At 39.8% G+C, this 274,699-nt stretch overlaps 3 protein-coding genes, 1 non-coding gene and 1 pseudogene across 20 annotated transcripts; all 5 read left to right on the forward strand.

Moving 5' to 3' along the window:
• The first annotated feature begins 2,565 nt into the window (after positions 1 to 2,565).
• Positions 2,566 to 127,679, forward strand: YAP1 (Yes1 associated transcriptional regulator). Of its 12 annotated transcripts, none has more exons than XM_054438091.2 (9): positions 2,566 to 2,925; positions 5,916 to 6,166; positions 57,118 to 57,233; positions 80,331 to 80,450; positions 100,153 to 100,346; positions 103,799 to 103,846; positions 117,878 to 118,008; positions 121,739 to 121,851; positions 123,962 to 127,679. In XM_054438091.2, exons 1-9 carry the CDS (start codon positions 2,605 to 2,607, stop codon positions 124,198 to 124,200), a joined length of 1,533 nt encoding a protein of 510 aa, XP_054294066.1. In that variant the 5' UTR covers positions 2,566 to 2,604; the 3' UTR covers positions 124,201 to 127,679. The 12 variants fall into 12 exon arrangements, with proteins under 12 accessions (XP_054294066.1, XP_054294068.1, XP_054294067.1 ...); XM_054438093.2 differs by having other exon boundaries at positions 100,153 to 100,334; XM_054438092.2 differs by having other exon boundaries at positions 80,331 to 80,444.
• A 61,113-nt stretch (positions 127,680 to 188,792) lies between these two features.
• LOC129007346 (small ribosomal subunit protein eS6-like) lies at positions 188,793 to 189,557 on the forward strand (annotated as a pseudogene).
• A 16,050-nt stretch (positions 189,558 to 205,607) lies between these two features.
• On the forward strand, positions 205,608 to 205,715 carry LOC129009090 (U6 spliceosomal RNA). The gene has a single exon (XR_008492634.1). It is a non-coding gene; the product is annotated as a U6 spliceosomal RNA (small nuclear RNA).
• A 3,518-nt stretch (positions 205,716 to 209,233) lies between these two features.
• BIRC3 (baculoviral IAP repeat containing 3) lies at positions 209,234 to 229,283 on the forward strand. Of its 4 annotated transcripts, none has more exons than XM_054438105.2 (10): positions 209,266 to 209,456; positions 211,760 to 211,889; positions 213,746 to 217,269; positions 217,373 to 217,472; positions 219,959 to 220,037; positions 220,805 to 220,853; positions 222,914 to 223,156; positions 227,517 to 227,771; positions 228,311 to 228,352; positions 228,460 to 229,283. In XM_054438105.2, the coding sequence occupies exons 3-10, from the start codon at positions 216,417 to 216,419 to the stop codon at positions 228,651 to 228,653; spliced, it is 1,815 nt and encodes a 604-aa protein (XP_054294080.2). In that variant the 5' UTR covers positions 209,266 to 209,456; positions 211,760 to 211,889; positions 213,746 to 216,416; the 3' UTR covers positions 228,654 to 229,283. The 4 variants fall into 4 exon arrangements, with proteins under 4 accessions (XP_054294079.2, XP_054294080.2, XP_054294081.2 ...); XM_063671380.1 differs by having other exon boundaries at positions 209,346 to 209,456; positions 213,746 to 216,795; XM_054438104.2 differs by lacking the exon at positions 211,760 to 211,889 and having other exon boundaries at positions 209,234 to 209,456.
• Positions 229,284 to 234,373: 5,090 nt separating this feature from the next.
• On the forward strand, positions 234,374 to 264,054 carry BIRC2 (baculoviral IAP repeat containing 2). 3 transcript variants are annotated; one of them, XM_054438699.2, is made up of 11 exons: positions 234,374 to 234,756; positions 235,419 to 238,873; positions 240,095 to 240,261; positions 241,370 to 242,240; positions 242,334 to 242,433; positions 254,309 to 254,387; positions 255,080 to 255,128; positions 259,723 to 259,965; positions 262,880 to 263,134; positions 263,243 to 263,284; positions 263,374 to 264,054. In XM_054438699.2, the coding sequence occupies exons 4-11, from the start codon at positions 241,409 to 241,411 to the stop codon at positions 263,565 to 263,567; spliced, it is 1,794 nt and encodes a 597-aa protein (XP_054294674.2). In that variant the 5' UTR covers positions 234,374 to 234,756; positions 235,419 to 238,873; positions 240,095 to 240,261; positions 241,370 to 241,408; the 3' UTR covers positions 263,568 to 264,054. The 3 variants fall into 3 exon arrangements, with proteins under 3 accessions (XP_054294674.2, XP_054294673.2, XP_054294676.2); XM_054438698.2 differs by having other exon boundaries at positions 240,095 to 242,240; XM_054438701.2 differs by lacking the exon at positions 234,374 to 234,756 and having other exon boundaries at positions 238,871 to 239,346; positions 240,095 to 242,240.
• Positions 264,055 to 274,699: the final 10,645 nt, after the last annotated feature.

Consider the following 274,699-nt stretch of genomic DNA (forward strand, 5'->3'; position numbering starts at 1 on the left):
AACATGCCACCACACCTGGCTAATTTTTATGTTTTTTGTTTTTTGTTTTTTTTTTTTATAGAGCCAGGATTTCACCATTTTGGCCAGACTGGTGTCGAACTTCTGACCTCAAGTGATTCCCCTGCCTTGGCCTCCCAAAGTGCTGGCACTACAGGCATGAACCACCCGGCCCACTTTGGTTCCTAAAGTTTTCTTTCAGATAAAGTTTTTAATACATAGTTTCTGCCCAAAGGTTTTGTTTGTGTGGATTGATTATTGGATATGAGAGGAAGGGACTATCAACAGGGTCCCTGAGACTGTGCTTAGAAAGAGAGGGCTGCTGCAAGGAGAGGCTATGTTACTACCTGTGAAATAATCTGTGAATATGGGACAACAATGACAACTGACATTGATGTGGAACTCACTGCACGTCCCAAACTGGGCTAAGTACTTTATATCCATTGGCTCATTTAATGCCCCAACAACTATGAGGTAGGTGTTATTACCCCTGATGCTAATATTAAAGAACAAGAAATAAATAACTTGTCCAAAACCTCACAGCTAGTAAATGGCAGAACTAGGACCTGAACTCAAAACTCTGTAACTCCAGAACCTACAAGTTTGTCGTTAAATGCACTTGACATTTAGGAGTGGGAACAAATCCAAGAACTAGTCATGGATGTCATTTACTCTGATCCTTTTTTTCAGACAGGAAACTGGGGGTTCAGAGTAGTTGACTGGAATCTTCTGTTAGAATTCTGAGTGTCTGAGGCCTGCTCCTTTGGCCGAGCCCTACCACACCAAGTGATACAGATCCTTCAGAATTCTCCTGGGCATGTTCTGGCTGGAGAAAGAGATTATCTTTTTGCTCACGGACTTTTTCCTTGCTTAATCCTACTCATACCTTTGTTTCACTAGCATTGTAGACAAAATCATTAAAACAAGAAAGCCAGATTTCCTTAGAATGGGCTTGTGCATTTAAAATTAGACCGATGTTGCACAATCCTATGAATATATTTAAAAAAACACTGAATTGCTTAAATATACAAATATGTACAACTATTACAAAAAAGTATGGTATATGAATTGTATCTCAACAAGGATGCTTAAAAAAAAACCCCAGAATGTATGACTTAAAAAACATTTCTATTGTTTTTGAGTGGCTTCCAGAAGGGCTCCTTGTACATCAGGTGCCTGGGGTGACCTCCTTGCCCATTCATTTCTTATTCTGTCCACATTAACGGAGTCCACCCTTGGGCCAGGCACAGGGATAGCAGGGGTAGGGACCGAGCTCCTTGAGGATGAAAGACAGGTACAGAGGAATGAATGCTTGTACCTGAAGAAGCACTGATTTTTTGGGTTGCGGCTTCCAGTGACTATTGCAAATTCGAGTACTAAAAAAGTTGATGTGATTTCACTATTTGGAAAATGTAGTGTTTTTGTTTCTTTTAATAAGTTACACTGAGTCACAGACCTGGTCTCAAAGCTTCAATTACAGTAACCGTTTACCCCTTTCAAGTGAGTTTTTGCATACTAACAGATAAGTGAAACAGAATTACAAAATAAAGTTAATGCTGAAAACAATGGACCTTTATTAACATCAATGCCGGCTCACGGTATCTATTCTAACTCCAATCTATCCTCGCGGCTTTAAGCTCGCACAGGCGCTCCGCTCGGTCAAGCCGGGGTAACGCGAGGAGGAGGAGGTGGGTTCGCACATCCTCTCTCCACTTTTCGGCCTTGGCCTTTTCGCAGGTCCAAGCGAGCTAGAAGCGCCTTTCCCGAGCACGGGCGGGGAAAAGGGGCCGAGCGGAGCGGAAGGACTTCCTGCAGCCAAGGGCGCCCGCGTTCTCCGCAGACACCACAGTTCGGACCCGGATTGGACCCATCGTTTGTGGTTCGCGGGGCAGAATACGGGGCACGCTTCGGGCCCCTGCCCGGCTTAGCGCCCCTGCCCGGCTTAGCGCGGGCGAAGGGCGGACCGGGCCAGGGCGAGTGGGTCACGTGCGGCCGGCAGAGGCGCCGCGGGCCGGGAGTGTGCAGGAATGTAGCAACTTGCAGCGAAAAGTTTTCCTGCGCTGCCGGCCGGGCCGCGGTGCGGGCGGGCGCGCAGAGGAAGGAAGAGCCGAGAGGAGGCGGGGCCGCGGCGGCGCGGGCGGGCGCTTCTCCTAACTTTAGTTTTGGCGTCTGAGGCGAGTTTCTGTCTCAGTCGGGCGCAGCCGCCGCCAGGGAAAAGAAAGGGAGGAAGGAAGGAACAAGAAAAGGAAATAAAGAGAAAGGGGAGGCGGGGAAAGGCAACGAGCCGTCCGGCCTCCGTCAAGGGAGTTGGAGGGAAAAAGTTCTCAGGCGCCGCAGGTCCGAGTCCCTCGCAGCCCCTCCCGAGGCGCAGCCGCCAGACCAGTGGAGCCGGGGCGCAGGGCGGGGGCGGAGGCGCCAGGGCGGGGGATGCGGGGCCGCGGCGCAGCCCCCCGGCCCTGAGAGCGAGGACAGCGCCGCTCCCGCCGCCCAGCGCCGCCCGGCCCGCAGCCGTCGCCGCTTCTCCACCTCGGCCCGTGGAGCCGGGGCGTCCGGGCGTAGCCCTCGCTCGCCTGGGTTACGGGGTGCGCGTCGGGGGAGGCAGAAGCCATGGATCCCGGGCAGCAGCCGCCGCCTCAACCGGCCCCCCAGGGCCAAGGGCAGCCGCCTTCGCAGCCCCCCCAGGGGCAGGGCCCGCCGTCCGGACCCGGGCAGCCGGCACCCGCGGCGACCCAGGCGGCGCCGCAGGCACCCCCCGCCGGGCATCAGATCGTGCACGTCCGCGGGGACTCGGAGACCGACCTGGAGGCGCTCTTCAACGCCGTCATGAACCCCAAGACGGCCAACGTGCCCCAGACCGTGCCCATGAGGCTCCGGAAGCTGCCCGACTCCTTCTTCAAGCCGCCGGAGCCCAAATCCCACTCCCGACAGGTAACCTCGTCGCCCCTCTCCCCGCTTCCCCGTCGGGCGGGCCTCAGACCGGGGGGGCGCTCGGGAGCCGCGGCCGCCAGCTCTGGCCAGGGGAGGGGGGTTGCGGGAACTCTAGCTGGGGTGGGGGGTCTCGAGGCGAAGTGGAGGAACTGGAGTCGTCCGCTCCGCCGCGGTGACCAGCTCCCCACTCCTTCCAGAGTCCGGGGCTGAGATTTGTTTTTCCCTTCTGAGTTTCTCTCTGCGGTTGCAGCCCCGGGGGGCGTGCTTTCCCTCCTTCTTCCTTTCTTTCTTCCCGGGGTTCCCGGGAGGTTGGCGGGAGTGGAGGAGGGGTGGGGAGGAAGGAAGGGGGTGGGGAAAGTCGGGCCTGGGCCGCGGTGGGCTTGCACAATGCGCGCGCCTCCGCGCGCTCCGCACCTTCGCTCCCGCCGCGGCCGGGCTGGGAAAGGGGGAGGGGGGCCTCTGGCATTTGTGTGTGGGTGTGTTGCCAGCGGCGGCCGAGTTTTGTGAATTTGAGCCCTGGGCCCCTTTCCTTTGCGGCCTCTCGGTCCACTTCAGTCTCCTGGGGGAGTCAAATAATTGTTCTCTTGTTTTCCAGTGTTGATTAGAGGTGGGGGTAGAACCGGTCCATTTAGTTTTTTGCTCTTTCTTTCCTTCCCCCCTCCCGTTTCCCCTCCCCCTCCCGTAAGCATTTATTTTCCTCGCGGCTCAGGCGATTTCAGAATACAGGTTTCGGGCTTCCCCTGCCCAGACTTTCCTGGAAGTTGTTTATGGAGTTCTTTAACCTCTGCGCTTCCCTTGTGTCTTGGAACTTGGGCCGGCTTGCTCTTATCAAACTTAGTAGGTCGCGTGTTGGTTTCCCAGTTGTAGACTATTATTTACAGTCGGCTGAAACGTTTTTGAATTAGCCACATCTGTACGTTGCGCAGGAACTGAGTTGCGCTTTACAGTACCGTGGTTTTAACACAAGCCTTTGATAATACACTGCAGGTTGACTCATAGGCGAAGTCCTCCCTAGTTCAACTGTGATTAAAAGTTAATGTTTGGGAAGCGATGACTAATTCCAGGATCGCCATTGCTTTTTAATTCTTATTGCGGATATGAACATGGCTGCTATTCCACATACACAATGTTCGATTATTTTGCCAACTTGATTCAGCATAGAAGTGAAACTATTTATAATGAGTGTTAACATTCCGATAGGTCTCAGTGGATTTGTTTAGTGTAGGGTTCTCTCTTTTTCTTTCTTTTTTATTTCTTTTTCTTCTTTTTTTTTTTTTTTTAAGAACTTGCTTCAGGCTAAACTTCAGCATAGGAACTTTGCCCAAAAGTTAATAGGTTTTCCAAATACTGCAATGTAGTTAGCCCACTCGGGATGTAACTTGAGTGGAAAGAAGAGTTACCGCCGCCACTCCCATACCCTCTCCTATTTGCGGGCCTGTTGTATAGTCTCCTGTCGGAGACCCAAAGGGTTTTGGAACTCAGAAAAACTCACTTAACCTGATGACAAAAACCCGGGTTAAGGAGGAGGAAAGAAGGAAAAACAATTTAGCTGCTTGCCTAAACACTTCAATTTGTCAGAAGTAGACTTAGGTATGCTTTTTTCTCTTACCCCTCGAAGTGGGCTTATGGACTCATTGTGGGTAAATGTATGTTGGCATGCACCCTGCAGACTGCACGGTATGTTTTCAAAGTATAATACACATAGATTGGATCCCCCATTTTGTGGCATCAGCCACAAAGAATTACAACTGGAAAGTGTACTTTTTCTTCTAGTAAATAATTTTTAAAAGAATTTATATCCAGCAGTTCTAAAATTCATAAACTATTATAGTTTTGTTTCTTTTAAATAAGTTTTTAGCTAAGTGTTTTGCATCAGTAAATTCGACTTTTATTTCTGCTAATGATTTCCTAAATCATACCTATTCTGATGGGAAACTCAAAAAGATGTATCACTTTAAGGCATTAATGACTCTACTGAGTCCTTCCAGTTTCCTTACCTTTGTCAATCTAGGAAATTGTAACTTTTTGATAATCAAACTCTAATGCTAATTAAAAACATTAAAAAAAACTATGCAAGATTATGAGTAGTACACATCTAGGTTGTAAATACTATTGTTCACAACACAAACTGGTGACTGTAAGTTCTTTTATATACATCCATTTTTCCGTCATGAAAACTATTTTATAAAGGAGAAAACAGGCATATGGAAGTTAAGATACTTGTTCAGTGTCACACTAGCCAACTTACACTGGAACTCAGATCTTTGGGGTCTGAATGCAGAATTTTTTCTGCTTGTATAGAGTTGTGGATGTGTGTGAGTTCTTAAGTTAAAATTGGACTGATAACATCTTTATCTTCTACATACAAAGATATAGTTGGGTTTTTTTCATCCTGTTCATTGTAGATGGCTTTTAAGAACATTTGGGCAGTTCAAATTTGTTGCTCTCATTAAAATTTGTGTAATTTGTTATGATTTCTTTATTGATGGCATTTTATCATGGTGGGAATAAATGACAAGGGCTTGTTTTTTCTTGAGCTTGACCTAGAAAAAAAAATTAATTATTTAAAACCTAGTAAAAAATGCATATTCTTTGTGTTGTGTTTATACTTAGAACATTTTAGAACTTGGAAAAACACCCATAACTGCACTGACCTCTTAAAAATTAGGTTTTAAAATTCACTATTATTTTTGGAATGTTTTATTCATTCAGTACTAGTTGCCCTTACATGTCTAGTGTGGAGTAGGTGGAAATTCATTAGATGGACTGCTCATCAATAAAATTACAAATATTTATAAAATTTATATTAAAATTATATAACATTAAAAGTATCTGTTTGAAAACCTGTGTTCTCCAGTGTCGAATATTAAATGTTGAAATTTTCCTTTGGTACTTAGATATTCGGCTGCAATTAAGCGCTGACTGGGAAATTTAAAGGGACTCAGTTGTGTTTTTCTTTTTTAATTTTTCATCTTAATATTCCCTAATAGGCCAGTACTGATGCAGGCACTGCAGGAGCCCTGACTCCACAGCATGTTCGAGCTCATTCCTCTCCAGCTTCTCTGCAGTTGGGAGCTGTTTCTCCTGGGACATTGACCCCCACTGGAGTAGTCTCTGGCCCAGCAGCTACACCCACAGCTCAGCATCTTCGACAGTCTTCTTTTGAGATACCTGATGATGTACCTCTGCCAGCAGGTTGGGAGATGGCAAAGACATCTTCTGGTCAGAGATACTTCTTAAAGTAAGTGAAAATAATGGTGGGAGACAGTTATCTAAGAAAAATATGTATTGGAAAACGCAGTAAAGTCGTGTCAAGATACAGAATATCATTTGTTTTTATGTTTTATTTAATATTTATGTTAAGCTCTGTAGCTCTGTTATATCTTCCATATATATGTTTCAGTTTGGTATGACCTAAATACCTTTGTTAGTATGGGTAATATTTTGAAAGCTTTACTGAGTCTTGGTTCTGAGCCTCTTTATAATCTTTTCTTTTGTGGAAGTTTGGTTATTCTCATTTTGAGCTTGTGCCAAACCTGTTAATTAGCCTAGCACAAAACAGAAAGAATACCATGAAAATTTTCAAATTCTGGGAATTACAGGGCTAGCAGCGTCTTACGAAGTACGTATGGTGCTACTTGTATCTTTTTAAATAAATATTTTATTGGTAGAGAACTACAAAATAAGTAGGGCTTTCTGGGGAGTCTAATTTTACAGTATTTTAAATTGTGAAATGACAAGTACTACAACTGAAGCTTGATGTGGCTGACCAATATTTCCCCCAAAAAATGTAAAGGGAAATATAAATTTTTAGGTTTCATATGCAGTCGCTCAGTGGCAAACTTCTTTCAAGCTAGTAGGTCTTCACAACAGAAACTCTCCTCTCTGGGAAAACAAAAACATGACCATTGGGTTGTTTATTTATTTTATTTTTTTTCAGTCCTTTTGTGTTTAACAAAATGGCAAAATTGCACTAGGCTGAAAAGACCTAAATAGAATTTTCTCTCCTCTAATTTTGAAATTACAGATAAGACCTCAGTTTTTTTCTGGGCTTGTTTGGATCAAGTATATATTGAAATGTTGACTAAAACTAATTATGATAGACTGAAATTGATGTCTTTAAAAAAGCTCACTTAATAGTGTTTAATCAGGTTGAGATAATAAAGTGAAAAACAGTGTAAGTTTTGATTCAGATAGGTCTTGACAGTCTACACCTAAGGCAAATGTAACATTTATTTATCATATTAGATAACACCATTAAGGATGTTTTGTTGTGTGAATCCTAATATGTGTTTTATATTGATTGTCTTCCAGGGTGGGTTGCTACTTTGTAATGTAAGATAGAAAGTTTTGTGACAGACTTACAGAAGAGCAAAGGAAAAGGTTTGATCGTGAAAAGTTCGTAGTTTTTTTTGCCCCCTTTCCTGCAACTTTTTCTTTTCTTTTCTTTTCTTTTTTTTTTAAATTCATTTTCTGGTGTCCCAGTATCCATTTCAAAGGATCAGGTTTCAACCAGAACAGTAAAGGGCCTGAGACTGGAAAGTACACACAAGTCTGGCAAACTCATCTGCATGAGCAAGATCATTTGTTCTCAAGCAGACATCCAAAGTAAATGATTGAAAGAGCTGCTAGCTGTGAAGGATGTGTCTTGAAGGGGAAGGGAGTGAAAACAAACCAGGTTGTTAGGAAGAAAAAGAAAGGCTGCACTTTTTTGAACCTCTCCCTGCTGGGTCACATGCTGACCTGGGGAGATTTTTCAACAGCTTAATAGCCTGCTTGCCTTCTTTCTTTGGTTGATGCTGTGGCTAAAAGTATAAGGTTAAAGAGCAACATTTATGCTCTTCTTCTTAGTTCTTTGTATCTTGTAATAATTGCTTGTAGGTGATACCTGCCTACGATTTCATTATTTTGAATGAATGATCTTTTTTTGAGCTGAAATCAGTATTCTAGATACAGTTGGCCTTCCGTATCTGTGGGTTTAGCATTCGTGGATTCAACCAACCTCTGATTGAAAATATTTGGAAAAAAATTACATCTGTATTGACCGATGTACAAACTTTTTTCCTTGTCATTATTGCCTAAATAATGTAACAACTATTTAGCCTTTACATTGTATTAAGTATTATAAGTAATCTAGAGGTGATATAAAGTATATGGGAGAATATGTATAGGTTATATGCAAATATTATGCCATCTTATATGAAAGACCAGAGCATCTGTGGATTTTAGTACATGTAGGAGGTCCTGGAACCAGTCGTTGACCACAGATGCTAAGGAATGACTATTCATTTTTCAAAGTTTCCAGTGATTCTTTCTTTATGAAGAAATGTTTCTCTTAAAGGTATTGATATATGTAGCTGGATTAATGAAGGGTATACCTTCCAGCCCCAGTCACCTCAATTCACCCCTGTCAACTATGGGCCTGTAAGGAAGATAAACTAGGCTAAAATAAATAAATCTCAAATCATGTCATAGGAGAAAAGGTTGCAAGGGTAGAGAGAGATTTACCTGGAAAAGGAAAAACTGGGAGGAGGAGAGATAAGACATGATTGTTGTTTCATTGTTTCTGGGGAACTTTTATGTGGGAGTAGGATTCGTCTTACTATATAAGAAATGTGAGGAATTTTGATTCCATGGAAGAATTTTCTTATATAAAACTTTTAAGAACTAGAAGAGTTTTCCTGGGCAGGTAAATCTTGCTCAATAAATGTAGGTAAAATCATGGTTACTTGGTATCTGTCAGGGATTCTACGGAGGCCCCTAAACATTGGATATGGGAAAAGAATGCTGTGGGCTTATAAAATTTTGTATTTTAAAGAGTATGCTTTATGAACCATATGCAATTTGGAGAAAAGTTATGAAATAAGATTATTTCAACTTCTCCAGTTAGCTACTTCCATGATGTTATGGGCTGTATAGTTGTTATAACTTCTTTTTGTGTACTGAACAGATAAATGAGATTAATATCCTAACCATTAGTCAAAGATGATGATAAACTAAGCTTTTGGTGCCAAGTTTCTGTTGTCAAAGTTCATTTTTATCCTAGTTTTGATGTTTTAAAATAAGGCTGTCTTTGTAATCAATATTTATATACTTTCCTCTTGTATCTAAAGAGGAGTGTTGTTGTCATCAGATGTAGAATGAAGATTTAAATTAGTTGCATATTTTACACTTGTTTCCGCAGTGAAACATTTTATTTTAATGCGTCTTTTTAGATATTTGTTGGAACTGACTTTTAAGTTACAAAGTCTATAACTTACTGAGATTTATATTTGGCATGAAGAACCTGGCTATGAATGGTCCAGATAGGCAAGACGATGTAATTTGAGAAAAAACTTAGAAATGTTGAGTTAAGAAACAACCCAGTTGTTGCCTTGTGACCATAGATGATTGAGTTTTTGAAGTTAGTTGGCCTATCATCTAGTTTCCAGGCAGCATGATTACTGAAAGATTATAAGCAGGCAATCATTTGTTGTTTTAAAGCCCTCCTTAGGTCAGTGAGATCTTGTGGAGAAGACTTGTACCTTACTTTGGCAAGTGATATGGTGGAAGTATGGTGCTAGCTACATTTATCAGTGGCTTGTTTTCAAGCTCTGGGATGAATGTGAAGTATGTAAACAAGGCTTAGCCATATAATATTTGTTCTACTACATTTACTATTCAAAACTAATTTCTTTACCATTGCATTGAGCTTTCATTTTAAAAGAATTCATTCTCTTTATGACTCTGAGAGTCATTACCTTCTTCAGCTGTCTTTTGGTTTTCCTACAGGAAATAGTTCTTCAAGTAGTTGGTCAACAACTTCCTATTTCTTTATAAGCTGCTGAATAACTTCCTGACTCAGTATTCTATAATATCTCTGGTTTCAAGGAGTGTTTTTACTTGCAAGTTTATTTTATTGACTTTGATGCCTTGTAACTATTACCATGTTCAAAGATACGTGTTCTTATATATAATGTACCATGTAAGACCTTATAATTTGATTTAAGGAATCTGGATCAGTGATTTTAAAAGTTTGTACATTTGCATTGTTTTAATAATGTTCTAATAATTTTTAAAGCACAGTTTTGTTTCATTTCCGTTGTTTATCATTTTCTGAATAACTGGCCACAATGTTTTTAGTCTGCGAAGATTCAAGGTTTTTTGTGGCTGTGATTTGATTAAGTTATATTGAGTAGGTTGGTATACAATTTAAAAAGGATATGTTTTTCAGAGATTTTTGACATTGCATGGCATAAAACTACCCATATTCCTATATTAATTTGCCTTGTAGATGTGATTGATTGCTATACATAGGCTGATTCTTTCTTTTTTCTTTCCTTTTTTTTTTTTTTTTTTTTTTTTTGGGGACAGAGTCTTGCTCTGTTGTCCAGGCTGGAGTGCAGAGTACAGTGGCACGATCTCAACTCACTGTAGCCTCTGCCTCCTGGGTTCACGTGATTCTCCTGCCCCATCTCTACAAAAATTAGCCGGGTGTGTTGGCGCACACCTGTAGTCCCAGCTACTCAGGAGACTGAGGCAGGAGAATTGCTTGAACCTGGCAGGTGGAGGCTGCAGTGAGTTGAGATTGCACCACTCCACACCAGCCTGGGCGACAGAGCCAGACTCTGTCTCAAAAAAAAAAAAAAAAGACAACATATACAGTATATGTTTTTATCATATACAGTGTACCTGTTATGTATACAGTGTATCTTCATAATAAAGATTATGCGTTTTTAAAAGGAAGTTTCATGAAGAATAAGGCTATGCTGTTTCTTACTGTATCAAGTATAACCCAGAGTTTCCCTTTAAAACTGAAAAGCTTGTAATTTTGCCATTAAATGTTAAGTTGCACACGTGCACATGTATACACAAACAAAAAACCAGTTCAAATTGCAATCACGAAGTATTTCCCTATTTGAGGGAAGGCCAGTCTCTGCTTGTTTGTCTTGCTGTTGAGGCTGAGTGGAGAGAGAAGATGAAAGTACGCCCTCAGCTCTGGGGGGTGGGGGAGAGCTTACTTCTGCTCAGTGGGTGGGCATCCCAGGGAAGAATGGCACACAGTGCCCCAGTGATTTAGGGAGAAAACCCTGGAGAAACTGTATTCACCAGTGGTAGAAGAAAAACAGTTGGAAGACAGTAGATGTGACAGAGTAAATAGAACATAGAGATTAACATATTCCCTGGGGAAAATAATGGAATTTTTTTTTTAGTGTGAACTAAGAAAGAAGTTCACTAGAACTTCTTTGCATTATTTAATTAATTTGCAGCATCATTCAAAGAACAGACTATCACTTGGTGTGTTTAAAAAATTATGATTCTTAGTTCTAGAAAGAATTCTAGAACTATCTCTAGAAGTTTAAATGTAGCAGACTCAATTGACTGCAAGATAGTAGGCTAACTTTCTTTTTAAAGTCACATCTAAAAAAAATACCCTTTCCTAAAGCTTTATCTTAGCCATTTAAAAAAACCCAAACATCTAGATAGCATTTAAATAGTTGAAACTTGGAAAAAAAACCCTAGGTTTTTACAACCCTAAGATCAGTCCTCTTTAGTTATGTAGAGAAATATTTTACTTTGTAGTTAGAAAAATAATGTGAATTCACAGCTTAAAATACTCATGCTATCATGACTCTGCATTGCCTTGTACCTTAAGGCTTTGAGGGGAGGTAAACTCTAAACCTTTTTATTGCCAAAATATATATAGAAATTTAGGCTTAGGACCAATCAAAATGAAGTCATTTTAAAAATCAGTTGCTAAGATTTAAGATTATTCAAACTTAATGCTACCCTCTGTAATAGCATAATTTAGCCATTAATTGTGGCTTGAAAGTTTTTAATAATAGCTGAGTAGCATTGTATAAAGGGAGGTCTTAAAGAGCTGTGTCGTTCTATAACTGTGGTTACTAAGTGATGCACTTCTTACAAAAAGGGCTTCTGATTCTAGGATTAATCACAACTTCAAGCCATGAAAGGGACATTGCCGTTTCTATGAAGAAGAATTGCTTCATGGTTCTGGTTGCTCAAGTGCTGTAGCACCAAGTTTCCTGGGAACAAGTACTTGCCACCATGGAAGCACTTTTATTTACGTAGGGCTTGACCCCTTCTAAATGCAAACAAAGAAGTTTGGTTTAAATCACAGCAGTCCTCCCCACCTCCCCTTTAATATTCTAGACAAGGAAAATGGTCAGTATTTAATCCTCATTTTGCTCCTAGCCTGAGAAGAATCATAATTTTTAAACAACCAAGTGATAGTCTGTTGTTTCTTTGAATGATGTTGCAAATTAATAAAATAATGCAAATGGCATCTATTGTTTGGGTTTTCTTCCACCAAATATTTTCAATGCTTTATTTGCACTTAGTGCCATTACTTCATTTGCTGTCAGTTTAATTTGTGTCTCTATCTCTTTATGGGATGTTAGTCACTCGACTATCAAATTCTTCAGCAGGATTCTCAGTTGGGGGTGGGCGAGGGGACATTTTATTAAAAGCTCCTTCCTTTGTCTTCTTGCAATTGATTACTTAACCTAAAGGGAGGAGGAGTTTTGTTTGTTTTTAAAGTAAGGTATTTATTTGGCCAGTAAGTATGTTTAGAGAGTTGATACTTGCATGAAAATTGCTGCAGATTTGATTTGGGATTTGGAGTAAAGATAGTGTGTTTGTTAAAGTGCTACTGTGTGCTTTGACAAAATGGAATGTAGTATAGAAAGTTGCTTGAAATTCAACTTCTCGTATGTCCTGAACTGACTAATAAGAAGCAGGCTTTTGGGATAAAAAGTACATACGCTGCCACCTAGGAGGTGAAGCAAGATGTGGAATTTTTTTTTCCTGTATATGGAAATAGATGTGGGGGTTCTTTTGTTTTATATTTATAAAACAGTCCTCCCTCACTCTCATTCCTTCATGTATGGTAGTCCCTCCCCACCATCCATGAGTTTCCTTTTCAAAGTTTCAGTTACCTGCCATCAAGTGTGGTGTAAAAATATTAAAATGGAGAATTCCAGAAATAATTCATGGCCAGCCGTCGTAGCTCACATCTGTAATCCCAGCACTTTGAGAGGCTGAGGTGGGCGTATCCTTTGAGCCCAGGAGTTCGAGAGCAGCCTGGGCAATGTAGCAAGATCTCGTCTCTACTAAAAATACAAAAAAATTAGCTGGGCATGGTGGCACCTGCCTGTAGTCCCAGCTACTCGGGAAGCTGAGGTGGGAGAATCACCTGAGCCTGGGAAGTCAAGGCTGCAGTGACTGTGCCACTGCACTTCAGCCCAGCCTGGGCAATGGGAGTGAGACCTTGTCTCAAAAAAAAGCCAAAAACAAAAAACCGGTTCATAAGTTTTAAATTGCAGTTGTCTGAGTAGTGTGATGCAGTCCCGCAATCTTGTGCTGTCCAGTCTGGGATGTGAATCCTCTCTTTGGCCAATGCATCCATACTGTCTATGCTACCTCCCACGCCACCACCCCATTGGTCACTTAGTAGCCACCTCAGTTGTCAGATCCAAAGACTGTAGTGTGTATATATATAGGATATAGGGTTTGGTACTATCCGCTGTTTCAAGCATCCGCTGTGGGGCTTGGAACATTTCCCCTGAGGATAAGTGGGGGACTGCTGCCTCTCATTTTAGGCATTTGTTTTAATAAGGTATATGATTTTTTTGTATTTGTTTGGTTTATTTTGAGACAGAGTCTTAACTCTGTCACCCAGACTTGGAGTGCAGTTGCATGATCACTGCTCATAGCAGCTTCTACCTCCCAGGCTTGTGTGATCCTCCCACCTGAGCCTCCTGAGTAGCTGGGACTACAGGCATCCACCACCATGCCTGGCTAATTTTTAAATTTTTTGTAGAGACCAGGTTTTACCATGTTGCCCAGGCTGGTCTCAAACTCCTGGATTCAAGTGAACCTTAGGCATGCACCACCACACCTGGCCAGGCATATGGTTTTTATTATAAAACTAATATTTATTAGAGAGAATCAGAAAATTCAGGAAAAGAGAAAGGGGGCCTGGTGCGGTGGCTCATGCCTGTAATCCTAGCCTTTTGGGAGGCTAAGGCGGGCAGATAACTTGAGGCTAGGAGTTCAAGACCAGCCTTGCCAACAGTAAAAACCGGTCTCTACTAAAAATAGAAGGAAAAAAAATGGGCGCGGTAGCACATGCCTGTAATCCCAGCTACTCCTTTTGGGAGGCTGAGACATGAGAATCGTTTGAGCCTGGGAGGCAGAGGTTGCAGTGAGCCAACATCATGCCACTGCACTACAGCCTGGGCAACAGAGCCAGACTCTGTCTCAAAAAAAAAAAAAAAAAACAGAAGGAAAAAAAAAGAGAAAAGGGAAGGAAGCACCACATTCTACCAATGAGAGGTGTTTGAAGAACCTTGTTTTCATAGCCTGTGTGTAAACGTATATTTTGAAATTTAATTTTTAGGGAAGTAACCTGTACATTGATTTAGAAAATCCCTTAATACTGTAAGGTTTATGAAGAAAAAGAGCGGGCTGGGTATGGTGGCTCATGCCTGTAATCCCAGCACTTCGGGAGGCCAAGGCGGGCGAATCACCTGAGGTCAGGAGTTCGAGACCAGCCTGGCCAACATGGTGAAACCCCATCTCTACTAAAAAATACAAAAATTAGCCAGGCGTGGTGGCAGGCGCCTTAATCCCAGCTACTTGGGAGGCAGAGGCAGGATAATCATTTGAACCTGGGAGGCGGAGGTTGCAGCAGTGAGTCGAGATCGAGCCATTGCACTCCAGCCTGGGGGACAAGAGCAAGACTTCTCTCAAAAACAAAAAAAAAAGAAAGAAAGAAAGAAAAAAAGAGCAGTGACCCTCTTTTCTTTATCTCTGGCTTGCAGCTTGCATTCTTCAGAGGCAAGCACTTTCCACTCCTTTTAGGTGTTTTTTCCCCTGGTACTTTTAAAAATTCCATATTTATAAAATGTGTTACATTGCTATTTCTTGAATTTTCATCACCCCTCAAAATCCTTTTCTTAATCCTCCCATTATAATGACTAATTGTTTTGTTAAATATTTTTGCATTATGACAATTCATGTTGTGCCTACAGCAGAGTCATATAATGTACTATGATTTTCTGGAAAATTCTGTATTTCCTTACCTGGCCAATTGTTAATTGCCGTGATGTTTTGATTTTATTTCTGTTGCTTTTTGCCCACCTTGGAGGTATCCTTAGAGTCCTTTGTCTTCCTGCTGTGTGCTAGACTTGTTGCTTCAGAGTTGTCATGTTAGGATGTTCCTTGGCTTTCATCCTAGGGAGTTTCTGGATCACTCTTACAGGTTGGGTACCCTATTTTTCTCTTTCTTTATTTGCTCACTCTTTGAGTTTGTTCATCCCCTAGAAATTTGCAGAAGAAAGGGGTACATGGGAGGTAGCTGTGTTGAGATCGCTTGTCTCTAAAACTATCTTTCTCTGTTAACATTTGTGGGCAGTTTGGTTGTAGCATTTAAGGTTATTTTCTCGTGAAATTTTGATGGCATTACTCCGTCTCCCTTTTTTTTTTTTTCTTTTTTTTTTGAGACGGAGTCTCGCTCCGTCACCCAGGCTGGAGTGCAGTGGCTTGATCTCGGCTCACTGCAAGCTCTGCCTCCTGGATTCATGCCATTCTCTGGCCTCAGCCTCCCGAGTGGCTGGGACTACAGGCGCCCACCACCGTGCCCGGCTAATTTTTTGTATTTTTAGTAGAGATGGGGTTTCACCGTGGTCTCGATCTCCTGACCTCGTGATCTGCCCACCTCGGCCTCCCAAAGTGCTGGGATTACAGGCATGAGCCACCATGCCTGGCCACTCCATTTTCTTTTTCTTTTTTTTTTGTTTTTTTTTTTTGTTTTTTTGAGATGGAGTCTTGCTTTGTCACCCAGGCTGGAGTGCAGGGGTACGATCTCAGCTCACCGCAACCTCTGGCTCCCGGGTTCAAGTGATTCTCCTGCCTTAGCCTCTCCAGCAGCTGGGATTACAGGCGTGTGCCACCACGCCCCAGCTAATTTTTGTATTTTTAGTAGAGATAGGGTTTCACCATGTTGGCCAGGTTGGTCTCGAACTCCTGACCTCAAGTGATCCAACTGCCTCGGCCTCCCAAAGTGCTGGGATTACAGGCATGAGCCGCTGTGCCCGGCACTCCATTTTCTTCTAGCTTCCAGTTTGCTAATTGAGTGTTTGCTTTCCTTGGGGATTTTAGTATTTTGTTCTTTATATTGGGGGTCAGAAATTTCATGATGTCCGTTGATATGCTCTTTTAAAATTCATTGTAAACAATGCCTGGTCATGTATCAGTTCATGTAAAGAAACTCGGTCTTCAATATGGACGATACCCCTTAAGATTTTGCAGTACAGTTGTCCTAAAGTACAATTTCCAGGACTGTCTTTCAGGCATGGAATCTTTCAGTCCTGGAAAACATTTCTTTTATTAGTTCCCAGGTAATTTCTTCCAGCCTGTTTTATCTGTTCTTTTTTTTTCTGGAATTCTTGCTAGTCAGAATAACTCTTTTAATTTTCTTATCTTATCCCACTATTTTCTTTCACTTAGCATTTTGTTATGTTTTCTGGGAGATCCCTTCAACTTTAACTTTTAATTTTTCTGTTGATTTTGTTTTCTTTTGTTTCTGAGATGATGTGGGGGGTGGTGGCAGTCTCACTCTGCTGCCCAGGCTCGAGGGCAGTGGCGCCATCTCAGCTTACTGCAACCTCTGCCCCTGGAGCTCAAGCCATCCTCCCTCCTCAGTGTCCTAAGCAGCTGGGATCACAGATTGCGCATCACCATGCCTGGCTAAGTATTTGTGTTTTTGGTAGAAATGGGTTTCACCATGTTTCCCATGGTTGGTCTTAAACTTGTGAGCTCAAGTGATCCGCCCGTGTCCACCTTCAAAAGTGCTGGGATTACAGGGATGAGCCACCGTGCCTAGCCAGATTTTTTTTTTTTTTTTTTTTTAGACAAGGTTTTCCTCTGTTGCCCAGGCTGGAATGCAGTGGCATGCTCAGGGCTCACTGCAGCCTCAACTTCTGAACCTCAGGTGATCCACCTGCCTCAGCCTCCCCAAGTAGCTGGGACCGGCTAATTTTTGTGTGTGTATGTTTTGTAGAGACAGGGTTTTACCATGTTGCCCGGACTGGTGTCGAACTCCTGGGCTCAAATGATCCACCCACCTTGGCCTCCCAAAGTGCTGGGTTACAGATGTGAGCTAGTGCGCCTGGCCTGATTTTCTTTTTTCCCAAAAAGCTATTTCTCGTTCTTTTTTTTTTTTTTTTTTTTGAGACAGAGCCTCACACTGTTGCCCAGGCTGGAGTACACTGGCACAATTTCGGCTCACTGCAGCCTCCGCCTCCTGGGTTCAAGTGATTCTCCTGCTTCAGCCTCCCGAGTAGCTGGGATTACAGGCATGCACCACCATGCCTGGCTAATTTTTTTGTATTTTTAGTAGAGTCGGGGATTCACCATGTTAGCCAGGCTGGTCTCGAACTCCTGACCTCAAGTGATCCGCCTACCTCAGCCTCCCAAAGTGCTGGGATTACTGATGTCAGCCATATCACGCCTGGCCTATTTATCATTCTTAATTTATAGTGAGTCTTTTCTGAGCTCATTGTTTGTTATTTTTAATAACATGCTGTTCTTATTTAATGGTTGTAGTAATATAATATCTCCCTTAGGATATCATACTGTTTCTTTTTATATTTTGTGCTGATGCCTTCATTGTCTAGGTAGGCTTCATTGGAGAGTAATACAACAGGAGCCAAGCCCTGAAGTTGCAGAGACCCCTGAATGCCACTGTCTTAGTAATTTCCTCTTTTAGCAGCCACTATCTCTAGCTAAAAGTCTGCCCGTCTGGAGAGCACCAGTGGTGTTGGGGGTTAGGACTGAATACCAGTGTTCTTGGGCTTGACAGTGTAGGGCCTCATCCCTGCTCTCAGCTATGTCATGTGTTTGAATCCAGAGTCTCCAGGTCTATTTCTCTGAAATCTGAATAATCGATTTCCTCCTTGGGCCGAGCAGAGAGTTATGCAGTAGGTGTTTAAACAGTTGTATGTAAGCTGAATTTTTGTGAATCCAGTTTATAATTACAGGTTGACTATAGGAAGTTGCCAATTTTCTAAGCCCAAAACAGTGACTATTAGCAATTTTTTATGATTTGGTTTAAACTTTACAAAATCACTTTTTACTGAATCCTTGATATGGTTTGGCTGTGTTCCCACTGAAATCTCAATTTGAATTTTATCTCCCAGAATTCCCACATGTTGTGGGACGAACCCAGTGGGAGGTAATTGAATCATGGGGGCTGGTCTTTCCCGTGCTATTCTCGTGATAGTGAATAAGTCTTATGAAATCTAATGGGTTTATCAGGGGTTTCCGCTTTTGCTTCTTCCTCATTTCTCTCTTGCCCCTGCCATGTAAGAAGTGCCTCTCACCTCCCGCCATGATTCTGAGGCCTCCCTAGCCATGTGGAGTTGTAAGTCCAATTCAACCTCTTTTTCTTCCCAGTCTTGGGTATGTCTTTATTAGTAGCATGTATTAGTTCATGCTACTAATACAGTACATGAACTAATACAGTACATTGGTACCAGTAGAGTGGGGCGTTGCTGAAAAATACCCAAAAATGTGGAAGTGACTTTGGAACTGGGTAACAGAGGTTGGAACAGTTTGGAAGACTCAGAAGAAGACAAGAAAATGTGGGAAAGTTTGGAACTTCCTAGAGACTTCTTGAATGGCTTTGACAAAAATGCTGATAGTGATGTGAACAGTCCAGGCTGAGGTGGTCTCAGATGGAAATGAGGAACTTCTTGGGAACTGGAGCAGAGGTGACTCTTGTTACGTTTTAGCAAAGGGACTGGTGGCAGTTTGCCCTTGCCCTAGAGATTTGTGGAACTTTGAACTTGAAAGAGATGATGTAGGTATCTGGCTGAAGAAATTTCTAAGCAGCAAAGCATTCAAAAGGTGACTTGGGTGCTGTTAAAAGCATTTAGTTTTATAAAGGAAGCAGAGCATAAAAGTTCAGAAAATTTGCAGCGTGACAATGCAGTAGAAAGTAAAAACCCATTTTTTGAGGAGGAATTCAGGCCAGTTGCAGAAATTTGCATAAGTAGCAAGGAGCCTAATGTTAATCCCCAAGACCAAGGGGAAGATGTCTCCAGGCCATGTCAGAGACCTTCATGTCAGCCCATCCCATCACAGGCCTGGAGGCCCAGGAGGATATGGTTTTGTAGGCTGGGCCCAGGGTCCCTGTGCTGTGTGCAGTCTAGGGACTTGGTGCCCTATGTCTCAGCCACTGCAGCTGTGGCTGAAAGGGGCCAACGTACGGCTCAGGCTGTGGCTTCAGAGGGTGGAAGCCCCAAGCCTTGGCAGCTTCCACTTGGTGTTGAGTGTGCAGTTGCACAGAAGTCAAGAATTCAGGTTTGGGAACCTCTGCGTAGATTTCAGATGCATGGAAATGCCTGGATGTGTGGGCAAAAGTTTGCTGCAGGGTGGGGCCCTGATGGAGAACCTCTGCTAGGGCAGTGCAGAAGGGAATTGTGGAGTTGGAGCCCCCACACAGAGTCCCCACTGGGGCACTGCCTAGTGGAGCTGTGAGAAGAGGGCCACCATCTTCCAGACCCCAGAATGGTAGATCCACCGACAGCTTGCATCGTGCTCCTGGAAAAGCTGCAGACACTCAGTGCCAGCCTGTGAAAGCAGCCGGGAGGGAGGCTGTACCCTGTAAAACCACAGGGGTGGAGCTGCCCAAGACCGTGGGAATCTATCTTTTGTATCATTGAGACCTGGAGTCACAGGAGATCATTTTGGAGCTTTAAAATGTGACTGTCCCACTGAATTTCGGACTCGCATGGGCCCTGTAACCCCTTTGTTTTGGCCAATTTCTTCCATTCAGAATGGCTGTATTTACCCAGTACCTGTACCCACATTGTATCTAGGAAGTAACTAGCTTGCTTTTGATTTTACAGGCCCATAGGTGGAAGGGATTTGCCTAGTCTCAGATGAGACTTTGGACTGTGGACTTTTGGGTTAATGCTGAAATGAGTTAAGACTTTGGGGGAACTGTTCGGAAGGCATGATTGGTTTTGAAATATGAGGACGTGAGATTTGGAGGGGCCAACGGCAGCATGATATGATTTGGCTGTGTCCCCCCTGAAATCTCAACTTGAGCTGTATCTCCAAGAATTCCCATGTGTTATGGGAGGGACCCAGGGGGAGGTAATTGAATCATGGGGTCTAGTCTTTCCTGTGCTATTCTCATGATAATGAATAAGTCTCACGAGATCTGATGGGTTTATTAGGGGTTTCCACTTTTGCTTCTTCCACATTTCTCTCTTGCCACTGCCATGTAAGAAGTGCCTCTCACTTTCCACCATGATTCTGAGGCCTCCCCAGCCATGTGGAACTGTAAGTCCAATTAAACCTCTTTTTCTTCCCAGTCTCAGGTATATTTTTATCAGCATTGTGAAAATGAACTAATACAATCCTTAAGTGCTTTTAACAAGCAAATGCTTACTTCAGTTATATTTGTCCTTATCAGTATCAGTTTTGCTAGCTTACCTTTTTGCATGTTAGATTTTCTTAAAGGGAGAATTATAGATGTGACACGAGAGTGGTTAGCATTGAATGGACAGTCTAAGAATTTTGTTCAGAAGGTTTGGATTCTGGTCAGAGAGCCTGGAGACATAATTCCTATTCTTATATATGATAAGGGAGGTAGTCCTATGTGTTCGTATGCCATTTCCAAGTTCTTTGTCTAGTTAATATGCACAGCTTTAAAAATTAGGGCTTTAAAGTAAAACAGCCTTATAGAATTATTGGCCTCTCTCTCTCTTCCTTTGTCTCTCCCTCTCTTCTTTTTTACCTCCCTCCCTCCCTCTCTGCTTCCCTCTCCCCAAACCCTGTGTCCCCTCCCCAGTCTCCTGACACTGTCTCTTTCTTTCTCTCATCAGTATAGATGGTGGTAGGAAAAATGTTTATATATATCTAAATTTATTAGTAATTGTAAATATGCAGTATACTGCATAGGTTAACCCTGAGATGTATTTAACTGAGTTTTATCTCAGTTTCTCCCTGGCAAGTGGTGCTCATTTAATAGAGAACTCAAAAAAGTAGCCTGTGTTCAGTCCCTAATAGACCATTGTTGATATCATAGATTAATTTTTTTTTCTATATACTATCATATGGTCAGGTAAGCATTTTTAGAGAATGAGTTAGAATTTCATGAAGACTAGGTTTAGGTTAAAATACATTCATCTGGGCCAGGTGCGGTGGCTCTCACCTGTAATCCCAGCACTTTGGGAGGCTGAGGTGGGCAGATCACGAGGTCAGGAGTTCAAGACTAGCCTGACCAACATCGTGAAACCCCGTCTCTACAAAAACACAAAAATTAGCCGTGCATGATGGTGGGTGCCTGTAATCCCAGCTGCTCGGGAGGCTGAGGCACGAGAATCTCTTGAACCCAGGAGGCAGAGGTTGCCGTGAGCCAAGATTGCACCATTGCATTTCAGCCTGGGCAACAGAGCGAGACTCTGTCTCCAAAAAAAAAAAAAAAATTCACCCATAGATGATGGCTGAGATGTGTTAGGACCCTTTATTGTTTTTTATCTCAAGTTGAATTTCTCCAGGTCCCCCTTTTCAGTAGTCTCGTCCTTGTTTAGGTAAAAAGTGATTACATAGGAAAATCTGTTGGGTGAAAAGGAAGCAAACCTTTTTTTTTTTTCTTTTTTTTTGAAAATGGGGTCTTGCTCTGTCACCCAGGCTGGAGTGATGCAGTGGCACTATCTCAGCTCACTGCAACCTCCACCTCCGCCTCCTGGGTTCAAGTGATTCTCCTGCCTCAGCCTCCCTAGCATCTGGGATTACAGGCATGGACCACCACACCTGGCTAATTTTTGTAGAGATGGGGTTTTGATCTACTGACCTCAAGTAATCGCCTGCCTCAGCTTCCCAAAGTGCTGGGATTATAGACGTGAGCCACTGTGCCCGGCCAGAAACCTTTTAAAACTGCATACAAGCAAAACCAGACCAGAGCACCATATAGCAGTCAGAAGAGGGTTTTCTGAGTCATAAAAAGTATTAAAATATTGAATGGTGTGAGGAAGAGTGGAACAGAATTGGTACACCTTAGTTCATGTAAAATAAGGAAGTATGTTAGAATAACCAAGTGCTAAGGTTAGAAATGAGCTAAATAAATGGAGATTCCTGAGACCCTGCCTGGAACCAATTCTTACCAGTGTTAGGGTCACATTTAAAATTCCCCAAGCTCTCCTGGATAACAATTGGTTGATTGACAGGCTCTCATTCCGGTTGCCCAGGCTGGAGTGCAATAGCATGATCTTGGCTCACTGCAGCCTCAGTCCTCTGGACTTAGGTGATTCTCCACCTCAGCCTCCTGAATAGCTGGGACTACAAGAATGTGCCACCACACCTGGCTAATTTTTGTGTTTTTAGTAGAGATGGGGTCTTGCCGTGTTGCCCAGGCTGGAATCAAACTCCTGGACTCAAGCAGTCTGCTCACTTCAGCTTCCCAAAATCCTGGGATTACAGGCATGAGCCACCACACCTGGCCTCTCCTGGATAACTACTTTTTTTTTTTTTTTTTTTTTTTTTAAGATTTAAAAAAACTGATAAAGAGTTGTCCAAATACAGATGTTTCTGTTTTTCCTCTACACATGTTCAGACTGATATAGGTTATGTTTCCAAAATCATGTAGTTTGGATGGGTTCCAAATGATGTAATAGGATCACTTTTAACCCCTCCCAGCTGGAGGATATGCAGGCTTTCCTGTTAGGACTAGTACAGATCTCTTCTTATGGGTGAGAAAATAGTCACTGTTTCTTCACAATGATATATAAGTGTCATTTTCCTCTGTGTTTGAGGATAAGCCATGCCCTTTTTGTACCTGTCTGTCTTCTTTGAGTTGGTGCCCATCATACTGCAGATAAGAATTTGCACAGCTTATCAATAAGCCAGTTCTCTCTCTTCCCTCAAATACTGGGTGGTTTTCTCAAAAAAGACCCACATAGTTCTGGATAAAGTGTTTGGTTACTTGCTTTGATGTAGTTATAGTTTCTAAAACTATAGCCCAAAAGAGTAGCCAATGCTTAGTCTTTAGTAGGCCATTGTCGATGTTGCTCTTCCTGCCATTCTTTTCTGTGAACTCACTATAAGTGCTTTTGATCTCTTGATTTTATAAACACCTATGTAGTGGTTTGATGTAGCAGGCGTTGTTCTGAGGGTTTACTGGATCCTACTCTGTGTAATAGGGACAAAATTAATAACATGCTAGTCTTGATGGACTGGATAGGTCTCAAAACTTCATTGTAAGTCATGCGTCTTGTTTGCCTTTTCATTGGTAACGGTCCCTCACGATTGAGGCTATGAGTTCAATAAAGAGAAATCTTGCCATCTTTGTTCAGCATTATGTGTGTAGCTCTTGATACATTTATTGGCAGATGACATGCCATAGAGTGCTCATTTATTTCAGAGTCCATTGGTCGATAGTCTTCCTGATAGATGACTGTAGTTTCTGCATAATTATGATTGCCCTTTTCACTCTTGAAAGTATCCCACAATGGATGATAAATTACATATGCGAACTAGAGTATTTACTATGTGTATTCTAAAGTTAATTTTATGAGTTTGAGATTATTTTTAAGCTTTAACAGGAACTATTAAAAAAGGGTGCTGTTTGTCTTCTGGATATAAAGCGACAGTAGTTCACTTTATGGTATTATAAATTTTGTTCCATGGACAGTGAATATCTGATTGCTTTAGGATTAAATGAGTAAGAAATTCTGTTGTAAAAGTGATACCAAGCCTGGCCAACATGATGAAACCCTGTCTCTACTAAAAATACAAAAATTAGCTGGGCATGGTGGTGTGTGCCTGTTGTCCCAGCTACTCGGGAGGCTGAGGCAGGAGAATCGCTTAAACTTAAGAGGTGGAGGTTGCAGTGAGCTGAGATCTCACCACTGCATCCCAGCCTGGGCAACAGAGCGAGATCCAGTGTCAAAAAAAAGAAAAAAAAGAATGATACTGATGAGCAGACAACTCTGGAAGGCTGAGAGAAAAGTCATTAGGTAGTAGCATGGGTCAGATAGTACTCAAGTCACGCTTAAGGGAGTTAGCATTTTCAACTAGTGATTGTGTGGACATTGGAGGAGTCAAAGACAGAGCTGCCAAAAGGTTTTCTGGTAAAACCAAAGGTCTTTTCCCTCCCCACCTTGAATGACATTGCATCTCAAGAGAGTCCTCGCTTGATGCTGTTAATTAATTAATCTCAGTTTACTTTGCAATCTCAGTTTACTTTGCATTCTGACTTTGGGTATTTTTTTCATTTTTTGAAAAACAGTTCTTCTGATATCAAAACACTTGAAAAGCCATTTAATGACTTGGTTTTATTCACTGTTTGAGACAGATTGTTTCAAAGTGAGGACTATGCATTACACAAACATTGCTAACTATAATTGTATCCTGTATACATTTTTTAAAGGTTTGTTTTGATGTTGGCACCTGTTTAAGATTTTCCTTTTTTGCTTCTTTTTGACACCATTTGTCAGAAAATGCTGGTTGAAAGGGATTGTTTGCATTTCATTTTTTGGTAAATTCAGCTTCATGTTCATTTGTTTACCAATTAACTTATTAGAATTGTGCAAAGTGAATATAAACTGTTTACACACATTGGTTACTCCTGTTTCAGTTAGTAATTATCACTGCAAATTGAATTAATAGTAAAATGTGTAAAACATTACGATTTTTTACTTTTTTTATTTTTTATTGGCATAGGGGCCCGGCATAGTGGTTCATGCCTGTAATCCCAGCACTTTGGGAGGCCGAGGCAGGAGATCACCTGAGGTCAGGAGATGGAGACCAGCCTGGCCAACATGGTGAAACCCCATCTCTACTAAAAATATAAAAATTATCTGGGAGTGGTGGCACGTGCCTGTAATCCCAGCTAGGAGGCTGAGGCAGGAGAATCACTTGAACCAGAGAGTTGGAGGTTGCAGTGAGCCAAGATGGCGCCACTGCACTCCAGCCTGCCAACAGAGTGAGACTCCATCTCAAAAATAAATAAATAAATAAATAAACAATTTGGTTTAAAAAATACTAGGATTTTGCTTAAAAAGATTTTTAAACTCGACAATTCTTACTAAGCTCTAGAATTTTAAGTTTATTAATAAAACTTTTGTGGCACACAGGATTTTTGTTTTTTGGGGGGACAGAGTCTCTGTTACCCCAGGGATGGAGTACAGTGGCTATCTCAGCTCACTGCAGCCTCCACCTCCTGGGTTCAAGCAATTCTTCTGGCTCAGCCTTCCGAGTAGCTGGGACTACAGGCACGTGCTACCGTGCTTGGCTAATTCTTGTATTTTTTGTAGAGATGGGGTTTCACCATATTGCCAAGGCTGGTTTCAAACTCCTAGGCCCAAGTGATCTGCCTGTCTTGGCCTCCTACAGGGCTGGGATTACAGGCATAAGCCACCACGCCTGGCCTAGAATTGTTTATCTAATGTCAAAATTTAATATGGTTTTGGAAGGAAGTTATGAGTTTCACAAATGCTTGTAATTAAGAAATAAGTTTAGATGACAATAGCATATTAGGCTGTTAAGATTTCAACTCTGCTGTTTTATAGGAAGCCACATGGAGGTCATTTACGGTTACTGGTTATCTTAGCTTGGGCAGCCATTAAAAAATAATACCATAGACTGAGTGGCCCAAACGAGAGAAATTTATTTCTTATAGTTTTAGCATGGTAGATTTCATCCTGAGGTCTCTTCTCTTGGTTTGTAGGTGGCTGTCAATCTCCCTGCGTGCTCACACGACCGCTTTTTGTACATACAGTAAGAAAATACACAGTATCATGTCATTTTGTTGTAAGGGAACTGATTTCGTCATGAGGACCCCGCCACTCTCATGACCTGATCTAATCGTAATTAACTCCAAAGATCTTATCTCCAAATGTCAGAAGGGATTAGCACTTCAGCGATGACTTTTGGGAGGACACAGATATTTAGTCCAAAACACTGTTTTAACTGAAAAGAGTTTGCATTATGGACATTTATGTTTGAAAAATCAGCTATTTAGGTAGTGGTGGTCTCTCACTTTATTTGCCATTGACTTGTTAGGGAAACCTTTTGCTTTCTCATTTCAAGGTGCTAGGTTAGTACCTTATTATCATACTTAATCTGTTAACTGTGATTTAGAAATATCAGGATGCTATAAACAGCATGGAATTATGTGCAGATATACGATTGAGAGTTGGATTTTTTTACATCTCAGTATTGTTCTCCATATTATTTAGAGGTATGTACTTTGTCCTAATATGCTATGATATGGCTCTTTTTTTAATCTATGAAAAATTAAATATATATATATATATATATATATATATATATATATATATATATGAATGCATAAAACACACTTATTCTAAATAGTGATTTTAATGGAAATACCCTTCCAGGTTAACCACTCTCCAGGTTAATAAAAAGAATATTGCTAGTTCCTTAGAAGTCTTCCACGTACCTCTCACAGATCACATCCCTTTCCCTCTATCCAGAGGTAACTTCTGGCCTTTTATCTTACCTTTTTTTAAATTTGAGAGATAGGGTCTCATTCTGTTGCCCAGGTTGGGGTATAGTGGCCTGATCACTGCTCACTGCAGCCTTGACCTCCTGGGCTGAAGCGATCCTCCGGCCTCAGCCTCCTGAGTAGCTGGGATTGCAGGTACATGCCACCATGCCAGCTAATTTGTTTTCTTGTGTTTTTTTGAGACAGAGTTTCACTATTTTTGCCCAGGTTGGAGTGCAGTGGCGCAGCTCAGCTCACTGCAACCTCCGCCTCCTTGGTTCAAGTGATTCGCCTGCCTCAGCCTCCTGAGTAGCTGGGATTAAAGGTGCATGCCGGCTAATTTTGTATTTTTAGTAGTCGAGATTTCACCATGTTGGCCAAGCTGGTCTTGAACTCCTGACCTCAAGTGGTCTGCCCACTTTAGCCTCCGAAAGTACTGGGATTACAGCCTGACCATAATTTTTAATTTTTAATTTTTTGTAGAGATGGTGTCTCACTATGTTGCCTAGGCTGGATTATTTTTTAGTTTTACCATCTACATGTGTATTTCTTTCAGTTACCTACTACTGCATAACAAACTAACCTAAAACTTACGGCTTAAAACAACCATTTTATTGTATCTTACAAATTTGTGAATTAGGAAATCAGTCAAGGCACAGCAAGGTGATTCTTTTCCATGCAGCATTGATGGAGGTCACTCAGTGCCATTCAGCTGGCAGACTGGATCCAAAGATAGCTTCACTCATAGGTCTTGCTTGCACTTTGGTGTGGATGGCTGGAAGGCTGGGCTTAGCGGGAACTATGTACCAGAGTGTGTGTACATGGCCTTTCTAGCATTGCAGTCTGAAGGCAGTTGGGTTTCTTAAATGGCAGCTGAGATTTCCTAGAGAGGCAACCTCAAGAGGCTTGGGCAGAAGTTTCGAGCTTCTTCAGATCTAACCTTGGACATCCCATTGTATTGGTCAGGCCAATCACCAAGACTAGAATGGATTCAAGCCAAAGGAATTAGACTTCATTTTTCAATGGGAGGAATAGTAAAAAAAAATTGGTGGTCATTTTTAATTTGCCACAGTTCTTATAATAGTTGTAATTTTTAAAATTTTATATAAATGAAGTAAATATCTGCAAATATTTTCGCAGTTTGCATCTTTTGATCAATTTTGTGGGACTCATGAATGTTAGTATAGTTCATTTTTATCGCTGTATATTTTCCTAGCTGTGTGGCTCTATTGTATGGCTAGACCACAGTTCATCCATTCTGTCATTAAAGAACATTTGTGTTATATAAAGATGCTGCAGTGAACATTTATGTGTATGTCTTCTGTGCAAGGATTTCTCTGTGTACATACGTAAGAATTTTTCTAGGCTGTGTAAGAGTGGAATTGCTGGGTCACAGGGTATGTGCATCTTAACATGACAATCCAGTGCGTGGTACTTTTGCTGGTCTTCTGTGTTTACGTTGGTATACCACTGTGGTTTTAACTTACATTGCTTGATCACCAGTGGATCTGAGCATATTTTCATATACATTTTGGTCATGTATTTTACTTTCTAAAGCGCTTGCTCAAATGTTTTGCCCACTGTTCTTTTGAATTTTTGCCCCTTTTTCCTGTATGATAACTGCTTGCTTTTAATCCTTCCATGTGCCTAGAACATGGAGCCATTTTTCCTTTTTTTTTTTTTAAAGACAGGGTCTCCATCGCCTAGGCTGGAGTGCAGTGGCACAGTCTCGGCTCACTGCAACCTCCATCTCTCAGGCCCAAGTGATCCTCTCTCCTCAGCCTCCTAAGTAGCTGGGACTACAGGTGGGTACTGCTACCATGCCTGGGTAATTTTGTTTTTGTTTGTTTTTTTGGTAGAGATGGAGTTTCACCATGTTGCCCAAGCTGGTCTCGAACTTCTGGGCTAAAGTGATCCACCTGCCTCAGCCTCCCAAAGTACTGGTATTACAGGCATGAGCCACTGCACCGGGCTCATTTTTCTATATTCAAAAAGTTTCATATATATATGTCTTTAATCTTCTCAGAATTGACTATGAATAGTATGAGTGTAGAAGTTCTTTTCTCATATGGATATCCAGTTTTCCTAGGGCGATTTACTGAAAAGTTCACTCCTCACTGATTAGTGATTGCACCTCTGTCCATAATAGTTGCGTAGATCTGTTACTGTATCCTGTTTGTTGTCTTTCTATCGCTGTGTCAGTGGCACTGTCTTAATTACTAGAACATTAGAATATGTCTTGATAGTAGAGGAAGTCCTTTTATCTTGTCTTGGCTGTTCTTTGTTGTAGTCAAATAAATTTAAGAATTGTCCTGTAAAGTTCCGCAAAGGACCTCTTGAAATTCTGAGATTGCAATGAACCTATAGAAAAATTTGGAGAATTGGCATCTTTACATTAAGTCTTCTAGTCTATGACAATGGTGAAAAACATCTGCTTCCTTTGCCTCTTAATGTAAATGTTTCTATAATCTGAAGATGGAACTAACAAGATCTAGGTTGAAACCTCAGTTCTGTTTCTTACTGCCTTAGGACCTGAGGCAAGTCACATAAACTCTCTAAACTTGAGTTTTCTTATCTATAAAATAAATGGTAATACCTACCAAGCAGAGTTATTAAGAGAATAGGGTATCATGTTAAAACCCTGAGTGTAGAAACTAGTGCATAATATCTCTTAGTGAATGGAATTAGTATTATACTACATCTCTCTCTCCTTAAAGTGTGTGGGATATTCATTTTTAAACTGGGTGCCATATAATGTTTTAATATCCTTGTTAACAAATTTATCAAAATAACATGGGTAGAATTTAGGTGATGGGTATATGAATGTTCGCTGTACAAGTCTTCCAATTTTGCTGTATGTGAAGAATTTTCATAAACTTTTGAGAAAAAAACAACATATATGAAAAATATAGAATGTTTAAAAGACTTTGCTGCCTCTCCCTGCTCCATGTGAAATCACAGTAAAGCCAAGTTAAATCTGACTTTTTAGGTTAAATGTTTTATTGAAACTATTAGCACACACATGCTCTTGTGGGTTGATGTAGTTCTAAATATTTCACGTTATTAGAGTCATTGAGTTTTTGTGTTTTTTTTTTTTAAAGTCATGGAGTTCCTTTTCTCAATATCATTAACCTTGTAAGATCTTCTAAAAGTGTTTACAACACAGCTCATAATTAACTGATTTTTGGAGAGGTGGAAGGGAACTAAGTTCTTTTTTTTTTTTCTTTTTTTAAATTTCCGAGATGGAGTCTTGCTCTGTCGCCCAGGCTGGAGTGTAGTGGTGCCATCTCAGCTCACTGCAACCTCCGCCTCCTGGGTTCAAGCAATTCTCTTGCCTCAGCCTCCTGAGTATCTGGGATTACAGGCGCGCGCCACCACGCCTGGCTAATTTTTGTATTTTAGTAGAGGCAGGGTTTCACCATGTTGGCCAGGCTGGTCTCAAACTCCTGACCCCGTGATCCGCCTGCCTTGGCCTCCCAAAGTGCTGGAATTATAGGCGTGAGCCACTGTGCCCAGCTGATAGGGAACTAAGTTCTTTGGTGCATTGGTTATCTATTGCTGCATTAACTGACTGTGCAAAAAATTAGTGGCTTAAAATAATAATTCTGTCATTCGAGTTGGGCTCAGCTGAGCAGTTCTTCTGCTGAATTGCCTGAAGTCACTCATGCATCTGTATCTGGCAGCTATACTGGGACTGGAGGGTCTAGGAAGGTCTCTCACTCAAATGTCTGGTGCCAGCTCATCTGGGCCTTTCTTTTCACGTTTTCACCATTCATCTGTTTAGTCCAGGCTTCCTTAGGTGTTGCTGGGAACATTCCAAAAGGGGGAAGGTGGAAGCTTTAAGGCCTCCTGAGGCCATTGTACAATTTCACTTCTACCACATTCTGTTGTAGATTAGTTTAGGCATGAACTGAAATGGAAAACTTAGCAGAAATGGATCCTGGATTTTCTGGTACCCGTGTTTCATTTAATTACTTTGTTGCTTTCTCTCCCTCCCTGAGTTCAATTAAGTTGAGAAAAGTGTTCATTGTTATTACTGATGGATTAGACTTTATTTGTTCTTCATTGAATGTTTCAGTTAATTTACAGCCTAGTAAATTATCTGAGTTATCAAGTTACGTACGTGTATGTGGGTATCTGTATACATAAATATAGGTGAAGTAATGCAGGAGGTGAATACTTGCAGTGGCTTTAGGATGATTGTTATGTTCCTATGGTTCCTGCTTCCCAGAAATGTTTTCTGTGATTACATCACACGTGTCCAGGTTTCTTATGAATGAACACTTAAGAAGCACTGCTTCACTGGAGGGTGATTAACACATTTTCAGACATTTAATTTCAAAAGCAAAGCATGTATGTCTTTCTCTAAAGGCCCATGAAAACCAGTTTTTTTTTTCTTTTCATGAAATTGAGTGATTATAAAAACTGATTTAATCCATTGTAATTTTTTGTTATCCAAAAGTTGAATTTAAACAGTGAATCAGATTTCGGCACTGTGATTCATACTCCCAAAATGAGTAACATGATTAGCAGGATATTCCTAGTTGTTCTCTTGACGTTAAAAAAAAAAAAAAAAGTGCATGGTGACTCCTCCATTTTTGGTAGTGGAGTTGTATTGGGTCTATGAAGAGGCTTTGAGAGAAAAAAGAGCAGCTATTTATGGAGCATTTCCTCAGGCCTGCAATTTGAAGCTATTATAGCAAAGTTGCTGAGCAAGTCCGTGATTGCAGGCCAACAGTCATTCAAGCCCCCATCCTGCAGCCTGTGTGGAGTGAGTTCAAAACTACTGCTGTGCAAAGTTTGCCCTCTGCAGTGTTTATCAGTTGCCTACTTTGTAAAGAGCAGAGGGTTTCAGGCATTCTAAATCCGCTTTGTTAACTGGTAGATTATTAAGCAGTTATAGGATATAAGCTAGTTTTTGGGTGTTCGGGAAATTGTTCAGCATTTAAGAATACAATGATTCCCCCATCCCCTACTCCCTTTTAGTTACTTAAAATCAAACCATCTTATCATAAAATGCAGACTTTTTCCAGCAGTTTTACTTATGCTTATAAAAACAGATGTTGGGTTGTCTGTCAAAGGAATTATATCCTGTAGACCTGGAATCTGTGTTTGAGAGGAATTTGATTTTAGATTTTAGATACCTTCGTTGCCTACCTATGAAAACATCATTTATTTCTGTGTAGGGTTTTGTGAGCTTTATTTTTAAGTGGTGACAGAAAATGAAAATAAATGGCCTAATTGTGTTTTTTATCATCAAAGGATGAAATTGACTTATCTGAATTTGGCTGGAAAATCTTATTTGGTATCAGCAAATGATGAACTGAAAATCAATGAGCTTTAATCTGCTCAGGATAATATTAACAGGGGTTTATCCTAAATAGGACTCTTCTAACCTGTGAATCTTACAACCTTTCCACTTTTTGGTGTCAAAGTTTTAAAGCATAGTAGCTTTTCTGTATATAGTCTGATAGTGTGAAATAATTGGGTGTTGTTGCACGTTATTCTCTGTCCCCGTAAAAAAAAAAAAAAAAAATCTGTATTTTTCCATTGTTCTGGAAAAAATTCAATTTCAGGAAAATTTTATATAGTTACTAGAAAATTAGTTTTTAGCAATATCTATGATTTTCATTTCAAGAAAGCAACAATTGAAAGGAATTATGTTTTAAGGATTGAAATCTACTCTAAATTGAAAGTGTTCACATTTGATATAATAATCTAGGATATTTAAAAGTCATATGAGCATTCTATAAAAGAGAAGTATTTCTTAATCTGTTTCAGTACCCCCCATGCCAACAAAACTACGTATGATAGCAACACACACTAAAAAGAGAAAGAACAGTGTCATTAAAGGATGTCCCCCAAATTACTAGGCCTTTTAAAAATGGCATCTTAGGCCTGGCGTGGTGGCTCACACCTGTAATCCCAGCACTTTGGGAGGCCAAAGCGGGCAGATCACAAGGTCAGGAGTTTGAGACCAGCCTGGCCAACATGGTGAAACCCTGTCTCTACTAAAAAATACAAAAATTAGCTAGGTGTGGTGGTGCACACCTGTAATCCTAGCTACTTGGGAGGCTGAGGCAGGAGAATCATTTGAACCTGGGAGGTGGAGGTTGCAGTGAGCTGAGATCGTGCTGTTTCACTCCAGCCTGGGCAATAGAGTGAGACTCCATTTCAAAAAAAAAGACGTCTTAATCCCTACATTCTCTTGGGTTTCAGTAAGATTGGGTGAAATAGTGAGTTTCTTAACTGTGGCAGTTATAACTGAGAGAAATTTTCTAGTTCTGTTACATAAATTGAGATTGAGGAGGACATTTCTATTTCACTGAATGGTGGCTTTTGGGAAGTGGTCCTTAGATGTTGTTGCCTCACCTTTGTGCCTCACCCCCATCTTTTCCGGAATGACTTAAATGAAATATACATTCCCTTAAGATTCAGCTCAGATGTTAATTCCTCTAGGGAGTCTTCCTAGATTTTTCCTGTCCAAAGTCTGCCTTGGGAGTCCCTCCTGGCCTTTCACAACTACACTGCATCGGGAATATGAGTTTTCCCTTTAGACTTGATGTTGTGTCTTGTGTGCCTAGCATATTGTGTCTTGTGTGCTTAGCATAGTGATGCAGCACAATATGAATGCTCACCAAAAAGAAGTTGAGAACCATTTTCATGTTCCCAGTAATTTCAGAAGCATTGACTTATTTTTATCTGTTTTGGTGTCTATAAAGCTTCAGCACCATGCTCAGAGGTATGGGACAAGGATTGAGAGCAATGCAGTCCCTGTCCTCAGTTGGGAGGCAAGGTGGGTGCATTGGTAAGAAGTGGCATGAAAAAATATCTAGTTGGCGCTAAACAATGTGGTAAGTCCTAAGTAATGTAGCTTAGGAACTCAGGGAGGAAAAAAAGAGAGACTGACTTCTGTGTTGGAATTATTGGAGAAGTTTGGTCTTTGGTTGTATTTGAAAGATGGATAAGAATAGATAGAATAGGATTTTATTCTATATTGAATCCTTTTGTTGACTTTGCTTTATCTGTGATGGTTTTATAACAACATGTAATTTTAGTATTTCTACATTTGGTTAAAAAAAATTTCCTCTCATTCGAATTTTAGCTGCCTGATTGCTTATTCTCCTCCACTAGATGTGGTAAGGCCCATTGGACTCACCATTGTGTCTTACGCACTTAGCATAGCGTGTCTGGTATGCAATCGATATTTGAGAATGTGGTGTGCCAGCTGATTTACTGACTGAAGTCTGGAGCATTGTTTTCCTCATTTGTAAAATTCGGGGATTGGAATATGTGATTCATAAGAACTTTTGCAGCTCTAAAATGCTGTGAAATTCAATAGATTTCCTGTGAATTCCCAAGTCTATATATAAGTGTTTTCTAGTGTGATAACATTGTATTTGCAGTGTTTTTCATGTAGAATAAAGTATAATAAGTTTAATATATAAATGTTACCATTAATCCAGAAGACTTGTAATGTTGGCAATAGGAGGAGTATTTTCAGAAGGATTTTTCTTATTGTGACTTAACTGATATTTTGGAGGAAAATGAAGAATAAAAGCTCTAACAGTGACATTATAGAATTCAGGTAGAAATTAAGAGGGAGTTGATATTTAGGGCTGAAAAAGAGAGGGCCAACCTTTCTAGAGAAAGAATCAATGATTAGTTTTTGGTTGTAGTTTTGGTAAGAATGCAAAGTAATTTTAAGCAATATTTGTCTTGTTTGAGAAAATACTAACATATCACAAATTGTTTATTATCTGTCAAACTGTGGAAAAGAAATTAAAGAAGTTTGAGATTTTAACTTGCAGCTGTTTCTGATTTGTTCTTCTCTCTTAGCATGAAGACTGAGGCAGTCACCATTCCTGAGAGCCAAAAAAGGGCCGTCTTCAGCCGTCTGAGGGAAGAGCTATTCATTGATGTCAGAGCCATGGCATAGCCAGACACTTTCCATAGCTTTGAGAATCTATTCTTGACAGTCAGTTTTAGTTTTAGACTGTTTTGATTGTCAAGTACAACTCAGAAGTTTTGTGTGTGTCACTTTCCATAGCTTTCAGAATTTATTCTTTACAGTCAGTTTTAGTTTTAGATCGTTTGGATTGTCAAGTAAAACTTAGGATTTTTTTTATTTTATGAGTAGGGTAATAATTTATACTTAGATTTAATTTCAAAGAACTATTTGTGGCTAATAAGATATTTTCAAACTTTTTTAGTAATTGAATATTAAAGGAACTTCTTTTGAGCATATAACATTTGTTTTATGTCCTGCATTTGATATTACTGCTTTAAAGTGAGAACAACTGTATCTTAAATACTTAGGTGTAGTCTCTTACCATGTGTTACCTCTTTTAATCCTCTTCATGGTTATCTGTTTTATAAATTGGGGGTCTGCTTTGAAGAGGTGAAGTAACTTAAACAGGTTCACCTGTCCAGGTCTGTGTCACTCCAAAGCAGGAGCAGTTTCTGTGACCCTATGGCTGCCTCTCTGCAACCAATAAAAAGTTTTTTTTGTTTTTGTCCTTCAACAAGTTTTGGCATAGGTTAAGAGAAATATAGACTATATTGTGTTTTCTGTAGTGTCTCATATGGCATACTTACTCATTTGGTGATCAGTAAATACTTGTTGAATTAAACTGGGGCGCTTGCTATGTTCCTTAAAAGAGGTGGCATCAATAAGGAAGAATTAAGTACTGATGCAAAAGCTCACCAGGTGATTCTGATGTATCCATCCACTTACCAAATAGTTGTTGAATGAACTGGAAAATTTTCAGATTCAAGATATGATTGGTATATACTTTTTCATATCATCAAATACATCCATCAAGCCATGAGAGGGGTGGACCCTCATTGTACAGATGGGAAATGTTCACCTACATTAGCCAGCACACCCCCCATCTCTGCCCCAACCCTCAAGTTTCCTTGATTATTTTATGTATGTGTGATAATGTGTGATACTACTACTACATAAACTGTAAAGGGCCATATATATGTTCCCGTTTACTACCTGACTGTTGCTAACAGCAGATCACATAGTGTAGGCATGAAAGGAAGGCTACATAGCCATCTTGTTTTATCTGAAAACCAGTGTTTTAATTGAACAGATTACTTGTTATTACTTACATATTGAGTTAAAAGTTGATAAAGATTTCATTTATGCTTGTGTTGCGCAGTTTTTGTATGATAACTGTGGAAACAGTAGCAAATTCAAATTGACTGTCATTTGTCATAACCTCCTTAATGGAACTGTCCTGCTTGGAATTTCCCACTTCTGGGAATGATAAGCGATAGGAATGATTTCTTTCATAGTACCTGATTAAGATAAAGTGGCCTTCATCATAAAGACGTGTAAAGAAAACTAAGCAAATGTAGAGGCTGACAGGTATTTGTAGAGGGCATTCCAGCATTGGCAGTCCAGCCTGAGAAGAGACAGGTTGACTCCAGGGTGCTTTCTGGCTCCAGACCTGTGATCAAGAGTCCATAAGCATAACTGATTGAGCACTGAAAGTAGTGATACCAGAGAAACCCATGTTTAATGAAAAGTGAAAATTCTTGGCATTGTAGAAATGATTATTTATACCTATATACATAGAGAAATTCCAGTAATATTTTCTCAACTGTGTACAGAATTAGTTCAGGTTATATAGTTCTCCTCATGATCTTAGGGCCAAATTATTCCCATAGGAGTAAAGTACATATTCAATTGTATTATTTAAATTGGAGAAAAAAATAATTTTATGTAAAGAAAGTTACCTTATGCCATTTTAGAACCTCTGGTATTTAAAGTAAGTCACCTGTTGTATGAATTTGTAATGTGGCTTATTGATTTTTCTAGGATGCATATTTTTAAAGAGCAGAATAAGCTTCTGCTTTCAGGAATTCAGCCTAGTATTTCAAATGAGAGCTCATGTATTGCAACATTATTTATCTATTTTTGTAAAGGGCTGTTAATCACTTGGTGCCACCCTGTCTGAGTTGTGTGCTTGTAGATTGTTCACATGAAATCACTTGATATGGCATCTCATTTCTGCAAGAATTTTTTCTATATTTTTAGCCCACCAGCCTAGCGTGAAGTTAAATTATTTAATAGAAATATTTAGAGACCAGAAGCTTACTTTTAATATTGCAAATGTTGCCTTACCCTTTTTGGAATAGGTTACTGTTTAAAAACATGTGTCGATGTAGTTATGCAATATAATTCATTTATCCTACCTTTGGCCAAAACACACACACACAAACACACACACACACACACACACACACACTGAAGCTCACACACACACTCATTCTGTCTCTCTCTCTCTCTCTCCTCCTTCCCTCCCTCTCAGCTATTTCTGAGCAGAGTCTTTTGTTTAAAAGAAGGATTAGTATGTCAAATTTGTTTCTATATTGTATTTCTGGGTTTGAAGTTTTACTGGATACTTGGTTTTTGGTAAGGCTGTCATTTAATGCCTCTTGAATTATTCTGCAGGAGTATTAGCAAGAGTTGTAAACCGGAGTTCATATGTGAAATGTGAGACTGTGACCTCTTGATCCAGAGGCCAGGACTGTTGCCAACTGAACCAAACCCTTCCTTTTCCTAAGAATAGAAGTGCTCTGCCTAATGATTGGAGTTCAGCTCAGTGTTTTTGGTGTTCTCCAGTAATTGGTTGGAATCTCACCAATTGTGTTTTGAGAGGCCAAGCAAGTATTTCTTTGTAGGGATAAAGAGAGGTACAATGTGAATAATTTCTTTAAAGAGTTCATGAAGGCATTCTGGTATATCAGAAATACCACTGATATATATGACCTGCCTCTGCTCCTGCCCCATAGAAGTTACTATCAAATGTGGAAAGACACTGGGAAGAAGTCTCCATTTTTAATGTTAAATGTAACCAATTTGATAAGAAACCTATAATAATTATATCCTCTAGGTTTCTAATACTTGGAAACTTAAGTTCTATAAAGTATAAATATTGAACTGAGAAAAAAACTGAAGGTGAAAGACGTTATTAGGACAAAGAATTAGGTTATTTGTGAGGCAGTAAATATAAAATGTTGACTGTATTTTATAACCTATTAGTTTGAACTGTTCAAAATCAGAACATAGTGAGCTTCACAAGTTTTCATCTTATGGACAGGATTAATAATACTTCATAAATTCAGTATTCCTATTCTCAGATCCAAGATGCCTTATATATATTTCTACTTTCCTTACTCCTTTGCTCACTCATTTTGCTCATTGGACTTTCCAGTATTTGCAGTGTTTTGATTCCTGACTGTCTTGAAGTCTTTCAGGACAAAAGTGGCTATGAAGCTGCCATCTGCCAGAGAGACTAAAAGAGAAGCCCTCTTCCTTGACCCAGATAGTAAAGATAGATTGTTTGATCAAAATTCAGTTAGGTCAAGTTAGTTAAGTCAGTATGTCAAGGAATCAGTTCAGTTAGTTAAGTTAGGTAAATTACATATAGGTAATGTACTTGGACAAGTCATAGAACGACGACCTACAAATTAAGGTCCATAGCCTGGCCCCATATCACCTTTCTAGCCTCATCTCTCCCTCCCTCTTTTTTAATTAATAAATGACAAATAGAGACAGGGTCTCACTGTGTTGGCTAGGTTAGTCTTGAACTCTTGGCCCCAAGCAGTCCTCACACCTAGACCTCCCAAAGTGCAAGGGTTACAGGCGTGAGCCACCACACCCGGCCTCTAGCCTCATCTGCATCTGCCATCTTTTCTCCTCACTCCGCTCTCCCTGCCTGTGAGACACCACCAATTGGGTGCACTGAAGAGATGCACCTCTTCTACATGTTGTATATTCATGCATGCATTGGTAGCATTGTACATGCTCTTACTACTTCGGCTACTTACCCTGAGAAGGTCTTACACATCCCTCATTTTTACTTTATCATTTAAGGCTCAGCTCTAACTCAAATGTGTCACCATCTTTTTCCTGTAGCTCGTACTAATAACATTTGAACCCCTCCCTCATCCCAACTTTTGTAGCATTACTTTACTCATTTTTATTCCTATAGCATTTCCTCAACTCTAATATGTCTATTTTTTACATTTTAACCTCTGAAATTAGGGTACTTCTTATAATTCATGGGATCTTAGTTTTGATTAAACAAGGTACTTCCATTCTGGTGGAGAATTGAGATTCTGTGCTTGCCTTGCTTCTGGAACTTTCATTCTTGGGTCCATATCTCTAATTCCTCTTCCAGCACGACAACTAATAATTTATGCTCAAATGTTGCTAAACGGAATTAAAATACTGTATCTGGCTTTTACTGTATTCAGGGGAATTTCAGGGGCATGATTTGTTCTGAAATCTATCAATAATAACAATAATGACTAGCATTTAGAGAGTCCTTATTGTGTGCTAGGCACTGCTTTAATTCCTTTATCTGGAGTAACTCAGTGAGTCTTCACAGTAACTCTGTTATCTCTATTTTATTTTTGAGAAAGCTAGGGTACAGTTCAACCAAAATCGTAGAATTAATAAGTGGCACACTTAGGATTCTAGCTCTGTTAATCTGGCACCAAAGTCCACCTAACCACTGTTATATACTAAAATGTATCTGAATGTTTATTTAACCAGGCCTGCGCTTTGTGCTTTAGCTGCATTTTTTAATGTAATCCTCATTATAGCCGCATGAGGATTTATAGTGTAGTATGCCAGAACACTCCAGTAGTCACCTTTAGATGTAAATTCTAGTCTCTATTCTGATACTATGAAGAGATAAACATATTATAGTAAATTTCTACATGTACATGCTGGAGTTTGAGGGCTAATAAGGTATCTTTCTAGTCTTTTCTACCTTTTGAAATTATTAGATTTAATTGCTGAAATAAATCCAGACTCTGGTGGAAATGAACTAACATTGAGTACCTTTTATGCTTAAGGCAGGTGCACATTATCCCTATTTACAGATGAGGAAAAGAAGTTCAAAGATTAAATAATATGACCAACTTATTGAACAAGAAGTACAGGCAGAATCCGTTTCAGCATTGAATCTCCACCCCTGAGGATGGCTTCTACACAGGCAGAGCCTCTGTGACATTATTTTTATTTTTGGGGTTTTTAGGAAATCTTTTTTCTCTACCATTTTTTTATTCCACCATTAAGTTATCTTAAAACCACGTCATTAGCTGTCCTTTGCTTACGTATTTTAATTATTTTCAACAGCTTTTACTAAACATTTTGTAACCATGTACATATTACTTAATATTAACCATACCATTTCTCTGCCATCTATACCACGGGCTTTAAAAACTGGCATATTAGAGATATTAGAATGATAGTCATGTAAAAGGAGAAGAAAATGTCTACTATGTAGATTTTAGAAATTATTGGAGTATATTGTGGAAGCTAAAGTTTTAGAAAGGATTTTGAAAGCATCTTTGAATTTTCTAGCTTTGTGTTAACTTTATGACTATCCTTGGTTATTTAGAATAATTAACACAGAGTAGTCTGTATTAGACACTTAAGAATTTTGAATGCTTTTACTCTGTTTTACAATTCTAGCCAGTTTCATAACATGAAATTAATAGAGCATGCTTAAAATTGGGAAACTCTGGTGTTTCTTAGTTGACTTGTAAGAGATTGCAGCTTTGATCTCTAAGCTGCAAGTAAACATCTGACTTGTCTATAAACACATGGTTTCAAGGCTTTGGGGGAGCCTAAGAAGATCATTGGTTTGAAAGCTGAAATAAGTGTACATTTATGACACTTGTGTTTCTGCAAAAAGAGTAGCTTTGGATTAAGTTTATCTGAGAAATCTTGTGTAATAGACAAGAACTGAAAAAAACAAGAGCTGTAACAAAGACTTACATGGTTTAGTGGTGGTTCACTCAGTTCAATAAATCCTGTGTACTTAATGTGCGCTACACACTGATGGTTTTTGGATGGCATTAATGTGCCTAGTTTAAGGATCCCATGAGAGTTCATGATACTCAGTATTGGTGTCAACTTGGGGGTAGCCATACAGCACTAGAATCATTATAAAGTATTTATTCAATATATTTTTAAGATATTATTTATCTTACTGTTCTCTGGACAAGACATCAGTATCTGAAATGCCTTTCCTCACCTTTTGTCTGTTCTTGGTCATTATATAATCTACTTTTAAGAACATATACAAATTATGCTTTTTATTGCACATGTAGAGATTTAATATAGGAGGAAATGTTTGAAAATATATAAAAGCCAAAAGAACAAATAAATGATCTCATAACCCATTGATAACATATTGGCTGTATATTTTCAGACTGTTTAACTATAATCTTTGAATATTGCCAAACAGTTCTCTAGTACGGTTATAACTATTTGTTGTTCCACTAGCTGCATATGATAGAGCCTATTAAAATACTACTTTTTTACTGCTTTGTGTGGTATTCTGATATCTTTTACCTCTTCATGTGTTGCTATGTAGTTTTTGTTAGTTACAGTTTGAAATATGAGTTCCTTTTCCTTATTAAAGTGACATTTCTGGGCAAAACGCCATACTGGAGGATTTGGAGGAAATCTTGAAATTGTTCCTGTAAAGCAACAAATTGAAGATATATTAATGCTATGTAACCTGAGCACATTAGATAGGAGATCATCAGCCATTGGAGTCAATCTACAACTTCCTGAACAGGCATGTTTTGGAGCCAGGCTTTGAAGAAGCTGTAGGATAAGAGAAGGAAGAGACATGGTTTGTACAGGGAGATGAAATAAGATGGGTATGATATGTATACTGGATTAGAAATTGATAGGATCCTTTCAAGAGAGAAAAGAAGCTGGTGAGATAAAGGGTTCAAAATGAATGTTAAGCCAGGAGATGGATGAAAGAGGAAGGCAGATTTATTGTCAAGGGAGGGGAAAGACTAACATCAATTATGTTTAAGGGAAGCTGGCCTAGCAACTTACATGGAAGTGGCTTGTGAGGCAGGGAGTATAGTTTAAGTCTTTTAAGGTATATGTGAAATGATTGGCCAAACTTGTTATTGCTGAGTATAAAAAGTAAAAACAGAAGTGGTATGTAAATAACTTAATATTGCTTTTGTGATCATGGAAAAGTAGGAAGAATTTGTTTGGGAAAGGAACGATGAATACCTTTGTTTTCAGTTACATGAAAGATTAAATTTATTTTCCTCCTCTTTCTTGTTCTGTTGCAACTTTGGACTCCAGTTGGAGACCGGATCTCCCTTATTCTGTACCTCACATCACCTGGCATGATGACCTTGCCCATAGTTGTTGCTCAGGAACATTCATTAACTAATTGCATATATGAAGAAATATAGATTACTGGAGCGTGTCTTTCCACTGCTCTACTGATATTTGCTAAAAAAGAGATTTTGAGTAGTGTGCTTTTTTTTTTTTTGAGACAGAGTCTTGCTCTGTGGCCCAGGCTGGAGTGTAGTGGCGCTATCTCGGCTCATTGCAACTTCCGTCTACTGGATTCAAGGGATTCTCCTGCCTCAGCCTCCTGATTAGCTGGGATTACAGGCATGTGCCACCACGCCTGGCTAATTTTGTATTTTTACTAGAGACGGGGTTTCACCGTGTTGGCCAGGCTGGTCTTGAACTCCTGACCTCAGGTGATCCTCCTGCCTCGGCCTCCCAAAGTGCTGGGATTACAGGTGTGAGCCACTGCACCCAGCCTGCTTACTTCTTTACACAGAAATTAGAAGTATCATTTTAGCGTCCCTTGTCTTTTGTCTGCCAACCAAGAATTTTCAGAATGTTTTGATCTTTGGCCAAGTAAAGTATTGCCAGTCAGTGTCTTGGGAGATTTTAAAGTGATGACGTAGTGCTTAGTTATCTTACATAGTAAATTGTTAAGATATAAAATCTATTATCAAATAGTTCAATTACCAAGTTAAGCCTGCATTATATAATGTATTTGATTATCTAATGGTTTCACCAAAATCTTTTTCTCCCTTTAAATGACATCCTCGAGTGTAGGGGTTCTATCTTGTACTACTCATTTTTTAGCCTCCACATGTCTATAGAATTGTGTATGGCTTACAGTAACTTAAAAAACTGTGTTGGCTTAATTTATGCTTTAAACCTTAAAACATGTTAAAAATATATTAAGTCATATTAAGAATATTAATAGAACCTTGTCAAAAAATTTTTACACATGCAAATCTTTTTTCAGTGAAAACATACATACAAATAGTTTTTTTTTTTTTTTTTTTTTGGAGACAGAGTCTTGCTCTGTCACTCATACTGGAGTGCACTGGCATAATCTTGGCTCACTGCAGTCTCCGCCTCCTAGGTTCAAGTGATTCTCCTGCCTCACCTTCCTGAGTAGCTAGGATTACAGGTGTGCACCACCATGCCGAACTAATTTTTGTATTTTTAGTAGAGACGGGGTTTCAGCGTGTTGGCCAGGCTGGTCTCGAATGCCTGACCCCGTGATTTGCCCACCTCAGCCTCCCAAAGTGCTGGGATTACAGGCGCCAGCCACCGCGCCTAGCTGAACATGGTCTTTATTCTTAAGACTAGAATAGTACTTCTCAACAAGGGATGATTTTGTCCCTTTCCTTCCTGGGTACATTTGGCTATGTCTGGAGACATATTTGGTTGCTAGAATCCTGTTAAGCCGTTTTTCAGCTAGTGGGGTTTAGTTGAAATGTACTTGGGTTCTCTCATTTAAGTGGTACAGAAATCACACCTCTGTAATTTAGCCCATGGTTTCCCCTTGCCTCTCTTTCAAGAATGCTTCTCCAGTCTCTCCAGCTGGCTAATTTTATAGATTATTCAGCACTGCCTTCAGAGGCTGTCACCTTTATGTGTCCTCCTCTGTATCGCTAGGTTGTACCAAGAACCTTTCCATAAACACCCTAAACCTTTTTCTGTCTTCTATCATTTTATATTCATTTATAGATCATTTTATGTTCATTTCTAACCTCTGTCATTTTATATTCAAGTTGTATCTTTATGGATCTTTCCCACTAGAAGATAAGCTCCTCCAGGTCAGGAATTATGTGTTATTCATTTTGATGTCAGCAGTACTTGGCACTTAGTAGGTGTTCAGTAAGTGCTTTAGACAAACTGTAGCTCAGATAATATTGTTTGTCTTAGGTTTAGTGTGGTTTTTTTGATGGTATGGAGAGGGTTGGGATTGTGGAGAGAGAAGCTGACTGACAGGAGACTTGAATTCTAGTTCTGCCTCTACCACCCATTAGTGCCATCACCTCAGGCATGGTTGAGTGACCGTTATGAGTTTTAATTGTTTACAGAGTGAGGGAGAATTGGGCTACAAGGTTAAGAGAAGCACTCATCCCGTAAGCTGTGTATCACAGCTCACTTAACTGAGGCCAGACAACCTTACTGAACACAGCTGTGTGTCCAGGAATAAACAGAAGAGGCTTCAGTGTAACTGCCAGATATTTTCCCCATAACTTAAGACAGCAGATTAGAAACAGTAGTTAATAGGAAATGCCAAACACCTGGGAGTCCAAATGAAGAGGTCCTTTCACTTATCTGTGAAGGAACTTTTGGCCTATACTGTCTTTATTGATGGCCTGGATAAGTGAACTATTATTGTATTCAATCTGGTTCACATATAGTCTTCAGTAGCCATTTCTCACCTGGCTAATGAAAAGCTGTCTGTAAGATGCTGATGAAACAGTTTTGTAGTGACTTGTTTCTCAACCTCTGAGTCATTGGCCTGAAAGTAATCATAGATGCTGCTTCTACCAGTGACCCCGATGTTAGCAGTTGTTGGGGAGGTGACAGGTAAGGCAGTGGCCATGTGACTTTCACTCCGGCCTCTGTAGATTAGCCTCGTTGATTTGAGAGGTAAGTCTGGGTTTTGTCTAGGGAAAGCCAGGCTACTCTGTGAGTCTGAAAATACGTGTTTTAGTCTTATTGTGGGCCCTTAATTAAATATCCATTTCTTTGTGTATAAAATGAAACAGTTGGACAGGTGGTCTCCAAGTTTCCTTCTAACATTGTATTCTTCTGTGTAAGTTTGCCCGTCGATTTCAGCAATTCTATTATTTTTATTTGCTTAATCACCAAATGAAGCCATTCAAAAGGTTAAACTATTAAGTGTTTCAAAAGATTCAGATTATGCCTGGAACATAACTGAGTAATCTGAATATATTTTAGTGTTTGCTTCAATTAGTAGAAGTAAGTTGTGCTGTCTTTGGGTAATTAAAGGGAAACTTAACAGCCTTTCTTGGAAATGTATGTATTCTGGGTTTTTCCTCAAAAATACAAGAGAGGACCATTGGATCTGTTAGCTGCTGTGTGGAGGCTGAGAGAGCTCAGGGAAACCTTCCCAGGAGCAGACATTTGAGCTGTCCTCAAAGACTTCACAGGAGAGGAGTGGGGATGGGAAAGGAATTGAAGGCGAAGATACTATGTGAACAAGGGCGTGGAGACATGACATAGTGATCTATGGCTGAAGTTTCCTCTCAGGTGTGAAGTGTTTTTTATATTTTGAGAACTTTGAAATTTTCCTTTTCTCTTAGATTTTGATCACATCTGCACATGGACTTCATCTTTATAGACTGAGGTGTTCCAATTCCAGTTAGGCCTAGTCTTTGTTCCATCCCGTAAGCCATTTTCATAGTTCATCTTTTGTGTAGCAGTTACATATGTCAGTCTTGAGCAATAGTGACCAAAATTTTCCACAGTATCACAGATATGAGTGATTCACAGATGGTTAGTCACTGCCCACTCTACCACTGCTCCTCCCCGCCACAGTTGTAGTGGACAGAACATTTTATGAAAACTCTTACATGTATAGAACTTTGTCTTCTTTTTAAAAAAGATAGCAGAGAAATCATCTTTCTTTTATAATTCTTAGGTATGTCAGTCTTCTCACCTTAAAATGCAAGAGTGTTTTCTGATACAGCATTAAAGTATTTTCTATGTGTTTATTATATGTGAATTAGAAATTCAATGAAGTGAGTTCTGTGGATAACCAAATTGAGTTCCTGCTTCAGGAACCTTTCTCAGTAATTATTAATCTTTTTAGTTATTGGAAGAATTTTGAAAAGAATTTCAATGAAACTCCTAATATATTTGCTGTACTCAATTATCTTTCTTCCAATTTAGTAAACAGCCTTTTTACTAACTTTTTAGATTCCGAGAGCTTGAGTTTGTTCTTAGTGAGCTGCTAGGCATTTGACATCTGACATCTTAATGGGAGACTAGAAGAATATTCCTCTTCATACAGAGGAACTCTTAAAAAAAAAAAAAAAATCCGTAAGACCTAGAAACCTGTGAACCCACCCTCTGTGTAATCCTCATGTAACACTAAAGATCCAGCCTGCTAGCATGGGTCTCATAGATTGAGGCAGTCTCTAAGTGATCATGTTACTTAATATTTACAGTATAACCTTTTTATTAATTTCTTTTTAATGACCATGACTGTGACTATTAGTAACATTTTCTACCAATATCCATAAAAATCCCCCTCAAAAAGGTGATAATATATTTCATAGTATAATGGAATTTCATAGTATTTAACTTGAGAGGTTCAAAGAAGAAAGCTGTATTTTCACTGACAGGATCACATTTCAGTTGCAACTTAACAGAAAGCAAGTTGAATGCTAGTTTTCAGCCTGAGCAAATGTTCTGATTCTGGTGAACTAGGGAATTTAAAGTATCTTTATATGATTATACCACACTGTGTTCTCTTGCTTTCTCTCTATAAACATGTTAAATCCAGAGGAGACAGAAGGGAGACATTTAATCTGTATTTATAATTTGGTATTGAAAGACTACTGACTCTTCTAAGTAAGCCAGTCCTGTAAGCTTGATTTGTATGAGTGTCTAGCATTTATTTTCTTTTAAAAAAATTACACATGCATGTGTGTGTATATATATATGTGTGTGTGTATACATACATACAGAGAAAAACACAGCATGTTACAATCATACAAAGAGATATTAATGGATGGAAGAATGATGGGTGACTATTGCAAGAATTTTTGGCCATGATTGAAAGAATCCCACCACTCTTTTGCCACATACGAAATCCACAGATCTGGTAAACCACCTTAATATGTGTCATAGTCCTACATGTAAAATTTATTCATTAATTTATTATTATCACCAGTAACCTTTATTTAGCCAAGAGTTCCCTTACTTACTCTAAATTAATTTGTTACTTATTGGTAATTTAACACCCGATGTGTAACTAACAGTTGAAAATTTGAATGTTGCCATAAAATACACAATGGATATGGTTTCAGGTTTGTAGCTAAGTATGATTCCCTCACAGCAGACATGTGAGCCAAAAGACTGAACAGCGTTGACATCAGATATTATTTTATTTACTTTAAAACTGGTTATATGGATAACATACTTTGTTTTGCACAACACAGTAGGCAATCAATAGGTGAAGTATTTGTTCCTGTTTAATGGTGGCCTATTATATATCACAGCTGCTGAAGCAGAGGTTCAGAAAAGTCAAGTTACTTCACTGAGACTGGGTAACCTAACTCCCAACTTAAATAAATTTAGTGGCTTTCTACCACTGTCCTGCCCTCTTTTCTGATTGTGGAAGGCCCTGAAAGCATTACCAAAGTTTCAAAGTTATCTAAATAACATTTCCTAAAAATGACATCTAACGAATAATGAAACATCAAAGTAAAATAGATTTTTTGTATCATTTAATGAGTAGTTAAGACTAAGTAATACTCTGTGCTTAGTATCTATTTGTATAGAAACCATCTCATTATATGACATACATTATGTACAGACTATGTGACAGTTAAATTGTTTTATGTTTTGGGGCCCCTCCCCAAGTTATTTTGCTGACTTACAATATGAACCTTTTTAGATGATTGAAGACATTCTGTAGTGTTACCAAACTTGTTAAAAGTAAGTGGTAAAGAACACAGAAGGTTCCTTGACTGTTTGTATTATTTTCATCAAAATGGTTGGAGGAGGAGTGGGTGGTGTCAGCAGTTTATGTTACAAGTTCCATATACACTTTATTTTGATGAAGACCATTTGCCCACTTTGCTAAGGAGTGTTTAGTGTGGATTTTCCTGACTCTCTTCCTGGTGATTTACCCTTTGGGAAATGTTTCCCTTGCTGTTAGACTTGTGTTATATTAATATTTTGGGTGGCTGAAGCTCTGTTATGTTGTTAACAGTTGAAAATTTGAATGTAACCATAAATATACAGTGAATGTGGTTCCAGATTTGTAACTAGATTCCCTCACTGTAGTCATATGAGCCAGCCGACTGAACAGATCCTTATTTGGAAGCCACTGGTGTCTGATGTGGCCACAGAACACTGATTATAACTTTGTTTGACTGCCTAAACCTGTCTTCCTTCCTGGTCCTTGGTTGAGGGCATTACTTCTAAGTCATGTCATGACAAATGAGGTCAGAGGTGGTACCCATCACATTTGTTTCATCTTCACAGTTTGTTTGTTTGTTTTTTATTCTGTGCCTAGACTGACAATTATAAAATGAAAAGATAATACTGCCAATGTCCGAAACCTGTATAAGAAAGTTCACTTCTTTTTGACATCTGACATGTAGTAGTTCCATTTAAAATAGTATTTGCTCAGGAATGTCAGTTTAAGCAAAACAGTAGAATATGAGAATACCACCAACCATCTTTTGAAGAGGTTGAATTGCTGTTTTGGCTCTTTTGGGTAAATAAATGTCTTATTGTATGTAAAGATCTGAGATTATGAAAGAACATGTGAAATTGCTAGGTCAGTTATTTTCCTGAAATAAATGTTGTTATTCGTAAAAATACCCAGGTGCTAATAAGTCTCCCCTGCTAATTTTGATGCAGGTTGTTTGGGAACCACATTTTGAAAAACATTTACAGCAGACTTTCTGTAACTAAAATTTCTCAGGGCTGTTTTAAAATATTTTTTTATTTTTAGTTCTGCCATTTCTCTTTTTTCCCTTTTCCCCGTAAGGTAATTATTACGAAAAGAGCTAGGTGGACCTTATCATTGGAATTCTAGTCTTTGTTTTCAATTCATACTCTAATGACATCTGTCATTTTCTATATCATGAAATCAGGACAAATACAATTTTTGAACTTTTGGGAGGAATATTCTCAGTCACTATGGCATTAGGAAAAGATGTTCAATTTTGCTGAATGTAACTTCAGGTAAACGCCTTTTGGGATCAAGATTGAGAGAACTGTGTTTGCTTCAGGAAGCCTCCACTTGAGCTTTGGCATTATTCTCATGGCTGGTCCATCCTCACCCCTTCGTTAGGGAATAATGATTTTCCAGGGGAGATGTATTATATATAAACATGTCAGCATGTCACTTTTTTTATTTGTCAACATGGTTAAGTTGTGTTTAAATTGGTTTCACGTTTGCGGGCAAATGTTAATTTTATCAAACCTAAAGCTGTAGGGTCAGATTATAGTGTGGTGTACAGTTTGTAGACTTATAATAAATGGTCATGTTTGACTTTTATGTATTTCTGCTCATACTTGTTCATAATTTTAATTCATTAACAGCCTTCAGTGATAGCTTAATTATTTAAATTTCAATTTAAGATTCTGATTTCCTGTAGTGCAGAAACCATATTATCATAAAGGCAAAATGTTTAAGTCTTCTCATGCATATCAAGGAAATATAGTATATGCATAATCACTGAATTTTTGAGGTTCTAGAAATAGTCCACCGTGGACATATACAAATATAAAAAGCATATAGTTGTGGTTTAGGAACTGTGGCTCATGGAAGGATTAGATTGAACAATGTATCATTGTTCCTAGAGTCAATTAAGCGTGTAGGTTTAGCTAGTTTGGGAACAGCCTCTAGCATGTGACTCTGTAACACTTGCACAACAAACATGGGCTTGATAAGTGAGCAGTAAATCTGGGCTGACTGCCCACACCCCGTACTGCCATCATAGTATTTTGAGGGCCTGACAGCAATATTAAAAGCTTAAAACATTCTTCACACCATTTTGTATTCCTCATTTTCCAGTTTTAATCTTATTGTTTACTAAAAGTCAATTTTTCTTAATAAAAAAAGATTCTTTAGTTGGTCACTTGATTTCTCATTAGATACTAGGCTTTGTGAGGTCTTACATATATTTAAGTTCAAGTTTTCTCACTTTTCTTCAGGGAAGTGGGTGACTTGGTTGTCCCGATGTCTCTTTTGGGCACATAAAGCACATTTTTGTTGTGTTATCTTTGTTCACTTTTATCAGAAAAAATTCAGTGTCTGAGCAGGTCACTATCATGAAAAGTGCATGTTTGGGTTTTTTTTTCTCTTCCCCTTACAACACAATGAAGACAGTCTTAAAGGTGTGTTAGGGGCTTAAACACTTGACAGCTGCATTTTTTAAAAAGTTTCTGATTATGATATTAAGAGTGTCCATAAAAAGCTTCTATTTATAACGTTTGTAGATTATATTAAATTCCTAACGCCTAATTTGTGCCATCTGACATCGTGAAATCTTAGCAGACTTGGAAGGAACCAGTTTGATAGGTAGCTGTGCACAGGTACAAACGATTTAAGATTACACTCCTGGGATTTTGTGAAAAATCGGTTTTACAAGTTTTTTAGTTTAGAAGAAACTTATTTTCAAAAACTGATTATGAAAAGAGGACAAAAGATACAATATAGTTAGGTTTAAGTTTAAAAACAGCTTCATTCTACTGATACTAGTTCTAGATTTTAACCAAGATGGAATCATTTTACAAATTGAGAGTTTCAGAGGATGCTTAACTCCTCAGATTAGTGGTTTTGCTTTATCATGGACACAAAATATTTACCCTCCAGGCATATGTCATTCTTAAAACAATGTAGGTGATCAAATCTCAAAGTAGTATCTAAGGCAGTGCTTCTCAAACTTCAACGAACATACAGAGGATCTCATTAAGCTATAGATTCTTCTTCAGTGGGTTGGGTGGAGCCTGAGGTTCTGCAGTTTTAACTAGCTCCTGAGTGTGCTCAGTGCTGCTGGCCCAAGGCCCACACTCTTGAATAGCAGGGGTATGAAAGAATTGATAGTATCCATTCTTTGAAGTTTCCAAACCTTATCACAGTATCAGTATCAATGTTAATCTCTTTCTTAGTATATTATTTTTAGTTATTTATTTTACTAACCTACATGAGCACTAACTTCCTACTAGTGCTTTCACAAATTAGCATTATAAAATTATAATCCTAAACTTTGAAGATAGGTGTAAGAAAGTCATCAGTGTTTTCATTACTATAAAACCCATTTTGATTGTTGTTCAGTGTTCCTTAAATAAGGGTTATAGATTCAGCATTTGAAAATAAAACACACAATCAAGAATTTGAAGTGTGTCTTAGAATTTATTAGGATGAGCTTTGGCTAATACTTAAGAAATATTTATTCTTTGCTTTGGTTTATATTGACAGAACTGACTATCTTATGGCTTAAGTAAAAATTGATTGTATGGAAAGGTTTTTGGCAATTAATATTTTGTGGCATTTGGTTATAGGGATGAGATTTTTATTTTATTTCCAAATTATTATGTTGTTCCTCTTCCCCTAGGAGCCAGTATGTCTACACTTGCTAAGTTCCTTTTCTAGTTCATTCTCTGTCTCTCTCTGTTTTTTTTTTTTTGTTTTTTTTTTTTTTGCTGGCGAGGTGTTTATTGACAGGTTGTGGTGCCGCATGGGTCCTCAAAGCCCAGCCAGCCAGCAGGTACCCAGGGTGCAGTGCTCGGCCTGCAGCAGGAGGGTCTCCGTTCACATGTCCAGGCATCTAGTTCATTCTTTCTCTAAGCTGATAGCTCTCTGCAGGTTGAAGTAATGGTCCAGAAACATTTTTATCATTTCTGTTCCTTGCCTTCAAACCTGTGGCGTCTACCTACTGCATCTCTTCATTACTTATCGGTGAAAACCAAACTCCCATTAAAGCTCTTAAACTAGACCTGTCATCTTCACTTAACTGAACTCTTATCTCATTTTTAACAAAACATATTCTTGGCCCATTCACCGTGAAGTTTTTCCTATTTTAAATATTGGAGTAGCAACAGAATGAAATATTTGAGGGCTTTTTGTGTACCAGGAGTCACAGTCCTGGTTGCTTTTTATATATGTTACTGAATTTAATTACCTCAACCCTGGAAAGTAAGTAAATAAATCAGTCCCACTTTATTGAAGGTAGAGCAGATTGATAAAAATTGCCCACACAATCCAGATTGTCATTTGCAGAGCCGGGATTGTAATATACGTCTGCCTGACTTTTCTTTTCCACAGAGGAGGCTTCTAAAAGGAGGAGGCTTCTGGGTCTTTAAAAGGTTGGATAGAAATTAGGTGCTTTGTGGGCCAGTTGGGGAAAAGATTACCCCTGGAGGAAGAGTAGCATCAAGAAATGTAGCAGACATTTCAAAAGAATCAAAAATCTATATTAAATTTGTATAGCTGACAAAACCTGATTTACATAAAGGATTTTTTTTTTTTTTTTTTTTTGAGACAGAGTTTTGTTCTTGTTGCCCAGGCTGGAGTGCAATGGCGTGATCTTGGCTCATCGCAACCTCTGCCTCCTGGGTTTAAGCGATTCTCCTGCCTCAGCCTCCAGAGTGGCTGGGATTACAGGCGTGTGTCACCACGCCCGGCTAATTCTGTGTTTTTAGTAAAGACAGGGTTCCTCCATGTTGTTCAGGCTGGTCTTGAACTCCCAACTTCAGGTGGTCCGCCCGCCTTGGCCTCCCAAAGAGCTGGGATTACAGGCGTGAGCCACTGCGCCTGGCCCAGCATATTTTTTTAAGCTTCAAACCACCAACTTAAAGGCGTAGAAATAGTAAGCATAATACCGCCATAACCAGTTTATCTCTTTACCAGTGCTGTCAGTTAACAAATCGTGAACATTGTGTATTATGTATATTACATGTAGCTTTCTGTTCTGACAGCAGAGTTTATGTGCTAGTTCTGGATTCGTCTTAATAGATGATTTGAAAAAGAAAGCATTTAAAAGGATTCTCTGTAAAAATTCTACTCGGCTAGTAGCAAACTATCATTTTAGAAAAACTGTTCTTTGAGACCAGTAAGATGGAGTGACCAGAACTCCTGAGCCAGAAGCTAAAAGACGTGTTTTTATTCCTGGTAATACCACATAACTGGCATTGCAGTTGCCAGTAATACGAGAATTTACTTAACTTTCACCAGGCAATGAAGTTATTTGCTTGCTTTCTTACCTCCTATTAAAGTGGAAGCAATGCTTGTATCCTGTTTCTTCCCGTTCTCTGAAGGATGACTGTGCCCCATCAATAATCCTTTCACATATCTTCAGCTACTCTGTGTTCACATTTAAACACTTGTATCCCTTCCTCTTGAAAAAACAAAAACTCATAACCATCTAGTTAGCTTTTTATTTCCTGTGCACAACTAAATTTGTCTGCTTCTTTACTTCCTACTCACTGTACTCTCACTGTCCCACTAAAATGGCTCTTGGCCAGTGTCACCAATAATTTTTTTTTTTTTTTGAGACGGAGTCTGGCTCTGTTGCCCAGGCTGGAGTGCAGTGGCGCCATCTCGGCTCACTGCAAGTTCCGCTTCCCAGGTTCTCGCCATTCTCCTGCCTCAGCCTCCCCAAGTAGCTGGGACTACAGGCGCCTGCCACCACGCCTGGCTAATTTTTTTGTATTTTTAGTAGAGACGGGGTTTCACCGTGTTAGCCAGGATGGTCTTGATCTCCTGACCTCGTGATCCGCCCGCCTCGGCCTCCCAAAGTACTGGGATTACAGGCATGAGCCACCGCACCTGGCCATGTCACGAATAATTTCTGTATTGCCAATCCTAGTAGGTCCACAATCCTTATTTGTAATTTCATTTTTTCAAAAGGTAGGTGTTGCTAAAGTCAGTAAGGCTACAAAGATGTTTAGAGAAAGTTTGTTGTTATGGCAAAAGAAAAGAGCTTTCTTTTTATTAATTTATTTGATAAATATTTGTTGAGTACTCTTCCAGTCATTGACCATATAGTAGTAGATAAAATGGACAAAGTCTCTATTTTCCTAGAGTTTATGTTCTCATTGGGGAAAACAGGCAAACAAAATAAGTAAAATATTATCAAGCAAAAATAAAGTCAAGCAGAGGGAGTTAGGAGTTTGGGTATGGTGAATTTTAGATGATATGGCCAGCAAAGGCCTTACGGAGAACATGACATTTGAGCAAAGACGAGGAGGTAAGAGAAGGTACCATTGCAGGTATCTGGGGCTGGGGACGAGTGAGCCTAGCAAGTGATTTGTTTGGTCTTAGCAAAAATAGTTCTTTTGTGATATGCAGTGTTTTTATAGAGTTCTTGTGATTAAAAAGAAGGATTTTTTGTGTGTGTATAGTTGACCCTTGAACAACATTGCTATGACCTGTATGGGTCTACTTATGTGGATTTTTTTCAATAAATATATTGGAACATTTTTTGGAGATTGGTGACAATTTGGAAAAATTCAGATGAACTTCATACCCTGGAAATATCAAAAAAATAAGAAAAATTTAGGTGTCTCATGAATGCATAAAATATATGTAGACAGTAGTCTATTTTATCATTTCCTACCATAAAATATATATATTTATTATAAAAGTTAAAATTTATCAAAACTTTTACACACCCCTGAGAAGCAGAGAAAAGTCATGACATTAGAAGAAAAAGATGAATTGCTTGATAAATAGCTGTGATTGTCACCATTTCAGACAAATGATTCATCTTGTAAACAAAGGATATAAACTTAATGGTATTGCTATTGACAGATACAATACAGTACTGTGAATGCATTTTCTCTTCATGGTGTTCTGTTCTGTTCTGTTCTGTTTGGTTCTGAAACAGCGTCTCACTGTGTTGCCCAGGCTGGAGTGCAGTGGTACGATCTCAGCCCACTATGTAACCTCCACCTCCTAGGCTCAAGCAGCCCTCCCACCTCAGCCTCCCAAGTATCTGGGACCACAGGTGTGCGCCATGTGCCTGGCTAATTTTTTATATTTTGTGTAGAAATGGGTTTTGCTGTGTTGTCCAGGCTGATCTCAAACTCCCGAGCTCAATTCACCTGCTTCGGCCTCCCAATGTGCTGGAATTACAGGTGTGAGCCACCATGCCTGGCCTTTTGTGGTTTTCTTAATAACATTTTCTTTTCTCTAATTTACTTTATTGTAAGAATATAGTATATAAATACAACATAATGGACTGTCAACAGTAGGCTGTCAGTAATTAAGGTTTTGGGAATCAATAGTTATATGTGGATTTCTGACTGCATGGGAGGGTTGGTGCCCCTAACTCTTGCATTTTCATGGGCCAACTGTATACTGTTGCAAATTGAGAAAACATCGTTTCTTTTTCGTAATTTAATCTTACAGAATAAATGAAAACAAAATATTCTAAATTTAATTTTATTCCACATTTTCTTTGATGTCTAAATGGGTGCATGTTTGTTTTTTTTTTTTCCCCGAGACAGAGTCTCCCTCTGTCATCCAGGCTGGAGTGCAGTGGCATAATCTTGATTCACTGCAACCTCTGCCTCTTGTGTTCAAGCAGTTCTCCTGCTTCAGCCTCCTGAGAAGCTGGGATTATAGGCACGCACCACCATGCCTGGGTAATTTTTGTATTTTTAGTGGAGACGGGGTTTCACCATATTGGCCAGGCTGGTCTTGAACTCCTGACCTCGTGTTTCACTCGCCTCAGCCTCCCAAAGTGCTGGGATTACAGGCGTGAGCCACTGCATCCGGCTGGGTGCATGTATTTATAGTTGGAAATTTAGGCAATAGCATCTTTATTCCTTAAAGAGACATAGATCTTTTTTTCTCCCAGGCCAGGCACAGTGGCTTACACCTATAATTCCAGCATGGTGGGCAGATCACTTTAGGTCAGGAGTTCAAGACCAGCCTGGCCAACATGGTAAAACTCCATCTCTACTAAAAATACAAAAAAGTTAGCCAGTGTGGTGGCACACACCTATAATCACAGCTACTTGGAAGGCTGAGGCATGAGAATTGCTTGAACCCAGGAGATGGAGGTTGTACTGAGCCGAGATCACACCACTGCATTCCAGCCTGGGTGATGGAGTGAGGCTATCTTTAAAAAAAAAAAAAAAATTCTTCTCCCATCTCCAATAAATAATATATAAGTCCCATTCTAGCTAGAGCTTGTGATTCTTTCTTAGTGTGTTAGTGATAAGATATAATTATTGATGAGATAGCAGTCTGGATCCATTTCAGGATAGTTAATGGCATAAAGTGTCATTTCTTTGCCATTTACATGGTTATCAATAGGATGATTAAAGAAGAGAGAACTCAGATTTGAAACTTAAAACAGCTACAAAAAACAAAAAAAAAAACTGATTTGGCCATCCAGAAATAAACACTGTTAAAACATTTTATGTTAATTCTTTCTATATACTTTTTTTTTTTTTTTTTTTGAGATGGAGTCTAGCTCTGTTGTCCAGGCTGTAGTGCAGTGGCCCGATCTCAGTTCACTGCAAGCTCCGTCTCCTGGGTTCACGCCATTCTCCTGCCTCAGCTTCCTGAGTAGCTGGGACTACAGGTGCCCGCCACCACGCCCAGCTAAGTTTTTTGTATTTTTAGTAGAGATGGGGTTTCACCATGTTAGCCAGGATGGTCTTGATCTCCTGACCTTGTGATCTGCCCGCCTCGGCCTCCCAGAGTCTTTCTATGTACTTTCACTACACACACACAGACACATACACACACTAAACAATTAGCCTTGTCCAATACATACTGTTTTATAACCTATTTTTAAAAACTGTATTATTAATATTTTTTCATATTATATGTTCTTCTAAAACATTTTCAGCAGCTGCATACAGTCCATCATATATATCCATGTTTATTTAACCAATTCCCTATCATTGAATGTTAACTGGCTTTCAAATGCTTGCTGTAATAAATGATACTGAAGAGATGTTTATATATAAGGTTTTTATTACTTCTGGCTATTAATGCAGGATACTTTTTAAGGTAGTTTTATTTGTATAATATATCTAGTTTTTCTTTCATTGAAACAATGAAACTTTGCTACAAGAAAACTTAGTACTTATTGAAAGTTTATATATCAGATAATGTGCTAGATGCCCCGCAGTCTTACATTTCATGGTCTTTAGCTGTTGTAATTCCCAACTTTATAGATTAAGAAATCTATATGTATACATGTATTTCTCAGTAAGTTAACAATTAGGTAGAAAATGTTCAGCAAATATCAAAGGGCTTTGTGTAAGAACATGTTATTCAGGAGCCACAGGGGAAAATGAAAACTGACAGATGAAGTTTAAAGTTCTGCTTTGGCTTTGGAGTATATAAGAAGACGACTTTTGGGGTTTTGTGGTGTTTTACCTTAAAAAGGCGTTTTAGGCCTAAAAATTATGTTAATTTGGCATTCTTATCTCTAGGAGAAAATAAGTGTATGATTTTCTTATGAATCTTGGGTTTTAGTCATATGGTTACTCTTTTAGTTTACAAACTACATTGTATCTTTGCATTAGAAGGGGTAATAATTATCTTACTAGTTGAAGATGATTTCCTTTCACTTAAAATTCCAGGCATAACTTTTTCAGATGTTGCTTGTAAGATCTAAGAGTTGAAAGTTGAGTGATTTAAGGGTGAAAAATGTCTGTTGCAGAGGGAGGCTGGTGGGAGCAGTGAGATGCCATGACTTAATGCTTTTACAGAGCTGGCTTGGCACCCTTTGATTATGAGCCCACAAGATAAGAATTGTTTTTGGAACCTGGTGTTTGTTTCCTAATGCAGTGGTTTGTTTTGTCTTAGTCACATCGATCAGACAACAACATGGCAGGACCCCAGGAAGGCCATGCTGTCCCAGATGAACGTTACAGCCCCCACCAGTCCACCAGTGCAGCAGAATATGATGAACTCGGCTTCAGGTGAGTGAGACACTGTAATTACAGCACATGGAGTAATGCTTATGCATTGGTAAAAGTTGATGTGGAAAATAGTCATTACTCGTTTACAGAAACTGGGACATGGATGATGTTTATTGTCTCTCCAGTTTCATACAGAAGACATAGTCTATTTTAAAATAACATAAGCTATATTATTGCCTTGTATAGTCGTTAACGCATAAGGGGGCCAATAACTGAAAGCCAATGGTTCTTTAAGATTTGGTTCTGAAGCGAGTATCTCAAATTTTTAGTTCTGTTAATTTTGACGTATTTGGTTTTATTCTGCTGCTTTCTTGTGTCTCAGGTATTTGAGTTGAAGTTACCCTCTTCCCTTTGTGGTTTGGATGGAAAGCCAAGCTATAGTGTTCTTATTTTCTATTTATTTATTTATTTATTTATTTTGCTATGATGTTCTTAACCCAACTTTTAATGTGGTTATTCATTCTACTCTGAAAATATCTGGAAGGCAGTAACTTTTGTAAACCCAAAAGAATATTTCTTATTCCTAGGGCGAGCATGGATTATTAAACGCATCTTCACCTTTTTTAATAGAAGATAAACCTGAGTATAAATCTTTTTTCTACCTCTAATTTGGCAATTTACTTGAATCTGCAGTTTTTCTCATCTACATAATGGGGAGTAACAGTGCCCCTTATGATAGAAGGGAGGATATGAAAGGAAATAATACAATTTATATGAAGCCTCTGGTAATTACAGAGTAGGTACTAAGTGAAAGTTTAGCTCCTTCATCTTCCTTATCAGATACTGTCTGGCCTCTTTCTCGTTTGTTAGGTGGGTTCAAGGCCACAGTTAGCCCGTTATGTACCTTTGTACATATTAGGAAAAGGTGCCCTTCCTCTGGGAAGATGTAACACTGGGCCTGGCATCAGAGATTGGAGCATTTGGGCTAGATTTCTGACCACTCCCCTGGCCCCCACACTTTACCCCACTGCTGAGTGCCCAGGTTCAGGAGACAGATGGCAACAATAGTATGTGGCAGCTCTAGTAGACTTGATGGCTTTCTCCACCGCCCATGCAGTTTCCCTAGATAACAAGCATATTTAGTAGCTACACAGTAGATTTCTTAAACAGCAGTCTTTGGCAAGGGACTGTTGTGGTTGGGTGGGAAGGGTGGTACCATTAGTTGACAGGAGGGTTCCTTGACTAGGCGAGTTCACAGAACTTGAAATGTCCTTCTGCCCCTCATGCTGGAATGTTTCTGCTGTTACATACCTCTGCTCTTGCTTTTGGTGGGTTGAACATTTGAGTTCTAAAGAGTTAAGAGTGGAAAACAAAGAAAATGGCAACACTTGTGATTGGGCTTTTCTTGACATAGACTTTAAATTCTGAAGAAAAATTCCTTAAATCTAAATTTAACTCATTATAATACGAATACATTCTCAGAATCTCTTTTATATGTGACACTTAAGTAAAAATTTTTTTTTCAGACGGAGTCTCACTCTGTCACCCAGGCTGGAGTGCAATGGCATGGTCTCAGCTCACTGCAACCTCTGCCTCCCGGGTTCAAGTGATTCTCGCCTCAGCCTCCCAAGTAGCTGGTACTACAGGCGCCTGCCTCCACACCCAGCTAATTTTTGTATTTGTAGTAGAGACATATGTTGGCCAGGCTGGTCTCAAACTCCTGACCTTGTGATCCGCCCACCTTGGCCTCCCGAAGTGCTGGGATTACAGGCGTGAGCCACCGTGCCCGGCCCCTAATTAAAAAAATTTTAAGACAAAAATTGTACAAATATTAATATTTTTACTTGGCAACTATTATGTTGTTTTAATTACCAAATTTTCAAATAAAGTTGTGAAATCTGCCCTGTATTTATGGTTAAACAAGATGATTCACATTATTCATTTTGTCATGCTCCATCTAAAAATTATCTAGGCAGTTAATGACAAATAACATTAATTTAAACTTTATTTTGGAAGAGTAAGTATTTTGTGTCTAACAAGGTTGATTGTAATTCTTTTAGAACATTGGTTTGGTTGTGTCCTATTATGTTTTCTAATGGTAATGGTCTAGAGAAATGGGAGTATTTCGGCTGAAATTTATGCTTTAAATCAAAGGTATGTATCAACTTGGTTTTAGTGGGTTTTTTTGTTTTTCTTTTTTAGATGGAGTTTTGCTCTTGTAGCCCAGGCTGGAGTGCAATGGCACGATCTCAGCTCACCACAACCTCCGCCTCCCCAGTTCAAGTGATTCTCCTGCCTCAGCCTCCTGAGTAGCTGGGATTATAGGAATGCGCCACCACGCATGGCTAATTTTGTATTTTTAGCAGAGACGGGGTTTCTCCATGTTGGTCAGGCTGATCTTGAACTCCCAACCTCAGGTAATCCGCCTGTCTTCGGCCTCCCAAAGTGCTGGAATTACAGGCATGAGCCACCATGTCCAGCCGGTTTAGTGGGTTTGAAAATAATTGTGGATGTTTTATTTCAGCTGTATGTCCTGGGCAGGTACAGTGGCTCACACCTATAATTTCAGCACTTTGGGAGACCAAGGTGGGAGGATCACTTGAGCCCAGGAGTTTGAGACCCGCCTGGGAAACATGGTGATACCTTGTCTCTATAAAAAAAAATTAGTCTGTCATGGTGGTGCATAAGTGAAGTCTCACCCAGTTCTCAGGAGGCTGAGGTGGGAGGATGGCTTGAGCCTGGGAAATTGAGGCTACAGTGACCTGTGATTGCACCACCATACTCCAGCCTGGGTGATAGAGTGGGACCCCCATCTTAACAACAACAACAAAAATTTTTGTCTTGTTTGTAAAATATGAAATGTTTTAATATATTACATAAAAATTAGTATGCATATACATGTCTAAATAATAGAGCTATATGTAGTAAAGAGGTGACTTTGACACAGTTTCAAAAAGCGTGACTGGACGGTTAGGAGTGAGGGGGAGAAGGCATAAAGGAGAGGGTTGTGAGGAGAGAGTTGGAAGGAGGAACAGAAATGGGAAAAGCCACCTCTGAAGAGGCTTGAGCATGTTTACAGGGTGCTAGAAGGTATTTAACAGTAATAATAGTATACTAATAATTCTTATTTATATGCCAGGCATTCAGTGAAGGTCCATTTTGCACTGTCTCATTTAAGATCCCATGTTCTTTACTGTACGTTAACCAGGGATAGGATAACTGACAGAGCGAAGCCTCCGATAAAGCAGAAGCGACAAGGAACCACTAACGAACGTCCTGGAGGCGCTATTTTTAAATACTGTTAATAGTAGATAATATTGGGGAACTGCTTCTCCAGAAGGTGGTGGGTGTGGAGATGATGTTTGCTTAAGGAGGCCTTGTTGCAAATAAAATACTGTTCCCTCAAGACAAGAGAATATTCAAAGAGAACACTCGAGGTTATTGCTTTTTATGGGGACAGTCAGACAGTATGATGGGGAAGGGAAGAGACTAGCTGACGGGTCCAAAACCAAAGGCTTTTTAAAACATCAGCAACAACATTGATTCGAGGAGTCAGTCAAAACTTTCAAAATAAGAGTGAAGTGTTATCTTAAATATATATGAATTCCCAGTATCAGACAAGTTTATATCTGGATTATTCTGAGTTTGGTCATATGGAGGCCTGCTGGTCAAGTGCTGAGGGTACTGATAATATCTTTACAGCACATGCCTCTTTTTCCTCTAAATTACATGCACTTGTTTGTTGTCTTTTCTTCCATTTCAGTGGAAGCCCATGGTTTTGACATGTTTTGGAATGAATGTCACTGTAATCTTGATATACCTCATGTTCACATAAAATAGCCATAACATCATGTTGACATGTTAATAAGGTTTCAATAAGCAAAAGGATGCTCTTCTCTACTTGGAAAAATGATCTTTTAAGGAGTTTTTGAAATCTTAGAGACAGTGAACAAGGACAACTGTGAGAGCATTTAAGTAAATTTTGAGGGTATTTAATGTAACAAAGCAGAAAATGGCTTCCGTGAAGCAGGGTACCTACAGAAAAGTTTCACCCTGAAGGGAGTGTCTTCTGAGTCTGCTAACCCGAAGCCTTCACATAAAAGAGAAAGCTACATCGTGCTTTTGAAGCACTCTACTGGGTTAATCATGCTAAGTGCAACTTGATTTACATTTTTATTACTCATTATTTAATAAGGACTTCCTCTCTTTGCTTTTTTTTGAAAAAGAATTCTCGTCATTCATAATTGAGTCCAGCTTCATGTTCTGCTCTGAGATCTTGTTCCTCATCTGACTGCTTTCCTTAAGATACTGTAATTTCTTCTAGAGTCCCCAAACCTGTTTTCTACATAATTTTCATGGTTGACTAGGCTGAAAGATCTTTTAAGATTCTTTCCAATTCTTTAGATTTTATGAAACCCTATTTTGTTTTCTAATTTGCTTTAGTAAAAATGATCAGTATAATTATGCTTTTATAAGTCCTTTTTCAAAATATGAGGTTGAAATGGTGGATATTATGTATAGACTAGAGACCAGTGGTTTGTGATTGGGCAAATTTCCAAATATCTATAACTGAGAATCACCCAAAACAAAGGTGCACCTGGAAAAGGTTCTAGAGGCAACACTCAGTACATCCTTGGAAGAAGATTAATTTATATTCTTTAACTGTGCCATTTAAGTGGCAGGGTAAATGACAGCAAGCTTTGTGAAAGAATTTGAGAGGTGAAGAAGAGGAAAATGGAAAAATAAGAGGAAATGGAATAATGTATTAAGATAATGGTTGTATTTTACTTTATTCTATATTAAAATATTCAATATATAAATATATGTATAAATAAAATCTAGTCTATTAAATTACTTGAGGTGATTGTCCTTTGAAAGTTATAATTTATAGCTGGGTGCAGTGGCTCACGCCTGTAATCCCAGAACTTTGGGAGGCCAAGGTGGGTGGATCATGAGGTCAAGAGATTGAGACCACCCTGGCCAACATGGTGAAACCCCATCTCCACTAAAGATTTAAAAATTAGCTGAGCGTGGTGGTGCACGCCTGTAGTCTCAGCGACTCTGGAGGCTGAGGCAGGATAATCACTTGAACCCAGGAGGCGGAGGTTGCAATGAGCTGAGATTGTGCCACTGCACTCCAGCCTGGCGACAGAGCGAGACTCCATCTCAAAAAAAAAAGTCATAATTTATAAGGCTGGGCGTGGTCGTTCATGCCTATAATCCGAGCACTTTGAGAGGCCAAAGTGGGAGGATTGCTTGAGCCTAGGAGTTCAAGACCAGCCTGGGCAACATAGGGAGACCCCATCTGTATTAAAAATAAAAAAAAAAGTTAGCCAGGCATGGTGGCCACACGCCTGTGGTGCCAGCAGCTTGGATGACTGAGATTGGGAGGATAGCTTGAGCCCACGAGGTCAAGGCTGTAGTGAGCCATATTCGCACCACTGCATTCCAGCCTGGACAACAGAGTGAGACCCTGTCTCAAAAAAAAAGTTATAATATAAATTAGTTATTATATATAATAGCCTTTTGATGCCTGCTTAGGATCCGTAGTTTTTCTCCACATATTGAGAATTAGGTAAACATTTCATGATTTTTGCGTTCAACATTAGAAAAGAAAGCCCTGGGGAGTGAAAAGTGATACTTCCGTAGCTCTATGTGTATGATATATATTAAATTTTTAAATAGTGTACTTGTTAACACTGATCCACAAGATTGCTGAATCTTCAAGGGACAGTAAAGTCAAAGTATATTCTGTGATAATCCAGAAATAACTGTATGCCAAATGACTAGGATCAATAAAAGTTATGTCTTGATTTATATTAAGCAGAATCAGTCCATTTATCTGCTTTTGAGAAATGTACATTTGATGACAACCCAAAGCCCAAATGTCTTATTACAGGTACATTTTAGAGAATTCATTATTTATATGCTTTAAAGTTAGAAATTATTGGACTTTATTTGACAGTTCCCAACTCTACCAATGTAGCACTTTCAGATTTCTCTATTATGAAAAACTGTGAGGAATTCCTGGGAAATACCTCAAGATGGGTGGAGAAAATGCCCTCTTGATCATGAAGGTGATATATGTTAGAGGAATGTGCTAAGCACCTTCCTTGAAGTGGGGAAAAATGTTCAGAAGCAAGCAAAGTGAGTAGTATAGAGCTGCCTTAAGGTTTGCCTCTTGTGTTCTCCTGCCTGCCTGTGTAATATCTCTCAGCACTGAAGATCAAATGAGAGATTGTTACCAAGAAAAATGAGAGAGCTAGAAAATAGATGTGAAATATAAAAATGATGGGTAAATTACACGTTGATTTAGGTTTTAACTTTAAAAAGCACAGAGAGTGTAAAGATGTGAGAAGTTGCAGAGCTGACAGGGTTGAGGTGTTGGTAATTCCTGCTTTATGTGCTGTAATTCAGAAACTTTAAAGTTTTACTTTTCACCTTTGAAACTGAGAGACAGTTTACATTAAGGGTTAAGACCAAGGGCTCTTGAAATCCCATGGACCTGATTTGAATCCCAGGCATCATTTATTGTCCATGAAATCTTGGACAAGTTACTGTATCTACCTGTATTCTTCACTTAGAGAAATGAGATAATAACTCATAGGGCTGTTGCGAGCATTAAATGACAGAATCCATATCACATAGTTAAAATGTATTATTAATAGTGTACAGTGCCTGGTATAAATGTGATAAAATAAATGTGATCTGATATTTTACAATTTAATCAGTTTGTAATACCTGGTAGCCACTGTTACTTTGTTAAAAATCTGTTACCACACTATCTTTGAAGTTATGTTTATCTCTGTAGGCTTTTTATCATCAAATTGAGGTCATTGGCTCTTCCAAGCAGTTGGTTCCTGATTCTTCTAAAAGTTCTAGATTATTATAAGATGGAAATTGTCAGTCTGAAGTCACAATATATGGGAAAAGACTATACTAACGGGAAACCTAATAGCAGTGAACTATAACAAATAAAGCCCAAAGTCAGAGCAATGAAGAGACAGTGTATTTGACTAGTTATTCTCAGGCTTGTATTCCAAATACCTTTTTAAAAAACTTTTTAAATAAAAACACTTATTTTTTTTGAACAAAATTGCAGTTTTCTTTTTCCCATCTAGAAGTTCAGGTAAATTAAGAGAAATGGCCCTATAAAATGGAAAAATAGTACCAGGAAAAGCATAATAATCCGGAATCAATATAGCCAGTCCTTAAGAAGCTTGGTTTGTTTTATCTAGCTTGTGGCTTGATTTATTTGATGATGAAGTTCCTGAAAAATGATAATATAGAAACAACCACCATTTTTCTTACTTAAAACTATGGCCAGTCCATTTCATTTTAATAAAATATGCCAATATGGAATATGAAGACTTAAATTTTTTCTTTTTGAAATAGAAAAAGTAATTCAGTTATAATATCCAAGTTGCAAATGGCATTAGCTTGTAATTATTGTATCTACTCTAGTATGGGAGTTCTTCTGAAGTCTTTGTTAAACCCAGTGATGGCTGATAAATGGCACTTTCTAATCATCGCTCTTGACTTAGCTGCATAATGAAGATGCCACTCGTGTCAAGGCAACTAATGGCTTTGATTTTACTCTGATGGTGCGAGCCTTTCACTTCGTCTGCACTGGGAATCACTCTGACGTTGTTTAATTCCAGTCATGATTTTTAAAGTATTAATTTCTTCATTCTTTCTTTAAAGAAACCCACATTCATTATGCTGAGATGTGGGTATATAGTTACTTTGTTTTTCAGTAGCTGCAGATCAGTATTTTTTTCTAATAGTGCCACATATTTTTAAAAGATTATTTCAGTTTGAGTATCATGATTATCCACAATAACTATCTAAATCTCAAATGCGTTGAGGAGTACTGTGTTTTATATACTTAGTTACATGCTTGATTATTCCAGATAAAGTAATTCTTTCCTGTCCTCTTTGCTTTACTTTAGAGATTATCTTCTAAAAAGGGGGAAACATATAGAAACTCAAGACTGTTGAGTGCTCTTGACCTGATCTTAGAGCACAGATATCAAATATTTTTAAAAATTTACTAGAAGCCTTTGAAGTAATAATTTGGGATAGTAAAGTTTGTTTACATTTTGAATGTTGTTAAGATTTTAAGGTAGGCCGGGTGCGGTAGCTCACACCTATAATCCCAGTACTTTGGGAGGCCGAGGTGGGCACATCACCTGAGGTCAGGAGTTCAAGACCAGCCTGGCCAACTTGGTGAAACCCTGTCTCTACTAAAAATACAAAAATTAGCCAGGTATGATGGTGGGTACCTGTAATCCCAGCTACTCAGGAGGCTGAGACAGGAGAATTGTTTGAACTTGGGAGGCAGAGGTCGCAGTGAGCCGAGATTGTACCACTGCACTTCAGCCTGGGAGACAGCCAGACTCTGTCTCAAAAAAAAAAAAAAAAAAATTTAGATCCATGAGTATCATTTCTACCAGCTCTCTTAATAAATGACTTATTACATATTGGGGCATAAAAATAGAAGTATTTGTGTTCAGCTTTTCTTCAGTGATTATTTGTAGATTTTTGGAAACTGCTCAGCTTTGGAGTAGAGAGAATGAGAAAGATTAAATTATTTCCATTTAAGAACCAGCTCAAATGCCTGTTTTATTCTCTTGATAAGTGTTGGAATATTATTTTTGTCTTTCCCACTGATTTCTAAATCCTTCTGGTTACTCTATTGCTACAATAATTTTATGACTCATAGGAGGAATATTTGTGTGAAAGATTAAGATGCTAATTCTTTAAAAATGATATTCATAGACTACCATATATAGGCAGCATAAGTGAAATAGAATAAATCTTGCAACAGTAGTCACAGTTTTCCAAAATAAGGTTTTCTTTTAATGTTAGTAAGGTAAGGAAGTGGTAAAACTTTCTTTAGGTTAAAATCTTAATGAAAGGTATTTATTTGAGCAGTCTGAAGTCTAAGTGTGCTATTTGTTTTTCCTTCAGTAAAACTTTGCAGAAAGCTAATCTTTAATAAATAAACTTAGTAAACTAACTCTAAGCCATTTCATTGAGCTAAAATCGAAAAGACTTAAGTGGCACTGAAGAAAGTCTGAAGAGTTGCATATTAGTAGGCTCACTGAGCTTATACTTGACCTTTTCTTCTAGAAAGTTCTTACAGCTATAACCTGACAAACAGGAAAATGATTTTTTAAACAGTTTCATAGTTTTACCTTGAGATAATTGTATTTTTCCCTTCTTAAATCATTAATTCTACAAATATCAAATGCCCTGCTTTATACTATGCCCTGTGATTGCAGAATCAAGCTAAGACAGACTTTTTCTATATTACCATAAAAAATGTTATGGCAGGGCCGGGCGTGGTGGCTCACACTTGTAATCCCAGCACTTTGGGAGATCGAGGCAGGTGGATCACCTGAGGTTAGGAGTTCAAGACCAGCTCGGCCAACGTGGTGAAACCCCATCTCTACTAAAAACACAAAAAGTTACCTGGATGTGGTGGCATTTGCCTATAATCCCAGCTGCTCGGGAGGCTGAGATTGCTTGAACCTGGGAGGCAGAGGTTGCAGTGAGCTGAGATTGTGTCACTGTACCCCAGCCTGGGTGACAAGAGCAGAACTTCTTCTGAAAAAAAGAAAAAGTTGTGGCAGATGTATGCACTGAGTGCTGAGAAAGTAGAGAGAGAGGAACACATGAGTCAGTAGTGGAAAGGAAGAACAGTGAAGACTTTTTTTTTTTTTTTTTGGACACAGGGTGTTGCTCCATCACCCAGGCTGGAGGGCAGTGGCACGATCACAGCTCATTGCAGCTTCAACTTCATGGGCTCAAGTGATTCTTATGCCTCAGCCTCCCAAGTAGCTGGGACTACAGGCATACACCACCATGCCCAGCTCTTTTTTTTTTTTTTTTTTTTTGGTAGAGACAAAAGGTGGGCATGGTAGTGTATGCCTGTAGTCCCAGCTTTTTGGCAGCTTTTCTGGGGATTACATGTGTGAGCCACCACACTCTGCCAAGACTTTTTTAGGGAGGTTCATTGATTTCGTTATCCAAATATTGAATACAAACTGTGTGCCAGGCATGGTTCTAAGTTATGAGAACGGATATACAATGAGTCAGACATTAAAAGTGGAAGAAAGAAAAATAGACCAGTTATGGTCAGAGTGATTGGCTGGGGATAGAGGGAGATATGATAGCTTAGATTACCTTCTCCAATGCAGGCCTCTGTAATTGACGTCTTTTGAGCAGAGATCTGAATGAACTGAGAGTGAGAGCCATGTGAATATCTGGGGAAGGGAGAGAATGCTCCATGCATAACACAACAACCAGTTCAGAGGCCCTGAGACATGTTTGGGGAACAGCAAAAAGGCCACTGCAGCATGAACAGAGTCTATAAAAGGCAGAATGGGGCTACATTACAGAGGTGCTTGTAGGTTTTGAACAGAGGAGTGACATGGTATCAGTAACTTTTTAAAAAATAGGGAGATTACTTGGAGGGCAGTTGCAGTAACCCAGGGAGAGGATGACCAAAGGTGGTGGTGATGAAAGTGATTGGGTTGAGGACTTGAGTATTAGTGGACGAGTGGGAAGTTAAGTTAGAAGAAAAGGGAAGATAAAAGTAGCTAGTAGGTGGGCAATTACTAAGCCCTAGAACCTCTAATACCATATCGCTAGTGGTAAGATGGTGAGCAATGAGACTGAAGACCACCTCAGAATGGCTTTGTGTCATAAGCTAAGAAGTTTGAGCCTTGTCCTGAAAATGTTGGGATACCATTAAAAATCTCCTTTAGGGGTCTTCCGCTATGGTTTTCCCTATTTTTATTATCTGATCATTTGAATTTTGAAATCCAAATATCTCATTTTCATATATTTAAAGCTACTTCTTTAGGTATAGTATACATGAATTTTTAATAAATTTAATATATTATTGCAACAAAATGGTAGAACTATTCTAAGAGTAGGGAACTGACATTTAAGCACCTACTGTGAGCCATGACCTGTGTCAAACACATTTTTTAATTCTCTCAACGATCTATTGAGTGTTCATCTCTGTTTTATAAAGTCAGCATCAAGCAGGTAAAGGAATTTACCCAAGGTTAGAAGGCTAATAAATATTGGATCCAAGATTTGAGCCCAGGTCTGTCTGAATCTAAACCCTTTATAGTCTCTAAACTATACTGTCTTTCTGGAGTTGAATATGAAACTAAAGTCATATGACTTTTATTTATAATGTATCGAAGATTTTTTAATCAAGTAACCCAGTGAATAGCACTTTGCTGTATTGTTAAAGTTTGAGTTAATGGTAGCTCTAGAAAAGGTTTAATCGAACAAGCGATCCTTGTTAGTCTTTAGTATTCTAGAGTAGTGCTTCTTAATTTGTAATGTGTCAAGGAATTGCCTCGGGATTTGTTCAAATGCAGTTCTTATTCAGTGGGTCTGATTTAGTAGGATTGGGACCTGAGATTCTGCATTTCTAACAATTTTCTGGTGATACTGATACTGCTGGTTAAAGGAGTGCACAAATAGAATACTGTTGAATGGCTTCAACTTAAATCCATAGAAATATCATTAGAGATTATTTTATCATTCCTATTTTAGGCTGGAATGAAACCTTTACTGAGTACCTAAATACAAATGAGTGGTTCCATCATTTCATGAGCTCTTATTTAATATAAAAACCCTGCAAAATAAATATTATCTACTTTCCTTAAATCTATTATTTACAGGCCGGGTGCGGTGGCTGATCACGCCACTCCCAGCACTTTGGGAGGCCAAGGCGGGCAGATCATGAGGTCAACAGATCGAGACCATCCTGGTCAACATGGTGAAACCCTGTCTCTACTTAAAATACAAAAATCAGCTGGGCGTGGTGGCGCACACCTATAATCCCAGCTACTCGGGAAGCTGAGACAGGAGAATCGCTTGAACCCGGGAGGCGGAAGTTGCAGTGAGCTGAGATTGCGCCGAGATTGCGCCACTGCACTCCAGCCTGGTGACAGAGCGAGACTCCATCTCAAAAAAAAAATCTATTATTTGTAAAGGTACAAACTAAGTCTCTGAGAGATTGCAACTTCACAAAGACCGATCATATTTTTCCACAGATAGGCTCTTAATCATGTCAGCTCAGCAAACTTTGGTTGTATTTGGTGGCAGTGCTAAGTCCTGGGGATACAAAGACAAAAAAGTCAGTGTCTCTACTTCGAGAACTTAGAGTCCGTTGAGAAGAGAAGGATGCAGGCAAATGATTGGGGTACAGGGAGGCATCTGCTATAAAGAGGACATGAACCTAGTGGTTGGGGCACCAGTATGCTGGTGCGTAGAATGCAGGTAAGTAGTAGTGCCAGAATTCCAATCTAAGCCTTCATATGTATGGTCCAGAGTTTCATCTTATTCTACCACACTGCCCATTGTAATCCAGAAGGGGCTTGGATTCATCAGCATGTTCTAGTAGTTTGGCAGAAGAATCTTCTAACTACCTATAGGACACGGGTGAACCTGAACTCAGGATGGGGTGGGCAGGATGGATTAGCCACCAACCACTCTTACATTTGTTTGTCCAAAGCTTATTTTCATCAATATGTTTATAGTATCGTTAGTTTGGGAGGCCAAGGTGGACAGATCACCTGAGGTCAGGATTTGAGACCAGCCTGACCAACATGGTGAAACCCCATCTCTACTGAAAATACAAAAATTAGCCGGGCACGGTGGTACATCCCTGTAATCCCAGCTACTCGGGAGGCTGAGGTGGGAGAATTGCTTGAACCTGGGAGGTGGAGGCTGCAGTGAGCTAAGATCACGCTACTGCACTCCAGCCTGGGTGACAGAGCGAGACCTCGTCTCAAAAAAAAATTTCTTTCTTTTACCAAAACTTGATGTATAGACTGCCTTTTCTTCAGTAAATGTGTTTATTTTCCCATATTCAGCTTATCGAAGTCACAAAATAAGTTAGTGATAATAATATAGTCATGTATTGCTTAATGACTTGGATAAGTTCTGAGAAATGGGTTGCTGGGTGATTTCATAATTGTATAAACACCATAGAGTAGGCTTACACAAACCTAGATGGTGTAGCCTATTATACACCTAGACTCAATGATATAGCTTCTCGCTCCTAGGCTACAAACCTGGACAGCATGTTACTGTACTGAAGACTGTAGGCAGTTGTAACACAATGGTAAGTACATGTGTATCTAAATATATCTAAACATAGAAGAGGTAATGCATTGCACTATAACATTACCTTATGACAGCCACGACATCTCTAGGTGACAGGAATTTTTTAGCTCTATTATAAATTTCTGGGATCACCATTCTATATGTGATCCATCATTGACTGAAATGTCATTATGCAGCAAATTTGTATATAACTTTTTCCATTGCGTCTGCCTAAAAATCTTAGTAGTGTGGGCAGAACTTGATTAGGGCTTGTTTAAGGCATATATGGTCAAGCATATGAATTTCAGATATTTATGTTTATGGAAGACTCCTTTTTAAAAAAAACTAAAGAAGAATCAGTGGTGATACATTTTAGTTCTTGTTTATTTTGAAAGCCAAAAGTCTGCACAGATTACAGACCAAAGTATCACAAACTACTAACAAGGCAGTGGTTTCTAATAAATGTTGTTATCTTTGTCCTGAGCAATGTTGCAAAACTGTACATTCCCACTCATAAAAAATGGAGAACTTTTTCCCTATAGTCTAGGGCAGAGTGATAAGTTTTTCTCATAATTCCACATAGCTTATAGTTAAACTCAGTGTAGAAGAGTGATGAACACAAAACAATGCATACTGTATTCAAGAAATCAGAACAGGTGCAATTTAAATTTATACGTGGGGAAGAGTCTTACTAGTGGGACAGATTGGAGAAAAGCTTCACAAAGATATGGCATAAGAATAGAGTAGAATTGGGTCGGGCACTGTGGCTCACACCTGTAATCCCAGTACTTTGGGAGGCCAATGTGGGTGGATCTTGAGGTCAGGAGTTTGAGACCAGCCTGGCCAACATGGTGAAACCTCGTCTCTACTAAAAATAACAAAAGTTAGCCGGGTGTGGTGGTGCACGCCTGTAATCCCAGCTACTCAGGAGGCTGAGGCAGGAGAATCACTTGAACCCAGGAGGCGGAGGTTGCAGTGAGCTGAGATCACACCATTGCACTCCAGGCTGGGCAACAGAGTAAGACTCTGTCTCAAAAAAAAAAAAAAAAGAGTAGAATTTTTGTGGGTTGAAAGCAATGGAGGCTGGGAGGACACAGGCTTTGGGGTGGACATACTGAGAATGTATGGAGGTGGAAAGTGCATGACACTGCTAGGTACTGGAAAGACAGGAGTGAACAAGCCATGCGGCTGGGAGGACTGAATGAATTACTAAAGTGATAGAATCATGTTACCAGAGAGAAAGCAGTTGATGAAGTAGGAGAAGAAACTGTATGTAGACAAGTTATTAGGAAGAAGTGACATTCAGAGTGGGAAGGGATGAGAGGGAGTTAGCTAAGCAAAGAAGGTGGAGAGAAGAGTTCCTGCAGGGAGCAACTGCAGTTGTGAAGGTCCTGGAGCTGGGAGAGGAGATGTTTGAGGAACTGAAAGAAGATTGAATGAGGAGGGATGTGAAATGATGTGGAGGAGTAGATAGAGCCTGGCATGTTGGATGCTTTCAGTACCAAAGCAGTGCTATATAATGCCTGACTATAGAGAATAACCCGCTAAAAATTTGAGAATTTTCCTTTAGGGAGCTGAGCCTTGAGTCAGAGGACTTCCTCCTTAGAGGAGGTGAGGTAAGATGATCGTGTGGCTGTGGTACATACAAAGTTTAATGTTGGAGTTGAATAAGACCAATTTGGAAGTTACTACTAAAACTTTGTCATGGAAATGTGAAAGTTTATGTGAAAGTTTCAAGGTCAAGAGATCGAGACCAGCCTGGCCAACACAGTGAAACCCCATCTTTACTAAAAATACAAAAATTAGCTGGGCGTGGTGGCGGGCACCTGTAGTCCCAGCTACTCAGGAGGCTGAGGCAGGAGAATCGCTTGAACCCGGCAGGTGGAGGTTGCAGTGAACCAAGATTGCGCTATGGCACTCTGGCCTGGCGACAGAGTGAGACTTGGTCTCAAAAAAAAAAAAAAAAAAAGTTTTTGTGAAAGTTTTATTTGAGGGACAAATGGAAATGGCATTTTAAAGTAAACCCCACTCAAAATATGGGAACATATCTTGTGAGGTGTTAAATGTCCAGTTGGAAGAGAAAGACTAGTATTGACCCTGTGAGAGGCATTAAAGATATGGGAGTCATTTACGTGAATATGGCAAGCCATGGGATTTCATGAAAGTTCCAAGAAAAGAGGATTAAAAGAAAATATGATTACTGTTTGTCATACTTGTGGTGTAGTATTCAAGAGCATGATTTCTGGAGAGCTCAACTGTCAAGGTTTGAATCTCGCTCTGCCACTTACTAGGTTGGGCTGAATGATCCTGGACAAGCTAACTTTTCTTTGCCTTAGATTCCTCATCTGTAAAGTGGGTATAATAATAGTACTTCCATCATAGGGTTGTTAAGTGACTTAATATTTGCTTGCAAAGAACTTAGGAAAAGTGCCTTGTATGTAGTAAGAACAGTTTGTGAATCATTGTAAATACATGAGACCAGAATTTCAAAACAAGCACCAGGCAGAATGTTCCTTTAAAAGGTCATTGAATCTACTTTTCCAGCTACTCTTGTTACTTTCTAAGGAAACTACTTGATAATCCTGTACTTTGTACCACTCATCAGGGTGTGTTTAGTAAACTTAAGTGTCCTGGGTGACTTCTTTATTCCCAAATTGTGGGGCAGGCGACAAGGGGAGGTTGGTCCTCTAACTCGTGGTGTAGTTAATCAGGACTTTCCTGTTTGAATAGACATGGCAAATGGTTTTAGTCATTACTAATGCAAGAAGGTCCTTAGGCAAGAGCAGGAAGTTGATGGTGAGTCACCTTCAGTATTATGACTGGAGTATTTCTTTTTAAAATATCACAGGGAGTTGGTTTTTGCTGTAGTAGCTAAGTTGTCAATCAAGTAATACCAGTAGTAAACCTTACATAAAAACTCGCTTCCCTCAAGTTTAAGTAATTCTAATTTATGAATTATTTTATATATTGCCTACTACTCTCTTTTTGCTTATCCTGATTCAAATTTCTTACCTTCTGTCAATCTAATTTTGTGTTGCTATGAAGGAGTAACTGAAACTGAGTTAATTTATAAAGAAAAGAGGTTTAATTTGGCTCACAGTTCTGCAGCCTGTACAGGAAGCATGGTGCCAGCATCTGCTTCTGGTGAGGACCTCAGGAAGCTTACAATTCCAGCAAAAGGCAAGTGGGAACCAGTGTGATACGTGGTGAGAGAGTGTGCAAGAAAGTGAGTGGGAGAAGTCCCAGGCTTTTAAACAACCAGATCTCAGGTGAATTGAATGACAACTCACTTATGACCAAGGGGATGGTGCGAAGCCATTCATGAGGGACCCCACCCCCCACCCCGTGACCCAGTCACCCCCCACCAGGCCCCACCTCCAACTTTGGGAATCCCATTTCACTATGAAATTTGGAGGGGACAAACATCCAAACCATGTCACCCTCTTTACGTCTCATTATAATGCTGGCCTGTTTCTCTCTTCCTTTTTGCTATAGGGCCTACTTTTAATCTTTTCTTCTAAAGAAGGCTTTGGTGTGGTGGTCAGGCATGATAGCCCAGCCTTGAAAAGCTTCCACATCTTTTTCATGTCTAAGGGCCCAGCTTTCGAGTGTGTAAAAGTTAATTGGGGTGAAAATGTGTATTACCCATTCTCACCAATCTAGAGTTTGTCATGAGTTTGGGGGATTGGAATTACTGTTTAACAGTGGTAATCCCCTTTAAGTATTACGCATTCAATCCTTTACTGGTTGAAATGATTAAAGTTTTTCTGGTAGATTCTTAACCATAAAAACGAAGTGAACTGCTTATTCTGCCCCATCCACACGTAGCAGACTCTTCATGCTTTCCCCTGCCTGGAATGCCCATGCCTGGAATGTCACATGTTTGGCTAGGAATGCATTTAGGTCAAAGCTTACAGATCCTGCCCTTGATCTGCTTTTCTAAAAAACTGTTTCCCATTTTTCTTTTTCTTTCCCATTTTTCATTTTTCTTTCTTTCATGCATGCTGCTTTATTTATTTTTGCTGCACTTATCATTAGCCAACATTGTACTGTCTTCTGTCTAGAACATAAATTCCATTAGATAGGGACTATGTTGTTTATTGCTCCATCTCCAGGGCCTGAATATAGTAGGAACTCAATAAATACTTGTTAAATAAAAGTATTTGCTATATCCCTGTCCCTTCAGTTTAAATGTCACATAAAAATAATGCAGAAATTGAGCTTACATAGAAAGAATGAAACAATATTTTGTTTTACAAGCATAAACAAAGGATTTTAATTGAATTTCATTTTGATTACATTCACTTCAGCCAACATTTATTCTTTTTTGCTTTTTTTTTTTTTTTGAGATGGAGTCTTGCATCCATCATCCAGGCTGGATTGCAATGGCACAATCTCGGCTCACTGCAACCTCCAACTCCCGGGTACAAGAGATTCTCCTGCCTCAGCCTCCCAAGTAGCTGGGACTACAGGTGTGCGCCAACACACCCGGCTAATTTTGTAGTTTTGGTAGAGATGGGGTTTCACCATGTCACCATGTTGGCCAGGCTGGTCTCAAACTCCTGACCTCATGATCCTCCCGCCTTGGCCTCCTAATCTATTTCTAATTAGTAGGTCCTATGCTGGACAAAAATGGAAAATGCAAAATATATACTCCTGTGTTCAGGAATTTCACAGTCTAGCCAGAAAGAAAACATGCATAATGAAATAATACTGAATGAGCCAGGCACGGTGGCTCACGCCTGTAATCCCAGCACTTTGGGAGGCCGAGGCAGGCGGATCACAGGGTCAGGAGATGGAGACTATCCTGGCTAACACAGTGAAACCCCGTCTCTACTAAAAGTACAAAAAATTAGCTGGGCATGGTGGCGGGCGCCTGTAGTCCCAGCTACTTGGGAGGCTGAGGCAGGAGAATGGCGTGAAGCCGGGAGGTGGAGCTTGCAGTGAGCCGAGATCGTGCCACTGCACTCCAGCCTGGGCAACTGAGCAAGACTCCATCTCAAAAAAAAAAAAAAAAAAATCGAAACAAAAATAATAATACTGAATGATAAATGCTATGACATAGATATAAAGAAAATTTTTTACTAGCACAGGGAAAGAACTCTTCATCTGTATTGAGGAAGTGAAAAGTTCTCAACCAAAAATGGTTTGAAGCTAAATGGCCAGTAGTAATTCTCGGTCGGGCATGGTAGCTCGCGCCTGTAATCCCACCACTTCGGGAGGTCGAGGTGGGAGGATCTCTTGAGCTCAGGATTTCAAGACCAGCCTGGGCAACATAATGAGACCCCATCTCTACAGAAAAATGTAAAAATATCTGTGTGTGGTGGTGTGCGCCTGTAGTCCTAGCTCCCCAGGAAGCTGAGGCAGGAGGTCGCTTGAGCCCAGGAGTCCAAGGCTGCAGTGAGCCGGGATTGCACCACTGCACTCCAGCCTGGGTGACAGAATGAGACCCTGTCTCAAAAAATTAAAATAATAGGCTGGGCGCAGTGGCTCACGCCCGTAATCCCAGCACTTTGGGAGGCCAAGGTGGGCAGATCACAAGGTCAGGAGATCGAGACCATCCTGGCTAACACGGTGAAACCCCGTCTCTACTAAAAATACAAAAAAATTAGCCGAGCGTGGTGGCGGGTGCCTGTAGTCCCAGCTACTTGGGAGGCTGAGGCAGGAGAATGGCATGAACCCGGGAGGCAGAGCTTGCAGTGAGCCGAGATTGCACCACCGCACTGCAGCCTGGGTGACAGAGCGAGACTGTCTCAAAAAAATAAAATAAAATAAAATAATAACTCCTATGGGTCACATCCATTCTTTTTACTTCCTGCCACCTACTCCTTATTTCTATCTGGTCATTAAGGACAAATGTGAAATGAATTTTGGAGACAGAGAAAGACTCTCTCTCAAAATAAATAAATAAAATAAAATAAAAAAAAAACGTACTGCCCTTGTGGTGCCTGTTTTGTCATGGTAGATTTGCCTAATCCTAGCAGACGTGGCTGTGTACTATTCCCAGACCTGCATAGATTGATCTCCAAACTGCCTAAAATAAATAGATGTGGTTGTGTGTAACTCAGATAAATTTAAGAAATACTTCTGTACTAGCTGAAGAATTCTAAGTGGTTGTGTTTTGTTTGTTTTTGTTGTTGTTTTTTGAGACGGAGTCTCACCCTGTTGCCCAGGCTGGAGTGCAGTGGCGTGATCTGGCTCACTGCAGCCTCCACCTCCCGGATTCAAGTGATTCTCCTGCCTCAGTCTCCTGAGTAGCTGGGATTACAGGCCCTCACCACCACGCGCCGCTAATTTTTTGTATTTTTAGTAGAGACGGGGTTTCACCATGTTGGTCAGGCTGGCCTCAAACTCCTGACCTTGTGATCCCCTACCTCAGCCTCCCAAAGTGCTGGGATTACAGGCGTAAGACACCATGCCTGGCCCTAAGTGGTTGTTTTAAATCAGTGGTTCTCAAAGTGTGTTCCTTAGACCAGCATCAGCATCACCTGGGAATTTTCAGGCCTGCTGAATCAGAAAGTATAGGGATAAGGCTCAGCAACATGTGTTTTAACAAACCCTCCAGGTGATTCTGATGAATATTTATAGTACATAATAATCAGAATATAAATTGAACATAAAGGCATCCTAAATTTATTTTGATCGAGCCATTGTGGTCTCCTCTTACATTTATTTTTGTGGGAATCGTACATTTTCCCCCTTGAACTTAACCTTCCTGCATCCTAACCCTAGCCCAAACAGATGATTGAAACACATTTTCACTAAGTGTAACTTGTTTCACTTTCAGAAAACATATCACTTTTTGCTTTCTCTCCTTTTCATGGTTATTCAACAGTTAAAGAGAATGACTTGGAATCCTGCATTGAGAATCAAGTCACTGAATTTCTTCTAAGGACCACTTGTCTAAAAATTCTTTTTTTGTGAATAAAGCCTTTATCTGTATTGTTTCATTAACACTGGAAGAATTGTTTCTTTTCAGTTTTCTCTATCTTAATTCTGTAACAAAGATAGTGTGGTGAAAAGTTATTTAAAGGTGATCTTTTCTAATCCATTCCTTGCCTTTGGTGAGCAGCTTTCTTTCAGTACAAAGGAAGTATCCTATTTTGGGCCATCTCTTTCCACATAACATTATATTTTTACCCAGAGAGTATTAAATGAAAGATAAAATGAATATAAAGTATTATTTTATATTTGGTATATATATGTTGGTATAAATGTTAATTGCAAATAATATATGTTCTACATGATTTTAAGCTTATAGAAAGTTCAAAGTATTACTTAAAAGGCAAGACATTGATTCTTCCATCAAACATTTATTGAGCAGCTATTCAGGTATTAGCCTACAAGCTTGTAAAGATGAATGACTTGATCATTGCCGGGAGAACAGATAGTAATCAAGTAATTACAACTCTACCTGTTAAATGTTCATGGAGAATGGAAGAGGAAACTAATTTCTGTCTGAGGCAATACAGAAAGGCTGAATTAAAGAAGTGACATCTCAGCTGTTTCTTGCAGGATGACTAAGAGTTTAGGAGGTAGGGGATGCAGAGTATCTGTGGTAATGGGAATGGCATATACAAGGAGATGGCATGATTTTGTGGAAAGTTGGTGGGAAAACTGGGTATCTGAAGAAGACTTCAGAAATGAGTCCAGCTAGTAAAGAATTTAGGCATTTTCCTCTTGATGGAGAGCAATGGGAATGTTCTTTAGTAAGAATGAATGACATGTTTAAAAGATGATTCGAAAATAATTTAAGAAGAGAAACCCCTGGTGACTGATAGAGGACCTCGGAGTGAGAAGAGATGACAAGCCAGTTACTGAGGAAGTGGTCAAAAAAGAGAGCTGGTAAGTATTGATGGCTGAGTTCTCTGAGATGGACTGTGACAGACCCATCAGAGAGAATATAAGTGGAATTTACAAAATGAAGTGAGTGGAGCAGGTAGGGAAGGTTGGTTTGTATCCTAGATATCTCTTGTGGCTCTCATTCAGACAGCTAAGGTGGGGAATAATGCTGTGTGTGTGTGTGTGTGTGTGTGTGTGTGTGTGTGTGTGTGTGTGTGTGTTTTTAAACCACACAAATGAAATCCATATATTCAAGCAGGCTTGAAAGTTACGATGAGATCTTTTGGGGTTGTTGAGTTGAGGCTCCCAAAGGCATTCAATGATAGTCACATGGTATTTTCAGTACCTAAAAATTTTAAATACAGTTAGTTGTTTTGCGAAAGCATTTTATAATTCAGCCATTTTACAGTTAAAGATAGTAGCAAACCATTAATATTCAGTTTTGGAGTTCTGTCTTTCTGGGGAGGAAATAGAGCCCAAAATGACAGTGAAAGCTGGTGAGAAAAGGTTTGATACACATGTGTTAAACAGGTTTGCTTCTCATTCACCCTCTGGTAAACTTGGGATGTGTACAACAAATTCTACCTCTGGACTTGGTTAGTAGTGTGTACTATATCCAGGACTGAAGGGGAGCCTTCCTAAGGATCCTAGGCATAGAGAAAACTAATTTCACACGTCTGCATTTCCTAACAGAATTTTACCCCATCAAAGTAGACCTTTGAAAATGCAGCTGCAAGTTGGTCTGTTCCGAATATGAACGAAACTGGCCTAAAATTGGGACTTTGGGTCCCATGGGCCTTGTGTGAGTGGTCAGTTTAACCAAAGTTACTTATTCAGCATCACCCATGAGACTGGTGTGGACTGCCAATACCGGAAGAAGGGAATTGTTCTATTTGTGCATAGGAGGCATACTTAGGCTCTGGTCATCTGTGGGAGATGAATGAAAAGAAGTATAGTTGTGAAGAGCAGTCAGTGGGTTAGGAATCACGCTGCCTGAGTTTGAGTGTCATTCCTGGGAGTGTCATTCCTGGTACTAACTAGCTTTGTGATCTTGTGCCAGACTGATCAACCTGGCACTTTGTGCCTCAATTTCCTCATTAGAATAAGTAGTACTACTGCTTATGTCGTTTGTTTACTGTAAGAATTAAATGAATTAATGTACATAATATATAAGAACAATGAGACTAGCACAAGATAAGTGTTCAATTCATGTTAGTCCACAGAAGAAAAGATTTTAGCCATGTACTGACTATCCCAGTTTGTATCTCCTGCCCTGCCTCTTTTGATTCCTGTTGGAAATGGGAACTGGGGGAGTTGGGAGGGACAAGGAAATCAGGAGGAATTATGTTTGAATACTTCAGTTATTTATTCTGGGCCTCTCTTTTCATTGCTGTTACCTCCCAAGAGCAATTGTCTTGACTTCTCTCTTCCTATAAAGATAGGAAAATCCTTTTAGAGTTAACTGTATTCTTTAGTCCTGTCTCTCAAATGATGTTCCTTAAAGTTTGCCGTCCAACAACTTTAGCACTTATCTTGCCTCCTCCCAATCCTCCAACAAGCTTAAACTTCAAATTGCAACCCCCACCCATTAGCAATTTCTGGTCTGCTTAAAAGTAAGCTTTGTTTGGACCGTAGCTTTCTGTCTTACAGTTTTCTTGGTGTGAGCCAGTCACATAAAACATGGAAATAAATAGAGCTTGGCTGTCTTAGCTAAAGTGTGCTTTATATTAAATAGAATGTTTATGATATTTTCGATGTTCTAAAAATACTTGCATATATTTCTTATTAATGAACCTTGGTGTTCCTAGGAAGGTATTGTCACAAAACCGATTGGATTGGGTGGTAGTTTCTGAGCTGCAAGCTCTTCCGTGTCTTATGTTAACAGTAATAATAATTATTTGGGCCATGACTTCCAAAAGGATTTTTTGGAGAAAAATTTTTTTTCTTCATCTCTGTGTTGAGGAATATTCATTTTATTATTTGGTGGTTTCTTTTGAGTGGAGAAGAAGGAGGTATATAGGTTTACCTTTCTTCTCTGAACACAGCCTTAAATATGTTTCAATGAATTGTTTTATGTTAAGATGTGTTTTCTTTTTAAATTAGTACCCCCTCCCACTTTTTTTTAGGTGCACCAAATAAAAACCATGATTTTTTTTTTTTTTTCCTGTATTATAGGTCCTCTTCCTGATGGATGGGAACAAGCCATGACTCAGGATGGAGAAATTTACTATATAAACCATAAGAACAAGACCACCTCTTGGCTAGACCCAAGGCTTGACCCTCGTTTTGGTAAAGGTTCATCTCAAAACCTTTTTAGATGCTTTTGGTTGCTAATTTTTTTTGTAAATATACTTGGGAAAGCACATTTAAATAAAATCGCATTGCTTTATAGTATTAAAAAATGACCCTGCCCACCCAACGTTTACCAGTAGTGTTTTTATCCTTCTCATTGTAAACGTGAGAAATTTAGATCTGAATCAGATTTTTAGGACTCCTCAGATTGGGGTGGGGGAATGTCATAATGGCCGACTAACCTGAATCACTTGTTCCTTTCACATTTTGGGAGAAACACAGTGATCGTACGTATTTAAAATGATTTTTTTAGCTGCAATAATAATCAGGCTGTCATGCAATACCTCAGACCAGGAGTACCAGCTTTTGTCAGTGACCTGATGTCTGCTTGTGCTTAGCTTCTGAGAGTGATGAGTACCATCCTATGCCTGGGTGTTGTAGTGTTTCCCATCCTAAGGGGGAAAATGTCACCCCAGAAATGGCCCAGTGAAAGCATTTTGCCCCCTCTTCTGTCTCTCTCGAAAAATAAATGTTCTTTTTTTCTTCATTCAGAAAACAAAGCCATATTCCCCTCCAGATCTCGTGAATAAATCACATTTGCACAAAGGAACCCCTCCCCTTCCAAATGTGTACATTTTGATAAGGGTATAACCAGTTCTTCAGTGCTTTTTAAAAAATTGTGTGTGTATGTGTGTGTGTGTATTTTTTAAACTGTTTTCAGTTCTTCATTTGGGTTTCTGAGATATTTTTCCAAGGCCGTGGAATATGCATCTAAAAAAGAGCAGATAATTGTGGTTTTGAAGCTTCATCTTGGACTAGATGCAGCTAAATGAAAACAATGTGCAGATCACTGAATAGGTCAGACTGAGGGGACTCGGAACCTTTGAAGCTTTACAGGGTTTGACCTAACAACAACTGCGGGGCCCTCACGGGAAAGAGGAATTAACTCTGTGAATGCCATCAAAACACAACCCTGCGGGGGGAAAAAAGAAAAAAACTCTATCTGGAGCTGTTTGGATAAAATAACTTCTCCATCAGGAACATTATGAGCAGTTATTTTCTGTCATATATACCTTTAAAAAGTAAATTCAAGTTTGCCCCAAACTGACTGAACCCCCTATTCAAGTTAAGTCAATGGTAGGATCAGGGCAGTTATGTCATTTTGACAGATAACCGGTTTGGCTTAAATACTATCCTTTTAAGCTTCAAGACCTGTTTGGGTGTTAAAAAAGTAATGAGGTATGTTAATAATTTGCAACTTCAGATTCTGTTTACTATTTGAATTAGCCCTTGTGGTTGAAACAGGAAACCAAGTAAGATAGAGAATTTAATAAATACGGCCAATTGTATGGACTGGAACAATAACAGCCATGTTTCCTTAAATTATCTCTAATGAAATGAATTCAGTTTCTCCACATTTTGGAAATTCTAAAGAATGGTGTTGCGGAATTTTTTTCCCTGACATAAGGTTATGAAAGATGATGACGAACGCTTTACCAACTGCAGAGATCAGGAATTAGAACAAAGCTTTTTAAAGAAAAAAATTTTTTCCTTTAAAACAGTGAAATAAAACAACTTTTCTGTAAGCTTAAGTAGACTATTGATTACACACACAGCTTGGTCTTTTGTTTTAAGAGGAGGAGGTACTTCAAAAAACACTACCACGCTCCAGCACGTTATGTACACACAGGCATACAATTAGATGTGCCCAGAAAAAGTTTCATGAAATTCTCTTATTGCATTTAGTTTCCCTTTTTGGGCCCACCGTGTGTGTATTCCAGACAGGCTTGACAATATGCCAAAGCTTTTTATTTTGTGGCCTGACTTTTAATCTGTTCCAGACCTTTTCACTCAGAGAGCTCAAGTGTAACTGAAGGGGGCAGGAAAGAAAAAAATGTGTGGGTTTCTCTGATCTAGAGTGACAGCAAATAGAGACAAGCTGTTAGCTGCTGGATTTGAAGTTTTCCTTGAAATCAGAAGTTCTGCATAGTGGATTATGTTTTATCTCTGCCAAAGAAATATAAACTATCCCCCTATTTCTGACCCTTTGGGCCATACAAACACAAACAAATGGTGTAGGATATTGCTTTCATGGTTATGGAGTTTGCTTTTCTGTATTCTCAAATCTATATTAAAATATTTATCAATTTTTGGCTTAAATCAAGTAGATGTGTGTCTTTCAGTGTCTTAGAATGGGAGCTAAGCCTCTAGAGAAGCTTAATTTTACCTCCTTCAAACATCAACCCCTTTTATATGTTTATTTATCAGATGCTTTCGGATTAATTATAGTTAGAATACAGCCATTTGCTTTAAGATTAACCATATTTAGTAATTACACGTCATGTGCTGCATAATAACATTTCAGTCAGCGGCAGACCACTACACAGTCGTGGTCCTATATGATTCTAATACTGTGTTTTTACTGTACCTTTTCTATGTTTAGATACACAAATACTACCCATTGTGCTACCGTTGCCTACAGTGTTCAGCACACTAACAGGCTGTACAGTTTTGTAGCTTAGGGGCAATAGGCTATACCTTACAGCCTAGGCATGTAGTAGACTATACCATCTAGGTTTGTGTAAGTACTCTCTAAGATGTTTGCACAGTGACAGAATTGTCTAATGATCCATTTCACAACGCGTATCCTGGTTATTAAGTGACACATGACTATATTTATAGGATCAGTCCTTCACATCTCACATGAAATTAATGTTATGTAATTTTAGGGAATCAAAGAGTAATTTGTTGTGGATTGGGTTTTTTAATCTGATTTTTTTCTTTAACATTTAAAAGCTATTTCTTTAATATTTTAATTTTAGAGAATTCATTAGTAATTTATAACAAATCATGAAGTGACATCAAATGGCAATAAGGATGCACTGATGTTTATTGAGTTTTAAGAAAAATAGGGCTTTTTTTGTTTTTTTAAGGAGTCATATTAGGAATGTTTTTACTCTTTGTTCAAGAAAATGGTTCCTTGAGTATTATGCAATCCATTAAATTATTTCATATGAACATATAGGAGATGATTTTTTTTCCCTGGAGATTTTGTACTGGCAAACATGAGTCTTAGGTTTAAACATCACCTTGTATGTTGTAGATCTATTATTTTATATAATATAATCATGGACATTTTCCAGTAAAAGGCCTAATGAAAACACAATGAAATTATAATTGCTGTTCAGAATGAAAAAAAGATCTTTAAAACACTAATAGTTGATAAACTGATCTTTTATGTAATGTTATTTTCGCTATTGTTTATATTATAAAAAGATATATTAAAATATTGTTACCAATCTGTGTTTTAGAAAATAAGTGCTGATGGCACCACTGGGATAAAAATATTTGGTGTAAACAAAATATCGGAGCCAGAGATTTGGGGAAAAAATTATACTTTAGAATTTTAAAGCAAGTAATGAACAGTCTAGAGTGACAAAAACAGAATATTTAATTCCTAACTACAGTTCTGTGCACAGAAATTCTATGTGTAGAAATGTCAGAGGTATTAAACCTCATATGTTGATTTTGGTTCCTTTGTTTCAGTTTCCCAAAACTTGCTTTCTGTGCATTTACATACACGTGTGTATGTGTTACTGTAATGTCTTGAAATAAGAAATAAAAGGATAAGTAAAATACAAATACCTATATGCAATTTATTAAAATAAGACTAAAGCCGAAGGTTGTTGAGACATTTTTTTCATCAGAGTTAAATATTTGGCATTAATAATTAAATATCTATAAAAATTTTGAGACATTCATTAACATTTTTTCTTTTTTAAGCCAAATATTTTTGTTGTTAAAAATAATATTTTCCTTTTGATGAAAATGCACCTAACAACCAACTAAATAACTAAGAATCCATCCTGTTAGTGTTGGGGGAAAACCACTGAAGTCTCTAGAAACCAAATTGGTAACTTCATTAATGGAGTCTTGAGCAAAGAGAATGTCAGCATCTAATTATTTAAATTTTATCAAAGCAAGTCTCTTGATAGCTATATGCTAAAAGTAAGGGTTTTTTTGTTCTGTTTTGTTTTGTTTTGAGGTTTGGGGCTTTTTTTCCCCTTATCAACTCAAGTCTTTCCTGGTTATCCTGGGCTGTCAGTATTTGGTTATGGACTATATTAATTACTTAGCATACAGAGGAAAAGATGTGTGTTTTAGATAAAAAGAGTTATTGCTAACTAAAAATTATTAACAGATGGCCAGGTGCGGTGGCTCATGCCTGTAATCCCAGCACTTTTGGGAGGTCAAGGTGGGTGGATCACTTGAGGCCAGGAGTTCCTGACCAGCCTGGCCAACATAGTGAAACCCCATCTCTACTAAAAATAGAAAAAAATAGTTGGGAGTGGTGGCGCACGCTTGTAGTCACTCAGGAGGCTGAGGCATCAGAATCACTTGAATCCAGGAGGCAGAGGTTGCAGTGAGTAAATATCATGCCACTCTACTCCAGCCTGGGCAACGGAGTGAGACTCTGTCTCAAAAAATTAAGAATAAAAATAAAAATTAGTAACAAGCTGGATGCAGTGGCTCATTGCACTTTGGGAGGCCGTGGTGGGCAGATCACTTTAGGTAAGGAGTTCGAGACCAGCCTGGCCAACATGGTGAAACCCCGTCTACTAAAAATGCAAAAATTAGCCAGGTGTGATGGCACACGCCTATAATCCCAGCTGCTTGGGTGGCTGAGGCACTGAGAATCACTTGAACCTGGTAGGCAGAGGTTGCAGTGAGCTAAGATGGTGCATTGCATTCTAGCCTGGGAGACGAGTGAAACTCCATCTCAAAAACCGAGGCCAATGAATCATGAGGTTAGGAGATCAAGACCATCCTGACCAACATGGTGACACCCTATCTCTACTAAAAATACAAAAATTAGCTGGACTGGTGGCACGCGCCTATAGTCCCAACTACTCAGGAGGCTGAGGCAGGAGAATCGCTTGAACCTGGGAGGTAGAGGTTGCAGTGAGCCAAGATCACACCACTGCACTCCAGCCTGGGCAACAGAGCGAGACTCCATCTCAAAAGAAAAAATTATTAACCAATAAAACTCACAAAATTTGGCCCTCATAATGATTCCTCTAATCATCATTTTTTCAGTGGGGAGAATGCTACTCTTCTGATCACTGCAGAACATTCAACATCCCTGGCCCACTAAGTGCCATAGCACCACACGGCCATTATGATTCCTCGGACCACCAACACTTTTTTTTTTTTTTTTTAAATGCTGGGAGAGTTAGGGAATATGGTCTAAAATCTGAGCTCCTCTGAGATCCAGGGAAATTATACCCAAGGTTATATAGTTAAATGACAAAACTGAAATTTGAATTTGATCTTTTGATACCTAGAATTTATAAGAAATTTAGACTGAATGCAGTTAATCTTTCAGAAATACCTACTAATGCTGATACATGAAAATTTCAGAGGGAGAAAAATAGTGGTTAATGCACTTGCATCTTGTATTGTGACTCATTTTGAATAAATTACCCAAAGATAATGAGTTTTTCTTTTTTTCTTTTCTTTCTTTATTGTTTCTTTCTTTTTCGGAGACGGGGTCTCACTCTCATCGCCCAGGCTAGAGTGCAGCATGGCTCAATCTCAGTTCACTGCAGCCTCAATTCCTGGGCTCATACAAGCCTCCCACCTGTAGCTGGGACTACAGGCATGTGCCACCATACCCTGCTAATTTTTTTGTGTTTTTAGTAGACATGGGGTTTTGCCATGTTGCCCAGGCTGGTCTCAAACCCCTGGGGCTCAAGCAGTCTGCCTGCCTCTACCTCCCAAAGTGCTGAGGTTATAGGCGTGAGCCACAGGGCCTGGCCAAATTTCTAATTACACAAGAGAATTTAAGATCTCTGATTGGAACAGACTTTAAAGGCATCTAGTTGAATTATTTACCCAGTTCTTGCCTCACCAATCTCAGCTTTGACCTTTCCCTTTACTAGTTTACTTCATTATAGTGTAGTCCATTCTACTTAAGGAAAATTCTAATGACCACAAAGTTTATATTTCTTGATTACCCAAAAATTTACTTCCTTTCACATGTGTGAATACAGCTCTAATACCAGCAGTGTTCTCTAACTGTGGTTTCTCTGCTTTTTCATGTGTTCAGAGTTCTCTGTTCTTTTATCAATTTACTCACTTCTCTGGATGTCCTTCATTTTGCTAGTGCTTCTTTAAGTGTTATATTCTGTAGTGTTTCGTATGTACATTATCCTGTGAGAAAAATAGTTATGGCATTCCTCTGACCTGTCATTTTCAATCTCCAAAAATCTTTCTTCAATCTGCAGTAGAGGCTAGCGTCTCTTTTCCACATGATAGTTACAACAATGTACTTGATTCAACTGAATTAAATTGGGATGTAGAAAAAGTTACCTTCTCAGCTGGAATTCAAGAGACCCAAGTTCTGCTATCACAATATAACCAACTGGATCAGAAAGATACCTAACTTCTCTTGACTTAATTTGACTCATCTGTAAAATGTGACTGAATTAGACTGGATGCTCTTAAGAATATTTCCAGTCTTTAACTGAATACAATATGCTCAGTAACTGCTTTGGACTCTTGCTTAAGGTTACTTCTCAATAGCCTTTTTGATTTGAGTGCATTGAGGTTTCAGAGATGCTTTTGAACTATTTATTGCACCATTTAAGTTTAACTTTGGTCCTCTGGTCACAGTGTGGAATTACTTTTGAAGAGGAGACAGGGAAATCTTCCAGCCTTTAATCTAAAGATAAGCCTTATCACATGGTGAGTATGTCCAGGCAAACAAATCTGATGGGGGGTGTGGGAAGTGCTGGGCTGAATAGTTAAGCTTTGTCCACACTCTCAAACTCTTGGAAGCATATGGGAGTTTAAACATGTTCATGTTCGCAAAGTTCAGCTTTATTGCCTTAAAGATGATGCCCTGTTGGTACACTTTGCTTCCAAAATTTAAAACTCCCATAAAGTTGCCATGACAGAAAGTCTAATGTAAGCAGATTTGAAGCCTAGTTCCAGGCCGTGTGCTTAGCAAAACCTGATTTAAGACATACTAATAGAGATTGTTACTAATTATTGCTCTCACTACATTTTCTTTTTCCTTCAAAAGCAAGCATTTGCTGAAATGAATATTTTAATACATAAGATTATAGAATAGATTTCAAAATTAGTTCCATACTTGAGCTCTGCAGTTTTTAAAATTTTATGTTAAATTCAATAGGATATATTCTAAAAAGTAAACAACTTTAGGTGTATTCCTCTGTCCAGTGTGTCTCAACTATGTTTTGTGAAATTTCGCTGTTCCTTTTTAAAATGTTTTATTTTTTATCTAAAAATAAATACTTTGGTTAGCTAGGGAAAATATCCAGTAAGATAGTTCCAAAATAGTTTATCAGTTATGGTAAGCAGTCTCTCCTATACTAACCAAGGCTGAGTAGACATATGTTAAGGAGGATAAACTAATAGGTAATTTCTACTTGATCAGTATTTCATTGATGCAATTAGTTAATTACACAGTGAAGAAACATTTTTGTCTTTCTTTACATAATGAGTACATTGTTCATACAGGATTTTTTAAACATGAAAGTTTAAGACCAGCAACGTCACTTAGATGATAGTTTAAACTAATGCCTTATTCGTGTTATTAAAGCCCCTATCAAACACACTCAAAAAGACCTTACATAGTTTTTTGTGTTTTTTTTTTGTTTCTTTGTTGTTGTTGTTGAGACGGAATCTCGCTCTGTCGCCCAGGCTGGAGCGCAGTGGCGCAATCTCAGCTCACTGCAACCTCCGCCTCCTGAGTAGCTGGGACTACAGGTGCCTGCCACCGTGCCCGGCTAATTTTTTGTATTTTAGTAGACACATGGTTTCACCGTGTTAGCCAGGATGGTCTCGATCTCCTGAACTCATGATCCGCCCTCCTCGGCCTCCTGAAGTGCTGGGATTACAGGCGTGAGCCACCTTGCCCAGCCTCTTACATAGTTTTTTAAAAGGAAACTGTTTTTCAAGTTATATTTGTATTAACTGTGTATTAACAACTAACATCTTATATGCTGGAAAAGAGGAACCATTTGGTGTTGCTTGCTACTTTTTGTACCAACCCAAAGATTCAGATATAAGACAAAGAAAGAGATTATAGAATTATTGAAAAGGTCAAATTTCTGTTGAAAGTAATTGGTGTGATTTAGAAGGAGAGTGGTTCAGATTCTGTTTTGTTTTGTTTTATACTCATTTTGTTCTGCTACCCTAGTTGCTAAGGTCATTTTAGAACTCATTCTGGACTTGCTTCAACTTGGAGATTCTCCTGTGCATTACTAATACCATCCTCCTAACTAGGGAGAGAAACTATTTTAGGATTTATTTATTTATGCAACAAAAGTTTGGGTGCCAGTTACATGCCAGGCACTATGCTAGCCATGGGTTGGGAGGAACAAGCTACTAAACAAGTAAATAAATAATTACAAATGTATTAAGTATGGTAAAGGGTACTAAACAATATGGGATGAAAGGAACTAGGGTGGTGGGAACCTGCTTGCACCTGGGTGGTCAAGGGAGGTTTTTCAAAAAGGCACGTAGGAAGCCACCAGTCAAATTTCAGACCAGTTTTTGTGCTTTTCAGTAAAAACTCTGAGGTATGCATCACTTCTAAATTATAAATTATCCTCTGTGAAAGAGCTTTACTAGTAATAAATGAAATTAGAAATAAAGTGTTATAATTGACCTGTTTATTCATTAATCTAACATGAATTCATAGTGACAAGTATATTTTAAAAGGTAATGGCCCTTTATTTTTTTAATTTTTAGTTTTTTAGAGACGGTGTATCTCTGTGTTGCTCAGTCTGATCTTGAACTCCTGTCCTGAAGCAGTCCTCCTTCCTCAGCCTCCCAAGTAGCTGGTATTACAGGTGCAAGTCACCATGTCTGGCTGCTTCTCTACAGTCTCATTATCTGAACTTTCTTTCCTAACTAGACCTTAAACTTTATTTTCATGGTGGGGAAAAACGTCTAGTTGTGCTCTGGGGGCAAAGAGAGCTGAAAGCTAATTAGAACACGTTCTCCCTTTTCTGCCTCACCTCATTTAGCAACCCCTGTGTCCTGCCCTAAACTGCTTGATGAGGTGATGAGGAGAAAATGTTCTGCTGGTTTTATTTTTGTTTTCTTTTAGCTCCATTCATGATTGAATTGTTTGAAAAATAACATTATAATGAATTTTTATGGTTGGAGGAGGGGGAAGTTGAATTGACTAAAGTATTGATATTTGTTACCAGTGTTTTTGAACAGCTAAAGATGTGAAAAGTTTAATCCAGTTTGGGGAGGCTGGGAGTTGGTGCTGGGGAAAAGGTTTGGCTGTGTCCCCATCCAAATCTCATCTTGAATTGTAGTTGCCATTATCCCCACATGTTGTGGGAGGGACCAGGTGGGGATAATTGAATCATGGGGGCAATTTCCCCCATCCTGTTCTCAGATAGTGAGTGAGTGCTCGCGAAATCTTAAGGTTTTATAAGGGGCTTCCCCCTTCCCTGAGCACTGATTCTTCTCTCCTGCCACCATGTGAAGGAGGACATGTTTGCTTCCCCTTTTGCAATGATTGTAAGTTTCTGAGACCTCCCCAGCCATGCTGAACTTGTGAATCTATTAAACCTCTTTATTAATTACCCAATCTTGGGTATGTCTTTATTAACAGCGCAAGAACAAACTAATATAGTAAATTGGTACCAGAAGTGGGGAAAGAAGTGCAGAGTGTGGGATGGAGAGGTTACTTAGCCTGTGACAAAACCTAGAGTAGGATGGTAGAGCAGGTGAACTGTCCCCACATATTGATCGTTAGGGAAATGCAAACCAAAACCACAATGAGATAACACTTAACTCCCATTAGGATGGCTGAAGTTTTTTTGAAAAGATAACAAATGTTGTCCAGAATATGGAGAAATTGGAATCCTCATACATTGCTGTTGGGATTGAAAAATTATGTAACCACTTTGGAAAATAGAATGGCAGTTCCTCAAAACATTAACTATAACATTCCCATATGACCGAGCAATTCCATTCCTCAGTATAGAGGCTAAAGAATTGGGAACGTATGTCTACACAAAAACCTGTACCCGGGTTTACAGCAGTATTATTTTATAATAAATAGCCAAAAAGTGAAAATAACCCAATGTCCATTAGTTGATGAATAGACTAACAAAATGTGGTATATTCATATAATGGAATATTATTTGGCAATTAAAGGGAATGCAGTGCTTGATACATATTAAAACGTGGGTAAATCTTGAAAACATTATAAATGAGAATAGCCAGGCACAAAAGGCCATATATTGCTTAATTCCATTTTTAGAAATGTCCAGAATGAGAAAATTCATAGAGACAGAAGTAGATTAGTGGTTGCCAGGGACTGGGAGGAAGGGCAGTAGGTAGTGAACTGCTAATGGATACAGGGCTTTTTTGTTTGTTTTTGTTTTTGTGACTTTTTTTTTTTTTTTGAAGTGATGAAAATGTTCTGAAATTAGATATTGGCAATGGGTGTACAATTCTGTGAATATGTAAGAACTACCAGACAGTACATGTAACAAGGGTGAATTATCCCAGTAAAGAGAAAAAATTATTTCTAGGCATGATGTCATTTAGGTATATAGCTTAGTTGGGGAAATACCTTTTGTATATTGATCATAAAAAGATGTATTCAGTCATTAGGTTAGGACTCTCATCTTTTCCTTTTTTTTTTTTTTTTTTTTTTGTAAAAGATAGCTTTTCAGTGGGAATTAAATAAGCAATTTTTACTGAAAAACTACATTTTATGTTTAAGTAGATAAATTATTATGCCACTTTATAGCGACTCTCTGTAGATGATTCAGTCCCCTTAGGTCATGCAGTGAACACTTAGAGCCAGGAGTGAGTGTTTTGTGTTTTGTTTTTACTGCTTTAAGACCCATAGATGGCCTATTAGTTTGTGTTTTTAGAAGAACATTAATTTCTTTTAACAAGTCTACTGTTTTATAGTTTTGAGTACACTCGTAAGTATGAGGAAAACCCAAATATTTCTTTTAAATGTTTTGAACAAGTTAATATAGCTATGCTAATACGGAAATATTCAGTGTCTGAGATTTGAAAAAATACTAGACAAAAGCTTTTGTTGTGGGAGATTTGATGTAATGTTTTAATAGCTCAAGAATTGTTTCTTATTTTAAATGTATACCCAATAAGATTACTAGAATTAAATTTATTATTCCAAAGTTTATGACTAACAGATCTGTAATACATTGTTATAATCCAAGTTTTGAGGTTACAAATCATGTAAATGTAGAAATTGTCTGAAGTTTGGAAATTCACATGTTTAGAATGAAACTTGGGGAAAAAAACCTATGGTGATGACCCCTTTCTTTTATTTTTGAGAAAGTGGTCCCTTATTTTTCAGTAATTGCTCAGTCATTGGTTTTCTACCATAAAGCTGTCAGGGCTGATTTGTTAAGCAAAACTTGAAACAGTTACTATTTCGTAGTGCAAGAAGCACAGACTCTAAATTTTAAAATATAGCCTAATTTTTAAAATTCTGACATTTTGTGGGGTTTTTGTTTTGTTTTTACCTTTTAGAAATTTTATTAAAACTGGAAACATTGGGATTTCAATAGTTGATAGCCAGAGGAAGAAGTTGGTAATGCTGTTCTTTTCTTTTCTTGCTGCCCTGCCCCCTTTCCCCAGTAAACAAAGCCGGTTTTGTTTCTTGCCTGCTTGTGAGGTCTCTGCTGCACCCCATGTGGGTGCACCGCTCTGTGCTTTGTTGAAAGGCTTAAGATACTCAGAAGGTAAAGAACAGGATGCTTCTGGAGAGGAATAAATCCCAGCTTCAGTAGATAAACAAGTTTGTTTGAATTGGTCATTTAAGTGAGTTCTTTATATGGAAACCTTGTAGTGCTGCTTGTATCCATAGGTAACAACATTTAGGTAAAGAAAGCCAAAAGTACTCACAATAGTCATCACAGTATTTCTCTTACATAATATTGTGCAAGTTTCTGTTTAATTCTGTGGACTGGTTCTTCCTTCATCTTTTGATATCCTAACTAATTTTTCCTGTTCCGTGGTTTTGAATAGTCAGATAAGCTTAGATTTGAAAAAGACCTTACCAACCAATTCAGTTTGCCGTCAGCATTGGCTATTGTCATTAATGATTACTGCTTATGGTATCTAATTCTGGGAAACTGGTGAGAAGCAAAGGATATTACCACTTTATTTTTGTGCAATTTTATTGCTATTCAGTTTTTTTCACCAAGAATGTATGTTATTTCATAAATAACTTAATGTTATGTTAGATAATGAAAATATAGTGGGGAAAGCTCAAAAGCTTATCCAAATGTTTCTTAATAGATGAAGTATTTAACAATGTATAGCTCTAGAATCTGTTTTGAAATCAATCATGTTTTATAATTCCAACACTCCTCAGCTTACTAATGGGCTATTTTCTAGCAGGTTTTTGGGGTTTTGCTTTTTTATTGCTTGGAACCAAAAACATTTTTCCCCAATAGTTGTTTGCTTTGGGCCTCAATTTACGACATGTTCATTGTATGTGATGAATCTCAGATCAGTTCCCCAATTCATATTTAACTCATGCTATCAAACCTGGCACAGCACACTATATAAAATGTTTCTGTGTGGAAATATGTTGAGTGTTATATTGAAACACCAAGAAGATGTTTCACCAAAAGAGAAGGATCCCCTTAGGCCATTGGCTCAATCTCCACTACCTTTTTTCTATTTAGACCTTGTAGGAAGGAGAAACATGCATATTTTTGTGAATCATAGGAATATGTGGAAACAGTAAATGGTATGATTAGGAGGAGGGGGAGAGAGAATGTATATGTGTTTGTCTGTGGAGGAGAAGGAGAGAGGTATAGGAATCATCAAAATATGGAATTAGTCTGTAGGAGTCAGTCTTTAGGTTTAGAAAGAAGTTCTGCAGAAGAGAGGGGACTAAGGTTTATGGAGCACCCACTATTCCAGGTGTGTGATAGCATAATCAGTCCTCATAATAACTCAAATGGAGATGTCAGTATCCTTGGTACGGATGAGAAAACCGAGGATTAAGTGAATTAATGAATTAGTATGCCCAACTCTAATTCAGGTTCATTTGACTCTAAAGCCTGTGTTTTTTATTATACCTGTCAATTATGTAACTATGTTGGTAACAGATAAGAGCAATTTTATTACATGAGGTTGTTGGTGCCTGGCAAATCTTAGGTCCCAAAAATTGTTGGCTTTTTTCCTATCCATTGCCCTATAAAATACTAAACTATAACCTATAAGGATGAAAGTTTTAGCCATTTACTTTTTATAAAGCCATTTTCTAAGTCTTCATGAGTTAATAAATACATTTTTTTTCCATATGAGATTAATAAGGCTTTGAACAAGCTGGAGCAGTATGTCATGTTTTGACATCCCTTCTCTCTTCCAGACAAAATATTAAAACAAGATAACCAAAAAGACACAACTAGGGTATGAATTTTTAAAAAACCTCTATAGGTCAGAAAATAAAACCACATAAAGCACTGAGGGTAGTGCTAGAGGCCTGCCAGGTTTAGGGGCCATTTGGTTCCTGAGAAGAACTGTTAATAAAAGTATTAATAAGGAAGAGGACACACAAAACAGGCTCAATTGGAAAAGCCAGGCGTGCAGCTGACCTGGCCCTGGCCTAGGACAAACGTTTACAAGGATTGACCACATGTCAAGTCACAGAGTCACAAACTGTCTAGAATCAGTATTATGTAGACTATGTTTTTTAAACCTCAATTCAATTAAATTTAAACTCATAATAAAAAAGTTAGTTTCAAAAAACATGTCTTGCCCTACCAGCTATTAAAACATATTACTAAAGTTGTACTGTTGTACATATTGTACATACTAAATAACGTGTATGTTTATATACATATATATAACTTACATGTTTATATAGTATAAACATAAAGGCAGTACTGCCGTACTAGTATAAGAATAGTTAGATTAATAAACAAAAAATCTGGAAATAACAAAATGTGAAAATTTAGTCTATGATAAAGATGAGGGGAAAGATACACTGTAACACAAGTGGTGTTGGGACTAATGGTTAGCATATGGAAGAAGATAAAATTAGATCCATTCATGCCATACACTAGAATAAATTGCAGTGGATCAGATTGAGTTGCCAAGTAAATGAGAACTATAGTTTTTTAGTTAAAATGGGTGAATTTCTCTGTAGTTTGAAAGTGAGGAAACGTAATTCAAATTTTTAAAAAGATTGATAAATTTGACTAAAGAATAAGCTTTTTTTTTTTTTAGACAAGAGTCTTGCACTTGTTGCCTAGGCTGGAGTGCGATGGTGCGATCTCAGCGCACTGCAGCCTCTGCCTCCCGTGTTCAAGTGATTATCCTGCCTTAGCCTTCAGAGTAGCTGGCATTACAGGTGCCTGCCACCACGCCTAGCTAATTTTTATATTTTTAGTAGAGATGGGGTTTCACCGTTTTGGTCAGGCTGGTCTCAAACTTCTGACCTCTAGTGATCCGTCTACCTTGGCCTCCCAAAGTGCTGGGATTACAGGCATGAGCCACCACGCCTGGCTAAGAATAAGTTCTTATGAAAAACAAGCAAAAAGATGACAAACTGAGGAAAATTATTGGTAACATATCACAGACACAGACTTCTTATCCTTAGTGTATAGATTGTATAATAAGACATAGCAAAAATAAAATCATACTGAGATACTCTACTTATCTTTCGGATTGGCAGAAACCCAAAATTGGCAAGTCTCTGGGGGCAAAAAAGCTCTCTCTTAGATTACTAGTGAGGATACATCAAAGTACAACTCCTGGGGTGGGGCGGTGGTGTAAATTTGGCGATATCTAGCAAAATTATTTATACTTTTAACATTCAACTAAGCAATCTCCCGTATAGAAATCTACCCAAAGATATGGTAGCAGAAATACAAAATTATGTATGAGCATATTCTGTACAGTACTCTTTACTAATAATGAAAACCTAATAGGAAATTGGTTGAATAGAATATTAACCAGCTATGTCAATAGGAAAATGAGGGAAAATCTCTATATGCTGCTTTAGAGTTATCTCAGGTTATATTGTTACAAAGGCAAAAGCAAAGTGGAAGGAAGTATCCATAGTATGCTACCATATATCAAAGAAGAAGGGATGTGTATGTGTTTGCTTACATTTTTAAGAGTAGAGTAAAGGAAATACTGATACAGTTTACCTGTTACCTATTGGAGGTAGGAGGAAGCGGATGGGAAATACAGCAAATCTCTGAAATTTAAAGGCGGAATGTCGTAAGTACACCTGTGTTTCAGGTGGTTGGCTAATTATAGAAGAATAATTTCAGGTGACTTTAAAGCACAGTGATTTTACTTTACGTACTTAATGGAATATCTTGAGATAAAATTGCAAAGAAATCTGAAAATTGAATCATTTTAGCGATCATAATGTTATTTTTAGATGATTGCATACGTATAGAGGACAATACATATTAATGTTGTTAGAACCCAGTTTTTCAGCATGAGAAAAAACAGTTGTTATAAAATCAAAGTGAAAACCATGCATCCTAAATCTGAATTGGAAATATGCATTTTCCGAAGGAGAGTACCACCTAGAAACAGTTACAAAAAAGCAACAAAATGATAATAGGTACCCCCTAGTACGCAGAGTAATGTCTCTGCCATTTCCCACTCAAAGAAATCAGTGCGTTTTCAAAAAAGGCTGAGTAAAATTTGGGGCAGGGAATATACTAGATGACCTTGGAACATCTTTTTGTGCCTAAAAGCAAACAAGGAAGTAGACCAAGCCCATTGTAGCCATAGCAAAAAGATCCAGCTTGAAGGGCTTACCCTGGTCAAATATGGTACACTTTGAACATTGATCAGAATAACTGTGCTGGATTAAAACACATCATAAACATATTTTAAAATCTGTGATTTCATAATGATTTTTTTCCCTTCGCTCCAGGTAGCAGAGTATCAGAATGATTTTTTTTTTGAGATGGAGTCTCGCTCTTTCGCCCAGGCTGGGGTGCAGTGGTGCAGTCTTGGCTCACTGCAACCTCTGCCTCCCGGGTTCAAGCCATTCTCCTGCCTCAGCCTCCTGAACTAAGCTGGTACTACGGTCACCTGCCACCACGCCTGGCTAATTTTTTTTTTTTTTTTTAATTTTTAGTAGAGATGGGGTTTCACCGTGTTAGCCAGGATGGTTGTGATCTCCTGACCTTGTGATCCACCTGTCTCGGCCTCCCAAAGTGCTGGGATTGCAGGCGTGAGCCACTGCGCCTGGCCAATTTTTTTTTTTTTTTTAAACTCTTATTGGCTGCCTTTCGGAGGACTCTGGGACCAACTGATCATCCTGAAAATATACACAAAAAGGGAATGAATCAAACATTTATTCTTTATCTTACCTGTATAAATTATGTTTCAGGGTAACCAAATACTTAATATGGGAAAATTCTTATTTATAGAACTTCAAATAATACATGGGAAGGAATGATACCATCATTTTGGAACCTCTAATGAAATAATGGGTTTAGGTTTAAAAAAATCAGTGGTTGCTAAAAACCATTGGGTGAAAATAACCTAAAATGGGTATAATAAGTTTACCACATCTGCACCACTGATTCATCCTTATCATGAAGACAGTCATCTTGTGCCTTCTCTTCTCATGTAGTGCCACCAATGAAGTATTCTTGCCAAAAATTGTGATCAGGCCTCTATATTCGAACTTGTTTACAACAAATCAAGAAATGGAAAAGCATGCTGCATAGCACTATGAGGATGCAATCAGCAAAGTCCAGGCTGTAGAAAATTCTTTGAGGCAAATGACACAGTTTCTTTGACAAATAAATGACAAAGGAAAAACCAAGGGGGAACCTGTGTATTAAACAGTGGTCCTCAGAGCGCTGGCATGAATCAAAAGTCACTGGGAGGGCTTGTCAAAACACAGATTGCTGGCTTCATCCCGTAGTTTCTCATTCATTAGCCCTGGGTTAGGGCCCATGAATTTGCATTTCTAAAACGTTGCTAGGTGCTCTTCCTCCTGATGATCCAGAAACCGCAGAACCATGTTATTAAAGAAGTCTTGGATTATGAATCAAATACAATGTATGGACCTTGTTTGGATTCTGTTTTGAACAAGCCAATTGTAAAAATAACAATAATTCCCTTGATAATAGGGAAATGTGGACATGGGATGGACTTTTGATAATATTAAGGAATTGGTAAATTTTGATAGTGTAATCATGGTATTGTAATTATATTTTTCTTTTTTTAAAGAAGGCCCCATCTTTTTAGAATACATGTTGAAATTATGGGTAAAATGCTATATTGTTTGCTTGAAAATAATTGGTGCTAAAAAGTAGTTGAGGATAGAGGTAAAAGAGATTGGCCATGTATTGACAATTGGGAAGAAAGCGAGTGATGAGTATACAAGGATTCATTATCTGTATTAATTTTTCTACTTTTCTATGTTTATGGAAATTACCTTCAAAATGTAAAATATATGTTTGGAAACATAAAAATATATTCCAAAATAGCTCATGAATTAAATGTAAGTCACCATAGAAATTACACATTTTTTGGAATAGAACAGTCATGAATTATACTATTTCAAAACATGTGGGTTGTAGGTAAAGCAGGACTTAAGGGTAAATTTATTGACTTAAGTCTTCCAAAAAAAGATGTAAATGAATTAAGTTCAACTCAAAAGTTAGAAAATGAAATACAGAAAAGCTGGAGGGAAAAAGAGCAGAAAAAATAGAAATAAGTTAATAATGCAGTCATCTTTTATTAACAGGTAGCTAAGAAGATTGGATTGAACTAAGGCATTATTTTGAGAGAGATTGGTCTGTAATATTCCTCTCTCTAATATCCTTGGTTCTGTCTCGGTGCTATGCTAGCCTGATAGAAGAATTGGGCAGTCTTGAGCCAGGTATGGTGCTCGCCTGCAGTCTCAGCTACTTGAGAGACAGACAGTAGGATTGTTTGAAGCCAGGCATTTGAGACCAGCCTAGGCAACACAGTAAGACAGAAAAGGAAAAAAAAAAAAAAAAAAAAAGATGTAATGTAAAGAGAAATTAATAGTAGGACTTCTCTCTATTGTCTTAAATAGTTTCTGCCTCAGTGAGTAACTACTCAACTTATGTAGAAATGGCTCAGTATTTTTTCAGCACACACTTTGTGCCAGATGCTGTGCTAGGTATTGAGGACACATAGATGACTAGGATACGGCCCATATGCCTGTGGCACTCAGTCTGAGGGAGCATATAAATTTGTAAACAAAAAATTAGAATCAGGCAAGAAATGTCAGTAGACAATATGGAAAAGTTCCGAGGCAATTCCTTGAGAGAAGAAAATTCTTAATGTATAGGATGGACCCAGCCTTGTGAGGTTTTGCTCAAGTAGTCTCCAAGAAGAAATGGCATTTAGCAAGCAGCCAGTCTGTTATAATGGGACACATGAAAAATCACGAGGAGTTTGCTGTGTGACTGGGAGACCATTAAGTTATAAGAGCTGTCAGTGTATGTTATTTAGGATTTTTGTAGCAAGGTTTATATGAGAGATTGGCCTGTAATTTTCCTTTCTTTTAATATCCTTGTATGGTATCAAGGTTATGCTGGCCTTATAAGTGTTGGAAAATATTCTTTCCTTGTTATGCTCTGGAAGAGGCTGTGTAAGATTGGTATTATTTCTTCCTTGAATGACTGCAAAGCCATTGGGACCTGGGGTTTTCTTTAGTCAATGTGTACTAAACATTTAGTAGACACAGTGACCCAAAATTTCAACTTAAGTTGAATATGTATCTGAAAAGGTTTATTATTCTTACTAACATTTTCACATAAAACTTCCCTCTGCCCACTGAGGTTAATTCAGTTTGATCAGTGTTGTATCTGTGATAGAAATTCACTAGTATAAAAACCTAGTCCGTTTCTAACCACCAAATGGTGTATTACAGCTTCAAAAAAAATTTTTTTTTTTTTTTTTTTTTTTTTTTACTACCTAGGCTTTGTGCTGGGGGTACCATGGTGTCAAATGAGACAAATCCATGTCATCCAGATACTTGTGGACTCGATTTGATATGAGCAAGCATCAGATCATTTTAATCTACTTGCTTTATTGGGATGCGTATGTGGATATATTAAGGGCTGATTATTTTGATGGGCTTTGCTGTTTGGAATGCTTTGTCTTAATTTTTGTGGATGAATTTTTAATTTATATATTTCATAAGAAGTAATGAATTTGCACCGTTCATACTTCAGAAGTTATAAATAAGGTTCTCCAACTTTGTCCTTTAGTCACCCAGTTTCCCATCTCTGGAGCCAAAAGATGTTAGTTGCTTCTTAGCTATTCATCAATTTTTATATCCTCTGAATATGCAATATATATTCACCCCCGCTCCCTTCCCCGACCCCCCTTTTTTTAACACTTTCTCTTCTGCACCTTGCTTTTAATTTAGTAAGTCCTTAGAAACTGTTCCTTATTGTATGTTAAAACTACCTCCTGTTTCTTTTCTGACTTCCTTGTATCTTGTGACAACAGTAATAGTAAATTAATGTAGTCATTGTGATATTGATGGATTTTTAGGTTATTTCCAGTCTTCCTGCTTAAAAAAAGTTATATTGAATATCCCAAATTGCTTTTGAATAATTAAATCATCATTTTGTCTTCCTTCGCTAGTTTTTTAGGACAGATTTTTTTTTTCTTTTCATTTCAGCCATGAACCAGAGAATCAGTCAGAGTGCTCCAGTGAAACAGCCACCACCCCTGGCTCCCCAGAGCCCGCAGGGAGGCGTCATGGGTGGCAGCAACTCCAACCAGCAGCAACAGATGCGACTGCAGCAACTGCAGATGGAGAAGGAGAGGCTGCGGCTGAAACAGCAAGAACTGCTTCGGCAGGTGAGGCCACAGGTTAGAAACCAGCCTTCCACTTTTTGGGGTTTGTTTTCTTAAAGTTGGGCAGATTTCATTTTAACATTTATTAGTTACAGAGGAATGTTGTCTTTGTAAAACTGAGCGACACAGAAGCATTCTATCCAGCCCTGTCCTTGTCTTAGTTTCGTGACTGTGAGTGGCCTTTGATCAAGTTACAAGGGATGTGACTTGGAAACCTGTATCATGAAGAGCTGTTTTGGTCATGGTCATTGCAATTGAGCAAAAATTGAAGGAAGCAAGGATGCTTTCTCTAATGTACATGGAATTGTGGATTGCTGTTTTTCTGAGGATTTCACTTAAGGGGAAATTCTAGAACATCACTTGGGAGAAAATATCCTTTATTAATAACTTACGTGGCAGGATACACCAATATGACATTCCTCAAGTGACGAATATGCTTCGGTATTACCGAATCTAAGAATTTTCATTTAAAATAAAATAAATGTCACCTTTGGCCAGGTGCGGTGGCTCATGCCTGTAATCCCAGCACTTTGGGAGGCCAGGGTGGGCAGATCACTTGAGGCCAGGAGTTCAAGACCAGCCTGGCCAACTTAGCGAAACACCATCTCTACTAAAAATACAAAAATTAGCCAAGCGTGGTGGCACACACCTGTAATCCCAGCTTCTCAGGAGGCTGAGGCACAAGAATCACTTGAGCCTTGGAGGCAGAGGTTCAGTGAGCCAAGGCTGTGCCACTGCACTCAAGCCTGGGTGACAGAGAGAAACTCTGTCTCAAAAACAAAAAGTTATCTTCAAGTTTAGAAGATGCCAGTGTGCTTTAAGATTACCTGCTTATGGATGTTTTTTTATGTTGGGAAAAGTAGGACATAGCAGTAGAGAGCTTGAAGCCCTTTAATCACCAATTCCATCAGCTTTCTTCTAGAAGGTATTGTTGATCTTTATGTTCCTAATATATATAATTAACCTCAACATTGATTTTTACTTTATCTTATTTCAGAGTGGTTAAATCTACTAAGTTCAGATATTGGAGATAAGGTCTTTTGTTAAGTAGTGTAGATATTTTTTAATTTCTATATAAAATTTTTTTGAATAGATAATAGAAAAATGGTATAATAGTGATAAATGTACAGAGGTGAAAGTACACTCAAAATTAGATCTTTTCCATGTTTTTCTAGTTCTCTCCTATGGGGCCTAAATAACTATGAGTTTCTTAGGTTTTTTGTTTTTTGTTAATTTTTCCAGAGATACTCTGTTTACATACATAAAATACATGTATCTGTGCTATTTTTTCCCTACCTAAATCACAGCATGCTAAGTATAGACATTTAAAAATCGTCATACTCCGCCAGGCATGGTGGCTTATGCCTCTAATCCCAACACTTTGGGAGGCCGAGGCAGGAGGCTTGCTTGAGCCCAGGAGTTCGAAACCAGCCTGGGCAACATGGCGAGACTCTGTCTCTTAAAAAAAAAAAGAAAAAAAAATCTCTACATTTCTGTTACCAGGAAGTAGGCACTTAAAGGTCTGTTTTTTGTTTTGTTTTGTTTTTTTTAGGGCTATATTTTAAAAGTATCTCTTGAACGTCAGTGAAAATATATGAACTCAGTACTACCTGAACTCTGATTTGGGGTTTGAGAAATTGGTACTTCAGGAGTTAAATTAAGCCATGGCATCTGAGACAGGCTCACCTTGAAACTGTGCTTTGTCGGTAATCTGTCCATACAATTCTAGTGTGATTGGCATCAAAGGTAAACCCCGATAGAAGGAGTAAGACAGTATGTGCCAACATACAATGTCAGGAACTTGTTGGGGCTCAGAAAATGATACTCCAAAATATGGTTCTTTGACAAACTAAACTAAGGAAGCAGCCTCAAGTTCTATGCCAAAGCACAGGATGAGGCTATTCTTTGAAGTTCCTTTATCTACCTAGAAACCAGACCCACCAAAAGGAATACAATTGCCTTTGATCCTCTCCCCAAAATTTCGTTAACCAGAGAAGACTGAAACTTGTATGACAGAGGAAAAGACTAAAAATTAAATTATCACACCTAGAGAGCTCAGAGGAACTTTGCCCAGACTATTGTCTTTTCTCAGATCCCATTCAGTTTCCAAAGAGAATTATTTACTAACCATTGTCTGTGTACTGGGTCCATTCATTCTTCCTAAAAATCATTTACTGCCCTTCAAAATGGTGTCATTTCCCTCATGTCCCCTTCCCCTGTGAAGAAGGGTATTATATAGTATCTGGAACTCACTTGGTTATTGGGTAATCATTCTCTTGCAATTTCCCCCATGCTTATGCACCTTAAATAAATTTGTTTGCCCTTTTCTCCTGTTAATTTGTCTATTATCAGTTCGTTTTCAGCGAACCTTTAGAGGGCAGAGGGGAAGTTTTCCTTTTGGCCCCTATAAAGTGATCTTGAAAGAAATGTTTCTTTATCTGACATAAAAAAGGATGGAGAAAGGAAGCATTATTGTACCTCTGACTTTCTAACAAATTACCATAAAGGAAGAATATTTTTCATCTAATATTTTAGAACACCGTAGAACCATCAAAAATATAATTACATGGCTAATAGAAAAAAAATAGAGCAATTTTAAAATATGTTTTATGTAACCTGTTTTCATTGTTTTTCATTTTGTTGTTGCCGAGTAGTAGTTGTTCTAAGTAAATACAGGTCTCAATTTCACTATGAATAAAAACAGTCAAAATCAAGAAAGTAAAAAAAAAGTTCTTTAATTACTAATGTCAAAATCATACTGTTTTTAAGATAATTTGTAAAGTCTAGAAATGGGGCCATTCGCCATTTTGTTTTATGCCATAGATCATCCTGGGGTTTTTTGGTGGGCAAACGCTGCTATTTGTAAAACTCTTCCTTCCAAAGATTTTCCTAAATCCTTATTCTCAATCTTACTCTGGGTGATGGGTCCTGGACAGAATAGCTTCACTTCCTTTAAAGGTAACTTCTTTGTTTCATCTTTACTACCTACTGTGTCGTCTTTTCTTATGTTGAAGTTGACAGACCTGCTCTATTCTCATACTAATAGACTATTTTTTAGATTTTTTTTTAAGTAATCACAATAAATTCAGTATATCTTAAGTCTTTTGGCTTCCTGTGAACTTCTTCCATTGACAGTTTATCTTACCACTGAAACATCAAATATATTGTATCTGCTTTATCTAATACTCAGAAGCAAAGAACCTACGTGACCAATATCAAATTTTATTTTTTAGTTCTGACTCCTAAAGTCTTGCTGTCCTATCCTCAATCCTGTTAAAAACTTCCGAGGTTCCAGTTTTGTTATGTGGTGACTTCATTGGCTCCTGTCTTCCTCAGTGTGCTTCTTCTTGGGTAGCTTGGGAATTCTGTGCTATGGTGATATGTCTGGATACAATTTGTAAGTCAGCCTACACAGCCAGACCATGTGGCTTAAAGTAATTTTTATCCGTCTTATTTTTTACTCTTAGGCAATGCGGAATATCAATCCCAGCACAGCAAATTCTCCAAAATGTCAGGTAGGCTCTTATCTGATGTTTTAGCACTGGAAAAAAAAAAAAAAAGATATTAAATTAGGAAAGAGAAACTTACATTCCAGGGTCCTGTCCTTGTTGGACATTAGCCCAGAGTATAACTTTGAGCCATCTTTCTACCAAGATACTCAGGTTAACATTGCCCTTCCAAGAAAGTCTACACAGTCTGCTCCCTCCCTGCTCCTCCTAGGGAGTTTCTGTTTATTTTGATTCCATGGAGGTCTTTTTTATTCTATATTTAAATGTATTGTGTCTCGGTTGTACATCCTATCAGCTAGGTATGCCTAATTTTTATTTGAATAGCTTAAAATAGTATGTGTAATGATTTAAAGGAATTAATAAATTGAACAGTAACAAAAGCAGTATTTAGCTGGGTAGGCTAGTTTAGGAAATTTTAGAGTCATGATACTATGAGGAAGAGAAAAATTCTTGCTAGTGGACATTCCAAAGGAAAAATATCAAAATTATCAGGAGAGGATCTGCCTGGATAGTGTTTCAGGTTTTCTTGTTGGCTTTTATCAGCATTCTCTGATGAACCCCAGGGAGCCCTGGTTGTGAAGGCATCTTATTTAGAAGGAAAGATTGTGGCCATTTTTTCTTCTAACACAGGCACTTGTCTGACTCGTGGGAAGAATCTCGTTCTTAAAACCAAAAGGATTTTAGGTGTTTGGGGTCCACAAGATTAGAAGAAATTCGGAGCCAGAGGATCATTCTACTTCTCTTGGGGCAGAAGCAACCATATAATGCCTCACCTTCTATATAACTTACTCTGCACTAGGCTAAATAAGTACATTGTTTTAGAATCTGCTGTAGAAGTAAGAGTTGGCAAAATTCTACTCATTTTGGATACTGTTAAGTTGTCCATTGGAGCACCATAATGATAAAAGTCAGATACAGTCTTCGTAGAGACCAGTTAATTTTCTGAGAGGGAAAATCTCTATTCTTCTTTATCTATCTCATAAATGCCTCCATTAATCAAAAGACCAAGCAAGGCATAACTCATAATAAGCTATCTTCACCAAAGTTGAGCATAGACGTTCTTATGATGAGGGGCACTAATATACCATTTGACTGTGAAGTGCAGGATAGTATTGGGTCTTTATAACGTGAAGCCATTTTTTTCTTTGCCATTTCTCTGAAGTGTTTGTTTTGTTTTGTCTTTTTGGTTTTGTTTTTGTTTTTGAGACGGAGTTCTCGCTCTGTTGCCCAGGCTGGAGTGCAGTGGCATGATCTCGGCTCACTGCAAGCTCTGCCTCCTGGGTTCACACTTTCTCCTGCCTCAGCCTCCCAAGTAGCTGGGACTACAGGCACCCGCCACCACGCCCAGCTAATTTTTTTTGTATTTTTTAGTAGAGACAGGGTTTCACCGTGTTAGCCAGGATGGTCTCGATCTCCTGACCTCGTGATCCGCCCGCCTTGGCCTCCCAAAGTGCTGGGATTACAGACGTGAGCCACCACGTCTGGCCTGAAGTGTTCCTGAAAGAAGAATTTTATTCATGATAAATGAAATATAACTAATATAGGAGCAGAAATTAACTCAAAGGAGATTTGGATTCAGGTAAAAAGTCCTCCATGCCAAAAAAAAATGTTGAAATTGTTTCCTTTTTTCCCAAGGTCTTATACCCTGAATCTGATAAATAAGTCAAATTCTTCTTGATCTTTGTTTCATACTTGAACAGAAAAGTAAATCTTTACTGTATTAAAATTATCAGGAATTCTTAGATTTTTTAAAATAGTAAAGCTTTAGAAAAGGTGAGGCTTATTAGTAGTAAAGCTTCTAAGATACGAAGATTAGAGGTAATTACTTAGATTTGCCCAGACCAGAGCAAAAAACTTGAAAGAAGTTTTTAAAAATCTTCTTTGCATATGCTGGAGATTAAAATATTGGTTTTTTATATATCCTTTAGTTGTCAATGTTTAATATTTACCTGGCATAATTGTGGAAAGTTATCAGTAAATGTATGAAATTCAAGTATAGGGTTATATTTGAAAGAGCTCAGATCAAGAAATCTGGTGGTATTTGTATCAAGAAAGCATGTGTGTATTTTTCTCATCCTATTATTTTCTAAATAACCTTAAGGTAGATGTCAGGAAATAGATCACAAAGAACAGTCATATCTTTTTCTTTTCTTTTTTGAGACGGAGTCTTGCTCTTTCGCCCAGGCTTGAGTGCAGTGGCGTGATCTCGGCTCACTGCAACCTCCGCCTCCCTGGTTCAAGCGATTCTCCTGCCTCAGCCTCCTGAGTAGCTGTGATTACAGGTGCCCGCCACTACGCCCAGCTAATGTTTTGTGTTTTTAGTAGAGACAGGGTTTCACCATGTTACCCAGGATGGTCTCCATCTCCTGACCTCATGATCCGCCTGCCTCGACCTCCCAAAGGGCTGGTATTATAGGCGTGAGCCACCGTGCCCAGCCAGAAGAGTCGTATCTTAAGTGAAGATGGCTTTAAATAGTGTTTCTCAGAATAATTAAGAAAGCTAGAAGGGACTTTTCAGCCCCAAAGAACAGAGGGTATAAAGACATCACTCAGTATCTGAACAGTAGACACTGTTGTTCAAAGTTACTGGGTTTTTAACTTATACTTTTCTAATAGATATTAATGCAGCTGAGTTAGCAAGCAATAGTGAGATCAGTGTCATTTTCTAATCATATACCTCATATGCTGTGGGATGTGGAAAGCCACCAGACTTCAAAATGCTTATGAATTACTACAAAAGCTGTCTTTAAGTACTTCCAATAGGATTAACAAATCATGTGGCTGTTGTAGGGTGCTGTGCTCGTGTACACTAACGTCAGTATGGGTGAGGTTAATGAAAAATTCCAAGATCCATGGCCCGAGTGATAGTGAAATGTAAAATTTTGAAAAATCTTTAAAGGCATTTATATATCTTCTTAGTTAAATATGGAAATTATCACCTTAATTTATTATACTATGTTGGCAGAATTTTGGAAAAATTCATCCTTACAGAGCTTAACTTTTTATTTTTATTTTGAGACAGAGTTTTGCCCTTGTTGCCCAGGTTGGAGTGCAATGGCATGATCTCTGCTCACCGCAGCCTCTGCCTCCCGGGTTCAAATGATTCTGCCTCAGCCTCCCAAGTAGCTGGGATTACAGGCATTTGCCACCATGCCCGGCTAATTTTGTGTTTTTGGTAGAGACAGGGTTTCTCCATGTTGGTCAGGCTAGTCTTGAACTCCCAACCTCAGGTGATCTGCCCACCTCGTCCTCCCAAAGTTCTGGGATTACAGGCGTGAGCCACCGCACCCAGCCAAAGAGCCTAACATTTTAATTTCATTTTGATTACTTATGATTTTTATGTTTCAAAAGCAATTTCCATTCTCAGAAGAAACTTTTTGAAACTGTAAACATCTTTGCTTTGTGAGATTGAGTAGTTAATGCTATTTTCTAGTCATATCTCTGTTACACATCAGTGCTCACTTGTAAATTGGAGAGACCTTTTGAGCAAGTGGGTTTAGGAATGCACTCTAGCTTCTGTTTTAAGGTCTTTTGAGAGAAGAACTTTGAGGAAAGATAGTCCCCCCTGAGGTGCGAACACTTCTACCTTCTCTTGTGCTTAAGAATATGGTTCTTGGACTGGGTGCGGTGGCTCACGCCTGTAATCCCAGCGCTTTAGGAGGCCGAGGTGGGTGGATCACCTGAAGTCAGGAGTTTGAGAACCGCCTGGTCAACATGGTGAAACCTGTCTCTACTAAAAATATAGAAATTAGCTGGATGTGGTGGCGGGCGCCTTTAATCCCAGCTGCTCAGGAGGCTGAGGCAGGAGAATCGCCTGAACCTGGGAGGCAGAGGTTGCAGTGAGCCAAGATCGTGGCATTGCACTCCAGCCTGGCGAAAAGAGCAAAACTCCGTCTTGAAAAAAAAAAAAAAAAGAATTTGGTTCTTAATATCTGGGGTTCCCTAGTACCTATGAGATCCAGTTTAAACTCTGCAACTGGCTCATGGTCTATGGTCAGTAGCCTTCTCACTCACTGGTTCCAGTTAAGCCAGTAACTCTTCCATTAGCTAAGTGTACTCCGCTGCCTTGTTGCTGTTACTCTGCTTACAAGCTTTTCCCCGTAGTGAGAACCTTGCTTATCACCCTTTCTTACCAGTAAAGATTCTTCATTTCTGTTTTAAGGCTTAGGGTGAGATTCATTCCCAAGTGCCCTTATGAGAATTCTTGAGGCAGGGCACAGTGGCTCACGCCTGTAATCCCAGCACTTTGAGAGGCCAAGGCAGGCAAATGACCTGAGGTCAGAAGTCCGAGACCAGCCCAGCCAATATGGTGAAAGTCCATCTCTACTAAAAATAGAAAAATTAGCTGGGCTTGGTGGCATGTGTCTGTAGTCCCAGCTACTCAGGAGGCTGAGGTGGGAGGATGGCCTGAGTTTGGGAAGCAGTGGTTCATTGAGCTGAGATCGTGCCACTACACTCCAGCCTGGGTGACAGAGTGAGACTCTGCCTCAAAAAAAGAAAATTAGAGAATTCTTGAAACTACCCAGAAATAAAAACAACACTGTTGTATAAAGATGTCTTAACTCAGTAGCCAGTATAATTCCAATTTAGGTGGTCAGAAGTATGATACGGGGTTACTTTTGTTTCTGGGCAAGTAATTGCTTCAATCTGTATAGAAATTACATATAAATATTTTGCAACTATTGAATAATGTGTAGTTGCCATTCCTTATGGGTGGTAATGAATAGACACCAAGGTCAGTCCCTGGTTTAATGAATGATAAAGCACACAGTATTGCTGTTGAGGATATTGTACTGCACCATTACCTCTCAACAGTGAAGAGGTTCAGATGTTCACAGTTGTAGTTAATGAGAACAAAATAATACCATTGTTCAGAGCTATATGAAAACAATTGCCAACAACCATTTTTTTCCTGAATTTAGTAAAAGTAAAGTATTTGGCTTTTTTCCCTTCAAACTGTCTTTCATGTTAGCTGTTTCAAAATCCTGTTAACACTTGTCTAACATTATCTTTCTCTTCGAAGTTCTAATATTAAATAAATCATAGATTTATTTGAAGGTTTTCCAATGAATATATTTTATTTTTAGTGGGTACACTGAAAACTTTGTATAAGAGGGAAGATTTAGCCTCACACCCCACATACTTTTAACTGGTTATTTCATTTGTTTTATTAAACTTGCCTCTTCCTTGTTATTTGAACAGTGCCGTAATAACTTTGAGACCGTGATTAAGTAATACAGATTACAAAAGGCCTAATTCTAGAAGTCTATCAGAAAGAATGTAGAATCCTAGGATAATGCTAGAGAACACCAACCTGCCATCCTGTTTTGGATGTGATTTTTCAGAGTTTAAGATTATCATATAGTTCTCATAACTGTCCCCAAATCCATGTGTATACTTTTTTTAATCAAAAAAGTTGTTCTAAAGTTAAAACTGCTTTGGTAAATGGCATAAACATTAAAAAACATAAAGCATTGGCTCAGTGTTTTAATGACTTCAGAAATAATAAAATGTTCTATTACAGTTTAAAGCTGTGTTGGAAAATGGGGTATGACAAGACCTCTATCTTAAACAGTTGGAAGAAATGGCATTTTTTTCTATTTTTAGAATTGTTGACATACACTGCTATCACTAAGGCAAACTACTTACAAGACATATATTTTTAGAGTTATTCTCCATTTCTAAATTTGGATTTCCAGTTCACTAAGTTAATCTTCCTTAAACAAATTGATTACCACCCTCCCTGCAAAAACCCCTTACTCCTGTGCCATATATTATCGAAAAAACAGATACACTTTTATATAATGTAGTATTTGCTAAAGACAGAATTGCTTTAAGAAAGTAACAGTGACTAGGTAGTTAGCTCCCCAAATCATTAATTCTTATGTTATTTTATTTATTTATTTAAGAAGGAGTTTCACTCATCACCCAGGCTGGAGTGCAATGGCACGATCTCGGCTCACTGCAACCTCCTCCTTGTGGATTCAAGAGCTTCTCCTGCCTCAGCCTCCCAAGTAGTTGGGATTAGAGGCTCACACCACCACCCCCAGCTAATTTTTTTGTATATTCAGTAGAGACAGAGTTTCACCATGTTGGTCAGGCTGGTCTCAAACTCCTGACCTCAGGTGATCCACCCGCCTTGGCCTCCCAAAGTGTTGGGATTACAGGCATGAGCCACTGCACCTGGCCTATGTTAATATTTTTATATGCAATGAACATAGTATGTTTCATTGGGTTCAGTAAGGAAGATAAAATACTGTTGATATTTAAGGAAATTGCTAGACATGGGATAGGGAAATTGCATATATTCATATAAGAAAACAGGCCAGCCTTTTCTTCCCTTTCTTAACAATATGATATGTCTTTGTGATTCAGTCTAGCCAAAAAACAACCTCTACCTCTCATACAAGCGCGCGTGCGAGTGTGAACACACTCAGATAACAAAGGTTTCAGGAGGTAGAAGTGAAATCGAAATTTCGGAAAGTATCCTACTCCATGCTTTACCTAGTCAGATTATGAAGGAGAATGACCATGAAGTTAGACAAATGAAAGAGTTTTCTCCTATAAGGTGTCCTGCTTCTGGGGAGGAACAGTTAAATCATGTGTTTCCATCGTGAGTAAGTTTTATAATTCCTTGTATTCTTAGCAAAGGATTGTAAATGTGAAAGTGAAGTTACCATAGGAAACTAAGAATTTTAGATGTAAAATAGTGAAAATTTGTTTCAGGGTTATCTAGACATTATGCTAGTTACTTTAAAAAAAATCTTAATATGGATAAGCATGAAGTCAAATTAATCTGAATTTTTAATCAAAAATATATTTTATATAAATTCTCCATTTTATTGCATTTAAAAATAAGCCTGTATATATCTTATACATGCTGTGTTAAAAAATGCCAATTATATTTCAATAAATTTTATCAAAACACATTTTCAGTGACTATCAACATTATTTCATAATTGGGTAAATCTGGCATAGCTCTTTTGTAGACAATCCAATTATGTCCTGAGTCATAAGCCTTGGGACATAATTGGATTGTCTACAAAACTGATTTCAGTTGAAACATTTCATGTTGAAAGTTACGTCTATCTCTAAGAAGTTTTTGGATTATTTTATCCTGAACACAATGCCTAAAATTAGAACACTGGACTAAAAATACAAGTTTGTTAAACTTCTGTTTTCCCAAAGGTAACTAGGATAAATAGTTTGACAAACTTTCAAAACTGGGGAAATAAGTTACAGGAAATTCAGCCAAAACATAATCATGCTTCTGTTCTGTATTTCAAAGGTCAAATAGTTTTTTTCTAACTGAAGCAAGTATTTTTAGCCATTTTCTTCTGTAATAATACAAAAATGTGGTAGCTTTTCCCATTGAGCTTGTAAATCTTAGCTAATCTGGGACACATTTGGAGTCAGAGCTATCTACGTTATAAGTAAAACTAAGGGTCCCGGTTTGTTCTGGAGGAAACTTTGCAGGGTGGTTCATAAAAGAAAACATGAGTTTGCCTGCTTTATTTAGTGGACTTTTATGGAACCAAGACCTAGCCATAAGCCATTGGCCCTTCTTACTGCATTTCTCTCCTCTCATGTAAATAGCAATATAATTTCCCAGAAGGCAAAAAAGATGCTAAGATCATGTATTTTTGGAAGTTAAGGTATGTTGGCCTTACATAAAATAATGCCTTAGTCCACATCATTTAGAAAAATAATGAGAAAGGCAGTAAAAGTAGTCAGTAGTCTGGAAACACTTAGAATATTTTTAGGGTTTTTTAAAATTTTTAGAGTATCCAAGAGAAACGAAACCATGTTTCTACACAAAGCCAAAATGTAGAAATAACCCAAATAAACAAATGTAATATATTCCTACAGTGGAATACTAGTTAGCAATAAAAAGGAATGAACTGTGGATATAACATGAATGAATCCCAAAATTATCACACTAAGTGAAAAAGTACATGCTGTATGATTTTATTTTAGAAAATTCTAGAAAATACCAACTAATCTACAATGACAAAAAGCAGATGATTAGTTTCCGAAGGTTGAAGTAGGGGAGGTGAGAAGTAGTGGGAGAAAATTTTGAGGATGATTATCTTTTTTTTTTTTTTTTTTTTTTGAGTTGGAGTTTCATTCTTATTGCCCAGGTTGGAGTGCAATGGCGCAATCTCAGCTACCACAACCTCTGCCTCCTGGGTTCAAGCGATTCTCCTGCCCCAGCCTCCCAAGTCCTCCCGAGTAGCTTGAATTACAGGCACCTGCCACCACACCCAGCTAATTTTTTGTATTTTTAGTAGAGACGGGGTTTCTCCATGTTGGTCAGGCTGGTCTCGAACTCCCAACCTCAAGTGATCTGCCCACCTCACCCTCCCAAAGTGCTGGGATTACAGGTGTGAGCCACTGCGCCCGGCCGAGGATGATTATCTTGATTGTAGTGGCAGCTTCACAGGTTTCACACATTTCAAAACTCATCAATTCATGCATTTTATAATTTATTGTATATCAGTTATATATCAAAAAGCTTTTCAAAATTTACTTGGAATATCTAATCACCTGTAACTAAAAGTTTCAAAACTCAGCTGAGTATTTATAAACCTTTAGTATGCTATCCGTAATCTGCATGTATGTTATTTGTATCATTGGTCTTGTTACATTAGAGTCATCCCTTGAGGGATTAGTTCCAGCAAGTCCCTTATATAAAATGGCATGCTATTTGCATATAACCTACACACATCCTCCTGTATACCTTAAATCATTTCTAGATTACTTATAGTAATACAATGGAAATGCTATGTAAAGAGCTGTTATACTGTTATAACTGTATTGTTATTCTGTATTGGGAATAACGGCAACAAAAATAGTCTATATATGTTAAGTACAGACACAGCCTTCCATTTTTCTTCTTGAATATTTCGATCCATACTTGGTTGACTTATGGATATGAAAGGCTAACTATATTTGTTTTCATGCCAAATTCTTCTCTATTTGATTAATAATACACTCTCCTACCACCAGTAAGTAAAGTGTCTTTTTTTCATTGATTCAAGTCTAATTTAGGTGAATCCTTAGGTTCGTTACTCTTAGTCATGGCTCAGATATAGGTTTAATGAGAAGAGTGTTTCCATAGCCCTTCAAGGGGTCAGATATCTCCTTAGGTAACTTGGAATGATTTCCCTGCTTACTGACATCTCTAAGTTATCTTTCTTTGTAAATCTGCATAGTTGGTTCTGCAGTGTTTGCTGACGTAGAAATTCAGTTGTTAAATGAAGTAAAAAGTAAAAATTTCACGACTTTTAACAAACATAGTGGCCAAATTCAAAGCAGCAAGAACATGGAGAGTCTAGTCTGCACATGATATTAGTTTTAACATAATAAAAAGTAGGAATTTTATTTAAAAGGCTAAAATAAAAAGTTGTAAAAATAATATGAAAATTATAGCCAATTCAATTAATTTAGTTATGACTTACAGTTTAGTGTTATATATTTGTTTTGTGCTACAAACGTGAGCATACCTTCTTTGATAAAAAGCAAATGAGAGTCTTTAGGATATTCTCAAATACTCCCATGTTTTGTCACAGAACCCTAGGCATCAGCCTCATCTGGAGCCTATAATTTTATTCATTTTAAAGTTTATTGTTAAATACATCCTCCTATATTAAGAGCAAAATAAATTCTTCAAGGAATTATAAGTTGTTTTATGCTCCAGAGTAATCCATTCACTCTGGCCTTAGAGGGTACAGCAAAAATAATGACAATATTGTGTGATAAGTGCTGTGTTCAGGATGTTAAAGACATGACATGTATGTGTCTAATCCAATCTCAAGATCGAGATGGGATCACTACGGAGAGTTTCTTCAAAAAGGTAGTGCCTTCACCAGGTCTTAAATAATATGGAAGAAAGGCATGATATTGAGAGGATGTGTCCTCCCACAGACAGACTACAATGAGTGTAGTATCATTGTTTTAAAGTCACTTCTCACTTTGTAAGATGAGCATGGGAGGAGTCAAAAGTAGGAGATAGAAAAGAAATAAGAGGGATCCCCATAAGACTGCAAGAAAAGTTAAAAAGATGATGAGTATAAATGAAGTTACTTTTGAGGCAAGCAGGAAGAGGTGGCAAGAGGGGCCAGAAAAATCAAAGATTATACCTGATGGCCTGTTTGTTTTTGTTTGTTTTGTTTTTTGTTTTGAGACAGAGTCTCACTCTGTCACCTAGGCTGGAGTGCAGTAGCGCGATCTCGGCTCACTGCAACCTCAGCTTCCTGAGTAGCTGGGACTACAGGCATGCGCCACCACACCTGGCTAATTTTTTTTGTATTTTTAGTAGAGATGGGGTTTCACCATGTTGGTCAGGCTGGTCTCCAACTCCTGACCTCAAATGATCCGCCCACCTCAGCCTCCCAAAGTGCTGGGATTACAGGCGTGAGCCATCACACCCGGCCAATGGCCTCAATGTTCTTCTAATGTAGATGGAAAAGAAATAGACATGGACTTCACTGGCTGGGCATGGTGGCTCACGCCTGTAATCCTAACACTTTGGGAGGCCCATCGCTTGAACTCAGGTGTTAAGACCAGCCTGGGCGACGTATAGTGAGACCTTGTCTCTACAGAAAATTTGGAGGAAGAGAAAAGAAAAGAAATGGACTTCCCTGAATAGGGGCTTGAGATAGTATGCCATATTTGGAGTAGTGACCATGAGGATGTGAAAAACAACTGACCAAGAACAAAACAAAACAAAACAAAACAATAAATGGTACTAGGGTCCATCCAAAACCAAAGACCTTTAATTTGTAATTATAACATTCTGGATAGTTGTGTGATTTCTTTTTTTTTTTTTTTTTTTCCCTTAGCATTTCTCAGCAATCTCAGAATGAAAATAGAACAAATACACTTTGGCATTGCTTTGGGGTTGGGATTTGCTGGGCTGAGATAAAATGATATGTACATCAGGAATCTAAAAGGTGCTTATGCTGTTTTGAATGATAAGTCATGAATTTAAGCTTGTAGGGAAGGAGAAAAAAAAAAATAAGATACCGAAAGACAGCCAATAGACTAGAATAGTAAGGAGAGATGGGTCTGGAGTCTCTGAGGTTGGAGGGCTGGTAGAGTGGACATGAGTTTATGCGGGAACTGGTTAGGAAAAATGTGAGAAAGTAGGATAAGTGCATGTAAGATTTTGGGGAGAGAAGTTTCTAAGCCAGTTCCAGGGTATGACTGAGGGAATTAATGATTGAAATACAGTGATGAAGTGGTCAGTATCATTTCAGTGTAAAGGCGATCCCAGCATTTCAACAATGGGTTATTACATGGGTTTTATGCGTGGAGGTCATAATTCCAATGTGATGAATGCAGTTGGAATGAAGAGAAACACTGATCATCATCTCAAAACATGACTTAAGATTTTAGAGTTGGTTTGGTTTCAAATAACAGGATCTTAGTGGCTGTGCAATGGGTGTTTGAGTGGAGTGGAGATGAAGGTCACTGGAATCCAGAAGGTTCAGGAAGCTGTCAGGTTAAGTGAATTGTCTGTTTAATACTGAAGCATGTTAAGAGGCATGGAGAATAGTTGGAGTGGCAAGAGGCTTTGACCAGGCTCCGGAATTTTCCCGCATATAAGATGGAGTAATGAAGAGATCAGTAAATTTGAGTACAAGAAGCAGTTTACCTTGCAGAGAAGACAGGCAAACAATTTTGGCATTTGGCCAGGTCCCTAGGTTCCCTCTCAGGACATTGGTGTTTGTTTTTTTGTAATGTATAGGATTGAAAAGAAAAGGAATTTCATTGATACAGTTAACAAAATATTAAATAGAAATTTGTGATATAATGTGCTTCTTTTTAATGTATAAGTAACAAGATCTAAGGCTGGGTGCAGTGGCCTATGCTTGTAATGCCAGCACTTTGGGCGGCCGAGGCAGGTAGATCATCTGAGCCTGGGAGATTGAGACCAGCTGGGCAACATGGCAAAACCCTGTCTCTACAAAAATACAAAAAATTAGCTGGGTATGGTGGTGTGCCCCTGTGGCTGCAGCTACTCATGAGGCTGAGGCAGGAGGATCACTTGAGCCTGGAAGGTCAAGGCTGCAGTGAGCTATAATTGCACCACTGCATTCCAGATTGGGTGACAGAGTGAGACCCCGTCTCAAAAAGATTAAAAAAAAAAATCTAGAAGCACATCTTAACAACGTAACTACTGTAGCATTGAAATAGCAATGATCATAAATGGTATTTTAAAATATTTGCGACAACTACAGTGTGATATGAAAACATTTATATGTTCTATTGGTGAAAAGTTAGGTACAGTGAATACTAATGGTGCATACTACATTGGAGAAAATGTTGACAAATTTAGCGAAAATTAATGTATAATTTTTTTTTTTTTTTTTTTACCCCATCGAAGTTCAGAGACTCTCTAAATTCTGTCATGGTCCGCTGGTTAAGAAACTCTGGTTTAAAGGATGGTATATCCAGAAGGCATAAACCTAAAGAAAAATAAGTGGTATTTGCATGCAGGAGAATTGTAGTTTAGAAGTGGCAGCGTAGAGCTAGGAGAAGCTTTCCATACTTCAGGACCCCATGGCGATTGTGGAGGTGAGGGCTGGAGATGGTGGGGCTGTGCCTCAGTGAGCAGACTTGGCTCAGAAAGCTGTGTGGAAGGATGAGGGAGTCAGGCCAGTATACTTCGTGATAAGAAACTGTATGTATTTCAAATTAAACCCAAAAAGTAGAGGGAAAGGAAGCTGATGGTCTAGTAGAGATGATGTTTATGATAGGTGGAGAGGCACAGTGAAAATTCTTAGGAGGGTAAGAAACAGTGAACAGATAAAGGAGAGAAAAAGGACAGAGTAGTAATGAGTGTGCTACAGATGGGTCACAGTAAGATGAACTGTTTTTGAGGTCCTGGGCAAATACAGGCTGAAACCTGGGAGGTTTGGAAGCCCGTGAAGGCAGGCCTTCTGCAACCATCAGAGTAGCAGCCTACAGCCTTTGCTCAGGTTTAAAGGGAGAATCCTGCTGAGAAATTGTTGGATGTCCCTGAAGAAATTTTACCCGATTTTAAATATTATGTTTGTGGTGGAGAAGCCTCGGGTTTGTGTTTTAACTTCCGATGTCTTTTTTTCATTTTCCTCCTCTCTCCCTGCTAGAGGGCGGAACGTATTCTGTCCAGCTCAGGATAGAAAAACCTGAAGTCAAAATGAGACATTTAATAGCAAAGTGTGAAATAGTGTTGGGAGCTGGGGAAGGATTGGTGTCTTATAGTAAAATCATCAGATGCTGTTCTTCCTGCTTCTTTTTTTTTTTTTTTTTTTTGGCGAGGGGGGGTTCCACACACACACACAAAACCATATAAGAGTTGTCGAGTAAAAGCAAACTTTAAGAATTATTTTTTTAGGGCCAGGCGCGGTGGCTCACGTCTGTAATCCCAGCACTTTGGGAGGCCGAGGCGGGTGGATCACGAGGCCAAGAGATCGAGACCATTCTGGCTAACATGGTGAAACCCCGTCTCTACTAAAAAAATACAAAAAATTAGCTGGGCGTGGTGGCGCACGCCTGTAGTCCCAGCTACTTGGGAGGCTGAGGCAGGAGAATCACTTGAACCCAGGAGGCGGAGGTTGCAGTGAGCCAAGATTGCGCCACTGCACTCCAGCCTGGTGACAGAGCGAGACTCCGTCTCGAAGGAAAAAAAAAAAGAAGAATTATTTTTTTAAAGACCAGACTTGCCATTCTATAATAACTCAAAGGAGGATTTGGGAATATCTTCCAGAGTAAGGAAAATAACAAAAAGAAAACAAAGTAGCAAAATGTATATAGGGTGGGGGGTGGTTAATATGACTAGACAGATTTTAAATATATGTAACTTAATTTTTAGTCATTTGAAATGGATAGAATTAGGTCATTCTGATTGGGAAATGTATTAACTTTAAAGTAGATGTTTTTAATCTATCTGCACGGTTACTCTGATGAACGTTTTATTTCTTTAAACCTAACATTAAATGTGTTCATCAGTAGATTGATTCTCTTTGGCTTTGTTTTATTTTTAATTAGGAGTTAGCGCTGCGTAGCCAGTTACCAACACTGGAGCAGGATGGTGGGACTCAAAATCCAGTGTCTTCTCCCGGGATGTCTCAGGAATTGAGAACAATGACGACCAATAGCTCAGATCCTTTCCTTAACAGGTTGGTGAAAGTTGCTACTGGTGAATATCTGAAAAGGATCATTGCTTTAAAATCATTCTGCTTAGTGCTTGTAATAGGCTATTTGGAACATCTGTGTGGGCCAAAAACCATAGCTGTAAATGAATCTCTCTGTAAATGGCAAGTACATGCAGAGTTGAGGATTAAAAGTTGTCTCCTGTGAGAGGAAGTGAACTGTTCAGACTTGTACAAGGGATACTTATGCAAAGTCACAATGTGTTTGCTTCTGCCTATACTGTTGACTAACAGTTACTTAAAATTACAGAATCATGGAGGAACATGTGAATGCCTTTCTGTGAAAGCAAATGAATTGCATGTTAAACCTACTTAGGATTACATTGTAAGGATCACTGGAAGGAATTTTCCACATAGTTATTCAACCTAAAATGTTTCACCCAGCAGCACTGTAAGGCCTCATGTTCTTAAGGGCTATAGTCCAAGGAGATAAAATGTAAGGTTGTGCCTCTTTCAAAAATGCACTGAGATTAACGGCAGTATTTGAAAATAACATAGCTTAGGGATGCTTCTTAGTGAGTTACCACAAATCCTGGGTTTCAGACAGATTGCAATATTACATAAACTGCCATTTTGAAGTCTGTAAGCTGAAACAGGTCATATTCTTTGCCTAGGAAGTAATTTAAGATTAAGATTTAATTAAAATTCCTTCTTCTAGGTTGTAAAATATCTATGGAGTTTGAAACTTTTTAAAATATGGGATTAGTTTACGCTTTGGATTCCTTTTCTAACTGATTTAAATAACACACTTTCTTAAATACTCAAAGGTATTTTGCACTAGGAAAACTATTACACCACCTTTTCAGTTCTCACCAATTGAATTGGAAACTTAGTAATTCCAAGAGAAAATATCTTACCCTGCTAAAAGTATTTAGTGCAATAGAATTCACCATTTACTCAGTTTATAAGATTAGTGCTGGTGGCCTAGTTGGAAGGTTTGATTTTGAAGACCATCTAAAATGTATTTTAAGTTTGTATTTACTCTTCTGACATACAGTTTAAAGTTCTAAAAGTAAGTGTATTTATATAAGATTGTAGTTCTAGACTTAAACTGAGGCGAATTAAGAGATGCATAGCCTCAGAACTTTTTTTCCAACAAGGAAAATTTCATATCCATGTAATTCCAGTACCTGTCTTGTTGAAGGGGCTATATTAATCCCAGGGATAAAAATTAGACCATTTTAAAAATGGATAAGCTGCATATCCTTCTGACAGTCACTTATGAAGATTTTTTTTCTTAAAACTTTTGATGAGAGCTGGGCTACAATTTGAGATTCTGTTTTCTGGGAAGATGAGAGTGGCAGATAATCAATGTTACTAATCTGAGGGCAGAATTATATATGCATTCTCTGCAGTACCCCCAGTTTCTAATAATAACATACATCTGACTTTGACTTTTTTTTTTTTCTTTAAAAAAAAAAAAACTCTTGACTGGGCATGATGGCTTACGCCTGTAATCCCAGCACTTTGGGAGGCCAAGGCAAGTGGACCACCACCTGGAGTAAGAGTTCGAGACCAGCCTGACCAACATGGCGAAACCCCATCTTTACTAAAAATACAAAATTAGCTGGGCATGGTCACGCATGCCTGTAATCCCAGCTACTTGGGAGGCTGAGGCAGGAGAATCACTTGAACCCAGGAGGCAGAGGTTGCGGTGAGCTGAGATCATGCCGTTGCACTCCAGCCTGGGCAACAAGAGTGAAACTTCGTCTCAAAAAACAAAAAGACAAACAAAAAAACCTCTTGATGGTTTTTCCCTTGTTTACTATTTGATTTATATATATTCCTTAAGCTCTAAATACTTTTTCCCCCAACTTGCCATGGCATTGACTCTTAGTAGTAATGCAGAGTTCCCTTATCTCCCTTTTACTTTTGAGAACCCTCAAAGCTCACTCAGATGTCCCCCTCCATGAAACCTTTACCCTTTACTTCCAAGCTCCCTGTTTGTTCTGAAAGTACTGTGCTTACATCTAAGTTCATATAGCCCCTGTATATGATTCATTAGTATATTTGTTCATTTCCCTCCTTGAAGTTGTGAGCCTCTCACAAAACATTGTTTGTAGGTGGCGGTGATTGTTAACCTCTTTATCCTCAAAGCCTAGTCTAATGCCTGTCATGTAGTAGCAGATTCTCAGTGAATGTTTATTGAATGAGTGGGGCCTGTAGGAAGTGGGGTTCTGCAGGGAGCAGTTCCTCACCAGGAAAATGGCCCTGTAAACTCTGTCCTCAGGAATGCCCATGTGCTTCCCCTGTGGTTTGGAATGAACTCTGCACAACTCTGTAAGTTCAGCTATTCAGTAATAGACTAAAATGTCTGATGTGTGTCCCATGCTTAGCAGCCGAATAAAGTGATTACTAGGACCAGGCTTTTGTCCCAGATCAGGGCAGGCAAAATACAAACAAACCACATCCTGAGGCCTTCTCATACATGGCTGCATTGTATACCAATGTTCTCAGAGGCAAATGTGCGTTTTCTTCGATCTGTGTGAGGCTTTTGAGCCTTGGCAAAATCTGGCAGAAGCATTAGAGTAAACCAGTGATTGCAGTATATAGAATGAGGGGAGAGAGAGAACAAGGCAAATGCATTGCATCATTTAGGGAAGGCAGTTGGGGTACTGACTGAGTTTTTAGCCTTGAGCAATTGTTAAACTTGTTTTTATTTTTTAACTGTCATGTAAGTTAAATAGCTGCTTATTAAATGTACAAGCTGTAGAGAAAGTTAAAGTTCACACTCATACACAGACCATTGAAGAATAACAGCTGCCTTGATTTTATGCGTTTCTCTAAGATTTTGTAGAGTTAGAACTCAGTGAATGCCAGCTGATGTCTAGATGCTACTAGCTTAGGAAAGTGTTCTATTTATCAGGGTAATGGATATTTACCATATTTGAATGTAAATCTGGGAAACCTTACTTAGTCTAAAGTGAAAATCTGTGTTGGGTCATTTTATTTTCAAGGGATGTGCCTTGCCATTTTTTGTTTTGCTCTTTTCTTTAACTGGAGCTATATGATTTCCCGTTTTGTTTCATCCTGAAGTGTTTGAGGTTTTTTCCTCCCCTGCCCAAACACAGAAGCAAGGAGATCAAGCCACCAGTATTCTTATCTTATCGGCAGTGACTCATCTATTTTGGCTCAGTCCTAAAAGGAATTCTGGTGGTTTATTTGGGGTTGATTTTTCCTTGGCTTATGTTCTCCGCACAATAGCTAGGAATTTAACTTGAGTCTAGTGCAGACCTTTCTCCTCGCCCACCTGGAGTTTGTGTTTTGACCTCTCTGTGCCACCACCACCTGGAGAATTGAGACCTTGGGACAAGTAAGTTGCATGGGTTCCTCCGCACCCCCAGATTCAAATGATATTACAGAGAGGAGAATACTGATGCAGAGAATTTTCTGTCAGCCAGGAAAACTAACTGGGGGTATCTTTTTTGTCCCTTATTGTCACCAAGCACAGAACCTTAGGAGAAATCTTGGTTCCTTAGAGCTGCCAGCTTCAATTAGGATTAACTTGTCTATTTCACTTCATAGCACAAGCCCTGTTTATGGCCCTGAGGGAGGGTGCTTGTTTCAGACGTTGCAGAGCAGGAATTTTCACTAATCCTCTTTGAGAATTATGTTGCTGCTCAGCAGGTGTTTATTTTTACCTTGAATTGATTTTTTAAATTTTTTGTGTTGGTCTTTAACTGTCATGTTTATGTAGTGGCACCTATCACTCTCGAGATGAGAGTACAGACAGTGGACTAAGCATGAGCAGCTACAGTGTCCCTCGAACCCCAGATGACTTCCTGAACAGTGTGGATGAGATGGATACAGGTTAGTATTCTTTATTCCTCTTAGTAACCTGACTTAACAGTCGGATATGTTATCACCAGGTCTCATAAGGTATTGTAAGCAAAGATGATTCAGAAGAAAACCAATTAAAATCCTGTAAATTTGAATTAAATTGATCCTGCTTTGTCTCTATATGGTGATTTGTAACTTGTCTTTTTCTAGTTTAAAAAATATATATATCATGGATAGGCCGGGTGCAGTGGCTCATGCCTCTAATCCCAGCATTTTGGGAGGCCAAAGTGGGTGTATTGTTTGAGCCCAGGAGTTCAAGACCAGTCTGGGAAACATGGTGAAACCCCATCTCTATAAAAAAAATACAAAAATAAGCCAGGTGTCATGGTACATGCCTGTAGTCCCAGCTACTCAGGAAGCTGAGGTGGGAGGATGGACTGAGCCCCAGTGATCACACCACTGCACTCCAGTTTGGGTGACAGAATGAGACCCCTTCTCAAAAAAATCATAAATTGGATATATTAGCTCTATTTGAATAAAACTCTGATAACATGACTTATGTTAGCATGTTGATCTTAATTGGCAAGACAAACTGACAACCCTGTTAGAACATCTCTCTCATTATAGATTAGTGTCCTTAATTTTGAGAGATGTCTACATTTAATTCAGTGTTTGTCTTCGTCTTTTCTCTAAGAGTTTTTGGTCCACCTTAGGTGTTATGGGGCTCCGGAAACCAGGTGGGAAAGACTAGGAGGTGGGGCTCACTTACTTTATTAGAATAGTTGCAGAAGGCCAGGTTCGGTGGCTTATACCTGTAATCCCAGCACTTTGGGAGGCCGAGGTAGCCAGATCACCTGAGGTCATAAGTTCAAGACCAGCCTGGCCAACATGGTGAAACCCTGTCTCTACTAAAAATATAAAAATTAGCCACATGTGGTGTGCACCTGTAATCCCAGCTACTCAGGAGACTAAGGCAGGAGAATCATTTGAACCCAGGAGGCAGAGGTTGCAGTGAGCCGAGATCACACCACTGCACTCCAGCCTGGGTGACAGAGCAAGACTCCATCTCAAAAAAACAAAAAAAAGAAGTTGCAGGGGTCTTGCAGGAGCTGAGAAATACCTGCCTCACAGGGGTAATTACGGAAGCATTTCTCCTGTGGCTTACCTGGCAACCATTCATTGCCCTAGACGTGACAACTGCCAGAGTGCATGAATTGGCAGGGAAATGAAGCTGTTCTTTAGCTACCAACTCTTTCACTAACTACTTCTATTCTGAAAGTGTTTAGCAAGGCTTTTGTGCCTGTACTCATCCAGCTCCTGGCTCTGATGCTTTCTAGAATCCACACTATCCCCTCCTCTCTGATTATCTAGATGTTAAATCATCCTTAGGAGCCACTTCAAACCCATTTCACACACAACACCTTTACTTACTCCTCTAATCTGTATTGCTCTCTTCTCCAGACCCCTGTAGCACTTAATGGTTTATATTAGTTTTTCTGAAAGTATGTTCTATTGAAGCTCTGAGGAGTGTTAATGTTGTCATATGCAAAAAAGGCTCTGTGGCCAAGTAAGTTTGGGAAACCTAGAAGCAAGGCTAAGAAGATGGATTTATTCAAAGCCTTCTGGGAAGCTTGTTTTGCTGTTAGGAAGGTGCATCTCCTAAGGGTGGAATAAAGTATTCGTGCAGTCTTTCTATTTTAGTGTTTCCCAAGGTGTATTTAAGGCCAAGGTAGGTCTATACCACTCATTTTTATGTTTAGTCTTATTATGGTGGTGCTTATCTGAAGACAGGGTAGTGATGCTGTTGTGTTGTGTACTTGTTCTTTCTCCCGCTGCTGCATATAATTTTTCAAGGGCTTTTTTATTTTTTTCATGATTCCCCTTAGTGCTTAGCACATAATAGCAATCAAGCTGTTATTGGATATCTGAACAATGTTGAAGCAAAAGTAAACTTGGCATTGTTATTTTGTTATCTGTGAGTTGTTTGACCTGATATAAATTCTAGGTATCAGTGGTATCAGTTTAGGTCAGTCAGGAGCGCTTTACTTTCCCTGTGCACTTCTCTATGCTCATATGATACAGCCCTGATGTTAGCTTTTCAAAAAGGACTTTGTTATCTCTCTCTGTGTGTTTCCACTAGGTGATACTATCAACCAAAGCACCCTGCCCTCACAGCAGAACCGTTTCCCAGACTACCTTGAAGCCATTCCTGGGACAAATGTGGACCTTGGAACACTGGAAGGAGATGGAATGAACATAGAAGGAGAGGAGTTGATGCCAAGTCTGCAGGAAGCTTTGAGTTCTGACATCCTTAATGACATGGAGTCTGTTTTGGCTGCCACCAAGCTAGATAAAGAAAGCTTTCTTACATGGTTATAGAGCCCTCAGGCAGACTGAATTCTAAATCTGTGAAGGATCTAAGGAGACACATGCACCGGAAATTTCCATAAGCCAGTTGCAGTTTTCAGGCTAATACAGAAAAAGATGAACAAACGTCCAGCAAGATACTTTAATCCTCTGTTTTGCTCTTCCTTGTCCATTGCTGCTGTTAATGTATTGCTGACCTCTTTCACAGTTGGCTCTAAAGAATCAAAAAAAAAAGAAAAAAACTTTTTATTTCTTTTGCTATTGTAACTACTGTTCATTTTGGGGGCTGGGGGAAGTGAGCCTGTTTGGATGATGGATGCTATTCCTTTTGCCCAGTTAAATGTTCACCAATCATTTTAACTAAATACTCAGACTTAGAAGTCAGATGCTTCATGTCACAGCATTTAGTTTGTTCAACAGTTGTTTCTTCAGCTTCCTTTGTCCAGTGGAAAAACATGGTTTACTGGTCTGACAAGCCAAAAATGTTATATCTGATATTAAATACTTAATGCTGATTTGAAGAGATAGCTGAAACCAAGGCTGAAGACTGTTTTACTTTCAGTATTTTCTTTTCCTCCTAGTGCTATCATTAGTCACATAATGACCTTGATTTTATTTTAGGAGCTTATAAGGCATGAGACAATTTCCATATAAATATATTAATTATTGCCACATACTCTAGTATAGATTTTGGTGGATAATTTTGTGGGTGTGCATTTTGTTTTGTTTTGTTGGTTTTTTTTTTTTTTTGGCGGGGGCGGTGGGGGGGTGTTGGTTGGTTGGTTGGTTTTGTCGGAACCTAGGCAAATGACCATGTTAGTGAATCTGTTAATAGTTGTAGCTTGGGATGGTTTTTGTAGTTGTTTTGGTAAAATCTTCATTTCCTGGTTTTTTTTTTACCACCTTATTTAAATCTCGATTATCTGCTCTCTCTTTTATATACATACACACACCCAAACATAACATTTATAATAGTGTGGTAGTGGAATGTATCCTTTTTTAGGTTTCCCTACTTTCCAGTTAATTTTTAAAATGGTAGCGCTTTGTAAGCATTTAGAATACATGACTAGTAGTTTATATTTCACTGGTAGTTTAAATCTGGTTGGGGCAGTCCGCAGATGTTTGAAGTAGTTCAGTGTTCTAGAAAGAGCTATTACTGTGGATAGTGCCTAGGGGAGTGCTCCACGCCCTCTGGGCATACGGTAGATATTATCTGATGAATTGGAAAGGAGCAAACCAGAAATGGCTTTATTTTCTCCCTTGGACTAATTTTTAAGTCTCGGTTGGAAATCAGTGAGTAGGTTCATAATGTGCATGACAGAAATAAGCTTTATAGTGGTTTACCTTCACTTAGCTTTGGAAGTTTACTTTGCCTTAGTTTTGGAAGTAAATTCTAGTTTGTAGTTCTCATTTGTAATGAACACATTAATGACTAGATTAAAATAGTGCCTTCAAGATTGTTCTTACTTACAAGACTTGCTCCTACTTCTACGCTGAAAATTGACCCTGGATAGAATACTATAAGGTCTTGAGTTAGCTGGAAAAGTGATCAGATTAATAAATGTATATTGGTAGTTGAATTTAGCAAAGAAATAGAGATAATCATGATTATACCTTTATTTTTACAGGAAGAGATGATGTAACTAGAGTATGTGTCTACAGGAGTAATAATGGTTTCCAAAGAGTATTTTTTAAAGGAACAAAATGAGCATGAATTAACTCTTCAATATAAGCTATGAAGTAATAGTTGGTTGTGAATTAAAGTGGCACCAGCTAGCACCTCTGTGTTTTAAGGGTCTTTCAATGTTTCTAGAATAAGCCCTTATTTTCAAGGGTTCATAACAGGCATAAAATCTCTTCTCCTGGCAAAAGCTGCTATGAAAAGCCTCAGCTTGGGAAGATAGATTTTTCCCCCCAATTACAAAATCTAAGTATTTTGGCCCTTCAATTTGGAGGAGTGCAAAAGTTGGAAGTAAGAAGTTTTATTTTAAGTACTTTCAGTGCTCAAAAAAAAATGCAATCACTGTGTTGTATATAATAGTTCATAGGTTGATCACTCATAATAATTGACTCTAAGGCTTTTATTAAGAAAACAGCAGAAAGATTAAATCTTGAATTAAGTCTGGGGGGAAATGGCCACTGCAGATGGAGTTTTAGAGTAGTAATGAAATTCTACCTAGAATGCAAAATTGGGTATATGAATTATATAGCATGTTGGGATTTTTTTTAATGTGCAGAAGATCAAAGCTACTTGGAAGGAGTGCCTATAATTTGCCAGTAGCCACAAATTAAGATTATATCTTATATATCAGCAGATTAGCTTTAGCTTAGGGGGAGGGTGGGAAAGCTTGGGGGGGTTGTGAAGATTTAGGGGGACCTTGATAGAGAACTTTATAAACTTCTTTCTCTTTAATAAAGACTTGTCTTACACCGTGCTGCCATTAAAGGCAGCTGTTCCTAGAGTTTCAATCACCTAAGTACACCCACAAAACAAGAATATGGAGATCTTCCTTTACCCCTCAACTTTAATTTGCCCAGTTATACCTCAGTGTTGTAGCAGTACTGTGATACCTGGCACAGTGCTTTGATCTTATGATGCCCTCTGTACTGACCTGAAGGAGACCTAAGAGTCCTTTCCCTTTTTGAGTTTGAATCATAGCCTTGATGTGGTCTCTTGTTTTATGTCCTTGTTCCTAATGTAAAAGTGCTTAACTGCTTCTTGGTTGTATTGGGTAGCATTGGGATAAGATTTTAACTGGGTATTCTTGAATTGCTTTTACAATAAACCAATTTTATAATCTTTAAATTTATCAACTTTTTACATTTGTGTTATTTTCAGTCAGGGCTTCTTAGATCTACTTATGGTTGATGGAGCACATTGATTTGGAGTTTCAGATCTTCCAAAGCACTATTTGTTGTAATAACTATTTTCTAAATATAGTGCCTTTAAAGGAAAAATGAACACAGGGAAGTGACTTTGCTACAAATAATGTTGCTGTGTTAAGTATTCATATTAAATACATGCCTTCTATATGGAACATGGCAGAAAGACTGAAAAATAACAGTAATTAATTGTGTAATTCAGAATTCATACCAATCAGTGTTGAAACTCAAACATTGCAAAAGTGGGTGGCAATATTCAGTGCGTAACACTTTTATAGCATTGGTACATCTGAGAAATGAGTGCTCAGGTGGATTTTATCCTCGCAAGCATGTTATAAGAATTGTGGGTGTGCCTGTCATAACAATTGTTTTCTGTATCTTGAAAAAGTATTCTCCACATTTTAAATGTTTTATATTAGAGAATTCTTTAATGCACACTTGTCAAATATATATATATATAGTACCAATGTTACCTTTTTATTTTTTGTTTTAGATGTAAGAGCATGCTCATATGTTAGGTACTTACATAAATTGTTACATTATTTTTTCTTATGTAATACCTTTTTGTTTGTTTATGTGGTTCAAATATATTCTTTCCTTAAACTCTTCTTTGTTGTTTTTAACAATTGATATTTGAAACTTTTTTTTTTTTTTTGGCTTCTTACTGGTCTTCCAATAGAACAAGAACTGTCAATAAAAGGTGATTACAGTAGTAACTGGGAAGACAGGTTAAACTTAAGGTTCGTTTTGCTTTAAGTTAGGCTTGACATTTGGAACTTTTGAAGTATGGATATATAATTCTTTTAACTTTGTGTTCTTACTCTTCACATACACCATCCTCATCCGTGGTAGTGTCTAAGCAGAATTGTGTCTCCTTGATTCTTAAATGACTTCACTACATGTGACAGCACAGAGGACACTGAGAACATAAGAACATGGCACTGTCTTTCAGAATGGCCTTTGGTTTTACTTCTTTAATATATTCTCTCAGTCCAGGCATGGTGGCTCATGCCTGTAATCCCAGCACTTTGAGAGGCCAAGGCAGGCAGATTATGTGAGGTTGGGAGTTCAAGAGCAGCCTGACCAACATGGAGAAACCCCGTCTCTACTAAAAATACAAAATTAGCTGGGCGTGGTGCCGCGTGTCTGTAATCCCAGCTACTCGGGAGGCTGGGTATATGTGTATATATACTGTTTATTTTGGAGGTCATGAGAGAATATTATATATTAGTAAAAAGCATTATTTACTGGCTTATAAATAAAAACATTCACAAATTGAAGTGGTAGATCCTGACCCTTGAATAAGAAGTAGATTTGAGTGTCTTTAAAGATGGCTGGACGTGGTGGCTCACGCCTGTAATTTCAGCATTGTGGGCGGAGGCTGAGGCGGGCGGATCACCCGAGGTCAGGAGTTCAACACCAGCCTAGTCAACATGGTGAAAACCCGTCTGTACTAAAAATACAACAATTAGCTGGGCATGGTGGTGCATGCTTGCAATCCCAGCTACTTGAGAGGCTGAGGCGGGAGGATCACTTGAACCTGTGAGGCAGAGGCTGTGGTAAGCCAAGACCACGCCACTACACTCTAGCCTGGGTGACAGAGCGAGACTCCATCTCAAAAAAAAAAAAGATTGATTTCTGTGTTTGCGTGTATAATAGCTTCAATTATTGACACTATTGATACATCTATTTTGGTGAGGCAAATCTGAAAATGCTTCGTATTTTACAATATATAATTTCTTTATGTTAGAACACTAATTTTGTGTAGCTTGAAATTGATTATTTCGTTTTTGTAGTTCAGATATAGTGGTGGTACATCTTGGCTCAAAACCATACCTTGTGTCTGTAGACATTGTGCTTGTTGCTCCACGGTGGTACACTTTTTGTCAGATGGTGTGAAGCCCAGTAATGTGAATCTGCCTTCATTCTGGATCTCTGAGCCAGAATTGTACCATCTTTAGTTAACTCTGAGTCTAACAGAATACTCAGAAAAATGTATTTAGATTTGGGAATAGCCTCTAACGAGAACAAGGAGGAACATTCCAAATACTTGAGAAGTATAGTAGTCATACTTAAAACCTGATTTACATAATGTTTTTCTTAGACCCCAAATTAAAGTTCAACAGCTCAGTAAGTGAATTGCTCAGCTGCAATAAGCAAGAAAACAGTCTTCCAGAGGGAGGAGGAGAGAGAACAGTAACTACTAGTGAAAGGAAACCTAGGTGACTACTGCAGAAGTGATCGGTAGACTGGGGGTTTTGTTTAATTCCCCAACCCCGATTTCCATTTCTTGACAGCTGAGGTTACAAAAGAAAGGCAGCCCCAAGGAGCCGATGATATTTTCTTACCTTCTCTAATGGCAGCCAGACTCTCCCTGCTTCTGTAATCATCAGTTTTACTGACTGAAAACCTGGCTTTATTGCGGGTAAATTCCTGGCTCCGGGGTTCCACATGTGCTACCGCTGTTGGAATCAACAGTAGCTCTGGCAGGATGTCTGCCATGTCATCCCTATTCAACTTTAAACTGTTGGCACTTAGTCTTTTTTAGCCATGAGAACTTTGTAATAATTCTTCTTTGATTTAAAGCTTAACTACTAAATTAAAATTCAGATGAGAAGTCGGTGACATTTAGTACTACAGTTTTTCCAGGTCACACATAAAATATGTTTTGCTACATTGAACATAAAAAGCTCTGACATAGGTAAAATGGATAATTTCTTAACCATAAACATAGCCTTAATACTGCCACAAATGAAAACAGTTGCAGAATCAAGACATGAGCAAAACAAAATGATACTAAAAAGGTATTCTGAATTAAAGTCTGCCATATTTTAACAAAAAACAAAACTCCCAAAGTGACCTGACTTACAAGCTGCTATGATCCTGTTAGAAACAAAAAACCTAGTATCTTTGCCACTGAAAGCAATTATTTGGAGACCTCTTAGCAAAGAGTCTACTTCTGTAAAATTTTTGAACACATAGTCTAATTAACTTAAAAACAAACTTTAACTGTTAAACAAGAATTAGAGGTACTGTAACTTTGTGAAATTGGTATTGGTTTGCACTCAAAGTTAGTGGACAGGGCTTGATTTTTTTGTAAAAGGAACTTTTAAAAACTTCTTAGGGTTGTGACATACCTTTTCCCCACATTTCCTTATGTCTTGTCCCAGGTACATTTTTGTGAAATTATAGTTCCCACGACCATCATAGAGTCTATATAAAATATAAGTTAAACTTCACCTTTTGGTTGTAATTTTATTTGGGATATTATTAGAAGCCACATCTCAGTTCCCTTTTTTTTTTTTTTTTTTTTTTTCTTTTTTTGAGACGGAGTCTTGCTCTGTCACCCAGGCTGGAGTGCAATGGTGCAATCTCAGCTCACAGCAACCTCTACTTCCTGGGCTCAAGCAGTTCTCGTGCCTCAGCCTCCCAAGTAGCTTGCGCCACCCACCCAGCCAATTTTTGTATTTTTTGTAGAGACGTGGGGTTTCACCATGTTGTCCAGGCTGGTCTCGAACTCCTGAGCTCAAGTAATCAATCTGCCCACCTCCACCCTCCACCTTCCAAAGTGCTGGGATTACAGGCCTGAGCCACCACGCCGCACCCGACATCTCAGTTCCTTTTAAAGCATTTGTTCTGTTTCAAATCGGGTTTTTATGTTACAGTGGATTTACACAATTAAAATGATAGCATATCTGGCAAACTTAGGAACTAATTTTCTCAAGGATCTGGATTAAATGGCAGGATCTGAGAGAAAATCTCCTGTGTATCAGTGCTATCACCAAGAGCTACTGAAGCCAGCTACTCAAAGCTGAGCTTCAGTAGTGATGCAGCCATTGGGAAACCTAGCTAAAGACACTTTCTCCTCCTTCAGGGAACCTCTCAGCAACTTGTATTTGGCACTTTTTTCTACTGAATAAGAGGTAAGGCCAGGCACGGTGGCTCACACCTGTAATCCCAGCACTTTGGGAGGCCAAGGCAGGCAGATTACCTGAGGTCAGGAGTTCAAGACCAGCCTGGCCAACATGGTGAGACCCCGTCTCTACTAAAAATACAAAAATTAGCTGGCTGCAGTGGTGGGCAGCTGTAATTCCAGCAACTGGGGAGGCTGAGGCACAGAGAATTGCTTGAACCCAGGAGGCGGAGATTGCAGTGAGCTGAGATCGCGCCACTGCATTCCAGCCTGGACAACAGAGCGAGAATCTGTCTCGGGGAAAAAAAAAAAAAAAAAAAAAAAAAAAGGGAGGTAAACATCTGCAGGCAGAGTTCAGCAGAGGCATCTACCTCATGGGCTGTAGCCCAGTGGATTCTAAATGATACTAGGATCACAACTAGATAAGACTGATCACTTGGATGACCATGAATTAAGACCTTAGATTTTATGAGAGATACAATGACTCATATTCAGGGACAGCCAGACTGTTGGGTAATTTGAAGTCACACCACAAAAACCACATGTGCATTATCTTCCAAAGGGAGGCCATTTGCTAAGGTGTTTTGTCTCTGAGCACTAGTAAGTCTCCTGAGCCCTGTAAAATAATCCCAAATGGGACTGCCCAGCAGAGAATGTGGACTTGAGATTTAGTTGTTCTTTTACAGTCCAATCTATTGAAAGACAGCATAGCTTTTCTGTATTCTAGGCCAAAGGAATTTCTGTGGAATTCTGCTATGGGAGTTTCAGAAAACCAGCCTAAGCCCATTTAGTGTCATTCAGAAAACAGCTGATGCTTCATCGAGGGGCAGCGGGCGGGGATGGGGGTGAGGGGTGCTTAACAGCCAACTCACAGCTCACCTTCAAGGCCACATCTTTATCTGGAATGCAGTGGCAAACCCTACCCCAAATTCAGGATGTTGCTGAGGAAATTTTACACTGATTTGAGCTAAAACTTTGACCAAATCCCTATCATCAGTCTTCCAAAGTCACTGAAGAAAAATTCTCAATACCTGAACATCTCCAGTGTTCTCATAGTTTTGTTGTTCTATCCTGGTCACTATGACAAATTTAAAAGGCAGATTATTCCAATTAAGTTGATGTCCCACTGCCATCACTTACTGTGGGATTTGAAGTCTCTCAGACTTTTTCTCCATCGTGGGTAAAGTGAACGTATTAAAATTTGCACTATCTCAAGACACTGATAAAGAAGATCAAAGTATTACAAGAGCAACTGGTAAACCATTAACATTCCTTAAAAGTGATACTGTATTTCAAAATCACTATGACCTTTTCTCAATATCATCTTGTTTAAAGACATAGTATTATTGAATAATTCAAAATAGTCCTTCAAACTTGAGTAGGTCTACCCAGGGCATCTGCACAAGTACATAAGGCTCTGTCTTGTTCTGTCATTAAGATGCACACCCTCTTCAATTTTATATGTATGCTATTTGTTTTTCAGTATTTTAATATTCTGTAATTACTGAGATGCTCCCACATATGACCTCCTTATTTGGTCATACCAAGATCAAATAAGATGTAATTATTACAATTCCTAATTGTGTGCCTCAAACCTAGGTTTAAATCCCACACTATGGCTGTGAGATGACTAGAAGTTGAGGGAGTAGCCCATAACTGGAAAATACTTTCTGTATACAAGGCTAACCGTATTCCCTGGGGCTCAAAATTGTCTTCTCTACCTCTGGCCCCACTGCAGGTAGGACTTTGCTCTCCACACAGAGGGAATCCTAGGAAAATTGCCACAACAATAAGACAATGCTCTAATAGGTTAGATCTTCCATCCATTTTTAAAAATCATGTACATTTGCTCAACAAACACACTTGGAACATATTCCAACTTGAGTAATAAGTGGCATGGTAACTTCCTCAGGGAGCTTACCAAGAGTAAAGGTAAGACTGTTAAGTGCTGAAGTTAGTTCACACAATGTAGTGAGAGAGCACAGTCTATGGGAAGATTACTTCCTCCTAGGATGATCAGGGAAACCTTGTACGGATTCTATTTAAGCTGGGCATTGAGTGGTTATGACTAACCCAACAGAAGTGGTCAGTGGCGGAGAAAGCACTAGGTAAGGAAAGCTAAGAATAGTTGGAGGAATGGGGAGTGTATTAGTCCATTCTCACACTGCTATACAGATACTACCTGAGATGGGTAATTTACAAGCAAAAGAGATTTCATTGACTCACAGTTCTGCACCGCTGGGGGAGGTCTCTGGAATTGAAAACTTACAATCATGGCAGAAGGTGAAGGGGAAGCAAGGTACATTTTACATGGCAGCAGGAGAGAGAGAGTGCAGGGGAAACTGCCACTTTTAAATCCATCAGATCTCATGAGAAATCCCTCACTATCATGAGAACAGCATGGGGGAAATTGCCCCTGTGATTTAAACACCTCCCCCTAGGTCCCTCCCTCAACACATAGGGATTACAATTCGAGATGAGATTTGGGTGGGGACACAGAGCCAAACCATATCAGGGAGTATTACAGTTTGGCTGAGCTATAAATAAATATATAATGGATTAACTCATTCAACAAATAATTTGAGTACCTAATACATGCCAGGCACTATTCTAGGCCCTGGGAATACAGTAAGCAACAAAATAGACAAAAATTCCTGCCCTCATGGGGTTTACATTCTTGGCAGACCAGAACCAGGTAATGATAATGTCTCAAATGCCCATTATATGCCAAGCACTTTCCCAAGCACTTTCTTAATCAACTCATTTAATCCCCACAACAATCCAATAAGGTTGGTAGTGTCCTAGTTTTGCTGGTTAAAAGATAATACAAATTTTAAAAAAAACTTACATAGAGGTCACATATCTGAGTAGAGAATTTGAAGAATCTGGCTCCAGAGTCTGACCTATTACCACCATGTGCTGCCTATTGCTTCAATTCCAGAGTGAGAAATCTGAATATCCAATGAGAATGAAGGCCTTTGAAGGGCTGTCAAACTAGAGGACAATAATAGCAAAAATTATTTCAAGGCCAGGCTATTACATCACATTTTGAGGAAATTATGATTGAACTTACCCAAAGGGTAACAAAAATGGGCTGAACACCCAAGTAGAGAAAAAACACAGATAGCTGCATATACCTTTCCAGATATTAACAGTGAACTCAGAGTACCTCTGATTTGCTCCCATAATACTGTGGATCTGTTTTGGTTTTTTCTAACTGGCAAATGGAAGACAGGAGGAGAGGTGATGATTTCAAAGATGACTGAACCAGTTTCCCCAATAGGATAATTCATTTGCCCGTGTGGTAGGTTCTGTAGAATGGAAATAACTTTGTTTTCGTTTTTAAGACTGGGTCTCTTGCTGTTGCCCGGGCTGGAATGCAGTGGCATGGTTACGGCTCACTGCAGCCTCAATCTCCCAGGCTCAACTGATCCTCCTGCGTCAGTCTCCGAGTAGCTGGGACTAAAGGCATGCACCACCACACCTGGCTAATTTTTTTTTTTTTTTTTTTTTTAGAGAGATGGGGTCTCACCACATTGCCCAGGCTGGTCTCAAATTCCTGGGCCCAAGCAATCCACTCACCTTGGCCTCCCAAAGTGCAGGGATTACAGGCGTGAACCACCACACCTAGCAGAATGGAAATAATTTTGTGCAATTTATTGTACAGAGATAAAAATTAGGGAAGCTGCCGTCTGAGCAGATTCCTGACTTGTGAAACTTACCTGAAGAAAAACTATGGAAAATCTAAATTCATGAGGCTATCAAGAGCAGCTACTCAAAAGCCAAAGATGGCAAGCCCATTTAGGGGTCATTGAATAGGAATGGATCAACTAAAAGGCCTGAACAAAACTGAAGTCAGAAAAGGGAAATGCTTTGGCCAGTGTAGATTTTCTGTTTAGTCATATCTGTCACTGTTTGCTAGGTGCTTTCAATAAACACTTGAGCACCCACCACATGCCAAGCATTGGGCTAGGCCTGGAAATGCAATGCCAAAAAAGTATGATCTTATGGTCTAGTGGGAAAACAGACCTCAAGGAATTAAAAGTATCGTGATCATTGGGGGAAAATGCACATTCCAGTGGTCAGAAAATAGAAGCATAAGTTCACAGAGTCCAAAATGTGTTTTGTGTGGCCATGCCAACAAGGATCAGTAAGAATCCCGTATGTGCTAATGCAAAGATTCACTCAACCCTTCACTGCCCAGGAGGAGAGGTGGGTTGTTTGCACGGGAGTGATGTGCAGTTGGTGTGCAGACATAAAGAGCCTGTGTGAGCAAGCGACACTTCTTCAGTCGAATCCTGCTCTGGTGTGGTTACTATATACCAGTGGCAGCAGAAAGACTAGGCTCACCAGTATAATTCTGCTGTTGAAGAGGCTGGCTGCTATGTCAAGACACATTGTTCTAGAATATCTCCAAGACCCCCTGCCTGCAGGAGGAGGTGCAATGGGCAGAGGAGCTCAGTGTCATGGAGTGTTGCTGAGTCACTAGTACCAGCAATGGGAAGTCATTAAAGAGTGTTAAGTAGGGAAATGATGTGGTCACGTGACTATGTTCAAAAGCTGTTTCTAGCTGCTGTGTGACGTGAACTAGAGGGAGGGGGTGAGCATGGTGGGGCCAAGTGGAAACTACAGTGGCAGTGCAGGGGTGAGGAGATGGTGGTTGTGGCAGTGGGAGAGAAAAGGCTCAGGCTTGGAACTGCCTAGATGTGGGAGAGAAGGACAAGAAGTGGTGTGAAACAACAGAAGAGTGGGATCGGGGAAATATCCCAGACAAAAACATGTGGGTGAAGTGCAGAACACAAATAAAGGTTGCTGCTTGACTCAAAAAGAGGTTGCTGCTCTGTGATTCCTGTGTTACCATAAAGGACAACTGATTTAGATGGTGAACTTAATGGGCAACTCTACAGTGTGTTTGATCTCATTAAACTCTAACACAACACACAGGAAACCCCAAAAATAACAAGATCAGTCCACAACCCCTTTAAAATCAAGAGCAAGGCCGGGCGCAGTGGCTTACGCCTGTAATCCTAGCACTTTGGGAGGCTGAGGCAGGTGGATCACAAGGTCAGGAGTTCGAGACCAGCCTGACCAACATGGTGAAACCCCGTCTTTACTAAAAATACAAAAATTAGCCAGTCGTGGTGGCATGCACCTGTAATCCCAGCTACTTGGGAGGCTGAGGCACGAGAATCACTTGAACCTGGGAGGCAGAGATTGCAGTGAGCCAAGATCGTGCCACTGCACTCCAGCCTGGGTGACAGAGCGAGACTCCATCTCAAAAAATAAATAAATAAAAATAAATAAATCAGGCAAAATCAAAGAAACCAAAACAAAACATGCAACCATCCCAAATACAAAAACATGGATTTAAATGATTTCTCACGTCGCTATTTTTAAATGCAGGGCGAATCCCATTAGAACCTTTCTCTCTGTGGATAAAACACAAATCCCTGCCTAATAAGCACAATAAGAGAATGTTGGCAATTCTGTTATTTCATCTCTAGCACAAATTGACCTCATTTCTCCAATTGGCTTTGTGCTTTGAAAAACTGACCAAAATGCCACGCGTGTGTTTGATTAGCACTTCACACCTTGTTTACAACGCACTAGAGGAACTGTCTGTTGTTGGCATCTGTCCAGCTGTTCCTGATGAGTTGCCAGGCTGAGAAATCTCCCTGGATTGAGACAACTGGAACAAAGGCCAGGCTGACTGAAAAGTCAGCTGAGTCTGGGCCTGGTGGCTCAGGCCTGTAATCCCAGCACTTTGGGAGGCCGAGGTGGGTGGATCGCTTGAGCCCAGGAGTTCCAGACCAGCCTGGGCAATACAGCGAGACCTCATCTCTACAAAAAAAAAAAAAAAATGTAGCCAGGCGTGGTGGCACATTCCTGTAGTCCCAGCTACTCAGGAGGCTGAGCCAGGAGAATTGCTTGAGCCTGGAAGGCAGAGGTTGCAGTGAGCCAAGATGGTGCCACTGCACTCCAGCCTGGGTGACAGTGATACCGTCTCAAAAAAAAAAAAAAGAAAAAGGAACGTTCAGACGGTCTTTTTTATTTTTGGTGGGGTGTGGGGAGAGATGCCCCAAAGCCTGAGCTAGACTCCTAGAGCTCTTTAATCCCCAGAACCAGCATCTATGAAAGAGGAGACTTTTTACAGCCCTACCCTCTTTTCTTTGACTACCGTGAAGTGTTTTCCCTCTGAGCTAAGGTATAAATGGCAACTGGTTTCCAAAACCACTTATTCACATAGCTAGTGAACCATTTGGGCTGATACTGATAGCCTCCCCTAAACCATCCCAGGCATGGGGAGGGTTACAAGTGCTTCATGATATTTGTAGGTCAAGACCCTTGACACCCTGCCCAGGGCAGCCTGAGCAGGGTGGTTGGGAGTGACCCCATATGGTCAGGACTCGGGAGCCGGATCCCTCAGGATCGCAGAAGCACATAAGGAGGTGTGAGGCAGAGTTCAGCCAGGTCTCGAAATGAGAGAATTGCAGGCCAGGCACAGTGGCTCACACCTGTAATTCCAGCACTTTGGGAGGCCAGGGCGGGTAGGTCACTTGAGACCAGAAGTTCAAGACCAGCCTGGCCAACATGATGAAACCCCGTCTCTACTAAAAATAGAAAAAATTAGCCGAGCTTGGTGGCGGACACCTATAATCCCAGCTACTCGGGAGGCTGAGGCAGGAGAATCGCTTGAACTTGGGAGGCAGAGGTTGCAGTGAGCTGAAATTGCACCACTGCACTCCAGCCTGGGTGACAGAATGAGACTCCATCTCAAAAAAAGAAAGACAGAGAGAGAGAGAGACGGGGAGGAGGGAGAAGGGGGAAGGGGGAAGGGAAGGGGGAAAGGAAAGGGGAAGGGAAGGGGGAAGGGAAAGGGGAAGGGAAGGGAGAGAAAGAAGAGAAGGAAGGGAAGGAAGAGAGAAAGAGAAAAAGAGAAAGAAAGAGAAGAGAAGAAAGGAAGAGAGAAAGAAAGAAAAGAAAGGAAAGAAAGGAAGAAAAGAAAGAAAGAAAGAAAGAAAGAAAGAAAAGAAAGAAAGAAAGAAAGAAAAGAAAGAAAGAAAAAGGAAAGAAAGAATTGCAGATCTCCAGGGAGAAAAATGAGGCCCAGAAAGACAAAGTGACTTGCTCAAAGCCATATAGCTAACAAGGGACAGAGTCTTACACTTCTCACTCCCAGTGAATTTCTCCTATAGCTATATTGGTAAAAACCACAGAGTCAAAATTGCTCTCAAACTCCCATGACCTTGCCTGTAATACAGTTCGTCCAAAGGTTCACACTCTGAAAGGCACTTAGAGGGCTAACAGCAATGGAAGAACAGCAGGTCCAGATCGCCCATTTCAGGCTCACTCTGAAGCCTGTGCTTATTGAGTGGAAAGCTCAGTGGAATCGCCCAGGCTTTTAAAACATTATTTCTGTCTTGCTCTCTCTCTTATTTCTCTAGAATAAATGGTTTAATTTATATATGTTAAATGGGTGGTGAGGTGCTTGCTATATGTCAGGAACTGGAATGGACAATGGGGAGTTAATACCACTAACAATGGTCGGGAGCGGTGGCTCACACCTGTAATCCCAGCACTTTGGGAGGCTGAGGCGGGCAGATCACTTGAGACCAGGAGTTTGAGACCAGCCTGGCCAACACAGTGAAGCCCCATCTCTACTGAAAAATACAAAAATTAGCCCGGGTGTGGTGGTGCCCACCTGTAGTCCCAGCTACTTGGGAGGCTGAGGCAGGAGAATCGCTTAAACCTGGGAGGCAGAGGTTGCAGTCAGCCGAGATTGCGCCACTGCACTCCAGCATGGATGACAGAGTAAGACTCCGTCTCAAAAAAAACTACTACTACTAATAGCAGCTAAGCTATTAAGAGCTTAATGTATGTCAGGCACTATTCTAAGAGCTTTGTTAACTCATTTAATACCAATGATGAATAAGCATGTTCCTTGCTTTCAAAATGCTCATTGTCAAAGGAAGTGGTTCTAAATCCTGGCTGAATATTAGAATCTCTTGGAAAGCTTTTTAAACACCTTGATGTGTGAGCTCCACCTCCTAGAGATTTGGCTTTAATTGGACAAGGGATCGGGGGAGTCTGAGCATCAGGGTTTTTGCAAAGCTCTCCTCACCACTTTCGTGTGCAGCCAGCACTGAGAACCACCAGGCCAGGATAAAGGAGACAGACACGTCAAGCGGCAGTGACACCTGAGGGTACCTCAGTCTGAGTCACCCCTCTGTGCTAAGGGAGCCCATATGTGACACACCTGACCCAGACCCTGAGGGTCAAGAAGATGATCGGAGGAAGAAGTGAGGGAGGGTCACTCTAGGCATGATGTAAGGGAGTCTCTGTTCTTACCATCCCGCTTTGGCTCACATCTACCCACCTGGCCCTGTCCCAGCTGAAACGTTTAGTTTTAAGGACCCTGAGCCAATTAAAGTCAAACTAGCATTCCTGATGTTAAAAAGTCCCCCCGTGAAGCCAGGCATTGGTTTCCACACCCAACAGGAGATGCCTGTTCTCTGACTGGGTTTGAGGTTCAACCAGGGAGCCTCCATCCCCCAGGGCAACTGACTCATCAGGGCTGGACATGAGGGAGAAGGGAAATGGCTTGTTTGAAAAACTTCCTCTTCTTGGCATAAGCCTCCATAGTTCTGTATAATCCTTAGGTCAAAGGTTGGGGTCTTGGCCACAGGACCCCTGATTAGTATTGCAAGTGCACTACACATCAAATGGATTTTATGTGCTACTTTAGAGATTGGGAATTTTGTTTTGTTTTGTTTTGTTTTGAGACAGAGTTTTGCTCTTGTTGCCCAGGCTGGAGTGAGGTGGTGTGATCTCGGCTCACTGCAACATCTGCCTCCTGGGTTCAAGTGATTCTCCTGCCTCAGCCTCCCAAGTAGCTGGGATTACAGGCACTCGCCACCACACCTGGCTCATTTTTCTTTCTTTCTTTCTTTTTTGCTTGTTTGTTTTTGAGACAGAGTCTCTCTCTGTTGCCCAGGCTGGAGTGCCGTAGCATGATCTTGGCTCACTGCAACCACCGCCTCCCGGGTTCAAGCAATTCTCCTGCCTCAGCCTCCTGAATAGCTGGGACTATAAGTACCCACTACCATACCCAACTAATTTTTGTATTTTTAGTAGAGATGGGGTTTCACCATGTTGACCAGGCTGGTCTCAAACTCCTGACTTCAGGTGATCCACCTGCCTTGACCTCCCAAAATGCTGGGATTACAAGTGTGAGCCACCATGCCCAGCCAAGATTGGGAACTATTCATAACATTGCTTTTCATGGTTAAATTCATTCAGGTTCCAAACAACCAACTGGCAATAAATTCTTAGACTATAATCCAATGATGGAAAACACATCTGTGTACTATACATTATAATCCAAGGTAATAATCAGATCTGATCAAGAAAGTGGGTACAAAACACATTTATTTTAAAACCTATCATTGACCTAAGTACCTCAATGTGTCATACTACAACATTATTTAACACATGCAATAAAATGGGAGAAGGGGTGCTAGATTAAGAATTTTCTTGAAAACATTTTGCAAATGGACTAAAACATTAATTTTTTCAGCTTTCTTTTCCTTAATATATTTAGAATATTTTGAAAGCAAACTACACACAAGTGACAGTGGATGGGACCCCTTGGCCTTACTAGAGGCAGTCTGTAGTCCTGGAGGTAGAGAATGTAGCATCCACAGACCTCCGAGGCAGGGGTCAGAGCTTAGCAGGCCCTTTCGCTGCAGCACTGCAAGGGAGCTCGATGTCCCAGTATCTACAGGGGAAAGCAATGGCGCACCCAATCTGAAGTTATCTAACAAGCTTGCCACTGGGTTCCACTTCTGGAACATTATCCTAAGAAAAGAATTCAGGGTGTGTACAAAGATTAAACAAAATAGCAAAAAAAAAATCTGAGAATAACCTAGATTTCAAAAAAAAAGAAGGGAAACTGATTAGATTGTTATATCCACAAAATGAAATACTACGCATCAAATGGATTTTATGTGCTACTTTAGAGATTGGGAATTTTGTTTTGTTTTGTTTTGTTTTGAGACAGAGTTTTGCTCTGTCAAAACTTTGATGCAAGTATCAAAAACAACGTTAAGGTCAGGGTCGGTGGCTCACGCCTGTAATCCCAGCACTCTGGGAGGACAAGGCAGGTGGATTGCCTGAGGTCAGGAGATCAAAACCAGCCTGACCAATATGGTGAAACTCTGTCTCTACTAAAAATACAAAAATTAGCCAGGCGTGGTGGCAGGCACCTGTAATCCCAGCTACTGAGACAGGAGAATCACTTGAACCCAGGTGGCGGAGTTTGCAGTGAGCCAAAATCATACCACTGCACTCCAGCCTGGGCAACAAGAGTGAAACTCTGTCTCAAAAAAAAAAAAAAAAAAAAAAAGTTAAAAATGCATATTGAGGCTGGGCACGGTGGCTTATGCCTGTAATACCAGAACTTCGGGAGACTGAGACAGGCAGATCACTTGAGGTCAGGAGTTCAAGAACAGCCTGGCCAACATGATGAAACTCAATCTCTACTAAAAACAGAAAAATGAGCCAGGCATGGTGGTGCACACTTGCAATCCCAGCTACTGGGGAGGCTGAGGCCTGAGAATGGCTTGAACCCGGGCGGCAGAGGGCAGTGAGTTGAGATCATGCCACTGCACTCTAGCCTGGGCGATAGAGAGAGACCTCATCTCAAAAAAAAAAAAAAAAAAAAAAAGCAGGTTGATTTGCATGGAAAGATGTTTATAATATTGTATACTATTTTATGAAAAGGCAGGGTACAAAATCATGTTCCCAGGGAAAAACCGCATGCATAACACAAAGCAGCAACTCAATAAATATTATTGAGTAGCAAAATAATATTATATATATCCCTTTTTTATTTTTGAGACCAAGTCTTGCTCTGTCACCCAGGCTGGAGTGTGGCGTGCAGTGCCACGATCTTGTCTCACTGCAACCTCCACCTCCTGCGTGAGACGTGCCTCAGCCTCCCCAATAGCTGGGATTACAGGCGTGCACCACCATATCTAGCTAATTTTTTTTTTTTTTTTTTTTTTTTGTATTTTTAGTAGAGTTGGGGTTTTGCCATGTTGCCCAGGCTGGTCTCAAACTCCTGGCTTCAAGTGATCCACCCACCTTGGCCTCCCAAAGTGCTGGGACTATAGGCATGAGCCACCACGCCCAGATAATATATCCTCATTTTTGTTTAAATATACATTAATACATTTTTGAAAGTGAATTACTTGCACTACTCACAGAGGTTCTCTCTTACTGGCAGAATTATATGTAATTTTTATTTTCCTTATCTGGTGTTGGTCATTTTTCTTTCTTATTGTTTTATATTTTTTATTAGAGACAGGGTCTCACTTCGTCACCGAGGTTGGAGTGCAATGGCGGGATCACAGCTCAGTGCTGCCTTGGATTCCTGGGTTCAATCACTCCTCCTGCCTCAGCCTCCCAAGTAGCTGGGAGCATGGGTGCATACCACTGCATCTGGCTCATTAAAAAAATTTTTTTATAGAGTTGAGGTCTCACCATCTTGCCCAGGCTGGTCTTGAATTCCTGGGCTCAAGTGATCCTCCCACCTCGGCCTCCCAAAGTGCGGGGATTACAGGCCTGAGCCACTGCACCCAGCCCCCACATCTGCCTTTCTCTTGCCTCCTACATTGCCACAACGATTGCCCCGAGAGCTATGGGAATCACAGCCTGCTGTTGTGCAGGAATCCCTCTGCCACCTCTGGAGCCTCTTAGTGGTCCCAAAGTTGCCTCCCTCTTTGAAGAGCCAGCTCAAGGTATAATTCATTTCAGTATCATTTCTGTTTTGTTCTTACACAGATTCAGAAGATTCGTGTGTATGGCATTTAAACTAAACATAAAAAAACTTATCCACATTTTGTCATTTCTCTTCATACTGTTTATTTTTAACATTTTATTATAAATCCTCAAAATCCTAATGATCAACATACTTATTACTTATACCAGAATTACAACTTAATAAAACCAGAACAAAACCTACACTATTAAGAAATAGCAGGCTGGACGCGTGGCTCACGCCTGTAATTCCAGCACTTTGGGAGGCCAAGGCAGCTGGATCACTTGAGGTCAGGAGTTCAAGAGCAGTCTGGCCAACATGGTGAAACCTTGTCTGTGTTAAAAATACAAAAATTAGCTGGGCAGTAGTGGTACGCACCTGTAATCCCAGCTACTTGGGAGGCTGAAGCAGAAGAATCACTCGAGCCTGGGAGGCAGAGGTTGCGGTGAGCCGAGATCACGTCACTGCACTCCAGTCTAGGTGAGAGAGTAAGACCCTCTCTCAAAAAAAAAAAAAAAAAAAAAAAAAAAAAGAGGCCGGGTGCAGTGGCTCACGCCTGTAATCCTAGCACTTTGGGAGGCAAGGAGGGTGGATCACAAGGTCAGGAGTTCGAGACCAGCCTAGCAAAGATGGTGAAACCCCGTCTCTACTAAAAATACAAAAATTAGCCGGGTGTGGTGGTGGGCGCCTGTAACCCCAGCTACTCGGGAGGCTGAGGCAGGATAATCACTTGAACCCGGAGGGGGAGGTTGTAGTGAGCTGAGATCGCACCACTGCACTCTGGGCTGGGCGACAGAGCAAGACTCCATCTCAAACAAACAAACAAACAAACAAAGAAATAACAACAACCGTGTCACTTGAGGATAGTTATAAACTGGTGAGCCCACCAGCACCCAGAGAGCCTTGTAGAGGATGTGCAGCTGCAGCCACGGTGCCCACTTTGACACAGGCTGAACTCCAAAGTAAAGTGCTTGAGTTCTTCAGGGGTTTCAAGGACAGGAGCTCACTGATTTATTATTGCAACTTTCTAAATAATTAGCTTAAACAAATGGTTTACATTAGAATTTATATTATTATTTCATTTTATAACTTACTGAAGTTATATTTTTACCAATTGATACAATAATATTTCAATATTTAATCAATCATTCTGGTCTTCTTGGTTAACACATAAGCTGAATATTATAAGCCTAATACTCTGCAGGACACATAGAAAGTGCCCCCAAACTGGCTAGTAGATAAATAACTGTATAGATGAAAATTGGTTTTGGTCCAATATTTTCCTTCCTATCATTTATTAATTTTGACATTGCTTGGTGGTGATCATTAGTGCTAAGCATAAAATATTTTCAGCTCTTTGCTTTTTTAGCACATGGTGGGTGTGACTTCTATGCCTTTCTGGAAGCCATGTGACTTGCTTTGGCCTGCGGAGTGTGAGAAGTGATGTGTGTCACTTCTGGTGGAAACTGTACTGTTGGTGCATTGTCGGTTGGTGCATTGTCGACACCCCCTTGGCCTACCCAGACTTCCATTTATATTCTCTTGGCCTGTGGGTATTCTCTAGCTTCAGAAGCATAACAGACCTGTGTTTGGGGCTTATCAGAATTTCCAGTTCTTAACCATTCAGGAGGGACCCAAAACCACTGAGGGATGCGCTAACACCTGTGTTGAGTTTTTCTGTTTTTGTTGTTTTTGTTTTGTTTTGTTTTTTGAGATGGAGTCTCGCTCTGTCGCCCAGGCTGGAGTGCAGTGGCGAAATCTAAGCTCACTGCAAGCTCCGCCTCCCGGGTTCACGCCATTTTCCTGCCTCTGCCTCCCTAGTAGCTGGGGCTACAGGCGCCCACCACCAAGCCCAGCAAATTTTTTGTATTTTTATTAGAGATGAGGTTTCACTGTGTTAGCTAGGATGGTCTCGATCTCCTGACCTCATGATCTGCCTGCCTTGGCCTCCCAAAGTGCTGAGATTACAGGTGTGAGCCGCCCCTCCCAGCCACCTGTGTTGAGTTTTAAAGGATGAGTAAGAGATAGCCACTGAAAGAAAAATTGTAAGGGGATTCTAGGCAGAAGGGAAATATAAGGCCAGGTGCAGTGGCTCACACCTGTAATCCCAGCACTTTGGGAGGCTGAGGTGGGTGGATTGCTTGAGCTTAGGAGTTTGAGACCAGCCTGGGCAACATAGTGAAACCCTGTCTTTACCAAAAAGTACAAAAATCAGCCAGGCATTGTATCACATGATTGTAGTCCCAGCTACTCAAGAAGCTGAGGTGAGAGGATCACTTGAGCCAGGGAGGTCGAGGCTGTTGTGAGCCATGATCACGCCACTGCATTCCAGCCTGGGCAGCAGACTGAGACCCTGTCTCAAAAAAAAAAAAAAAAAAAAAAAAAGGGAAATATCAGCAAAGACTGACTACGGTGAAACAGTATGGTTTTTTTCTGGGCGGTCCAGCAAGAGGCTGGAAGCAGCAATGGCTGGAGACAGGCAAAGGCACACAGGTTACAGCGTGGAGGATGGCTTGAAGGAAGGGCCAGTCTGGAAGATTAGTTAAGAGGCTGTTGCACAGGCCAAGAGAGTGATAAGAAGGACCTAAGTGGGGCCATAGTAGTAGAGATGGTGAAAGGGCTTGAATCTAGAAATAATTAGTAGGTAAATTCACAAACTTGTAATTGATTGGAAGTGGAAGCTAAGGGAGACGAAGTCATCTAGGATGATGCTGGGTTTCTAATGGATAGTGGTGCCACATAAGGGAGACAGGAGGAGAAACAGTTTCGGGGATATGGTAAGTTCAATAGACTTGGTGAGATCTTTTTAGAACACAGATCTAATCATATCATTTTCCTACCTTATACACTCGAGTGGCTTCTCATTACTTTTAAGATTTAGTCCTAGACCCTACATGATTGCAGGGCCTTGTAAAATCTTGTCCTTCCCAATTCTCCCCTTCACTCCCTCTTCTCTAGCCATGCTGGCTTCTCTGTTCCTGAAACCTGCCAACTCCTTTCTATCTCACAGCCTTTCCTCATTCTGTTCCCTCTGCCTGGAGGACAGTTCTCCCAATTCCGCACTCAGCCTTCAGGTCTTAGCTTAAATATCATTTCTTCAGGGAAGACTTCCCTGAGCCCCTGGTATAAACTAGACCCCTGGCATGTGCTCTCAAAGCCCCTTGTACTCTTCTTTGCTGTACTTTTCATAATCCTAAGTAAAAAATTGATGTATTGGCTGGGCACAGTGGCTCATGCCTGTAATCCCTCGTCCTCCTTTGGGAGGATGAGACGGGCAGACCGCAAGGTCAAGAGATCAAGACCATCCTGGCCAACATGGTGAAATCCCATCTCTACTAAAAATACAAAAATTAGCTGGGCATGGTGATGCACGCCTGTAGTCTCAGCTACTCGGAGGCTGAGGCAGGAGAATTGCTTGAACCCAGGAGGCGGAGGTTGCAGTGAGCTGAGAATGTGCCACTGCACTCCAGCCTGGCGACAGAGCGAGACTCTGTCTCAAAACAAACAAACAAAAATATTGATGTATAATTATTGATTTAGTGTTTGCTTTTCCCTGTAAGGGAAGACTCTATGTCTGTCGTGTTTACTGCTATATCCAGCATCTAGCATAGGACCTTACATGAATGAAGCAGGCTAAGAAGGAGCAGTCAGGAGGCAGGAAAAGAACCAAGAGAAACTGATTTCAAAGATGTGGACAAAGAAGATAGCAAATCAAGACTTTCAAATAAGGCGAAAAGGTCCAGCAACATGAAGGCCAAAAACTGTCCATTGCGTTTTGCAGCTAGGAAGTCACTGAAAAAGTCGTCAAAAGCAGTTTCAGTGTGGGTGGGTGCCAGATTGCAGTGGGTTGAATAGTGAATGGAAAGCGAGAAATCCGAGGAATAAAACGCAACCACTGTCTGCCTCTGTATACAAGAGGGGGAGGAAATGATTTTTACTTTTGTACCCTGACTCAGCTGTTGTTTTCCCCTTCCAACCTTCTTAGTTCTCTACTAAATGCCACTGAATTGTTTACTTCTGACTCCTGACCATCATCCGGGGATGTCAGGACTAAGATGAGCTGTTAAGTGGAAGTTGTCCAGGGAGTTCTTGGTGGCTCCTGCTAACTTCAAAAAGGTCTTTCCTAATTTCCAAAGAAATAGAGATTTTAAATATAAATGCTATTTTTATTCATTTATGCAAAAACAATGTATATTGCCTCCTTTTTTGGTCATTTTCTTTGAATTCAAGCAAGATCAACAAATATTATGCAGCCCCAAACTGCCTGGTACCCAGCTACCCTGGAATGAAAAAGAAATAGTTTGCAGTTTTCAGGGGGGCCTGTCTTAGTCCATTTTGTGTTGCTATAACAGAATACCACAGACTGGGTAATTTATAAAGAAATTTATTTCTCTCATTTCTGGAAGCTGTGAAGTCCAAGATTAAGGTGTCAGCCTCTTCTGAGGGCCTTCTCTGTGTGATCTCATGGTGGAAGGTGGAAGGGCAAGAGAGCTGAGAGACAGAGCCAAGGGGTTGGAACAAATCCTTTAATCAGGAACCCACTCCAGAGACAACTAATTGATTTATGAGTGCAGGGCCCTCTGACATAATCACCTCTTAAAGGGCCCACCTCTCAACATCGTTGCATTGGAGATTAAGTTTCCAACACGTGAACTCTAGGGGACACATTCAAACCATAGCAGGGCCAATAAATAGCACATCTCTTCCCCAATTGGTTTTTGAAAATAAAAAAAGAGAGAGAGAGAGAAATAAAACAAGGAAGTTGTATGGAAGCCAAAACATCTCCTTGTTTCTGCTAAAGGCTAAGTTGGATGTTGTAGCTTTGAGAGAGAGACAAACAGGCCTTACACTGGAGGCCTAGAATTAAGCAGACTTCCACACCCAGCTGCAGGCAGCTCTGGATCAGGGCACGCTTCCTGATGGGTGGGCCCTCTCAAGGTAAGACTCAGACACGCAACTAAAGATAAAAAGTACTCCTGGGGTTGCAGCTGTCAAGAGGAAAGAGGAAGGAGAAAGCCATGAGCCTAGCTTATGCTTCCCTGATTAGTAGATAAGATAAATCCCACCACCTCCTGGAAGTCAGGATTGAGGGAGAAAGTGTTTCTGCCTAACTTTTCCCAAATTTTTCAGATTTTGGTTTCTTTTGTTGTTTTTTGTTTGTTTTTTAAGAAAGAGTCTCACTTTGTCACCCAGGCTGGAGTGCAGTGGCGTGATCTTGGCTCACTGCAGCCTTGACCTCCTAGGTTCCAGTGATCCTCCTGCCTCAGCCCCACCAAGTAGCTGGGATTACAGGCATGCGCCACCACACCTGGCTAGTTTTTTTAGTTTTCAAAGAGACGGGGTATCACCATGTTGCCCAGGCTGGTCTTGAACTCCTGAGCTCAAGTGATCTGCCCACTTTGGCCTCCCAAAGTGCTGGGATCACAGGTGTGAGCCACCACACCTGGCCCAGATTTTTTTTTTCTAACACTTTTGGTTTCACCATTCACAGAAGTGAGGCTATTAACTTCCAGCTTCACGTGGTGACTTGTCCAAAACTACTACTCCTTATTTGGGAGTCCTCTTGGAATCACTAGGGGGCAGTATAAATGTCTCCCAAGAAGGCACTAAAAAAGGTCCCAAATGGTCCAAGTCCACTGTGTTCCTAAGCTAAGAATTCAGTCCCTAGTCCAAGACACCTAGCTATGTTGTCAAACATAGCATACTGGAAGTTCCACAATGACAGTAAATCTTGAAAAGAAGGTCCTCTGATAGTACTGTGCATAGATATACTCCAAAAATAAAAAGCCCAAAATATTTTTTAAAACGTCCCAAATGTGAATATAAGCCCCCTCCCAATATGAAATTCCCAGGGAAAACTTAAAGTCCAAAAACCTAAGTCCCTTTGCATGTTAAAGTTCAACGGCATTGAAATCCAAATAAATTTTCAAGCCTGAAACAAATTGCACTTTAAATGTTCAATTGCTCATTCTGCTCAAGCTCAGTTACACGCTTCTCAAGTCTGGGTGGGATTTGAAGCTTTTTTCAACAGGGAAAGCCTGAAGTTTCTCTTATTGTAAAGTACATCATTCCTTCATGGCATCAGAAGCTGCATTAACTCAGTGCCAAGCCTTTCATGAACCTTCCTTTTCAAAGAGCCTGAGTTACCATACACACAAGGCAATCAGAACACTGGTGCTAGATCCACTCAATTTTTTTTTTTTTTTTTTTTTGAGACAGTCTTGCTCTGTCGCCCAGGCTGGAGTGCAGTGGCACGATCTCAGCTCACTGCAAATCCCACATTCAAGTGATTCTCTCGCCTCTGCCTCCCAAGTAGCTGGGACTACAGGTGCGTGCCATCATGTCCGGCTAATTTTTGTATTTTTAGTAGAGATGCGGTTTTGCCATGTTGGCCAGGCTGGTCTCGAACTCCTGACCTCAAGACATATCTGCCCGCCTCGGCCTCCCAAAGTGCTAGTATTACAGTCTCGAGCCACCGCTCCTGGCCAGATCCAACCAATTTAAGAAACAAGCTATCCCCAGTCCCTAGAGCATCCCAGGCAAAATTATGGTCCTGGAATCCAGCACTCCCCTTTTTGCCTATTTATTTATCTAACACATTCATCTAGCTTTGTCTCATGAAGTATTCTATGGTGAGAGATACAAAATCAATAACTTCTTGGTCTACAAAAAACAGCCATTGTTCAAATACATCTTGTCTACCTTTAATTCCCTCGGTTGGATAATTCCATCTGGGAAACATGTTTCCCTGTCAGGCCATCATCCAGTTCAGACCTGGATGCAATTTATCATTTTTCTTCATGCTCTTCTTTAATCTCACTTTGACAGAGCCTTTCCTAAGGATTCTTAGGTTCCCTCAGGACAATGACTCTGAACTCACTATAATGGTTGTGTGTACAATGAAACTTACCAGTAATTTCACTGATTACTGGTCAATCAGTGTACTGGTGTTACACTGATTTTGATCACTGGCTCTAACATTCTGCCACCATTTAGTATGGCTGTCCTGGTAAATAGGAGGCGGTGTCTCTATTATAATAATTCTGGATTTTTTCTTTAACTTGAGGAGACCACCTTAAATCATTCCCTGGTTGTTAGCCCCTCTGGGAGAATCATTCTAGACTGCACTCTGATACCCTGCTTTCTCTGTTAGACTTCTTTATGTCCATCATTATTGCTGTTTTAGTAACTGTAAGACATCTTTACCTTGTCTGATGCCTTTTTTTTTTTTTTTTTTTTTTGAGACAGGGTTTCACTCTTGTCACCCAGGCTGGAATGCAATGGTACCTACCATCTCAGCTCACAGCAACCTCTGCCTCCCAGGCTCTCAAGCAATCCTCTTGCCTTAGCCTCCCAAGTACTGGGACGATAGGCATGCGCCACCACACCTGGCTAATTTTTTTTGTATTTTTTGTAGAGATGGGGTTTCACCATATTGCCCAGGCTGGTCTCAAACTCCTGGGCTCAAGTGATCTGCCCGCCTTGGCCTCCCAAAGTGCTGGGATTACAGGGGTGAGCCACCGTGCCCAGCCTGATGCTCTCTTTAACAGTAGTTTAGAAAGGAAAGCATGTCAATTTCCCTTTTACAGGCACCTATCCCGGCCTTTCAGATCTATTTGTTCATTTTATGTCTGTCTAGTCTGTCTCCTACTGCGTGTTGAGGGAGAAGTTGTGGCAGGGGCGGGAATGGTGGGAGTGTGACTCACCTGCCTACATAACTTGCTTATGCCTTCAGGACCTGCTCATGTCTGGCCTTGTACAGACTACTTCATCTTAATGATAGAATCTTCCTGGACATGCCCAATCATATAGCTTAGAGGGTCAGAGAGCATCGACTTGATGAAAGACAGCTCAGATTGCTTATGCTCCCAGTGTCCTGTGATAAGGCATTTATTTGCTACAAGCACCCCGTAGTAAAACAAGGTCTGTTTCTCAAAAGAACAGTAATTTGGGCTGGGTGCAGTGGCTCACGCCGGTAATCCCAGCACTTTGGGAGGCCGAGGCAGGCGGATCACCTGAAGTCAGGAGTTCGAGTCCAGTCTGGCCAACATGGTGAAACCCCATCTCTACTAAAAACACAAAAATTAGTCGGGTGTGGTGGCAGGTGTCTGTAATCCCAGCTACTCAGGAGGCTGAGGCAGGAGAATTGCCTGAACCTGGGAGGTGGAGGTTGCGGTGAGCTGAAATTGCGCCACTGCACTCCAGCCTGGGCAACAGAGCAAGACTCTATCTCAAAACAAAACAAAACAAAAGAAAGAAAGAATAGTAATTTGCTTTAAAAATGTGTCTTTGTTAGGGATCTTCACTGTGATTCTCCAATAAAGACATCACAGATTCCTGAAGGGCCACAGACACTTTGCACACCATCAAATCCACTGGCTCACAAGGGCCAAGTGGCAGAGCTATCTTGTGCTCCAACCTGAACCAGCTGGAGATTCTTCTGATGCTCAGCATGTCAGATATTGATGTGGGTTGACCCAAAATGTCCATTCTTCGTTTTTCCCATTATGTTTTAAATCTGAATTTAAAATTTAAAATAGAATGTTAGCTGGGCAATGAATGCCCAGTCTATCATGCTAAATGAAGCATGTGAACAAGTACAACACCCCAGACATAGCACAGCCACAATTATTGAAGGACCTCGGGTCCCTGGATGATCTATGGAGCATAGCTGTTCTACCAGGCTTGGGCCACTTACCTCAAGATTGTCTTGTGAGAGGCAAATACATTTCTGTCTTGTTTAATGCATTGATAATTTCAGTGTCAGCTGTTTAGCAGCCAAACCAATAACTTAACTAATATATTCAATACAAATGGACTGGAGAACAAATCACACATTTAATATGTGTTACCTCCAATAGCTAAAGGGCCACCAAGCTTTGTCCCCACTTCCCATCATTCTCATTCTTTTTTTGTCTTTTTTATGTCCTCCTTTAATATGGTCCCTTCTCCACATATAGGCATCCTCAGCATCTTTCTGAAGTTCCTTTATAGAAATACAAGCAAATATAAACAAATATCCTTTTTATCCTTTTTTTTCTTTTTCCTTTTTTTTGAGATGGAGTCTTGCTCTGTCACCCAGGCTGGAGTGCAGTGGCATGATCTTGGCTTACTGCAAGATCTGCCTCCTGGATTCATGCAATTCTCCTGCCTCAGCCTCCCAAGTAGGTGGGATTACACACATGCACCACCATGCCCAGCTAATTTTTATATTTGTAGTAGAGACAGCGTTTCACCATGTTAGTCAGGCTGGTCTTAAACTCCTGACCTCAAGTGATCCACCCCCATTGGCCTTCCAAAGTACTGGGATTACATGTGTGAGCCACCATGCCCAACCCTCCTTTTTATCTTTCTTACACAAATAACATATATACACTTTTCAGTACCTCACTTTTTCACTTCACAATATGTATTTTCTGTATCAGTACATAAAAAAATTCACAATTTTTTAAACAGCTGCACAACACTGTGCAGCTGTACCATATGTTATTTGACAGCTTATTGAGAAACATGTATTATTTCCAGTCTTTTGCCATTTAAAACGATGCTGCAACCATGACACACATACCATTTTGTACATGTGCAAGAATACCTATATTTGTAGGATACAGTCCCAGAGGCAAGAATGCTGAATTAAAGGATGTATGCATTTATAATCTGATGCATATAGACAAATGTTAGAACATATAGTTTTTTCTATTTTTGTATTCCTGTCAGTAATTTATGAGAGTCTCAGTTTCCCTACAACCTTATCGACAGAGTGTGACATCTTACTTAATTTTGCCAATTTGATTGGTAACAAATGGTATCTCAGTAGTTTTGTTTTGTTTTGTTTTGATACGGAAGCTCATTCTGTTGCCCAGGCTCAAGTGCAGTGGCAGGATCTCGGCTCACTGCAAGCTCTGCCTCCTGAGTTCACACCATTCTCCTGCCTCAGCCTCCCAAGTAGCTGGGACTACAGGCGCCTGCCACCACACCCGGCTAATTTTTTTGTATTTTTAATAGAGACAGGGTTTTGCCATGTTGCCCAGGCTGGTCTTGAACTCCTGACCTCAGGTAATCTGCCTGCCTCGGCCTCCCAAAGTGCTGGGATTACAGGCGTGAGCCACTGCACCTAGCCGGTATCTCAGTAGTTTTAATTTGTATGTCACTTATGATGAATCAAGTTAAGCATCTTTCATATATTTAAGGCCAGTCTGTATTTATTTATTTTATTTTTTATTTTTTATTTTTTGAGATGCAGTCTCGCTCACTGCAACCTCCAGCTCCCGGGTTCAAGCAATTTTCCAGCTTCAGCCTTCTGAGTAGCTGGAATTACAGGCATGTGCCACCATGCCTGGCTAATTTTTGTATTTTTAGTAGAGATGGGGTTTCATCATGTTGGCCAGGCTGGTCTCGAACTTCTGATCTCAGTGATCCACCTGCCTCGGCCTCCCAAAGTGCTGGGATTACAGGTGTGAGACACCACGCCCAGCCACCAATCTGTATTTCTTTTACTCAGAATTGTCTGTTCAGGTCTTTTTCTCATTTTACTGTTGGGTTGCTAGATTTTTCTCATGAATATAAGGGAGTTCTTTATAAGAGATTAGAAGTTGTAGAAAAGTTTTCCAGCTTGTCACTAGTGTTTTGACTTTGCTTGGGATGTTATGTTGATGGAAATCCTTTTAATGGTTGCATTTATCAGTCATTTTAACTTTTACTTAGGAGAAAATCTCTCAATCTGCTCCAGACCTCTAGACCCTTAGAAACATGATGTGGTGTTGGGATCTTGTGTTTTTGTGGGATTTATCTTCCCTCCTGGAATGCAGGTGAGTGTCTTACTAAGCCATCTTGGTCATCTGCTATGTCCTGCAGTTGTGAATCTTTATATCACCAACAGGGTGGTTCAAGTCGGGCCTCTGTTCACCCTATCCTAAAGACTTTCTTGTTTTTTAATTACTGTACAGATCAGGCAGAACCTGCATGAGCTGCCCTGTAATTTGGTCATAGGGGACCCATAATCAATCACCTACTGCCAGGTAACAGAGATCAGACCATTCTGAAAATTACCCTGACCATGCTGCCTATTTTTGTAAGAACATCCACCATGCCTTTGCCTAACCTCTGCCACCCTGGATCATGGCTTTTCTCCCCATAGAGATCAGGAAGCTCATTTCAATTTAGACATTTTTCTGATGGCCAGTATAGCAATATTCAAAGATGCTGGTGCTTCCCTTTCCAGTGTTTCTCAAAGTCTTGGTGCACACTGGCCGGGCATGGTGGCTCACACCTGTAATCCCAGCACTTTGGGAGGCTGAGGCGGGTGGATCACCTGAGGTCAGGCGTTCAAGACCAGCCTGGCCAACACGGTGAAACCCCGTCTCTATTAAAAATACAAAAAAAATTAGCCAGGCATGGTGGCAGGCGCCTGTAATCCCAGCTACTCCAGAGGCTGAGGCAGGAGAATTGTTTGAACCCGGGAGGTGGAAGTGGCAGTGAGCCAAAATCTCATCACTGCACTCCAGCCTGGGTGACAAGAGCAAGACTCCATCTTTAAAAAAAAAAAAAAGTATTGGTGAGCACTGTCTTCTAGCTTTTTAAGGGACATATTTAGGTGAGGAGTGAGCAGTTCACCCATTAAAAAACCACTCCAGCATTCCTATTTTCCTAAGCCTTTGAATTACTTCCTTTGTATTATACTAAGGAATTTCTGGCACCTCAACTTCAATTAGCATGGGTAAGCTAGGGCACACCACAAAGGAGACCAAGGTTTGTGCACTGGTGAGAATGACAGCTCAGACTTAGCTAAGGCTTCTCTCACTAGACTTTACAATTGCTTCAAAACCTTCACACATGATTAAGAATACATGTTGGTGTGAGTAAACGAGCACCTCAGGATCTCCTTTTTTACATTATTTATTATTATTATTATTATTTATTTTTTTTTTTTTGAGACAGAGTCTCGCTCTGTTGCCCAGGCTGGAGTACAGTGGCACATTCTCGGCTCACTGCAACCTCTGCCCCCTGGGTTCAAGCGATTCTCTTGCCTCAGCCTCCCGAGTAGCTGGGATTACAGGCGCCTGCCACCACGCCCAGATAATTTTCATATTTTTTTAAGTAGAGATGGGGTTTCACCATGTTGGCCAGGCTGGTCTCCAACTCCCGACCTCAAATGATCCACCTGCCTTGGCGTCCCAAAGTGCTAGGATTATAGGCGTGAGCCATTGTGCCCGGCTGGGATCCCCCACTTTATATTTTTGGAGATAAGAGTCTCGCTCTGTCACCCAGGCTGGAATGCAGTGGCATGATCTCGGCTCACCGCAACCTCGGCCTCCTGGGTTCAAGCGCTACTCCTGCCTCAGCCTCTGGAGTAGCTGGGATTACAGGCTTGAGCCACCACGCCTGGCCAGGATCCCAATCGTTAATTACAGAGGTGTACCCTCAGTTTGGTGGTCTCAACAGCCCTCCCAGAGTGATGAATTCATCAGGTCAATGCAGTTGAGAAACATGACTGCCTTTGATACCACTTTAGGCTGTCCATTATTCAAGGGTCCCAACTATTTCCAGAAAACAAAAAAGACAACTTCTCATCTCACTGCAGGGACATAATCTGGTTCCTGCTGTTTTTATGCCTTTCTGCATCCTCAGGCCTACTTGAGGCTTTGTCGTTGCAGGTCTGGGCAATAGCTTGCCACAGTGGGCCAGCTGTTTTGTTGTTGTTGTTTTGAGATACAGTCTCACTCTGTCGCCCAGGCTGGAGTGCAGTGATGCCACCTGGGCTCACTGCAGCCTCCACCTCCCAGGTTCAAATGATTCTCGTGTCTTAGCCTCCAAAGTAGCTGAGATTCCAGGCCCGTGCCACCATGCCTGGCTAATTTTTGTATTTTTAGTAGAGACAGGTTTTCGCTATGTTGGCCAGGTTGGTCTCGAACTCCTGACCTCAAATGATCCTCCTACCTCAGCCTCCCAAAGTGCTGGGATTGCAGATGAGCCACCGTGCCCAGCCAATGGGCCAGCTTTTAAAATAGAAATGGAGCATACAACGAGAATTGCTCCCAGCTGTTTGATCTAGCCTAGCAATTTCAGAATATCTGATAATTTCATTCACATTGATGATTTCAGCCTAAAGTTTTCATCTTTCCTACTTAATCTGGCGCCCTCAGAATAAACCTTAGGTAGCCTATTTTTTTCCTCTAATATAAAGTAGCAAAAACTCTCCCCTTAGTCTGACTTTGTAATTGCCTCATTAGTCCCATTTAGGCACTCCTCAATCTAGTTCAGCTGACACCCAACATTAACCATCACACGTGCCCAAACTCATGCTACAGAGTGAGTCCACTGGGCAGACACACACAGCCACTTGCACCTCTAACCTCATCAGTTTTGGGCAAGGACACGAAATGTCTGTTCCTGCTGCCTCTGGGAAGTGGCTGTAGGAGGGAGGCTGCCTGTGCCAGAATAGAGTCAGTATGGTTTCTGCTTTTTTGAATCACTTGCTTCCAGTTCATCTGATGAATGGAAACTTCATGTCAATGTCTTTATTCTAGATTGCAAAGTAGCTTGGGAAAGCAAATAACCAGCATTTTCAGCTTCCGTAGTGGAGGTTTGGGTCTCTCCAGATACAGAAAGCAGTGTTCAAATGCTGAGAAACCAAAAAGAATGACAAATGGCCACTTTGGGTCGTATAACTTGACACTCACCAAAAGAAGAAATTCATCTCTCCAACTCCTCATCATTGAAAAGAGGCATTCAAGATCTTTTTATTGGCCCGGAAATAGTGGCTCATACCTGTAATCCCAGCACTTTGGGATGCTGAGGCAGGCGGATCACTTGAGGTCAGGAGATTGAGACCAGCCTGGCCAACATGGTGAAACCCCGTCTCTTTGGGAGGTGAGGCAGATGGATCACCTGAGGTCAGGAGTTTGAGACCAGCCTGACCAACATGGTGTAACCCTGTCTCTACTAAAAAAACAAAAAACAAAAATTAGCTGGGCGTGGTGGCACGAGCCTGTAATCCCAGCTACTTGGGAGGCTGAGGCAGGAGAATCGCTTGAACCCACGATGCGGAGATTGCAGTGAGCCGAGATTAGGCCACTGCACTCCAGCCTGGGGGACAGACCGAGACTCCTTCTCAAAACAACAATGAAAAAAGATATAGGCTCATGCCTATGATCCCAACAACCTTTGGGAGGCTGAGGTGGGCAGATCACTGGAGGCCAGGAGTTCAAGACCAGCCTGGACAACATGGCGAAACCCCGATTCTACTAAAAATACAAAAATTAGCTGGCGGTGATGGTGCATGCCTGTAGTCCCAGGTGCTTGGGAGGCTGAGGCACGAGAAATCACTTGAATCCAGGAGGTGGAGGTTGCAGTGAGCCAAGATCATACCATTGCAGTCTAGCCTAGGTGACACAGCAAGACTCTGTCTCCAAAAAAAAAAAAAAAGGGGTGGGGGGAAACCAAGAATTATATCTTATTTGTACTCTACTGATATGCTGAACCTATTGTATTTTCAAGTATTAGATTTTATACATATTAAATCCAAAAGTGTATGTCTTATATATTAAAATGTTTGAAAAATAGTAGAGTCATCAAAGAGAATAATAAAAACAGACTCTTAAAAAAAAGTTTGATTCTTAATATTTGTTGGTACAATATACTAAACCCTCCTGGGTTTGTTTTGTTTTGCTTTAAGTAGAACCAATGATGGTCCCATCTCTTCGCAGGAAATTGGGTTCAGTGAGGGGCCGCTGCAGCCACACACAGTCCTTAAGTGGCAGTCCATTTCTAACTCAGAGCCTCTAGCCATCACACTAATCCTGGCAATATGAGAGCGAGACAGCCAGATCAAAGCCCATTTAGAGAAAAAAAGAAAATAATTCCAAACTGCTCCTTTGATGTCCCATTAGGCCATTAATATACATCACATCTGTTTAATTTAAAACTTCTGCCCAGTGCTGGTATGAGTTAATTGCACACCTCTCAAGACCCAGCATTAAGTTACTGTGTGCTTGAATGGGAAACATGATTTGTGTGGTAGTTAATGATGGGGTTTAGAGTCAAGTCCACAGTCATGCATTCTCTATTCTCTCCACCAGCCTGACTGCATGCTCCTCATAAATAACATTTTCAGTGGATGAGGGGACTGTAAATCTGTCCAGAGGCGGGACACCCTGTTCTGCTCTCTTCCTGGACACTGCCTTTTAATTCCCTAGAGGATAATGAGAAGTTGGAAAGTAAGTATCTTCTCTCTCAGTGGCCTATAGTCATTTCTGTCCTGCCTTATTCTGTGTTACGGAAGAGAGGGGAGGTTGTTAGGTTTTTGACAATATCTCTAACATACAACCATCATTTAGAATAACATTTCTATTCATATTCCAGGCATTTTAGAGCATGGTCCTGTTTTTTTGATTATAGAACGTTTTATTTTAGAGGTTTTATCAAGCTTTGTGCAAAAACTGGAGGAGCTGAAATAACGGGGAAAAAAGTAAAGAAGACACAAAGCTTTAAAATTATATAAAATGGCTGGGCGCGGTGGCTCATGCCTGTAATCCCAGCACTTTGGGAGGCCGAGGCGGGTGGATCAAGAGGTCAGGAGATCGAGACCATCTTGGCTAACACAGTGAAAACTCCGTCTTTACTAAAAATACAAAAAATTAGCCGGGCGTGGTGGTGGGCGCCTGTAGTCCCAGCTACTCGGGAGGCTGAGGCAGGAGAATGGCATGAACCCAGGAGGCAGAGCTTGCAGTGAGCCGAGATCAAGCCACTGTACACCAGCCTGGGCAACAGAGCGATACTCCGTCTCAAAATAATAAAAATAAAATAATATAAAATATGCTGGGTGCAGTGGCTCATATCTGTAATCCCAGCACTTGGGGAGGCCGAGGCAGGTGGATCTCTTGAGGTCAGGAGTTCAAGACCAGTCTAGCCAACATGGTGAAACCCTGTCTCTACCAAAAACCCAAAAATTATCTGGGTGTGGTGGTGTTTGCCTGTAGTCCCAGCTACTCCAGAGGCTGAGGCAGGAGAATCGCTTGAACCCAGGAGGTGGAGGTTGCAGTGAGTCGAGACCACACCACTGCACTCCAGCCTGGGCAACAGAGCGAGACTCTGCCTCAAACAAACAAACAAAAAAGTATATAAAATAGCATCATCAACTATGTTTAACTTTAGCTAATGTGGGAAATGCCATATCAGCATTATCAGATTTTAGCAGAAAACAGCTCCTGCCTTTGCCTCTTGTCTTTACAGTACAGCAGGAGAAGCAGGTCTGTATTCATGGAAAGAAACTGGAAGAAGTAACTGCAGGTGCTAGAGAGGGAATGGAGCCATGTGAACAGCTGAGTCAGGGGTACAGGTGCAGAATGGGAGAGGCTAGTGTGCATGTGTGTCCATGGATTAGCACTCTGAGGAAAGGGACCCCTAATATGAGAAAGCCAGCATGGTCTAAAACCATGGGCCTCATGAACAATACTTGGGTATCTCTAGACAAATTTTTTTTTTAAAAGAAAGAAAAAGTTCATAAGGGTTTAGCACTCTTTTGCAGTCCTGAAGTGCAGCCTAGGAAGAAAGGCAACATTTAAAAGGGAATGTAGCCTGGACACAGTGGCTCATGCCTGTAATCCCAGCACTTTGAGAGGCCGAGGTGGGCAAATCACTTAAGGAGTTCAAGACCAGCCTGGCCAACATGGCGAAACCCCGTCTCTACTGAAAATACAAAAATTAGCCGGGTGTGGTGGTGTGCACCTGTAGTCCCTGCTACTCTTGGAAGGCTGAGGCACGAGAATTGCTTGAACCTGGGAGGCAGAAGTTGCAGTGAGCTGAGAGGGCGCCACTGCACTCCAGCCTGGGTGACAGAGTGAGACTCCATCTCAGAAAAAAAAAAAAAAAAAAAAAGGAAATGTAAGTAAGCCTTAGTTGTGCCTGTTTTAGAGTTAGCCTACCTAGGAGACAGATGGCGGGTGGAGGGAAGAACCAGAATGATAAAGACCATAACACAAGTCAATGTTAGCTAGTTTTCCTCAAGGTCAGTGAGCTCTGACTAATGTCAACATATTAGGTTAGAGAGTATCTTAAACTTCCGCCAAACAATCCTGAAAAAAAGTGAATATATATCCTGAGGGTGAGAGGGCTGTTGGAGAGATGATGCTGGCACTGCAAATAAAAATTTCTTTAGAATTTGCTGTTTGATCTTAAAAATTCATACACATGTTGCATTCTGTTTGGTTTTTAATATAAAATATTTTAGGCTAATCACCATTCAGCAAAATTGATTCTCCAAAAAAACTGCATCCCTGTTAGTCTATGATTTTGCAAAGTCTATAGGCCATTGCTATGGGAATCTCTGAGGGGGCTGTACTGTCTGTCATTTGAGAAGCACATGAACAGCAATTAGCTCATTTCCAAATGTTGTATATGAAAATATTGTGACTTTCGTAAAGTGTATTCAATCATTTAGCCAAATATTTTAATAACCTGAAGAATCCCAGGGAATATAAAGTTAAACTTTGGCCTGTTCTGTTCTCAGTTGAGCAGATGAAGCTTTGCATGACTCCTTTCCTGCAGGAGATGCTTAGTTAAATCAGAGGCATTGCTCATTCTAAAAATTTGATCCAAATCTAGAGTTAGTGTTAAATGACACCATATGTTTCCTTTGGTTAAATAAGGTCAATAAATCATGTTCCTTTTTGTTTCAGAAAACTGAGATATTTTAGTCTATTCATGTTGAAAGAACACTAATTGTGAATTTAAAAAACATGAAGGGGTTGCGTGGCTCTAAAAAACGTGGAGGGGGAGCATGGCCCTAAGTCTGTACTTGGCCTGACGGTCTTATCTTCAGAATTCTGGGGTATATGAGGTATTACTATAAAGATAAAGGTCTGCTTCAAAAAATATATATCTTATTTTATTTTATTTTTTAGAGATAGGGGCTCTGCTGGGCGCGGTGGCTTATGCCTGTAATCCCAGCACTTTGGGAGGCCGAGGCGGGCGGATCACGAGGTCAGGAGATCGAGATCATCCTGGCTAACACGGTGAAACCCCGTCTCTACTAAAAATACAAAAAATTAGCCGGGCGTGGTGGCGGGCGCCTGTAGTCCCAGCTACTCGGGAGGCTGAGGCAGGAGAATGGCGTCAACCCGGAAGGCGGAGTTTACAGTAAGCCGAGATCGCGCCACTGTATTCCAGCCTGAGCGACAGAGCAAGACTCTGTCTCAAAAAAAAAAAAAAAAAAAAAAAAAAAAAGATAGGGGCTCCCTGTGTTGCCCAGACTGGTCTCGAACCCCTGGGCTCAAGGGATCCTTCCACCTTGGCCTCCCAAAATGCTGGGATTACAGGTGTGAGCCACTGCGTCCTACCACAAGTATGCTTTGCTTTTCCTCTTTTTTTTTTTCCCTTTTTTAACTTCTTATTTAAGAAAAAAAAAAAAAAAAGAGAGAGAGCCGGGGGATCTCACTTTGTTGCCCAGGCTGGTCTCAAACTCCTGGGCTCAAGCAATCCACCCACCTCAGCCTCCCAAATTGCTGGGATTACAGTTGTGAGCCACCATGCCCACCTTGCTTTTCTTATGGCCTGAAGTAAGTAAAATAAAATGCTTTGAGAAATGATGGCATTGTTAAATAAACATATAACAAGAAAAGACAATACTCACTTGAATATACAAGTTAAAATTTAAAAATCATCAGTAACTAAATGAACATCAGAGTTAAGCACGAATTCCTTCCTTCAAAAAATGAAAAATCTCATTTTCATTTTTTGAATGAATACTCAGACCTCTTTGACCATTAAAACGATCCCAAAGTCCCTATACTACCCAATAATTATTTTGCATGAAAATATGTGGAGGAGGAGGGGATTAATAAAGATAAAAATCTCTTAATTGAATATAAACAATTTAACATTTCCAGAATTCCCGAAGTAAATTATATCTACATAGTGTGGGTTAAATGTGGGGGAGAAAGGGATGGTAGATGCAAAATGCAGTTATTTGCTTCAAAAATCTATCTGTGTGAGTAGCTCCAATGTATAAAAGATCAAATGAAGAAAGTTTTACCTGCTTGTTTCCAATGCCTCCGACTTATCTGGATGGATCTTCCCCTCTGACTCATTCTGGAACAGTCCTCCATAAGTCAAGGAGACAGTTTACAAGCTGGGGAGGTTTCCCTTCATAACGGCTGAGGGAACTTATTCTCTCCACAACCATGGTTCAATGTGTCAGCTACTGACATAAGGATAGAATGTTTCTGACCTAAGAAATTCATAATCTAATAGGAGAGACGGACAAATAAATAGGTAAGTTTAAAAATGTCAAGTTCCCTGTCAAGGTAGAGAAGTACAGAGTGTCTTGGAGCACAGAAGAGGGTGTCCAGAAAGAGAAATGCAGATCAGATACAGAAGCAAGGCGTTGGGGTCCAAAATGCCCAGGTGGATGTCCTGGTCGGATCTCTACAGTCCTACAGAGGACTTGCTCCACACAGGGCGGGTCAGTTTCAACCCATGGGAATGAAAGAGGGGGACAACATGGAGAGCAGCTTCCAGCGCAGGGAGAGGAAAACATTCCCCAAGGAAATACTAGATTCCTGAAATATGTCCAGCCCTTGTGGAAAAGATGTAGTTCGGGCTGCAATTCAAGTAAACTTCGGAGAAGCTTCAAAAGCTCCGACTTGGCAGTTCAACTCAAACGGCTCTTCCAAGCTCTTCCTATTCGACTGCAACATCTAAGGCAAAGTCATTGTTTACAGCCTGGTGGAGTTGGAAGAGTCTCCAAAAACACAACTTGCCGTGACAGTTGGAGTTTATAACCACCCTCGGACTTTAATGAGAAGCAAGTCTGAGAAGCTTCCAGCACCACGGCTTGACTGACTTCTGCGGGGCTGGGGGGAACGGTGGGTCCCAGATTTGGGACGACCCTTTCGCAGTGAACACCTCCCCCACATTCTCGTTTGCCACGCCTCTAGGCCACCTGGAGCTGAAGTTTCGCTGTTTTCCACGGCATTTCCGGAATGCCAGGGCATGCCCTGTCAATCCTGCACGCCCTGCGGCCCCGCTGTTTTCTCCACCCGGGCAGCGCTCAGAGTAGGCGGGGCATGCGGGTGGGGCGGGGCTCCAGCCACGGTGGGTGGGGCCTCTGCACGAACACCTGCCTGTACTTGGGCCCGGAGCTTGGATCTCTGCCCAGCGAGCTCAGGCAGCCCCAGCCATCCCCGGCAATCAGGAGGCAGCGCCGCTCGGCTGCTGCAGAGGGCGTTGCCCGACTTAGCGACAATTTTGTACTACCTCCTCTATATACCTTGCTCAAGTGACTGGACTCTCGAGATTCAATTTCCTTATTCACAAAATGGGGTTGATTATCGTTAAATTTCATAGCTGTTTGAGGATTAAAAGAATGACGTATCTATATTGTTTATGTGCCAAGCACTGACACGTATTCATTAGTGCTCGTTTCTTTCCTTTTTCTTTCCAAATTCAGTCTGATTCAGCAAATAGCTACCGAGGGTCTATTTGTTTCCAGTCACTGGGGATATAATGGCAAAATAACCCTCAAGAAGCTTATTGTCTAGCGGAAAAGACCAACAGGTAAACGGGCAGTGGGAAGTGCTGTGAGGGTGGAATTACTGGGTGTTGGACAGGTAGAGGGGGCTGTGGAGGAAGAGCACGTTGCAGCTAGTTAGAGAGGTAGGATGAGAGCAAGGACAGGGAGAAGCTAGAAGTAGTACAGACCCTCTGGAAAGGTGAAGCTGGATCATGGGGCCAGATCATGAAAGAATTCCTAAATTATAAATTCTACTGGCTACAGATTTTTATCTTGAAGCAGAGAGGAAACATGGAAGTATCTTAAGCAAGAGACTATGATGTGATTTGGATTTTAGAAAGATTCCTCTGGGTAGAGATCACATCGATGCAAGGCACAATTTAGCTCCTAAGCTCATTATTAGCAGCTTCATTTGAGGGTCACATAAAGAATTCCCTTAGAGTCTAAATAAAGTATTTGGAATTTTTCAGGTCAGGCCATGTAATTCTGAATTCTAGAAAATGACTAAGATTGGTTAGTTCTTTCTCTGTAACTGGAACTGAGTGGGGTTTTAATATCCCCTCTATAAACCAGGCTTGATTTCAAACCAAATTTTATTACTCAGTTGGAAAAAGAAAACTTTTATACCTACATTAATCAACTGCCCCTTTGTAAACTTGCTTTCTCACTCACCTCCACGTGCCTAGCTTCTGGGGTCAAGAAGCCAGGAGGCAATGAAAAGTGTTATCAGACTTGCATTAAGACCAGCCCCTCCTTAAAGATGTTCTGGAGACAGAACTTAAACAGGTGGAGTTGGGCAGGGCTGAGGCTTCAGGCTCAGGCTTGCAGGCTGGTTTGGGGGATTAAAAGCCTAAACAAGTTAGTTGGGTTGTTCCTCTCCCATCATTTCCTGTTAGGTGATATGTGAGTTGGTTATGTTCTCATTTTAATGATTCACCCCTGAACATTGCTTTTGAAACAGCAGTTTGCAGGGTTAGCGAATAACTGTGCTGTCATCCCTATTTAAACCCAGTGAACAGTGATTTAATCTCAGATGTGCTCAGTGCAGGCTTCAGGTTCTCTCTGTCTAGTCCTATCATTGCATGGGATGGGTGACTGAGCTGGTGTGGGGATGAATTAATTGGCTCCTTCTCAGAGTTCCTCCAGGTGGGCAAGTTCTAAAAGAGTGAGTCTTGTCAGCACCAACTCCTTTTTTGTGTGTGGCAGAAGGTAGGTCTGAAATTTTGCCCTGAGTTGCTCCTAATTTGTTCAGTGATCTGGAATTGCTCTTTCCATTCTTTGAGGCTTAGTTCTAAAACAAGAGTTTGATAAAATGCTGGAAATTTCCGTCCAGCTCTAGGAGGGTCCTGGTCATCAGAGCAGTCAATATCAAATCCCTACATTTAAAGGCACTGCATGAAACTATAAAGAATTATCCTCAAACACTCCTCTGGGTCTACATCTTTGCCTGGCAAGCAGTCTCTTTGTCATTGCAAATTGATTTCTAAATGAAACTGCAAATCTTGTCAAATATACAGGATTACATCAAGCTGATGAAAGTAATAATGGAGATAGCAAGTTCTTTGCACAAACAGGGATCTTGCTAGGGAGATTACCTAAAAGCTGAAGAAAAAAAAAATAAACAAGAATGATGACAACCTAAGTGCTTCAAAAGAGAATGATTAGACTAGCAAAGGATTAATAGAGACATTTTGAAAAAACTTGGTGAAGCCTATTTACATTTTTATAAAAATGGCAAGTCAAACATGGTGAAAAATACCTGAAAAGTGATGTCAATAAAACAGTAAATACTTGATTTATTGGAATTATAAATAATTCTTGTTTTATAATTTCATTATGTTTTTCAAAATGAAATCCAAACTTTTTTCTATGAAATTTTGGTTTGCCCTTTGTGTCCATTTTAAATGGCTCTTTGGGATATCACTATTTCCTTTATTAATCTTCAATCTTGTTTCAAAAGCGATTTAAGAGGTCTAACATTCTGTGTTGAATACCAGTATACTCTAAACTCTGTTGCCAAATAAATCCATTTTTAATACCTCTCATGGTTCTCATTTTAAAAATACATTTTGCCTATTAATTGGCATTTTTTTCTTCTTCTTTTGAGAAGGAGTTTCGCTCTTGTCGCCTAGGCTGGAGTGCAATTGTGCCATCTTGGCTCCACCTCTCGGGTTCAAGTGATTCTCCTCCTTCAGCCTCCTGAGTAGCTGGGATTACAGGCACCCGCCAACACACCTGGCTAATTTTTGTATTTTTAGTAGAGACAGAGTTTCGCCATGTTGGCCATGCTGGTCTCAAACTCCTGACCTCAGGTGATCCGCCCTCCTTGGCCTCCCAAAGGGCTGGGATGACAGGCGTGATCCACCGCGCCTAGCCGCCAGCAAATTTTTTTCTTTCATCTATCTTTTTGTCTAGATATATATCCTCTTTTCCTTTATCAGTGACTCACAGACTTATCTGTCACAGTAATGATGAAACTAGTATATTTAGTCCTGGTGTGGTGGCCGGTGCCTGTAATCCCAGCTATTTAGGTGTTTTCAAACCACCATTTCCCCAATGACCCCAGCCAGAACTCTGAAGTTATCCTTGACTCTTACCTCTACCTTGTCCCTTCCATCCAATCATTGTTTCGATATGTATTTATTAAGGCTGCAGTAAGTGCCAATCACTGTTTCTGTATGTGGAAGGATAGAAGGGTGAACCAGACAAAGTCTTCACCCTAATACAACTCACATTCTCTCTCATTCTAGTGAGGGACACAGTCAACCTACAAACAAGTATAGATTTTATTGTCAGATATTGGTAAGTGCTATACATAAAATAAATAAGGGTAAGGAGATGAAGAGTGGGGGGGCTATTTTAGGAAACCTGACTATATATGTTAATTTAATCTCCTAAAAGCCTCCATACCATGTCTTTCCATTCCACTGACATTATTAAGGCACTTCATCATCCCCCGTCTGGATGGCTCTAACTATCTCACGCCCTTTACTACCTTGAGTTCTAAATCATTAGACCCATATCTGATCACGTTACAGCCCTGCTCAAAATACTTCAGTGGTTCTCTATCCCACAGAGTATAAAGCCTAAACATCTCTGCCCTCTTGGCTGATAACCTTTCCTCCTATTTCACTGAACGAACAGAAGCAATCAGAAGAGAATGTTCATATCCTCCCGATACCATGAGTACCCACCTTCCTGCATTTTTTGCCCATATGCTCTGCTTTTCCTTGTGCTTTTAGACATGCACTGTTTACACTCCTAAAATCAACACCTCCCCTTGTATTCTAGATCCCATCCCTTCAAATGCCTAAGGATTTCACTCTATCAGTTTCCACTTTCTCTTCTGCATGATCAAATTTCCTCTCTTTACAGGAACATGTCAATCGCAAACATCTTATTTCTAGCATTATAAAATTCCTTGTTGATCCTCTTCTACCTTGGTTACAGCCTCATTTCCCCTATCGCCAAGGCTCGACGTTCAGTCCTCTTGTCTCTTGTACACTTAGTCTCTTCCTGGTATCACCCAGTCTCATGGCTTTAAACCCCGCCTACCAGTATATGCTGACATCTCCTCTTTTATCTTCAGCCTAAAACTCCCCTTTGAACTACAGACTTGTATATCTAGCTGCTCTACAAAGCCTTGTCCTCTCTTCTTTACATCTCAGTAATGATAATGCCATCTTTCCTAGATTCTGAAGTCAAAAACCTTGGAGTCGATCGTGAAGTTCTTTATTTTACATCCAGCCCTCACATTCAAGTATTTGCTCAAATGTCATCTTCTCAGTGAGTCCTTCCTGTCTGCTGTATTTTTTAAAATTTATTTTAATTTTTTTATTTTTTTGACATGGAGTCTCGCTCTGTCGCTGAAGCTGGAGGGCAGTAGTGTGATCTTGGCTTACTGCAACCTTTGCCTCCCAGGTTCAAATGATTCTCCTGCCTCAGCTTCCTGAGTAGCTGGGACTACAGGCACATGCCACTACACCTGGCTAATTTTTGTATTTTTAGTAGAGACGGGGTTTCACTATGTTGGCAAGGCTGGTCTCGAACTCCTGACCTCTTGTGATCTGCCCATCTCGGCCTCTCAAAGTGCTGGGATTACAGGTGTGAGCCACCAAGCCCAGCCCTGTTTGCTGTATTTTAAATGGCAACTCTCTTCCTGCAAGTACTGTCTGTCACCCTTCCCTGATTTATTCTTCTGCATAGCATTAATTTCCATCTTTCATAAAGAATGTCATGAATGTATGCTATTTCTCTGTGGATGAGTTACTGTTTTTGGTTTAGTATCTTGGCTAGGGAGGAGGGAAGAGTAGTTTCAGGAGCTTCCCCTAGACGACCACATTAGTGGATAGTTCTTACCTCACTGGCTAAGGACTCAGTGTGGATTTCTGCTGAACATGTCTATTCTAGTCACACATTTAGGGAGTAGGGAAATGGACATTGGAATGTCCACTGGAATGCAGAGCCATTCCATTTATTAATTAAGTTAAACTCCATTTATTGTTTTATTGTCATATGCATCACTCTGTAAGGAGACTCATGATATTGCTTTGAGTCTTTGAGTATCAATTTCAAATCAGATTGGCATCCAGTGGTTCTTGAAATACCCCTTCTCTAGTGTGCAGCTATTTGAGTACATGGCCACTGGTCTCTTGCACTGGGAGAATCTTTACCGTATATACTTGCTGTGGGGTTGCAGGGTCCTTCCTCTTGGAGACATAATCTCTCTTTTAGTCAGTGGGTTCCAAAGTTGAAAAACTGGTTCAAGGTTCAGAAATGGGGCCGGGCATGGTGGCTCACGCCTGTAATCCCAGCACTTTGGGAGGCTGAGGCGGGTGGATGACTTGAGGTCAAGAGTTCAAGACCAGCCTGGTCAACATGGTGAAACCCCGTCTCTCCTAAAAATACAAAAATTAGCCAGGTGTGGTGGCATGCACTTGTAATCCCAGCTACTCAGGGGGCTGAGGCAGGAGAATCACTTGAACCTGGGAGGCGGAGGTTGCAGTGAGTTGAGATCATACCACTGCACTCCAGCCTGGGAAACAGAGCGAGACTCCATCTCAGGAAAAAAAAAAGTTCAGAAACTTGGCAAAGCATTTTGACTTTTTATTGAGCTAACTGCCGTCAGCCTCCTCTTTAGCCATCTTTGATTTCTTTGGATTGTATAGCTTGAGTTCCCCCTTGTTGGCTGCCTGTGTGGAGGCTGAGTTCTATTAACTATCTCCATAACTCTTTGGGTCAATCTTCCCTGGCTGCTCCTCCGATCATGCCATTCATTACGGTAATTGCATATACCCACCTTTTAATAGCTAAGCTCTTCCACCTGGCCTCTGCTTTAGGGTCCTAAAACCCTGTGGCTGTTAATGACCTCTGTTCTGTAATGATGCCTCCTGATAGCAGCCCTGGCCTAGAGAGAAAAGCCACTACTGATCTTATTGGTGATTGTCTTAGTCCATTTGTGCTGCTACAAAAAAATACCTAAGACTGGATAATTTATAAAAAGTAGACGTTTATTTCTCACAGTTCTGGAGGCTGGGAAGTCCAAGATCAAGGTGCCAACAGATTTGATGTCTGGTGAGGCTGCATCCTCCAGAGGGGCAGAACGCTGTGACCTCACATGGCAGAACTAAAGAGCAACCTAAGGTAACGCTGTGTGAAGCCTCTTTCATAAGAGACTTAATCCCATTCACGAGGGAGGAGCCCTCATGGCCTAATCACCTCTTAAAGGCCTCACTGCTTAACACTATCACATTGGCAACACTAGAACTCTGGAGGGGACACATTCAAACCATGGCAGTGATACTGGCACCACTCTCATCAGCACATTCTTTGTTGCTTTGGAAATTGATGTATCTATTGGGTAAAGGGCCCTGCCATAGAACATAGTCCTCTGATGGTTTTTTTTTTTTTCTGGCCTTATATCCTTACTTGCATGCTTATTTCTCTGAGCCTTTTTTTTTTTTTTTTTTTTTTTTCTTTTTTGAGACAGAGTCTTGCTGTGTCACCCAGGCTGGAGTGCAGTGGTGCAATCTCGGCTCACTGCAGCCTCTGCCTCCTGGGTTCAAGTGATTCTCATGCCTCAGCCTCCCGAGTAGCTGGAACTACAGGTGTGCACCACCATACCTGGCTAATTTTTGTATTTTTGGTAGAGATGGGGTTTCACCATCTTGTCCAGGCTGGTCTCAAACTCCTAGCCTCCAGTGATCTGCCCACTTCTGCCTCCCAAAGTGCTGGAATTACAGGTATGAGCCACTGGACCAGGCCTCTCTGACCCTTTTAATAAAGGGTCACCTTTATTCTGCTTTCCAGCATGTCCACCTCACTTAGTGTGGGCTTTCACTTTTCCCTGCTTCTAGGAGCCATCCTAGCAGCCTGTCTGCAACACTTCTGGGGGTCTTTTCCAGGTGTTAAATGCTATATTCCGCTCTGAGTTGATAAACTCTAACTTTCCCTTATCCACTATCCTTTCCCTTATCCTTTCATGTTTCACTCTCCTTAGTCTAATTCCACGCATAGTCTCCTGACTGCTGCGGGTACTTGCTGGCTGGGACCTGCAGCCTCTTTGTATCAGTTCCTTTCCTTCCTTATCAGACCCGGCATGACCCCATCTGGGTTATATTGTGACTTAACCTAGTTATTAGCCTTGGGGCCAGCAGGTTCTGTGGGGACTGATCTTGTGGTGGGACAGGGTATTTTGCAGTATGTAAAAATCCCTGTTAATTGCCGTATGATTGAGCCAAGATCTATCTTCCAGAGAAAACTGAAGTTTTAAAGTATAAACAGTGTATATAATTAAAGTTCCCTGTCCTAAGACTGTTTTGTGCACTGATGACATTTTTTTCCTCTTTTAAACCTAAAGGCAATGGAAGACTTTTCTTTCAAGTAGTTACCTCTGCTTTTACCTGTTTCTACCTGATTTTCATTTCCCATGTCATCAGCCATTTGTTCTCACGGTAGGAATGTTGCATGTATGAATGTTTCCTGTCATCATATACTTTTTATTATTTACGAGAAATGGATAGCTTGTGGACTTACTGGCAGGCAAGGAAAACATTGTGAAAGTTGATCTCTGTTGCTACTAACTAGCAAATTGGTAGTAATCACTTAATAGGAGTGGAAAAGTACAAATTGTATTTGATGCAGCAAAGTGGTAATTTCTTCAGATACACAACATCACTTGTTTGTCCTTATTGTGAAGTTAACTGAGACTGGCACCCACATTGCTTTAAGCCCTGGCTCACCATATCACATCCCTCAGCACAGCCAGTTCCAAACTACAAATGGGCTATGTTCCAAAAACATGGTTGAAAATCAGTTTAAGACTCAAATCACTTTTTCCGTGGAAACGATGTAATAAGTAAAAGTCCAGTCAACTGGCTGGTTCCCCCAAAGTCTATTTAGCACACAACATGGCTGAAATTGAGCTGGCGGGAGTAATATTCTACATGGCCTCCTCCTCTGCCTGCACCTCTAATCCCATCTGCTCTCCACGCAGCAGCTGCCAGTGATTTTTCTAAAGTATAAGCTTCATCATATGACTCAGTGCTTAAAATGCATCCCAGAACCCTACATCAAATCAATTCTCAATTCTATGCCCTGAACACTTCTCTAATCTTAATGTTTTTCTCCATTCCCATTGCTGTGATCTTAACATAGGCCGTGATCTATTCTTACCTAGACTATGAGAATAGTCTCCTAACAGTTCTCCCTATGTCTAATCACATCACTTTCCAATGTGTCCATCATGCTGCTGCCAAACTCTGGAACTTGTCAGGCATGACCTCTCAGTCCTGTCACAACCCACTTTTAGAACCTCATTTGCTTCCACACCGACTCACGTACTTCGGCACATTGTATTTTCTTTACTTGGTATTTCCTGAGAAATTCCTGATCAAAGCCATGTGTCAGCTTCTCTGGGAAGTCTTTCCCTACAGCCAGAAAGAGGAAGTCACTCATTCCCCGCTGCTTCCACAGCACTGTCAATATTGCCCACCATGTGCCAGGTGCAATGGATAATCAATGGGAATATCAAGGAGACAAATTCCCACCACCTGCTCTCAAATTGCTCACCATAGACAGAAAAAGAAATCGCTAATTAGAAACCACAGTGAGGGCTGGGCACGGTGGCTCACACCTGTAATCCTCGCACTTTGGGAGATTGAGGCAGGCGGGTCACCTGAGGTCGGGAGTTCAAGACCAGCCTGGCCAACATGGCAAAACCCTGTGTCTACTAAAAATATAAAAAGTTAGCAGGGCATGGTGGTGGGTGCCTGTAATCTCAGCTACTCTGGAGGCTGAGGCAGGAGAATCACTTGAACCTGGGAAGTGGAGGTTGCAGTGAGCCAAGATCACACCACTGCACTCCAGCCTGGGTGACAGAGTGAGACTCTGTCTTAAAAAAAAGAAAAAGAAAAAGAAAAAGAAAAAAAAGAAAAAGAAACCACTGTGAGAAATATGTTAGATAGGCACGGCCGGGCGCGGTGGCTCACGCCTGTAATCCCAGCACTTTAGGAGGCTGAGGCGGGCGGATCACGAGTTCAGGAGATCGAGACCATCCTGGCTAACATGGTGAAACTCCGTCTCTACTAAAAATACAAAAAATTAGCCGGGCGTGGTGGCGGGCGCCTGTAGTCCCAGCTATTCCGGAGGCTGAGGCAGGAGAATGGCGTGAACCCGGGAGGCAGAGCTTGCAGTGAGCCGAGATCGCGCCACTGTACTCCAGCCTGGGCGACAGAGCGAGACTCCATCTTAAAAAAAAAAAAAAAAAAAAGGATAGGCGTGTCTTGAGTGCTGCAGATCCAAGGACTTTTACTTACCTAAGGGACCCGGCAGTCATTAAAGAGGTGGTGGTGATTTGAGTTGACTTGTGAAGGATGACCAGAGTTTTACGGAGTATTCCAAGGGAAAGGGCCTTACAAGTAGAGAGATGAGTAGTCAGCTCTCCACATCCATGAGTTATGCATCTGTGGATTCAACCACCTGCATATGGAAAATATTTGGAAAAAAAATCATATCCGTACTGAACATGTACAGACCTTTTTCTCATTCTTTTTTTTTTTTTTTGACAGAGTCTTGCTCTGTTGCCCAGGCTGGAGTGCAGTTCGCCTCCTGGGTTCAAGCAATTCTCCTGCCTCAGCCTCCCGAGTAGGTGGGATTATAGGTATGTGCTACCACGCCTGGCTAATTTTTGTATTTTTAGTAGAGACGGGGTTTCACCATGTTGGCCAGGCTGGTCTTGAACTCCTGACCTCAAGTGATTCACCTGCCTTGGCCTCCGAAAGTGCTGGGTTTACTGGCGTGAGCTACTGCGCCTGGCCTTTCTTTTTATTATTTTTTAAACAATAGTATAGCAGCAATTTACATAGTATTTAAATTGTAGTATGTATTTTAAGTAATCTAGAAATGGTTTAAAGTACACAAGAGAGGCCAGGCATGGTGGCTCACGCCTGTAATCTCAGCACTTTGGGAGGCTGAGGCAAGCAGTCATGGTGACGCACACCTGTAGTCACAGCTACTCGGAAGGCTGAGGCATGAGAATCACTTGAACCCAGGAGCAGAGGTTGCAGTGAGCTGAGATCATGCCACTGCACTCCAGCCTGCATGACAGAGTGAGACCCTGTCTCAAAAATAAACAAATAAACAAATACAAGAGGATGAATGTAGGTTATATGCAAATATTACACCATTTTATATCAGGGACTTGAGCATCCTTGGATTTTGGTATCTGCAGAGGGTCCTGAAACCCCGATGGATACCAAGAGACAACTGTATTTGCAAAGGCATAAAGGCTTGGGAAGCTTTGGCATATTTGGAGAATTAAAAATAATTTTGTATGGCTGTAGGACAAGGTGTGTACGATAAAGCAGTGGAAACCAGGCAAAGAAGATCATTAAAGGCCTTACCAGCCAAGGTATGACGTTTCCATTTTATTTTATACAAATGTCCAGAGTGAGGGATTCCAGGTCATTCCATCTTCATATCACCTCTGATACCTAACATCATGCCTGGAACACAGTAGTCCTCCTCTTTACACTTTCTAAACTGATTTAAAATCGTTTTTGTCATCTCTAAGTGATAAAATCTGGGAAAATAGAGTTAAAACTAAAGTTAAATCTAATACATTTGCAAACAAATTTCTTATTTCCATGTGTTTGCTTTCATCATTTTAACACCCAAACAAACCCAGATATACAAGAAAACGAGCTATTACTTTTTCACTTTAATTTTATGTTTCTCCATGGTGTAAACATTTTAAAAATCAAATTCATATACTTTTCCAATTTAAAAAAGCTTATGTTTTGTTAATAAAAAAAAAAGAAGCCTAAATATTGAAGGTAAAAAGTGATTTCCTCATTAATTTACATTCCCTCTGAGATTTATTGCACAGTAAATTAGTTAATTGCAAACCTTCTAACAATGTTTTACTCCATTATAGATTACTTTGGAAAAACAAATTTGATTTTTCCCTCTTGAACAATGAGTGGTTTATTTTAAAGTAGGTGAAAGGTAATGTGAAGGAAAAAAAAAAACCCAGCTTCACAGATGTATAGTTTAAAGTTTGCCAAGTAAGTACTTGGCGAAGGGTTACACTAACTTCAAACGGTTAGAAAGTATAATGTAATGTGAGAACTCGAAGGTCTTGTTTCTCTTTCAGCTCCCACTCTCACTCAGTCCCCTGCAAACCATCGGCATAAAGAGCAAAGTTTCAGAGATCACATCCCCTAGTGGAGAGCAAATGAACAAAAGGGAAAGAGAGATGCGATGAATTGCACGTGCGCTATTATATTTGCAAGCGGGTTACATTGTCCTTGGATAAGAATTTTATATTCCCCGTGAGTCTGAGACTCTGTCTGTGCTCTGAATTATTATGTTGCTCAGTTCAAGCGATGATCCAAGCCCTATAACAGTATACCAAGCTATCATTTCTTGTCAGGTTGAATAGTCATGTGTATATTTTATGTTCCTTATAAAAGTTAGGCAATATAAATATTGGTGATATGAAAGTTGATATTTTACATAAATTGTCAATTGCTAGTCAAACACTTCAAGGTTTTTTCTTCATGTGGTGGGGCTTTAAAATCTCAGCAGGGAGTTCTTTGAGTTTGAAATGTCTCCCCTAAGCTTTCCATTTCAGACACTGTTTTTTTCCAAAACAGGTCTCAGTGTGTTGGTGTTTCCAAAGTGCAGATGATTCCTGTTCTTATTTTGTGGCTGTTCTTGCAGAATGCTATCAGCCCCAGATCTAGGGTAGAGGACAGCCTTGATTGGAGCCTTTGCCTGTTACAATGCATGATTCCACCACAGGCCAGTTGTGACCATTCCGCCCAGTGACAGCATGGTTGTCTTTCCTCATAGGTGAAGGAGGTGACTTCTTATGGGACATGATTTCTGAAGCAGAAGTTTACCTGAGGTTCCTGGAAGAAATGTTTTCCCCACCTGTTGACTCCCTGAGTATTAACATGCCAGATGCAAAGCTTCATTCATTCTATTAAAATGCAAATGATCCCAACAGAGTAGTAAAACAGTTTGCTGCTAGAAGTTATTTACAATATAGTAAGAGTAACGCTCTTATTCACCCTAAGCACAGGCTTTAATAAAAAGTGGAAGGGATCACAAGGGTATTGAGATCTCAGCAAGAGAAGGAAAGGGAAAAGGTTGGTTTAAAAACAACATTAATAGAAGACAAACCATATGGAGAGAAAAACGCAGGCTGTGCATGTTCAAGATAACTTTCATTACAATTTTGCCTAAGCCAGGGTGAATGCAAATGTTTCAGTTTTAACAGACTGGATCATTCATTCAAAAAGCATTTATTGAGTGCCTTCTCAAAAAAGAATGATAATTAGATTTTTTAAGTTATAAAGAAAATATAAAACCAAAACCAGAGAAATATATGCCAACATTTTTCCAATGGTTCCGTTGTCAAAGTAGAATTAGAATGTAACTGCAGAGTTAAATTCCATTGTCTATCAAGAAGTAATTGTAAAGGAGCTATGTCTAAAAATGTATCTTTTCATTGATTTTTATTCTGAACAATCTTCTGCCTCAAATACATTTTGGATCTATGATTTGCAACCACTTTTTTTTGGTGGGTCAAGATACCAGCACTGTGACTTTAAGAAGTTCATCATTAGCATGCATTTAAAAAAAGTACCAAGTTAAGAAAAAAAGTAGAATAAATGTATATCTCTCTAAAGCAGGGGTTAGCAGAGTACAGCCTGCAGGTCAAATCCAGTCTCCTGCCTGTTTTTTTTTTTGACTAGAATGTTAAGATACATTTTTAAATAGCTGCAAAAAAAAAAATCAAAAGAATAACATTTCATGACATGTTAAAAATTGTCTTAAATTCAAATTTCAGGGGCTGGGTGTGGTGGCTCACACCTGTAATCCCAGTACTTTGGGAGGCCGAGGTGGGTGGATCATGTGAGGTCAGAAGTTCAAGACCAGCCTGGCCAACATGGCAAAATCCCATCTCTACTAAAAATACAGAAAATTAGCAGGGCCGTGTGCAGTGGCTCACGCCTATAATCCCAGCACTTTGGGAGGCCGAGGAGGGTGGATCATGAGGTCAGGAGTTCGAGACTAGCCTGGCCAACATAGTGAAACTACATCTCTGATAAAAATACAAAAATTAGCCAGGCATGGTGGTGCACACTTGTAGTCCCAGCTACTCAGGGGGCTGAGGCAGGAGAATTGCTTGAACCTGGGAGGTGGAGGTTGTGGTTAGCTGAGATCGCACCACTGCACTCCAGCCTGGGCAACAGAGCAAGACTCCATCTCAAAAACAAAACAAAACAAAAACAACAAAAACAAATCAACAAATCCTGAAACCCTTCTTCCTAGCATTCCCTATCTACATTTTCTGCATTATTTAGCTTTATAGTATTTATCATTAACACAGCCTACATTTTACATATTTTTAAAAAATTGTATATCACTCCTTATTAGAATATTAATTAAATCCCAGGGATTTTTGTCTTTGTTTACTGTTGTATGCTGGAACCTAGAAGAGCATATGACTCCTATATATTGTAGTCAGTACTTGTTTGTTGTGTGTGTTAGTGGCTGAGCCAGGGCTCGTTGCAGACCTGCTTCCATGGTCAGGGAAGCTGGCAAGGTAATGGAATGAATGTGAGATTTTAGCATCATATGTGTTTGGGTTCAGATTCTAATCCCAGCCTTTAGTAGCTGTTGCAGTTTGGAGTAGATTTCACCCAGATATCAGTGATATAAACAAGGAAAAGGTTTATTCTTATTATTCTTTTGTGATAAAGAGGTCCAGCATTGATAGAGCAACTCCACAGTCATCAGGGACGCAAGCTTGTTCCACACCCCTTGGTATATGGTTTCCAATGGCCAGGCATGGTGGCTCATGCCTGTAATCCCAGCAGTGGGAGGCTGAGGCTAGAGGATTGCTTGAGCCTGGGAGTTCAGGACCAGCCTGGACAACATAGCAAGACCCCATCTCTACAAAATTAAAAAAAAATTAGGCCAGGCACAGTGGCTCACACCTGTAATCCCAGCACTTTGGGAGGCTGAGGCAGGTGGATCACCTGAGGTCAGCAGTTCGAGACCAGCCTGGCCAACATGGTGAAAACCTGTCTCTACTGAAAATATGAAAAATTAGCTGGGCTTGGTGACGGGCACCTGTAATCCCAGCTACTTGGGAGGCTGAGGCAGAATAACCGTTTGAACCCGGGAGGCGGAGGTTGCAGTGAGCCGAGATTGCGCCACTGCTCAAGAGTGAAACTCCGTCTCAAAAAAAAAAAAAAAAAAATTAGCCAGGAGTGATGACGCAAGCCTGTAGTCCTAGGTACTCAGAAGGCTCAGGTGGGGGATTGCGTGAGTCCAGGTGGTCAAAGCTGCAGTGAGCTGTGATCATGCCACTGCACTCCAGCCTGGATGACAGTGAGAACTTGTATGAAAAAAAATAGAATATCGTTTCCATTCTCAAGTTTTTTCCTGGCTATGGGAGCTCAGTCATGATGTCTGTGTTGGGGTGGGAGAAAAAACTCAGTTTCCTCTATTTAGTCTTCCCAGTGACTTCTGCTTCTCTCTCAGTGACTATGAGTAGGCTGGGAAATGTAGTATTTAGGGTGGGCATACTGCTAACCCAAATAAAACTTTTCTCTGTTGGTAAGAAAAAAGGAAAGGGTGGTAATAGGTAGACGACTAGTAGTCACTGACATAGTAGCTGCCTAACTTGGGCAAATTACTTAATGATATCTACCTTGTGGATTGTATTAGATTTCCAGGGCTGCCATAGCAAATTACTACAAATTGGGTAGTTTAAAATAATAGAAATTTATTCTCTCACAGTTTAGGAGGCCAGAAATCCAAAATCAAGGAATCAGCATGGTTGCTTCCTTGCCAGAGGCTCTGAGAGAGAAATCACTCCAGGCCTCTCTGGGTCTCTAGGGGTTTCTGGCAGTCCTTGGCTTTCCTTAGCTCGTAGGCCCTTCACTCCAATCTGCCTCAACTTCTCTGTGTCTGTGTGTGTTCTTCTGTCTCTTATAGTGACAATTTCCTTGGAGTTGAGGCCCACCCCCCCTCCAGTATGATCTCTCCATTCTTACCTTAATCGTATCTGCAATAACTCTATTTCCAAACACAGTCATATCCTGTGGTGACTTTCTGTGGGATACTATTCAGTGTACTATATACAGTTATTATGATAATCAAAGATTCTGGGTATAAAGTGCTGGCATAGTGTGTCATATCAGGAAAATGGATCTTTTTTTACTGAGAAGTCAGTATGAAACTACATGTAAATCACAAAACTCTTTTTGGAAGTTACAGCATGAAATGGGGATACGTTTTTCTGCCTTTTTATACTTGTTTATATGTAGCTTCCTGCAGATATCATAGGCATTTAGTTCCATTAACTGAGTTAAGCCTGAGGATTACATTTGGAGAGAAGTAGGTGTTGGACTTAAGCAACACCATTCATCTGTACCGTGAGGAGGAATGTTAGGAAAATGAGTCAAAGTGCATGTGGCAGGTGCATTTTGGGTTGCATGCCCTGCTTAGAGTCATTCCTCCCTTTCTAGGAACTGCCAGCAGCTGGGACACTCCTAGCAGACTGCCCAGAGGCCATAGGTGATTGGTCTATGGATGAATCCTCATCCTGGCCTATCGGATCACTTTTTTTAAAAGAGACTGGAATTTTGAACTACAGATGTAAATAGGGGGTTATGGGGCCTGAGGCTATTTGATGCAGCCTCCTGTTTCTGCTTCCTGCTTACTCCAAGGGAAACCTACATCCTTCTGATTAATTTGTGCTTTGGGGTTTGCTGAAGCTGGCACAGGTGATTTTCTGCAACTCAGAGAGCCTTAATTTGTAAAATACTGAAGTTACAGGATAGTAATCCCAACACACAAAGAATAGTAAACAGATATATCTACTTTCATATGTTTTCTATTTAATTTTTTTGATCTTGAAATTGTCGACTAACAGCACAAACCTGATTTTAAAGCAACCTTTCATTTTATGGATAAACATTAGCACATTAAAATGTGCCAGTAGGGGACTGGATGTGGTGGCTCACGCATGTAATCCCAGCACTTTGGGAGGCCGAGGCGGGCGGGTCATTTGAGGTCAGGAGTTGGAGACTAGCCTGGCCAACATGGTGAAATCGCATCTCTACTAAAAATACAAAAATTAGCCAGGCGTGGTGGTGCAGGCCTATAGTCCCAGCTAATCGGGAGGCTGAGGCAGGAGAATTGCTTAAACCGAGGAGGTGGAGGTTGCAATGAGCTGAGATTGTATCACTGTACTCCAGCCTGGGCAACAGAGCAAGACTCTGTCTCAAAAAAAAAAAAAAAACTGCCAATGGGACCCAATCTTCCTAAGAGGGTCAGTGGACCTTTAAATAGCAAGACTTTGGCTGTTCTGAACTCCAGGAATATGGAGCTAAATAGCCAGAAAGATGCCAATGAAGCTGGCACAGCCGTTAGGATTTCTATTCAGTTCTGCATGTTCCTTTACTATCTATTATTTGGCTTGAAAAATCTAGGGCCCAGACTATAAGAAAGACAAAACATAATGGAAGCTAAGATGGCCAGTTTTTATAGGAAAAAATCTATTCCAAGGGGATGGGTTGACACCTTCTCTATTTGCAAATAGAGAAAAGTAAATTAAAGAAGAAAAAGCCACACAAGGTTTTTTTTTTTCTGAACATATGTATTTAAAGTATTTGTCACTGCATTTTGACTTATTCAAATTGTTTAATATGATATTTGTTGGTTGTATTTTTAGTAAAATAGAATTGAAGGCAGTTTGTATTTTGGCAACCTATTTTGTTCTGGTATCTTGGAGAGTGGAGTGAGGGAAAGATGATCTGAGAAAATTCTGGCATGGGGAGAGATGAGGAATGGGAGTTTTTTTCACCTTCTAGTGTTCTTGAGAATGCATCTCTTGGGGCTCAGGAAACAATACCCCAAATATGGCACTTTGGCCTGCTGAGTACTTTGATTTTTTTTGTTTGTTTTTTTGAGATGGAGTCTCACTCTGTCGCACAGGCTGAAGTGCAGTGGTGTGATCTCGGCTTCCTGCAACCTCCACCTCCCAGGTTCAAGTGATTCTCCTGCCTTGGCCTCCCGAGTAGCTGGTGTTATAGGTGCCCACCACCACACCCAGCTAATTTTTGTATTCTGAGTACTTTGAACTAAAGGAGATTGGAAAGTGTCAGAGGCAGTTTAAGGAGTAAAGTCTCAGTGGCTCACGCCTGTAATCCCAGCACTTTGGGAGGCCGAGGCAGAAGGATCGCTTGAGCCTAGGAGTTCAAGACCAGACTGAGCAACATAGCGAGACCACATCTCTACAAAAATTTTAAAAAATAGCTGAATGGGGTGGCGCATGCCTGTAGTCCCAGCTACTTGGGAGGCTGAGGCAGAAGGATCACTTGAGCCCAGGAGGTTGAGGCTGCAGTAAGCCCTCATCGCACCACTGAGCTCCAGCCTGGGAGACAGAGCAAGACCCTGTCTCAAAAACAAACAAAAAACCCCCCAAAACAAAGAAGCAAAGTCTTTCTCTGATCTTCTCCCGCCTGCCTGTTTCCCGTCCACCTTTCTTCCCTGAAGTGAGTCATAGAAACCATAATTCCTCTTCCCTACTTTGGGTCATAGAAATTAGAATCCCTCTCCCTGCAAAGTGAGCCATTACATCTAGAAAGTTTACTCTCTTCCTTCTCCCTTGAACACCCTCATTCCGGAGGGGTCCTGCCTCATATCAGGGAGGAAAGAATGCTGCACAGAGATGCCAAGAAGAATCTGAATGGACAGGACTTGCTGGGTTTCGCTCCCCAGTCTCTGACTTTCATCCAATCACATCTCTACATGGCTGTCCATTCTTCGTCAAACCGAAGAATAAAAATAGAAAGTTTTTTCTGGGTCTTTGGGTCTTCATTTCTGAAGGCTCCTGTGTCATCACAAAATACTTTGATTAAATAAATTTGTTATGCTTTTCTCTTGCTAATCTGTCTTTTGTTATAGGAGTTTTGGCCGTGATCCTTATGAAGGGTGAGACAAAGAACTTGGAAATGGCATACAAACAGATAGGACTACCTCCATTATCATATGTAAGAATAGGAATTATGGGCCGGACATGGTGGCTCACGCCTATAATCCCAGCACTTTGGGAGGCCAAGGCTGGTGGATCGCCTGAGATCAGGTGTTGGAGACCAGCCTGGCCAACATAGTGAAACCCCATCTGTACTAAAAATATAAAAAATTAGCCGGGCATGGTGGTGGGCACCTGTAATCCCAGCTACTTGGGAGGCTGAGGCAGGAGAATTGCTTGAACCTGGGAGGCAGAAGTTGCAGTGAGCTGAGATCGCGCCATTGCACTCCAGCCTGGGCGACAGAGCCAGACTGTCTCAAAAAAAAATAAAAAGGGTTGTTAATTTTATTAATCACATGATGGAGGCTTTCTGGGGAGAACAGGGTGGCTCCCAAGCAGGTCCAAGCATGGCTTGAGAGCGCAGGGAAAGGAGACTGACTCTGCTTTTACTGTGATTAGAGAGTAGGGTTCTTACTTGGCCAAGGCTTGCCTGATTTGAACTCACTTTCGGTGCCAAAGGAGGAAGCACTCAGGATTTCTCAGCACCTCGCCCACAGGTGGGGCAAGGAGAAGGAAGTTGGTGGGGGGGGGCGGGGCTTGAAAACTGTCAGCAAACATCAAAAATGGAGTCAGACTTTGAGAATAAAAGAGTTTAAAAACCTCCTGTTTACTTTTTTTCTCTTTCTCTGAAATGGAGTCTCACTATGTTGCCCAGTCTAATTTTGGAACACCTGGATTCATCTTTTCTACATTAAAAGATAATTTTCACTTAAAAAAGGGAACAACTAGCTTAGTGTATTATATTTAATTTTGGCCTCCAAGTTTGAAACATCTGAACTGTCAATTAATGAGGTCTACGCTATGGGGCTTGGGACTTGTCTGTCCCTGGTTAGAATGTTTCACTAGGGAGGAGAATTCAGAATCTCTCTTGTTACTGTTAAATAGTAGCGGGCACATAGTAGACATGTTACAAATATTAAATGGATGGCTGGTGGATAAATGGATGGATGAGTTCAAGAGAGTTGCCACTAGATGGCACTGTTTATTTGGATCTGTGTTGCAAATTTTCACAAGCATCTGAACAGTCCGGGGGAAGGTGGTGGCTATTCTTCGGGATCACGTCAGCCACGTATGTCTGAACTCCCCTGATCCTGCCCCGTTATGGCTGCTCCTTCATCCCCCACCAGCCCTCAAGGGGGTTGAGAATCATGAAATTTTCTCCTGGGAAATAATCTCAGATATTATCTATTCTATTGCAACTCCCCAAATTTTCAGGCTAACAAAATGGGGGGCAAGCCGTGAAGCACTGCAGTGGGAGTGTAGCTGTCAGCAATTGATTTAGTTCAGATGTCTCAAACTTAGAAGCCAAAAATAACGATAATATGCTGAGCTATTTGTTCATTCAGAAAAAAACAAAAACCAAAAAAACAAGAATTTCCTGCAACGGACTTAACTCCTGCATCCTGCGCCCACCACGATCCAGCCCCTGCAGTTACCATGCCCCTACTCCCCCAGCCTCCTCCGATCTCCATCTGTTGTAGCAGACCCAGAAGGTCCTTCCCTAGACTTACATCTAATATTTACGTTTCACTCCCCAAGAAGCTGTAAGGATCCCTTGCTTTCTGCAAATCGACTAGGTCTGCCATTTTCACCCTTAAACCTGACCTCCTTCTCCATTTGGCCTCAGGCCCAGCTGACCTGGCCTTGTTTTCCTCATCATAAGTGACAGGTTTTTAAAATCTGAAACATTCTAGCTGCAAATCCCATTACTGCCTCCGTAGAATCCGGTGGTTTTAATTGTATCTAATCCCAGCATTTAACAGCAACTGGGCAGCTCTGCTATATCCGGGCCTATGGTAGTCTCATTATCATGCATTTTAGCAATTATTCAAAATACACCTTTTCACATAGAAGAAGAGTAAGTCCAAGTCCAATCTAGCCATAATTCATTCACTCATTCAGTAAGCATTTACTACATGTATATTACATAGAACCGGGTTCTGTCATTGTTTATAAAAACAAATAAGGCATTTCCACTCCCCCAAAGCAGACATGCAATCAGATAAAGTACAATCAAGTACATTAAATGCTTAGTAGTCTAATGAAAATAAATAGCAGGGTCCTTTATCAGACTGAAATGAAATATTGTTCTGCAATACAGACCACTGCAACTCTGAGTTTTTATCTACAATATAAGAATGCTAAACTCTACCTCCCAGGCTAGTATGAAAACTCAGAGTGAATGTGGATATATAAACATAAAATTTCCTCAGTACAGCTCTTGGCCTGCAACAGGTGTTCAATAAGTACTGTTCCCTTCTCCTTCTCTATAATAAAGGTATAAACAAAATTTTGTGGGAACACAGAGGAGGAAGGTTGTAAGAGTTTCCTGAAAACTCTGCAATCTGAAGCACAGAAAAAGAAGAAAGTTGTAGGCAGGGGGCAAAGTAAATAGAAAGATGCATCAGCTGGGTCCTCCGGGAAGCAGATCTGAGACAGAGTTAGTACAAGAGGCTAAGTGGGAAGTAATGCCTATGAAAAATGAAAGAGACTGGAGAAGCGGTATTGGGTGGAAAAGCTCAGACGACGTTGCAGATCTGTCTCCACCCACCCAACAGAGAGCTCTGGAGCAATATTGCCTGTTAGAGGAGTCCTGCACTTTGCAGAAATATCCAGGCCCTGGTTCCCCTCCAGGAAGAATATGACCTTAGCTAAAAAGTGGCAGATTCTGGAGGTGGTAACAGCAGAGGCTGTAAGCTCACTGCATTCTTGGCAGTTGAGCAGCAAAATTTCTTCTTGAAAGGAGATCTGAGGGGCACACCTCTGTGTCTGCCATAGTATTTTGTTCTACCTCCTTCTAAGACTTACAAAGTGCCAGTATGTCCAGATGCTGTGCCAGGCACTTTTTTCATTTAGTCTTGCAACAGCTCTTTGAGATGGATAAAAGCCCCACGTTTTAGATAGGCAAAGTGTGTTTCAGTCCATACTCTTCCCCAGTTGCCTGCTTAAAACAGCGTCAGTGGTGGTGGTTGTCTGAACCAGCGAAGTTACTCAAGGGAGTGAACTTGACACACAAGCTGAGGGTAAACTGGAACTGGCAGGTTCTAGTCAAAATAGTAGTGACGACGATGGTTCAATACTCTTGAAAGAGAACTTTCAAAGATAATAATAGTACATGGTTCAGTTACCTATGGTCTAATTGGGATCACGTATTTCCCTTACTTGGAATTTTCCATGGCTTTCCATTGGTCTTAGTCACGTCAGGCTGCTCTAACAAATTGCCATAGACTCAGTGGCTTAAACAACAAACACCTGTTTCTCCTAGCTTTGCAGGCCGGGAAGTCCAAGATGGAGGCGCTGGCAGGTCTGGAACTTGGTGAGGGCCAGCTTCCTGGTTTACAGATGTCTATCTGATTGTATCCTTACATGGCAGAAAGCAGGGAGAGAGGAAGCAAACTCTCTCCTGTATTTTCTTATGAGGCCACTAATTCCCATTCATGAGGGCTCCACCCTCAAGACCCAATCACCTCCCAAAGGCCCCACCTCCTGACACCATCACAGTGGTGGTTAGGCCTTCAACATATGAATTTTGGGGAGCATAACATTCCTCTATGACACCATCAGACTCAGAATAAAGTGCCTTATGACGGCCTTCAAGGCTCTGCTTGACCTGGCCTTGCCTGAGCCTCTAACCCAGTGCTTCTCTTGCCCCCCAGGGGACATTTGGCAATGTCTGGGGCTATTTTTGGTAGTCACAGCTTGGGATGGAGCATAGGAAGGTGTTACTGGTATCTAGCGATACAGGCCAGGGATGCTGCTTAACATCCTACAATGCACAGGACAGCCCTCGACAAATAATCGTCCACCCCAAAATATCAGCAGTGCCGAGGCTGAGAAGCCCGGCACTCTCCTACTGCTTCTCTCTCCTCATTCACTCCACTCCAGCCGCTAGCTCAGTGCAGGCCTCGACACATGTTCCCACTCTCTAGAAGCTTGTTTTCCCAACGCACCTCCCATGTTCACTCAGGCCTCAGCTCAGATGCAACTTCCCCAGACAGGAGGCTGGCAACCTGTTCAAGGCATGTTCCTCCCAACCTCTCCCATTCTCTTCGCTCCCATCCCCCTGATATCTTTCTCCATGACACCCACCATGATTCAAAAATCCAGATTTATTTCAACCTTTTTGTGCTTCTTTCTTGCTATACTATGAACTCCACACACTATATGTTCATCCACTAGTAGGTGCTAAGCACATTGTATGTGCTCAAAACATACTTGAGTGAATTAACAACATTTTCCAGAATATGCCTTGGTTTGGGGAAGCTAAATTCCAGATGCATTTGAGGGAAATTTCATTGCAGTTTAGTTACAGTGTGGCATTTGTCATTTATTTTATTACTGATTGTCCAAATTTTTGGCCATCAGCGTTTTTTCAGAGACTGTCTTAAAATATTTGCTTTGCCATGGAGAACACCTCATTATTTCGATGGCCTTTGTTGCCCGCCTGCCCACCCGCTTCCTGTACTCCCCTTGGCTACGCTGGCAGTCCTCCTGTTCCTCACAATCACTAGGCTCAGTCCCCTCCAGAGCTCCGCACTTGCTGTTCTGTCTGCCCCTAGACCTTCCCACACGGCTCACTTATTTCAGATCTCAGCTCAAATATGAAATCTCCCTGGTTTACAGAAAGCCCAGATGCGCTTTCCTGAGCATCTCTCTAGAATCATCACTGCTGTCTCCTTCCTATCCCACTGTCTTTTCTTTTGGAGCATATCCACTATTCACTTGTGCACTGTCTCCCCAACTACAATGTCTGCTTACCGAGGGCAGGACTTTGCCTGTCTTGTTCATGGCATCCCCAGCCCCTAGAATAGGGCCTCTGGTAAAGACTGTTGAGTAAAGAGCTCCAGAACACAGAGAAAGGTACACAGCAGCAGTGATAAGGAAGAGCAACCTCTGTGCAGCAACAACTGTCCACCCTCTAAAAAGCTGCTTTCAGAAAGGAAGGGGCAGATTGTCCAATTTTCTCCAGTAAATGCTGCTACCATCTTCTCTGCTGGGAAGGGCTTTTTTTAAATTTTAATTTAATTTAATTTAATTTGAGATGGAGTCTCGCAGTGTCGCCCAGGCTGGAGTGCAGTGGCACGATCTCGGCTCACTGTAACCTCCGTCTCCCAGGTTTAAGTGATTCTCCTGCCTCAGCCTCCCAAGTAGCTGGGATTACAGGTGCCCACCACACCTGGCTAATTTTTGTATTTTGAGTAGAGACGGAGTTTCGTCATGTTGGCCAGCCTGGTCTTAAACTCCTGACCTCAGGTGATCCACCTGCCTTGGCCTCCCAGAGTGCTGGGATTACAGGTGTGAGCCACCGCGCCTGGCCAGGAAGGGCTTATTTTGAGCCCAACTTGGATGAATTTCTCATGTGTCCTGTGGTATCTCACTGCCTCCTCAGCACACCATCTTGTTATTCTTATAGAAGGTGTGATGCCAACAGCAGTGAGTGAGGCTACCCGAGCTTCCGGTGGGGAGGAATATTCTGGAAACAGAAGGACACAGCTAGAAGGAGTTACAACTGATCTTATACTCTTGGTCATAACTCTATTATAGTCTTAGGTCTAAGTCTCAGAACTATGAAACACTCAGGACATTCTTAATGTCCTTAGAAACTAAGAAAAACTTAGGAAGACTTGTCATATAAGGGAAGAGCCAAATTAATGATGTTCACAGTTCTGAATCATGTCAAACAGATAATCTTCATAGTGGCGTTTTAAATTTTCTCACCATAAGATGAGGACAGAGATCTGCTGTACCGTTCAGTGCAGGGAATGCAATTGGAAAAAAATAGGAGGATAATTCTTCTTCAGTACTTTCTAGTCTTAACAGGGCCGCATTTTCTTTTGTTTCTAAATGTACAATGTCACATCTTCTATTCTTGTTGCCAGATGAATGTGATTTAGCACAATACTATCCTGTTACCATTTCTATGTAAATATGAGTCAGTGGTATTATGCTGAGCTGGAAGTTAAATGAAAAGTAATTAACCACAGGCCGGGCACAGTGGCTCACGCCTGTAATCTCAGCACTTTGGGAGGACACAGTGTCCCACACCTGTAATCCCAGCACTTTGGGAGGCCAAGGTGGACGGATCACCTGAGTTGAGGAGTTTGAGACCAGTGGCCAGCATGGCGAAACCTCGTCTCTACTAAAAACACAAACATTAGCTGGGCATGGTGGGCACCTGTAATCCCAGTTACTTGGGAGGCTGAGGCAGGAGAATTGCTTGAACCCGGGAGGTGGAGGTTGCAGGGAGGCGGATGTTGCAGTGAGCAGAGATCGGCCACTGAACTCCAGCCTGGGTGACAGAGTGAGACTCCGTCTCCAAAAAAACAAAAAAAAGTAATTAACCACAAAGACAATTACAGTTTACGTAGGTGTTTACAAGTCTGAGACAGTGGGAAAAGTTGACCTTTTTAAAAAAAAAACACCTAACATTCCCTGAAATATCTTGACCTTTAGGGCTGAACTACAATACATGGTTTCATACTTAAGATGAAATTATGCTCATATTAACATCAAAATATCTGGTTTGTTTTTTGGACTTTCCTAGTCGTTGCAGCCATATTAACAAAATGAAAGAAAAATAAAAAGTAAAAGTAAAAATACCATGAAGCTATAGATTACGTTTTTTTTTTGTATTCTTTTTTAAATTTTATTTTTTAAAATTTTACTTCAAGTTCCAGGATACATATGCAGAATGTGCAGGTTTGTTACACAGGTATACATGTGCCATGGTGGTTTGCTGCACCTGTCAACTAGGTTTTAAGCCCCACGTGCATTAGGTATTTGTCCTAATGCTCTCCCTCCCCTTGACCCCCACCCCCCAACAGGCCCTGGTGTGTGATGTTCCCCTCCCTGTGTCCATGTGTTCTCATTTTTCAGCTCCCACTTATGAGTGAGAACATGCGGTGTTTGGTTTTCTGTTCCTGTTTGGATTTTTTACTTTAAAACAACCCATAGAAATCTAGCCTTTACTGTCAGATTTTGCTTTCTCACCACTAGAAGGTGCTAACACCACCATTAAATGTTTCCAGTGTGACAAACTGTAAGAAGCCCAGTAAGCTCATGGGGAAATATATTCATCTGTTTATTTTTGCCAAATTTACTGATAGTAGTTTGATTTGAAACAATAACATATAGCAATCTGTTTCCTCTCTAATGGGAAGGCACCTAATTATCCATTTTGTTATTAATATTCAATCTAGAAAAGTGATAAAAAGAATGCATAAAAAATACAATGATCTTTAGATTCAAGTATACAAAATAAACTGATGCGTTCTCTTGGATTTAGTGACAATGCTTCTCGAAATTTGTACCAAGATAAAATATCAGACGGGTGAACAAAAAATGAATGGATAAGATGTTCATCTCAACATTGTTTGAAGTACTATATAATGGCTATATTACATAACTTCATATAGTGGAACACTGTGGCCATAAAAATGATGGTGAAGATTGTGTTTATTGCCATGGAAAGCTATCCATGCAATATTATTGTTGTTATTATTTTAAATAGAGATGTGATCTTGCTGTGTTGCCCAGGCTGGAGCACAGTGGTGTGATCACAGCTCACTACAGCGTTTAACTCCTGGACTCGAGCAATCCTCCCACCTCAGCCTCCCGAGTAGCTGGGACTACAGCATACTCCACCATGCCCTGATAATTACAAAAATTGTTCAGTGACAGGGTCTCACTATATTGCCCAGGCTGCTCTCAAACTCCTGGGCTCAAGCAGTCCTCCCGCCTCAGCCTCCTGAGTAGCTAAGACTATAGGCATGTGCTACCATGTCCAGCTGATGCAATATTATTAAGTTAAAAATGCAGGCTACAGCTCTTTTTCATGGTGGCTTGAAAGTGATCAGCTGCTTCAAGATGAAGCTGAACATCTCCTTCCCGGCCACTGGCTGCCAGAAACTCATTGAAGTGGACAATGAACACAAACTTCATATTTTTATGAGAAGTGTATGGCCACAGAAGTTGCTGCTGATGCTCTGGGTAAAGAATGGAAGGGTTATGTGGTCTGAATCAACAGATCAACAGTGGGAATGACAAACAAGGTTTCCCTATGAATCAGGGTGTCTTGACCCATGGCCGTGTCCACCTGCTGCTGAATAAAAGGCATGCCTGTTACAGACCAAGAAGAACTGGAAAAAGAAAGCAAAAATCTGCATGTGGTTGCATTGTGGATACCAATCTGAGCATTCTCAACTTGGTTATTGTAAAAAAAGGAGAGAAGGATATTCCTGGACTGACTGATACTACGGTGCCTTGTCGTCTCGGGCCCAAAAGAGCTAGCAGAATCTGCAAACTTTTCATTCTCTCTGAAGATGATGATGTCCATCAGTGTGTTGTAAGAAAGGCTTTAAACAAAGAAGGTAAGAAACCTAGGAGCAAAGAACCCAAGACTAAGTATCTTGTTACTCCGCGTGCACTGCGGCACGAGCGGTGGCATATTGCTCTGAAGAAACAGAGAATTAAGGAAAATAAGGAAGCAGCTGCAGAATATGCTAAACTTTTGGCCAAGAGAATGAAGGAGGCTAAAGAGAAGCATCAAGAACAGATTGCCAAGAGACGCAGACTGTCCTCTCTGCGAGCTTCTACTTCCAAGTCTGAATCTAGTCAAAAATAAGATTTTTTGAGTAACAAATAAATAAGACAGACTAAAAAAAATGCAGGTTACAAATTGTCATTTAATATCTCATTTAAATAAAGATATGATAAAGAAAAGCATGGAACATATTCACTGAAATGATGATTATCTCTAGACAGTGTGATTATTTGTGATCCTTATTATCTGGTTGTGTGACCTTGAGAAAAAAACTTAGCCCCTCCATACCTCTCAGTTTCATCATCAGCAAAATGGTGGCAATAATATTTCCTACCTCATGGGTAATATGAGGAATTCAACATATTTACATATGTAAAGCATTTAGAAGAGCGCTGAACACATCACACATACTAAAAAACTATTAGCTATCATACTCATTATCCTAATTGTCCATATTTTCTAATTTTATGATTGTGTATGTGTTAATTTTATAACCAGTAAAGACAATAAACTACTTTTTTCAAAAAGATAGCTCTCACAGAAGAGAAGGGAATTAAATTCATTCCTATCTATAAAAATAGTGGACGGGCGGGTGGCTCATGCCTGTAATCCCAGCACTTTGGGAGGCCAAGGCGGATGGATCACCTGAGGTCAGGAGTTCAAGACCAGCCTGGCCAACATGGCGAAACCCCATCTCTACTAAAAATACAAAAAGTAGCCAGGCGTGGTGGCATGCGAATGTAATCCCAGCTACTTGGGAGGCTGAGGCAGGAGAATTGCTTGAACCTGGGAGGCGGAGGTTGCAGTGAGTGAGATCACATCACTGCACTCCAGCCTGGCAACAGAGCAAGACTCTGACTAAAAAGAAAAAAAAAAAAGAATAGTAAGCCACTTAATTCCCATTTATCCCAAAAGTTAAAATAGTCAGATGCTTTTTAAAAATTATTATTATACTTTTTATTATACTTTATTATAGGTATATGTGTGCCATGTTGGTTTGCTGCACCCATGAACTCGTCATTTACATTAGGTATTTCTCCTAATGCTATTCCTCCCCCAGCCCCCAGCCCCCGAACAGGCCCCAGTGTGTGATGTTCCCTGCCCTGTGTCCAAGTGTTCTCATTGTTCAATTCCCACCTGTGAGTGAGAACATGTGGTATTTGGTTTTCCGTCTTTGTGACAGTTTGCTGAGAATGATGGTTTCCAGCTTCATCCATGTCCCTGCAAAGGACATAAATTCATCCTTTTTTATGGCTGCATAGTATTCCACGGTGTATATGTGCCACATTTCCTTAATCCAGTCTATCATTGTTGGACATTTAGGATGGTTCCAAGTCTTTGCTATTGTGAATAGTGCCGCAATAAACATACATATACATGTGTCTTTATAGTAGCATGATTTATAATCCTTTTGGTATACACCTAGTAATGGGATCACTGGGTCAAATGGTATTCCAGTTCTAGATCCTTGAGGAATCACCACACTGTCTTCCACAATGGTTGAACTAGTTTACCCTCCCACCAACAGTGTAAAAGTGTCCCTATTTCTCCACATCCTCTCCAGCATCTGTTGTTTTCTTACTTTTTAATGATTGCCATTCTAATTGGCATGAGATAGTATCTCATTGTGGTTTTGATTTGCATTTCTCTGATGACCAGTGATGGTGAGCATTTTTTCGTGTGTCTGTTGGCTGCATAAAAGTCTTCTTTTGAGAAGTGTCTGTTCATATCCTTCGCCCACTTTTTCATGGGGTTGTTTTTTTCTTGTAAATTTGTTTGAGTTCTTTGTAGATTCTGGATATTAGCCCTTTGTCAGATGGGTAGATTGCAAAAATTTTCTCCCATTCTGCAAGTTGCCTGTTCACTCTGATGGTTTCTTTTGCTGTGCAGAAGCTCTTTAGTTTAATTAGATTGCATTTGCCTATTTTGGCTTTTGTTGCCATTGCTTTTGATGTTTAGTCATGAAGTCCTTGCCCATGCCTATGTCCTGAATGGTATTGCCTAGGTTTTCTTCTAGAGTTTTTATGGTTTTAGGTCTAACGTGTAAGTCTTTAATCCAATCCATCTTGAATTAATTTTTTGTATAAGGTGTAAGGAAGGGATCCAATTTCAGCTTTCCACATATGGCTAGCCAGTTTTCCCAGCACCATTTATTAAATAGGGAATCCTTTCCCCATTTCTTATTTTTGTCAGGTTTGTCAAAAATCAGATGGTTGCAGATCTGTGGTATTATTTCTGAGGGCTCTGTTCTGTTCCATTGGTCTATATATCTGTTTTGGTACCAGTACCATGCTGTTTTAGTTACTGTAGCCTTGTAGTATAGTTTGAAGTCAGGTAGCGTGATGCCTCCAGCTTTGTTCTTTTGGCTTAGGATTGTCTTGGCAATGCGGGCTCTTTTTTGGTTCCATATGAACTTTAAAGTAGTTTTTTCCAATTCTGTGAAGAAAGTTATTGGTAGCTTGATGGGGATGGCATTGAATCTATAAATTACCTTGGGCAGTATGGCCATTTTCATGATATTGATTCTTCCTGTCCATGAGCATGGAATGTTCTTCCATTTGTTTGTGTCCTCTTTTATTTCATTGAGCAGTGGTATGTAGTTCTCCTTGAAGAGGTCCTTCACATCCCTTGTAAGTTGGATTCCTGGGCATTTTATTCTCTTTGAAGCAATTGTGAATGGGAGTTCACTCATGATTTGGCTCTCTGTTTGTCTATTATTGGTGTATAGGAATGCTTGTGATTTTTGCACATTGATTTTGTATCCTGAGACTTTGCTGAAGTTGCTTATCAGCTTAAGGAGATTTTGGGCTGAGATGATTGGGTTTTCAAAATATACAGTCATGTCATCTGCAAACAGGGACAATTTGACTTCCTCTTTTCCTAATAGAATACCCTTTATTTCTTTCTCTTGCCTGATTGCCCTGGCCAGAACTTCCAACACTATGTTGAATAGGAGTGGTGAGAGAGGGCATCCCTGTCTTGTGCCAGTTTTCAAAGGGAATGCTTCCAGTTTTTGCCCATTCAGTATGATATTGGCTGTGGGTTTGTCATAAATAGCTCTTATTATTTTGAGGTACATTCTGTCAATACCTAACTTATTGAGAGTTTTTAGCATGAAGGGCTGTTGAATTTTGTCAAAGGCCTTTTCTGCATCTATTCAGAAAATCATGTGGTTTTTGTCGTTGGTTCTGTTTATATGATGGATTACGTTGATTGATTCACACATGTTGAACCAGCTTGCATCCCAGGGATGAAGCCACCTTGATCGTGGTGGATAAGCTTTTTGATGTGCTGCTGGATTTAGTTTGCCAGTATTTTATTGAGGATTTTTGCATCAATGTTCATCAGGGATATTGGTCTAAAATTCTCTTTTTTTGTTGTGTCTCTGCCCAGCTTTGGTATCAGGATGATGCTGGCCTCAAAAAATGAGTTAGGGAAGATTCCCTGTTTTTCTATTGATTGGAATAGTTTCAGAAGTAATGGTACCATTGCCTTTTTGTACCTCTGGTAGAATTCGGCTGTGAATCCGTCTGGTCCTGGACTTTTTTTGCTTGGTAAGCTATTAATTATTGCCTCAATTTCAGAGCCTGGTATTGGTCTATTCAGGGATTCCAGTTCTTCCTGGTTTAGCCTTGGGAGAGTGTATTATCCATTTCTTCTAGGTTTTCTAGTTTATTTGTGTAGAGGTGTTTATAGTATTCTCTGACGGTAGTCTGTATTTCTGTGGGATCGGTGGTGATATCCCCTTTATCATTTTTTATTGTGTCTATTTGATTCTTCTCTCTTTTCTTCTTTATTGCTCTTGCTAGCGGTCTATCAATTTTGTTGAAACCAGCTCCTGGATTCATTGATTTTTTGAAGGGTTTTTTGTGTCTCTATTTCCTTCAGTACTGCTCTGATCTTAGTTATTTCTTGCCTTCTGCTAGCTTTTGAATGTGTTTGCTCTTGCTTCTCTAGTTCTTTTAATTGTGATATTAGGGTGTCAATTTTAGATCTTTCCTGCTTTCTCTTGTGGGCATTTAGTGCTATAAACTTCCCTCTACATACTGTTTTAAATGTGTCCCAGAGATTCTGGTATGTTGCGTCTTTGTTCTCTTTGGTTTCAAAGAACATCTTTATTTCTGCCTTCATTTCGTTATGTACCCAGTAGTCATTCAGGAGCAGGTTGTTCAGTTTCCATGTTGTTGAGCAGTTTTGAGTGAGTTTCTTAATCCTGAGTTCTAGTTTGATTGCACTGTGGTCTGAGAGACAGTTTGTTATAATTTCTGTTCTTTTACATTTGCTGAGGAGTGCTTTACTTCCAACTATGTGGTCAATTTTGGAATAAGTGCGATGTGGTGCTGAGAAGAATGTATATCCTGTTGATTTGGGGTGGAGAGTCCTGTAGATGTCTATTAGGTCTGCTTGATGAAGAGCTGAGTTCAATTTCTGGATATCCTTGTTAACTTTCTGTCTCATGGATTTGTCTAATGTTGACAGTGGGGGGTTAAAATCTCCCATTATTATTGTGCGGGGAGTCTAAGTCTCTCTGTAGGTCTCTAAGGACTTGCTTTATGGATCTGGGTGCTCCTGTATTGGGTGCATATATATTTAGGATAGTCGCTCTTCTTGTTGAATTGATCCCTTTACCATTATGTAATGCCCTTGTCTCTTTTGATCTTTGTTGGTTTAAAGTTTGTTGTATCAGGGACTAGGATTGCGACCCCTGCTTTTTTTTTGTTTTCCATTTGCTTGGTAGATCTTTCTCCATCCCTTTACCTTTGGTCTTTGATGTTGGTGATCTACAGATGGGGTTTTGGTGTAGATGTCCTTTTTGTTGATGTTGGTGCTATTCCTTTCTGTTTGTTAGTTTTCCTTCTAACAGTCAGGTCCCTCAGCTGCAGGTCTGTTGGAGTTTGCTGAAGGTCCACTCCACACCCTGTTTGCCTGGGTATTGCCAGCAGAGGCTGCAGAACAGCAAATATTGCAGAACAGCAAATGTTGATGCCTGATCCTCTGGAAGCTTCGTCCCAGAGAGGCACCCACCTATATGAGGTGTCTATCGGCCCCTACTGGGAGGTGTCTCCCAGTTATGCTACACAGGGACCCACTTGAGGAGGTAGTCTGTGCATTCTCAGAGCTCAAATGCCGTGCTGGGAGAATCACTGCTCTCTTCAGAACTGTCAGACAGGGAAGTTTAAGTCTGCAGAAGCTGTCTGCTGCCTTTTGTTCAGCTATGCCCTGCCCACAGATGTGGAGTCTATAGAGGCAGTAGACCTTGCTGATCTATGGTGGGCTCCACCCAGTTCGAGCTTCTCGGCCACTTCGTTTACCTACTCAAGCCTCAGCAATGGCAGATGCCCCTCCCCCAGCCAGGTTGCCACCTTGTAGTTTGATCTCAGTCTGCTGTGCTAGCAGTAAGCAAGGCTCTGTGGGCATGAGACCCACCGAGCCAGGCACAGGAGAGAATCTCTTTGTCTGCCAGTTGCTAAGACCTTGGGAAAAGTGCAGTATTTGGGTGGAAGTGTCCTGTTTTTCCAGGTACAGTCGGTCCTGGCTTCCCTTGGCTAGGAAAAGGAAATCCTCCGATCCCTTGTGCTTCCCCGGTAAGGCAATGCCCCACCCTGCTTTGGCTTGCCCTCCATGGGCTGCACCCACTGTCCAACCAGTCCCAATTAGATGAACCAGGTACCTCAGTTGGAAATGCAGAAATCACCCATCTTCTGCATCGATCACGCTGGGAGCTGCAGACCAGAGCTGTTCCTGTTCAGCCACCTTGGAAAACAAGTCACAGTCAGATGGTTTTAATGTCCAATTTTTGTTATCTATTCTAGATAAGAATTCACTTAACATATGCATTAGTCTATTCTTGCATTGCTATAAAGAAATACCCGAGGCTGGGTGATTTATAATGAAAAGAGATGTAATTGTCTTATGGTTCGGCAGGCTTTAAGGAAGCATAGTGCTGGCATCTGCTTCTGGTGAGGCCTCAGGAAGGTTACAATCGTGTTGGAAGGCAATTGGGATCCAGCACGTCACATGGAGAGAACAGGAGCAAGAAAGAGAGGGAGGAAACGCCATGCCCTTTTTAAAATAACCAGATCTCAGGTGAACTAACAGAGTGAGAACCCACTCATCATGAAGGTGATGGTGCTGAGCCATTCATGAAAGATCTGTCCCCATGATCCAATATCTCCCACTTGGACCCACCTCCAAGATTGAGGATTACATTTCAACATGAGATTAGGAGGAGTCAAACACCCAAACCATATCATTCTCCTTCTGGCCCCTCAAATTTCATGTCCTTCTCACATTATAAAATACAGTCATCCCTTCCAACAGTCCCCCAAAGCCTTACCTCATTCCAGCATTAATTCAATCAAAAGTCCAAAGTCACATCTGAGTCTCAAGTTGAGTTCCTTTTACCTACAAGCCTGTGAAGTCAAAACAAGTTATTTACACCCAAGATACAATGGTGGTACAGGCATTGGGTAGACACTCTATTCCAAAAGGGAGAAATCAGCCAAAAGAAAGAGGCAATTGGCCCCATGCAAGTCTGAAACCCAGCAGGGTAGGCATTAAACTTTAAATTCCAAAATAATTTTCCTTGCCTCCATGTCCTGTATCCTGGGCATACTGGTGCAAGATATGGGTTCCCAAAGCCTTGGGCAGCTTTGCCCTTATGGCTTTACAGAATGCAATTTGTGGCTGCTCTAATGGGCTGGAGTTAAGTTTCTGTGGCTTTTTCATGCTGAGCTTGCAAGCTGCTGGTGGCTTTACCATTCTCAGGTCTGGAGGGTAGTGGCCCTCCTCCTACAGCTCCACTAGGCAGTGTCCTGCTGGGGACTCTGTAGGGTCTCAAACCCCACATTTCCTCTCAGTACTGCCCTAGTAGAGTTTCTCTGTGGGGACTCTGTGGGGACTCTGTCCCTACTGCAGGCTTCTGCCTGGGCATCTAGACTTTCCCATATATCCTCTGGAATCTAGGTGGGAGTTGCCAAGCCTCCTTTACTCTTGCATTTTGTACACCTGCAGGCTTAACACCATGTGGAAGCTGCCAAGGCTTATGGTGGTTTGCACTTTCCAAAGTGGCAGCTTGAGCTGTACCTGTGGCCCTGTGAGCCATGGGTGGAGCTGGAGTGGCCAGGATGCAGAGAGTGGTGTCCTAAGACTTAGCAGGGCAGCAATTCCCTGTGCCTGGCCCCTGAAATAATTCTTTCCTCCTAGGCCTCTGACCTATAATGAGAGGGGTTGCCTCAAAGGTTTCTGAAATGTCTTTAAGTCCTTCTTCCCATTGTCATGGATATTAGCACCTGGCTCCCTTTTAGTTATGCCAGTCTCTTTAGCAAGTGGTTGGTCCACAGCCTGCTTGGATTCTTTCTCTACCATAGAGCCAGGCAGAAAATTTTCCAAACTTTTATGCTCTACTTCCCTTTTAAATATAAGTTCCAACTTCTTTAAGTCATTTCTTTACTCCTTCATCTGATATAGGCTCTTAGAAGCAGCCATGCTAAATCTTTTTTTTTTTTTTTTTTTAGACAGAGTCTTGCTCTCTTGCCCAGGCTAGAGTGCAGTGGTGCTATCTTGGCTCACTGCAAGCTCTGCCTCCCAGGTTCATGCCATTCTCCTGCCTCAGCCTCCCGAGTAGCGGGGACTACAAGTGCCCGCCACCACACCTGGCTAATTTTTTGTATTTTTAGTAGAGATGGGGTTTCACTGTGTTAGCCAGGATGGTCTTGATCTCCTGACCTCGTGATCCACCCGCCTCGGCCTCCCAAAGTGCTGGGATTACAGGCGTGAGCCACTACGCCTGGCCCGTGCTACATCTTGAATAATTTGCTGCTTAGAAATTTCTTCTGCCAGATACCCTAAGTCATCATTCTTAAGTTCAAACTTCCGCAATTTCCTAGAGCATGGACACAATACAGCCAAGTTTTTTTGCTAGGGTGTAACAAGGGTGGCCTTTGCTCCAGTTCCCAATAACTTCCTCATTTCCATCTAAGACCTTGCCAGCTTTGCTCTCACTTTCAATATTTCTATCAGCATTTTGGTCACAACCATTCAAACTTTCCCTCATCTTCCTGTCTTCTTCTGACCCCTCCAAACTCTTTCAGCCTCTGTTTGTTACTCAGTTGCAAAGCCAATTTCACATTTTCAGGTATCTTTATAGCAATGCCTTCCTCCCCAGTACCAATTTTCTATGTTAGTCCATTCTTGCATTGCTATATATAAATACCCAAGGCTGGGTAATTTATAAAGAAAAAAAGGTTTAATTGGCTCACAATCCTGCAGGCTTTACCAGAAGCATGGCACTGGCATCTGCTTCTGATGAGGCCTCAAGAAGCACTTCTTAACTGTGGTGGGATCAGTTAAGCACTTCCTTCTTACAACTTAAGTGTGATAAAGTGGCAGTGGGACTGAGGATCTGCTGGAGCTTGCCCAGTTAGAAGTGGCAGCAACAGCAACAACCTGCATGCACTGGCACGGCAGAGGCTACAAGGCAGCAATGCCAGATCAGTGCTAGCAGCAGATGAGACCAGAAACATACACCTGATTGCCATGACAAACATTGTAATGCTGTATTAGCTACTGGAGCTAATTTCGGTATCACTGTGTGGACATAAACAGAAACAGAAGTTGGAAGAGAAGGGAACCTGCCCCTTGTTGGCTGAGTCCCACCCCAAATGAATGGTGAAATTAGTAATCATCCCAGCTGGTATAATACTGAATTGTTTGAATGCTGAAACAATTGTTTCAAATCCAACTCAAACTGTTCACTGAGAGCCGCTCAGTGTGCCCTGGGGAAAGAAGGGAGGAGGAGTTGGGGGAGGGAGTGGGAAGAGGTAGATGGCCAGTAATGGAACTGTACGTACTCTTATTCCGCGTACCCTGCCCCACCCCAAGCTGGTGTGACTTCAGGTAAACACAAATTATACTATGAATCACACCTCTGCAATTCTATTCTTGAGCTATTTGATGCCCTGATGAGATGCATTTAAACCACAAATCTCAACTGTTTGGATCTGCTTGAATTCTGAGACTATTATACAATTTACTGGCTATTAAGCCCAGATTTCTGCTACCTATAAAAATGATGCCCGGTATCCTCATCCAATCTACCCTTAATCATATTCACTAAATATTAAGGAGAGATTTGATATCAGGCCCTGAGGCATCATCTCTCCAGAGACATTGTCCAAATCTTCTGCAGGGAGAAAAGGATCTGTTTAACAAATATCAAGTTGGATTGAACATCACATGCAATGTGATACTATCATTCAACTTGTTTGTGTCTATTTTACCACAAAAATATTGTGAGAGACTTGCCAAGTGTTTTAATAAAATTCAAACATCTGCAGCCTTACCACCAGTCTCATCGGCTTATCAAAACAGGAAGTGGGTGTGTCCGGCCCAGATTATTTCATTTGAATGCAAGTTATCACCTGACAATCACTACTTCGTTATCTAAAAGTTCACATGGCACTCTGACAAATTCATACTAGGATCTTGCTTAAGATGGTTATCAAATGCATTCAGTCTAAATTGTCTGCAGAATCTTCTTTCTTCTCCTTTTTGAAAATTAGAATATTGGCTCATTTTCAGTTCTTCCACTATTTTGTGTGATTTTCAAAAATATTTATGTCTGTGCTTAAGTAATATCTTCTGCAATGTTTTTAAAAGTCTTTGTCCAAGACAAGAAAGAATTATTTAGAACTGCCATTTGCTTTGTAATAGCCTCCTCCTTAATCTTGACCTCTGTTTCCTCCTTACCAATGTTTGCCCCATCCTACTCCCCCAGCCTTGCAGAGGAGTCACGCTGGTCTAGGAGAAGCACTAACCAAGTAGCTGCTGCTAGAGGAAGGAAGCAAAAAAGCTGAAACCAGAACACGATAGTCTGATTTAATTGAGAACAGTGAGGGTCAACGAGTCTGAGCTAACATCCACCAGAAGGGTCGTGAGTCAATTCACAGCAAACAGTGAGAAGATAAAAGTCAGGATTCAAAAGCAAGCCAGGACCAGTCATGTTTGGTACAAAGCTGTTGTGTTAGATATGATAGCTACTAGCCACATGGGTGTCTGAGCACTTGAAATGTGGCTAGCACCACTGAGAAAATAAATTTTTAATTTCAGTTTAATTTTTATTTATATTTAAATTAAAATTGAACCAATGTAAGATATTTTTGCATTAATACAACTCCATTGGTTTGATAGGGCTACATTTCACTTTTACTGTTGCATCATGTAAAATGTCATTGTGACATTGTTCTGTGCATTGTGCACACATGTGTCATATCATATAAACACTTACCAGTCTAGTTGGTGTCCACAAAATTATTTAAGTGATTTTTCCTATGCACCCATGTAACATTGTAACATGATTATTTGAATGTTTTATGCAGGTTGCACAAGTTAAATTGATACCTATATAAATTGTAATTGGTAATTAAATAAAAATGCTTATTATTATAACAGAATTATATTTTGTTCTAATGTTAAAAGCAAGTATGGGAAAAAATTTAAGTTTAAAGCTAAGACATACTAGTGATGTGGAATCAAATGGTGATGCAGAGCCTACCAGTACTACAACCAGAACAGTAAATAAAAAAAAAGACTGGAAGAAGATATGTCTTGAATTTTGCAGTGAATGGGAATTGCAATTTGTTGTGGCAGAGCAAAACAAAAAAGCTGTTTGCTTGTTGTATACAAACTTTTAAAAGATACTAAAGTAGGCAGTATTAGAGATATTTTCAGACACTACATAGAAATTTGATGCTTCCTCTCAACAGTCAAAAAATAATTGAAAAGAATAGACTAAGTTAGTCACCTGAATTCTGAAATAAATTTCTAACAAAAAATATTTTTGAAGGTTTCAAATGTACTTTATTTTTTCAATACTGCCATATTTTAATGGGTTCACAGTACCTTTACTTGGCATAAATTGAGTTGGTTTTGAAACAATTCAGTATTATACCAGCTGGGATGATTACTTATCTCTCCATTCATTTGGAGTGAGATTCTACCAACAGGGGGCAGGTTCCACTATCTTCCAATTTATGTTGCTGTTATGTCCACACAGTGATACAGAAATTAGCTCCACTTGCTAACACAGAATTACTGTATATGTCATAGCAATCAGGTGTATGTTTCTGGTGGCTATGCTTTGTTGTTATTTGCTAAACGCTACAAACTAGAAAGTGACTTAGTGTGTTTTTGGCCAAGGAAACATCGCGAAACTGAAGCTAGAACAGCGGCAACTGCAGTTGCTAGCTTGGTGCAACTTCGCTTCACATACTCTTGTTTCAATTTTTTTTTTTTTTTTTTTTTTTTCTCCTGAGACGGAGTCTCACTCTGTCGCCAGGCTTGAGTGCAGCGGGACTATCTCGGCTCACTGCAACCTCTACCTCCCGGGTTCAAGCAATTCTCCTGCCTCAGCCTCCCGAATAGCTGGGATTACAGGCATACGCCACCATGCCTGGCTAATTTTTGTATTTTAGTAGAGACGGGGTTTCCACCATGTTGACAAGGATGGTCTCCATCTCCTGCCTCAGGTGATCCATCCGCCTTGGCCTCTCAAAGTGCTGGGATTACAGGCATGAGCCACCATGCCCAGCACCCCCAATTTTTTTTTTAAATTATGCTTAACAGGATCTGGGCTTGTAACTTTAGGCGGTGATTAAATGGCTTGGATTCTGGCACACACAAAAAAAACCATGGTGACATGGTAAAATACATTATTATTGTAGTTATGGAAATTTAGTTAGAAAATTATTAGGAAAACAGTAAAAATGATATTTCACAAAAAGTAAAATATTTTAAATTATGCCACCAAACAATTGCCCATAGCCTACAAGCCCTTTTTAGGAATATCAAAGATAATTGATTAAAATTTTGAAAAATTGCAAGTACTTTCCTTTACCTTTAGATGTCATGCCCAATTAATATTTTGGATATGTTTCATCTCAAAGAACTTCCAAATTTATGAAATGTTGCCAACATGTAAACTAAAAGGTCAAACTCATGGTACAGAAATATTTGAAACTTTAATATTGTCAAAGAAGAGTTTCAGCTAGATATGAATTTAGGAAATTTTAAAACAAGAGATTGATGTGTCTATCTTTCATCATACATACTGAAAACATTTGTGCTCAGTGTTCTGAATCAGGCTCATGGAAAGCATAGTGGATACAGTTATGAAAGTTGTGCAACATATGCATGCAAATGCTATGGATCGGTGCCAGTTTACGGAATTGTGGAAAGAAACAGAAGACAATGACTTGAATGATTTCGTGTTGTTTTCCAATGTTTGCCCAAGACCCAAGCAGGCAGACACACAGGCGGCTGGACGTCAAGAGGAACGCACTGGCGTAGGAGCACACCAGCAGGCCGGCAGGCCATTGACCGCTGAACAACAAGAAGTTCGTCTGGGGCAGTCAGAGTAGAGCTCAAGTCCGCCCAGCGGGCCGACTCCACAGGAAAACCATTTCTCTTCTGGCTCTCCCATCTGCTGAGAGCTACTTCCACTCAATAAACCCTTGCACTCATTCTCCAAACCCACGTGTAATCCTGTTCTTCTGATACACCAAGGCAAGAACCCTGAGATACAGAAAGCCCTCTGTCTTTGCAATAAGGCAGGGGTCTAATTCAGCTAACATAAGCTGCCTACGGATGGCTAAACTAAAAGAGCACCCTGTAACACACTACCACTGGGCCTTCAGCTGTAAACATTCACCTTTAGACACTGCCGTGGGGTGGAAGCCCCACAGCCTGCCCGTCTGCATGCTCCCCCTAGAGGTTTGAGCAGCGGGGCACTGAATAAGTGAGCCATTCCCTCTGTCGCAAGCCCTGCGAGGGGGACAAGGGAACTTTTTCCATTTTATTTATTTATTTATTTTTGAGGTGGAATCTCGCTCTGTCACCCAGGCTGGAGTGCAGTGGGGCGATCTCAGCTCACTGCAACCTCCACCTCCCGGGTTCCAGCAATTCTTCTGCCTCAGCCTGCCGAGTAGCTGGGGCTACAGGCGCACGCCACCACGTCTGGCTAATTTTTGTATTTTTAGTAGAGATGGGGTTTCACCATATTGGCCAGGCTGGTCTCGATCTCCTGACCTCGAGATCCGCCTGCCTTGGCCTTCCAAAGTGCTGGGATTACCAGCATGAACCACCGCGCCGGGCCCTTTTTACATTTCGATAGTCCTAAATAGAAAAGTGAATATCACAAAGCTTCTAAAAGAAAATATAGAAGAAAATCTTCATAATCTTGGGATAGGCAAAGGGTTCTTAAACAGGATATAAAACACACTGAACTTAAAAATATTATAAGTTGGACTTCATGGAATTAAAATATTCTACTTATCAAAAGAAACTATTAATAACGCATAAAGACAAGCTACAAATGGGGAGAAACTGTTCACAGTGCACATGTCAATGACGGGACTCAACCCAGGGTATATAAGGAATTCCCTGAAGTCAATCAATTCAATTTAAAAATTGGAGGAAGATTTGAACAGGCACCTCACAAAAGATGATATCTAAAGTGTCGAGAAGCATATGAAAATATAGTCAACATCATTAATCAACAGGGACAGAAAAATTAAAAGCATAATGGGATGCCACCACATACCCAAAAGAAGAGCTAAACTTAAAAAGGCTCACAATACTAAGCCTTGGGAAAGATATGTAGCAACTAGAACTCTTATACACTGCTGGTGGGAGTGTAAAATGGTGCAAAGGCTTTGTAAACCTTTTGGCAATTTCTAATAAAAATAAAACATACACCTACCCAATGGCAATTCCATATCCAGGTATTTAGCCAACAGGAAGAATTCATAGGTTCACCAAAAGAAAAACTAAAATGGGCTGGGCACAATGGCTCACACCTGTAATCCTAGTACTTTGGGAGGCTGAGGTGGGCAGATCACTTGAACTTGAACTCAGAAGTTTGAGACCAGCCTGGATAACATAGTGAGATCTCATCTATATTATTAAAGAAAAAAAAGTCTAAAATGTTTATAGGTTCTGGGCTGGGCATGGTGGCTCATGCCTGTAATCCTAGCACTTTGGGAGTCCAAGGCGGGCAGGTCACCTGAGTTCAGGACTTTAAGACCAGCCTGGGCTCATCTCTACTAAAACTACAAAAAATTAGCTGGGTGTGGTGACTCGAGCCTGTAGTCCCAGCTACCCAGGAGGCTGAGGCATGAGAATCACTTGAACCTGGGAGGTGGAGGTTGCAGTGAGCTGAGATGGCACCACTGCACTCTACCTCGGGCAAAAAAGTGAGACTCTGTCTCAAAAAAAAAAAGTTTATAGGTTCTTTTCACAAGGGATTGAACCAGGTAACAACACAAATGTACATTAGCAGGAAAACAGAAAAAGAAACTATGGTAGGCCAGGCGTGGTAGCTCATGCCTGTAATCCCTGCACTTTGAGAGGCCAAGGCGGGTGGATCACCTGGGGTCAGGAGTTCGAGATTAGCCTGGCCAACATGATGAAACCCCATCTGTATTAAAAATACAAAAAATTAGCTGGGCGTGGTGGTGCGCACCTGTAATCCCAGCTACTCAAGAGGCTGAGGCAGGAGAATCACTTGAACCCGGGAGATGGAAGTTGCAGTGAGCCGAGATCTCGCCACTGCACTTCAGCCTGGGCAACAAGCGCAAAACTCCATCTCAAAAAAAAAAGAAACTATGGTATATTTATACAGTGGACTACTACTATGCAATAAAAAGAACAATTACTGATATATGTTACAATATTGATGAAACTAAGAAATATGTTGAGTGAAGGAAGCCAGTATGAGTACCCATCATATGATTTCATATGTATGAAGTTCAAGGACAAACAAATGAGATCTAGGGTGATAAATCATAATAGTGATTGTGGGAGGGGGAGGAGTGGTGGGGGCATTATAGCTTGGTACTGACTGCAAAAGGGCATGAAAGAATTTTCTGAGGTAATGGAAGGTGTTCTTGATCTTGATCTGGTTGATAGTTAACAGAGTACATTCATTTGTCAAAATCATAAAGCTATACACTTTTAATATCTGTGTACTTTACATGATATCCACTATATTTTATTAGAGTACTATCAGTAAAAAATAAAGTAAGCCACCATTTATGAGGGGTAAACTTCATCATCTTGACTAAAGCTTTACATTAGAGGAGGTTTCTTTGTAAATTTGATCTTCGTTAGCACTTATTCAAGGCTGGTCTAATTGTATTTTATTTGCAAGATGTTATAAAATTATCAACAGACCAGGAAATTGTCAACATTTACAAGGACTGTCAGATTTGCTTTGGAATTAGAACAGCATGTTCCCTGTAAGATTTCACTTTCACTTTCAGTTCTAGATTCCTGGGTTTCTTTATACATAAAAATCTAAAAACTTACAGTGAAAAAGCATTAGGCTACAACTAAAGTTGTTACAACATTATGTGAAATTCCCTCCAGAGAAAAAATATTTTTAATAATAATTCCCCCCAAGGGAAAAATACTTTTAAATTGATTATTTGATAATAGGATATTGAGAGCATATCGCTCTCAGGAATTGTCAGAGTTCCGAGCCAGGAATGGGGTGAAAAACTCTGTCATTCATACCTTGCTCATACACTGACAGTAGAAAAAAACTGGAAAACCAAGAGGCCAAGTGTGGTGGCTCATGTCTGTAATCCCAACACTTTGGGAGGTCAAGGCAGATAGTTCACTTGAGCCCAAGAGTTTAAGACCAGCAGGGGCAACATCGCAAGGCTCTGTCTCTATAAAAAATACAAAAATTAGCCAAGCATGGTAGCCCGTGACTGTAGTCAGAGCTACTCAGGAGGCTGAGATGGGAGGATCGATTGAGCCCAGTAGGTTGAGGTTATAGTGAGCTGAGATTGTGCCACCGCATTTCAGCCTGGGTGACAGAACAAGGCTCAGTCTCAAAAAAATAAAAATGAAAAAACAAAACAAGAAAAAACAAAACAAAAAAAACCGCAAACAAACAAACAAACCCAGAAAACTGAAGATAGTAATGGCTGTACAGTTTGTGTCTAGCTTTCACTTTCCTCAAAGGTTTCCTTGTGTATTTCTGTCGTGAAAAGAGTATTTGGAGCTTGGAATTCACTGGCTTGGAAGAAAATAAAAGAGTATTTGGAGAGAAAATATATTTAGGCTGTGCTTGCTTTGGCAGCACATATACTAAAATTGGAACCCTACCAAGAAGATTAGCATGCCCCCTGCACAAGGATAACAGCTGGATGCTGACAGGAAAAGAGGAGTTTTTTTTATAAAGTATGTGAGATATACAAAGAGTTAGAAAGAAAAGGCAAGGTATGTTACACCATTAAAGATGTGGATGCAGGTTTAGAATAGAGAAAGCCCAAGTGGATAGTTTGGATAGATTGGCTGTATTTTTGTTAGTCAGTAAACAAAGGTTTACTGAGCACCTTTGAGCAGACACTCTACTAGTACTAGAATAATGCAGTGAACAAATATATACAGTGCTTGCCCATACACATTTATCTAGGGAAACCATTTTTTTTTTTAAATTGTGCAAAATGTTGCAAAGGAGACATGTTAATTTGCTTCCAACCTACTAGGCCTGACCCTAGCTCTCATGACCAGTTTGAAAAACACGAGACTCAGTCAATTCAGGGATTTCTTAAGCCATGGTCTTTATTTATTTTTATTTATTTACTTTCTTGGCAATGGATTCTTGCTCTGTCTCCCAGGCTGGAATGCAGTAGCGAGATCTCAGCTCACTGTAACCTCTGCCTCCCCGGGTTCAAGCAATTCTCCTGCCTCAGCCTCCCAAGTAGCTGGGATTACAGGCACCTGCTACCATGCCCCGCTAATCTTTGTATTTTTAGTAGAGATGGGGTTTTGCCATGTTGACCAGGCTGGTCTTGAACTCCTGACCTCCGGTGATCCACACACCTCGGCCTCCCAAAGTGCTGGGATTACAGGTGTGAGCCAATGTGCCTGGCCAGCCATAGTCTTTAAACTGGGGTAAGTGTGCCCCTGGGTGTTTACCAAGACTTACCAACACGGAGGTGGGAGCTCAAATAGTTTTAAGCAATTAATAGTCTCACCCTCAACTTCCATATGTAGCTTCTCCTAAAACTGATCTGCTTGAAAACAAGAACTGTGAAGGTTGCCAGGGTTGTTTTGTCTTCTCATCTCCCTTTTCACAATGGTTCTCTGTCTTCCCTTAAAAGACAGGCTCACCTCTCACCTATCATGAGTTTTAAAATCGTATATTTCTCTGGGTGTAGAAACCTCCTGGATGATTTGAAATAATCGATCTGTATTAGTGTTGAGAAAATGAATGACTCTAATATCTGGATATAGGGTTGCCAGGTAAAATACAGAACACCAAACTGATCTAAATTTCAGATAACTAATGAATAATTTATTAGTATAGCTAGGTGCCAAATATTGCACAATACATTCTTATACTAGAAATGCATTCATTGTTTATATTAAATCAAAATTTAACTAGGTGTTCTCTGTTTTAATTTGCTAACTCTGTCAACTGTATCTGGGTACCAAAAGTTCAGTGGTTTCTAAACCACTATTTTCAACAAAATTGAGTTGTCTACTGATAAGTAATTACATATTTCGATTAGAGATCACTAAATGATTTTTGGAATATAAAACATATTTTTTAAATTGTGAAAAAATTGCCATAATAATGTTTCTTCTGGGCCTATCTACTTATCTACTTATTTCTGTGAAATAGGGTTTACAACATTTATATCTGTAGAAATGAAAAAAAGGAACAGAATCTGTGCTGAACCCTAACGTATTATAGCTATAGGTAATATTCATGACTGCACGCTTGAAAAACTTGCTTAAAATACAAGCTGCCACCCCCTTAAATTGTATTTGTAATACAGTTATTAACATTTACAACATTTTTATATTGTCTCGACCAATTATGCTTTAAAAGTAATGAAAACAATATCAACGATAATGTAATCAAAGAGGATTTTTTTTTTTTTTTGAGTTGGAGTCTCGCTCTGTTCCAGGCTAGAGTGCAGTGGCACTATCTTGACTCATTGCAACCTCTGCCTCCCAGGTTCAAGTGATTCTCGTGTCTCAGCCTCCCAAGTAGCTGGGACTACAGGCGTGCACCACCACACTGGCTCATTTTTGTATTTTTGGGAGAGATGGGTTTCACCATGTTGGCCAGGCTGGTCTCGAACTCCTGACCTCAGATGATCCACCCACCTTCACCTCCCAAAGTGCTGGTACTATAGGCGTGAGCCACCATGCCTGGTCAAAGAGGAATTTTTTTTTTAACACTTAGATCCTTATGATCCTAGAGAAAAAAATAGATTTCAAGTTCTGATATGTGTTTGTTTCAGAGATATGTGACAGAGATCATAAAAGATGTTCAGTATAAACATGTGTCAACATTCTGTAGGGGAATTGGAATGTTCAATGACAAAATGCAATGATAAAATATTTTCAGTTATTAAAGATGACTTGATAATTGCTTCATGGATGATCATGTATGTCAAATTACTATGGTATTAGGATCCATCAAATATATTTAAAAGAGTGCTCTATCAATTTTTTCCGAAAATATCTATGTTTACATTTTGTAGATTCTTGACATGTACAAGTGCTTTACGTTTTAATGTTAAGTTAAAAATGGGCGAGGGAATGCAGAGCTTTTCGAAATTCTTCTGGTGAGTACATAATCAAAAATGTGTAAGGCCCACAAATTATTTTCAATAATCTCAGGAGTGAGTTGAAAATGGCTTACAAAGTCTTGATTGAAGCAGACTCAAATGTGGATTAAAATCTCCATATGATAAATACATTTAGTCTTTCTGAAATAATTCCAACTGGAACTTCAGCTGCTATGGACAGCCAAATCCACCTAAACCAGAAGATGCCTCAGCTCAGTCCAATTGTGTGCAGCATGCACTGGATGCTGTTTCCGCAGAACGATAAAGTCCCCAGTAATCCTTATGGGCTCTGCCTCTGGTTGGTAGTTGTCTTTGATCTACTGGAAGACAGAAAATCAGATGAGCTCTCCAAATCCATCTGTTACCCTGGTATGGACGGCTCTCAGATAAAGTTGCTTAAATTTACTGCTTAGAGAACGTTGAGGAAAATATGGCAGTGCAGTTAGACTCAAAGATGTCAGGTTTCCCTGAGAATGGCACTGCAACCCAGAAACCTGCCCTGTGAGATCAAAGGCTATAAAGGAGGGATTTTTTTTTAGGTAGCCAACTCCACCCTACTTATTAAAAAAAAAAAAAAAAAAAAAACTCACCAAACCAAACAAAAAGTATTTCGATACAGAAAATTAATAAAGCAATTTCAATCTTTAAAATGGTAAAAATAAACCGCGAAGGAGAATTGCAGGATTTTTTTTTTCACATACCCCTACATTTCCTTTCACCTCTTACTTTCTTGATCAGAACAAAAAGTAAAAATAAATAGAAAGATTTCACAAAGTTTCGATTTTTTTTTTTAAATGCTGGACTTCTGCAGCTATATTAGAAGATTGAAAAACCTAACCTTTTTACGTGTAAAGTGTATGGCGGATGGAGGGTGGAGAACAGGGCATATTGACCTTTTCCAGGCAGGCTGGGCAATGATTGTCCTCTCTATATGGGTCGTTATCAAGATTTCCTCTGACCCACGAGCAATGAAGCAAATGTCTTTCAGTAAATGCCGCGTAGATATGCCACGGTTAAGAGTCATGCTTTTGGGTCATGGAAATCCCCGAGTGGGTTTGCCAGGCCACTGATTAAGAGGAAGTGTGTGTGGTTATTACCGCTGGAGTTCCCCTAAGTCCTAAAAGGAAAGCACCAGTGCACATGCAAACCACTGGGAGGAGTGCGGAACGTCTGGTACGGATAGGGGTGGGGATTTGGGTGACGCATTTAAAAGACAGTGTGAGACTTGCGCCCTCCGGCACGGAACAGGCCGGGCGACAGGTGTCGCTTGAAAAGACTGGGCTTGTCCTTGCTGGTGCATGCGTCGTCGGCCTCTGGGCAGCAGGTGGGCAAGGAAGGCTGGTGTGTGTGTGTGTGTGTGTGTGTGCGAGCGCGTGCGCGCCTCCCCTGGGGTAAGAGGTGTGCCAGCGGCTGGCCGAGGGGCGCTTAGGGCTACAGCCCGGGGAGCTGCAGAGGTTGAGAGTCAGTGGGTGGGGCGCAGTTATCAAACACCAGGGACCAAAGGCAGGCTCTAGATAGGTTCCAGGTGCTCAATTTCTATTTTACGTTTGGAGTGAGCCAGTGGAATTGTGAAGCTGTGGCATTTTGATTCGGTTGCCAAGAGTTATCACTGGGCCTTTGCAGGTGCCAAATAAATTTCAGGACAGAGCCTAACGCAGAGCTCTGGCACAGGAAGGAAGTAAAATGTTTAAGGAGCAAATGGAGACATGTTTCCAAGCGGTGGTAGGAAGACAGCAGTTTTTGGTTGTCTTCCTGGTGATCAGCATGGAAACCTAGTACTGCTCTTACTCTCATCAATACATTGTCGAAGGCATGTACCTGATGCTAACGTAACAATAATATGAAATATTGACTTTATTTGCTATTGTTTATTGCTAACATTAAGTACTGCTACCTGCTATATGCTAGGTTTCTCTCTGAAGACTTTACATGTATTTTTCACGTTTAATTATCAAAATCTTAAGAAGCAGGTACCATAATTATCTCCATTTGACAATGAGGAAACTGAGGCTCTTGGAGATTTACTTGTGCAAGGTCATGCTTCTGGTTACTGGACTGCTTGGTATTGGGCACCCCCAATGTCTGACTCCAAAGCCTGATACTAATAAATCACTGAGCTGACTCTGTGGTCATTCATGTAAAATTGATAGAAGTACTGTGATCACTAGGGGCTCAGTCATTTACTTTTACTTCTTCAACGGGAAGTCTTCGTGTCTACCCCATATGCCAAGCTCTGCAGATGCTATGAGTGGGAGGGCAGGTACGGAGATGAAACATACTAATAGTTGCCATTCTAAAAGAGCTTACTGTCTAGGGGGAGGCAGAAAGAAAATGCACACTTGCCCTCCAGTGTCAGAAAAATGGATGTGCTGCATGCCCAAAGGGTAGGGATGCCCAACAGCCCTGGGACTGGGGAGGTTGCCTTCTTGGTAGGTTAAATGAATGAGTCAGAAGAGGAGAGGCTTGGGACTGAGCCAATCTGAGAAGGAACCACTAGAAATGAAAGAAGAATCCCAAGAGCTTGGTATCAGAGAAGCCCAGGGAACGGGACATTTCTAAGAGGAAGTGTGTCCCAGTGTCAGATGCAAACATTTCCATTGGTTTTAGCAAAAAAGCCATTGGTGTTATTAATACCGAAAGCAATTTTAAGTGATGCTGACTTAATGAGTAAATGCGAGAGGGAAAATGGAGACATTAACCATACACACATGTCCAGTTTGCTTGGCTGTGAAGGGAAGGGGCAATACAGGGTAGTTGCTAGAGTGGAAAGTGGGGTTGAAAGAGGATTTTTTTTTTTTTTTGAGACAGAGTCTCACTCTGTCACCCAGGCTGGAGTGCAGTGGTGCAGTCTTGGCTTACTGCAACCTCCACCTCCCGGGTTCAAGTGATTCTCCTGCCTCAGCCTCCTGAGTAGCTGGGACTACAGGTGCATGCCACCATGCCCAGCTAATTTCTTGTATTTTTTTTAGTAGAGAAGGGGTTTCACCGTGTTAGCCAGGTTGGTCTCGATCTCCTGACCTCGTGATCCACTCGCCTCAGCCTCCTGAAGTGCTGGGATTACAGGCATGAACCACCACACCTGGCCGAAAGAGAATTTTAAAAATTTCTTTCATTTGAAAGTTGAGATAGATTTAAGCATGATTATGTGAAAGGAAAAAGTCAGTTGAGAGTGAGAGGAATCAGAGTTGAAGCAATGAGGGGATGGGATTAAAAATAAGATTTCTGAGGCAGTAGGAGAGTGTAGGATCCCATAAGGGGGCAAGTCTTTAACTGAGGCAGCAAGTAGGTTATGAGCCAAAACGGCTTGGATATGAGAATGTGAGAAGGTTCCTGCTCAATGATGTCTCTTTTCTTTGAGAAATAGAAGGCAAAGTAATTGACTGAAAATGAGATGGGGTGCGGTGGAGAAATTTGAGGAAGGTGTTGAAGGTTTAGAAGAGGTGCATAGGGCAGTGGGCTAGAGAGCTGAGCCGGTCTAAAAGGAATTGCTAAGGAATGGCGAAGGAGTCTTAAGTGATGCTGGTCCCAGTGTGCAGGGTTGCATCTAGGTGTTGGAAATGATTAGGACAGAGGTTGAAGTGATCTAGGGTTCACATCTTGGCATATTTTTGTATATTTATTGTATAGTTGTTGCCTAAATTTCCACAAATATATGCCTTGCTGGAGTGCAGTGATGTGATCTTGATTTACTGCAACCTCCACCTCCCGGGTTCAAGTGATTCTCCTGCTTCAGTCTCCTGAGTAGCTGGAAATACAGGTGCGTGCCACCACACCTGATGATTTTTTTTTTTTTGTATTTTTAGTAGAGACAGGGTTTCATCATGTTGGCCAGCCTGGTCTCAAACTCCTGATCTCAAGTCATCTGCTTTCCTTGGCCTCCCAAAGTGCTGGGATTAAAGGCGTGAGCCACCACGCCTGACCTAAAGCTTCTTTAGGATAAGATTTGTGTAAGGGGTTTGCAAACTCAAATGGAGGTGATATAAATGAGAAAAACTCTGAGTGTCTCTCTTTCTCTCTCTCTCTCTCTCTTTTTTTTTTTTTTTTGAGACAGGGTCTTGCTCTGTCACCCAGTTTGGAGTGCAGTGATGCAGTCTCACACTGCAAGCTCTGCCTCATGGGCTCAAGCAAACCTCCTGCCTCAGCCTCCCAAGTAGCTGGGACCACAGGCATGTGCCACCATGTCTGGCTAATTTTTGAGTTTTTTTGTAGAGATGGTGTTTTGCCAAGTCACCCAGTTTGAGGCTGGTCTCAAACACCTGGGCTCAAGCAATCCGTCTACCTTAGCCTCCCAAAGCGCTGGGATTACAGGAGTGAGCCATGGCATAAGGCCTTGTGGGATGTCTCTTTTAAATGAAAGCATACTCTGTTTACGTATTTGATAGGAAGGAATATCCTTCCTTTCCACAAAGACAAAAATTCTCCTATTTTTCTCAAAACATATGTCCTTTTTATCTACTTTTCATTGTTGTTACTTTTGATAGACACATGTGTTACACTGATTTCACTTTCCTCATAATTCTGCTGTAAGAAAAACAATAGTGCCAGTTCAATGACAAATAGCAACAGTCTGTTATTGCTAGACTGTTACTGTTAGCGGAGACTACCAGAACAGTCAGTCCCAGTGTCAGGGAATCAAAGAGAACACGTTCCCTCTCTAAAGGGCACAGCTGCTGCTCAGCTCTAGCTGATTGCTGCCCTGCAGGACTATAGGCCCAGTGTTGCTAGATCTTTTGATGTTTCAAGAGAAGCTTGGAATCTAGAATGTGATGGGAAGTCTCTTACATTTAAACATGTTGGCAATTAATGGTAAGATTTAAAAATACTGTGGTCCAAGAAAAAAATGGATTTGGAAACTGGATTAAATTCAAATGAGGCATGCAGATTAATCCACAGCATGGTACAATGTGAATTTTCTGGTTTCTTTAATTGCACTGTAATTAGGTAAGATGTTAGCTTTGGGGAATCTAAGTGCAGAGTATGCAGAAACTATTATTTTTGTAAGTTTTCTCTAAATATAAATAAATTTCAAAATAAAAATAAAAAATTAGTAAAGTACTATAATGCAATTATATGTAAGCCAAACATAATATGTCTTCCAGTTTGAAACCTCTGGGTTTTATTTTATTTTATTTTATTTTATTTTATTTTTGAGACAGAGTCTTGCTGTGTCACCCAGGCTGGAGTGCAGTGGCACTATTTCGGCCCACTGCAACCTCCACCTCCCAGGCTCAAACGATTCTCCTGCCTCAGCCTCCCGAGTAGCTGGGATTACAGGCGCGTACCACCACACCCAGCTAATTTTTGTATTTTTAGTAGAGATGGCGTTTCACCATTTTGGCCAGGCTGGTTTCGAACTCCTGACCTCCAGTGATCCACTTGCCTTGGCCTCCCAAAATGCTGGGATTACAGGCGTGAGCCACTGCACCAGGCAGAGACCTCAGTTTTTTATCTCTTTTTGGCCTCTACAGTGCCTAGTAAAGCACCTGATACATGGTAAACGATCAGTAATTACTAGTACTCTATTTTGTAGAAAATGATTTTTTAAAACGTCATTGTGTTCCATCCATGAGTTGAGTTTTAAAACTGTCTTTTTGTTTGTTTGTTTTCGAACAGGTTTACAAACGAGGAAAACGACTTCTTCTAGATTTTTTTTCAGTTTCTTCTATAAATCAAAACATCTAAAAATGGAGACCTAAAATCCTTAAAGGGACTTAGTCTAATCTCGGGAGGTAGTTTTGTGCATGGGTAAACAAATTAAGTATTAACTGGTGTTTTGCTATCCAAAGAATGCTAATTTTATAAACATGATCGAGTTATATAAGGTATAACTATAATGAGTTTGATTTTGAATTTGATTTGTGGAAGTAAAGGAGAAGTGATTCTGGCTGGGGCATATTGTTAAAGCATTTTTTTCAGAGTTGACCAGGCAATCTCCTACTGGCACATTCTCCCATTATGTAGAATAGAAATAGTACCTGTGTTTGGCAAAGATTTTAAAACGAGTGACAGTTATTTGGAACAAAGAGCTAATAATCAATTCACTGCAAATTAAAGAAACATGCAGATGAAAGTTTTGACACATTAAAATACTTCTACAGTGACAAAGAAAAATCAAGAACAAAGCTTTTTGATAGGTGCAACAAATTTAGAGGAAGTAAAAAGATAAATGTGATGATTGGTCAAGAAATTATCCAGTTGTTTACAAGGCCACTGATATTTTAAACGTCCAAAAGTTTGTTTAAATGGGCTGTTACCGCTGAGAATGATGAGGATGAGAATGATGGTTGAAGGTTACATTTTAGGAAATGAAGAAACTTAGAAAATTAATATACAGACAGTGATGAATACAAAGAAGATTTTTATAACAATGTGCAAAATTTTTGGCCAGGGAAAGGAATATTGAAGTTAGATACAATTACTTACCTTTGAGGGAAATAATTATTGGTAATGAGATGTGATGTTTCTCCTGCCACCTGGAAACAAAGCATTGAAGTCTGCAGTTGAAAAGCCCAACATCTGTGAGATCCAGGAAACCATGCTTGCAAACCACTGGTAAAAAAAAAAAAAAAAAAGCCACAATGACTTGCTTATTGGTCATTGCTAGTATTATTGACTCAGAACCTCTTTACTAATGGCTAGTAAATCATAACTGAGAAATTCTGAATTTTGACAAGGTCTCTGCTGTGGAAATGGTAAATTTATTATATTTTTTTGTCACGATAAATTCTGGTTCAAGGTATGCTATCCATGAAATAATTTCTGACCAAAACTAAATTGATGCAATTTGATTATCCATCTTAGCCTATAGATGGCATTTGGTAACTTTTGACTGTTTTAAAAAATAAATCCACTCTCAGAGTAGATTTGATGTTGGCTTCAGAAACATTTAGAAAAACAAAAGTTCAAAAATGTTTTCAGGAGGTGATAAGTTGAATAACTCTACAATGTTAGTTATTTGAGGGGGACAAAAAATTTAAAATCTTTGAAAGGTCTTATTTTACAGCCATATCTAAATTATCTTAAGAAAATTTTTAACCAAGGGAATGAAATATATATCATGATTCTGTTTTTCCAAAAGTAACCTGAATATAGCAATGAAGTTCAGTTTTGTTATTGGTAGTTTGGGCAGAGTCTCTTTTTGCAGCACCTGTTGTCTACCATAATTACAGAGGACATTTCCATGTTCTAGCCAAGTATACTATTAGAATAAAAAAAAGTTAACATTGAGTTGCTTCAACAGCATGAAGCTGAGTCCAAAAGACCAAATGAACAAACACATTAATCTCTGATGATTTATTTTAAATTGAATATTTAATTGTGTAAGATCTAATAGTATCATTATACTTAAGCAATTATATTCCTGATGATCTATGGGAAATAACTATTATTTAATTAATATTGAAACCAGGTTTTAAGATGTGTTAGCCAGTCCTGTTACTAGTAAAGCTCTTTATTTGGAGAGAAATTTTAAAGATTGTTTTGTTCTCCTTATTAGAAGGATTGTAGAAAGAAAAAAATGACTAATTGGAGAAAAATTGGGGATATATCATATTTCACTGAATTCAAAATGTCTTCAGTTGTAAATCATACCATTATTTTATGTACCTCTAAGAAATAAAAGTGCTGCTAATTAAAATATGATATGCCATTAATTATGAAATACTTCTTGATAACAGAAGTTTTAAAATAGCCATCTTAGAATCAGTGAAATATGGTCATGTATTCTTTTCCTCCTTTGAGGTAGGTCTTGTGCTTTTTTTCCCTGGCCACTAAATTTCACAATTTCCAAAAAGCAAAATAAACATATTCTGAATATTTTTGCTGTGAAACACTTGATAGCAGAGCTTTCCACCATGAAAAGAAGCTTCATGAGTCACACATTACATCTTCAGGTTGATTGAATGCCACTGAAACATTCTAGTAGCTTGGAGAAGTTGACCTACCTGTGGAGATGCCTGCCATTAAATGGCATCCTGATGGCTTAATACACATTAGTCTTCTGTGAAGGGTTTTAATTTTCAACACAGCTTACTCTGTAGCATCATGTTTACATTCTATGTATAAAGATTATACAAAGGTGCAATTGTGTATTTCTTCCTTAAAATATATCAGTATAGGATTTAGAATCTCCATGTTGAAACTCTAAATGCATAGAAATAAAAATAATAAAAAATTTTTCATTTTGGCTTTTCAGCCTAGTATTAAAACTAATAAAAGCAAAGCCATGCACAAAACTACCTCCCCAGAGAAAGGCTAGTCCCTTTTCTTCCCCATTCATTTCATTATGAACATAGTAGAAAATAGCATATTTTTATCAAATTTGATGAAAAGCGCCAACACGTTTGAACTGAAATACGACTTGTCATGTGAACTGTACCGAATGTCTACGTATTCCACTTTTCCTGCTGGGGTTCCTGTTTCAGAAAGGAGTCTTGCTCGTGCTGGTTTCTATTACACTGGTGTGAATGACAAGGTCAAATGCTTCTGTTGTGGCCTGATGCTGGATAACTGGAAAAGAGGAGACAGTCCTATTGAAAAGCATAAAAAGTTGTATCCTAGCTGCAGATTCGTTCAGAGTCTAAATTCAGTTAACAACTTGGAAGCTACTTCTCAGCCTACTTTTCCTTCTTCAGTAACAAATTCCACACACTCATTACTTCCAGGTACAGAAAACAGTGGATATTTCAGTGGCTCTTATTCAAGCTTTCCATCAAATCCTGTAAACTCCAGAGTAAATCAAGATTTTTCTGCCTTGATGAGAAGTTCCTACCACTGTGCAATGAATAACGAAAATGCCAGATTACTTACTTTTCAGACGTGGCCGTTAACTTTTCTGTCACCAACAGATCTGGCAAAAGCAGGCTTTTACTACATAGGACCTGGAGACAGAGTGGCTTGCTTTGCCTGTGGTGGAAAATTGAGCAATTGGGAACCGAAGGATAATGCTATGTCAGAACACCTGAGACATTTTCCCAAATGCCCATTTATAGAAAATCAGCTTCAAGACACTTCAAGATACACAGTTTCTAATCTGAGCATGCAGACACATGCAGCCCGCTTTAAAACATTCTTTAACTGGCCCTCTAGTGTTCTAGTTAATCCTGAGCAGCTTGCAAGTGCGGGTTTTTATTATGTGGGTAAGAAACTGAATCTGCTAATTTAAAAAAATATATTTCATTTTATACATTTTAGTGGGCAAATTATGTGTATTCATAAGTTTTGGTCTAAAATTAATTTTAGGTAACAGTGATGATGTCAAATGCTTTTGCTGTGATGGTGGACTCAGGTGTTGGGAATCTGGAGATGATCCATGGGTTCAACATGCCAAGTGGTTTCCAAGGTAATTCTTTAGAAATTCTCTTTGCAAATTCTTGTGATTATCACGAGATTGCTTATATGTGTTCACCTGAAATCAGTTGTTACTTTACTCTGTTCTAAATATATATTTGTGAATAAGTTTAGGATGGATTACTTAGCAAAATACTTACTTAAGAAGTTTTGATGGACTTAAGACAACGAAGAAATAGATTTGGGGATTTTTGTTTAATTTTTAAAGAAATATATATATTTAAATAATACATGCTCATTATAAAAACAAAGTCACACATTGTAGAAAAGCACAGAGAAGGAAAATTAAAATGTCCAGAAATCTTACCACCTAAGGATGAGCATGGTTACCATTTTAGTGAACATCCCTCCAGACACATAGAAATAAATGTATACAATACATATACATATAGAAATAAATACATATACATATAGAAATAAATGTACACCATTTTACATAAATTAAATATTATATTTAGTTTTGAAGTTTTTTCAGTCAACATATGTCTTGGATATATTTCCATTCATTCGGTATTCAATAATAATTGATCACCTACTGCCAGGCTTTGTTCTGGGTGCATAAAATCAGTTGAACAAAACAAAGACCCCTGGTCTCCTAAGTTTGTATTATAGCAGGAGAGAACAGACAACTAATAAAAACTTGAATAAGTTCTATAGCATGTTGGAAAATAAGTACAATCAATAAAAAGAACAAAGAGGAGTTTAGAAATGCCAGGCAGGTTACAATATTAGATTGGGTGGTCAGGGTAAGTATAGACTCATCTCATCTGTTTTAATCGCCACACAGCATTTTAATGTGATGTGTTACCCTTTTGATCGTTTAACTGGCCACCTAGTGTTCTAGTTAATCCTGATTAGCTTGCAAGTGTGGGTTTTTATCATGTGGGTAAGAAACTGAATGTACTAACTAAAATAACAGCTTCAAAAAGACTTTTTTTACATTCTCCTTTTTCATCTAAATCATGTGGCCTACAATTACATTTTTTCGTGGTCAAAACTTTTGCTATTATTCAACCCGTTTCCCATTTGCCCTGAGAATACTGCACTGGCAACAAGCTGCACTGTTTTTTTACAAATGGGAAATGGGTTAATATTGATTAATAAATGTGGCATCTTAACTTATTTTGATTACTTTTTTTTCTCTTTTCTTTTGAGATGGAGCCTGGCTCTGTTGCCCAGATTGGAGTGCAATGGTGTGATCTCAGCTCACTGCAACCTCCGCCTCTTGGGTTCAGGCAATTCTCATGCCTCAGCCTCGCTAGTAGCTGGGACTACAGGTGCACGCTAGCATGCCCAGCTAATTTTTGTATTTTTAGTAGAGACGGGGTTTCACCATGTTGTCCAGGCTGTCTCAAACTCCTGACCTCAGGAGTTTGAGGTGCTCGCCTGGCCAACATCAGTGTATTTTTAAGAATCTTAGAAGAGTTGAAGAGAGTAGCTAAGAGCTCTGAGGAGAGACGGCCTTACTTGACCTCAGTAGACTGAGAGGCTCCTGACCCTTGTCCACTTGAGCCTTGGTAGATTACTAGTAATCGCCTTCCTCTTGCTTATATCAACCTGCCTTTCACTGCAATATCTCTGACCATTCCCTATATGCTAAATGAATAGTAAATTGATTATATGTATGTTTATACTCATTTGAAATATTTATACTTCACAATATATTAAGAGTAAATTGATTATATGTATGTTTATACTCTCTTGAAATAGCCAGTCTACAAATGGCTGGATTAGTCCTGCCCAAATTAAGATAAACCTTTAGTACTTTTCAAAACTAGCTGAAGTGGTCGGGTGCAGTGGCTCATGCCTGTAATCCCAGCAGTTTGGGAGGCTGAGGCAGGAGGATCACTTGAGGTCAGGAGTTCGAGACCAGTATGGCAACATGGTAAAGCCCCATCTCCACTAAAAATGCAAAAATTAGCCGGGCATGGTGGCAGGCACCTGCAAGCTCAGCTACTCGGGAGGCTGAGGCAGCAGAATCACTTGAACCTGGGAGGCAGAGGTTACAGTGAACTGAGATCATCCCACTGCACTCCAGCCTGGGTGACAGAGCGAGACTCTGTATAACAAAAAAAAAATAAGGAGAAGCATAATGTATCTTGGCAAATATAAAAATATTAATTTTGTAAAACATTCAACCTGTATGAAAAATGTTAACTGTCATGAGAAGCATCTCACAAAACAATTAAAAATTCACACAAAAAATTTGAATCCTGTCATAGGATGCCTATGGGTTAGTTTTAGAAAAAAAATTTTTTTGGAAAGCAATACAATAGAATCAGTTCCCAGTGGGCTAGGATGTATTTATTCTTCTAACATTAAGTTTAGAATAAATGATCTTAAATGATTCTGTGATTTGGGGCAAACAACCAGATTTGAAATGGAATAAACACCTAGAGATGAGAAATTTATATGTTATTACATTTTCATTTCAGTTGTATAAATAATCCCTCAAATTTTATTTTCTTTACATTTTAGGTGTGAGTACTTGATAAGAATTAAAGGACAGGAGTTCATCCGTCAAGTTCAAGCCAGTTACCCTCATCTACTTGAACAGGTAGGGAAAGTTCTTTTTTTAAATATTGGCTGCCATCAGAGAAATTGCTTTCTGATAATTACAGAGAGTGCTATTTGAGTGAAAAGACAAGAGTTGTTTTAGAAATACGTTTTCTTCTTCTTATCAAACCTGACAAGATTTTAGAAAGTATTGTTCTTTGGAGAAAAATAGATCCATAAATGGTAGTCTCCTGATAATGACACTTGTGATGTTTTTCAATCAAGTTGCAATAAATCAAACTGTTTGAGAAAAAATGACTGGGATGGTAGTATTTAACAGTTTTACTATATAAATTTTCCTTCAAAAGATCTGAGAAAGAGAATTTTATTGCTTTTTCTAACCTTCTTGAGAAAGCAAATAACTTACATAATAGTTTGATGGTCAAACCCATCCTAGCCATGAGCAATGAAACTGATATGGGGTCCAACTTATTCCAAAGGATGACCCAGGGTAGGTAAGACCTGTGGATGAAAGGAAAATTGATTGTCGCATGGATTATTGAAAAGGTATAGTCCTTTTCCTGCCTTAATGATAGTGGGTTTTATTTGTTATTATATACACACACTGAAACTCTATTAGTTTATGGCCTAGGGAATAACTATCAAATATAAGTGAAATATTGTTTTTGATTAAAAAATTATTTTGCCAGTAAGCAAGTAGTTTGCAACAAATTGAATAAAATATGTTGGGTCATTTTCATTGCAATGGGTAAGATAAGATTTATATTTTAATATGTATATATATATATTTTTTTTTTTTTTCCGCAGCTGCTATCCACATCAGACAGCCCAGGAGATGAAAATGCAGAGTCATCAAGTAAGTACAATGGATAATAATGAATGCATTTAAATAGAGTCATTTGGTACTGTTAAGATTGAAAGTTGATAATAGTAATGTACCTTTATATTGATTTATAATTTACAATGAATGCATTTTCAAATATACTGTGTTGGTATTTCCCAAATTTCAGTGCATATCAGAGTTGCCTGGAGAACTTTAAAAAATATGACAGATTTCCAGTTTCTACTTCAGACCTACTGAATTAAATCTGAGTATCTAAAGGTGGGGCTCAGGCATGTATAGTTTTAACAAACTACATACATCCAGCCTAAACCTTGTTCTTGGGCCAGTGTGGGAACAGATGTACTATGATATTAGATTGCTCACATATCCTTTCTGTGAAAGCGAAAGGATAGAACATGTTAGTCGCCTTTTGAAATAGGGACGCTGAGGCTCAGAAAGGTTAAATGACTTGTACATCACCTTACACCTAAAATGCGATAGAGCTAATATTTGTACAAGGTCCTGTACTCCATTATCTCATGTTCAATTCAGTTCAGTATATATTTATTGTATATTGTATATCACCTGTTCTGAGGAAAGCATAGAGAACAGGATAGAACCGACCCAAATGTCCATCAGTGATAGACTGGATTAAGAAAATGTGGCACATACACACCATGGAATACTATGCAGCCATAAAAAAGGATGAGTTCATGTCCTTTATAGGGACATGGATGAAGCAGGAAACCATCATTCTGAGCAAACTATCGCAAGGATAGAAAACCAAACACCGCATGTTCTCACTCATAGGTGGGAATTGAACAATGAGAACACTTGGACATAGGAAGGGGAACATCACACACCGGGGCCTGTTGTGGGGTAGGGGGATGGGGGAGGGATAGCATTAGGAGATATACCTAATGTAAATGACGAGTTAACGGGTGCAGCACACCATCATGGCACATGTATACATATGTAACAAACCTGCACATTGTGCACATGTACCCTAGAACTCAAAGTAAAATAATAAAAAAAAAAAAGAAAAAAAAGAATAGAGAACAGGATAAACATAACTCCTGGTCTCATGTATCTACGGGAAACAGACAAATACACAGACAGAAGAAAGGGATATGGCAGCAAAAGTAAAGTGTAATATGAGAGTGCGTATAGGACAATTAACCCAGACTTGGAGGATCAGAAAAGGCTTTCCAAAGGAGGTATTTGTCTTAGCAGAAAATCCAAGGGAAGAGTAGGAGTTAACCGAGTGACAAATGGAAGAAAAGAGCATTCCAGGCAGAGGGAACAGCATATGAAAGACCGAAGTGACAAAGGAGAATAGGCACCTTTGAAGAACTGAACAAAATTCTATATGGCCAGAAGTAGGAGTTGCTAATAGATAAATGAGGGAAGCAGGCCAGCTGTACGAGTGGTCAGCACTGCAGGCAGAATTGACACTAGAGCCATCAGTTTGTGACTTCTGGGCTAGAGTGCAGAATGCGAATGATTCAGTGGCAAGAGATGAGGCTGAAGAGGTAAACAGGGTTCAGATTGTATGAGACTTTGTAAGACACTTATATTTTGGATTTTATCCTAAGAGCAATGGAATTGTTGATGGGATTTAAGAAGTGTGACACATCATATTTGTGTTTTTAAAAAGTCACTCTGATTGCACTGTTGAGAATGAACTCCAAGGAAGCAATATTGTATAACAATAGCCTCTCTGAAAAATATGTGAATTATTCTTGATTGAAAGCTCATTTGTTCATTCAACATAGGGAAAAATAATCTCAGTTCTAGTGGGAGGTAATCCCTGCCATTCTGTTTCCTTCTCCTGCTCACATATGTGTATCCAGTTATGACAGGTAATGTGTATTTTGCATCTAAGTACAATATTCCAAGTTGTTATTTTGATGACTGAACGTGTATATCATTTTAAATTTAACAATGTTCATACAAAATAATGCCTATACATTTTGTTGGTTTTACATTTTTAATATTATAAAAACTTTCAATTTTTGATTTCATTTCAAATTTCAATTTTTAAGAAATATACAGGCTATCCTAATATGTGTTAAATTCTTTGTTCCATATAGTTATTCGTTTTGAACCTGGAGAAGACCATTCAGAAGATGCAATCATGATGAATACTCCTGTGGTTAATGCTGCCGTGGAAATGGGCTTTAGTAGAAGCCTGGTAAAACAGACAGTTCAGAGAAAAATCCTAGCAACTGGAGAGAATTATAGACTAGTCAATGATCTTGTGTTAGACTTACTCAATGCAGAAGATGAAATAAGGGAAGAGGAGAGAGAAAGAGCAACTGAGGAAAAAGAGTCAAGTATGTAGATTTATTAATACAGTCTATTTTCATAAGGATTTGATATCAGTCTATATGTTATGGAAAATATACTCATCTAGTATATCTGAAAATATACTCAATCCAGTCGGATTTTTTTCATGTTTAGTATTCTGAATTCAAATGCTGAAAAATTTATTCATATTCAAATATATTTGAGTTGCTCATAAGTCAAAAATGTATGATGTACAAAAGTATTTTTCCTGTTTTTCCTTAATTCATATTTTTTTCTCTGGATAGCTGACGTTGTGTCCAATTATGCATTCATGGCATGTTTTTTTTTCTTAACGCTTTGAAAATGGAATCCTTGTTGCATAATGGCACATTTTTAATCCCAGGCTAGTTGCTCACTCCCCTTTGGAGTAAATCAGGGTGGGATCAGGGACAATTATTAATTTTTTTTTTTGAGACAGTCTTACTCTGTCACCCACACTGAAGTGCAGTGGCATGATCTCACCTCACTGCAACTTCTGCCTCCTGGGTTCAAGCAATTCTCGTGCCTCTTTCCCTTAGCTGGGACTACAGGCACCTGCCACCATGCCAGGCTAATTTTTGTATTTTTAGTAGAGAAGGGATTTCTCCATGTTGGCCACACTGGTCTCAAACTCCTGACCTCAAGTGATCCTCCCGCCTCGGCCTCCCAAAGTGCTGGGATTACAGGCATGAGCCACCGTGCCTGGCTGGACAGTTATTAATTTTAACATTAGCATAAAAGCATGTCTTAGCCTGTGACTATACATTAATACACAAATTACTATTAAGTCCCCTACCTGTCTACACAAGAACTGAGTCTTCCAGAGCATCCGTCGATTATTTAGGCAAGTTCCTAGTATACTGTTTCACAATCTCTTAGGACAAGTTGCTCATGTCCTTCCATACTAAACGTATCCGCTACTGTGTTCTCTATTGCCCTTCACAAAAACTCTTCTGGGCACATCCATTCTCATCTGGCTGTTTTGACTGCTATCATCATTCTGTCCTAGACAAAAAGAAATGCTGATCTCTCCTTTCCCAAGCATGGACCAGACCTATAAGTCCCTTCAACACAGCTGAAAACAGACTGCAACTTTTAACAAGCTCTTACTGGAGACTTAAGGAAAACAGAAGGGAATTATATCACAAATGTCGATTTACAGCTGCAACTAGATGTGGCCTCTCTTAGTGCCCCCAGGCTCATCCTCATAAATCTCTCTGCCTAGCTTCTGGTTCATCTCTGTGTAGCTTTGGCAAGTTTACACAAGTCACTAGGAATGTCCCAATAATGTTTTCCTTTATCAAAATTCAGGCCCCCAAATATTCATAAAGCTCAGAAGGAGAACAAAGATTTCTCCTTATCCTTGTCCAAGGCCATCTGGGATCTATTTCTTCACAGGATGATTGACAGTCAGATTTTCCACTTCATTTAGGGATGAATCCAATCCTGCCCATGAAGATGGATTCATTCTCTGACCTAACCCAGACAAACCTATCAGACCATAGTGATATAGCATCATACATTCACCAAAGTGTGAATTACTCAGTCTATAAACCACTAGTGTAGCAGCAATACAGTCACAGTTAACCTTTGCCCAGCCTCATCAAATTCTCTTTTCTCTGTGAAGATTAGGCAAGTATGTCCTTCCTGTAGCCTTCTTAGTGGTAGCCATTTGTCATCAGCCAACAATTGCTCAAAGAAGAGAACACTTATCTCCACAACTGTTGAGAGATCCCATAAAATCTAAAACTATCCACTTATAAAATATTTATACTTCTTTCAAAGACAATCAGAAAATTCTCCAGAAATGACTTCAAGTCAACAATATATGATAATTTACATTGTCAAAAAGAGCCCTTAGCGTTTCTGCCTCACCATTATATATATCTCTACTACCTAGTATGATGCCTGCATATAGTCTGTGTTCTGAGTGAGTAAATGAAAACACATTTAGGTTAATGATTACGTTATAGTTTCCCAAGAACAGTAGGGATATAAATAAAGAGGCAATTTAAGATTTTTTTTCCCCAGAATAAAATAATAATATGGCGGAGTGTGGTGGCTCACACCTGTAATCGCAGCACTTTGGGAGGCTGAGGCAGGCAGATCTCTTAAACCCAGGAGTTCGAGACCAGCCTGGGCAACATAGCAAAACCCTGTCTGTATAAAAAAATATAAAAATTAGCAGGGTGTGGTGGCAGGTGTCTGTAGTCCCAGCTACTCAGGAGGCTGAGGTGGGAGGACCACTTGAGCCCAGGGAGGTTGAGGCTGCAATGAGCTATGATCATATGCCACTGCACTCCAGCCTGGGCAACAGAGTGAGACTGTCTCAAAAAAAAAAAAAAAAAAAAGAAAAGCAAAAAGAAAAATAGTAATATGCTTCAAAGGTATACTCAAGTCTTCTGAACTTACAAACCAGAATATAGTCTACAACTTTGAAATGAGACTTTTTCTCAGTTACTAGCAATTAAATTTTAGAAATCTTAAGAATTTCAGAGAATGCATTATATTAGGTTACGTATAATTACAAAAATAAATCTTAGATTGAAAAACTAGTATACTTCAACACCAAGTTTATATATTGTTTTATTTTCTAATATATCCCTTCTTTGCTAATATAGATAATTTAACAAAATATATTAAGTTCTAAGTCTTCTACCCTTCTCACTGTTACTTTTCATTCCTACTCTTTAAATTATAGAACTAAGGCTTGGTTGTTCATTTGTTCAGCCGATATTTATGGAGCATTAACTTTGTGCCAGACACTATTCTAGCTCCTGACCCTTTTCTCATTTATTCTCAGAGCTTCAGTTATTTTCAAAATATGTCTTTAGCCTTGTCTTTTTGACTAAGCACCATCTTTATTTTCTGGTTGTTGTTTTTGATTTTTGATGTTTTCTTTTTTCCATTTTTTATTCTTTCTTAAATGGTTCTTTTTATGAGTCCTATCACTTGACAAAGTCAGTGTATCTAAAATCTAACGATCTTCTTTCCCAAAACAATTCTTCAGATAGCTCGGCCTCTGTCATTAGTTATTTTTTAGAAATAGCTTTATGGATTATGGTAAGCTATATGAAAATTAATAAACTTAGATTCATAAGTCATATTCCAAAGAGATAATAAAATTGCAGTTTTAAAATATAAAATGTTTTACCAATGGATACAAAATCTAGGTCTTGAAGGAGAATTAGATGATATCTTGTGGGACAAGAAGGTAGTCACTGACAAATAGCGTTTATTATTCAAAATGCTGTTACTGCCTTTCCCTGCTTACTATAAAATATTTAGGTAATGGCAATATGTCTAATTTCTGGAAATAATTAAAATTTCAACTTAAAATGGAATTTTAAAGAAATTTTATGGGCCAGACATAATGGCTCACACCTGTAATCCCAGCAGTTTTGGAGGCCGGGGTGGGTGGCTCACTTGAGGCCAGGAGTTCGAGATCAGGCTGGCCAACATGGTGAATCCTCGTCTCTACTAAAACTATAAAGAATTAGCTGGGTGTAGTGGCACATGCCTGTAATCCCAACTACTCAGGAGGCTCAGGCACAAAAATAGCTTGAACCTGGGAGGCAGAGGTTGCAGTGAACTGAGATCGCACCACTGCACTCCAGCCTGGGCGACAGAGCAAGACTCTGTTTTAAAAATGAATAAATAAATAATAAAAGAAATTTTATGGAAGAATGATACTTGAAGAAAAAATTGTTTTAATTCTCTTGATTTTGTCTTTCCCCAATTTGACTAGATTGAATTGAAACGTCAATTTTAATGGGTTCTAAGTTTCATTTGGTTAAAGGCTTAGCAGTATTGCCAAATGACTGAAAGCACAGTACATGACACCGGACTACCTCAGTTTGATTTTTGCTAGTTGTGGTGTCCTTTGGCAACTTACTTGCCTCACTGCGGCTTCATTTTCTCATTTGTTAAATGAAGCTATTAGGACCTACCTCAAAGAGCTGTTGTGAAGATGAAATGAGTCAATGCATGTAAAGTTCTTAACACAGTGCTCACTAAATGTTAGTCCTTACTATAAGTAGCATTATTATTATTATTATTATATTTTTTTGAGACAGGGTATTGCTATGCTGCCCAGTCTGGTCTCTGACTCCAGGGCTCAAGTGATCCTCCTACCTCAGCCTCCCAATTAGCTGGTGCTACAGGCATGTGCCACTGCACCCTGAATTATAATTATAATAACATTATTATTAAGCACAGGAGATGAGACACCCCTAAACCTAGCAATCAACATCAATGCCTTACTGATTACGAATTAAAGATAGTTTTTATTCTGTTATATATATAGGAGTGGAAGGAAATTTGTGAGCAGAGTTTGAACATGTTTATCCTTGTTTTCTTTTTATAAAGATGATTTATTATTAATCCGGAAGAATAGAATGGCACTTTTTCAACATTTGACTTCTGTAATTCCAATCCTGGATAGTCTACTAACTGCCAGAATTATTAATGAACAAGAACATGATGTTATTAAACAGAAGACACAGACATCTTTACAAGCAAGAGAATTGATTGATACGATTTTAGTAAAAGGAAATATTGCAGCCACTGTATTCAGAAACTCTCTGCAAGAAGCTGACGCTGTGTTATATGAGCATTTATTTGGTGAGTGGTAGAAAATTATTTTTTTAAATTTTCTAAGTCAATTGAAAATACGCTCTTAGTAATAATTTATGATTATTGAAAATAATTCAGGCTGAATGTGGTGACTCATGCCTGTAATCCTAACACCTTGGGAGGCTGAGGCAGGTGGATTGCTTGAACCCAGGAGTTTGAGACCAGACTGGACAACATGGCGAGACCCCATCACTATAAAAATTTTTAAAACAAATTATTTGTGATGGTGTTTGCCTGGTAATCCCAGCTACTCAAGAGGATGAGGTGGGAGGATGGCTTAAACCTGAGAGGTAGAGGCTGCCATGAGCTGTGATTGTGCCATTGCACTCCAGCCTGGGTGACAGACTGTCTCAAAAAAAAAAAATCAATCTAATTTATAGATATTAATTACATAAAAAGATTAAAGACTTCTGTTGCCTTGACATGAGTATTTGGCTAAAGTCTAAAGTGTTCATTTTTAAAATATATTCTGTAGCTAAATATTAACCTTATTTGTCATAGTAACGCTTTTTCCTTTTCTCCCTTAGTGCAACAGGACATAAAATATATTCCCACAGAAGATGTTTCAGGTAATAGTATTAATATTTTAAATCAATAGAAAACATTGTCTTTATTTTCTTAGTTTTTCATTGAAGAAGCAAATTGCCTTTTATTAAAACTTATTTCCTCTTTCTAGATCTACCAGTGGAAGAACAATTGCGGAGACTACAAGAAGAAAGAACATGTAAAGTGTGTATGGACAAAGAAGTGTCCATAGTGTTTATTCCTTGTGGTCATCTAGTAGTATGCAAAGATTGTGCTCCTTCTTTAAGAAAGTGTCCTATTTGTAGGAGTACAATCAAGGGTACAGTTCGTACATTTCTTTCATGAAGAAGAAACAAAACATTGTCTAAACTTTAGAATTAATTTATTAAATGTATTATAACTTTAACTTTTATTCTGATTTGGTTTCCTTAAAATTTTTATTTATTTACAACTCAAAAAAAATTGTTTTGTGTAACATATTTATATATGTATCTAAACCATATGAACATATATTTTTTAGAAACTAAGAGAAGATAGGCTTTTGTTCTTATGAACGAAAAAGAGATAGCACTACAAACACAATATTCAATCAAAATTTCAGCATTATTGAAATTGTAAGTGAAGTAAAACTTAAGATATTTGAGTTTACCTTTCAGAATTTTAAATATTTTGGCATTGTATTAATACCAGGAACATGAAGCCAGGTGTGGTGGTATGTGCCTGTAGTCCCGGGCTGAGGCAAGAGGATTACTTGAGCCCAGGAGTTTGAATCCATCCTGGGCAGCATACTGAGACCCTGCCTTTAAAAACAAACAGAACAAAAACAAAACACCAGGGACACATTTCTCTGTCTGTTTTGATCAGTGTCTATACATCGAAGGTGTGCATATATGTTGAATGACATTTTAGGGACATGGTGTTTTTATAAAGAATTCTGTGAGAAAAAATTTAATAAAGCAACAACAATTACTTTTATTCTTCATTGCTTTATTTCTGACATTGGATAGTTTAGTCACTCCCAGACTCTTTCCATACCTCCTTAAAGCCTCTCAAATATTGAACTACAGTTTATACTCCTTCCCATAAGATGCTTCTTCATTGACACTTGTAGAACACGGGGTCAACACATCATAAAATCTGCAGGATTTTATGGAATGCCTGAGACAAGAATCAAACAGTCCCTTTAGTAAGTTTGTTTATTCATTTGTCTATTGATTCATTCAAGAAGTCTCATGCCAGCCCCATCTATTGGAAGAAGGTCTGAGTTTTATTCTTATCTCTTTGGTATTAATTCTGAAACTTAGAAAGTACACTGGTTAGCAACGCTTGGGACCAACAGGTTGTTCTGGTAAATAAATGTTTCATATTGTCAGTGCAACAAAATGTCCCCCTCTGCATTATGTTATTGGTACTCAACATGTCCGAGTCATAACTCTGTCCTTTGTTTCTTATAGAGGTATTAGGTCTTCAAGAGCAGAAGTAAGACTGTAATAGGGAATACTCAGGGGAAGACAGGCAAAGGCTAGTCATCTAAACCAGTTCTAGATGTCTGTATAGGGGCAGATGGCTCTGTAAGGGCAGAAGGGAAAGACCCCTTCATAAGGGTCACAGCTGACAATCCTATAACGAAAGACAGGTTAACAAGAGAAAAACTTAACAAATTTATTTAATCACAGATTTACATGACCGGGGAGCCTTCATAATGAAGATCCAAAATTACAGGGTAAACTGTGCATTTTTATGCTTAGGTTTGATAATGAATGGACAGCCCTGAAGAATAGTGATTGGAAAAAAAGGATATGATCTAATGGGAATAGACACAGGTTGGGGACCCAGCAAGGCCTGTCTGTTCAGATTCTTCTTGGTCTCTGTGCAGCATTCCTTCCTCCTGGATGTAGGGCAGGGCCTGTATGGGATGGGGATCTTATAACCTGCTATCAAACAAGGTAGGTCAGAGAATTTATTTATGGCCAGCTCTTACATAGTTAGGTGAGGAAAGATTAGAGTACTATCTTTAAGATGTAAGTCTGGCATTGTGGAAAGGTGGTTCCGGTTTCTATGACCTACCTTGGGGAAGAGGAATTCAAGTTTCTATGGCTTGCCTTCAGGGAGAATGAGGCTGAGACAGGAGGGCAGGATAACATCAGAGAAAAACTTTGCTTCTGAGGCCTTCACTTTGGGTTTTCTGAGCCCCAACATCTGCTAGTGCTGTAAAGAGAACAACTGGGGACCAAGTGAGGGGAGGAAAGAATCCATCTCTGCATTCTGATGCTGGGAGACTATTTCCTTGAGATGCAATTGATTTTGCCTCTGCTAAGCGGCTCTGCTGGCTACCCACATGCTAGCCAGTGTCCTGCATGGGTGCTAGGCTGAATTATTTGTAATTGTGCTTAGGTGATTTGTAACTCAGGTATAGGATATTTAAATAGTAGGCACCCTTTTTGCAACATGTGTTTTTTTTTTTTTTTTATCTAGTTCTTGTATACTACAGATAATATTTGAACTTTGTCATCTCACTGTAAAACTTTTGTTCATTTCTCATTTTGGTAATAAATAGCTATTATAACCAACCCATTTATTCAAATATGTTATTTCCCTAAGTGTTATTTTGACATTTTGTTTTGGAAAAAATAAATCACCATAGATAATAATGGTAGCTCTATTTGCTGACCAAATGTCAGATGTTTTCAGGTGCTTGACATGTATTAATCCATTTGATTGCCTCCAACCCCACCTACCAGCCAACCTGGTCTTCAGTCATTGGGTTTAAACCTCAATATATTAAGTGTGATCATACAGGACTTTGAAGCAGGCTTAATTTCATACTTCAGCCATGCTCATTATAGCTTCCATCCAACCTTTCTTTTAATTTCCTTATATCGCTTGATACCATTAGCCATTAAGTTCCTTTGTGGTCACAGGCAATGTGATTTAACCATATTCAGCTCCTATTGGTGAAGATGTCACCTCCTTTTGTTGTCTTGCACATTATGTATGTTACTAAGAAAATTCAAGATCAGATGCAATGGTTTACACCTGTAATCCCAGCACTTTGGGAGGCCAAAGCAGGTGGATCGTTTGAGTCTAGGAGCTCGAGACCAGTCTGGGCAACATAGTAAGACCATGTCTTAATAAATAATTAAAAAGAAAGAAAATTTCAGGCAAAACAGATGTGATGTTTAAGAGATTCACTATTTTAAAAGCAATACAAGTACCCTTGAAACAAAAAGGATCAGTGGGTCAGTATTACTCAATCTCTTAAAAACTACACCCACTCTTGGTCGGACGTGGTGACTCACGCCTGTAATCCCAGAACTTTGGGAGGCCAAGGTGGGCGGATCACCTGAGGTTGGGAGTTCAAGACCAGCCTGACCAACATGGAGAAACCCTGTCTCTACTAAAAATACAAAAAATTAGCTGGGCGTGGTGGCACATGCCTGTAATCCCAGCTACTGGGGAGGCTGAGGCAGGAGAATTGCTTGAACCCAGGAGGCGGACGTTACGGTGAGCCGAGACCGCACCATTGCACTCCAGCCTGGGAAACAAGGGTGAAACTCCAGCTCAAAAAACAAAACCAAACAAAAAAAACCATGCCCACTTCTAAATCTTGAGTCAAGATTTAGGCAAGGTCTCATTTGCAGAGTTTGTACTGTGCAAATAACAGGTATTTTTTTCAAGTTGCACAATATTCCTGCTCCTCCTCAGGTCAACATGGCCCTTGATAGTCTTCAACTTTATTTTCTGCCACTCTACCCATCGCTCACTGTCTCTCAGCCACCTTGGTTTTCATCAGTTTCTAAATATGTCAAACTCTTTTTTGCTTCAGGGTCTTTGACTGGAATCTTCTTTCATTCACTCTTTCCCTGGCAAATTCCTACTCATTCTTCAGGTGTCAGCCTCCGTGTTACTTTCTCAGACTGTCTTTCTCTGACTTCTCCCATCTAGATTATATCCCTTTGATAGTCTCTTTAGTAGACCCTTTGTTCTTTTTCTTCATAACACTTAACACAATTTATATTTACAGTTTTTAATGCCATAGTCTGTCGTCAAATTTTCCATGAGGACAATAATCATGTGTTCTGTTCACCATTATATGTGTAGCACTGAGCACAAGGCCTGACAGAACAGACACTTATTGAGTAAATGAATGAATGAATGAATGGCTTCCTGTGAGTGAACATGGAATGTGAGAGGAGATTTCTTCCTCTTTAAATACCACTGCTGATAAAGTACTAAGGCAGAATCATTGATAAAGTAGATCATGGGCCAAATTCTGCCTTTAGATATTAAAAAGAATCTTTAGAGAGGAAAGATCACCCTAGTTTAAAAGGGTTCATGTAGGAGATGGGAAATGGAACTGATTTCGGATGAGGAGTCATGGCATTTCAACTCTGGAAAGAGCATAAGGTACAGATATAGGCATTAGAATCTTAGTAACAATAATTAACTGACATTTATTTATTTTTGGTATTTTGTTTTGTTTTTGTTTTTGAGACAGAGTCTAACTCTGTTGCCCAGGCTGGAGTGCAATGGTGTGATCTCAGCTCACGGCAACCTCCGACTCCCAGGCTCAAGTAATTCTCATGCCTCAGCCTCCCAAGTAGCTGGGATTACAGGTGTGCATCACCACACCTGGTTTTTGTATTTTTAGTAGAGACGGGGTTTCGTCAAGTTGGCCAGGCTGGTCTTGAAATCCTGGCTTCAAGTGATCCACCCACCTCAGCCTCCCAAATTGCTGGGATTACAGGCGTGAGCCACTGCGGCCAGCTTGACATTTATGGAACTCAAATGTACTAAGTATCTATATTCATTATCTGATTTGAGACACTGTAATTTAGGAGAGTCAGTAGCACAGGAATTGAAAGTTCGGTCTTTGGATTCCAATCACAGCAGAGTAAGCTTGGGCAATTATTTAACATCTGTGTGCCTCTGTGCACTTAGTCACTTGCATGACTGCCTCCTGGAAATCCATAGGAAAGGCTTTTTCTGGACTTCCATCGGCTTTTGGAATCTTAGAATTGTTTTTTCCTTCCTTGACAGGAAATATGTATAGAAAGAACAAGGTCCTCTCTGCCTTGTGTTTGTCAGTATGATTTCTTGTGACTATTTTCCCCTAAACATAAGGTTTTTCTGAGTTCAAGGATTTGGGGACTGATCAAAGAAGAGATGTGACCACAAGGTGGCAGTAGCATGCAACAAGCTTTATTTGGGTGGTGCTTGACAGACTACATGTAAGGAGGACATCCCTCACAGCTAGAGACCTTCCAGAGGCAGAGGTGTGTGGCCACCATGCAGAAGGGGAAAAAGGCAAGGGAACTACTCCTGGGGTAGGGGAGAAGCAGAAATGGGGTTTATCTGTCTAGGCGATGTTGTACAACTGCAAGATGGGGAGTCTCTGAGTCAGAGAACTTGGAAGGGCAGCAGAGGTTTGGGGTCTTTTATAGCCCTAGCTTTGTCTTATCTTTGGTTAACAGATGCCAGGTACAGTTTTATCTTTGGCTAGCAGGCAGACTCTAAATGGCTAAAAACATGGCCATCTGAGCTATATATATGTGTGTGTGTGTGTGTGTGTGTGTATGTGCGTGTGTATATATATATACTTTTTTTTTTTTTGAGATGGAGTCTTGCTCTGTATCCCAGGCTGGATTGCAATGTCTCACTGCAACCTCCACCTCCTGGGTTGAAGAGATTCTCCTGCCTCAGCCTCCCAAGTAGCTGGGACTACAGGCATGCACAACCATGCCCAGATAACTTTTGTAATTTTTAGTAGAGACGGGGTTTCACCATGTTGGCCAGGCTGGTCTCAAACTTCTGACCTCAGGCGATCTGCCTGCCTTGGCCTCCCAAAGTGCTGTGATTACAGGCGTAAGCCACCGCACCCGGCCCATCTGAGCTATATTTAAGCGATTACATGGATAAAATTTTGAGCTTAGATAAGGTAAGTTTTGAGCTAATGGTCCCAGCCTGACGTGAAGAAGCAAACAATATGTGCCCAGTATACTCAGTCCGTCTTTAACACCTTTATTTTCCTAACTTTTGATTCATTGATTTTTGAAACTAGAGTTTCATTAAATTATTAAGGTTTACTAATTAAGCCTTTAAATAATATTTCTGTAAATTTTTAAAACCTGACTTTTGATACAGACGCCAACATTTTAAAGCTGTCATGGATTTTAAGAGTCTCAATATTATCTATAAAAATCTTTTTAGCAATTACCTTGGCTGACTGCTCATATACAAAATAAACTGATTAAATCAAGGGAGCTATTGGATCCTCTCTAGTTCCAAAACCCTAATGAAGGGTTTTATGAAAATTAAAATCCAAAGTCTTACCACAGAAATATAAAGTGACTTTTTTTTTTTTTTTTAAACAGATGAAAAGGTAATGCTTGGGATGCCTGCAAGTGACTAGAAGTTGGAAAGGGAAGTTCTGATGTGACCCAAATTTGTAAGTTCTTAATGTCCTATTTGAATTTTTTAAAACATTCAAAAATTCAGGAACATATGCATGTGATTTGTGTACATACTGACAAAGACTATCTCTTTGACCAAACTTCTGAGCCTCTTCTGAGCCCTCTTCTTGACTAGGCCTTGACTTTGTGCCCTACCCCACCTGTAATTGTTGGCCTACCTCAGTCTTAACAAGAATCCTGTCAGTTTAGTGAGGATCCCGCCACTCTGGGTATCTGATCAAGTTCCTCATTCTCCACTTCTGAAGTATAAGCCCTTAGCCTGCCTTCAGCAAGAATCCTACCACCCTTGATGTCTCGTTTTAGTACTTTTCTATCCACTGACCCTCCTTACTCTACCTGTTGGTTATAAATACCCCAGCTGTCCTTGCTGTATTCCCAGTTGAGCCCAATCTTGCTCCCTATTGCAATGTTTTGATTGCATAGTCCTGAATAAAGTCTTCCTTACCATTTTAACAAATGTCAGAATTTTTTTCTTTAATAATACCTCACAACCAATCCTAACATTCTTTCATACTCACTTAAAAAAATAAATAAAACATTACATATACAATTGATGCATAGGAAAAGTTTTTCAATCCCATTCATAATATAGCAATAAAATTGAAACTGAACTGAAATACTATTTATTATTTAACAGGTTGGCAACAATCCAAAAGTCTGACAACTACTCCACTGATAAAGCTGTGGGAAAAACAGGCACTCACATACACTGCTGATTGGACTGCAAAATGCCAGCATACTCATGGATGGGTATGTGGCCATATTAGGCAAATTTATATATGGATTTACCATTTGAACTAACTTCTGGGAATATATCCTAAAATAAGATGTGTTACCATGATTATTCATTACAGCACTATTTGTAATAGCAAAAGGCTGGAAACCACCCAGATGTCCATCCATAGGGAAGTAGCTGAATATATTATGGTACTAATTTTATTTATGGCTGGGGAGCTTATCCAGGCTGGCTCCTTAGTCTTTGACACGGCCCTAACAGTTTTTGGCTGGTTTCTGAATTACATTGTTGAAGTTGAATATATTATGGCACATCTACACAATGGAGTACTGTATAGAAATGAGGAATAGCTCTATATGTTAGTATTATATAATCTCTAGAATTTATTATAAAGTGAAAAAAGGTGGAGAAAAGTATGCTACTACTGTTTATCTAAGAAAAGCGTAGGTATAAACATGCATAACATTTTTAAAATGAAAAATGAATCATAAAAAGTGTTTAAGTCATTACTTATAGGGCAGGAAGGAAAAAGTAGGGGGACCAAGGATTTTCAAAATAAAGGGAGTTACAGATGTGTAATCAAAGAGGTTAAATAAAACCTTGACTTCCTGAATTTGAATCGGAAGTATCAATGAGTTCATGATATATTTGATTTAAAAGACAAAAACCAAACCAAAACAAACCCATACTAACCAGCTCTGTCCATTGAACAGGTATAGAAACAATCAAACTCATTAACAACACGACAAACATTTTTTGTTTGTTTGTTTGTTGTTCCTTGCAGTGCTAGCTTAAAGGAGACAAACATTCAGTTTATGCTCTTTAAATACCATTTCCCACTAAAGGATCCAGGGCACTTAGGAGTAATGGCTTATTATGGGTATGGAGTAAGAAATACACAAAATGAGCCTGGAAAGCAAAGACTACTAGGAAAGTATCAAAAAGACTCAGGAGCCAACCTGAGTAAACTCTCACAGGCCTAAAATAAAACAACTTGAGCACTAATAGTGGTAATAGCTACAATGGATTACAACTCACCAAACTTCTTTAAATCCCTGGATTCATAATGATGGCTGTTTACTTTTGAGGGTTTTTAAAAAAAATCCAGCAGAGATTTTTAAATAGTATATGGTAGTGATCTAATTTTATTTTCCATTAGAATAACCATTCATTCAGCATTACTTATTGAGTAATTAATCATTTTCTCATTAATACATAATGCCAGTATATCAAATTCCCAAATACATAGATATGGGTCTCTTCTTGGGGCTCTGTATCTCCTTCCTTTAATTGTCCATCTTAGTGCATTTAATAATACAAGACTGTCTCAATTATTATGGCTTTATTGTAACTCATTACCTGGTAGGACAAGACCTTCCAATCTTACTTTTCTTCTTCAAAATTGTTTTAAATACTGTAAATATTTTTTCTACATAAATGTGAAAAACGTTAGAATGGCAACTGCAGCAGACATACATAGCTTATTTTTTTAAGATTAACAGCAACTTTATACTAGCAAAATGAAAAAAATTAACTGAATAAACAGGTAACTGAATTAACTAACTGTAACACTGGACTACAAAGTTATACAAGATTAAAAGTTATGAGGTACTATTTATTATACGTAAATATTACAAATATTTTTTGTTAAAAATATCTAAGGCTTTTGAGTTTTTGAAATGCAAGCTTTCCCCTATACTTAAGTATATTCATTATCTTACTGTTTTGGTCAGGACAAGAACTGAAAAAGAGAAATAATCTTGAGTTCAGAATGAACAATTCTTGCTATACATATTTTCCCACATATGTTAGGAATGTTCTGTAACTTTCCGAGAAATAGTGACTTGAACTAAATACTAAACTACTACCAAGCCCCAGGTGCATTTTTGGAAGTTTTTAGTCATTGGGAGCCATGGCATTTCTTTTCTCTGTATTACAAACTGTTACACTCACTTTCTTTGACTATTAACATTGGAACAGTAGACCTCCTGTTCTGTGACTGACTGGCAGGCAGAAATGACACAGACAGGAAATGGGAAATGGTTCAGGGTCTTGGAATTCCCCCTGGCTCCCTAATTAAGTGGCTTACTATTTGGAAGTTTTTAAAATGTTTGCCCCTTGGGGTTCCCCAGAGAGAAGCAATCATCGGATTCAATGGGCAAAGAGCGTCAACTTCAAAAGTCGTTCGTTGGCTGTCATACCACAAACATTTATTTACTGCATGCCACCATGTCTATGGCACTATTGGGGGAGTATGGCGGGGGGATACAAAAGGTTCAGGACTAGCAAAAGCCAAGGGTTTTTATTTACAAATTTTCTATTACCTAAGCATTAAAAAAAATTGGGCTCCTCTGTGGTTTATGTACAATTATATGTGCATGTACACCAATACACAGGCAGACGTATATATTTCATTTTATTGAAACATTCAGAAAATACTGGGAGTGAAGCCTGACTTGCAATACAGTTCTCTTTGCTGGCAATGAGCATCTGAAATAATGACACTTTTTTCTTTAGTGCATATGCACTGTTTGTCTCCAGAACAGAAAACCAAAAGTTTAAAAACAAGATACTCCAGTTGACATCAAGTCTTCAGAACTATTCATCTGATGCTTCCTACTTTCCAACGTTTCGCTTTTTTCGATTTGCACAGGCAGCTGTTGAACGCTGATGCTACACAAACGGTTACAATTGTTTACTTAAGCAGAAAATGCCACCAGACTGACTCCATCCTCAAAATGCAGTCATCTCGACGGGGGGAGGCATCACACTAGGGCAGCCTTGCCAGGGGCCAGATCATAACCCTGAGGTGACACAGGGTAGGACGCGCAAAACCACCGGCGCCAGGGCGTTTCCGCAGGGTTTCCCAAAAGTCAAACGCAGCGGCTCACGGTTTGCCACGTCCCCCAGGAGAATGGTAGGCACAGAGAGGAAATGTGGAGGGGGCACAAACCGCAAGGTGAAGAAAACGAACACGGAGTTGGTACGGATAGTCCCCGTTCCCCTGAGGGTCGACCCCGTGACTCCCGATGAGCGTCCAGTTGCGCCGGGCGTCCCTGGGCCTCCCAGCGTCTTTCCCGGAGGTTTGTCTCCCCACGGCGGAAAGCACGCTCGGTTCCGCTTTCCGGCCCCAGCCTCCCGGGCGCCCTCGCGCGGCGGCTAACGCTGGTCCTCGGCCGGGCGCGCTGACGTCATCGTGCGTCGGAGTGAGCCCGGATGGGGCGGCGGGCTTCGGGAGCGCTGGGGCTGATCCGAGCCGAGCGGGCCGTATCTCCTTGTCGGCGCCGCTGATTCCCGGCTCTGAGGAGGCCTCTAGGCAGCCGCGCAGCTTCCGTGTTTGCTGCGCCCGCACTGCGGTGAGTGCTGCTCTTTCCGGCCTCGGGCGGTGGGGGGCGGGTGGGGACGCGCGGGCCTGCGGGGGCCCACTTCCCTGATGTGGCGGCCGGGCGAGGAAGGACGGGGCCTGAGGCCCTTCGGCTAAGGGTCGAGGGTCGCTGGGGGCTCTCTGCTTTCTACTCTCGCCACGGTTTTATTGGATTAGGAAGCCCCAACTTCGAGACTTGCAGTCAAAGCGATTTTAAAAATGACTTGTTTTCAAGCCTCCTCTGGCCGCCGCCCACTCTTCTGGCCTTTGGACTTTGACCAAGATGTTTTCTCGCAGTTTTTGCAACGTTTTAAACTTAGCCCTCGGCGTTCTTGTAATGTAATACATTGAAACGAAGATATTTCGGTGGCGGCGATATTTCATATTTCATAGTTGCCACTGCGCTCTGTCATTCCAGTAGTCGTCTGTTGTGTATAGTGAGAAACAACTCTGGGAAATTATTGGGTAAATCCCGTAGTTTCTATTCTTTTCCCTTCCATCCTATCCCCTGCTCAGCTGCAATTTGCGTAAAGAGAATGCAGCAGTGCGGTGCTCGTAGATAAAGATCTTTCATTTAAAGATAGGATATAAGAGCGGGTGTAATTAAAGCAATCATGCCAGTGGTCGTAGTGCCGGAGCCACTGTTTCACAGGCCACTGTGTTAGGTTTTGTTTTCAAGTTGCTTTCTATGGTCTTTGCTTTGAAATTGTAAGGGAATGGCAGAGTTTAAGGGTTTATATTAATGAATTCGTGGTGCATTTTACTGCAGTTTTCCTAGTCGTGGAGAGACTTGATATTACAAACTAACGTTGCTGTCTAATTTCTGCTCTACTGCTGCTGACAGGGTATAGTGGAGTGTCTGTCTTTGTCTTTTTAACCAACGTGCCTTTGCCTCCAGTAGAGTGCCAGAGATACCTTTAGGTCAGAAAAGGAGAGGAGAGCAAAGACAAAATGTTTCCTGTGTGAAAATTTCCATCTGTCTCTAAAGTTGTGCGTTTCAAAGACACGTATAGTTAGTGCTATGGGGAGTATGTTGCATTTACTTAATTAATAGCTTTTTCATTTAGAAAGTTGTGACAGATTGCTGGAATTAAGATGTATTATCTAAAGTGTGAATTATTCTTAGACTTTACTGAATAAATTGAAGGGTATGTAAGTTCTGTTTGGCATGCAAATACAGTTTTCTAAAATACTTTTTGTTTTTTCTTTTCAGATTTACAGTCCTGAAGAATCTCCCTATCCGTATTTTGTCCCCCTGCAGTAATAAATCCCATTATGGAGATCTCGAAACTTTATAAAGGGATATAGTTTGAATTCTATGGAGTGTAATTTTGTGTATGAATTATATTTTTAAAACATTGAAGAGTTTGCAGAAAGAAGGCTAGTAGAGTTGATTACTGATACTTTATGCTAAGCAGTACTTTTTTGGTAATACAATATTTTGTTAGGCGTTTCTGATAACACTAGAAAGGACAAGTTTTATCTTGTGATAAATTGATTAATGTTTACAACATGACTGATAATTATAGCTGAATAGTCCTTAAATGATGAACAGGTTATTTAGTTTTTAAATGCAGTGTAAAAAGTGTACTGTGGAAATTTTATGGCTAAGTTTATGGAGAAAATACCTTCAGTTGATCAAGAATAATAGTGGTATACAAAGTTAGGAAGAAAGTCAACATGATGCTGCAGGAAATGGAAACAAATACAAATGATATTTAACAAAGATAGAGTTTACAGTTTGTGAACTTTAAGCCAAACTCATTTGACATCAAGCACTGTAACAGGCACAGGTTCAACAAAGGTTGTGGGTATTGACTTCCCCAAAAGTTGTCAGCTGAAGTAATATAGCCCACTTAAGTAAATACTATGATGATAAGCTGTGTGAACTTAGCCTTTAAATAGTGTGACCATATGAAGATTTTAATTATTTTTGTTTATTGGAATAAAATGAGATTTTTTGGGATGTCATGTTAAAGTGCTTATGGGGAAAGAAGGCTGCATGTAATTTTTTACCTTGTGGCATAATCAGTAATTGGTCTGTTATTCAGGCTTCATAGCTTGTAACCAAATATAAATAAAAGGCATAATTTAGGTATTCTGTAGTTGCTTAGAATTTTGATAATATAAATCTCTGTGAAGAATCAAGGAGTTTTAACATTTTCAGAAGCGCATCCACCTTTCAGGGCTTTAGGTTAGTATTACTCAAGATTATGAACAAATAGCACTTAGGTTACTTAAAAGAGTTACTACAACCCCAAAGAGTTGTGTTCTAAGTAGTATTTTTGGTAATTCAGAGAGATACTCATCCTACCTGAATAGAAACTGAGATAAATCCAGTAAAGAAAGTGTAGTAAATTCTACATAAGAGTCTATCATTGATTTCTTTTTGTGGTAAAAATCTCTTTTTGTGGAAGAAATTTCATGTGAATGTTTTAGCTATCAAACAGTACTATCACCTACTCATGCACAAAACTGCCTCCCAAAGACTTTTCCCAGGTCCCTCGTATCAAAACATAAGAGTATAATGGAAGATAGCACGATCTTGTCAGATTGGACAAACAGCAACAAACAAAAAATGAAGTATGACTTTTCCTGTGAACTCTACAGAATGTCTACATATTCAACTTTCCCCGCCGGGGTTCCTGTCTCAGAAAGGAGTCTTGCTCGTGCTGGTTTTTATTATACTGGTGTGAATGACAAGGTCAAATGCTTCTGTTGTGGCCTGATGCTGGATAACTGGAAACTAGGAGACAGTCCTATTCAAAAGCATAAACAGCTATATCCTAGCTGTAGCTTTATTCAGAATCTGGTTTCAGCTAGTCTGGGATCCACCTCTAAGAATACATCTCCAATGAGAAACAGTTTTGCACATTCGTTATCTCCCACCTTGGAACATAGTAGCTTGTTCAGTGGTTCTTACTCCAGCCTTTCTCCAAACCCTCTTAATTCTAGAGCAGTTGAAGACTTCTCTTCATCAAGGACTAACCCCTACAGTTATGCAATGAGTACTGAAGAAGCCAGATTTCTTACGTACCATATGTGGCCATTAACTTTTTTGTCACCATCAGAATTGGCAAGAGCTGGTTTTTATTATATAGGACCTGGAGATAGGGTAGCCTGCTTTGCCTGTGGTGGGAAGCTCAGTAACTGGGAACCAAAGGATGATGCTATGTCAGAACACCGGAGGCATTTTCCCAACTGTCCATTTTTGGAAAATTCTCTAGAAACTCTGAGGTTTAGCATTTCAAATCTGAGCATGCAGACACATGCAGCTCGAATGAGAACATTTATGTACTGGCCATCTAGTGTTCCAGTTCAGCCTGAGCAGCTTGCAAGTGCTGGTTTTTATTATGTGGGTAAGAAGCAAATAACTATACATTTTATCACTTTATTTTAATTTACATATTAGAACATACGTGTTTTCAATATTTAGTCTTTTTTTCCTGAAGGTCGCAATGATGATGTCAAATGCTTTTGTTGTGATGGTGGCTTGAGGTGTTGGGAATCTGGAGATGATCCATGGGTAGAACATGCCAAGTGGTTTCCAAGGTAATTGTTTTGAAAAAGGTATTTGTACAAAAAACTCTGTGCTTAAAAAGTAGGCATGCTTACATGATTTTGTTTACATTTAAATTATAACAAAGCCTCTTTTATGCCATTGGGGAATTATCCTTCTAAAAGATCACATTTTAACTTTAATTATTTTGTTGAGAAGTATTCTGCAGTCTTCTGTGTACTTTTGTAAGTCAGTTACAAGTATGACCATACATTTTATTTATTTCCCATCTTCTTTTAAAGAGTACTTAAGAATTACAAAGACATATAAAATAGATTAAAAAGAAGTTAGAAAAAGGTAAGAACAGGAAAACAAGAAGGGACATAGAATGGATGCAGGAATAAGTCAAATGTAAAAATCCATGTATTAAGAGCATATCTTGGACGGGTGCGGTGGCTCACACGTGTAATCCCAGCACTTTGGGAGGCCGAGATAGGTGGATCACCTGAGGTCAGGAGTTTGAGACCAGCCTGACCAAAATGGTGAAACCCCGTATCTACTAAAAGTACAAAAGCTAGCCGGGCGTGGTGGTGCATGGCCGTAGTCCCAGCTTCTCGGGAGGCTGAGACAGGAGAATCGCTTGAGCTCAGGAGGCGGGGGCTACAGTGAGCCAGGATTGTGCCACTGCACTCCAGCCTGGGTAACAGAGCAAGACTCTGTCTCAAAAAAAAAAAAAAAAGAAGAAAGCATATCTGACTGCCCATTTTAATTGTAATTATAAATTATTTTTTCTGTACAATTTTCTTTTTTTATCTGTCATTTACCTCCTTTTAGCCACTTTGTCTCTAGCAGTGTCTTTTTTTATTATAGCCTAGAAATAATTTAGGGGCAGTGTTATTAGTAGAAGTAGAATTAAATTGTCTTTGTAATTGAGTAGCTATGTGAACTTGGATGTTGTTTGTAAAATGAGGAGGGGTTGGCCTAGATAATTTTTTAAAATAGTGATAAAATAGGCCTAACATTTACAATCTTAACCATTTTTTAAGTATATAGTTCTGTGTCATTAAGTACATTCTTAACTGTTCTGCAGTTATAACGCTATCCATCTCCAGAACCTTTGCATCTTCCCAAACTGAAACTGTCTATCCATCAAGTACTAATTCACCATTATCCCTTTCCCCAACATCCTGGCAACCACCATTCTCTTTCTCTTTTTGTTTTTTTTTGAGACGGAGTCTCACTCTGTCACCCAGGCTGGAGAGCAGTGGCGCGATCTCGGCTCACTGCAAGCTCCACCTCTGGGGTTCACGCCATTCTCCTGCCTCAGCCTCCCGAGTAGCTGGGACTACAGGCGCCCGCTGCCATGCCCGGCTAATTTTTTGTACTTTTTAGTAGAGACGGGATTTCACCATGTTAGACAGGATGGTCTCGATCTCCTGACCTCGTGATCCACCCACCTCAGCCTCCCAAAGTGCTGGGATTACAGGCGTGAGCCACCGCACCCCGCCCTTGTTTTTTTTTTTGAGGTGGAGTCTCACTCTGTCATCCAGGCTGGAGTGCAGTGACACGATCTTGGCTCACTGCAACCTCTACCTCCCAGGTTCAAGCGATTCTCCTGCCTCAGCCTCCTGAGTAGCTGGGATTATAGGTGCCTGCCACCACGCCTGGCTAATTTTTTTGTATTTTTAGTAGAGACAGGGTTTTTAGTAGAGACAGGGTTTCACCATGTTGGCCAGGCTGGTCTTGAACTCCTGACCTCAAGTGATCTGCTCACCTTTGCCTCCAAAAGTGCTGGGATTACAGGCGTGAGCCACCGCCGTCTGCCGCACCATTCTGTTTCTGTCTCTATGGATTTGACTACTCTAGGCATCATATATAAGTGGAATCATACATCATAGATTATGTTTTTACTTGTGAGTGTCTTTCACAATAATGAAGAATCTCTTGAACCCCTTCAGGAAATTTAAAAAGTTTTAGTCGTTTTGTATGATATATGATGAAAAAGAAACTTGAAGTAACAAATACTTTATTATGGATCAGTACATTGTTAAAAGTTGTATTTTAAAGTTATATCATTAATATTCATAATATATCAAGATAAATTTTGACTTTTTTACACTGAAAAATGACTAAATTATTAATTATGTTTAAAATTAAAAAGCATGTTTTATCAGACTTTTAAATGACTTAATTATGCTGGGCTCTATGGGATTATATGCATTAATTTGAAATTTAATTCATATTGTGGTATCAAAGACAAAAACAGCTTCCAAATTCCAGTGTTGGAACTGCTACATTTTGTACTTTATAAAACAAAATCAAAATCTTTATTTTTGTAACTTGTGTTTTGTTTTAAATGATTAAGGGAGAAGATGTAGGGGTGCGTTTTGTAAATGCTTCTCTGAAAACAACACATTTCTTTTTTCCTTTTTATTTTTTTGAGACAGTGTCTCATTCCATCACCTATCACTGCTGGAGTGCAGTGGCAAGATGGCAGTTCACTGCAACCTCCACCTCCTGAGTTCAAGCCTTAGCCCCCCGAGTAGCTGGAATTATAGGCACACACCACCACACTCAGTAGTTTTTGTATTTTTGGTAGAGACGGAGTTCCGCTATGTTGGCCAGCCTGGTCTCAAACTCCTGACCTCAAGTGATCCGCCTGCCTTGGCCTCCCAAAGTGCTGGGCTTACAGGCATGAGCCACTGAGCCCAGCCCACATTTCAACTGGGAATAATCTTTAATCTCAGTAAATCCATCACCTTATGTAGTAATTTTTTTTTTTTTTTTTTTTTTGGTGAGAACTCTTAAAAGATGCTCTTTCGCAAATTTCAGGTATAAGGTCCAGTATTATTAGCTATAGTCACCGTGTGCTGTACGTTAGATCCTCAGAAAGTTTGTGTTCTTTGACCAACATCTTCCCATTTTACCCACCCCCTTATCCCTGGCAACCAGGATTCTACTCTCTGTTTCTATGAGTTTGGATACCATACAGTATAGTTGTCCCTTGGTATGCTTGGAGGACTGGTTCTAGGACCCCCATGTATACCAAAATTCGCACATACTGAAGTCTGGAAGTTGACTCTGCAGAACCTGTGCATCCAAAATTCAGCCCTCCAAATATGTGGGTTTCACATCTGCAAATGTGATCTGCATTTGGTTGAGAAAAATCTGCGTGTAAGTGGACACGTGCAGTTCAAACCTGTGTTGTTGAAGGGCCAGTTGTATTTGTCTTTCTCTGGCATATTTCATTTGGCATAATGCCTTCCAGGTTCATTCATGTTGCAGATGGCAGGATTTTATTTTATTTTATTTATTTTGAGATGGAGTCTCACTCTGTCATCCAGGCTGGAGTGCAGTGGCACCATCTAGGCTCACTGCAATCTCTACCTCCTGGCTTCAAGCGATTCTGCTGCCTCAGCCTCTTGAGTAGCTGGCATTATAGGCACCTGCCGTCATGCCCGGCTAATTACTCTGTTTTTGTAGAGATGGGGTTTCACCATGTTGGCCAGGCTGGTCTCAAACTCCTGATCTCAAGTGATCCACCCCGAGTGGATGGGATTATAGGCGTGAACCACCACGCCCGGCCAGGCTTATCCCCCATTCATCCCTTAGTAGACACTGAAGTTGTTTCCATGTAGCTGCTTGAACATGGGAGTAGAGATATCTCTGAGATACTGATTTCATTTCCTTCAGATATGTACACAGAAGTGGGATTGCTAGATCATATGCTAATTCTATTTTAGTTTTTTGAGCAACCTCTATACTGTTTTCCATAATGACTACTAAATTACCAACAATGGTCAAGGATTCCCTTTTCTTCACATCTTTGCCAACATTTGTTATTTCTTGTCTCTGATAATAAGGCATCATTACAGGTGGGAGGTGATATTTCATTTTGGTTTTAATTTGCATTTCCCTGATGATCGGTGATGTTGAACACCTTTTCACGTACCTGTTGGCCATTTGTATATCTTTGGGAAAATTTCTATTCAGGTCCTTTGCCCGTTTTTTAACCTGAATTATTTGGTTTTTTTTTTTTTTTTTTTTTTTGCTATTGAGTTGTATAAGTTCCTTATATATTTTAGATACTAACTCCTTATCAAATGTATAATTTGCAAATATTTTCTCCCATTCTGTAGGTTGCCTTTTTATTTTGTTGATTGTTTCCTTTGCTGAGCAGAAGCTTTTTAGCTTGATGTAGTCCCAGTTTATTTTTGTTTTGGTTGCCTGTGCTTTTGGTGTCATATCCAAAACATTATTGCCAAGACCAGTGCCAAGGAGCTTTTTAGCCTACATTTTCTTTAAGGAATTTTATGGTTTCTGGATTTATGTTTAGTCTTTAATCCGTTTCTAGTTAATTTTTGTAGGTGGTGTAAGATAGAGGTCTGGTTTTATTGTTTTACATGTGGATATCCAGTTTTCCCAACACCGTTTGTTAAAGAGACATCATTTCAACATTGTGTGTTTTTTGTGCCCTTGTCAAAGATTAATTGATTGTATATGTGGCTTTATTTCTGGGCTTTCTGTTCTGTTGATGTATGTCTGTTTTTATGCTAGTATCATATTGTTTTGATTACTATAGCTTTGTAATATAGCTTGAAATTAGGAAGTATGATGCCTCCAGTTGTTTTTTTTGTTTGTTTTTTCTCAAGATTGCTTAGGCTATTCTGGGCCTGAAGTTCCATACAAATTTTATGATTGGTTTTTCTATTTCTGTGATAAAAAAGTCATTGGAATTTTGATAGGGATTATATTGAATCTGTAGAATGTTATGGGTAGTATGAACATTTTAACAATATTCTTTTAATTTAAGAACACAAGATTGTTTAAAAATTTATTTCTGTCATTTTCAGTTTCCTTTATCAGTGTCATATGTTTTTCATTGTGTTTCTCTTTTACCTCCTTGGTTAAATTTATTCCTAAGTATTTTATTGTTTTGGTGCTATTTGTACATGGGATTACTTTCTTGAGTTCTCTTTCAGATAGTTCATTTTTAGTATTGACTTTTGTAAGTTGGTTTTGTATCCTGCAACTTCTGGATGGTTTATTAGTTTTAACTGTTTTTAGTGGCATCTTTAGGGTTTTCTATATATATAAGATTATGTCGTCTGCAAACAGAGACAGTTTGACTTCTTCCAGTCTGATTTGGATGCCTTTTTCTTTTTCTTGCTTAATTGCTCTGGCTAACCCTTCCAGTATTATATTGAATAGACGTGGCAAGAGTAAGCACCCTTGTCTCATTCCTCATGTTAGTGGAAAAGCTGAAAGCTTTTTTTTTTGAGATGGAGTCTTGCTCTGTCACCCAGGCTAGAATGCAGTGGCGCAATCTCAGCTCACTGCAACCTCCACCTCCTGAGTTCAAGTGATTCTCCTGCACCAGCCTCCCGAGTAGCTGGGATTACAGGTGCGTGCTACTGCACCCAGCTAAGCTGGTCTCCAACTCCTGACCTCGTGATCCACCCGCCTCAGTCTCCCAAATTGCTGGAATTAGAGGTGTGAGCCACCGCGCCTGGCCAGCTTTCAGGTTTTCATTATTGAGTATGATGTTAACTGTGCACTTGCCATTTATGGTCCTTATGTTGAGGTATATTCCTTCTATAGCTAAATTGGTGAGAATTTTTATCCTGAAAGGGTGTTGAATTTTGTCAAATGCTTTTTCTGTGTCTGTTGAGATGATTTTATTATTATTATTATTATTATTTATTTATTATTTTTTTTTTTGAGATGGAGTGTTGCTCTGTCGCCCAGGCTGGAGTGTAGTGGTGCAATCTCAGTTCACTGCAACCTCTGCCTCCTGGGTTCAAGTGATTTTCCTGCCTCAGCCTCCCGAGTAGGTGGGACTACAGTTGCATGCCACCACACCCACCTAATTTTTGTGTTTTTAGTAGAGATGGGGTTTCACCAGGCTGGTCTCAAACTCCTGACCTCAGGTGATCCACCCACCTTGGCCTCCCAAACTGCTGGGATTACAGGCGTGAGCCACTGCACCCGGCTGGTTATATGATTTTTATCCTTCATTTTGTCAATGTGTGGTATCACATTTATTGATTTGCATATGTCATACCATCCTTGCATCTCAAGGATAAATCTCACTTGATATATGATTCTTCTAGTATGCTGCTGAATTCAGTTTGCTAGTATTTGTTGAGGATTTTTGGATCTGTGCTCATTGGGGCTATTGGCTTGTAATTTTCTTTTCTTGTGTTGTCCTGGTCTGGCTTTGGTATCAGAGTAATGCTTGGCTTCATAAAATGAGTTTGGAAGTATTCCCTCCTCCTCCCCCCCTACTCCTTCTTCCCTCCCTCTTCCTCCTTCTTCCTCTTCCTCCCTTTTCTTTCTTCTTCCTCCTTCCTTCTTTCCTTCTCCTCCTCCTCTTCCTTCTTCTTCTCCTCCTCCTCTCTTCTTCTTTCTTCCTTCTTTCTTCTTCTTGATAGAATTGTGCTATGAAGTCGTCTGTTCCTGGGCTTTTTCTTTGTCAGAAGAGTTACGACTACTGATTCAATCTCCTTACTAGTTATAAGTCTTTTCAGATCTTCTATTTCTTCCTTATTTTAGTCTTGGTAAATTACAAGTTTCTAGGAATGCATCCATTTCTTCTAGGTTATACAGTTTTTTGGTGAGTAATTGTTCATGGTAGTCTCTTATGATCATTTGCATTTCCTTGTTATCAATGGTAACATCTCTTGGTTTTGATTTTATTTTCGTCTTCCTTTTTACTAGTCGAGCTAAAGCTTTGTTGATTTTACTTATCTTTTCAAAATCCAGCTCTTAGTTTTAGTGATCTTTTCTATTGTTTTTGTAGTCTCTATTTCATGAGATTTTGTTATTTCCTTCTGCTAACTTTTTCTAGTTCCTTTAGATGTAAAATTACGGTGTTTATTTAAGATTTTTTTAAATGTAGGCGATTATTGCTATAAACCTTTTAGAACTGCATTTGTTCTATACATTTTGCTGTGTCACATTTCAATTTTATTATTTCTTGAGATTTTTTAAAATTTTCTTTTTGATTTCTTCTTTGACCCATTGATTATTCAGGAGTATTTTGTTCAATTTCCACATAGTTGTCAGCTTTCCAACTTTCATTCTGTTATTGATTTCTGGTTACATACCATTGTGGTCTGAAAAGATACTTGATAGGATTTCAGTCTTCCTCAGTTTGTTGAGTCTTGTTTTGTGACCTGCTGCATGATCTACCCTGGATAATTTTTCATGTGTGCTTAAGAAGAATGTGTGTTATCTGCTGTTTGATGGAATGTTCTGTATAAAGGTTGAGTATCCCTAATCCAAAAATCCAAAATCCAAAATGTTCCAAAATTTAAAACCTTTTGAGTACCAACATGATGCTCAAAGGAAATGCTCTTTGGAACATTTTTGGTTTTGCATTTTTGGATTAGGGATGCTCAGCTGGTAAACATAAGGCAGGTATTCCCAAATCCAAAAAAATCTAAAATTCAAAACACTTCTAGTCCCAAGCATTTCAGATAAGGAATATTCAACCTGTATGTATGTTAGGTCCATTAGATCCAATGTATAGTTGAAGTCCAATATTTCCTTACTGATTTTCTGTCTGGATGACCCATCCATTATTGAAAGTAGGATTTTTGAAGTCTTCTACTATGATTGTGTTACTATCTATTAATGTCTTCAGATCTGTTAATATTTTCTCTATATATTTAGGTGGTCTGATGTTGGGTACATATATATATTTACAGATACTATATCGTCTTGTGGAATTGGTCCCTTTCTCATTATATAATTACTTTCTCTGACTCTTTTTATAGATTTCAATGTAAAGTCTGCCCTATCTGATAAAACTATAGCTTCCTCTGCTCTCTTTTGGTTTCCATTTGCATGGAATATCTTTTTTCCTATACCCATGCATGTGCTTAAAGGTGAATTGAGTCTCTTGTAGACAACCTGTAGTTGAATCTTGTTTTCTTTATCCATTCAGCTGCTCTTTATCTTTTGATAGGAGAATTTAGCCCATTTACATTCAAGGTAATTATTGATGGGTAAAGACTACTGTCATTTTGTAATTGTTTTCTGATTGTTTGGCAGATTGTTTATTTCTTCCTCTCTTGCTGTCTTCCCTTGTGTTTAGATGATTTTCTGTGGTGGTATGCTTTGATTCCTTTGTATCTTTTGTGCATCTACTATTGGTTTCTACTTTGTGGCTATCATGAGGTTTACATAGAACATCTTATAGTAGTCTGTTTCAAGCACTAACAACTTAATTTCAATTGCATTAAAAAACTATACTCTTACTCAGACCCTCCTGCACATATTTTATGTTTTTGATGTCATTATTTGCATCATTTTATATTGTGTATTCATGAAAAAATTATTGAAGCTATAGTTATTTTTAATACTTTTTTAAAAAACCTGTATTTTAGAATTAAGTAATTTACACATGACCATTACAAATTTAGAATATTCTTAATTTGATTATATATTTATCTTACCAGTAAGTTTCATACTTTCATATGTTTCCATGTTTCTAATTAGTGTCCATTCGTTTCAGCTTGAAGAACTCTTCAGTGTTTCTTGTAAGGCGCATCTAGTGGTGATAAACTCCCTCAGCTTTTGTTTGTCTGGGACTGTTTTTATCTCTTTCATTTCTGAAGGACAGCTTTGCTGGGATACATATTCTTGTCTGGCAGTTTTTTCTTTCAGCACTTTGAATATATCATCCAACTCTCTCCTGGCCTACAAGGTTTTTGCAGAGAAATCCGCTTGTGGTATTATAGGGATTCCCTTGTAGAAGATGAGTTTCTTTTCTGTTACAGTTTTAAAATGCTCTTTCATCTTCTGTTTTGCCAGTTTCATTATAATGTGTGTCAGTGAAGTCTTCTTTGGGTTGAATCTTTATGGGGTCCTATGAACTTCCTGTACCTGGACATCTTATCTTTCCCTAGATTTATGAAGTTTTCAGCATTTTTTTTTTTTAATCAGCTTTCTGCCCTTCGTCTCTTTTCCTTCTTGAATTCTTGGGTTTGTTTTTCATTTTCTTGGATTTTTTTTAGATGGTGTCTTGTTTTGTCACCCAGGCTGGAGTGCAGTGGCATGATCTCAGCTCACTGCAACTTCCACCTCCCAGGTTCAAGCGATTCTCCTGCCTCAGCCTCCCACATAGCTGGGACTACAGGTGTGTACCACCATGCCCAGCTAATTTTTGTATTTTTAGTAGAGACGGGATTTTACCATGTTGGCCAGGCTGGTCTTGAACCCCTGACTTCATGTGATCCACCTGCCTCAACCTTCCAAAGTGCTGGATTACAGGTGTGAGCCATCGTGCCTGGCCTTGAATTCTTAAAATGCAAATATTGTTTTCTTGATGGTGTCCTATAATTCAGGTAGGCTTTCTCCACTATTCTTTTTTTTTCTTTTTTTCTCCTCTGACTAGATAATTTCAAATGATCTGCCTTTGAGTTCACAGGTTCTTCTGCTTGATCAGGTCTGCTATTGATGCTCTCTATTGCATTTTTTGTTGTTATGTTTTTCAGCTCCCGAATTTGTTTCTTTTTATTATTCCTATCTCTGTGTTGAATTTCTCATTTGTTTTATATTTTTTTTTATTTCATTATCTGTGTTCTTTTGTAGCTCACTGAGTTTGCTTGAAACAATTATTTTGAATTCTTTATCTGTTAGTTCATAGATCTCCATTTCTTTGTCGGTGATTACTGGAAAATTACTGTGTTTCTTTGGTAATGTCATGTTTCTTTTTTTTTTTTTTTCTTTCTGTTTCTTGTGTTGTTATCTGTGTATTTGATGGAAGAATTACTTCTATACATTATAGATGAGTGTTTTTTTTTTTTTTTTTTGGTGGGCAAAGACGTTTGCCTGTGGCTGAGGGTGAGGGTGAGGGCGCCAGCCAGTAGGTGTGGTGGTTCTGGCTCTGTGAAAGGCCCAGCATTGTGAACTCCATGCAGCTCCATTAGCCCAGATTATCGTCAGTGAGGATTGCAGGGGTCCTCAACATCCAAGGCTGCAGGTATCCATACCAGCAGCAAGGCTTTTTTTGGTCTATAGTGGCAGAGGCTGCTGGGGACCTCTTCATCACTTTTTCTCCCATGGGAGACATTGTGGCCAAGGGGATTCTTCCTGGCACAGGTTCTGGCTTCGGGCTTGTTGTGTTGGTGGAGGTGGCAGCACTGATGTCTCTGATGGCGTGGACACCTGTGGAGCAGCTACAGAGCCAGGGTTTGGAGTGCAAGCGTCTGCAGAAAGACAGTGGGTCTGGGGTTCAGGATGTTGACTAGCCTGCAGCAGTGGTGCTTCTAGTGCCTCAGATGTGGGTGCACATAGAGCAGCCTTTGAGTTGGGTGCGGAGTGCAGGTGTGCAGAGCAGCCAGAGAGCTGGGATCTGGAGACTGTGTGATGAGAGCAGCCACAGAGCAAAGGTCTTACATGAAGGTACACGTGAAGCAGCTGTGGCTCTGGGGTCTGGGGCATATGTGGGGGTGAGGGGCTGCACTGTCTCTGGGCAGTGCAAGAGCTACTTTTTTTCAGGATGAGGAGTGCAGTAGTGTCTCCCTCTCCAGGGGGTTCACAGCAGCAATGGGTGCTGGTTACCTTAATGGTGAAAGCTGTCAGTGTCCTCTGCAAAGTAGGCTACTGGGGTTGGCATCGATGAACACTATAGGGTCCTTCACTGTGAAACCTGCAGGAAGTCTGTGGCTATCTTGAGGGTTATTGGAGGTCTCCAGGGACCTGCTGTGGGGAGGAGCCTAGCAGTCTGCCACTGAGGACTGTAATGGCACTCACCACATGACTGATACAGATAGCCTTCACCCCTTGTTCTTAGCCATCTCCAGATGTCTCTGCTAAGCAGATCTCCCAGCAGTCCTTTCTGTGTGGTTATTCTCCTTTTTTTTTTTTCCCACTGTATTGCTGTAGGCTGATTGGGCTAGTGAGTTCTTCCAGAGCTGTATTTGTTTGTGGATAGCTGTCTCTTTGTTGTTTTTTGTGGGTGGAAGAAGGCTGATGTCTCCTAGTCTGCTGTCTTGCTGATGTCACTCTTGCAAACTTTCTTTGAGTCTGTGGCTTTTCATTTCTTTAACATTGTCTTTTGAAGAGCAATGTTTTCAATTTTAATGATGTCCATTTATCAGTTTTATCTTTTGTGGAATATGTTTTTGGTCTTTTGTCTAATAATTCTTTACCCAATGTAAAGACAAATAAAGACAAGGCTTTTTCCTAGAAGTTTTATTGTTTTTGGTTTTATATTTAGGTATATGATCCATTTTTACTATTTTTGCATATAATACGGGCATAGGTCAGTGTTCCTTTTTTTTAACATATGAATATTCTGTTGTATGGTATCATTTATTGAAGAAACAAAAGGAATAGAATGGATATAGATGGTATGTGAACTTCTTGGAACATCTTTGAGAAGCTCTATCAGTTTAAAAACAAATATTTGAGAAACACTGTCATATTATATATAGATAAAAATATTTGATTCCATATTTTTTGGAGGGAAGGTAGTGGATTGTGGCTCAAATGTAATGGAAGAGTGAACATTGAAGAAAAATGAGCAGTTATGGTATTGTGAAAGATCACATTTTAGGAATACTGAGTTAATAGTATCTGAAACTGTTAAGTAGTTCACTTTAAGCACAAAATAAATTGTGTATAATAGTGTTCTTCAGGAGTCAACTTGTTCCCCTTTGTAGGTGCAGACGCTTTTCTTTTTGTTGTTGTGTTAATGGATTGAATTAGAAAATACCGTGATATATAACACACAGAAAGATGTATATTGTTTTATGATAATTTTGTTCCTGTTAGATATGTATGTGTTCTGGGTTGTGACGTAAAGTGTTTTTACTATGGAGTACAATGAGAGATTTGAAAGCCATTTTTCTAGAATGATCAGGTTATATTTGATATGAAACAATTTTAAAAAATAATTTTCCTCATATGTTTTAGGTGTGAGTTCTTGATACGAATGAAAGGCCAAGAGTTTGTTGATGAGATTCAAGGTAGATATCCTCATCTTCTTGAACAGGTAAATACATTTTTAAAATTAACAACATTGAATTCTGCTTTATAATAACAAAAATATTATTAGGTTGGTATAAAAGTAATCATGATTTTTGCCATTGAAAGTCATGGCCAAAACTGTGATCACTTTTGTACCAACCTATATTAGAAGTTATGCTTATTTCTCTTTTATTAATTGTAGGTACATACTTTCATCCATGTTAATGACACCTTTGATTTTCACTATTGTAACCAACTTGATTTTTGAGGGCTTTTTAAAAAAGATTGTGTTTTTGTTTTTACTGTTTTGAAAAATCATTTATGCTGCCACTGTACAAATTTGTGATGGGATTGGAGAAGGATCTTTAGTGTCTCTTTGCTGTTTTCCAGAAAAAGAAACAAAAAATAACTTGTTAGGAGCTGAGACCCTTTGAGAGTAACCCAGTTAAAATCTTATTTTCCAAATGAAATGAGAAACCACTGATACATTTTTCTACTTTCCTGAAACTAGAGAAATACTTGAATTCTAATTTGGGATAACATGAAATTTAAGGAAATCTATGTGATTAGGGTAAAAGAAAGCAAAGCAAAGGTCGTAAATCACTCAGTTCTCAAAAGAATATATACATTTACTTAAAGTAAACTTATTTTAGTGTTGTTCTTTTCAGATTTTGGGGATATCTGCTTTTACCTATTAACTTTTCTCTTGTTTCATAGCTGTTGTCAACTTCAGATACCACTGGAGAAGAAAATGCTGACCCACCAAGTATGTATGAGATAATTTTAAGTATAGAGTGTAAATTTTTGTAAGAATTTTAGGAATAGGCTGGGTGCAGTGGCTCATGCCTGTAATCCCAACACTTTGAGAGGCCAAGGTTGGCGGATCACCTGAGGTCAGGAGTTTGAGACAAGCCTGGCCAACATAGTAAAACTCCGTCTACTAAAAATACAAAAATTAGCCGGGTGTGATATGCCTGTAGTCTCAGCTGCTCGGGAGGCTGAGGCAGGAGAATTGCTTGAACCCAGGAGGTGGAGGTTGCAGTGAACTGAGATTATGCCATTGCACTCCAGCCTGGGCGACAGAGCGGAACTGCGTCTCCAAAAAAAAAGGTAGGAATGAAAGTATGTATTTTTTAAAAGAGTTTCTGAAGCCATAGGGAAAAATACTGGGAAGTCAGCTAATAAATATTATATATATATATAGAGAGAGAGAGAGAGTGTAATGACACTGTAGAGGACCCTAAAAGTGTACTAGTTTTTGTTCTAGTGCTATACTTACCACTTTTAGTGCTGACATCCCAACTGGAGAAATGAGACATAAGCAAAAGAAAAACAAAAAATAACTCAAAGCAATGCCAAATAAGTGGTGCAAATAATAAACCCTCCAGAAAAGAAAAGTTTGCTGTGAGCTAGCATGATTTGGAAAACGTCAATTCACATATGATTCAAGAATTGGACTAGATGTTAGGTATTTAAGTCAGGTATGTTGTATTTCAGTGCAAGGGCAGGAAATAGTATAGCTTTTGATTAGAGCTTAATGTTAGCCACATCTGTCAGTTTATGTAATATACATATGGTGTCTAAAATGGCTAAGGTAATAATCCACTGTTTTATGTGCCAGTCACATCTACAAAGGGCCATTCTGTTTGTGGCACAGCATTTCAAGAAAGATATTGGCGAATTTGTTAACTGGACCAGAGAAAGGTGACCAAGATGTATGAGTCTTAGAAACCATGGCTCAGGAGGATTGGATGAAGGATTTGGTAGTATTTGACTGGAAAATAGGAAGGAGAGTACTGGAAAATAGGAAGGAGAGTACCTGGGTACATGACAACCATCTCCTGTGTAATGGACCTAGAAAAGATAGATAGCAGTGTGGGCTGTTCTTAAAATTTATAACCACTGCTATTAAGTAGGCTGCCTTGCAGTTCTACCATAGGTCCTAATAAAATCACTTTGTCAATCTTTAAAATGACTGTTTCTTGTTTTCTCTCTTGATAATTTTCTAACACTCTCTTCGCACCTTACTTCAGTTTATAACCTTGCTTCCCTAAGAAAACAGAATCCAGAAGAGAGCTGCTTTATTGCCTCACCAGCAAAACCACTAGGCTACATAATTTATCCTTGTATTTTTCTTTCTGTTTGTTCATAAAAGATGAATTGTCCTTGCCCTTTTCTAAGGCCAATACTTCTACTTGTCCTCTGTATTCCATCCCCTCCTGTCAACTTAAGAAAGTTACTTTGGCAGTGACATACCCTTTCTCTCGAGTCTTCAATTTTTCCACCTCTCCTGAATCATTCATGTTAGCATATAAACATAATGTACTTTTGCTAATCCTAGGAAAACTTCCATGAACCAATGTCCCCATTCAGCTATTACCTTATTACTCTGCTTCCCTTTACAACAAAATACCTAGGAAGATTTATCTATGCTTACTCTGTTTTACTTCCTCACCTTTCATTCTTTAACTTGTTCTACTAGAAACTGTTCTTGTCATGGTAACCAAGGACTGCCGTGTTAGCAAATCCACTACTTGACCTGTTAATTAGCATTTGATAATCATTGGGTGCTTTGTCTTTGTTTTTTCTTTTTTTGAAACAATGTCTGACTTTGTCACCCAGGCTGTAGTGTGGTTAGGTGCCATCATGGCTCACTGCAGCCTTAACTTCCCTGGTTCAGGTGATTCTCTCACCTCAGCCTCCCGAGTAGCTGGGACTACAGGCATGCACCACCACATTCAGCTAAGAGTGTGTGTGTGTGTGTGTGTGTGTGTGTGTCTGTGTGTGTTTGTAGATACAGGGTTTCACCATGTTGCCCAGGCTGGTCTCAAAGTCTTGAGCTTAAGCAATCTGCCTGCCTCGGCCTCCCATAGTGCTGGGATTACAGGCATGAGCCACTGCACTTGGTCTCATCTTTCTTAAGACACATTTTTTGCTTGACTTATCAGACCCCATACTCTTGGTTTTCTATTTCCCTGGTTGGTCCTGAACAATTTCCTTTGTTGGCTGCTCCTTTTTCAAACTTTAAAATGTTGGAGTACCCCTCATAGCTTAGCTTAAATTTATTTCTCCATTTCCTGAGTCCCAAGCTGGAATGTCCAGCTAACTGTTTAAATCTCTACTTGGCTATAACAGACATCGTAGAGTTAATATGATCAAACCAGAAATTTTCTCCCCCATTCATCCCTCAGATTTGTTCTTTCTTTGGTCTTCCCCATCTCAGTTAATGGTACTTATTTCTTAGCGTTAAAAGTTGGCTCAAGTTAGGCATCATCTCTGATTCCTCTCCTTCCTTTAGTTTGTATATTTAATCTATTAGAAGTCTTCATTTCTGTCTTCATAACATATGCCAAATCTGACTACATCTCACCATCTCCACCACTGTTTTTTTTGTTTTTGTTTTTTTTTTTTTTTGAGATGGAGTCTTGCTCTGTCACCCAGGCTGGAGTGCAGTGGCGAGATTTTGGATCACTGCAAGCTCCGCCTCCCGGATTCACACCATTCTCTTGCCTCAGCCTCCCGGATAGCTGGGACTACAGGTGCCCACCACCACGCCCGGCTAATTTTTTTTTTTTTTTTTTTTTTTTTTTTTTTTTTTAGCAGAGACAGGGTTTCACTGTGTTAGCCAGGATGGTCTCGATCTCCTGACCTCATGATCTGCCCGCCTCGGCCTCCCAAAGTGCTGGAATCACAGGCGTGAGCCACTGTGCCCGGCCCTCCACCACTATTAACCTAATCCAAACTACCGTCATCTGTGTCTAACATCCTAACAAGTCTTCCTGATTCCAGTTTACCCCATTAAAGTACATCTCCACTGAGCTGCCAGAGTCATCTTCTGAAAACACAAGTCAAGTTTTATCAGTTGCTTGCTTGAAACACTCCTAGAATATTCTACCAAACTTAGAATAAAATATGAACTCTTAGGAAGGCTCTGCTTATCTGGGCATTGTTCTCCTTTTTTTACCTTCTACCACCTTCTTTCTGTTTCTTGATCATGTCAAGCTTTTCCCTCAATTTAAGGCTTTTACACTTGCTATTCTCTTTGCTTAGAAGACTTCTTTGAGATATTTCCATAGCTCACTCCTTTTTCCCCCCAGTATTAATAATTGTACATGTAATAGATGTATACATTCTTCATAAGGGAAAGAAAAAGAACTAAATGCTGTTGGCAATGCCAAATTCCCCTCTGATGCTTACATACAGTTTTGTTTCTAATTTCTAACACCCAGAGCTCAGTAGCGTGGGCTAGGTATATACCAGTTTAGTTCATTTGTATATTTTTAAATTTTTTCACAGTAGTCCAGCATATATTGCATTTTATTTATCCATTCCCTATTGAGAGCTATTCCTGTTATTTTCTGTTTTTTTTTCCTGCTGTAAATATTGCTGTAATGATCCTCTAATGTGTCTCTTATCTTGAACATTAAGTATTTCCTTAAGGCATGCACTTAAAAGTGAAATAGAGCTCATTCCTTGTTACTTAAGTCTTTGTTCTGCTGCCATTTATTCGGACACGGATTCCACACGTGTTTGAACAAGAGAGCACATTGTTGACATTGTATATTTATAGTTTATTATAAGTTTCCAGAAGATGGCAGTAGTGTCTTGAAGAATTATGTCTTTTTGTATTTTTTCATAAAAGTATCATATGGGCTAGCATTGACTCTTAGCAGAAAATGCTTCCCTGACTACCCTATCTAAAATGACTTCCTATTTCCTGGTTTCTTTTAATGACCTTACACTACTTTTTTCTTCAGAGCATCTGTCACTGTCTAAAATCATATTGCCTTAATTACTTCTGAAGCCATACTTTTTCACTACATCTTCTGGGTGAACTGATCTTCTGTTTTACTATACTTCCCATTTTTGTTTATGTTATTCTCTCTACCTCAGCTATCCTCTTGTCTAGACCCTGTCCATCCTTCAAGTTCAAACTCTAATGCCACTTTTCCATGAAGTCTTTGTGATTTCCCCCCACTTTCCTGGCTGGAGAAGATTATTTCTCACTTCTAAGTTCGTATAGCATATTGGTTTCCAGAAATGACTGTACATCAGAATCATTTGGGAAATATTCAAAAGATACAGATTCCTAATTCTTATCCTTAGAGAATCTTTCATTAAGTAGGTCTAGGATGTAGGCAGAGAGGTGGGTTTTGTAAAAAGTATAGCATATTAATTATATTCTCATTTGACCATTATGAAGTTCAAACTTTTATTGGAGTTATAGGTAATTGATGCATATAGCTCGTCTCCTTTACCAGAATATGAGAGTAAAGGATTAATAAAGATTGTGCCAGGATACTTTTTTCCATAGGTTTATGTTTGTGGAATTTAATATTAGCATGTTTCTTTTCAAATAGTTATTCATTTTGGACCTGGAGAAAGTTCTTCAGAAGATGCTGTCATGATGAATACACCTGTGGTTAAATCTGCCCTGGAAATGGGCTTTAATAGAGACCTGGTGAAACAAACAGTTCAAAGTAAAATCCTGACAACTGGAGAGAACTACAAAACAGTTAATGATATTGTATCAGCACTTCTTAATGCTGAAGATGAAAAAAGAGAAGAGGAGAAGGAAAAACAAGCTGAAGAAATGGCATCAGGTATTTGGGGATGTTAGTCACCTGCATTATTTCTCAATGGAGCTCTTAGGACTATCTCACATGTTACAGGACAACATGCTTGTTTCACATCCACTAACTGCTAGTAGCAGTCCTCCAGTCATTTCAAAACCATCCCTCCTTTTCTACCCCTCTCAATTGCTTCTAGTTGAGAACCATTGACTGCAGCTTTTTTCTATACATTTATTTTCGGATGAGGTTCTCTGATTTATGCCAATCAGAGAATTTTAGCATAATAAGCTCTTTCTTGAGCTGTATTCCATTTCTTTCTCATACATAACAAATTTAAATTGTTTTGAAAAAGCAGGATGTTAAAGTTGGATGCAGGTCTTTTTTCAACCTGTTTTTTTTTTTTAAGTTTCTGCAAATCATATTTTTAATATGATATTTTACTCCCTAATCCTTGCTAAGTGATCCTCATACAAAAAATAGAACTTACAATGAAATTCTGGGGCTTGATAAGAACGACCTGCCCAATCCAAGGATAAGAGGAAGACTGATTTTTGTATTCATCCAGATAGTATTAAGTCTCGGCTCCTCAAAACAAGTATTTTGAGTAATCATTTATTCCTTCAATAAATATTTATTGAGCATGAGCACCAGTGCCAAATACTGTGCCTAATCATAGTGGTTGCTCTCAAGGAGTATATACACTAGCTGGTGAGACTAGTGTGCAAAAAGACAGGGTTAAAGGGCCAGCAGAGAGGCAAAGGTTGCATATGTATTGGAATATTGGGTTGGAAGACGCTTTCTTTTTAAGCTTGTAAGTAAAGACAGGAATAACTTAAGAGTGCCTTATTGCATGACCATGTAGCAAAATATTTGAAGTCTGGATTTCTACATTGAAACAGATTTGTGTTTAAATTCCAGCTCCAGGCTGGGTGCGGTGGCTCACGCCTGTAATCCCAGCACTTTGGGAGGCCGAGACGGGTGATCACAAGGTCAGGAAATTGAGACCATCCTGGCTAACACGGTGAAACCCCGTCTCGACTAAAAATACAAAAAATTAGCTGGGCGTGGTGGCGGATGCCTGTAGTCCCAGCTATTCGGGAGGCTGAGGCAGGAGAATGGCGTGAACCCGGGAGGCGGAGCTTGCAGTGAGCCGAGATCGTGCCCTTGTACTCCAGCCTGGGCGACAGAGCCAGACTCCATCTCAAAAAAAAAAAAAAAAAAAAAAATTCCGGTTCTATCAGTTACTAGCTTGGCTATTTATTCAACCAGACGTCGGCTTTCTTATCTGTAAAATGGGGATAATAATAGTATGACTCCCATAGGGTTGCTGTAGGAATTAAATGAGATATTGCAAATGAAACACTTTAACACAGCTCCTAGCACATCAATTTTTTTTTTTTTTTTTTTTTTAAACCATTGGGTAGATTGACTTGGGAAGTGGGAGGGACTTGGTGAAAGAAAGGACCTAAGAAAAGTCAATTTAAGGATTGTTAAGTAGTAATGAAATCCAACTAAGGTTATATGAAATCACGGTCACCTTAGATTTATGACTTTCTCATACTTTGTATGGGTCGGAAAATAGTATTGAATTACAGATTTGGCAGTGTTAACGGGGGAAAGGCCAAGCAAGTAATACGGAAGATGAGTTAAGGGTGCTAATATAGAGAACTTCATTGAAACACCTGACTGCTACCTAGATTAGAATAGGAGGTTTGAAGCAAAGCCAGGAGACAGCTCTTGTGCAAGTAGAATTGGGAATGACATGGAGATCTTGAAAAGGTGAAGAACAAATTTGTTAGCAGTGAGAGGAATTATTTAGGTAGAAGAAAAAGTTGTCACAGAATGGAATTTTATAGTTTTGAGATTAATAGAGCAGTTCACTTCTAGAGAGATGTAAAAGGGGAAAGAAGATAGACTTCTGTTTTTATAATTTATTTCTCATTAAACTGGTACTTTGTAGGGATGTACTTTTTAAATTTTTTTGAAAGTCTGAAAATAGACAATTAAATTTTATAATGATTCAGATACCAAAAGAAGGAACTACCATATTCCATAAATATAAATTAACTATGGAGTTTTATGTGATGTGATATTAAAGGAAAAACATTGGCTTTTTAAAAAAAGGTCAGGCTTGATTCTTAGGTAGTTTTTTTTAATTGCTAGAAACATAGACATTTATAAAATAATAATGGTAGTTAACTATGTACCACATATTGTGCCAGATGCTTTACATGTATTATTCAATCCTTACAACTCTGAGGAAGGCACCGTTATGTGTATTTTACAGAGGAGGAAACTGAGGTGTATGGGGAAGGATGAGGACACATGGCTAGTGAGTGGGCCTAGCCAACACTGGAACCTAGGTCTGTTTTGACTTGACAACTCAAACCCTACAATGCTACAATACTGCGTCTTAAGTATGGGGTGTTGAAAAGAACACTGGTCTAGGATGCCTGGTTCTGCAGCTTATTCTTTCTGTGATCTTAGGCCACTCATTCTTTTCTGAGTCTTTTTTCTCCCTATGTAAAAATGAGAGGCAGTAATACTTGCCTTGTTTAATTGACAGGATCGCTGTATCAAATGAGACAAATTACTATGAAAGTGCTTACAAAAGTAAAGTGATATAATGGAAATATAAGTCAGTATTATTATATATGGTGGGGGGAAATTTTTACTATCTTCTACAAATCTCTTACTTGCAACAAAATAAAGTAAAAGCGGAGTTCTAGGACATGTAAATATATAGACTTAAAAATTAAAGAAACAGAGACTTCCTCTGGAAGTTTTCCAGACAACAAACTTTCAAATGCAAACAAGTTACTTTGTTCTTTTTTGAACTTTATTTAGTGCCTAAATTGTTTGTAGGGTTGGTTATTAGTGACTATATGAGTATAGTTAAAGGAGTTTAAAATCTAATGGATTTCTTTTTCTTTTTTTAATGAAGATGATTTGTCATTAATTCGGAAGAATAGAATGGCTCTCTTTCAACAATTGACGTGTGTGCTTCCTATCCTGGATAATCTTTTAAAGGCCAATGTAATTAATAAACAGGAACATGATATTATTAAACAAAAAACACAGATACCTTTACAAGCGAGAGAACTGATTGATACCATTTTGGTTAAAGGAAATGCTGCGGCCAACATCTTCAAAAACTGTCTAAAAGAAATTGACTCTACACTGTATAAGAACTTATTTGGTGAGTTTGTTGGGAAAATTATTTTAGAAATTCTTAGGACTGGCCAGGTGTGGTGGCTCAGTTTTGTATTTAGTAGAGTGATGGTTTTTATATGTTTTCTTTCCTCAGTGGATAAGAATATGAAGTATATTCCAACAGAAGATGTTTCAGGTAAAACAAAGATTTAAAACCAACATGAACTATTACCCTTTTTTTAATGAAGTGGAAACAATTTCACTAAAGTTATTTTTTGTTATTAGGTCTGTCACTGGAAGAACAATTGAGGAGATTGCAAGAAGAACGAACTTGTAAAGTGTGTATGGACAAAGAAGTTTCTATTGTATTTATTCCTTGTGGTCATCTGGTAGTATGCCAGGAATGTGCCCCATCTCTAAGAAAATGCCCTATTTGCAGGGGTATAATCAAGGGTACTGTTCGTACATTTCTCTCTTAAAGAAAAATAGTCTATATTTTAACCTGCATAAAAAGGTCTTTAAAATATTGTTGAACACTTGAAGCCGTCTAAAGTAAAAAGGGAATTATGAGTTTTTCAATTAGTAACATTCATGTTCTAGTCTGCTTTGGTACTAATAATCTTGTTTCTGAAAAGATGGTATCATATATTTAATCTTTATCTGTTTATTTACAAGGGAAGATTTATGTTTGGTGAACTATATTAGTATGTATGTGTGGACCTAAGGGAGTAGTATCACTGCTTGTTATGTATCATTTCAGGAGTTACTGGATTTGGTGTTCTTTCAGAAAGCTTTGAATACTAAATTACAGTGTAGAAAAGAACTGGAAACCAGGAACTCTGGAGTTCATCAGAGTTGTGGTGCCGAATTGTCTTTGGTGCTTTTCACTTGTGTTTTAAAATAAGGATTTTTCTCTTATTTCTCCCCCTAGTTTGTGAGAAACATCTCAATAAAGTGCTTTAAAAAGATTGTGTTACCAGAATATTTTTTCTTTCCTGATTTAAAAAGTAATTTTCATGTGTCTTCCTTGTACTCAAATGCCAGTCGTTAAGTAAAAAATCGCATTCATGAGAAATTATTAAGTGTTTTTAAAATAATGTAATCTGTGAAATTTCTTTAGATGACAGTCTCTTGTTGCTTTGTATGTTATAGATACAATGTTGGATGAAAAGTGAATCCAACATTAATTTCAGAAAACTCTTAAATTAGATAAATAGGCATTATTTTCAGACAGTAGTGTAATTGCTTTGTTGCATAGGTGTTGATGGGGTGAGGAGGCATACAGGCAATGAATGGTTAGTACCTCCTTTCTGGGTCCAGTCATATTTGACCTTTCTTAGATCTCACTCTGTGGCAGACTTCTGAAGCCAGGTGGATAAGGAAGTCTAATAGTAAAAACTCTCCATTTTTCTTCTCACCTCATAATTCTTTTGGATTCCTTTAGAGAACACATGGGAAGAGTGAGTAAGAATTTCTGTATCCCCCAGTCTCTTCTCTTGCCTTTGTTTCCATCCTGATATGCTGATACATGTATGTAAGTCCAAATGCATATACCTAGCTTCAAGACCTCATGAGAGAAACTCTCCGGCCATTATGGAGGGAATATAAAGAGGGAATTCTTTCCCCCCCTCAAATTCAGTAGACTCAGAACAGTGTTAAAACATTGTTAACTTTTCTCTGCTTTTCATCCTGGACTTGTGATTGCTAAAGGGATAATTAGCTCCCTCAAGGAATCAAATTAGAAGTCCTTTAGTCAGAACAGCCCAATATATCTTAAGTCATAAAACTAATCCCCCTTGTTGTCACAGGATACTATTACATCTTTTTAAAAATTATTCTCTTTTTTCTTATTTTGCTTATAATAGCTGCTCTATCGAGGATCCCGTTTGCCAGATACAGTGCTAAATGCGTTAAACAATTGAGATATGCTGTAGGTTCAATTGTATCCCCCGCAAATTTGTATGTTGAAGTCCTAATTGCCAGTACCTCAGAATGTACCTGTATTTGGAAATAGGGCTGTTAAAAGAGGCAAATAAGGTAAAATGAGATTATATAGTTGACTGCTAATCAACATGATAGGTGTTCTCTAAGAAGAGGGGATTAGGATACAGATGCACAGAGGAGTGACTATGAAGACACCCAAGAAAGAGGCCTCAGAAGAATCCAAACCTGCCAACACCTTGATCTTGGACTTCTAGCTTCCAGAACTGTAAGAAAGTAAATTTCTGTTGTTTAAGCCACCCAGTCATTGGTACTTTGTTATGGCAGCCTTAGCCAAGTAATACAAACTGCCGTTAATAGATACTTTAAAGCACATTGGCTCTGATCCTTTCAGCAATTTTGCAAAGTAAGATTTGAACACAGATCTGCCTGGCTCCTTAGCTTGTGCTTTTTTAACAAACTGTCCTAATAAGCTATACTTACATTTTTAAAAGTTAACATGGGCTGCCATCTAGTATAACTGTAGCAACTTATGATTTTCATCTGTTTATAAAAGAGTTATCTTATTTGGCTTTATTCAGCTAGTCAGTTTAAAGACTTGTGTGTTTTTCACATTCAGTAAAAATAATGCAAAAAATATAACTAAACATATTGTAATTTATACTTTATCTGCTTGCAAAATTCTCACATGGACCTGGATTTGAGATTAGGGTTTTAGTCTCTTATCTTTTTTGCCCTCTTAATGATAATAATCAGTGTCCTAGCAGGTGCTCATTATGTTGAGCAGACAGATGAATGTCACATGCTTTGTTAGGTTTTTTTTTATTGCCTTCCATAATCCTTAAAACCGTAGGAAACATGCTGTCTCCTTTTTATAATACAAATGTGGAAATTGAGGCCCAGTGAAACCATGTAATTTGCTAGAGATAACAAGTGGTAGAGTGTGAATTGTATACAGTCCAGGTGGAAGTGGCTCCAGAACGTTTACATTTTTTTAAAAAATCTCTTGCTAAACCATACTTCAGTTTTTGTTTGTTTGTTTTTGAGATGGAGTCTCGTTCTTGTTGCCCAGGCTGGAGTGCAATGATACGATCTCACCTCACTGCAACATCCGCCTCCTGGGTGCAAGTGATTCTCCTGCCTCAGCCTCCTGAGTAGCTGGGATTATAGGCGCCCACCACCACGCCTGGCTAATATTTTTAGTAGAGACGGGGTTTCACCATGTTGGCCAGACTGGTCTCAAACCCCTGACCTCAGGTGATCCACCCGCCTCTGCCTCCCAAAGTGCTGGGATTACAGGTGTGAGCCACCGCATCCAGCCCATACTTTAGTTTTCTACTGTCTTAACTTGTGTTTGGATCTCTTTCTTCCCTGTCTTAACCTAAATGGGAGGAATTGTATGATTATTAGTTAGGCTTCTCCTTTGTTTCCCACATCTTTTCTTAAAAGAGCTCAAGTACCAGAGCTGAATAGTTTGCTCTTCTCAACACTAGTAACCTAAGAGACTCATTGCTTGTTGACTGCCATTCCATAAGTCAAAGGAAAACGAATGGTCAGCTTTAAAGACACACCTAAATTTTTTCTAGAGGTGTAACATTTCAATGAGTATCCCCTACTATATGTAAAAGAAACCTATCAGTACATAGTAGCAGTTCTTTCAACCCTTTTGGGTGCTCTGAAAAAATTAAAAGTAGAACTGAGATGCTGGCGGGGCACAGTGGCTCACGCCTGTAATCCCAACACTTCAGGAGATTGAGGCAGGCCGATCACTTGAGGTCAGGAGTTCAAGACCAGCCTAGCCAACGTGGTGAAACCCCATCTCTACTAAAAATACAAAAATTAGCCGGGCGTGGTGGCGGGTGCCTATAATCCCAGCTACTCCGGAGGCTGAAGCAGGAGAATTGTTTGAACGTGGGAGGCAGAGGTTGCAGTGAGCCAAGACTTCTCCACTGCACTCCATCCTGGGCAACACAGTGAGATTCTGTCTCAAAAAACAACAACAACAAAACTGAAGTAAGATGCTATTTGCTATTTTCACTGTGCTGACATTTGCAATGATTGGTGCAGACACAATGGTGGTCAGTGCACCAGCATTTAAGAACCACTGGTGTATGGTAAAACCATTAGCCTGATTAAAAGAACAAAAAATGAATCTAAGAAGCATTGTATTAAGGGAGAATACTTAGTCTTATCTGTTAGGTTTTCTTCAACATAGAAGGAACTCTTTTTGCCCTTGTGCTTATCATCTTGGTGCTTCTGGGAGAGAAGCATGGGTATGCCTAGTAGCTCAATCCCATCTTTCTTCTTTCTCTTTGGGAGGCAGCTTGTCTGAAGAGAGTATACTCCGTCCTTCTGTGATGTTGGCGTCACAGGGGCCTGTCTTAGTTGTTGAGTATTGCCAGTGACTGGTAAAGTTTGTTTCCTTCTAGCATTCATATTAGGAAATCTACACGAAAGCATCATCTTTCAGATCTTTTATCAATGATAAACATGACGTTTTCATTGTTACGTGATGACTCCTTTTATTGCTTCTAAACTTGCCTATAGATTCTTTTGCCTACTTGGTCTGTTGGGATATGCGTGATTATTCAGGGGAAGGAGATTTAGATAGCTTAGTAGAAATGGAAAGACTATGGTAATAATTGATTATTGTGCTAGGTCCTGTTATCTTTCTGGTATGGTGTCCAGATAGGCTTTAACCATCGAGTCCTTGGAGCTTTTAAGCCTTAGCAGCTCTGATAATGAAGGGTAATAGGTAAAGAGCCCTGAATTTCAATTCTAAAGACTTTGCCTCTAACTCTAATTCTGCCGTTTAATGAAGTCTTCGGCAAGCCGTTTACAACTGTTTCTGGTCTTCAGCTTTTCTGTGAGGGTGAATTTCTGCCCTGCTTATTCCTCACAGGGCTGTAGTGGGATCTAATGTAGAGCTGCACATGACTTCTGTGTTCTTCATTAGTGGGCTCTGCATAAAGACATTGTCATAGGTCTGATTCCCAAGTAGCAAGCATCCTGTTTCATATCAGACCTGGATAGACTGAGTCATAGCATTGTGTTCCAATCAGTTTTGTTTTGTTTTGTTTTAAGGCAAGGTAAATACTTTAGAATAGATATTTGTTGTAAAAGTTTCAAACAATCAGTATATCGGGTAAAATGTTTGAATCCCCTTTAATTTCTCCCCACTACTACTTTCAGTCCCCTCCCTGGTAGTAATCACTGTTAAATTTGCTATGTATTCAGTGTGTGGGGGGTATGTATATACACACATGCCTACATACATACGGTTATAGAGATGTTCTTAAGGTTACTTTTTCACTCAGTAGTAGGTCTTGAAGATCTTTATTTTTCCATGACAGTAAGCAAATACCCAATTATTTTTCTATAAATATAGAAGTCATAATTTCAGCTTCAAGCTACATGGACACTAAGATATTTTCTCTGTCCTATTTGATAATATAAAATCTCTTTATAGTATTTCTGACAAGTACATGTACAACTTATGTTTCAGACAGAATTCATTACTTCTTAAAAGTATCCATTTCGAGGCTATTTTGGTTGCTAGAGTAGTTCGTAGTACAGCACAATTCAGTATATTGGAGAATATTTTACACGCACAGAGGTGAAAAAACAGGATCAGGTCTAGAGATTAGTGATAGGTTTGGCAAAGTAAAGGCACAGAGGTGCAAAAGAGCAAGCATTGTCAGAGAACAGGGAGTTGTCCTATGAATTAAAACATACTACTCTTGTTTTACTGAGGCTTGGAGATATTTTAATCCAAAGTAGGAAATAAGTGCCATAAGAGAGGTTCAGATAAAGTGCTATGGGGACTTTTTTTAAAAGAATTTCAGATGAAATGGCATCTCAATTGGGTATTGAATAAATACGGTTAAAATATGCAAAGTTGGAGAATGGAGTTATAGGGAAGCATTTTCCAGGAAGAGGGAAAAACGAAGAAAGACAAAAATGCCTGAATCATTTTGCGAAAAGTAGTTGTAGGGTCGATGAAGGTGAATAATGGGAAACAAGGTTGGGAAGATAGGATGGGGACCACGCTTAAGAGGACTACAAATTATGGGTTTTGCTATCTAGACTTCTTTCTTTAGGTAAAGAAGAGCTGTTGGTTTTTAAGCAGAGGAGTTATATGATTTTAGGTATTATTCACAAAGAACAATGTAGTGGCAGGATTGGATTTCCATATAAAAGGGGTTTGGGAAGGCAAGTTGTTTAGGCTTAAAGCCACATTCATCAAGCACCGTTAGTATTTTGTTGAAGATTTTTGCATCTGTATTTATAACGGATATAGGTTTGGAGTGTTTTGTGGTATGTTTGTCTAGATTTGGTGTCAGGGTAATACTGGTCTCATAGAATGAGTTAGGAAGTGTTCCTTATCAGCTGATTTTTTTCCTTTTATATACCCTTGGGTGCAGAGAACTGGAGGTTCCTGGAAATTCCATTCCTGATCCCACAGCAAAGAAACAGGATAGAACAACATGTCCTGAGAGACCTTTTGATACATGCCTTCCTCTCAACTTTTTGAAGCAGCAGCACTAGCAGCAGAGAACAAGGAATAGAAGAAAAATAGAAAACGAACAGGTTTGAAGCGTGGTAAAAGTTCTATGTAAAAGAGTGGCACTTTAACTGGTTCTTAAAAATTTTTTTTAAAGTGATTATGATTAATGTTTTAATAGGGGAAAAGTCTTTGGGTAGCTGGGAGGTGATAAATCTAGTTATTTTTGTACAGAAAGGCCATCTTTTCCTGAGATGAGAAGGAAGAGGGTTAGGATGTGAAACAGGAAAAGTTCCCTTGTCCCCCTTGCAGAGCATGCGATGAGGATGACTCGCTTCTTCAGTGCCCCGCTGCTCAAACCTCTAGGGGAGCATACCAATGGGCAGGCTGTGGGGCTCTGACCCTACGGCAGTGTCTAGGGGTGAATTTTTACAGCTGAAACCCCAGTGGGCATGTGTTACAGGGTGCTCTTTTAGTTTAGGTGTCCATAGGCGGCTCGTGTTAGCTCAGACCCCTGCCTTATCTTAAGGACAGAGGGCTTTCTGTATCCCAGGGTTCTTGCCTTGGTGTACCAGAAGAACTGAATCACACACGGGCTTGGAGAATGAGTGCAAGCTTTTATTGAGTGGAAGTAACTCTCAGCAGATGAGGGAGCCAGAAGGGAAATGGTTTTCCCCTGGAGTCTGGCCGCTTGGCGGTCCGGGCTCTCCTTCAACTGCCCCAGCCAAACTCTCCGCCTCATTCCGCTGGTTGATGGCCTGCTGGTGTGCTGACGTGCTCCCCTCAATGTCCTCTCGATGTCCAGCTGCTTGTGTGTTCCTCTGCTCATGTGCCCCCTCTCGACATCCAGCTGCCTGTTTGTCTGCCTGTGGCGGGATTGATAAGGAATCAGAGAGACCGATGGGGTTGAGGAGGATATTCATTATTTAGGTACACTGGCACAGTCGGATTAACATCCAAAGGACTGAGCCCTGAACAAAGAGTTAAGTTACCTTTTAAGCATTTCTTGGGGTGGGGGGAGATCTGTGCAGGGGGAAGCATATTACAGAAGTGAGAAACAAAGACATTTAATTAATTGAGACATGCATTACATCATTTATTACTTTTCAAGGAAAAACATGTTTTATGACTTGAGTTTATCTGTCTATTGACCTTGCAGCTGCACAGCCAGAGAAACAGGGTCTTCACAATGCCTGGGAAAGGAGGAGAGATAAGGCTCACAAGCCACAGAAAAACAGGCAGTTAATTTTTAAAGGACTCCAGCTCTTTCTCTTTCTCTTTCTCTTTCTCAGGGGGAACTGGGTTTTCTTACATACAACTGAGTTTCTGCTTACACATTCTTTAATTTCTTTTAATTCCTGTTCCATGCCTGCTAGGGTCTCAGGGTTTTTATAGGCACAGGATGGGGCCGTGGCAGGCCAGCGTGGTCTTGGGAAATGCAACATTTGGGGAGGAAAACAAAAATGCCTGCCCTCACCTAGGTCCGTGGGGTTGGAACCCTAGCCAGGGACTGCGCCCTCCTCTACCCAGCACTTCCCTGCCCCACTTCCATATCATTTGAAGGGACCAAGCCCTTCCCTTTCCAGCACTTCCGTGGCCCCTTCCGTATCAGATGGATGGGTATAGCTGCAGGACAAGAGAAGGAAGCTGAGTTCTTTCTGTTCACAATAGAAATCTTCCAGGTCTTAATCTTAGATTTCCAACTTGTCTTCCTCTTTTTTGTGAGGTTGTCAGCTGCTTATATCCGGAGATGTCTGTTAAATTGGGTTCTAACCTCTACTACAAACCCACTAATCTGTATGATCACACTATAGCAGAGTAGGCATAAAATGTTTGTATTTATCAAACGTTTCATTTTAGTATGCATTATTTCTTCGGAAGTTGTTGGTTTCTCTGCACTCTCATACACAACATTTGCAAGGATCAAAAATAAACATTTATTTGAAGCATTTTCAGAGAATATAATGAAAACTGGTTTTGGCTGTAAACATTTAATGAAAATATAGATTGTATATACCATATATTGATTCCTTGCATAGAACAGAAATTTAGTTTTCCTATGAAATTAAATGAAATGAACCCACATGCGAAAGAAGCTTGATTCTGCTTTATAAAGTTCTAAATCAGGCAATACTAATCTATGGTGTTAAAAGTCAGTTGTTATCTAACAACTAGGGAAGATGGTTGGGAATATCAGGGGCACTTCTGGAGTGCTGGTAATGTTCTAGTCTGACCTAAGCGGGAGTTAGATAGGTTTGTTCACTTTGTGATAATTCATTGTGCTATGTACTTAAAAAAAAAAACTTTTAAAGTTGACAAAACTTTATTACATATTGTATAATATGTTTTGACATATGTATACCCTGTGGAATGGCTAAATGAAGAAAATTAACATGCATTACTTCATTTTCTTTTGTGGTCAGAATACTTAAAATCTACTCTCAACAGTTTTCAAGTCTACAACATATTGTTGTTAACTGTAGTCAGCATGATATTCAATAGATCTCTTGAATGTAATCTTCCTGTCTAACTGAAACTTTATATCCTTTGACCAACTCCCAGTCCCCAGAGCCTCTGGTAACCACCATTATACTCTCTACTTCTATGAGTTCAACTTTTTTAGATTCCCATATTATAAGTGAGATCATGCAGTATTTGTCTTTCTGTGCCTGGCTTATTTCACTTAACATAATGCCCTCCAGGTTCATCCATGTTATCACAAATGACAGGGTTTCATTCTTTTCTAAAGCTAAATAGTATTACATAGTGTATGTATACCACATTTTCTTTATATATTAATGAACATGGGAGTAGAGATATCTCTTCAACATGCTGATTTCAGATCTTTTAGGTAAATATCTGTAAGTGGGACTGCTGGATAATATGGTAGTTCTATTTTTAATTTTTTGAGGAATCTCCATACTGTAGTTTTGTTCCATAGTGAGTAGGCATATGTAAACTGACCCCCAAAAGCTGAGGAGCTGTGAGGGCAAAGAAAGAGGCTGACAAATCCAGTTTCTCAGAAAGAAAATAGGAACTTACAAATAGAAGCCATGTCTCCAGTGACTGTAAGATGGTGGATCCCTGTACTGTTACCCCCGAGACCCAGGGCTTTTCTATCATAAGGAATTTGCCTAAGGGCAAGATTTATGGTAAGTATGTGTTTATGAGAGCATCAAGATTGTTTTGACCTAAGGACAGGATTAACAGAAAGTATGGGAAAGTAGAAAACTTAGAGGCATTCCCGGAACTGGGGTTAATCAGGAGTCAACATGGCGGATTAGCATCCAATATGGAGTTGTTTTAACCACCACAAGTTTCCCATAATGCCTGTACTAATTTACATTCTCAGCAACAGCATACAAGGGTTCCCTTTTGCCTGAGTATGCACCAACACTTGATATCTTTCGTCTGTTTGATGATACCCTTTTTTTTTTTTTTTTTTAATTTTTATTTTATTTTATGAGACAGAGTCTTGCTCTGTCACCCAGGCTGGTGTGCAGTGAGTGGCATGATGTCGGTTAACTGCAACCTCCACCTCCCGGGTTCAAGCGATTCTCGTGCCTCAGGCTCCCAAGTAGCTGGGATTACAGGTGTGCACCACCACACCCAGCTAATTTTTTGTATTTTTTTAGTAGAGACAGGGTTTTGCCATGTTGCCCAGGCTGGTCTTGAACTCCTGAGCTCAGACAGTCCACTCACCTTGGCCTCCCAAAGTGCTAGGATTACAAGCGTGAGCCACCACACCTGGCTGATGATAACCATTTTTAACAGTTGTGAGATATCATGATTTTAATTTGCATTTCCCTGATGATTCGTGATTTACATATTTTCATGTATCTGTTGACCGTTTGTATGTCCTCTTTTGAAAAATGTCTATTCAGATCCTTTGCCCGTATTTTTAATAGGGTTGTTTTCTTACTATTGTTTCAGATCCTTATATATTTTTTAATATTAACCCCTCATCACATGTATGATGTACATACATTATTTCTCATTCTGTAAGTTGTCTCATTACTCTGTTGATTGAGGTGATAGGTTAGGTTGTTTATATCAGATTTTTCTTCTTTTTTCGACGTAGGCATTTATTGCTATAAACTTTCCTTTTGGATCTGCTTTTGCTGCATACTGTAAGTTTTGGTATGTTGGGTTTCCACTTTTGTTTGTCTCAAGAAATTTTTAAATATCCCCTTTAATTCTTTGACCCATTGGCTATTCAGGTGCATCTGTTTAATTTCCATATCTTTCTGAATTTTCTAGAATTCCTTTTAGGTTTCTATTTATATAACATTGTGGTTTGAAAGGTACCTGATGTTATTTCAGTCTCTTAAATTTATAAAGACTTGTTTTGTGGTCAAATATATGATCTCTCCTGCAGTATGTTCTGTGTGTGCTTGAGAAGAATTTATCCTGCTGCTGTTAGTTGGAATGTTCTGTATATGTCTTTTAGCTCCATTTGGTTTGATGTATGTAGTTCAAGTTTAATATATCCTTACTGATTTTCTGTCTGGATGGTAAGTCCATTGTTGAAAGTGGGGTATTAAAGTCCTCTTCAGCTGTGTTGCTCTATTTCTTCCTTCAGATCAGAAAGGAACGCTTTTTTTCTTTCTTTACATACAGTTTGACCCTTGAACGATATGGGTTCGAACTGCGTGGGTCTGCTTTTATACAGATTTTTGCAGTAAATACAATTGGCCCCCTGTATCAGCAGGTTTCACATCTGCAACCAAACCTATATAAAGAATATGGTATTCGTGGGATGCAAAATCTGTATCTGCAGAGTTCTGCAGGGCCAATTATGGGACTTGAATATGTGTGTCTTCTGGTATCTGCCAGGGGCCTGGAACCAGTCCTTCAAGATACTGAGGTACGACTGTATTTAGGAGGTCTGACATTGGGAGCATATATATTTACAATTGTTATATCCTCTTGCAGAATTCACCCCTTTGTCATATACTTACCTTGTCTTTTTTTGCAGTTTTTGAATTAAAGTCTATTCTATTTGATAAAACTATAGTGTCTTCTGCACTCTTGGTTTCTGTTTTCATGGAATATCTTTTTTCCATCCCTTGTCTTTCAAACCATGTGTGTCCTTGTAGGCAGCACGTAGTTGGGTCTTGTTTTCCTTTACCCATTCAGCTGCGCTGCATCTTTTCATATGAGAAT

Source organism: Pongo pygmaeus, chromosome 9 (genome assembly GCF_028885625.2).
Source record: "Pongo pygmaeus isolate AG05252 chromosome 9, NHGRI_mPonPyg2-v2.0_pri, whole genome shotgun sequence".
NCBI classification, from domain to species: Eukaryota; Metazoa; Chordata; class Mammalia; order Primates; family Hominidae; genus Pongo; species Pongo pygmaeus.

What these genes read in the sequence shown, in the direction of transcription:
- BIRC3 (XM_054438104.2), top strand. Translation starts at nt 216,417, where the DNA reads ATGAACATAGTAGAAAATAGCATATTTTTATCAAATTTGATGAAAAGC. An exon ending in TGCGGGTTTTTATTATGTGG is followed by an intron (nt 217,270 to 217,372) that starts GTAAGAAACTGA and finishes AATTAATTTTAG; the next exon opens with GTAACAGTGATGATGTCAAA. An exon ending in ACCCTCATCTACTTGAACAG is followed by an intron (nt 220,038 to 220,804) that starts GTAGGGAAAGTT and finishes TTTTTTCCGCAG; the next exon opens with CTGCTATCCACATCAGACAG.
- YAP1 (XM_054438091.2), top strand. Translation starts at nt 2,605, where the DNA reads ATGGATCCCGGGCAGCAGCCGCCGCCTCAACCGGCCCCCCAGGGCCAA. An exon ending in CCAAATCCCACTCCCGACAG is followed by an intron (nt 2,926 to 5,915) that starts GTAACCTCGTCG and finishes ATTCCCTAATAG; the next exon opens with GCCAGTACTGATGCAGGCAC. An exon ending in TATGATGAACTCGGCTTCAG is followed by an intron (nt 57,234 to 80,330) that starts GTGAGTGAGACA and finishes CCTGTATTATAG; the next exon opens with GTCCTCTTCCTGATGGATGG.
- BIRC2 (XM_054438698.2), top strand. Translation starts at nt 241,409, where the DNA reads ATGGAAGATAGCACGATCTTGTCAGATTGGACAAACAGCAACAAACAA. An exon ending in TGCTGGTTTTTATTATGTGG is followed by an intron (nt 242,241 to 242,333) that starts GTAAGAAGCAAA and finishes TTTTTCCTGAAG; the next exon opens with GTCGCAATGATGATGTCAAA. An exon ending in AGCTGAAGAAATGGCATCAG is followed by an intron (nt 259,966 to 262,879) that starts GTATTTGGGGAT and finishes TTTTTAATGAAG; the next exon opens with ATGATTTGTCATTAATTCGG.